Source organism: Leptodactylus fuscus, chromosome 5, assembly GCF_031893055.1.
Source record: "Leptodactylus fuscus isolate aLepFus1 chromosome 5, aLepFus1.hap2, whole genome shotgun sequence".
NCBI classification, from domain to species: Eukaryota; Metazoa; Chordata; class Amphibia; order Anura; family Leptodactylidae; genus Leptodactylus; species Leptodactylus fuscus.
Window position 1 is genome coordinate 92827131 of NC_134269.1, and position 250885 is coordinate 93078015.

Genomic DNA, 250885 nt, shown 5'->3' on the forward strand with positions numbered 1-250885 from the left:
GGATGCATCTGGTACTTCCGCTTTGACGGCGGCCGGCCGCTTAAGCCCCTGCGTGCTACGTCCATTCATTTCTATGCGAGCGTGCTGATCCGATCGGCTGATCGGATCGCTCATCTCTAATTATGACTTACCAAAATACCTAATTGAGTAATAGGAGAGCCCCAGAGAATCCCTTTAATTTACAATGATCTTAGGGTTTCATATCTTACCTTCTCTTTTAAATAAAGATAAAAACATTGTTCGTGATAGGAAAGCAGTTTATTAAAAACATCTTATAAAATAATAGCAAATCCCCCCCAAACTTTGTTCTCAGGCAGATTAATGTATCAAACTTTACTGCCATAGAAATGTGCAATATATTAGGCACTGTATTACTTCTGCTTCAAAAGCCTCTAAGGGGCTAACCATGGTAAGCTTCTGTGTGATTTATTACACTCCTTTGTTGATTTCTGGACCAGCAGAACTAGGGAGATGTAACTCTAATACAGAATGAACATCAATTACAGTTCCTGGTCATTTACAATTTATAATCTTCCATGATCACAGTAATCTATGAAATGATAAAGCTATTGGGAAAAGATAAGGGGACTTACAAATGTGCAGTCTTGCATTGTACATAACTAAAAACATCATAAATAACTTTATTGCCCAAAGTAATGACCATATTGAGCCAGTGTTTGCTGCAGATAAGCGCAGCAATAGACATGAACAGCATTATCCTATGGCCTTCCATCAGTACTACTAATATAGAATGCTTTTACACAATGGACCAAATAAAATTCAGCACAGTTAGGCAAACCCAGTAATGCTGATAACTTCACGAAAGGTCCCTTGATCCTTCCAGCGTAGAATGCAGTTTATTTTTCCCAGTGCTCACTGCATGAATGATCTCACTCTAAAGTTGAATTGTCATCACCTGAAAGGAAATTAATGAGATCAGAAAGTTGAGGTCAATAGCTGAAAAGTAAATTTTCAAGAATGTCCACTACTGCGCCGTCCATTATAGATTTCCATTGCTTATCTCTAAATATTGTCTCTTCTACTCAGACATGCCTTAGGACCAAATTCACATGGTTGTATACAAGCCAGTAAACATGATCTCTGTGATATCTATTTCTAAAGCATTACAGATGTAACTATGATGCCATGAGCTAATCCAAAACAACTAAGGGCGAGTTCACAAATCATTTGGGTCAGTTTATATCACACAATTCTTAGGGTAAGTTCACATGGAATTTGCTGCTAATTGGGGGGTAGATTTCTCCCTCGAATCTGGGGCAGATTCTGCTTGGAATCCGCAGCAAGATGTGGGAAAAAAAGAAATGTCCTGCTTGCTCTTGACACGAATTCAGCAGCTGATTCAGCCATGGAGTCCACAGCTCGAGACTCCCAGCTGATTAGTCCCATTCATCTGGGCCTAATCAGCAAGGCTACTTTATCTATAAAACCATAACAACGCATTTCAGGTACATGAATCCCCTTTTTCAAATGTATAAGTGGTATTTGAAAAAGGGGGGATTCATGTACCCCAAAACGTGTTATGTTCTGGTTTTAGAAATAAAACAGCCTTGAAGACGTCCTTGGTGAGCCCGGATTCCTTTCTTCTGGTCCTCCTGGAATTCATGTGGTCTTCACCTGGTGTGATGCTGATCCAGCTGCTGCTCTAGGAGGACAATTGTTTCTGTTCTGCAATAGAGGGGTGTTGTGACCATTCACAACCCCCTCAGGTGAGCGTACATCTTTTTATTCACCTATTTACCTTTTGGTACCAACATACTACACCAGATTTGCACGATGTTGTTTTTGTATGTTTTTTGTTAAGCTGCATCAACATCTCGTCACAGTTAGACAGAGAGCAAAAATGGACAGTTTCTGTCCTTCACAGGTAGATGTTGAGGTCACAACTGCCAAATTCAATATCGAAAACATAGTTAAAACAGGATTACTAGACATACCTGAAGAGGAATAAAGAATATAAATTGAACTGGAATAATAAACATATTGATGTACCTCATGGTTTAGATGTAGACAGAGAGAATGAGAAGTAAGACAAAACAAGTAGTAAACAAGTACCGTATTTTACGGACTATAAGGCGCACTGGACTATAAGGCGCATTGCCCATGAGCGCCTTATAGTCTGTCTCGGTTCATATATAAGGTGCACCGGACTATAAGGCGCAGTCCGGTGCGCATTATATGTTATTGAAAGCGGCGGCACGCAGACTTTGCCAGCGGCCACTTAACCCCCCGCGTGCCAGCCGCTTCTATTGGAAGCGCTCGGCAGGCGAGGAGTTTAAGGGGCTCTATCAGCAAAATCATGCTGATAGAGCCCAACCGTAAAAGTTACATTAAACTACCCCCCCCCCCCCCCCCCCCCCCCGTTTTAAAATAAAACCCTGAAACAGAATGTGAAACTTACCGAGCGGTGCAGGGTGGGCGGGCATTCAGGCCTCCTCTTCCTCCGATGTTCCGTCCTCCTCCTCCGGCGCTCGCGAACTGATAATGGCCTGGGCGCATGCGCAGTAGCCGTAGTAGAAGCATTATGATATTGCGCATGCGCCCAGGCCATTATCAGTTCGCGAGTGCCAGAGGAAGTGGTCAGGACATCGGAGGAAGAGGAGGCCTGAATGCCCGCCCTGCACCGCTCGGTAAGTTTCACATTCTGTTTCAGGGTTTTGCAGGGCTGCCGGACACTTCCCATTCATTTCTATGGGAGCCGGCATGCGAGCGCTCCCCATAGAAATGAATGGACTGCTTTTTTCCATTCATTTCTATGGGGAGCGCTCGCATGCCGGCTCCCATAGAAATGAATGGGAAGTGTCCGGCAGCCCTGCTGTAACGCCGGCGTGTACGGCTGTGATACACGCTGGCGTTCCGTAGTGTGAATGCACCCTTACGGTGCCTTTTATGTATGTATGGAAGCGGCACGCAGACTTTGCCGCCGCTTCCATCCATATATAAGGCGCACCGGACTATAAGGCGCACTTACGATTTCTGAGGAAATCGTAGGTTTTTATGTGCGCCTTATAGACCGGAAAATACGGTAGTAAAGACAAACAACAAAAGATCTTCCACTGTTGCTTGATGGAGGACATTTACTATTAGCTTGCTCTTCTTTCCTACTACAACATTACATATTTGACCACTTTGCTGCAGAAAGTCACTAGTTTATCAAAAAACTGTCTTACCATCTGCTGAACTGATCTTTAGAGGCTGCATTGCTGTAAAACAAAGATGTGTGTTTTTCAGTTTTGCTAAAATTTAAAATAATAATGAAATAAATATACCGTATATACTAGAGTATAAGCCACGTTAATAATAAAAAATTAATGTATAGAATCTCCCATAAAATAGTGAAAAGAAAAAAAAAAAAAAAGCTTTAAAAAAAATTATATATATATATATATATATATATATATATATATATATATATAAAAAATATAGTAAATAAAAGTTCTAAATCACTCTTTTCCCTAGAATACATATAAAAGTAGAAAATGACTGTGAAACACACACATTAGGTATCCCTGTGTCTTAAAGTGCTCAGTCTGCTGAATATAGGGTATCTGTAGTGCTCCTGTTCTGTCGGGAAGGGGTTAATAGGAGCACTGCAGATACCCTATATACAGCCAGGCTGAATTCCAAGTGGGGGAAAAAAAACTCAGTCCTCAAGCTCAGGGAAGGAGCAGACAGACAACCAAAACACCCCCTCCCCTTCCCCAGCATCTACTGCACCCTAAAACTCTGACCATTTTAATTTTTGAAATTTTCCAGTAGCTGCTGCATTCCCCCCCCATGGCTTATACTCGAGTCAATAAGTTTTCCCAGTTTTTTGTGGTAAAATTAGGGGCCTCGGCTTATATTCGGGTTGGCTTATACTCGAGTATATACGGTATTTATTACTACAATTAATAAAAATAAAAAAAATCAATCAATCTATGGGACTGATTGAGTGATTGATCTGTTCACCATCATCTGCGTAGCCATACCTGTTTTCATCTCTCCATTTTCCTCACATGCTTCATTGCCTGCTTTAAAAGGGGGGAAAAAAAAGAAAGTTTAAAATTGATGGGCATGAGTCTGACAAACTGATGTACTTTATGTTAATTGACAAATGGTTTGGGCATAAAGTATAAAGTGATTATATCATACAACAAACACAGAGCACCCATTAAATGCCCATAGCAAAGTGCTACAGTGGTACTGTACACACATAGGGTTTGTTCACACAGTGGAAAAGAATGAGGAATTTAAAGATGACCTTTCACCTCCTCCATGAAATCAAGTTCTTAGCATCTGTTAATAGTTGTAGCTCCACCGATTCTAGCACAGTTGGAATTTTCTCACTAGCCCCCACCTTTCCAGAGCAACAAGCGCAGTTAGATTTGGCGCTACTTAAACTCTGTAATGTTAGCAGGGTAGTGTCGGGCAGAAAGTTAAATTCAGAGGCAGGTTTCTGGACTTTCTGCATTCATTATTCCTATAGGGAAATTACCAGAATTTCTGTAGGTGTAGCTTAAGTGCTGCGATTTCCATAACTGCAGTGGTTTTGGAAGTCGCAGTTTCAGTTGTGCGTATTTTTCTGCAATGTGTGGATGGGATTTGCAACGTAGGCTGGTCTTACACAACCGTAGTTTAAGACCGCAAATAGTCCGCAATCGCGGATTTTAAATTGCGGACCATTTGCAGACTCACTGTTTTCTATGCGGCCTCTTACACCACCGTAGATTTTGTCCGTGGTGTGGCGTGCCATAACTGTGGTCCAGACAGTATACTGCATGTCCGTAATGGCCGTGTTTTTACAGCACGGACTGTCCCATACAAGTCTATGGGTGTGTGCAGTTATGCGGATATACACTGAACATACATCAGTGTATATCCGCAATTGCGGATGTCAACATGTGTGTTTTGTTTTTCTGCGGATACGCATAACACTGATACACACGGTAAGACTAGCCTTAGGCTCATATGACTGGGGATAGTTAGAGGAGTGGCTCTGGCCAGATCAAATGCAGAATCCACCTCAAAATCAGCACCAAATTCTGCCGTGAGAACATAACTTTTGACTGTGCAGAAGTAGTGTTGTTGCCAGGATTGTGGCTCAATAGCCAGTTTTAGGTGGCGTTAAGAGTTATCAACTTCAACTCTGGCTTTAAAATAAAGAGATTAATCATATTATATAGTAATCAGTAGTATATCATTAATTAGAAGTATAGTTCGTTGCACATTTACTTCCATAGGAATTCATTCGCTAGCTATTTTTCTTGAATTAGAGCGCTTTTCTGCTTTTGTCTGATAATTGCTGTCAGCCATTTATATAAGAGTCAAAGCAGGAGTTGGACTGTGGAACCAGATATGTGGCCTACCGACTCCACAGCCTTGATTGTGGCCATAGCACTTGTGTGCTGAAAGGAGTCACAGCTGTAATCACGTGGTTCCTTGTAGCCAGGATTGGCTTTGGACCAAGCTGAGGGCACCAATCAGCAGCTTTAACAGTGCACCTTTCTAGGATTTTTTTAAAAATTATTTTTGCTTTTTATTAAAGTGCTTGAATTGTGAAAAATTCCTTTCAACACCTTCTCACTTTGCACCGTACTATTGTGCGTATAGTTAACGCTCAGTGCTGTAACAGTACAGCACTATAATGCTGCAGCACAGGAGCTGTGCCTGTGGTATAATTTCTGGGACTAGCCACTGGAGTCAGAAAACCCTCCAACTTGAGCAGCTTAACCCCTCATATTGCTGCAATCAATAGCGAACATGGCATCCAGGTGGTCCCGTGGCAAGATCATCTTTGGGCAGAGCCGACTGCACATGCTCTGTCGACCATTTTGTGATGGTTTGTTACACAATTTCAATCACATACAGTGCAGTGCAGCGTTGGATGCCTACGCAAGGCTGAAAATGAGGTGAAACAAAAACCAAAGAGGGATAATCCAAACCCACCATCTACAAGGTATAGATTAAAAGAATAAACTTTATTATTATTCAGTTTAAAATAATACAAAAAATCATGCCCCTCTTAAAAAGTGTGCACAGTGAGCTCACTGCTAATGAATTTAGGCGCGACCTGCTTACCATCTATCAGTAAGCTGTAGCGTTTTTTTTAGGTGTGAACAGTGCCTTAAATCACCTCTGCACACTTTTTAAGAGAGGCAAGATTTTTTGCAGAGCCCTGGAGGTGCCAGTAAACTGAAATTCCCCAAGAAGTGACCCCATATAGTAGGGGCAATTTTAGTGTCTCTGCAAATGTGACATGGTTTCCAAAAACCAACTATCTAAATATGCACTCCAAAAGCACATATCGCTCCTTCACATCAGCACCCTACTGTGTATCCAAACTGCAGTTTATGCCCACACGTATGACACTGGTGTACCCCAGATAATGTACTTAATGCCATATGTGGGTATAAACTAGGCACAGCCGGGCACAAAAGGGAAGGAGAACTATTTCGGTTTTTGGAGCACAGTTTGGTTTTAGGACATCATGCCACTTTTGCAAAACAACTGAATTGCCAATAAAGTGGAATCTTTCTTCCCTTCTGTGCCCTAATATCTGTTTATACCCACTATGACAGTATCCAGCTGATGGTGAAGAGTGAATATTTAAGCTGTGCAGAGTACATTGGGAACACAAAATTTCCTACTATATTCCCAGTAGTTTCTATGATTGGGGGAGTCACTCTGGGGTCACTTTGGAGGTCACTTCTGGTCTCTTTTTCCTCATAAGCTATAAACCTGGTTTGTCCCCTGATATCCGCTCGCACAACTTATAAATTCCCTTCCCGCTGCAGCCAGTTGTGTTCTATTGATTTGGTGATTTGGGGGTTTTTTGTCTTCACATTGTACAAGCTATACTTTCTTCATTTTTCTGGTGATGTGGCCATATAAGGGTTTGTTTGTGGGATGAGATGCATTTTGTAATGACACCATTTTTGGGTGCCTACATCTTATTGAAAACATTTTATTAACTCTTTCTTGCTGGATTTAAACAAAAAAAACAATTCTGGCATTGCATTTTTCCTTTTAAAATTTTTGCCATACAGCATAAGTAAAATGTTACCTTTATTCTGAATGTCAGTACGATTACGGCGATACCTCATTTATATTATTTTTTATGCGATACTAATTCTGCAGAACAAAAAAACATTTGGGGACATAAATGCTTTTTATTGGTACTGTTCTGGGGTACATATGACTTTTTGATCACTTTTTATAGCATATTTTGTAAGGTGACATTGCGAAAAATCATTATTTCCAGTGGGTTTTTTTTTGTTTTTCTTTTCCGACAATAACCGTGTACATTAGAGGGCTTTATCATTGGGAAGTGTCATTTTTAACTAAGCAAATACTTGCATAGCCTTTAGAAAGGCTATTCCAGACAGTCTACTATTCACTATGTGTGTGAGAGAAGAGAGACGAGTCATCATCAACAGCTGCCTCCCTGCTCTGACACACACAGAGAATAGCAAAGGGGCACATAGACACTTCCGGAGTGCATGGAGAAGGGTAATTAGCATATGAATAAAAATCGACTTATTCAAAAACTACTGAGGCAATTTACATACAAAGGTAGGCGTGAAATATGACAATACTAGATATGGATTGTTTTTTTTATTAATTTTTAGGTTTTTTTATGCAATTCATTTTCTATAGAAATAAGGGAATTTGGGGGGCTTAAACTTGATTAATTTTTTTCAAACACTCCCCCCCCCCTTTTTTTTTTATTTTATTTACTTTTTCACATGTCCCTATAGGACACATCAATCAGTGATTTCCCCACTCGTTCTGTATTATACACTGCAAGACACAGCATGCTTGAGTCTTGCAGTGTATACAGGAAATCAGCCTATGCAGACACATAGGCTGACTTCCCAAAGGTCCTGGCATGATCACCAGGTAACGGGGGGCTCAGGGCAACCTGAGGTCACTGGCTAGACCCCAGGCTGCATACTACAGGTACCGGCACACCCCGATCTCGCCACGGGTGGGGAGGGGGATTGGGTTTGCCGGGAGAAGGGAGAAAAATCACGGAACCCCTTGGATCCCATCGAAGCTCAGATAGTGAGCAGGCGGCTGACCTCGGAAGTAATATTACGTCCGGGTGCGCAAAGTACCAGGCGACCAGGACGTAATAGTACGACCAAGGTCGTTAAGGGGTTAAATGAAAGATGCAAACGTTTTCTTTACTTCCAATAGGTTCTATATATTAAAAACACAAATATTTTCAATCCCAGCAGAAGTGTACTGTGACCCACTCTAGAACTTCTTATACAGTTACCTGCTTCTTCTTGTTCCTCCTCACAGCTCTGTTTAAGGTGTTTTCTGCACACACATGCCAAAGCAACTAGAAGACCAAGGAGGCAAGTACACAACCCGATCGTCACCCACACAGCCACCATAGGGAAGGAGAGGTGTTGACCTTTCCAAGAGAAGAGGATATAAGTTAAAGAATGCAAACAATTCAGTGAATGAAATAAATAGTTACCAGGGAATGTCAAACATCTGACAGAAGATTAATATATCAGATTGTGGCCAGTTGAATATTACAACAGATTTTAATGCCAGAATGGATTGTCTAAGTGAAACAAAATGTGTATATAATGTCAGAATTGAAATTAATTCAGATCCTATTGTTTATTTGGACGGTAATGAAGCCACTGATCAGTATTCACTAATTCGGTGACATTTGTGTTAATACAGCAACAAAGTGGGAAAGGAACTCACAGACTATTCATGTCTCCCATTGCCTCAGGGTGTACACTCATGTAGCATACAGTACAGCAGCGTAGGGTAGGTAGTGCACAGTATAATTTTGTAATCATTGCAGGCATAGGCGGGCAGGGTTTTGGCTGCATGCAGCTGCTGCTATGAGGGAATGCACCCCAAGGCTGAGGCCCCACGTTGTGGAAATGTAGCTTATTTTGTTGCAGATTTTGTTTCGGGTTTTTTTGAGCCAAAGCCAAGGAGGTCTACAAAAGGAATGGGTAAAACAGGGGTCTCAAACTCAATTTACCCCGGGGCCGCTGGAAGTAGAGTCTGGGTGAGGCTGGGCTGCATCAAGTTTTCCCAATTTGTTTTTCTAAGTCGGCGAATTCTGACAGCCGTAACTTTTTTTATACGTCCATGTACGGGGATGCATAGGGCGTCTTTTTTTGCGGGGCCGGGTGTATTTTTTAGTTCTACCATTTTTGGGAAATGCTATTGCTTTGATCACTTTTTATTTATTTATTTAGCATTTATTAGACCCCCTAGGGGTATTGAACCCCAGGGGGTCTGATCACTAATGCAATGCATTACAATGTTAATGCATTGCAAAAAATCATCATTTCTTTTGCAGGCTGCATAGAGCAGCCTGCAAAAGAAAGAGATTGCAGACAAGCCTGCCAGCCTTGTAAAGGCTCCCGGCTGTCATGGCAACGTGACGTCAGCCCTGGAGCTTGCTCCAGGCGCCAGCGATCACCGGCAAAATGGCGGCGCCCAGGCGCCGCTGGGAAAATGACGCCTCCGGCGCCTGTGACCGTGGCGTCGGAGGGGTTAATGCCTCCGATGGGTCCCGGGACCGATCGGAGACATTAGAGCCGGTTGCCTACTGCTTAAAGAAGTAGACACTTGGCGGCTATGGCGGCCGCCCGGCTCCCGGGCGGTCGCCATAGTTACACACCCGACATGCGCAGTACTATTACGGCGGATGTCGGGATGTCTGCCGGGGGCTGCAAACTATTGTTCCGAGGGCTGCAGTTGGCCCGCAAGTTTGAGACCCCTGGGGTAAAATATAGGCAGTTCTCATACTTCTACCTTCTGTTCAATCCACTCCTGGCTTTGGCTCAAGCAGAAGAAAAAAAAAAAAAACACAGGAAAAAAACAAACAAAAAAAACACACAACAAGATCTGCAACAAAAAAGCTGTATTTCCTCAATGTGGGGCTTTAGCCTAAAGAATGACATACACAACAGACTTTTGTCTAGTTATAGCGCATCCTGGAGCACGGCCCTGTTTATCATAGGAAATATATGCCGGTTCCTGCTGGTGTAAATTTCCATTATGGCACACTCCTCAAAGATTTCCATTCTGGTTCAAACACCACCAAAAAACTGGCACACGTGTACTAGACAATTTTCATATTATCTTGAAAAGGGTGCTTGGCCATAAGGAGTCATAAAATGCACCAAATTTATTAGTGGTATGTTGGCTTTTGTTTACTGCAAACTAAGAAATGGCACATCTGCTGTTCTGATGAACAATAGATGACCTATGACAAAACAAAGTATTTCTTACACTGACCTGTGACGCTGAGAGACGCATGGGTCACGATCTGTAGTACAGGATTATACACTAGGCAAGTATAAGTGTCATTTGTCTCTAGGGTTACACGGATAGAGCTCTGTACATGGAACAAGCCTTCTTCATTGGCCATTACTGACGTTGTCATATTTTCTGTAAGATTTTTCCCACTTCCATCTTGCCACAGTATTTCAGCCTGAGGGTATCCACGATATGTATGGCAGTTTACAGTTACCTGGTCACCTGGTTTAAGGCCTTCGCTAGGTTCCAGGTGCAAAGTAGGTTTGGTGTAGAAGGCTGTAGTGAAGAAAAATACATGGGTTTATTTCACACCACCAGACCCTCACCAGTGAGTGTCACTAAGAAGACTTTCGATCACACGTAGCGCGTGGTTACCTGCCACCTGAAGACTTACAACAGCTGAACTGGAGTTCCCAACATTAACAAAGCAGGAGTAAGTGCCCTCATCAGACAAACTAACTTTGTGCAGCAAAAGAGATACGTTGCCCTGCAGTAGTTGTCCAATAAAGAGCTGTGTCCGGTTAATGAATTTTGGGTCTTGTTTCTCTAGTTGTTCCTGTCCTTGGGTGAAGCCATGAATCTGCTGGAGTTTTGTGATCTCCCAAAACACACTAAGGTCCTGCAAGGAAAATCCAACAGGAGGAGAAAAGCTGCATGGAAGTACGACATCTTCATCTAGGATCCCAGTGATGGGTACGTCAGGAACAATTACTTCAATTGATCCTTGAAAACAAAACACAAAAAGCATAGTATAGAAGAGGGACATACTGTGAATTGGGATGGTTTTAGAAGCTCTGATATGATCTGCAGTCTCTTATTTTTCTAGTCTAGCAATAATGATGTTGTGTAAATGACCTGCAGCTCATACAGTACTTAATTGGCCAGATTTACTAATTCAGTCTAATATTTAGACATAGGCAAGATTGCAGTCTTAAAATATGCCACATTTATGACAGTGAATAATGCTGAATGAGAAATCTGGTGCAGCTTTAGGCCAGTTGTAGACGACTGTGCTGCAACCAGCCTGCCGTGATTTAGAAGTACGGGCAGTACGCAGGGATGTCTCCGTGTGCTGCCCGGGCTGTGCTTCCACGGTTCCTTTCATTAAATGAATAGGAGCCACGGATGCAAGGGCCGTAAAATAGGACACAGTCGTGTGTATGGACCCATAGAAAAGAATGGGTCAGTGCGCTCTCTTTGAAATACATGGAGAGCACACTGACCCACAGCATGGTCGTCTGCAACCAGCCTTATAGTCAGTCTAGTCTCACCCATACCACCTATTAACTGGCTTACTTTGCAACAGAATTTTGGTGCAATTCAATCATTCTTTCTACTAAGACCCTCACCCTTAAAAACTGGCTAAAAGACATAAAACATAGTGTGCACAGCATAAAATTAAGTTTTTGACACAAATTAAGCCATACTTCATATCCTCAGGATAGACTCCAAAAAGACTACTAAGTGCCCCATAACACTGCCTAAATATTAATGCAGTGAAGGACATCAATAACAGACACACGTGGGATTTATTCTTTCATATATCAGTCCCATTGTTCTATTTTCAATTAGCTGATTTGGGATGTAAACCTGAACATAGATGTGAATGGGCCCCAAGTGTGTGGGAATTTTTTTTTTTTTTACATAATCCAATAATTGGCAAAGTGACAGGCTTCAGGCACACGACTGTGTGTATTGTGAGTGTGCTATCCCATGTTTTTCATGGGTAGCACACTAACATCATATTCTATGGCCTCATGCACACAATGATTTATTATTATAAACCCAGGGCAAAACATGACAGGTCCTATTCCTGCCCATTTTGTGGCCACCTGGGCTCACTGAAGTAAATTAATAGGTCTATGGAGGCAACACCCTGATATTATCTGTTCCGTCGGTGCCATTCAACCATGGACCTAGGACATGCACACAGTCATATTCATATAGCTTTAGCCACAGATGCCTTATGTACAATGTATAGTGACTAGCGTAGCTGCAAAGGATTTCTGACTGAAGAACTGCAACCAATAACTTCTGCCTTTATAGAAGATTCATGGCTTGGGACAGTAGAACAGCACTAAGGGTGAATTCACACTGAGTAAACGCTAGCTTATTCTGAACGTAAAACACGTTCAGAATAAGCGGCGTCTAAAGCAGCTCCATTCATTTCTATGGGAGCGGGGATACGAGCGCTCCCCATAGAAATGAATGGGCTGCTTCTTTCACTCCGTGCAGTCTCATTGAAGTGAATGGGGAGTGCCGGCGTATACGGCAAGCTCTGCTCATGCCGGAGCGTACACGCCGGCACTCCCCATTCACTTCAATGGGACTGCACGGAGTGAAAGAAGCAGCCCATTCATTTCTATGGGGAACGCTCGTATCCCCGCTCCCATAGAAATGAATGGAGCTGCTTTAGACGCCGCTTATTCTGAACGTGTTTTACGTTCAGAATAAGCTAGCGTTTACTCAGTGTGAATGCACCCTAAGTCTGATACTCATCACCCTCACTAAGGGGTGAACTAAATTATATGTTCTTGTTTTATATACATTAGAATATCAGCAAACTTACTGCATAAGGGAAGGAAAAGAAGAAGGCAAAGGACTTCCATGTCTTAGGGTCACGAGGAACTAGAAAGAAAGAATGGAAATTAGTGACATTTTAAGTGGTGACAAATCAGGAAGTTTCAGACATAAAACGCGTAGGATGTAGCATCCTGACTGACAATCCTAGACTTACATGCTAACGTAAAACAACCATGTGACTGTACAGGTCACATTTAACCACTTCAGTACCGGGCCAATTTATGGTCCAGGACCAGACACATTTTCGGGGTTTTTTTTGTATTGGCGGTTTTGAGGGCTGTAACATTTTTCCCGTATGTCTCAGTCAACTAATTTTTTTCGAGAAACATAGGGATTTATTTTTATGTTGTTTTTATTTTCGAATATGTTTTAATTTTTTTTATATCCGGGAAAATATAAACATAATAGGAGGAAACTTGTGTCTGGTTTTCAATTTATTATTTTTCTTTATTTAAGAACACAAAGTGTCACTGAAAAACTTTATAAAATAGTTTTTCCTCTCCGTTACGGTAATTTTTATTTTGTATGGTGTCGTCGGGGGTGGGGCTATAACCTTTAATAACGGTGTTTTATTAGCGTATTATTATTTTTTTTTTATTATGATTATTTTATTTACATTTTTTTTACTTTTTTATTATATTTTTATTTTTTTTCAGATTGTGTCCCCATAAGGTCATAAGAGACATTTGGGGACATCTGATCACTTTTTTTTGTTACAGAGGCTGATTTCCCCTGCAACTGAGGCTGGTACATTTAGCCTCAGTTGCAGGAGGAATACAACCTCCTGCAGGCTGTATACGCAGTATACAGAGCTGATCTGGGTCCTGTAGGACCCAGCAGCTCTTGCAAGACGCTGCTCCCGGCAGATCACGTGACCGCCGGGTCAGAGGGCGGCCGCATCATGGTGGCGCCCATAGCCGGGTATACAGCGCTCATTAAACCTTCCCTGCCATCTCTCTGGGAGCTCTGGCTGAAGTTACAACCAGCTCCCAGCTTCAGCAACTGCATGATCTCCGTGCACGATCTCCGTGCAGCTGCTGTGTTCTGATTGGATGTACCGGTACGTCCTGTCAGAACTGGGCAACCACTTCCCGGATGTATAAAGTCTAAGAGCAGTCCGGAAGTGGTTAATGGGATTCTATCTTTAGAATCACTTTTTCAGGTAATATCACGTCAAAATAACCTTAAGAAAGGCTATTCATCCTCTACCTTTATATTTCTGCTCCGCGCCGCCGTTCCATTGATATATCGGATTTTCACAGTATGCAAAAAGTCTCCAGACAGCTGCCTGAAGACACTACAGCGACCCCTCCATGTTCTACAGCCACGCTTCTCCGCCGTGTCCTTCGTGCAGTATTCTTTTGGCGAGTCTGCTTTTGGAATTTAAATTCAGTGCATGCGCAGTTAGTTCTGCCATCAGGCTTCAGGCAGAGCCGAATGCACATGTCTGTTCAGCCATTTTACTGTGGTCACTTACAGGATGCTGCATAGAGGCGCAGCTGTAGAAGATGGAGGCGTCGCAGGAGAGTCTTCAGGCAGCACAGTGACCCCTCCTGAGCTGTTTGAGCACAGGGGGAACGCCTCCTGTGCTGTCTAGATACTCATTTGCATACCGGGAAAAAACAGTATATCAACTTAACGACAGCGCGGAGCAGGAATATAAAGGTAGGGGACGAGTAGACTTTCTTAAGGATATTCTGATGTGATATTACCTGCAATGAAAAAGAAACTGGGGCCACACGGTGACTCAGTGGTTAGCACTGCAGCCTTGCAGCGCTGGAGTCCTGGTGTTCAAATCCCGCCAAGGGCAAAAAACCATCTGCAAGGAGTTTGTATGTTCTCCCCGTGTTTGCATGTATTTCCATCCCATATTCCAAAAGCATACTGATAGGGGGGAAAAAAATTTACATTGTGAGCTCTATGTGGGGCTCGCAATCTACATAAAAAAGAAAAAAAAAGAAACTGCAATGGAGACTACAGCCATCTTACTGATAAGAAGGAGGTGGTTGGCGTTGTGACTCTCCCAAGAATAAAGTTGGCCATACACATTAGGTACAAATCAGACAATCTGTCAGTTATCATCTGTGTTGAGCACTAATGCTTGGTTCACACATCAGTATGCCATCGGTCCGTTTGAATTCAGTTTGAGACTTTAAAACAGACTGATGCACATAGTGATTGTATACTGACATCTTTTTATGCTGATAGTAAATGCTGAAAATTGTAAACAGAGTAGAGATAGGGACATTTATTATATGTTCTTATCTCTACTCTGTTTACAATTGCTACGTTTAATCCCCTTATCTGTCCTCTAGGGGACAATGTTTGCTATCAGCATAAAAAGGTGTCAGTATACAATCAGTATGTGTATCAGGGCTTGTTCACATATGCGCCGCTTCTCCATTCTGCAGGTTTCCGTTTTCTGTAGAAAACAGAGGCAGGAGACAGAAACCTGCAGGACTCTTTCATACCCATTCATTTGAATGGGTTTGAAAGATGTCCAGCCGTGAGCGTTTTATGCTCTCTGCCGCGAAACCATTTTTTTTTTAAACCAGACACAGAGTCGGACATGCAGTACTCTGTGTCTGATTTTAAAAAACTGTTTCGCGGCGAAGAGCATAAAACGCTCACCGCCACTCGCGGCCGGACCCCATCTGACAGGAAACCACAGAACGGAGACCGAACGCTAGTGTGAACCTAGCGTAGTCCGATTTTAGTCTCAAACGGACGGATGGCATACTGATGTGTGAACCAAGCATTAGGCTGAGGCCCATGTTGTGGAAATGCAGCTTCAGAGTCCATTCAGAAAGCATCATTTGAATGCAGGTTTGTAGACCCATAGTACATCAGAAACTCACAGCCTCATAAAACACTATAAGGCTCCATGCACACATTCCGGTATGTTATCCGAGGGAGGAGACTGATGGTCCGTTCCGATGAAAATAGTGCAGGTCCTATCCTGCTCAGGGTCATTGGAACAGTACAGATGAAAAGCTCCCATACAGGTAAGTGCATCACACCATGCCCATCACATGGACTTTGTTTCAATGCATAAACCTGGCCATTTGAATGAGTTTTTAGCCAAAGCAGAACTATTTATCCTCCGACTTATATGGAATGGGGGGGAAATTGACAATTTTGTAACAGCTATCTGATGGGGTTAAAATACAACAAATAATGAAAACACAAAGGGGAATTCTAGATTGCCCCAAGACCTGTTCACATCGCGCTTGATCAATACATCTGACTTCAAATTACTATGCACAACTGTAATTGTGATGTTACATTTTGGCATATAGATATTTCAGTGCTTCTGGGGAAGAATATAGGGTAATATATCGCTTACGGTAGGTTCACGCTAGTTTGGCGTTTCCGCTCTTCAGATCCACTTGTGGACTGGAAAAACGGAAAACCGAATCTGCAAACCCATTTGCAGGACTTTTCTCTCGGCATTTTTCAAGCAGAATGGGGGACGGAATCCCCAAATAGTCACACAGTCCTGATGTGACCCTAGCCTTACGCTACATTCCATCTACACTAGTTAGCTAGCGGTTTACACAGACCACCATTATGGGGGGGCGGATTATGACGAGGATTCCGCGCCAAAATCTGCTCCCTCTTGCCCTGTGTGGATGAGGCCAAAGCCTTGCCATAGGAAATACAGTGCAGAGTCCTAGTGAAAACCAGGGGCTGCAGAATGCCAGCAATAGTTACACTGAAAATCAGCTGTGTGAACATGTCCTGGTTGTCCCTATTTTTGGGACTACACTATGGGCAGGGGGGAGAGAGAGAACTTATAACAGTAACTATAGCAGTGAGTGCCACACCTAGGGAACCCGGCGTGTCCTCAAACAGCCTCACAATACACAATGCAAAGTGTGAACATGAACTGGCCTCAGCTGCCATAAATCCTTCCCACACAGTGCGCTACCGCACCCCTCTAGAGTATAACAGCCGCGCTCCCAGGCAGATTAGCCATGACAGGCGCCCACACACCCAGCAGGAGACAAGGCACGTACCTGGCACACTCCTTGTTATGGGACACTGAGGACACCCCTCACACTGCCGGCACTGGCCACAGGAATACTTGCTTCAGTGTCTCCCGGTTTGCGGCTCCATGCTTAGTCTACTTCCCCTTCCCATTCCGTGATGAGATCATGCAGAGTGTGGCGGGAGGATGGGAGAGAGATAAGCGAAATCATTGGCTGTGGCTCCCTGACAAAGACCTCTTGCTAGAGGTGGCTGCATGGAGGGCTGCTGGAGGGACGCAGGTTTCCTGTCACTCCTATCCGCCCTCCTCTTAGAGGACTGGAGGGGGCGTCTGTCCATATCCGAGTGCAATGTCTGCCCGCTAACCTCATGAACCCGGGAGCAGTGGAGCAGAGCAGGCGCTTCATGTTATTAGACGCCCGCCCGGAGACATTACGCCAATACAGTTACGGTGTAGGAATATGGTCATACAGTGTTTCTGCATGCCGTTCTCTCTGCTCTGTGATGGCAGGGGGAGGATATGGGCTAAGGCTGGCAGTCATGTGCCAGTACTGTGCCCAGAGGAGAATGCCTCTTGTCACTCTGCCCGCTCGTCTGTAAATGTTTGACGCAGAATATGACGCACACTGCAACACTCATAGCGGCAGCCTGGCTACATTTGTAAAGAATAGAGTATTGCTCTTCTAAATATGTCCCTGTGACATCAAATTCTTGTCTCCATATGGTGTTCATTACACCAGCCAAGTTCCCCTCCTGGATACACCATGTTATTGCTGTTACCACAGACATATATGGGACTCTTTAATTTTGTAATTCTTATTCTTCTCACTTCCTGTCACCCCTTCTCCGCACATTAATTACAAGGTTAATTCTCTCCTTTCTGAAAGAGAAGGCCTGTATATTATATATTGTGTTCATGCGTCTCATCAGGGCTCGTTCACATCTGCGCCCGGGAGTCTGTTTTGCAGGTTTCCGTTTCCTGCACAAAACAGAGCAGGAGACGGAAAGCTGCAGGACTCTTTCCTACCCATTCATTAGAATGGGTTTGAAAGATGTCCGGCTGTGAGTGGTGGTGAGCATTTTATGCTCTCCGCGGCTAAATCGTTGTTTTTTTAAACGGACACAGAGTCGGACATGCAGGCAGAAGACGGAAACCTGAGAACGGACTGCTGAACGCTGGTGTGAACCTAGCTTCACTCCAGTGAGGGGAGATAAAAAATAAAACAAATTCCTGACATCTGCCATCTTATTACGGTGCTGCCAGGAAGGACTACCTACAAAGGCCATCTCTACCCACCGCCGGAGAGGATCTCAACCCAATCAGTGATCACTGCGTCAGTTGCAGCATATGTACATCACCCAGTGATGGAGAGCGTACGGTGGCGGCTGAGGGTGAGTCTGGGGAGGGTCTGCTAAAGGTAACTGCCGTTGCCTAACAACTAGTCAAAGGTCGGGGGGGGGGCGGAAGGTTCAGCTACAGGTGTAAATAACTGTTCAGCATCTGTGCTCAATTTTTGGTTTCATAGTATCTTTTTTCTTAGTGGTTAACAGTCAGTGGCATAGCTAGCGGGGAAGCAGAGGGGGTGGCTGTGGCTCTGTGGGGCTCACTCCTGGCCTGCCATTAATACTTGTTTTACTTTTAACTAGATCTGTGTCTGTAGGCAACAATTTAGTTAAAATGCATCCTGCAAATAACTGTCTTCTAAACCACAAGTCACTTCGGGTCTGTGGTTTACAAGACACTGAGACCACAGATAGCAGATGTTTGCATCTCAGTACAGGCAGGCATGATGATGTCATAGCATTGCGCCTCCTGCACCAAGAGGCAGAAGTCCCATGCGTTGACCAGATCGCAGGTTAGGTGGGTATAACTTTTTTTTTTATCACTTGTGATACAAAATAATGCAAGGGGGGGGGGGGGTAATAATGCAAGGGGCTTGTTAGAAGGGGGAATTATACCTGCAATGGTGGACTCATTAGGTTGAAAGTAGGATAATGTGGGGGTCATTTCTATGAGAGGTCATTAGGGGTGCAGTATTTATGTCAGGGAGAATTAGGGGCATAATATAAGGGGGCAATTAATTTAATTAAGGTGGCACTAGGGCTATATTAAAGGGGTTGTCCCATCACAAGGATCCTATCTATACTGCTTGTTAATGTGAGTGTAAGACTTTTCCTAAATACATTGCTTCAGCAAAACTGCTTTGTTTGTCCATTATCTTACTTTATTCAATTCATTGTTGACACAGCCCTTGACTTATCTGGCAAAAGTCAAGTGATGTATCTGCTGCTCTCAGGGGGGAGGAAGGAGGGGCTAAGTGCACGGGAGCGAGCCTGGAGGGGGGGGGTAGTTTACACTTTGGGGGGAGGGGGCCGCCAATACAGACCCGGCATTCGCTGTAATAGAGAGGCGGATGCCGGGGAGGGTTAGACGCCAGCACAGGTGCCGGGGCCTGCGACATCGCTACGCTCCTGCCCTGCATGAAGCCAGCAGCGGCAGGCGCGATTCTGCCATTCTGGAGGAGCGGAATAGCAGCATCGCTCCTGGCGCTGCTGGCTTCATGCAGGGCAGGAGTGTAGCATTGTCGCAGGCACCTGTGCTGGCGTCTAACCCTCCCCGGCATCCGCCTCTCTATTTCAGCAAATTCCGGGTCTGTATTGGCGGCCCCTTCCCCCCAAAGTGTAAACTACCCCCCCCTCCAGGCTCGCTCCCGTGCACCTAGCCCCTCCTCCCTCCCCCTGAGAGTAGGCAGATACATCACTTGACTTTTGGCCAGATAAGTCAAGGGCTGTGTCTGTATTGGCATTGTGAAGGCTGGGGAACTGACTGGTCTCACTATTCGCTGTACGTCCGATGCCTAGCTGCATCGGGAGCGCGCACGCAGGGCCAGCGGCATAGAAGCGACGTCATCTCGCAGCTGGCTTTGCATATGTAACTCCGCCCACCAATGACGCAACAAAGCAGGAAGAAAGAAAATTTTACAGCAGCGAAGACTGGTGAGTATGTGACGTGGGAATACCCCTTTAAGGCTAAGGCCCCATGTAGCGTCCCGCAGAAAACTGCTGCAGTAATACATTGTGTTTTTGCAGTGCTTTTCACAGGAGATCTGCAGAGGTTTCCTCTGTGGACTTTCTGTTTTCATTATACCTATAGGGAACTGCCAGCGTTTCCATAGGTATAATTGACATGCTGCGACTTCCAAAACTGCAATGCAATGTAAACGCAATGTATAGATGGGGTTTGCAAGAATTCCATCTACTTTGCAGGAATTGTAGAACACAGTGTTTTATTCCACATTTCTAGCACGTGAAGCCTTCAGGAATTTCCCACCTTATTATATCCTCAGAATAGACCATCAATAAGAGATTAGTGAATCCCCACTCATCAGATTTATGAAGGGGCTATGGTGCCTGTGTATATCAGATGCTATCTGTTTATAGTGACCGTATGGTGTAATTCCAGTCTTGTCACATAGACGTGTATAGGACGAGGTTGTACTTACATTACATGGCCGCTATGAAATGAATTACACTATGTAAACAGAGAAGCACTCATGGTGTTTACACAAGTACCACGGTTCATTCAAACAGCTGATCCTGGGGTCCCGGGTATTGGAACCCCAATAATTTTGTTTTACTTTTTAATTAGGAAACACTTGGGGCATTATTAATAAGAGGCACTATTTACAGGGGCTACACAGGGAAGTTATTAATTTAAAGATGCACTTGGTGGTATTATTCATTATGGGGGGTTATATTATATATTTTATAATTTGGAGTAGCAGCAGGATGGGGGCTTTGTGTAGGTGAGGACAATGTAGGTTAGGTGCCTGGAAAAGTGAGGAGCCAAAGATGTCTGTGCTACAAACTTTACAGAAAATGGAAGAAGTGGTCATGGAAAGAGATGAGGAATGTGAAGGATTAGTCAGAGATGTCATCTGTAAGTCACTAAATGTTACTTCACTGTATACTACCTAAATGGTCTGCAGAGCCCTGTGTACAGGCCTTATCTACCACTATACAGTCAACGTATAATGATGATATTGCTATATCTAAGTTGGGGGCCCACTTGTACATGTTCACATTCTCCCCTTTGCTGGACCTCTAGCTAACATATATATATATATATATATATATATATATATATATAAGCCCAATTTTTCAGCACAGTTTTTGTGCTGAAAAAGCCCCTCCTCGGCTTATACTCGAGTCAAGCAAAAAAAAAAAAAAAAGCTTTAAAGAATATAAAAAAAATAAAGTAAATAAAAGTTCTAAATCATTCCTTTCCCTAGAATACATATAAAAGTGGAAAATGATTGTGAAACACAAACACATTAGGTATCCCTGTGTCTGGAAGTGCCCGGTCTACTGAATATAGGGTATGTACAGTGCTGCTGTTCCGTCGGGAAGAGGTTCATTGGAGCACTGCAGATACCCTGTATTCAGCCAGGCTGAATTCCAAGTGGGGGAAAAAAAAAACAGTCCTCAAGCTCAAGGGGCAGACAGACAACCAAAACACCCCCTCCCCTTCCCCAGCATCTACTGTACCCAAAAACTCCGACCATTTTAATTTTTGAAATTTTCCAATAGCTGCTGCATTTCCCCTCCTCAGCTTATACTCGAGTCAATAAGTTGTCCCAGTTTTTTGTGGTAAAATTAGGGGCCTCGGCTTATATTCTGGTCAGTTTATACTCGAGTATATATGGTAAGTATATATATACTGTATTCTATATACATAATAGTCTCTATTTTTCTACAAATAAATTACAGGGTTTTTTTTAGTTTTTTTGGGGAACACAAGACATGGGCTATGTGCGCTTTGAATTTTCATTCCTTTGTCATTTTTTTTATTTTCTTTCCTTTTTTGTACTGTAATTATTAGAACCCCGGGGGATGATCACTAATGCAAAAAAGACAACATTTCTGTTACAGGCTGCATAAAGCAGGCTGTAAGAGAAATAAATAGGAGACAAGCCCGGATGCCTTCAATAGGCTCCTGGCTGTCATAGTAATGGATCACCAGTTCCAATCTTACTCCCAGGGCTGGTGATCCAGGGGAAAATGGTGGTGATAGAAGGATTAACGTCTGCGATCAGTCGACTGCCATATTTAATCGTCTAACAGCCACTGTACTATAATGGCAGATATCAGGAATGTATTAATCAGTAGGGATTTCTGAAGCTGGACGCCCAGTCTTAATAAAGTATATGAGGGGCCACACGGCTCAGTGGTTAGCACTGCAGCCTTGCAGCGCTGGAGTCCTGTTGTTCAAATCCCACCAAGGGAAAAAAAATATTGGCAAGGAGTTTGTATGTTCTCCCTGTATTTGCATGGATTTCCATCCCATATTCCAAAGACATGTTAATAGGGGGAAAAAATGTACATTGTGAGCTCTATGTGGGGATCACAATCTACATTTAAAAATAAATAAAGTATATGGACAGACATAACTTGAAGCAATACCTTCTTTAAACCCTTCCGGCTCTGCACCATATAGTTAATGCTTACCACTATAATAGTATGGCACAAATCTGTAAAATTCAGCAATGTAGCTTCCAAGTTCCAGCTGAATTATACAGCCACGAGCCGCTACTAGTTGCAGGACTAAGAAAATGCAGTGATTGACAGATTAACACCTTAGAAGGGGTCCATTTGTTCATTTTCATGGACATTAAGGCTGAGTACACACAGGGATTTTTGGTCCGGAAACTGAGGAGGAGGCCGCCTTAAGTTCCGGGCCAAAATACGGGTAGCCGCGACTGGATGCCGGTGCAGTGCACCAGCATCCAGTCACACACTCTGCTCCGGATTAGGCACAATGAATGGGCCTATTCGGAAGGAGGGAATGTCTTCAGGCGGATTCGCGAGGTGAATCGGCCTAAAGAATTAGCATGACGAAAATGCATTGTGGTTGTTTCTGCATTGCTTTTAACAAAAAGTCAGTGGAGTATTCCTCTGTGGACTTTCTGTTCCTATTATACCTGTACGGAAATCACCAGTGTTTCCGCAGGTGTAATTGACATGCTGCGATTTACAAAAACATGAACGTTTTTGAAATTTCAGCATTTCCACTGCAGATTTTTGTCTGCAGTGTTTGGATGAGATTAGCCAGAATCCCATCCACTTTGCAGGTACTGTAAAACCCAGCGTTTTTTGCCATAGAGTTTTTACCGCGACCAAATAGTAGCATTAAATGGTTTGTCCAGGAAAAAAAGTAATTCCTACACTAATCTAAACACCCTCCCCCTGCCTACTTTATAAATTATATCATTTATCAAAAATGTATATTTACCCATATCCCTGTGGTGGTCATTTTCTGGTTATCTGTTGAAGTAGTGTTTGAAGTAGTGTTTCCCCGCTTCCTGAACATCACTAATTCGCCCCCCTCCCTCCACCGTATCACATTTATAGCAATAGCTAAGACAACTGGAAGCTACACAATGTAAACAAATGCAGAAGATGCCAGGAGCTCCCAGAAATCACTGAAAACACTGCTAACATAACAGATCTTTTATTTATTTATTTATTTATTTTAAACAAAAACATTTTTTGCCTGGAATAACCACTTAACTCTTAAGCCTTACAGGCTTTTAATCGGTTGACAACTGCCAGCTGTAAAATTACAACCTATGGTCGTGGTCTCTGAAGACTGGCCAATAGTAAAACTATGGCCATGGCCTGTCTTCAGAGACTCCAATGGAATCAGGAGCGGGTGCTAGCTGTTAGTAACAGCCTCCACAATGTCCGGTAAGAGCTCGGACTGGATGTTTTTTTTTATTTATTTTTTTTTTTATGTAGATTGTGAGCCCAACATAGAGCTCACAATGTACATTTTTCCCTATCAGTATGTCTTTTTTGGAATATGGGATGGAAATCCATGCAAACACGGGGAGAACATACAAACTCCTTGCAGATGGTTTTTTGTCCTTGGCGGGATTTGAACACCAGGACTCCAGCGCTACAAGGCTGCAGTGCTAACCACTGAGCCACCATGTGGCCCCATCGGACTGGATGTTTTAACCCAAGGGCTTCCGCTAAGTTTTCGCGCACACCTACACCATCCCCCTCCCCCCAGCATGGAGAGATCGGGGGATGCCAGTATGTATAATATGCAGCCCAGGTTTGGCCAGTGACCCGAGGCTGCCTAAAGCCCCCATTACCTGGTTGATCCTGCCAGGTAATGAGGAAGTCAGCCTATGTGTTTTCATAGGCTGACTTTCTGTATAGACTGCAAGACACAGCAGTCTGTGTCTTGCAGCCTATGATGCTATATCAGCAATCAAAGTATTGCTGAATCAAGTGTCCTAAAAGGACACATGAAAAAGTAAAAAAAAAAGTGAAATAAAGAGTTTAAAAAAAAATTATTAAAGTTATAAAGTCCCAAAAATTCATTTTTTTGGTATCATCGCGTCCGTAAAAACCTGTACAATAAAGCTGAAACAATATTTAATGTACACAGTGAACTTTGAAAGAAATGGAAAAAAGCAGCCGTAAGTAATGATTTTTCGCCTTCTCACCTTATTAAGTATGCTATAAAAAGTGATCAAAAAGTCTAATGTACTACAAAATCGTACTAATAAAAAATCCCGCAAAAAATAAGCCTTCAACCAACTCTTTCAACCGAAAAATAAAAATCTTATTTTCCCAAATGGATTTTTCCTCTTTAGAATTATTAACGCATAAAAAATAATATAAATGTGGTATCACTGTAATTGCACCGACCGTCAGAATAAAGGTAACATGTTACTTATGCTGTACGCTGTATGGCAAACTGCAAAAAATCAGCCCTCATATTGCCACATCACTAGAAAAATAAAGAACATATAACTTGCACAATCGCCAAATCATTAGAACTAGAGATGTGCGAATAGTATTCGATCGAATACCTCGCTCCCATAGGAATGCGTGTAAGCGGCCAAACACCAAGGGGTTAAGCGCAACAAATTTTCACTGCGCTTAACCCTTTGATGTTCGGCCGCTTACACGCATTCCTATGGGAGCGAGGTATTCGATTGAATACCATTCGCTCATTTCTAATTAGAACACAACTGGCTGTGGCAAAAAGGGGAAGTTTAAGCTGTGCGAGCATATATATGAGGACACCCCAGATTTAGAGCTTACGAGGGAAAATAAATTAAAAGTGACCTCCAGAGTGATCCTCCCCAGTCATAGGAGCTATTGGGGCCATAGTAGGGAATTTGTGTACCCAATGTACTCCGCACAGTTTATATATTCACTCTTCACCATCCGCTGTGCATTCCTGCTTGGGATATTACTGCTTACTGCTCCGATGACTCTGCTATAGTAGGCCTTATCACTGATGGCGACGATAGGGAATACAGAGACTTAAACTGGGACTTTGTTGAATGGTGCCAGCAGAATCATCTCAGGATTAATGCTGGGAAGACCAAGGAGATGGTGGTGGACTTTAGGAAACGGAGGAGTGCTCCGACCCCGGTGGAGATCCAAGGAACATGTATTGAGATAGTCAGGACCTATAAGTATCTGGGTGTGCTCCTCAATAATAAACTAGACTGGGCTGAACACCTGGAGGCGCTGCACAGAAAGGGCCACAGCAGACTCTACCTGCTCAGGAGGCTGAGGGCCTTCGGAGTCCAGGGGACACTTCTTAGGGCCTTCTTCAACTCTGTGGTTGCCTCAGCCATCTTTTTTGGTGTGGCCTGCTGGGGGAGCAGTATATCAACCAGGGACAGAAATAGCCTTGACAGGCTGATCAGGAGGGCCAGCTCTGTCCTGGGGAGCCCCTTGGACCCAGTACAGGTGGTGGGTGACAGAAGGATACTGTCCGTGGTGACCTCCATGCGGGAGAACAAATCCCACCCCATGTATGGGACCCTGATGGGACTTGGCAGCACTGTAAGTGACCGTCTGCTTCACCCCAATCTTCGCACTGTAATGAGTGTATTTATAGTCCAGGTCCCCGCTCAGTGTTTGTTTTTCCACAGATTGAATACATGTGAAGTAGAGATGAGCGAATAGTATTTTATCGAATACTACTATTCGATTGAATAGTAGGGCTGATGGCTCGAGATCCCTTAAAGGGGTTGTCCCATCACAAGGATCCTATCTATACTGCTGGTTAATGTGGATGTAAGACTTTTCCTACATACATTGCTTCAGCAAAACTGCTTTGTTTGTCCACTATCTTACTTTATTCAATTCTTTGTGGCCACAGCCCTGACTTAGCTGCTCATGAGTCAAGTGATGTATCTGCTGCTCTCAGGGGGGAGGGAGGAGGGGCTAAGTGCAGGGAGCCAGCCTGTGTTTCTAGCTATTCCTGTGTCTACACCACCTGACCTAGGTCCTGCTATCAGATAGGGGAGAGGAGCTGCTTTCATTTCTTCTGTTCTCCCAGTTATCAGGCTAGCTAATTCAGTTGTGTTCATTATGGCAGAGACAGCCAGTCTCTGTATGTAACACAGAATGGAGTTGCTGCTGCCTGTACTTCATAGTCCAATATGGGTGGGCGGAGCTACACACGAATTTGGGGGTGGGGCTAAACGGCAGGTTGCATGTGAAACCCCGCCCACCAAATGATGCAAGAAACCAGGAAGAAAGAAGATTTTACAGCAGTAAAGACTGATGAGTATGTGAGGTGGGAATACCCCTTTAAGATATGCTAGATCTAAGGAGATTTGAGTTACATGAGGTTCACACCTGCATCTGGGTTTCCATTGGGAATGGAAAACATCCACTTAAAAAGACTATAATGGTGTCTGCTGGGTTTCCGCCTGAAACATGCAGACAGAAAAATCCTGCATTCGGGACTTTTCTCTCCACATTTTTTAAGCAGATTGACACAGGTGTGAACCTAACCTTACAAGACAGACACATTTGATAGTGTGTGTACACTTTTCCTGACCTGCAAAAGATGCATGTATACCAGGGGTGCTCACACTTTTTCAGTGTATAAGCTACTTTTTAGCTGACCAAGGCAAAAGATCTACTAGGGCGGGGCCGGCCTGTGGGCGGAGCTGGGGTGGACCTATGGGCGGGACCGGGCAGGCTTGTGGGCGGGGTGGGCGTGTCTGGACACTGGCAGGCTGGGGCTGCGGCAGCCCCGCCTGCCAGTGTCCGGAGATGATTCTCAGCCTGCACTGTGAACAAGCAGACACCGGGGATCCGCAGCGCCGCACCTCCCATGAGGCGACCTGAAGCGGCATTTTTGGTTACCTACAAGATGTCCTGGACTGGCTTAGCACCGAGCGGTGGTTTGGGGAGGCCACTGGAGCAGCGCTGCTCCAGCAGCCTCCTCTCACGCTCAGGCAGAGAGCAGGTCGTCTCCGTGCCTGCTCTCTGCCGGCGAACGGCGCTAAGCCCCACCCCCTGTACTTCGCCACGCCCCTCCGCTCTGCCCCCTCCTCCTGGCGGGGGGGGCGGCTTTCTGTAGTTCGCCTCGGGCGGCGAAAGGGGCAGGTTCGCCCCTGGATCCCTGCATCCCGCGATTGACCCATACGTCCTTTGCGATCTACCAGTAGATCGCAATCGACGTATTGGGCACCCCTGATGTATACTATGTGCAGTTGTATAAGGCCAGCTTCACACTAGAGATGAGCGAGTATATTCGATCGAATACCTCCCCTCTATAGACATTGATGTTAAAAAAAAAAAAAAAAAGGCACCAGGAGAGGTTGGAGGGGAAACAAATATTTCCCGTGTTTCCACGTGGTATTCGCCCGAGTACACCAATAACTATGCAAATGGAGGTATTCAGTCGGATACTACTGCTACCTCTTGTGTCACCCCCTCTACCTCATAGATTGTAAGCTCTTGCGAGCAGGGCCCTCAGTCCCATTGTGTGAAATGACTTTCTTTGTAATGTATCTTTCTGTCTGTATTTGAACCCTACAAATTGTACAGCGCTGTGGAATATGTTGGCACTATATAAATAAAAAATGTTATTATTATTATTATTATTATTACTACTATTCAATCGAATAGTAGTATTCGATAAAATACTATTCGCTCATCTCTACTTCACATGTATTCAATCTGTGGAAAAACAAACACTGAGCGGGGACCTGGACTATAAATACACTCATTACAGTGCGAAGATAGGAGTCTCTGCCTCCATGATTATAGTATGAAACAGGGAAGGCAGGGTTTCCTGGCATCATACATGACTATAACACTTCGAGTCCAGGTCCCCCTAAGTGATTGGTCGGAGAAATATGGCAAACATATGGTCCACATTTTAGTGACCAGACACGCATCAGAACTAGAGCAGTTTGGGATGAGGGTAAGTATCAGTGAGAGTAAGTATTGTTTTGTAATGCTAGGACCCCTCATTTAGCTATTTTTTTTGTTTTCTAACAACTGTAGAGATAATTGTTATATTGAGATGACTGTATAGTAAGCTACTGTATTTTCTATTCATCCGTTAGCTTCATGTAAGTTCATTTAATGGGTGCAGTTGTGCCCTTTAGTTAGGGCATTAATAATATGTAAGATTCTTTAAGCAGTTACAGGTTCCCTTTAGCTACACTCAAACAATGGGAGAATGAAGGCTATTTGGACAAGTTTTCCTTGGACTAAAAATACTGTAGCTAGTCTCACCACTGACGGCACTATTTCCTGACGGTGGTTTTAGCTCAAAGACACCAGCCTCCAGCCTCTGGAACATAAGTATTAACTGACTTGCATAAGAGGGAAACAAATTACTGTTCTCGGGAGAAAGGCACCTAGCAATAGCTGATGTGTACAGAGGACCAGGGCCAGCTTTAGCCAAAATGGGGCCCTGGGCAAAATTAAAAGTGGGGCTCCAAATGCTGAGATATTGTACTTACTACACAGTCATATTCTGTTAGTTTGATGTGCTGCAGTGCCTATCTCTGGTACTTGCAGGGGTGTTCCTTATGTCTTTTACGTGGTTGTTTGTAAATTTGTAAAAAAATTTTGCCTAGTGAAACTAGTTTCTTGTTAGCATTATCTTTAAAGATCAGGTGTACAAGCAACAAGGCCTTTGCCCTTCCCTACATAGAAAGGCTAAGAAAGGCTATTCTTCTCCTACCTTTAGATGTCTTCCTCGCCCTGCCATTCGGTTAAAAATCCGTTTTTCATCAGTATGCAAATTAGTTCTCTCGCAGTACTGGGGGCAGGCCCGAGCACTCAAACAGCACAGGGGGCGTCTCCAATGCTGCGAGAGAACTCTCTCCAGCGACGCCTCCATCTTCTTCATCAACCGCCTCTTCACTCGTCTTCTTCCGGCTGGGGTCAGACTTGTGCGCCTGCGCAGTCGACTCTGCCAGCAAGCCGCAGGCAGAGCCGAGTGCACAATGCCGGCGGCCATTTTTTTGAGCATGCGTAGTACGCTCCTACATGCTCAGTGTTGGAGAGAGTTCTCTCGCAACACTGGGGATGCCCCCAGTGCTGTTTGAGCGCTGGGGCCTGCCTCCAGTACTGCAAGAGAACTAATTTGCATCCCGATGACAAACGGATTTTTAACCGAACGGTGGGGCGAGGAAGACATCTAAAGGTAGGAAAAGAATAACCTTTCTTAAGGCTATTCTGACGTGTTAGTTAGAAAAAAAAAAGTTTAAATGATAGAATCCATTTAACCACTTCCGGACCGCCCATAAACTATATACGTCCGGGAAGTGGTTGCCTAGTTCTGACAGGACGTACCTGTACGTCCAGTCAGAACACAGCAGCTGCACGGAGATCGTGCAGCTGATTTCAATGGGAGTTGAAATTCCGAACACGATTCTGAACACGATCTTTTCCGGCGGGATCGAGGCCAATCATTGTGGGAACAGCTAACATGATATATAGTGAAGAAAAGATACGTCTCCACAGCCCGGCTTCTTAAAATTTAACTTTTAATCCACAAAATTTAAAATTATAAAGTGAAAAGAAGTAGAAAAAACATACAAAGTGAAAAATAGAGAAAGCTGATAAAAAATACGCAACTAAATACGCAGCTAACATGATGCCTGAAACTCAGTAATCTCAATGGTTGTCAACAGCATCATCACACCCCTTTATATAACGGCGGTGATGATGCTGATGCCACCATTTTGCTGCACATACTAGCTAGGGAGCTCAGTTGTAGCTAGGGTCAGTGTAGGTGTCTAGCTGTGCTAGTGAGGGTGTTATAGTGCTCAGACTGTATATACCTTTCACAAAAAGGCATCTGTTCATTTCTGACAACTAGTGGCTGTCTATGGTCTATAATCTGATTTCTCTGCATTTAATGTTGCTGTTGTAGGCCTCAACAAAGACAACCAAGTATTAGCCATTAAGCCCACATTTCCCTTGCAACAGGCTGTGCTTCTGTCTCTGGGAGCCTCACAGCGTTGTGAAAGGTGTGCAGGAGTTGGAGATGATCTTGACTCACTGCTTTCTGTAGGAAATGTGTCCATTAAGTCGTCCAACAGTGTTTGATGGTACATATTGTTATCCCTATAAGCCTGTGGTGTGATGGAAATGAAGCCCGGAATTTTTCCCTGAAGTGAGGATCAAGTAGGGTTGCCACCCAGTATTCAGGATCTGCAAGCATGTTTTTGATACGTTTATCTTCCAGAACACAATTTAGCATGAAATGACACGTGTGCCAATGTACCTGGTGGCGATTCATGACTCCTGCTGTGAATAAGTACCCACAGAGGCTATTCGAGTCTGTGACCCAGTCTCCAACCATTGCCTGATCCGTTCAGCCCTGGAGTCATTGTGGCCATGGTGGTCTTCCAAGTCCTTGCTGCCTTCAAAGTAAATCTCCTCTTCCTCCTCTGTTGCACACGCCTGAGCCCTCAAAGTTATGAGGCCGTCCTTCAATGTGCACAAAAGTGGCATAGTCATGCTGACGCTGGTGTTGTTTTCGCTCACCACTTTTGTGCAGTATTCCAGACACTGAAGAACCAAACAGACGTCATGCAGCTGTGCCCACTCCACAGCCATAAGATGGAGGGTCACTGGGGCAACATTTGCACGTCGGGCTCCTCTCGTCATCAAAAGATCGATTATTGCTGGAAGACCAACAAAATTTAAAAGAACAGTTAGAAAAGAAATGTAGCTGCAGCTAGTTTACTTTCGATTTATTTACCTTTGTGTGTTTTTCATATCTTTGTTTGAAATTTGGAAAAAAAATGGTTTTTAATGTTTTCTACAAAAAAATTATAATTAAAATGTTGTACATTATTCATATTTTATTTTGCAATTTTGAAATAAACTTGTAAAAGTTATTTATGAGAGTTTCTCCATATGATTTGCTTCGTTACGTAAAGGTGTATATTTCTGACATCACGCATTCTAGGGTTAATGTTTTCTGCAGTTTGACTCAGTTCCCCTAAACTAATTAATTTGCTGCTTGCTGCCTTGGCCCACACATACAATTGAGGTGCATTTCCAGCCCCATGATTTGGTGAATGTTCTGGTGTGGAACTCATTCCGTCTCCGGAACTCTCAGGAAATGAAGTTTTCCGAATATGTTGAAGGGGAAGTTGGAACCCCCAATGACTTCTGCACGACCCTCCTTGGTTTTGGAAGAACAGACTACAAACTGCTGTCCACATCCTGACAAGGGTCAAAAATGTTGACCCAATGTGCGGTCAGAGATAGGTAATGGCCCTGCCCATGCTGGCTAGTCCACGTGTCCGTTGTCAAATGCACACATCCACTAATAGATTGCTTTAGGGCACCACGCTTGATCTGTTGCTTGACATGCTCCTGCAAGTCAGGGACCGCCTTTCGTGAAAAGTAATGGCGGCTGGATACAACATATTGGGGCACAGCATGGGCCATCAGGAAGCGAAAAGCCTTTGATTCCACAAAGAGGAAAGGGACCATTTCCAAGGCCAGTAGTTTTGAAATGCTGGGGGTAAGCAGCTTAGCACGCTCATGTGTGGCTGGATAGGTTTTTTTTTAAATCCTTTTCATTACTTGCTGGAGGGTGGGCTGAATACTAAAGCCAGAAACAGTGGAACGTGTTGGAGCAATTGGCATGTGAAATTTTGACGTGGCTCTTTGGCCAGTGGTTCCTGTAATTCTTTTATGCCTTGACTGCTGTCCAGCACTGCTGCCTGTCACACGTGAAGTTGGTGTGTACGTGGTACTGGCATTGGAAAAGTAGGTAGAAGAACTAGCCAAAGCTCGTGGTGGATCAATGTTCACAGGCACATCCCTGTCTTTACTTTCTTGTTCATTAAATATTTTAAAAACTGCTGGGTGTACAGATTTCAAATGCCTAGGCATAGCATTTGTATTGAGGTGCCTAGTGTCCTTTCCTCGGCTAAGTGACTGCTTGCAAGTCTTGCATATCACCCTCGTTGGGTCATTTTCATCTTTGATGAAATATAACCATAGTTTGTTTGGAGCCTTTCTTTTTTGTATTAGCACTTTTAGGTGCTTTGGGTTGCACAATGCTGGCGGGAGTAGTGTTTATTGGTCTGTGTGTTATAACTGGGATTTGTGCATTAATTGGATGACGTTTTGGTGGCACTGGTAAACAAACATGAACCTGATCATCAGAAGTAGTTCCCTGATCCTCTTCACGTGGAGACCAAGTTTTGTCAACATAATCATCATCCACTGGCTCTTCTGAACAATGAATAATGCAGCAGATCCCTCAGCTGCTTCCAAATTTGTGTGACAGTTTAATTTAGAAGGGGGTGAACTGGATCCCCATTGAACATTTTGCACAGTAAATGACCCAAAGCTTCGTTCAGTGGAATATGAGAAGGTGCTTCTAAATATGAAGTAATAATGACTGTGTCAGGACCTGACTTTGTAAAATTGTTGTGTGTTTGCTGGTGGTGTATGTCTGGGGATTTGAGCTGGTGTCCTGTGGCTCTCTGGTCGTTCTCTTTGCCATTGGGCTGTGGAGTCAGGGATTGAGTATCTGCCTTAGTATATACTTCAGCTGGCTGGGTGTCTCAGTAGCTGTGAGCTTCAGGTGTTTGACATTGTCATCAACCAATCAAGTAGTTCCGGGGTCTATAAAAGACTCACGGCTGGCTTCAGTCTTAGCTGGTTTTTGTTGCTACCAACCAGGATTCTGGTCCCAGTTTAGGAGGAGACTTTTGTGGCAGTTGCATGGTCTCGGGAGCTGATTTGAAAGTGGTGTGAGTGTTGCCTTGTGTGAGAGTCTGTTTAACCCTCAACATTTCTACTCAATCATTGTCCTGCGTTTCTGGTTGCCTGACACTGTCTTGGTATTAGTGAGATTTTTGAGATGTTTAGGGCTTCAGGTTTATTTTGCCCCTGTCCTGTGATACCCTTTCTTCACTACTCCACTGTTCCTCTCCTCAAACTCCTGTTGTGTGTTTATGGTTGTGCTGCGTCTGTTTGTTTTCCAGAACATCCCATCCTGCTTGTTTCTGTTTGTAGTCGCACCTATTCTTTCATTAGGGTTGGCCGCCTTTAGCATTCCATTCCCTAACCTCTTTCAGCTCTCTCCCCACCTGTCTCTTAGGTCTTCGCGTTTAGAGAGTCAGAAGTTGTCGGGGCCAAGCTTAGCTTGGGTATAGCTGACCAACACCCTAAGGCAGGGCTTAGTCGGCCGTCGTAGCGCCAGAGAGTTTTCCTACACCGTTGGCAAAAAGAGCATTATAAAGAAAACGATGATGTTGTTACAAAATGTCTCAGCGATTTTTCTGTAGCTCCTCCTGCACATAACATTTTTTTTGTATAGGTTAAAATTTTTCTGAGGCTCATATGCTTCAATTTTTGGACTCCACACTACTGAAAAAAATTATTTTAAGGCCTATGCTTCCTTGGGGAGAGGTTACTCATATGACTGAGGCTCATGTGCTTCAATTTTTGTACTCCACGCTGTGTAGTGATTAAAAAACAATGTTTTTTGGATATGTAAGTGTTCCCTTGCTCTTTCTATGCATTCTAAGAATGTGTATGTGTTTTTGGGTAACTTGTTTTAGCTTTTAAAAAACGATCTTAGAAAAAAAAAATCCCATAGACTTGCATTAGGATCGGAATTGGGATCGAGATCGGGTTCAAATGGAAAATGATTGGAAATCGGATTTCAAAATCGATCCTGAAAAGTCAAGATTGGCTCAACCCTACTGGCGACGTTTCATACAGCTTTATTTATGTGTAATTAAAGAAACTTCTACCACAAAAACGGGTTCTCCACTGTATAAGCAATGCTACCTTCTATGCCGCCCCTGCTACCTCTTGTGTCAACCCTCTACCTCATAGGTTGTAAGCTCTTGTGAGCAGGACCCTCAGTCCCACTGTGTGAATTGACTATCACTCTGATAAGTATCTTTTTACTATACTTGAACCCTACAAATTGTAAAGTGCTGCAGAATATGTTGGCGCTATATAAATAAAATGTAGTATAATTATTACATTACGCAGGGAAAGAAATATACTAATGAGAGAGAAAAGTGAAAGAGGTAAAAGAAAAAAGTCTCCCATTGAAGTCAATAGAGCTTGTGGCTCAGTAAGATGACAGCTTAGGATGCTTTATATATATATATCATGTCTTCAGAGAAATAATTGAAACAAAGATTTTAATAGATGAAGGGATCTGTTTGCTCTATCTATCTATCTATCTATCTATCTATCTACAGTAAATTCCAATAAACTCATTTTAGTAATATACTTTATTAAATGGCTTTCACAAAATATGTATAAGTAGCATAGACATATTTTATAGCACTGTAACTGTTACGAATCACTCAATAAACTTAATACAATATTTAAGATATTGATTACTAAAAGACAAATAAAAATGGCGGAACTGTTTATTTTAATTGGGATCTATTATTATTTGGATTTACTTTTATAAAGACCACACCCTTTTACTTTACTCTTACCACTCCTACTTTAGCCATGATCTGCCGTGCACAAATCCCACTAAGAAGGGCTGTCCCAGGTTGATGTCTCTGGAAATGTAGTTCTCTCTAGTGGAGCAGTCATATGACCATTGTAGGATGAAAATATAACAGAGCTATTGGGGTTCTGACATTAGACAGCAGATGGGAAGTGGATGAAGTCAAGGTAAAGATGGTTTTACCACAGTTTTTCAAATTCTTAGGGGTAAGGATTAATTTTCCCAATTTTACAAACCAAAATCTTGCCAACTATGACTAATAGACCAATTATGTGGACTGGAGTTTATGAGCGCTCATACGTATAATGGTAGTGTGCTGCTCAGCTTGTACAGGTGAATTACATGGTTTCCACAAGCTTCACCTGTATACATTACATATCCAAAATCTGCACCACAAGTTGTATGCAATTTTTTTCATGTGGTCCTTACCTGAATAGAATACTAACTCTACATTTACAGTCACTCCATGAATTTTCCTTTGGGACCCTGCAGTTTTAGACTTTTAAAATCCATGTCCCATTGGCTGAATCTTATCAGTCAGTATCCATGTACCCCATACAGAAGATGGGTCATGAATTGAAGATCCACCATACCTCCCAACTGTCCAGGATTCAGCAGGATAATTCTGGATCTGCATCCAGAGTCCGCTCCCTATTTTACCACTGTACCCCTATGTGCTTCGGGCCCTGGGAGCTGTAGGTGTCGGCGGCCCCCTGCAGCCTTCAGAAGCAGATATTTCTACAGAGCAGCAGGAGGCCGAGGAGAGGTGAGTATCCATGTTTTTTATGTAAATCTTTAAACTTGGGGGAAGATGAAGAAGGACATTAAACTGGGGGGGGGGGGGGTTTAGATTGAGAGGGATATTAACGGAGGAAAAATAGAGTGGGACATTAAACTCGGGGGTCGCTGGATGAGACATTGAATTGGAGGCAACTGAAAGCGGACATTAAACTGAGGGCAAACAGAGGAAGACATTAAACTACCCTCCAGCTGTCCCATAGTTTAATGTTCCTCTTTAGTTGCCCCCAGTTTAAACTGGGTCACCAGGACAGGATACTGTGGGGCAATTGGAGGGGAACATTATAATGTGGGGGCATTTAATGTTAAGGTGACTGTGGAAGCAGTATATCATGTGGCGGCACAAAGAGAAATGGATGGGAATGGGCAGTCAATGTAGAAGTTGGTGGAGCTAAATCTCCTGTGACGCACATAGTGTTGCACTTTCTGTTCCCTTATCTGTCCTTTGAACATTGGTTGCTATGGATTCACGGACACCCCCACAGATCAGCTGTTTGAAGTGGCAGCGGAGCCCCGAGTGCCTCTTCAAAGGCCATGTTACATCATGTGGCCTGATCACAGGTTTTACCATACCTGCCAGCTTTTCTATGAAGCAAAGATTGAGAATTATGGCACATTTTAAGCACGCTGCTGTGAAGTTTTGCAATCTAGCCATGCTATTTCTTACCTAGACTTCCTCTTTCAAACATAAGTTTTTCCAACCAGTATATATAGTAGAGTGGTAAGAAGTAATCTAAGCAAGGGTGACCGCGCTTCTCCAAGGTTTTGTTTGGCGTTTGAAAAATCAGTAAGTGACACAGGTGTATATATTTGCACCGGAATATGCTGAGTATAGATGGCAGCGTTGACCAATGACGACTCCAAATCGACTAGTTAGACAGGTAAGTATTGGGGAATCCCAGTAAGGCTGGTCAGACAGCGCGCTCACTCAGGTTAGGCAACAATAGTCAGTACTTCTCAATTCAAGGATTTTGATTATTTTATTAGAAATATATGATGTGTTTCGGGGTATAGAGTCACACTAGAAACTCTACCCCTTCATCAGATCTTTGTAATTGTCGCTGCCATTCATATTTTTCACCTCCACTGGCCTATTTAAAAGGTAACATTGATGCCCAAAGAACTCCATTTATCCCATATGTAAACAATAAAATAGCACTCAAATGTAGACATATACTTTAAATAATATTTTCTGTATTCAGTTAAACTTAATTAGGATTCCCTTTTATCATGTTCTTAGATAGGTGTGAAAACTTTGTTGACGTCATCTTTTTTGGCTAGCTGTTCAGCAAATATTCCATTGCAATCTGCTGTGTCGTGGAGCTCACATTTCAAGAGAAAGTCCATATATCCTGCATGCTGACCAGAACATGTCATGTGAAGTGCTGCAAGGGCAAAAAAAAAAAGGTTATTTCTTCTCAGCATATGCCTGATTTCTCAGTGAGACTAGCTTCACACCAGAGCTTGAAGTCCGTTCGGGGATTCCGTTCCCCTCTCCGCTTGAAAAATGCAGAGAGAAAAGCGAACAGAAACCTGAACTTAGGTGTGGACCTAGCCTCAGAAGCATCTACAAAAACAAGTGTAATAACTAAATTGAATTACCTATAGGTAACATCAAAGTGTGTGGTCCAAATGTCGGCTCAATACTTACTGATCCATCTTTATTATGACACAGTTTGAGAAACTGCTTATTAGACAATTACTATTAGGGTATGTTTTTACATTATGACTGCCACAACAGAACACTATAGAGCAGGGTCAGCAATCTGCTGTTGTGAAACTATAACTCCCCGCATGCCTAGTCAGCCATAGCATGGCAAGATTTGCTGAAAATTGTGGTTTCACAACAGCATGCCTAGAAGTTTGAAGCCGACGCAGGGAGAGGCATTCCAGATGAAGATAGAGGCGATGCTGGAGATTTCTCTCGCAGCCTTGGGGATGCCCCAGTGCTCAAACAGCACCCCCAGTGCTGCCAGAGAACTCATTTGAATACAGAAGAAAACTGGGATTTCTACCAAACAACGACACGAAGAAGGCATCTAAAGGTAGGAGAAGAATAGCCTTTCTTAAGGCTATTTCTACGTGTTAAGAAGAAAAAAATTGCATTTTAATGATAGAATCCCTTTAATGAAAAAACAAAAATAATAAATACTGTATATCATGACGTGCAACACACCTTCTATTAAGGACAGGTATCCTTAGGATAGGGCAGCAGCTTCGTTCATACAGAGATTTTTGTCTGGAATTTGGTTAGGAAACTGACTCAAATTCCTCTCCTAAAAAACGCCTCACCATAGGACTGTATGGTGAGACATTTTTTGGAGGAGGAATTTGTGTCAGTTTCCTGACCAAATTCCTGACCAAAAAAGTCTGTGTGAACGCAGCCTAAGGGTAAGTTCACACGGTGATTTTTGGTCCGAAACGGTTCTGATCTTAAAAACCCTGTGTGAACTTACCCGTAGGGAGCCTTCACACGGAGTTACAGTGCGCTCATTCTGATCGTAAAAACACGTTCCGAATGAGCGCATAAAAAGCAGCTCCTATTGACTTGAATGGGAGTCGGCATACGTGCGCTCCCCATTGAAATCAATGGGAGGCTTTTTTCCCTATTGCTTTCAATGTATTACGCGCGTGTCACATTGAAAGCAATAGGGAAAAAAGCCTCCCATTGATTACAATGGGGAGCGCACGTATGCCGGCTTCCATTCAAGTCAATGAGAGCTGCTTTTTACGCGCTCATTCTGAACGTGTTTTTACGATCAGAATGAGCGCACTGTAACAACGTGTGAAGGCTCCCTTAGATTGCTGGGGGCAGAGCTCTCAACAACCCACTGATTAGCTAATTGAACAGGACACAACAGCAACACCCTGTCCATGATGCAATGGCCAGGACTGGTGCTGCAGCTCCTACCCTTTCATAATAATGGGAGAGTGGACTGAATGCTGTGATTTCGCCTAAGCCTATTCAATCACCTGATTGGTAGTGGGCTGGGAGTCCAAAGGACACATCATCAATATAAACGTCTTGGAAAAATCCTTCCTCTGTGTACACCATGCTAGCTCAGGACAGAAGAAAGTTAGTATCTTACCTGATCTTCCTTTTGAATCTTGGCAATTTAAATTGGCTCTATATAACAGAGTTGATAAAGAGTTAATACGTCCTTTCCTTCCTGTGTTAACATAAGACAAACAGAAGCAAAAACAGTTTATGACAGTCAGTCAATTTAGTGTAGTATATAGACGATGCTGTGAGGGAGGGCATCCCTGACTGACTGTCAGAAACACCCTTCTGACAGTGAAGAGCTACAGTACTGGCACTGACAGCTCTTCACTGGGGGCATAGAACGGGAAAGCCTGAATTCAGCGCACTGTCGGCTTTCTAGCGATATATTAAACCACATGTGCCCCAGGAGGTGAAAGGTCCTCTGTAATGTAGACAAATGTAAGATTATGCAATTTGGTCAAAAAAATAAAATGTATGATTATGTACTTAATAATAAATTACTGGATAAGACTGACAATGAAGACTTGGGGATTTTGGTGGTCAGTAAGTTTATCTTTAGTGGCTAGCGCCAGGCAGCTACCACCAAGGCAAATAAAATTATGGAATGCGTCAAAAGAGGCATAGATTCTCATAACTAGAACATGGTATGGTGTGGTATGGCCGCACCTACAGTAGACTAGTGTATGTAATTTTGTGCTCCACAACAGATTAATAAATTTGAGGTTATTCTCTTTAGAAAAAAGTTGTCTATGGAGAGACCTAATAACAATGTACAAGTACATGAAGGGACAATACAAAGAACTTTCTGAGGATCTTTTTACTCCTAGACCAGTGACAGTGAGAAGGGGACATCCTCTATGTCTGAAGGAGAGAAAGATTCACCAGCAACACACAAGGGGATTCTTTACTGTAAGGCTCCGTTCCCATGGAGTAATGCACCGCTCATTCGGACATGTAAACACGTGTCAGAGTGAAAACAGTAAAACAGAATCCAAATGACTTCAATGGGTTCGGTCTTACGTGCATATCACATTGAAAGCAATAGGTAAAAAAGCCTCCCATTGAGTTCAATGGGTAGTGCGTGTAAGCCAGCACCCATTGAAGTCAATGGGATCTGTTTTGAAGCGCCTCACTCTGACATGTATTTACGTGTCAGAATGAGCGGCGCGTTACTCCGTGGGAACGTAGCCTCACTTCCTCATGAAGTGGTGATGGCAAATTTACTGTGTAAGTTCAAAGAGAGCCTAGATGCCTTTCTCAAACAGAAAAATATAAAGGGTTACGGATTTTAGATTTTGGTAAGGACAAGTTGATCCAAGGTTTTATACTGATTGCTAGATTGGAGTTGGACATAAGCCACGTGTGGAGTTTTGCCTTCCTCTGGATCAACATTGTACAGTTATAGGTTGGACTTGTGTCTTCATCCAACCACATCTACTATGTAACTATAGGTAACTAGCTCATTCACTTCTACGAGTCTGATGGAGATAGCTGAGAGGAGTTCTTTGTCAGTCTCATAGAAGTGAATGCTGCAGTAGTTATGGCATATGTACTACCACTCCATTCACACTGGAACACCCTTTCCTGCTATTCTAGAGGCCTAATGGCAGACCTCAGTGACCCGACACATATCATCTACCTTGTGTTAGTGGGAAAACTCCATTAGAACTTTTGCTTGTATGAACTGGTTGTTACCCTATGGATAACCAGTCTTACAAAACCGACACACTTTGGCATTGAGCAAAAAACTGTTACATATGTTCACATATTTTTCCTCTAGCATAGTGTCCATTCATTTGAATGGATAACCAAGTGATTCATCACAACTATGCAAAAAAGTCACTCCAGCGGCTCTCCACTGACTAATACAAAGTCCAGTCACATTAATGTGACCACCTGTCAAAATCCAGAATAACCACCTTTCGTAGAGCGGACCGCTGCAAGACCTGCAGGAAGAGAGGGGGTGTTGTGATGATGTTCACTGGGATATTGAGCCATGCCAACTCCAGTACCATGGCCAGCTGCGCTAGGTTACGCGGTTAAGCAACCATAGCGTGAACAACCCGATCAAGGTGGTACCACAGATTCTCAATTGGGTTCAAGTCCGGGAAATTTGCTGGCCAAGGGAAAACAGTAAACTCATTCTGGTGCTCCTTGAACCATGCACATACACTGTGAGCTTTATAACACGTCACATTGTCCTGCTGGTAGATGCCATCATCCTGAGGAAAAACAATTTGCATGTAGGGGTGAACATGGTCCGCAAGGATAGATGCATAGTTGTGTTGATCCATTGTGCCTTCCATAATGATGAGTGCACCCAGATGGCTGATGACATGTGCATTCTGCCATAAGTTATTTAATGTTGACGTCAAAAGTAGGCAGTGGTCACATTAATATGACTGGACTGTGTAGAAGAGCCACCCAAGTAGAGAAAATACCCATTTATGAAGGTAGCTGACTAGATGGAACAAACCCTTTAGATGTTACATATTGTAAATCAGTATGGACACCTGACCTTGGCAGCACAATGTAGCGGGCTCAACTGCATAGAAGTTGCTGTATCATTTACATTAACACCAAGATGAGGCACCAGGTAATGAAGTTACTTGTCTTGTCCTGTAACTGCGGCTGGATGCACTGCCTGGGCTCCAATTTTATCCACTCCTATATAGCAGACCTAGTGGTAAGAAAATGTGAACACAGGTAGTATACATGCATATCTGATATCATGATGTATTAATTTATTAAGAAAAAGGTAGCATATGCTTTTCCATTATAACATAATCACAGCAATCTCATTAGGTGTTGGACAATGTAAATCTGAACAACTCTGTAAGCCCCGCATGCAAACCTCCAATTGTAAGGCCGGGTTCAAACGGGGTTATTTAGCCAGGATTTTGAGGCCGTATCCGCCTCAAAATGCTGACCAAAAAGACAGCTCCCATTTATTTCAATGGGAGCCGTTTCTTCCGGCTCCCAGTAAAAAGAACAGATATGCTCATTTTTTAGTTCTTCAGTTTTTTTCATTCGTCTCGCGAGCTGTGACTATACTATACAAAGAGGTGAGAGGGGGCAAGCCAAAGCAAATTTATGTATTACAAGCCATGCTTCCACACTTGCATATGTCCACTTTCACCTTCTCACTCCGGCAACCTCTTGTGTTTCTACAGCCCCAGAACTATTTCATTCACTCCATTTGCCAATCTCCCTCAATGAATTCACCCATCTCACTCATCCAGCCGCCTCATTTCTTTTCTGCAGCCCTACTCTGACCTTCTCAATCACCCTATTCGACAATCTCACTTACTGCATTCGCTCATCTCACTCACTCCGGCTGCCTCGTTTTTGCGGCCCCACTCTGACCTTCTCAATCACTCTATTTGCCAATCTCACTTACTGTATTCACTCATCACACTCACTCCGGCTGCCTCATTTTTGCGGTCCCACTCTGACCTTCTCAATTACTCTATTCGCGAATCTCACTTACTGCATTCGCTCATCTCACTCACTCCGGCTGCCTCATTTTTGCGGCCCCACTCTGACCTTCTCAATCACTCTATTTGCCAATCTCACTTTCTGCATTCGCTCATCTCACTCACTCCGGCCGTCTCTTGTCTTTTCTGCAGCCCCACTCTGACCTTCTCAATCACTCTATTCGCGAATCTCACTTACTGCATTCGCTCATCTCACTCACTCCGGCCGTCTCTTGTCTTTTCTGCAGCCCCACTCTGAACTTTTCAATTACTCTATTTGACAATCTCACTTACTGCATTCGCTCATCTCACTCACTCCGGCCGTCTCTTGTCTTTTCTGCAGCCCCACTCTGAACTTTTCAATTACTCTATTTGACAATCTCACTTACTGCATTCGCTCATCACACTCACTCCGGCCGTCTCTTGTCTTTTCTGCAGCCCCACTCTGAACTTTTCAATTACTCTATTTGACAATCTCACTTACTGCATTCGCTCATCTCACTCACTCCGGCCGTCTCTTGTCTTTTCTGCAGCCCCACTCTGACCTTCTCAATCACTCTATTTGCCAATCTCACTTTCTACATTCGCTCATCACACTCACTCCGGCCGTCTCTTGTCTCTTCTGCAGCCCCACTCTGACCTTCTCAATCACTCTATTCGCCAATATCACTTACTGCATTCGCTCTTCTCACTCACTCCGGCCGTCTCTTGTCTCTTCTGCGGCCCCACTCTGACCTTCTCAATCACTCTATTCGCCGAGTTGTGGAGCCACAAGGCGGGGGGGGGGGGGGGCGGTTGTGCGTGGGGTGCCGGCCGGGGGGTGGGTGGGGTGGCTGTGGATGCCACGGGAGGGGGTGGGGGCTGTGGGTGCCATGGGAGGGGGAAAGGAAAGGAGGGGGTGTTGGGGAAGGGAGCCCCCTGGAGGGGGCCCCAGGTGGAAGGGGGTGCGGGAGAGGAGGGGCCGTGGGATGGGGGAGTGGGGGCGCCAGGGGAAACATGGCGCAGGGGAGGAAGGGGCCAGGTGCGTAGGGGGGTGCCTGGGAGGAAGGGGGCGCGGGATGAGGGGGCGGGGGCACCAGGGGGAGCAGGGGCATTGGCGTGGTGGAGGAAGGGGACAGGTGTGTGGGTGAGAGGGTGAAAGCCAGGAGCAGGCGGTAGGTAGCGAGGCCGCACGGCCAGGCGAGAAGCAAGGGAGGCAAGGACGCACAAGGGAGTCTGTGAGGCCACACGCCGGATCCTAACCAACACGACTTGGCTAAATAAAAACAGCTCACGCCAACCCTCAGATGAAGTCGCAGCCAGATGCTAGTGTATGATAAAGCAATGTAGCTAAAATTGTGTCTGTTTCACTTGTCAATACAGAACAAATGATGCAATTCCCTTTAAATCATACACCAATCTCAGATGGTGAGAGGGGCGATGAGAATCAGGGGATACATCATTAATTCTCCAAAATGAAAACGTCTGATGTGGGAGTAATCCTCACAAGCTTTTTCACCCCTCCCTGCCTATTTCAGCTGAGATTGTGTCTATAAAGACATCTCTTCTCTTTTGATGTACTCAGCTGACGGGTATAACTCTCAGAATGCAGCGATTAAGGGGTATCTTTAAGGGGTGTCTTTAAGGAATAGAGATTTTTGCCCATATAGGACTAATCATTTAGCAGAGTAAAGACTCCTGGTGCAAGGAGGCAGCATAGATGAAAGTAATCCATAGATTTGGGATGCTGTTTGTAACTTTTTATCTATGACTTACTTTGGTCTATAACGTTTTTTATGCCCCTATACAGTAAAATGCTTCCCATACAGGACAGTAACTCCCCTTATAGCACAATATAATGCCTCAAACAGTATAGTGTCCCCACATATAATGGTCCCTTATGATCGCATGTAGTACAATTCACCCTTATGCCGAAATGTAATTGCCCCTTATACCCCCATATATTGCACCCATACAGTACAATGCCACATTTAATCAACAACTATACAAATTTCACATTGAAGTACTGTAAAACTATCACTAGCACCCATTAAAAGTAATAATGCACTAGGAACAGCCCAATGAGATCCCTCTTCTCCTACCAGTGTTTGAGCAGTGTTATTACTGGATATGTTCTGTAGTCCAACTTCATTCAGGAAGCACGCTCAGTTTCTCTATTTTCTTTCCTGTAGCTGTTTTACTAGATCAGGGATACATAGCCATGAGGCTAGGACTACATGCTGAGATTGTAGTGCATTCGTCTATGGTGTTAGATGTGACATGCTACAACTGTGAAGCAACAGTCACACAAAACCCAACCTTGCTTGAGTTAATGTTGCATGTCCCAGTCTCCTGCGTCATCGCTACCCCAGACATTATTTGTGGTGCACATAACAGACTCTTGCGCGATTACTATTGATTTCTTTATCATTTTTGCTTTCATTTTGCTTACTGTCCATATTATTGCCTGCATTTTTTATTCATGTATATTTGTGCAATTGTTCTATCTATAAGCATCTAATAACATATCAGGATCCATGCTCCTCACCCACTATGCCATGTGCACTACCTAAACCCACTGCTACACCCTGTATGACAAGTCAACAGCGTGGCTCCTAGAAATGTTACCATTACCTGTAGCCGCACTATCCTAGAAACTGATCTGCAGAGGTCCTGGTTGTTGAATCACTGCAAATGTTATATTGATGGCCTATCCTAAGGACAGGCCATCAGTATTAGAAAGATGGATAAATCCTTTAACTTGGTTGTCCAGGAAATGGAACAACCCATGTGCTGGGAGGGAGATGTAAAATAAAAAAAAATAATTAAATAAAAAAAGCACATTTACCTGTCCTCGGCACTCCGTTGTCCGTCACCAGTGTTCATTTAGGCTCGTACCGGCGCCTCCTTGCTGGCAGTCCTGCACCTCATGTGACTGCTAAGACCAATTAGGTACAGGATTTCCAGAAATGAGGCGCCGTCATGAGACCGAACAGACACAGATGGGGAACAACAAGGTGCTGGGGACAGGTAAGTATGCTTTAAAAAAAAAAAGATTTTTACACCTCCCTAGCAGCTCCATGCCTAGTCTCCATGTGGACTCTCCCCGGATGGAATACAAAAGCAGATGTGAACGAACCCTTACTGATTATATATGTATATGCTATTTACTAATTATTAGGTTCATTTTCTAATGTAACATTATGCTAGTAAAGGAAATTTAATTTGCAATACATTACAACAGTGCTATGGACTGAGCATCATTAACTAATATGTACATATGTATTTATACAGTAGACACACATACACATGCACGGATGGTTTAGTCATCTCTTTCCACTGCCTGCAAAGTGACTCATACCTGAAAGACTGTGAAACTCCGGATACACTGACTAAATGAAATAATGTGAACGTACTGTATTTTGAAAAGAACAATGGAAATTCAGACATGTTTATACACTTTCTAAAATAGAGGATAATTGCAATCAGCTACACCATTGTATATATAGAGCGCCTGAAGTATAAGGGCAGTGTCGCATAGCCTTATTGGACCATTTTTATTTACAGTTCATGAATCTAAGTGTATCTGATATTTTCATGGTGCTGTGAGTCACAGAACGGATTTGCTGTGATCTCAGCAACAGGCAGAAACATGTCCACGCCCTGATTAACCTCAGATGCATATTCTATGTGTACTTTTTATAATGCCAAAATACGGTTAGTGCATCATTAACAAGACCCATTAAAGGATAGGATAGGGGGTATGTGTCAGATTGATGGCAATTCGACCACTGGAAGCCCCAGTCGTCAAGAGAAAAAGTTTCCAAAAGTCCCCCTCTGCACGAACAGAAATCCCTTCACTTGTACTGCTAGGATCTCTGGTATCTCCCCAGAAGTGAACAGAACACACAGAACCAGTGGCGTAACTAGGAATAGCGGGGCCCCGTAGTGAACCTTTGACATCGCCCCCCCCCCCCAAAGACCCCAACCGACTGACCGCCCCCTTTTCCCCCGCATGCACTATTATGCCCGATAGTGGCCCCTGTACACAGTATTATACTCTATAGTGGCCCCTGCACACAGTATTATGCCCTATAGTGGCCCCTGCACACTGTATTATGCCTTATAGTGTCCCCTGTACACTGTATTATGCCCTATAGTGGCCCCTGCACACTGTATTATACACAGCCTTTTTAAAGACTATTCAGGCATATGTGGGGTTCATACAACATAATTTTGCTGATAGAGCCCCTGAAGAAGATGTAGGTGTCGCTGGAGAGTTCTCTCGCAGCATTGGGGACGTCCTCAGTGCTGTTTGAGCGCTGGGGGATCACCCCCAGTGCCGCAAGTGAACTCATTTGCATACCGAGGAAAACCAGGATTTATACCGAACGGCGGTGCGGAGAAGACATCTAAAGGTAGGATAAGAATAGCCTTTCTTAAGGCTAGTCCGACGTGTTAGTGAGAAAAAATTAAGTTTTAATGATAGGATCCCTTTAAAGAGAAGCGTTCATGTCCTCAGGCACATGCGGTTTTATATACTGCTAGAAAGTCGGCATTGCACTGAATTCTGTGAAGGTCTACAACAGTCACGGTTACATAGAAGCCCGACAACCGTGATACTGAATGCTGCTTGCACTACTAGGGAAACAGGGTAGGAGAGCTGTCCCTAACACTACGATGGCTAACTAGGCCCTGCCTGAGGATGTTGGTCAGCTGTTCCCGAGGTAAGCTCGGCACTGACAACTACTGGCTCTCTAAACGCGAAGGCCTAAAAAACTGGGGACTGGGAAACTAAAGGAGGTCTCCCCTAGCACAAGGATTAGTGCAGCTGCAAACAGTACAAGCTAGGATGGGATGTACTGGGGAACTAACAGGCGCAGCACGACCACTAAGTAAACAACAAGAACTGAGAAGAGAAGGAGTGGAATAGTGAGGAAAGGTATAACAGGACAGGGGCAAAACAAGCCTGGAACCTAAAACAGAAACTCACTAATACCAAACAGTGACAGGCAGCCAGCAATGCAGGACAGGGGTTGAGTAGGATGGAAAACAGACTCACACAGAACACAACTCACACCACTTCCAATTCAGCTCCAGAAGCCGTACTACGCTAACAAAACTCTCCTTCTAGATTGGGCCAAGAATCCTAGCTGGTAACCATGAAAACCAGCGAAGACTGAAGCCAGCAGTCAGCCTAATACAGACCCCGGAAAGACCTGATAGGTTGATGACAATTACACACACGTGAGCTCGCATCCACCGAGACACAAAGCAAGCTCAAGTAGACTCTGTGGCAAATACCCAACCATTATCCCAAGAGAATCGACCAAAGAACCACAGGACACCAGCTCAAATCCCCAGACGAACACCACCAAAAAACACAACCATTTTATAAATAACTCAGATCCTGAGAACAACAGAATATGGGACAATTATAAATCTAGTGTTACAAGGCCTGTTTACAGCTGTCTACTATAAACCCGCCTTTAGCAGTAGGGCCAGAGACTCCACAGCGCTGTGTGGAGGTTGCTGGCCCTCTCCTCTCTGTGCTCCTGATTCCCCTGCTCATGGTTCTCAGGAGGCAGGCCACAAACTCCACAGCAATGTGCAGGGGTTGCCGGTCTCCCCGAGCCGGACAGGGAACTTGCGTTTTTTTCAGGCCTAGCGACGGGCTGGAGCCTATTTAAGGATGGGCTTTTGCTCCAGACCACCACTGTCTCCTATTGTCTGTTGCCTCGTTTTCTGGCCCCTGCTTTGACCTCTGATTCTGCCTTTGCCTCCTGATTTGTGTACTGTGCCTGCTCCTGTTTATAACCCTGGCTTGCCTTTAGATCTCTCCTTCCTGTGCTGCTCTGCCTCTCCTGTTACTGACCCGGCCTGCCTGATCTTCCCTCTAGATTACCCTCTGTACTGTGCTGCCCTCTCATGGACAATTCAGACTGAACGACTACATTTTGGCTCTCTGCTGCCACCTGCTGACCACTGCCTGCTGCTGCCTTCAGGACCTGCACCGCTACCCTGAGGATCTGCTGGTAAGGGTTCCCAGTTTCTAGATCTGCTGTGATTTGTGGTGTGCTGTGTGTCTGGCGTTTTCTGATCTGTACCCCTGTGCCTGGCAGTGCTGCCAAGTCCATCCCCACCATCTGAGGCTCTTGTGAACACCACTGTGGGGTTGGAGTTGGTGCGGCCTGGGGCGTGCTGGACACTCAGCGCAGTATTTACCATTTTGATCAGTGTATCTAGTACTGGTTCTCACATTGGCCTGAAACTGCATCTGCTATCCTAACACTCGCTGCTTCAGTTTTTCCAAGAAGGGTTTAACAAAGAACTAAAGCTTAATACTCTCAAGGTACAATTTAGTGCAATAAATGCTCAATTGCAAGATTGATTTTCTGGTGACCACCTCATAAGAACCTTTTTCAAAGTATTGAAAAATCTAAGTCCTTTGTTACAATAGCCAGCTCCTTTATGGGACCTGGCAGTGGTTATTAACGAACTGATGGAATGTCCTTTTGAGCCTCTTCAAGAAGCTTCAATCAAATTGTTAACCTTCAAAGTTTTTTTCTTGGCTGCCATAACATCTGCCAGGCGCATAAGTGAACTGCAGGCTCTCTCGCAGAGCCCTATCTGAGGTTTCTCAAAGATTGTCTTCTCTTGAGAATCATGCCAAGGTTCCTTTCCAAGGTACCCTCTGTTAGAAATATCAGCCAAGAAATTGCCTTGCCAATGCTTATCCCTCAGCCTCAGTGAGAGGAGCAACTAAAGTGACACTCTTTAGATATTAACCCCTTCCCAGTAGTGACATTTTTTGATTTTGCAAACCTCATACCTTTTCTATTTTTCCATTCTCAGAGCCGTATGAAGGCTTAATGTTTGTGGGACATGAATTGTTCTTCAAGATGGTACAATTTATTATCCTGTACAATGTACTGGGAAGGTGGAAAAAATTCTGAATTGGGTGGAATTGGAGAAAAAGTGCAATTGTGTGACTTTCTTACGGGCTTTGCTTTCATGGAGTTCATTGTGCAGTGAAAATGATATGTCACCTGTGTTCTATGGATTTATATGATTTCTCGGGATACCAAATGTATAGAGTTTTCTTTATGGTTTAGCACTTTTAAAACAAATACAAATAAATAAATTCTTACGACGATTTGGCTGTTTGGATTTTTTTCTCCACTACAGCATTTGTCATATGGTAAAATATTTTTATATTTTATGACCAGGCATTTTATAAAGTGGAAATGTATAATATGTTTATTTCTGTTTAACTTTATTTTACATCCAGGGAAAGGGGGGTGATTTGAACTTTTAGTTATATATATATATATATATATATATATATATATATATATTTTTTTTTACTATTTCATTAAGGAACTAGACCCCACAATTGTATGACTGCAGGTAGCATAATGCAACTGTATAAGTGGAGCCCAAGGGGAGATGGCTAAATATAACCGTGTTACTCACCTCCCCTGGGCTCCATCATAGGTCTCTGTCTTCTTTTGGCCTCTTCTGGTCTCTTCCAGTGTGATTAGAATTCAGTGGTTATGAAAGTCATGCTGGCGTCATAATGCATAAATTCAAGCCTTAGACATGTTCTGTCTGAAGGAAACAGCCAAGAAAACCTTGCAAATATTCACAAGATGAATCTTTCAAGGTTCACCTAACAAATATTCATCTCCAGTAGACTCCTGAGCCTCACAACATGGATGATGATACAGTTGATTATGAGGTTGGATTACAATGGGTGCAAATGGGCAATTACTTGCTATTGGACCCCCTTGCAGCCTCGGGCCCCGGGCTACAACACATTTCACCCTTACTATAATCCGCCCTGTGTGTCCATGAGGAGTAGCACTTTTTCTGGTCATTCTATGGCTTATATTTTGTATTATTTATCAGTTTCTTCCTCTGTATGATATATTTGTAGCTTTTATTCTTCTTCAAACTGGTGATTGGAGACTAGCTGTCATACACTGCACACGGTGGGTAAAGGATTAAAGGGATTCTATCATTAGAATCCCTTTTAAAACAAAGTACATGTCGGAATAGCCTTAAAGAGGACCTTTCATGTCCTCAGACACCTGTGGTTTTATATACCACTAGAAAGCTGACAGTGCTGAATTCAGCGCAATATTGGCTTTCCCATTATGTGCCCCGGTTGAAGAACTATGGGTGCATTTACCGATAGCTCTCCACTGTCAGAAGGGAATTCCTGACAGTCTAGCTGGGAGCACTCCTCCTCACAGTCTGTCCATATCACTATACTCTGAGGGGGCGATCCTTACCGCACAGTTATGATGTTGAGCGGTGAGGAACGCCCCTTCCCCCACCCGTCAGTACTTGTCCATAGTCTAAAATTGGGGATCGTTCCTCAGCATCATCACTGGAGTTGAGTAACTACCGGCTGACCTAGAGGATTGAAGAAGAAATGATCTTGAGGCATTGTCTTAAACTCTTTAGTATATCCTCTTTTTATTGTTGCCCAGTTATCAGATGAGGTCTTGTACCTCTGTGAAAAAAAACTTTGTATTCTCCCGCCTACCTTCACCAATTGGCTTTAGGCGTCAGAAGTTGCTGGATTTCTGATTAGGAATTCTCTTCTGGAAGGAATCAGTTTTCTTTCTAGAGTCTAGGATTACGTTTGCCTTTCATAGAAGTGGTGGTTGTTCCGTCTAAATCTGGGTGATCTACAAAAATCTCTTTTCTTAGTTTCCATAAATTTATTGTTTTTGACCTCGTTTAGGGACTCTAAAATATTTGATTGCTGTGACCTAAAGAGAGAATTTGCTTGAAACTGCAGACTATAGAAATTGTTTTTGGAAGGTGCACCTCCAGTCCAGAGCTTACACCAGGGCGCCCTTTTTGATGCATTCAATAATGTTAGGCTTCTGGATGCATATTTTATTGTATCCAAATGGGCATCGCAGAGAGATTCTGAAGCATCCTTCATCTTAGTCAGTGAATTAAGCATTTCTGACCTAGAGACTCCTTTCTCTGCATCTCTGGTGAGATGACTGAGCCATATTCGTAGTCACCTGGATACTGAATTAGCTGACATCGGATCTTTTTAACTACTCCTAGAGTTAGTAACCTGGTGGTCCTCTGCAGTGAAGGACAGATCCCGGTATGTTAAAGGGTGACCAGAGCATCACTTAGCCCAAAGTCAAACCAGTTTAGGGATACAGTGGTTCCACAACCACTCCATTGCTATGGTAAAAAAAAAAAAAAAAAGCAAGACTAAGGCTAAGTTTCTATCTATGATGGAGTCTGTGACTCCACTGCAGAAACTGCCAAAAATGGCTGGAGAGAAAATTCCCCCATTCCAGTTTGGAAGCGCCGATGTCTTATGGCCCATAGAATAGCAGTAACGGCATTTTGGCTGCACAGTGAAAAACAAAACCCATAAGAAAACTGCGCCAATGCAGCTTTATTCTAATTGCACCCCATTTTGATTTTAGTTGTACCGCTTCCCAGTACATTGTACGGTATATTATATGGCACCACTATGAAGAGCTATTTGTCCCAAGCCTCTGGGCAGTAAGGGGTTACAACACTTTCCAGTTATCAGGCATTATGATGAAGCAAGAAGAAACGCCCTGTGTGAGGAGCATATTCACACACATCACCTAAATACGAGTGATAAGCCGCCTCTCCACTCGGGCTAGCTGTCATGTCGGGATTACTGCCGCCTCCTCACTGGCAGCTTGCCTCTATGTGCCCTGCTCCTGACAGCCAACACCAGGGAGGAGAGCAGGGCAAACACATGACACCACAGGCTCCCATTACCAGCGCCTGACTGCAGGCAGCGGGGCGGTATCGGGCGGTTCTCTTCCGGCGGCCGCCTGACGCATCGGGCTCCTCCTTTGGCTGCCCACACACGACCGGCGGCTCTCGCGAGAGTCAGGTGCTCGCTGCGGGAAGAGACCGAGGGGGAGCTGCGGATACCGGACCTCAGGCCCGAGAGACTGGACACCGAGCCCATCGGCTGTGTCTCCCTCTCTGTGCGCACATGGACCGCTGCGACCTTCGCCCTCTGCCTGCAGCCCTCCTCTTAGGGCTGATGCTAGTTACCTGCGGCCTTCTCCCGGGACTGGCCGACGGCGCTCAGAACGGTAAGACGAGAATGCAGCGCTGATGGAGAAGGTCGAGGCTGACAAACAGGGGGAGCGGAGGGCAGGACAGGCGGGCGGGGAGGCTCCTAGGAGACGTAGCTTACTAATGCCCCGAGCATCTCAGCACATAGGCTATGCTAGACGATGAGAGCCGTGGTCGGGGCTGCTGCTGCTGTGTATTAATAGCACGGTGTGTGTCGTTTGCAGTGTGTCTCCGAGCAGTCTCTGCAGTCAGTCAGTCAGTCAGCTGTCATGTGTAGTGCTGCGGCTGCTGCAGCAGTCTATCTGTATTCCTTCTCCAGCAGATGACATGCTGCATGTATGATGTCACTGTGGCTTTCCTGTGCCTGCTCTGTCTATCTCTGCATACCGGCCAATCTGTATCATGTCTTCATTGTAACCTGTTTCATGTAATGCCCAAGTGTAAGAGCTATTTACTATTATTCTCTGCCAAAATCGCCTGGAAGCAAGGGTGTGTTATTACACGACAGTACATCTGTAGAGGCTTTCTGCCACAGGGTGTGTATCTATTGATTTCTATAGGTGCTCCATAGCCTGGAGCTGCTGCTGCTGCTATAGACTTTCCATATAGTAGCCCGATATGTCTTATGGTCTCGGTAATGCTAATCCATAGGAAGGAGTGATTGACTGGATTCCGGTGTACCCCCCTCCCCGCCTGAAATGAAGCGGTGCTTTCTGGCAATTCCAGGCTCTCTGTCCATGTGCATTTAGCAGTTCTTAGTAAAGTGATCTCTCCGCTGTAGCTTTCAGGGTGTTGTGAAGCTCACAAGAAGAAATAAAGATCAAATATTAATGTATTTACAAACCTGATGCTAGGCATGAATGATTTATTACACTTACCTCCATAGGGAAACAGGTCACTGGGTTTTTTCCATCATGTGTCTTACAGAGGCTATTTGTAGCCTTACAAGAAATAATACAATGATCCATCCACTTTTTTCCAGCAATGAATCTACATAGATCACCTTTATAGGTGCAGACTGGCCTGTTTCTGGGCAAATAGTAAAATATCTGTGCTGAGTGATTCCTGCAATTTACTCTAAAACCATAGTGAAAAGATATCTAGACACCATGGTTGGGGATAAAATACTCAAATAGTATGGAAACTAATCACATCTAAAGTCACCCATATCCTCTTCATGTATAGCAAACCATAGCGACTGATCTGAGAAAGCTTCACATTCCTAAATGCCTTCACTTTTCATTCATGTGTATTGAAATATCCGATCATTAATAATGGATGGTTAGTGCTGACAACCGATCACAAGAATTATTGCTAGATTTTACTGGTTTCAAATAAATTCTTAAGTATCTTACTATACATTACTCGGTTCAGCCATCCCCTTCACATGTTGCTGCAATGATACGGCTCCTGCTGACATTTTCTCTGCGGTGTTGCTCCTGTCTAGGAGTTGCAGTTCTCCGCACAACATCTGGACAGGAGCGTGTTACATAAATAGGGCCTTTTAATGTGAGGAGTAAGAATCTCTACATTGAGACCCTTAGGTTAGCAATTAATGCACATCACTTCCTAATGGTCTGTTCACACATTCAGGATTTGAGGAGGATTTTGATGCAGCACAACTGCAGCATATATCCGACTATCAACCTCATAGTTCTATTACAGATCCTCTTGTGACTGGTAAAACTGAAATGTGGAACATACCCTTGCATAGGAAAACCCCTGCTCTTGGGATCATCCAAATCTGAGTCTGACTGGTTGAAGATTCACAGGGAGACTGTTAATAAATAAAACCTTTCCCCATACTTTTCACAGCAGAAATGTCACCACCTTGTAAGTGAGTCTGTCAGCAGTAAATTGGTTATAAACCAAACATAGTACCTTGCAAAGGTGATACTACAGTTTTCCAAATTATACCCCTGTAAAGCTCATAAACACAGGGAATTGTCTGTGTGCAGGCTGTATTTACTGTGAGCCTGGGGCAAAAATCAGGACAGATCCCATATCTGTCTATTTTGTGAAGAACGTGAATGGGTCGATGTAAGGTCATGCAACACACAGACATGTTTCATGTGCTGTCTGACCACAGACTCTGAACTTGCCCATGGTTGTATGCATCAGTTTATTTATTTTTAAATTTAGATTGTGAGCTCACAATGTACATTTTTCCCTAACAATATGTGTTTGGAGTATGGGAGGAAATCCACACAAACATGGGGAGAACATACAAACTCCTTGTGGATGTTGTACCTGGTGGGATTTGAACCCAGGACTCCAGCATTACAAGGCTGCAGTGCTTACCACTGAGCCACCATGTTGCTCCGACTCATGAACTTTATTCAGCTTATAGAGCCCCATTTTCATAGAAATTACAATTTTATTCATATGGAAATATAGGGAAAATGCTTTGGAGGTGTGCCTTGGTCTCGGCGTTAGATTTCCAAGCAGAGTGTTTTCCCTCATCTGCATTTCAGTAAATTGGTGATCTAGATGATAATGGAGCTGCAAAGCGGAATAACAGAGGCATACTTGGAAACTGTAGAATCACTTCTACAAGTTAGGGCTCGTTCACATCTGCGCCCGATCTCCGTTCTGCAGGTTTCCGTTTCCTGCACAAAACAGAGCAGGAGACGGAAAGAAGCAAGACTCTTTCATACCCATTCATTTGCGTTTTATGCTCTCCACCGTGAAACCATTTTTTTAAAAATCAGACACAGTCGGACATGCAGTACTCTGCGTCTGACTTTAAAAAAAACGGTTTAGCAGCGGAGAGCATAAAGCGCTCACGGCCGGACCCGGTCTGACAGCTTTCCGTCTTCTGCATGCAGAAGACGGAAAGCTGAGAACAGACTCCGGGCGCTAGTGTGAACCTAGTGTTACTAGGATTTTCTTTATAACCAATTTACTGCTGACTGACTCCCTTTAATATTCAGCACAAAGAAGTTGCTGGGAGGTGAAATGTGAACATGTGATAGACTCCTGCCTCAGTACAAATGGTACATTCAAGGTTGATGCTTGTGAGAGGGAGTCTCAATTAATGAAGACAGGCTATAAATAGCAGCATAATTAATCTTTCCCTCTGCTATCTGTATGTCTTGGTGAATTTTCAGATTAGAATCATTAACTGCATCAAGAGTATTGAAATACACTGTAGATTTTTCTTTTCTTTTTAATTTAGGTCACAGTATGGTTCGCAGCTAAAATAGCAGCATAAGCTGACGCTAGTGCTCTTCATATGAAATCTAGTGCTACTTTGGTAATAAAGTTCTTGGTCTAGATGAAGCTCCTACTGATCTCCGCGGTACTGTCTCTGGGATGTGACACTTACAGCTCCAGAGGTGTTATACAGGGTTTTTGCTAATCTAATTCGTACAGTGCTTGGAGCAATATTTCAGCTTTTACTTAATAAGGGCTGGACAAAAAGTAGAAGCTGGTAGTTCTGGTTTCCATCTCGACATTTATTACTATACCGCACCCAGTATGCGTTGGGCCTGTTGTTACAGATATTTAAGTTGCCCAGTCCATAACTCGGCACCCATGAAATCATATCACTTCGTCTGTGTTGCCTTTTTTTAAAAAAAATATATATATATTTTTTTATTTATTTTTTTTAATTTCATAGAGTTTATAGCATGTTTTAATAGAATTTTATCACTTGCCATATTATATTGGTATTTTCCCTAAAGGCATTGCTCTCAAGCATTTTTGCCAAATTGTTCATGCTTGATAGCGGTTTTATTTATTTTTTGAGCAATGGGTTATGTAGTCTGCTACATTCTATTATACTAACTATATGGAATTGCCGTGCTCAAGATTTCACATTTTTGCATTAAAGTAGTTGTTCACTTTATATTTTTATTTATTTTGAGAATAGGAAGTCATGCAATTTACTAATATACATGCATTTACAATTCTGCTAACATACCTTTGTTATACATATGCTATTTGCAAAAAAAAAAAAATGTACAGATTACAGAATAGTACATGGTGATGCATTATATGGAATGGACTAAATATGGTATCAGTCATGTGACCCCTGCTATTCAGTTACCACTGTCCAAGTATCTGTCAGGTGAATGACTGAGGTGCAAATCTATTTACTACAGCATCTCATCATGTCTGTCAGTGTATATACCGTATTACTACAGCATCTCCTGTCTCTGGAGGAGCAGATCCCTTGTTTTACTCCCTGTCTACATTCTATGTGCTTTATTAAAGGGGTTGATCCAGTGATCTGAGAGCAGATCCCCCACAAATCTGGTATAATTTACCTGCAGGAAGCTGTGCCTCTTACTTGCTATACAATTTGTAGCAGTTTGGACAAAAGCCTAGTTCTTGGAGCGTTATAACGGCGAATCTATGAGGGTTTCGACTGTCGGACCTATATAAGGATAAGCTATCAATATTAGAAATGGGATAACCCCTTTAGCACAATGACTGTATCGCCTAGACACGGGCAGTAATGTTAAAATATGCATGTAAATTCAGTCAACAATTGATGGATATCAGATAACTACTTCTTACTGAATGTCAAGAGTTGCATTAGGAGTCTGTGTGTTGAGTCACATGGACTATACCATTCTAATAATATAGAGACAGGAGTTATCAGATGGTATAACTTATGTGAACAGAATATTATAATATTATAATAATACACTTATATTAGTAAAATGCATGATTTCCTGTTATATAGCTAAAAGAGATTATAGAGCGGACAAGCCCTTTAAGACCCATTTTGCATTCCAATATTTATAACAGTACCGTGCTATCCGTTTTATCCGGCACACTTAATACTTCATCACTGATGCTTCTGTTCCAAGGTCTTTCCTCCCAAGGTCACAGCGGTTGCAGTGATTTAAGATCCTAGACCTAGGAGGGATGTCCCTGTGTGCAGATGTAAAATGTATTCCATCATTCTGCAGCAATGATGTGGTTAATCATCCGCTGCTATAGCATCTATCAGAGATCAAATGACTTTATTCTAAGTCGTTCACATTTGACAAAGCAAGAAAAGACCAACAGTGCAAAATAAATTGACAATAAATATTAGTCCTTACATAAGTATAGTGCATACTAACCATAGGATAGGTCATAAGTATATGATCTTTGGGGTTGGATGCCTGGACCCCACACACATCCACATTTTTGTCAGCATCTGGATGTATGGAATGCAGAAACGGCTCTGCCTGTACTCAAGTGATGAATATAGCTGCAGTTCTCCAACCCCATCACTATGGAGTGGTTGGGGCTACAGTGCCACATCTATTGCTTGAATAAAGGCAGAGGTATTTGAACTCCCTGTCTGCAGCAGTACCTTCTGGTGCCTGAACACTGCTGGAACAGCTGATCGGTGCGGGATCCAGGTGTTGGGCCCCACAAATCTGATACCAATGACCTATCTTTATGGGTAAGTCATTACTATTAAACCTGTATTAGGAGCCAGAAAACTCCTTTAATACAGGGGAGTGTTTAGAATACTTAAAGGGATCTTATAATTCAGATCGAATTTTTTGTCCCTAACATGTAGGAATAGCCTTAAGAAAGGCTATTCGTCTCCTACCTTTAGATGTTTTCTCCGCGCCGCTGTTCCGTAGAAATCCCGTTTTTCACCAGTATGCAAATGAGTTCTCTCGCACCACTGGGGGCGTCCCCAATGCTGCAAGAAAACTCTCCAGCGCCGCCTCCTTCTTCTTCAGGAACGTCCTCTTCACACCTCTTCTTCTGATGCATGCGGTGAAACTTGTAGGTCTCAGGCAGAGCCGACTGCACATGTCCATGGCCACAAGAAAAATGGCCGCTTACACAGTAAGGGTGCATTCACACTGAGTAAACGCTAGCTTATTCTGAACGTAAAACACGTTCAGAATAAGTGGCGTCTAAAGCAGCTCCATTCATTTCTATGGGAGCGGGGATACAAGCGCTCCCCATAGAAATGAATGGGCTGCTTCTTTCACTCCGTGCAGTCCCATTGAAGTGAATGGGGAGTGCCGGCGTATACGGCAAGCTCTGCTCATGCTGAGCCGTACACGCCGGCACTCCCCATTCACTTCAATGGGACTGCACGGAGTGAAAGAAGCAGCCCATTCATTTCTATGGGGAGCGCTCGTATCCCCGCTCCCATAGAAATGAATGGAGCTGCTTTAGACGCCGCTTATTCTGAACGTGTTTTACGTTCAGAATAAGCTAGCGTTTACTCAGTGTGAATTCACCCTAAGTAAGCGACCATTTACTTGTGGCCTGTGTGCATGCGCAGTCTGCTTTGCCCGAGGCCTCAAACACTTGGACGTGGATCACCTGGTCTGAGTCGCCAGTTCCCTCAGGTGACCTCATAACCGTTGTCTGAAATATACAATTATTGTACTTACAGAGCAGCGATGGGGAGGGTGGGACCTTCTTTCACACTGCCTGTGCGCATCTTCTGTTTTCTTCCCAGGAGCACCATAGAACAGGGGGTGAAGGTTCTAGGAGGAAAGTAAATGTACACAAGTTGTGTGCAAATGAAGATCCCGCCCAGTACCTTGACCCCTATTCTGTATTTCTAATGGGAAGAAAATAGAAGATGCGCACAGGCTGTGTGTAAGAGGAGGCCCCGCCCACCCCACCACTACTCTGTAAGTAGAATATATCTATACAGAGGAACAGAATAGTATGTGGGGAGCAGGACTATCTCCTATTGGGGTGCTGTTGGCTCACTATTACAGTAAAAGTGCTCCCCCAGATAACGGCATTACTTATATGGGAGCCAATTACCTGTGAGGGGCACTATTACAGTAATAGTAACACAGTAGAGGCTATTTTTTTTTTGTTAGGCTGTGTTTCCATGATTCCCCCCCCCCATATTACTAGTTATCTTCACACGATCCAAGTAACAGACTCCAGCTTATAACATGAAGTTCCTTCGTCAGAGTTCCCGCAGCAGCTGATCACCATGTTTTCCTGTGGTAAATTAAGAACCTTCACCCTTCATGGTATTCAGAGTAATTTGTATGCTGCTATTTATTTGGAATTGCTTGTGCACTTGCCTCTCTTCAGTTTGTGCAACCAACTTACTTATTGCTCCAAAGCATATAAAATAATAAGACAACTCTGCAAATTTAATAATTTTCCACCATTTTGTTTTCTTCTCCTATTCGGTCATGTCCTACTTCTTTCTATTTGCCTATTATTTTTTTTATATGCAAATAGCTTTGTTACGCATGAGCAAAAAAAAAACCTTAGTTGCGGGGGCAACTAACTAACGTGGCTCGCTCATAGATCAAATACCCCGACTATCAGTCAATCTTCCCTGCTAAGTGAGTAAGGTTTTATTTTGTATGAAGTATATTTGCTGTAAAACAAAAAAGAATTGTACAGAATACTATTGCAAAATGTGTGTGTGTATGTGTATATATATATATACATATATACAGATATTTATTTATTTTTTCCCAAGAGAAAAAAAAAAAACTAGAGATGGCAGCATAAGCTGATGCTAATGAAACCAATCATGGCTGAAAGAACATCTGCTGCTTCTTATAAGTGAAGAATTACAGCAAGGATGAGTCCATTGCTGAAGCTATGTTAGAGAGATGCCTCAGCTTTGACAAAGAGATTACAGCCTATTACATGGAAGTGAGGGGGCTTGGAGACCAGACAGTAGCGGCAAAGCTCCTCTAATTTAGGAAAAAAAAGCCAGTGATTGGGATAATGCAGGGGAAGAACAGACTGCAAGAAGCAGTATCAGAAGCCTTGAGATAGAAGAGTCGAAATAACCCTCAGACAACGCCAAACAACATGAGAGCTGTGCAGGAAGAAATAGCTTCTTATGAGAACCTTCAAGAACTGGCCAAGAAAAGTCAAAGTTTTGCAAGAATTGGTCTATATCAATTTCAAATATGGGCTTTAGGTTGATAGAAGATAACATATACTTACATAGTTACTATCATATGAAAGTTTAGAAAATGTAAATGTGCAACTTACAGAATATTTGATATTTTATACTTAATTATTCTAAAGGGGTTTTACAGATCCAGACAAACATTGAGACCTGGTTCACATCTGCGTTCGGTATTCCGTTCAGGAAATCCGCTTGGGACCCCCCCAAACAGAATACCGAACGCATTAAAAATGTAGTGAGCAATGAAACTACATGGACCCCATAGACTATAATGGGGCTCTGTGTCAGAACAAATCATGCGGAGAGGAAAGTACTTCATGAACTACTTTTCTCTCTGCATGACTTGTGTGGAAAACACACGGGCCCCATTATAGTCTATGGGGTCCATGTACTTTCATTGCTCACCGCTTTTTAATGCACTTGGTATTCCATTCTGGGGGGTCCCCAAGCGGACCCAAATGGAATAGCGAACCCAGATGTGAACCGGGCCTTAGATAAATGTTGTTTGTGTACTGAAAAGCTGTACAATTTTACGATATACTTTATCAATTCCTCACAGTTTTCTAGATCTCTTCCACTGATGACAATTTCATTCTGCTTACCCCCGGTAGATGAAATTCACTCCAAGGTCATGTGATGTACACAGGGGTGCGCAGCTCGTTACCAGGCAGATACCTGATTATTGTGCTGTGACTATAAAGAACCATACACCTGTTTGTATATCACATAACCATGATTTGTATCCTGTGGAAGTAAACATAATGAATGACAGCAAGCAGAGATCTAGAAAACCGTTGATACAAAATGGAAGGTTGTATAACTTTTCACTACATAAATGATAACTCTTGTCTCTCGTTTTTTGTCTAAAATTGGGCATCCCCTTTAATTCATATTATTTTGAAGCATCAGTCACTAGTTTTTTTACTTGTGCAAATCAAAAATTAACTTGTAACTTCATGGTCCTTCTAGTAAGTACATTATGAGTAGATTCAACATTGGAGGACTGATCAGGATCTTATACTATACGGAATGTCACACTATAATCCAGGGTTACCATGGGGCAGGTTTGCTATCGTAAATGCGCTAGAATTGTGGTTCAACTTGTAACCAAGGAAGCAAACATGCTACAACACATTTATTAACTAACTGTTTTAGGTACTTTTTGACATTTTCTGTGCCTTGCTCAATAAAGGACTTGGTTTATTGGACAAGCGTCATGGTTTGTCAGAAGGGTGGGGCTTATGATGCAAAACAGTGCAGCAAAATTGTTGTAGATTTGATAAATTTGGTGCAGTTTTAGTCTTAAGCTTTTACTGGCTTACTTATATGCTTCTTTTATAGTGAAGGATTGCACATGTGATCATTATGTGGGTTCCCATTCAGTATTTAAGTGCCAAGGTTAGCATTGGATCCTGTAGTCATGTACTCGCTAGTGGCCGACTAACTGTGAGTATATAGTGTGTCTCCAGCCGAATATACAATACAAGAACTGTTTCTAGAACATTTCAACTATGAGGTCACCTTTTAGAATTTGCTTGCTCTATCATTGGGAAAAGTCATTTTTAGCTAAGCACATAATTGCATAGCCTTTAGAAAGGCTATTCCACACATACTTTTTGAATGTAAATTGCCCAAGTAGTTTTTGAATAAGTCCGTTTTTATCCATATGCTAATTAGCCTTCTCTGTGCACCGGTAGGGGGCATTCATGCAGAGTAACGTAGCTCTGATTGTGGCATGATAATTCTCATAAGAATCAACGCTGCAAAACAAAATCCCATTGAGTTCAATGGGTTCCGATTAACACATTAAAAGCAATGGGTTAAAAAGCCTCCCATTGATTTCAATGTGTTACGCGCATTAAACGGAACCCATTGAACTCAATGGGATTCTGTTTTGCAGCGCTGATTCTTACGTGAGTTTTCGTGGCAGAATCAGCGCCGCGTTACTCCGTGTGAATGCACCTGATGAGTCTCTGCACCCTCTATTCTTTGTGTGTATGAGAGCAGAGAGGCTGCTGTGCTGATGACTCATCTCTCTGCTCTCACACACATAGAGAATAGCAGACGGTGGAGACAGACACTTCTGGAGTGCACGGAGAAGGCTAATTAGCATATGCGTAAAAACAGACTTATTCAAACACTACTACTGAGGCAATTTACATACAAAAGGTAGGTGTGAATATATAGCCTTTCTAAAGGCTATGCAAGTATGTGCTTACCTATAAATGACTTTTGCCAATGATGGAGCCCCTTTTAGCCGAAATCTTTGATAAAGGTTTCATATTTTTAGAAAATTCCAGCAATGGACACCTGTGTTTGTACACAGGACAAAAAAAGACAAGTTGTCAAGGTCACCAGTATACGTATATATAATTTTTGTTTCTTTTCAAGATGTCCACTTGCATCTTCAGCTTCAGTGGCTGAGCCATTTGATCTTTTGGGCAATGTTCTTCATTGTGATGCACATTAACATTGTAATATAATATGATCAATTGTTATTTTAAAACTGTATGAAGACAATTGATGATCTAAAGACATTTTTATGGGGTAACATAGTAGCCCAGTGAAGTCTTCCCCAGAGTTTGCCCCATGTTTGCGTGTGTTCCCTCTGGGTACTCTGGTTTCCTTCCACACTGCATAGACGTACTGGTAGGCAAAAAAAAAAAAAAACCAGTAAAAATTCAAATCACCCCTTTTCCCTAGAATACTGTGAAACACAGACATTGGGTATCCATGTTTCTAAAAAAAACAAAAAAAAAAAACCCCGAAAAACGCTTGGTCTTCAAACTTATAAAAATATTGTGGGAAAGAAAAAAAAAAAGTCAAAATTGTCGAACCACTGTTTTTCTGCGGTTTTGCCTCTAAAAATTTTATAAAAGTGATCAAGGCAATAAACATTCCCCGGCATGGTATAACTAAAAAGTACTCTTGGCACTGCAAAAAAGACTCCTATTGCATCCTCATACTCAAAATATATTTGATACTCTGGGAGGGTTTTGTATCATGGAAAAAAAACTTTACTGGATGAACCATCCAACTAATGGAGGCTGCACTTCAATGTTTTCAGTGCAAGCTAATAAAACTGGGGAGAAGAAATTCTATCTGAATATTGTATTGGCAATTCTGTGTTAGCAAGGACTCCAGAATAGGAGGATCTAGAGGTCCTGATACGAGGCAGCCTCATGATGAGCCAACAATGATCCCATTGTATAGAGCACTAGTAAGACCACATCTGGCATACTCTGTCCAGGTTTGGAGATCTTGCCTACAAAAATATAAAGAGGTAATAGAATATGTACAACAAAAATGGTGGTGAGGTCTGAAAAAGAATTATATATCTATCTCAGAGTTTAGAAAATTTAATCTGTATTGCCTTGAGGAAAGAAGGGAAATAACTGAAACCTGAATAAGGATAAAGTTAGGGTAAGTTCACACAGTTTTTTGAAATCAATGGGAGCTGCTCCCAGAAAAGAAGAAGCGAGATGCTCATTCTTCAGGCTGAGTCGCCCCAGGTGGTTGTCAGAAGGGTAGAGATCTGGAAACTAATGTATTGTAAGGGTGCATTCACACTACTGATACGCTGCCTGATTCTGAACGTTAAAACACGTTCAGAATCGGCGCGTATAAAGCAGTTCCCATTCATTTCAATGGGGAGCCGGCATAGGAGCGCTCCCCATTGAAATGAATGGGATTAGAGATGAGCGAGTACTGTTCGGATCAGCCGATCCGAACAGCACTCACGCATTGAAATGAATGGAAGCACCTGGTACTTCCGTTTTGACGCCGGCCGCTTACCCCCCCCCCCCCCCCCCCAGTCCGAACAGTACTCGCTCATCTCTAAATGGGATGCTTTTTTTCACTACGAGCGCTCCCAGTGAAGTGAATGGGAAGTGCTTGCGTGTACGGCTAGCTCTGCTCATTCCGAGCCGTACACGCGAGCACTTCCCATTCACTTCAATGGGAGCGCTCGTAGTGAAAATAGCAGCCCATTCATTTCTATGGGGAGCGCTCGTATGCCGGCTCCCATTGAAATGAATGGGAACTGCTTTATACGCGCTGATTCTGAACGTGTTTTAACGTTCAGAATCAGGCAGCGTATCAGTAGTGTGAACTTACCCTAAGAAGGGTTGTCGGTAGCCGTACATGTGTGGATTTTGGCCATGACAGCATGTTTTGTTTTGGCAACAGCATAGTTTGTGGCCCTGAAAATCGTTCAGTTTTTTTTTCATATTCTATGCAACAATTTAAAATGGTGGTGTAAAAATGTTTTACTCACACTGTCTTATTATGTAGGTTGTATAGGTTTGGTTAGGTTTGCCTTTGATTTCATACAAGGTTTCTGGGCATTGTATGGCTCATTTCCATTCAGTTTTGTGATTCATGTGATAGTGGAGCTTATAGTACATGTACAGTACATGTCGCGCATTGAAGGCCCACTGTACTATTTATAGAGAGAAGGTGAAAATTTAACAAATGTTGTGTTGGATTTTCAGATTAAACTTGGTAAGCACATATTATAAAAACACCTCCCAACCCCCTTCACTTCTCAAGGGCAGGCAAGGTGCCTGCTTTACTGTTTAGCTGGCCCTGATTCAAGGGCTGGAAAGTGAAACGCAGGGTATTATCCATAGTCCAGCTGGCTGCCAGAAATCCGCAATCTTTTATTAACTTTTTGTGCGCTTAGAAAGCGCACAGCTTTGACTCTGAGCCTTCATAATGAGAATCAAGTCATTTAAGCCATCTGACCTGGGCTTATATTTAGCTGTGTAGCATACAATGGATTGCTTTTCTTTTAGGTTTGGGATTGATGACCATTTACTATGTATAGGTTTGTAGAGATGTTTAGTTACATCGGTCTTATTTTATGTAAAATCACAGTAAGTGGTATGGAACTAATTTCTATAATATTGCATACACATTTTGTCAATCAATACTGTTAGAATGGTCATAAAAGCAAAAGAACATATTTAATGTATGTAATCTTACTCTTCTTTCATAATGTGAATATTAACCAATAGAAACAGATTACTGAAAATGAGTTATCAGTAACTATTAAGATCTTGCAACATTTCTTAATTAAACGCATTGCTGTTTGCAACATGTCTGATTTAGATTTATGCAAGGCCAGACATGGGCAGTTATACTGAACATGCTGCTGAGCTTCCTATTTATATCTAAGTCAGTATAAACCCCATTGGCAATCTGTGCACAAACGGGAATATTTTATTAGTATGCTTACCATATATGATCATGGTGGATATGCAAAGGTTGTGTTTTCATCATTTGGGTTGGGTGCAGTCTCCTTAGAATACCTACAATAGACTCCTTTAAAAAAAAATACTTCAGTAGGTAGGTGGTGTAAAAATACAGAATCGTCACTACACATTTTTTTTTTTCTTTCCCGAAAGGTTATTTATGAATCATTCCCATGGGTGAGATGCAGTACCATATGATGTGCTATATCCTAGATGCTATGCTTCTAGGAATAATGCATCTTTTTATCCCTCCCTATCAGTATGTCTTTGGAGTGTGGGAGGAAAGCCATGCAAACACAGGGAGAACATACAAACTCCTTGCAGATGTTGTCCTTGGCAGGATTCGAACCCAAGACTCCAGCGCTGCAAAGTTGCAGTGCTCACCACTGAGCCACCGTGCTGCCAAATAATATGTGTTTAATATGCATGGAGCATTCCAGTGTCCCATCCCCCCCCCCTTCACAAAATCCACACGCAGGGACATTACAGTGTTGTATTATAGAACTATATGACTTGGTGTAAGGAGGAAAATGCTAGCTGTATGCACAACATCTCAATAGCTCATCTTTAATAGTTCGACAAGTAGTCTGAAAATGTTCCACATTTATCACAATAGCCGGTAGATGATAAAACTGGTGGAGACTATATAAGCCTTCAGTTTTCCGCAAGGTGGTTGGGAAAGGTGAGAGAGAAAAAAAAAAAAAAGACCTTCACCAGCCTCCTTGCGGAAAACTGTATATCCTGGACAACCCCTTTAGGGTCCATTCACACGGAGGAATTTGGCGCAGATTTGCGTCAGAATCCACGCGCAAAAATAAGCCTCCCATTGACTTCAGTGGGTTCCGTTTTTCGCATGGACTCTTTGAACTCAATGGGAAAAAAGCCTCCCATTGATTTCAATGGGTTCAGCGCGGAAAAAGGAACCCATTGAAGTCAATGGGAGGCTTATTTTTGTGCTCGGATTCTGACACGAGTTTTGCATTAGAATCCACGCCAAATTCGTCCGTGTGAATGGACCCTTAAGCTTATACTACTTATTAGTTTTCTTATTTTGTTGCATTCAGCCACGCCCCTTTTCTGTGATGGCACATCCACACTTTATATACCAAAATGCTCAACTTTTTGGAACATTTTGTGCAAGGGTCTAGTAACCAAATCTGCCCCATTGGGTATCATCATACATAATGTGCATATCGTGCTGTATTAATAAAGTATATTAAAAATTAGGCCACCTTAAGCAATACTAAAATCAGTTACTATGGCAACTGGTGTTTTTTTTTTTTTTTTTTGACAAGCTAATCATCTTTACAGCAGCCCACTGAAATACTCTAAAAATATCATTTGACATAAAGTAAACAGATACTGTGTGCGTTGGAGGGGCAGGTCATTAATATGGATGGTTGGCGACTGCTGTTGTACACGAGAAGCTTGGTTTAAAGTTGCGTTTTTCTCGGTTTGGCCCTTTATTCATAAAATAAACAACAAAATATATATAAACCTGAATCTTGAAGGGTTTTTTCTTTCGAGGAGCATGTGTCTAGCTGCAGATCTGGATTTGTATTGGCAGTGTAAGAAATGGCACACCCACTTCTCAATTTACATTCTCATAATTGCACTTGGCACATTAATCTGTGAAATATTTCTTGTGTGTCTCAGTGTTGTGCAGTTTTAATGTAATTGTTGTTTGTGTGTGTGTCAGGGTTGGTCCTTGCTAAATAAGTGTTGTGCGTGATCATGCTCACAGTGCCAGCCCTTCATTACCAGATTACAGCTCAGCAATCAAAGCATCAGTAAGGTTGTGTGTGAATGCGCAGCTAATCTAAGGAAGCTGGTAGGCAGCTGCAGAGGATGCTGCAATGCAGGGCAGGGTGGAGGATCAGGAATGGGAAAGCTCATGGAAGGAGGAGGGGGAGGCTAGAGCCCAGGTAACTGTACCAGGGAGCGTCTGCTGTATATTAGATGTCATTAAGGGTTTCCTTTATGATTTTACAGTGTAGCGGAATAGGAGAGCCTTCTAGACGGCATGATGGGTGTATGTGCTGTTGGTGCAAGTGTCTCACCATGTATGATGACTGATGTCAGCATTTACATAAATGATTCTAGATTGAGGTATTCTTTAGTTATATAAGCGGTAAGGTTTCCTTGCCATTTCTTTAATTCATGGTGTAGTGTACTTTATTTTAATGTTTAGCGCAGTATTTTGCTTGACCTTGGCATGTAAGCAATTTTTTTTTTCCTTTCTGGCCACAATTTTTGTATACATGTCTTTTTAACATGTATATATGACCTAGTTTTTCCTGAACATTGAACTTCTGAATAAGATGATGTATTCGATAAGTGCTTATAAAACAAACAAACAAAAAAAAACCACCTCATTATGTGAAATGCTGAATACAAGTTACATCTAGGAGACTGGGTATTTTTAAGGTGTTGATCATGGAGCGTAGAATGTAAAAACCTGGTACACTTATGAAGTCTTTGTTCTGACATATGACTTTTTATTTCTTTTTTTTTTTTTTTTACCTTTTTTTCCCCCCTCTTAATCTGCCAGTCATGCTAAAAGCAATTCTATATAATCTTTTGTTTATCTGCATTCTTATTTGCTTTTTTTTATCTTTTCTTTCTTTTTCTTTCTACGCCTTTTCCTATTCTTTCCACTGGCCTATTGCTGCTCTCTTCTAAACCCCTCTAACCATAGCTGGGTTTGTCAAGTCGCCAATGTCAGAAACTAAACTAACAGGGGATGCCTTTGAACTATACTGTGATGTGGCTGGGATCCCTACACCAGAGATCCAATGGTGGTATGCTGAAGTCAACCGGGTTGAGTCTTTCAAACAGCTGTGGGATGGTGCAAGGAAGCGCCGGGTCACCATTAACACAGCCACAGGCACAAATTGTGTGAGTGTGCTGAGAATAACTCGTCTGACACTGGAAGATTCTGGCACCTATGAGTGCCGGGCAAGCAACGACCCCAGAAGAAATGACCTGAGACAAAACCCGGCCATAACATGGATTCGAGCCCAGGCCACCGTAAGCGTCCTACAGAGTGAGTCCACCCTCCTCCCGTATCGTAGTGGATTTGTAGTAGCTAGATGAGCTCTAGTGAAACTGTGTGTGCCCCACCTTCCTCAAACCCACCACCTGAGATCCTTGATAAACCATCTTGTTGTCTCGTCTTTTTGACCCTTCGATTCTTCCACCATGCCTAGTTTTTAGAAGCTTCTTTCAACTGCTGCTTTTCTTATCCTAGGAATCACAGAAGAGGGGACTCTTGATGCAGTAACATAATGCTCCTATTTGTCTTTCTTCTCGGTTCCATTCTTGCTACTTTCTTCTGTGCTGTCTTTACTTCTGTGTGTAATGACTTTTACTTTAAATCTAACTTACTATTTTCTTTTACCCTGCGTTACAGCTCTTCAGATTATCCAGTAAAAGAGTATATCATTTTTCTTGTTTCATGTTTGTTTTTTTTCTCTTTTGAGTGAACAGTCTGTATAGTGTTTAGGCTGCTTTGTCCTATCGTCATTTTTACTATTGCTGTGGCCCGTTTGTATTTTGGTCTTACTATGGTGGCATTGTCTCTCTGTAGCTTTCTAAATTTAGGTATTGGAGTTTTTAGTTTGTTATCTTGTAATTTCTGTAATCCCATTTACTGACATATTTTCTCTGCATTATGGTTTTATTAGTTTCATATTTTCATAGACAAAATGTTACGTAAGGTAATTTCAACAACCGTTATTGGCAGTTGTATGAAGTATTGATTAATTTTAATATTGATTAAAAGAAGTGTTCTGCCCTTCTGAACAGTTACTTTTCATTTTGGATTTGCAACTGATTTCTCATAGTACTGTATTTTTTTACCTCTTGTTTCTACAGGCCAATTCTTCCTGCCTGTACATTGATTGAAGGCCATCCAAAATCCCTTCCCCCTTTGCTATGTTGTAATGCGACAGATTGTGTTCTCATCTCAAGCTTTGCAGAAAGGTGAAAGCTAACTCTGAATGGAGTACGCTGCAGGAACAAGTGGCCAGAATATTAAGCAGCTTGTTTTATGTTTTGGCAGCTTGTTCTGCTTTTGGATCCTGCAGCAACATATACCAGACCTAAACCTCACACCTTGCATGGTTAAAGCAGAGATTTGGTATTGTGCTTGCAACTGAACATAAATATAGTTTCCCTGTGTACACATACCAAGAGATCCTCTCATTTCCTTGTAAGGCAGCTCTTCTGTCCTGCCATTGATCCACTTTTGGATAAGCACCAAATTATACATACATAAGCCAACACAATAGCTATTTTGAAATCAGATTTCCTTTCAGTTTGATAATAGGTTGTCAGTGGTTAAGTATTATAGATTATAGAAGTGAATTTACAAATCGTGATACAGTCTCTAAGTTAAAGGCTTAAAGAGGACCTTTCATGGTTTGGGACACATGTGGTGTTATATACCACTGGAAAGCCGACAGTGTGCTGAATTCAGTGCACTGTCGGCTTTCCTGATCTGTACCCCGGGTGAAGAGCTATTTGTACTGGTACCGTAGCTCTTCACAGTCAGAAAGACTGTCAAAAACGCCCATCAGGAACGTCATTCTTCACAGCAGCGGCTATTGCGCTGTACTGTGTGAGTGGGGAGGAACGCCCCCTCCCTCTGCTCACAGTATGTGTCCATAGCCGAATATTATCAGGAAGGGAAGGGGGGCGTTCCTCCCCGCTCACACAGTACAGCGCAATAGGCGCTGCTGTGAAGAATAACGTTCCTGATAGACTGTCAAAAACGGCCTTCTGACTGTGAAGAGCTACGCTACCAATAGCTCTTCACCCGGGGCACAGATTGGGAAAGCCGACAGTGCGCTGAATTCAGCGCACTGTCAGCTTTCCAGTGGTATATAACACCGCATGTGCCCCAGACCATGAAAGGTCCTCTTTAAAAACCTGGTTATGAAGTCGTGTTAATAACCATATAGTGTACTAGTTTCACCAGGCAAACTGCCCTATAACAACTCCTAAGACTTAGATGAGACTATAAAACTAGTAAATTGATTTAATATTTATTGCTTTGAAGAGTATATATATATATATATATATATATATATATATATATATATATATACACTAATCCTATATTTTATGCGCTTAGGCTGGGTTCACACTAGCGTCGGTGTCCGACAGCTAGTGTCCATAGCTAATGTCCGCAGAAGATTTTAGCATCGGACACTAGCTGTGTCCATTTACAATTTCCATTATTTTAAATGGGATATTATGTTGTGTGCGTTTACAAAGATGTCCGATTTATCAAGCGGACAGCAAAATCCTACATAATATCCCATTTAAAATAATGGAAATTGTAAACGGACACAGCTAGTGTCCGATGCTAAAATCTTGCGCTGACATTAGCTACGGACACTAGCTGTTGGACACCGACGCTAGTGTGAACCCAGCATTATTATAAACTTTTACATTTCATGTTTATGTCTAGTTCACATCTTTCAATATCTGATATTCGGGATTCTTAAATGGACTCTAAAATGTAATTAAACTCTCCAACAACTTTTCATTTTTTGACAGCATACGTTTCAGTAGTAATATTTTAATGTAGGTTATTAACAAATTTCGGTTACTTTCTATTTCATCATATAATGGAATACACTTTTTCCACAGTTTTTTCTTTTGTTGCCAGCCAAAATCTGTACAATGCTTTTCACCAGAGCACAGATGGATGAGCTCTTATATAATGCCTGGGTCTGGGGGCATTTCAAACTGTTATATCTTAGAGGCATTTTTCAGTGTATATCATTATGTGATTCTGGTGTCTTATGAAAGATAAGATTCTCGGCTGTCATATGACACAAGATCACAGTTCTACCTGTGTTATTTCCCGGAATATCACCAGTTCCTAACACAGTTGGTCGGCTGCAGCTATGCGAATTACATCTGTTCTATGCTATAAAGTACCCGAGATATATCAGTTTGATGTGATTTCATTCCCCCAGTCTCAGCTTTCCTGGTGTTCTACAGGATATAAGCCCATCCTCCTGTACTTTAGTTGGAAGCAGTGTATAGATTTCTCAAGAGCCAAAATTTGCTTATAAAGTATATTACAACATTTGTCAAAAAATGCTGTCATAAAATCAAAGGTTGTGGTAGCTATGGATTAGGTTTTACTTATATGCCTAATAAATGCTGACAATATTATGTAGCTACTTCCCGATATTGGAAACTTCTAGTAATGTGTTATATTTGTCCTTTGCTACCTGAAAACTTTCTTCTTGATCTGACTGAACTACCTTAACAAAAAGGGCAAGTAAAGGCTGTTATGTAGCCCCATTCCCCTCATCTCATGTGGGATCTGTAGTCAAGAATTGTTGAATACAGCAGAACCTAATTCCACTTCCAACTGGCAGGTCAGATCTTTAGTGGTGTTGTCCTGATATTATATAATGTAGCGCTAAGTGGGTTTTTTGCTTATAAATAAAGCTGTTCAGTAAGTAGTGATGTAGTAATATGTAACTTATTTATTGTGTGAGCAAACTCTTTAATCAATATGGTTATATTTACACTACTGTTATTAATATCCATTTCTGGGCTAACATCAGCAGATGTTAACTGTAGCAGAGTAACGGACACAGACAGAACCCCCTCCTTCCTTCCATCCTCACTGACTATAATGTAAACCACATGATGGACACCTACTTCGTGTTTACTTTTCTTTTTACTTTTGTAACAGAACAAATAAGTCCTTTTTTTTTCTTTCTGTTCACTTTCTTCTGTTCTATCAGAAACCCCCCTAACGTTAAGGTAATATTCCAGTAATAGCATGTTATCCCCTATCCACTGCATAGGAGATAATTGTAAGATTGGTCATCAAGCATGCAGACTGCAGATCCGTTCAAAGTCTATGTGTGGGGGCGGGGAAAGGGTGTGGTGGCCTCTTAATAAATCGGGTGATCTGCAGTTCTCCAATATGAACTGGCATATATTTTCTATTAACTCACCAGTTTTTTGGTGTGAGCTATAATAAATTTGTCAGGTCGAGGCATCCCAGTCTGTCCCACTCTTCATGCAGCGCTTCCCACTGTCTACTAAGAAGTGTTTCCCTAAAATCTAAACTGGTCTAAAAAGAAGAAGAAATATGTTTTGGGGCTCAAGGCAGGGCACCATGGAGACTGTAAGGAGACCTTATGTATGATCCTTTGGGATTCTGTTCACAACAGTCATTGGTGTTAGTTTAGTCAAGTTTCCAGTTCTGGTTGGGACTAAGAGATTGACTGCAGCAACTTTGTCACTACTTGCCAAGCACAGTTCAATGCGTTGTGTAGTGGCTATGCTTGCTTGGTATTATAGCCCAGTCCTATTGATTTAAATGGGGCTGAGCTGCTTTATGGCCATGCAACCAATTGTCTTGCCAAATATAATAGTCCTGGAAAACTCCTTTATCTATTCTTTCTGGTAAAATAACATATAGATATATGTATATTCCAAGCAGCAGTTACTATATGGTTTAAAAGTATTTTATAAAAGCTAGCATTGTATGCAGTTACAAATGAAAAAAGGGAGGCTTGGTAGCAGACAGAAGTACTGTGCTTAACAGAAACTCCAGATTTCATCTCTGTAATACGTTTTTAAGATAGTCACATGACTTTGCTACATCCGTGTTATATAGACCATATTCACGCACGAATCTCATTTCTGCTATGGGTCTGAAGCTCTGGACTGCTAGTTTGGGCCATTAAACTCATGGTTAGGATGGGATTTGTAGCTTTACTAACCATGTTAACCTAAAGCCATGTTATAATCTGGTGAACCTGGCTTTAGGGTTAATAATAATAAATTATATAGCGCCAACATATTCCGCAGCGTTGTACAATTTGGTCCATTAAAGGTTTCCTGATGCAGTATTGAAGCCACAACCAGGTGTGTATCATAAAGGCTGAGGCTAGGTTCACATCTGCGCACGGGTTATCTGTCAGAAAGACAGACTGCTAAAACAGAAGTTACCCGCAGACACCTGCACACCCCATAGACTATAATACAGTCCACCAGGTGTCTGCCATTGTTATACTGAAACTGGAAAAGCACGCTGTGCAAGACACTTGTCTCTGACTATTCTGGGTGGTTTCTGCAACTCCGGTGCAGATGTGAAAGAAAGCAATGAAATAACTCCTCTATTATTGTAAAGCTTTCTCATAGGAGTCTTTGGACTGACCTAGTGTTGCTTATAGTCCATTAGTTCTTGTGGGTTTTGTAAACCATATCTCTAAATAGAATTAAAGGGGTCTTTCCGCAAAATCAACTTGGTATAGGGCTGGATTTGTGGAAATCCCAGTGGTCGGACCATATCTGATCTGCAACTTACCTCTTTAAAGGGAATCTATCATTAAAAAACTAATTTTAAACTAAAACCATGTAGGAATAGTCTTTATAAGGGCTATTCATCTCTAACATTTATCTTACACCGCCGTTTTTGAATTTTGTCTTTTCTTCTTTATGCTAATTGTGCTCAGAAAGCTCATTGCCGACTTTCTTCTACTCCGTCCATCCTTTTCTTACAGGAGACCACCACAAAATGGCCGACGGAACAGCTGACTGCATATGTTCCGTCGACCATTATGTGTTGGACTCGTGTAGAAGACCACCGCTAAATGGTGACAGAATATGCGCAGTTGGCTGTTCCATCGGCCATTTTGTGGTGGTCTCCTGTAAGAAGAGGTCGGACGGAGTAGAAGAAAGGCGGCGCTGAGTGAATGAGAAGACTCTGCTCAGAGCACAGAGGGAACGCCCTTTGTGCTTTCTGAGCACAATTGGTATAAAGAAGACAAAATTCAAAAACGACGCCTCGAACTTTCAAGATATAGGTAAGAGATGAATAGCTTCTATAAAGGCTATACCTGCGTGCTTTTAATTTAAAACAAGTTTCTTAATGATAGAATCCCTTTAACAGAAACTCAGTTCAGATGACACCCACCATAATTATGTAGGGAAAATACAATAAAAATATCTACATTCACAAATTTAAAAAAAATGAAATTTTGCCTAATGTGCAATAGTATAATCTACTATAAACAAAATTTGGTGCACCCTCTGCCTGTCAGGTCTATTTTTGAGTTGTCTGCATACAAGTAGTAAGTCTGTCTACTTATTCAGCAATTTTTATAATGACCTGCAGATATTATATATAATCTTTCCATTAGCTTACATAATTTTTTTTACCAAAGGATACAACCAAATGTTCTTCTTTCCATGTGAGTCATGGAAATGGCCAAGAACATTTTGCTTTGCTCTAATGCCCATAGAAGTTGATGAAAAGAGCCCTATCCGATTAGTCTCCAGACTTGGCAGTCCGAGGCAGCCTCACCAGGCAAGACTGGGTATGAGGGATCCCTGTTCCAGGGATTGGAACCGCATGTATTTGTCATTTATGATGTACCCACAGGTAGACCATAAATATCTAAGGTGAGAATATCTTTAATGTCACAGGAGATAACATGACTAATTTGCCAAAACTGCTTTGTCAGTTGAAGCTTTGCCTAAGAGACACCCTGTTCTGTTGGCCTCCTGCATGCATTATTGATATATTGTAATACTGAGCTCTCTCTACTTCAGTGTAGCAGCTCCCTCTTGCATTTGGACCAGAAAGCAATTGCCTGAAAGGAAAGCAGGGAAACAGTTTTGTCAGCCTCGTTATTAGCCCAGTAATAGCAGCCATTTTGATAAATTAGATTAAACCCAGTAAATTACAGCAACAGATCTGCATGTCCATTAGACCAAGTGGCCCAAAAAATATACCTATTTGTAGTGCTATTTGGTTTCCCATGTATACATCCTCTGCGTACGTGAGACAAGGACTCCACTAATTTATCATAGTTGCTGATGATGATATGTTGGGCTTCAGTCACACAGTCACTATTATGATGACTATGCTGCCCTCCTGAGTGTATACTTGTGGAGCACACAGGAAAGTAAAGCTGGTGGAATCTAAAATGTGATCAGGAATGTGAACTGCAGGGATGCAAGTACAAGAAAGAGGTCCACAGTGTGATAGACTATCAGGAGGGGTACGTAGATGAAAAGTTGTGTTTCTGTTAAATGTCTTCCTCATAGAACCATAGTTTACAGACCACCTAGATAACTCACAATTGGCAGACCAGAATTTAAATAATAGTACTGTTACATTACATGACCCCGTTTGCTACATTTGCTAATGAAAGACTTTTCCAGAGTTTCACGTTAAGCATGAAAATCTTTTGTCCATTGCCTGCTGTTGTGTATTGGTAGTATAAATGATTGTAGCCAATATGGACTAAAATGTTCGTTGCTCTATATTAGAAAGTAATCATTCACTCTTAGTCTAATTCTCTCTGTGTATTGCTACCTTTTGGGATGAATTTACACATGACAGATTTCTTGCAAAAATTTCTACAACTTTTCAGCCTTTCTCATCTGAATAGTGCTTGGAGAAACCATTTAGATGAGTATAGCTGTTTTTTAGTTGTAGAAATCTGTTAAATATTCAGGAGTTATTATTATTAATAATAACACTAAATAAATTTTATCTATACAGCACCAACATATTTCGCAACATTGTACAAGGGGTTAAAGTACAGACAAAAAAATACACTACAAAGAAATAGTCCCTTCACACAAAGGGACTGAGGGCCCTGCTCACAAGAGCTTACAATCTATGAAGGAGTTGCTTATTGACAGCAGAGAAAAATACATAAGGTTCAGTGAACCACTTCTTTATTTATTTAGCACTGTGGCCTCTTCATTCTTGGCATGAGTAGTGTCCCAACAGCCAAACTCCTTTGGCCCAAAACTATAAAGCCATGGCACACTATAGGGATACAGATGTATGAATATAATCAAAGTATTATCCATTTTTTCTTTGTGTTTTATTTTATTTTTTTTTCTGTTTAAGAGTTCTGGGCAGCCATTTTGCTAAATTCAGTTTATTTTTCTACAGTGGAAGGATATAGCATCATTATTTTAATACGGTCTGCCTCTGTACATGGGTGCTAAATTATTTGACTCTGCTTCTGGTCGCCCCCTTCTGCCTTCTATACTTTACCAGGAGTAAAAACTGTAATTTTACATAGCAAAACCTTGTGATGAAACCATGACAATGAAGGTGACTTTTGATATGTCAGTTGATGCCATCGCTTGCTTGATGAATGCTCAGGTAAGCCTATATACACTCTCCCAGTGCCTGTGTGTATAGGTGTTATCTGTAGGCCGGTTAGGTGTTAAATGTAAAGTTGCATTATTTTTTTCTTACTGCTTTTAGTTTACTTAAATTTTATACGTATACATTATTGATGCATATTTATTGAGGTAGGTAATGCCCCACCTGCTGCTCGGATAAAGACTCTTGCTTGTTTCATATTGTAGTTTGTGTTTCATCATTTGTCTCAGTGTCTTCAACTTTTGTGACATTCCCCTCTCCCAGTAACTGAAAATTGTAGTCATATTATTGTTTTGTTTTTGCTGTAGTAAATCTGTGTGCTATTTTATTATAATGCTTGTTGCAGGGGCTATTGGAAATGAGGGTGTTTTTAATTAAAAACAAACAAAAAAAAACTTTGATACTTTTTCTTTCAGAGCCAAAAATCAATGCCAGCGAGGAAGTAACTTTAAAGAAAGACATTGGCCCCCTTTTGTTGCAGTGCAACCTTACCCAGAATGGCCTAGGCACAGTTCAAAGCACCTACTGGACCAAGAATGGTGTGGAGATCGCTGACACCCTGACGGAGTCTCCAGTCAGCACAAACATGGAGCACAAGTAAGCCACAAATAGCCAAATATATGTTTTAATGGACTTCAAATCCACTACAGTGACAGACTATATCCGCAATGTAAACCGGTACAGTATTTGCTTGGGTAGATTTCAGTTATATATTCTGAAGGCTTTCTGCAGTGGAGAACTTCCAGCATATACATCCTGTCAAGATGTCCATTTTACATCAAATACGACAGCGATAGTGGCTACTGTGATATTATGTTTCAGGAACACACAAGCACTGCAAAATTTCAGTCATATATTAGATGTAAGTATCCTGACTGATTATTTTCCCCACCCCTGAATACTACTATCACTACCGCACTACGCTATATTTCCTACATTTCCGCTTAGAGTAGACCCCACGTAGTTCGAATTAAAGATTATCATCAGGGGTTTGATGTAGAGATACTACATAACTACAATAGTGTGTCCGCAGTTGATATCAGCGGCACAACAACTAAACAAAGAGCAACCCTTTTTTCTTCTCTCTTCCTTGGCTGTGTCATTCCAGTCGGCGAATCCAGAACGCCTCTAGTGACATCATCAATGACGTTGGCACCCTTTGTGCCACTTAGAAATGGCCAATAACCAATTTAGAGAAGGGCTTGTTGACATCAGATGTACTATGTGCATCTGGTCTGATCCTTTACAGTACCACAGATTATAGTCTCTGCAGTTGATAAGCAAAAACGGCATGTCTTTCTGGAAAGTTGAAACGTGACTATGTAAAAATAGGGGAATATTAATTATTTTGTCCAGCCTTTGTATATGTCAGTGTGTACTGCAGTATCTGCAAAATATCACCTATATCTGTAATGAACTATGTGGATTGTTTGGCAGTCCTGGAAAATGGGGCAAATTTACTAAACTGTGAGCTCAAATTTTGGCCATGTTTGCACCAAAAAAAAAAAGACATTTATATACCTTGCGCCAGATATATTCTGCATTTAAACTTCTTTTGCACCTTGTTTGACAAGCGGGGTGGCTTCATGGCAGATGGACATGACTTTGCAGAAACAGGCATATGTACATTATGATGAAAAATTGCCAAAAGATGGCATACTATTGTAGAAAAGTTTTCAAAGATGTACCAGATTTATTGTACAAAACAAGTCGATGTGCTAAATCTGTAGGTTGACAATAGAAAAAGCCCACGTTATCTACCTAGTCTGCCCTATCATAGGATAGAGATCTTTATTATCCCTGCCTTGTTTATATTAATTTGTTGTAGATTTTCCAAGCACATTTCCTGGAAGTTTGTCCTAAGCCTCAACTACTTTTTCAGTAAAATCACATCTGACTATGCTTCTTATCTTTCCTCAGCAAATTTCATAATAATGATAATTTTTAACAGTAGCAGCTTGCTGTAATAATTCCACATACTTGTTGCGCAAAAAATGTTCCTAAAGAATCTTCTTTTTTAAAACTTAGTGACTGCTATGCCATGGACTACTCATTTACAAAAAATAAAAAAATTAAAATACAAATTGAATTCAAAGTTATTTAGTCTTTCACTTCTCTTCTCCTTTTGTTGATGCTAAGATGAGAAATTAGGAAAATGTACTTCATTGTTTCCTTTTGATACCACACTGCTTAGAGCATTTTCCTGATCCCTGGATGTAACTAGTACTCCTGTTCCAATTATAGGATCCCAAAACCAAAAGCTGACGATTCTGGAGAATATCAGTGTGTATTTACCTTCACTAGTTCTCCACCTGTCAATGCCACTATTGAAGTGAAAGGTTAGTATCAATTTAAACCAAGTTTCAACCTGATGTCTTTGGACGTAGGAATTTATATATGTTTATTCGTAACATAAGAAATGGTATCTTAACAGTTTCCGTTACTTAGTTTTCTTAAAGGGGTTATCTGATTTCTGGTATTGATGGCCTACCCTTTCAACAATGTTTACATACCGCAAACCATGCTGCTCGCTCGCCATACAAACAGTAAAGTAGAGCAGTGTGGCTTGCAATATGTAAATATTACAGAGAGCCACAATGTCTTGGTACATGTGATCTGTGCGGTTCCTGAGTGTCGGACTCCACAGATTTAATATTGCTGGCCCATCCTAAGGACAGTTAACTATGGATAATCTCTTTGAAGAGTGCCACTAAGTACCCTATGTTGTCCTATGTGATTGGCAACATAGAATAGAGGGGTTCCTCTGAGCGGTTAAAAAAAAATTAACAGGTTTTAATATGAAAATATGATACAAGCCTTATAAATGCTTGAGATATATACTTATTGATAGCCTGTAAGTCTGGTTTTTCATGCCAGCACATACTAGTTGATTATTATTCCCTGTCTATGGACTCATAGGAATAGCCTTCAATCTGATTGTTTTTGTAAAAGAAGCAAATGTCAGTCTATACATAACTGACGCGTTCTATTGTCAAAAACTGTTCCATGATCATTCATCTGCCTGGATGTGAATTACTTATTATCTATTTCATGTTATTCTTCAGCTACTCCAGAAATCACTGGACACAAAAAGAGTGAAAACAAGAATGAGGGACAGGAGGCTATTCTGTATTGTAAATGTGTGGGATATCCTCACCCTGACTGGACCTGGTACAAAATGATGGTTGATGGTTCGCTAAATGTAAGTACATGCTAGTATTATGATATTGCTTTGTTTTTGTGTAATATGAGTGGTATTCCATGTGGTTTCATTGCTCACCGATTTTTATTGAGTTCGATATTCCATTTGGGGGGGGGGGGGTCCCCAAGCAGGCTCCCCGAACAGAATACTGAACACAGATGTGAACCGGGCCTTATGCAGGTTTGAACCTGTGCAAGTTTCAACCTTTCTTAGTTCTACATGGTACCTGATTTCTTTAATGTCAGTTGAGGTTGAGTGTTCATTGAGTGCAGATGATTTGTGTTATCTAGTTATACGTACCGGTCATTTTAACTCAAAGGAGGCTCATTTTAATGAAAGTTTATTGAATGCTTTTAATAATAAGAAGGAAAATGGTGGGATGACGAGTAAAGAAGGCTACTATAACTTAATTGAGAAAGTGCGAGTGTCAAAATCTAAAACCAGTGGGAAAAACACCTGAGGAACATTGTCTTTTTATTTCACAAGCACTGATGAAAATTCTATACTTCCTAAATATTGTAATTTATCACTTCTGCCGAGAGGGTTTGGGTTGTATGTAAAATAACCAGTTAAAATGATAAATTGAATATATATTATCACATTAACCACCTTTATTGGTTATTATGCATACTAACATAATTATCAAAGTAACAGTAACATATATATATATAATATATATATATATATATATATATACATATACACACACACACACACACACACATTTGTCCTTGCAGGGTTAAGTGTGGGCAACTCAAACTTGTTCAGGAGTAGGGGTTTTAGCTTAAAAAATGCTAAAACCCCTAGTTCCAGCATCAGGGAATCTGTTCCATTCCATGTCAACATTGATATGTTGGGTACCAGTGATGTGTTAGCAGTGCTGCCACCAGTGTCAACATGTGACTGCTGTGCCAGTATGGAATGGAACTGGGAAGCTACATACTATACATTATAACTCACACATTTAAAAAGATAGGTTATGCACCTGGGTGAGAGGCACATACCTGATCATATTAAGCTAACTGCAAAGAAATAGAAACTAGTGCATATGAAGTCATAATATAAAGAATTATTAAGTGTGCTGAATACAAAAATAGTGCATAATATGGTATAGGATCAAGAACAAAAATAAAAGCTAACAAAAAAAGGCTGGGTTCACATCTACGGCAGAGACTTTGTTGCAGTAACTATTGAAAATCACTGGTCAGCTGACTTTTTCATCCAGTGGTTTCATATTTAAAAAAAAAAAAAAAAAAAAAAAGACAACCAATGGATCCTATTATAGTCTGTTATTTTGGTCTGTCAGGGGATTAGATGGTGAAAATAACGTACCACGTACTCAAAAATGTAAATGCGTGGTAAACACTACCAGCCTGGATAATGTGTCTTGAGTGTTTGGTAGAGAGATTGCCATGCATCTACCTTTATGGGTGTATGTTAGCTTGTGTCTTCTGAATTATCCTGTGCCTTATACAGATACATTATAAAATTCAATCCTGTATACAATTATGATTTCATGTGTATTAGTTTTGAACTTTGGCCTCATGATCGTAACTAGAGCACAAAAGGGAATGTTGAAGCTTCCCTAGTTGCTCTTCATATTCCTTTGACCTGTTTTATAGCTGATACATTGTAATGACATTGGAAAAGAAACAGAGGCTAAAGAACACTTTTTCTCGGGGTTCAAAAGCAAATCCTGCATCAGAGTTGCTGTCTTATAGAATGGCAACGTTCTCTCTTATTCACCAAAGTAGCACCAAATATATTGTGCCATTTGGCTGGTTCACTAACACCACTGGGAGAGCGGAGGCAATAGGAGCTAGGAAGCGGCCACTCCAGGAGCCTGTCAGATTCTGGATCACTCACACAGGAGCAGCCACAACTTACAGCCAAGGAAAGTGGAGGCATCAGTAACACCTCTTCAGGCATCCTACAATCTGCCGCCTTAGGCTAGATACTCATCTCGCCTCATGACAGATGTGGTCCTGCCACTGCTCTACTCATAGTGATTGGTGGCCTGAATGTGTATGCAGATTAAAGGGTTGTCCAACTCCTTTTTATTAATGGCCTATCCTCCAAGATAGGTCTTCAATAAAAGATCAGTGGCGTTCCTTTATATGGGAAACCTTCTGATCAGTTATTCAAAAGGGCTGAGTGCCGTGACTACTTCAGTGTTTGCATTGTACACCAACTGTTTCATGGTGGCTGTATGATGTAATTACATCCTCATCCTCTTCACTTCCATGGGGCCTAAGTATGCAGGGCTATGGAGTCAGTAGGCTAAACCATTATCGCTAGGTTCACACTAGCGTTCAGCTCTCCTTTGTTCTGGTCTGAATGGGAACCCGAAAGATAGCGAGCCTGTCCACTTAAAAGGCGGTTACGCGAGCACACCTTTGGACCACATAGACTGTAATGTGGTCTGTTGGGTGTCTACCAGTTTTATACTGAAACCGGAGGAGAGAAAAGTCCACTTTCGAGTACTTTAGTACAGTCATGGCCAAAAGTTTTGAGAATGAAACAAATATTATATTTTCACATGATCTGCTGCCCTCTGGTTTTTATGTGTGTTTGTCAGATGTTTTTATCACATACAGAAATATAATTGCAATCATATTATGAGTAACAAAAGCTTATATTGACAGAATGAGTTAATGCAGCAAGTCAATATTTGCAGTGTTGACCCTTCTTCTTCAGGACCTCTGCAATTCTCCCTGGCATGCTCTCAATCAACTTCTGGACCAAATCCTGACTGATAGCAGTCCATTCTTGCACAATCAATGCTTGCATTTTGTCAGAATTTGTAGGTTTTTGTTTGTCCACCCGTCTCTTGATGATTGACCACAAGTTCTCAATGGGATTAAGATCTGGGGAGTTTCCAGGCCATGGACCCAAAATCTCTATGTTTTGTTCCCTGAGCCATTTAGTTATCACCTTTGCTTTATGACAAGGTGCTCCATCATGCTGGAAAAGGCATTGTTGATTGCCAAACTGCTCTTGGACGGTTGGGAGAAGTTGATCTTGGAGGACATTCTGGTACCATTCTTTATTCATGGCTGTGTTTTTAGGCAAGACTGTGAGAGAGCCGATTCCCTTGGCTGAGAAGCAACCCCACACATGAATGGTTTGAGGATGCTTTAGTTGGCATGAGACAAGACTGGTGGTAGCGTTCACCTCGTCTTCTCCGAATAAGCTGTTTTCCAGATGTCCCAAACAATCGAAAAGGGGATTCATCAGAGAAAATGACTTTACCCCAGTCCTCAGCAGTCCACTCCCTGTACCTTTTGCAGAATATCAGTCTGTCCCTGATGTTTTTTCTGGAGAGAAGTGGCTTCTTTGCTGCCCTCCTTGAGACCAGGCCTTGCTCCAAGAGTCTCCACCTCACAGTGTGGGCAGATGCACTCACACCTGCCTGCTGCCATTCCTGAGCAAGCTCTGCACTGCTGGTAGCCCGATTCCGCAGCTGAAACACTTTTAAGAGGCGGTCCTGGCGCTTGCTGGTCTTTCTTGGGCGCCCTGGAGCCTTTTTGCCAACAATGGAACCTCTCTCCTTGAAGTTCTTGATGATGCGATAGATTGTTGACTGAGGTGCAATCTTTCTAGCTGCGATACTCTTCCCTGTTAGGCCATTTTTGTGCAGTGCAATCATGACTGCACATGTTTCTTTAGAGATAACTATGGTTAACAGAAGAGAAACAATGATGCCAAGAACCAGCTTCCTTTTAAAGTGTCCAGTGGTGTCATTCTTACTTAATCATGAAAGATTGATCTCCAGCCCTGTCCTCATCAACACCCACACCTGTGTTAATGGAGCAATCACTGAAACGATGTTAGCTGGTCCTTTTAAGGCAGGGCTGCAATGATGTTGAAATGTGTTTTGGGGGATAAAGTTCATTTTCTAGGCAAATATTGACTTTGCAAGTAATTGCTGTTAAGCTGATCACTCTTTATAACATTCTGGAGTATATGCAAATTGCCATTAGAAAAACTGAAGCAGTAGACTTTGTAAAAATTAATATTTGTATTATTCTCAAAACTTTTGGCCATGACTGTATGCCGATTTTAGGCGTAGCTTGGAGACTCACAATGCAGATGTCTGACTCCTACTGCATAAAGCTCTTCTAATTAACAAAAATAGTGATTGAATTCCTATGAAAGTAAATATATATGCAATTATACAAGTAATTGCGTAATCATTTTATGTGGAAGCCAAAGTTAGTAACTTTTTCCAATTTTGACTCCACCCAAAAATGACCCTGACTTAGACGCAATAGCCTGAGCATAAAATATAAAAAAATTTCTGAAAAGATTAAAAGGAGTTATTTTTTCTTTCCACCAATCCATGATGATCTTGTCCTTCATGTTACGGAAATTTAAAATATGGGTTCTTTAGTGCTTGTTTATCTCAGCATGGTCTCCCTCACCGATTGCTAAGAAGCAGACTCATCTCTTTGGTCATTGCACAGTGTTTCATTGGGGAATACTGCACGGGTGATATGTTTTTGTTGAAGTGTCTAAATACTGTTCTTTTAACCTTTCAGGAGCTAACTACTGACGATGATCGAATGTTTATCACAAACAAAGATAACTACACAGAATTAAAAATCATTAACCTGGATATCGCCAAAGACCCTGCAGTTTACCAATGTAATGCTACCAACACTGTTGGCTCTGTAAGCAGTACCATCATCTTACGTGTGCGCAGTCACTTGGCTCCAGTGTGGCCCTTCCTTGGAATTGTGGCAGAGATAGTCATCTTAGCAGTCATTATTGTGGTGTATGAAAAGCGCAAAAGACCAGATGAAGTGCCAGACGGTAAGAACAGGATGAGGGACATACATGCAATATTTTCTTAACACCTAATTTCACTCCAGTAGCCAATTTACTTATGCCAGATATTGTTGCTCATAGCCAGCATAGATTTAATGTTCCTATGTAAGGACAGCCAAATATGAGTCCAACAAGCTTAAGACTGTAATATGAAACGCCAGTCTTAAAGGGAGTCTTCCAGCAAAATAATCCCTATCAGAAAGCCAAGGTTCGTAAGAATAAAATGCTTTTTCCTGATTTGTGGCTCTGTTGCATAGATTTTGGCCTTTTTTTCCTGATATATTACTTGGTCACAGCGTCTGCAGAGCATAAAGTTCTGTGCAGAGGACTTTTTCCTCCATCACTTTCCCTTTAAAAAGCCTGACTCCATGTAACTGTAGTTTTAGCAGTCTGCATCTCCATTGTTCGGGTCTCCCTACTGAACCAACACTACTAAGAACCAGCAGGAATGTGAACCTAGCGTTATTGGAGTTTTTGTATCTCCTGCTTCTATTTGCTGCAAGCACAGCAGAAGTCTGCTCTAGTGTACAGGGCAATGCAAGTGAATGAGTTTTATGCTAGTTGCATTCTGCAGAGAAAAAAAAAAGTAGTCCGTACTATGTAGGCATGTATAATTTTGTAATGCAAAGGATAAAATGCAGGCAAGTCAACAGCTATAACACATGGTGCTTACCATTGGTTTTCCTTTTCTTTTCATAGCTCATGTAATAGCTGCTTTATTGTTATATTGTAATTATTTGCTAGTTCGTTGTGTGTTAACTCCTTAAATTCCTTTTTAATTCAGGTTTCCTTAGTAGAACACATTGGAGTTTTTTATGTGTAAGAAAGATGAATGCAAATGTGGTTATTTGGTGCAATTGCCTTTTCTACTGCATGAAAATTTGGGGAGAAAGATCATATTGTAAGACCAATAAAATGGCTACATTTGTGTAAAGTACAAATAATAAAATATCTACATAATTGGACTGCCTAGTGCTCGGATAGGCTCCGTTTAGATGAAAGGAATTGGTTATGATTTGCCCCATGGTATTCTAGTATGATATTCAGAGTAGGCTTAATCACTCTGTGCTCACCGAAGACTCTGTCTTCTTTTGCCGATGCCTCTCCGCCATGTCATCAGCCGGCAAGTCTGTGTTTGGGATCCAAATCTGCCATGGCAGAGCTGACTGAGCATGCACGGGATTTGGGTACCAAACGCAGACTCGCCGGCTGATAACGCGGCTGACAGGCGTTGACAGAAGAACAGAGGCTTCACTGGAGAAATTCAGAATTTCACACAAAGGAGCCAACATTTGTTAATACAGACTTACAAAATTTAGAAATAACAAAAATACTGTCAGAAAGACAAAAGTTGTTTGAAAGTTTAGTAATGCTTTAACGTGATCTCCACTACCCCAGCTTACCTGAATTACATAAATTCAAATGAAGAAACACTTTAAAGCCGTTGTCCAGGCTGAATTAATATTTTTTTAATTAGGCCATGGGAGGTGACAAAAAAACCTCACCTGTCCCTGGTACTTCAATCTCCTCCCAGTACAGTCCGGTCTTGCTACTCATGTGTTGTATTTTACGGAAGTCTTTGCCAGCTGTGATGTCCTGGGTCCCTTTTGCTGAGGCTGCTGATTGACCTTAATAGTCATGTGCAATGGGAACTTTAGCCAGAAGAAAACAATAGAGCTGCAGGACTGAACCATCAGGAATTTTACCTCCCACAGCCTGATTTAAAAAAAAAAAAAAGTAAAATTTTCACCTGGATAACTCCTTTAAAGGGGTTGGCCACTTTCAGACCAATATTGACAAACAAATGTACAATAAAAAGAAATACAATTTTCCAATATACTTTCTGTATCAATTCCTCACGGTTTTCTAGATTTAAGCTTGCTGTCATTCATTCTGTTACTTCTAGAGGATACAACTCTGACCATGGTCATGTGATTTATGGTCCATGGTCATGTGATGAGCACACAGGTGCCGCTCGTTACAGTCACAGCACAATATTCAGATAGCTGCCTGGTAATCAGCTGTGCACCTGTGTGCTCATCACATGACCATGGACCGTAAATCACATGACCATGGTCATAGTTTTATCCTCTAGAAGTAACAGAATGAATGACAGCAAGCCGAAATCTAGAAAACCGTGAGGAATTGATACAGAAAGTATATTGGAAAATTGTATATCTTTTTATTGTACATTTGATTGTCAATATTGGTCTGAAAGTGGCCAACCCCTTTAAGTCCCCCTTTCCCCCTACCCTTATCACCATCTGAAATTTTCAGTCACTCTCAGTTCACTAAGTCTATCTCAAGATGACTTTTCAGCTTTGCTGAGTGATTAGGTTCTTTGCTGCTACTATTATAGCAGGAGCATGAGGCTAGCTGTTCTTCTTTATGTGTACTGTGTATGGGAGACCTCAGAAGTGATACTGTCCTCCCTGACACTGTCACAAATCCATGGAAGCAGCAGCTGGGAGGACACTATACTGCAGTACCAAATTGTGCAGCTGTCAATCCAGCCCAGGGGCGAAAGAAAACACTACAAGCTGCAGCAGCATGTGTGTCTTTCTGCTTCTCTTACTCCACCTATCTCTACAGACTTCTTTGAGAAACTGTAGCCTGATCTCTCTGTGAAGCTGAGAAACTCTCCCCTAGGGGAGAAATAATTTTGAATAGTGGATCTGTTGGTTTAAGCGCTAGAAATAATCAGATGTACAGATTTTTATTTTTTCCATTGATATGGTTTATCTAAAAAACTTATTTTTTTAATAACAATGTCACTCACCAATTTTTTCCCCTCACCTGGTATATCTGGTAAGTGTGAGTTGTATATGCATTTAAGTAGCAAGTTTCTACAGGGATAACACAAGTGTCGTGTTGTCTAAGGTTTGTATAAATTATTTCTGAGCCATGGTGCCATCTTGCTGTGGGCATGAAACGCACTGCTGATGGCCAAATGCTAAAGTCTTGTAGGTAAAGAAATGGGCATTTCTGCAGTTTATACTAAACTCTAAAGGTGTGTACACATTTGTTAAATGGTATAACGCTGTCTTTGCTGCTTGACGGTTCAGTGCAGTGTCTCTTATGAGACAGTAATTCAGCAGTGCATTTCATATACTCCAGTATGACCTAAAAGTTATTTCCTGGCTCAGCCTTGCTTTGCTTTCTAAGGTTATGCATCTTGTATAGATTATACTAGTTTAAGCCCAGTAAGTTGGATGCAGTGAGCTATGCTGCTCAAATATGCCTGTTAAGTCCAAGAGCAAACTAGGCCACTGCAAGATATAGAAGTGTTCAAGGCCAGAAAAATCGGTGTCTTTTAAATACATAAATCTTAAGTTAGAATGCAGCATTTTAGGTATTAAAAAAAAAAAAACGTACGTGATGACATATTTTCAAATTGACTTGTTGTACATTTCTGTACAGACTTCTTGCTATGGGGCATGTTACAGTAATGTTCTAGATTTTAAAGGGTTTATCCAGCTTTTAAAATTTAGTATGGGCCATCAATTTTAGATTGGCAGGGATAAGACTGTCAGGACCCCTTGTCCCCCATCCCACATCAGCAGTTTCCAGGACCTTTCAGCTGCCTGCATTCTTTACATGAAGTAAGAAACTCACTCCCTGTAATTTTAGTAGTTGAATCTATAGGTGTTGGGGGGTCACAATTGGACCCCCACAAATTGGAATCGGCCATCAATTTTTAAAAGCTGGATAACCTAATGAATTCTTCTTGAGTCAGCGTTATTATTTACATATTTAACAAAACTGTTGAATGTGACGGTAAATACAGGGCTTTTTGATTCTTCATATGATATACTTTTGCTTTTTTCCCACCCCTTTTGTGCAGCTAGTTCCACATTAAACAAGAGTGATCTTTTATAGAGTCATAATTTTGTTGACGTTAACCAGAGGCCTGAACTCTTCAGCTTTAATATCTATATACAGATAATGTGTGTGCATGAGTGTGAGTGTGTTGGGGATTTTCCTTACAATGGACGTTTCCATCATGATGCACTGCAGTCCTTGCTGTCTTTATAAGGGATTCCTTTCTAGTGGGAATTCAGTGCATCCTGCTGGTCAGAGTGAGCACTGCCTGTATATAAACCTGCCCTTCCTTTCACCATTTGCTTCTATCCACTTCACATTTTGCTTGCCTCTTTTCTCAGCAGCACAGATTGAATCGGCCACTTTGTCTGTCTTTTTATTTTCCAATGACGGTTTTTTTTTTCTATTTGATTTATTTTCTTTACTTTGTTGGTTGGGAGGGGGATATCCAGGGAGGTAGCTTTTCTAATTATACTTGTCGGTTACTGTGACTTTTTTTTTTCCCCCTTCAATTGCATCAAACCTTAAATATTATGGTGGTAAGTGCGAGTTCTGCATGCTTTTCCAGTTTGTCTAATCTCGCTTCCGTTGTTGGGATTGCTCAAGCCCATGATGTTAACACTTGGAGTTTTCCCTCATCCACTCTCACAACTAATTTTCAGTTTGTTTTGGTTTCTTGTTTGTTGTTTTCCCCTTGCTTTAGTTTGAAGAACAATACATTTTTTTTTAAATATTATATCCGGCTCCTTTCTAACACTTAAATTAATGCAGGATAAACTATAACATAGCCTGTTCTGCTCTTGGCATGGGTTTGGGTCTAGAACTCAATACCATAGTTGCACACAGGGAAATCTTGCTTGACCCACCTTGGCATGTCAAATCAAAAGGATTTCTTAACTATGGTCCTCGAATGTCAATTCACTATTTAAAGGTTCTCCTTTTGTTGCTGATTTAAGGTACATCTATATAGGGTCAGAGTTGTGTTTTTTCTTTTTTAAATTACCTGATTTTTCTGAACCCATTCACTTGCTCCTTAGAAACTAACAGATGGGTGACAGATGAATGGGGGTGGGTTTGGCTGCTATGTAACATGAAGATCTATAGGTTGCTTACAGATGTAGTAGTCTTAACTTGCATCTGATAACTTGCTACAGAGGTGATATCACAAAAACCATTGTAAAAGTAATGCGAAAAGGGTTGTTTTTTTTTAACTGTTTAACTCCTTAGGTGTTAAGTTAAAGTTCACTACATATGTGACAAATTCTAGGATTCTTCTCATCAAGGCTATATGCTAAGTTGCCCTATCAATTTTTAGTCTCTTCTGTCAGGAAAACAAGCTCTGACTCTTGTAAAGATGTATTATGATGCCAATCAGCATGAAATTTTCGGCCTACTTAGGCTGATGGGTAGCGATGAACTTCATAAATCTGTCATCAGATGCATTTCCATAGGAGTGTTAAAGGTTTACCAACCTTAATTGTTGTTTACTAAGTTTTCACTTGAAATACCTTGGAGGAAGACTTCTTTAGGATTATTTTATACTTTCATACCCTGCATTATGTGGCTCTTTCTAGCACATATAAAGTAGATCGACCATTGGACATGCCTCCCCTCCTTATTTTAGTTTCCTTCCCTACCAATCAAAGTGGAGCACATTACACAAAAATCATTGTTATATGTGTAAAGTTCTCATTTGCTCCTAATGAAGCTTAATAATAATATATTTTTTATTATATATTTTTTTAAAAAAATTTATAAATCCGAATTACTTGAAAAAAGAATTCGTATGCAAAAGTGTCCACACAAGATATGTCTAGTTGAAAGTCCTTCTAGTTTATAATAATAATAATTTCACAATAAATTCTCAATGCATAGTTAAAATAACTTGTTTCTTCCTTTTTCCAAATCCTAGTTTCCTCTTCATTATAAAATGACTCCTGGCTTCTCATACTACTTTGCTCTACACTTGTACTCTATCTCAGCTGATCCATCCAAAAGCAGGGGAAAAGTGGCTCGTGACAAAGTACCGTAGGCATTTTACAGAAATCAAGGGGGAATCTGAGGAACTGCACTAGAAAGATTCAAAAGCAGGGCACCCTATATTTTAACTATGCATTTATTGTCACTTTAAATTCCCAAATTCTTGTCAAGCTACCAAACAATGCTCATGCTTCCTTTAGGGTGCATTCACATGGAGGATTTTGGCGCGGATGTGGGGAAAAAAAAGCCTCCTGTTGATTTCATTTGGTTCTGTTTTCCGCGCAGAAAAAAACACCTCCTATTGATTTCAATGGGTTCTGCATGGGAAACGGAACCCATAGAAGTCAATGGGGAGGTTTTATTTCTGCGCAGATGCTGATGCGAATTCCGCGCCAGATTCAGCACACAGAAACTCCGTGTGAATGCCCCCTTATTCCTCAAGTCTTTTGGCCCCTTGTCTAGACAGCAGTGGTCAGTGATTACAAGCAAAATACAAAGTGCTTCATAGTACAGAAACTCTAATATATATAAAAAAGAAATAATAAAACGCGTGTATTTTTGCTTAGAAAAAAAAGATGTGCCTTAGGGGGTGTTTACAGTAGTGTCGGTGTCCGACACCTAGTGTCCGATGCTAATGCCCGCACAAAATCTTGCACGGACATTAGTATCGGACACTAGCTGTGTCCGTTACATTTTGCATTGATTTAATGGAACATCATGTGCGTTCTTTTACAGTCAGTGTCTGTCCTTAAAGGGATTCTACCATTAAAACTTTTTTTTTTGTGTGTGGATAAGACGTCGGAATAGCCTTTAGAAAGGCTATTCGTCTCTTACCTTTAGACATGGTCTCCGCCGTGCCGTTCCTAAGAAATACTAGTTTTTACCTGTATGCAAATGAGTTCTCTGGCAGCAATGGTGGCGGGCCCCAGCGCTCAAACAGCGATGAGGGTGTCCACACCGCTGCCAGAGAAGTGTCTCCAAGCGCCGCCTTCGACCGCCGCGTCATGTTCAAAGTCTTCTTCCAGCGCAGGCTCGTAACTTCTAGCAGAGCAGACTGCACAGGCGCACAGGTCACGGGAAAATGGCCGCTTGCACAGTATTAGCGGGAGAACTCATTTGCATACCGGTAAAAAAAACGGTATTTCTAAGGAACGGCGCGACGGAGATCATGTCTAAAGGTAAGAGACAAATAGCCTTTTTAAAGGCTATTCCGACATCTTATCCACAATTTTTTTTTTTTTTAATGGTAGAATCCCTTTAAGTGTCTGTTCACAAAGATGTCCAATTTTTCAAGCGGACAGCAAAAACCTACATGTAACTATATGGGCGGTGTTGTTGCTGTTACTCCGCCCAGGTGATACGTGACTGGCTGTAAGTTTCGCGCATGCACCTTTGGTACAAGCCGACGTAGGTAGTAGGCTCGTATAGGGTCTTAGGGTGTGTAAAGGATCCGGCTCTCTGATTGGTGAATGTGAGGAGGGAGGCAGGGTTACTCGCCCTGTTAAAAGATCGTTTGCTGGCGCGCTCACTCGCAGCCGAACATTAGTGCCGGAGGAGAGCGGGGCAAAAATGGGCTCTGCTATTCTATAAATTTAAAACACCTCTGATGAATAGTTAGTGTTAATTCTACTAGGAAACGCGTTGGGTGTCCTTAGCTACTCTCCCAGTGTACAAAAGGTCTCAAGTCTGTGAGTGACTCTGCAATTCTCAACACTGGGGTTTAGTTTCTTTCTATGAAGTGGGTCAGGATTTAAACTATTCATAATCCAGACCATTTCAGGTATCTTCTGGCTAAGTGCTCCAGTCTGCAAGTGGTCTCTCTCTTGCTCAGGAGTGACTACAGTAGCTATTCACTGGAACTTAGCCATACTTACCTAGTGCTAGGATTCAGGCTATTAGGAGTCTAGGCAGAATATACCCTATAACCGAGGGGATTATCTAGATCATTAGGGAGTACTGGGTTAGGTATATTATGCCTAGATGACTTGGGAGATTCCCTCTAGCTATTAACCCTCTGTTGTCCAGGCTTGATACAGTTTGGACACTTTATATTTATGTCATTGAAGCTTTGCAGCTTTATTACACTCATGAGGGAATTGTGTTTTTTGTCCCTGGTTAAGTGGATAAGTGGTTAAGCCGGTGTTGCCAATTTAAGCAACATTTTTGGTATTGAACCAGCAATACCGAGCAGTTGCCACACAGATACTTACTTCTGGTACTTTATACCCTGTTTTGGTTTCAGTATATGTAGCGCGTCAAAAAAAAAAAAAAAAAAAGTTTGGCTAGATTTTTATTTTTTTTAATCTCTACAGCTTTCACTGTATAGGACAAATTATTGATTTAGGCATTGTCAGATGTTTGGATGGCTAATGTATTTAATTCTATATGTATTCTAGTAAAAGGGGAATTTTTTTTTTAACTTGTAAGGCATGTGATGATTAGACAAAAATACAGCGGTTTTGAAGTTCATGTCAAAATTGATATATTGCTATTGACACTTGCTGCAGCCAGATGTTGGTATCTATATTCCTATAGCAGGCCTAATAGCCTTCAGAAGGCTCCAGGCTGCCATAGTAACCTGATGGCTGTCATGATCTTGATAGGTGGGAGCCATACTGGCAAAGAACACTGAGAGGAGTGGGGGAAATGGTGCAGAGTGGGCAAAGCCATTGACTTAAATAGTTGACATTTGATCATGAGTATTACCGCCAGATTTCCACGGCAGGGGTCTGCTTTGTGGTTGAGCAGGTACCATATTTCAATAGCTAACATCCGTCGTACTATTATGGCAGATGTTTACAACAGGTTATCAAGTACATTGGAAATTTTAAGCAAAGTTGTGACTTGTTTCTGTAGGAACTTGCTCCATTTTTCCTTTGCATTGTTTATTAATGTCAGTGTTGATTTTTTTTTTTTAATGTACATATTACAAGGATAAGAGTGAAGTGCAACTTGGAAATGTTCAATATTTAGAGTGAAACCTCTTCAGAAGATCATGTTTTTTTAGAGACCACCTCTTAATCAAGCTTCCTATTCACTATATATTATGCGCCCCGGCCATCATCTTTGAGAAGACCACCCTTTAGAGGACCACTTTTTAATGCAGTTTCAGGTGTCTGTGTATAAAAATTAAATCTACAAATATGAGCGAGAGCTAGAACATTCTTAGGAAAACTGCTAGCCTAGAAGCACTAGATGTCGCTAGAGAACGCTTTCAAGCAGTAAAACTTGTGGAAGTGATGCAAAATACAGTTTAAACCTTTGCTGGTGGGTGACAGTACATATCATTTATAAACTACAGTATCATGGTATATAGTTTGTTGTCTCTAACCCTCTACAGTCTCTTTAACATTACTAGAAGAAATATTTATTTGCTAGTGAATGGACTGTTACATTTGTTACGTGTGTATGCGCGTGTGTGTGTGTGTGTGCGTTTTTGTTTAGGGAATTGGTTGCTGTGTCTCAGGCCCTCTGTGTAAATGTAGCTCTCTTGTGCGTTAATACAGCACGCTGTATTCCTACCCAGTCTGACTTTTCTGTCCCATTTCAAAATGCATTTTGCCAGTTTACCAGATGTTTGTGGACAAAGGCTTGTTGACTGTTTGTGCACAATTTTTTGTTATTTTGCTTTGAATTCCCTCCTCCCCTCCCCAAAAATTATTTTTGGCTACCTGTTGACTTTGTTCATGTGTTGGCAGCAGGTAGAAAGGAAGTAATATAGGTCATATGATCATATTACTCCCAGTTTGTGCTCATGCAGGTACCAACAATTGTTTCAGATTGTACCTTCTCTCCATCTTTTTGCTTCATGTGCACTAGTCTCCTTGTGGAATCCTGCTGTTATTTTTTCTTAAAGACTTCAGTGAAAATTACCTTGCTTGTTAACATTTCAGATACCTGCTGTTTCTAGATAATCACTTGAAATCAATTGTTTAGATATTGTAAAATGATTTATGATCATTCTGAGTAACATACTAATAATTTGGCAATTGCAGAAACAAACGTATATGATGTGGGTCAAAGGGCCTAAAAAAAGTAGCTGAAGTCTGAGGGGGAAGATAATTTTCTAATTATCATAGTTTTAGGAAGAAAGCAGTTTGGTATCATAAAAGGGAAGATCTAGGGAGGACATGATCTGATCATAGAGACACCCATAACGCGACAGTAAGAAAACCACCAGCAGGATTTTACAACTGAAATGTTGGGTTTGTCTTCTCATTAAATTTACTCAGTGAACCACTGGAACTAGGGGACAAGATGTTTTCAATACATCACAACAATCTGTCCACTACAGTTGCAGTCCTTCATGGCCTATCAGACTTAAGCTTCATTGTAAAGAACATACCCAGTCATTTACAATAATAAGATGCCTCGATATGCTAGTGACTGAAGTGTCCACAGAGTGAACACCAGTCGCTCCACTAACAAATGTATAGATATATTGCTTGTTACTGATCTAATTGTCTCTCTTTGATTTTCTTTCCTTCTTACAATGTCTTGGATGTTTTGTGCAGATGATGAACCAGCTGGACCCATGTAAGTAAACAATCTGCCTACAAAAAACAAACCTTGCTTTTCTCTACATTGTAAGTTTACCTTGTTCCTCATCTCCTCCTCACACTCACTCCACTTTTATATAATGTAGTACAGGGTGTCCCACTCGGGAGTACAACTTTAAAACTGTGAATTACTCTGCAAGGCGTGCATGTATTATCATGCAACAAGGTTCAAAATATTCCTTATTTAATGAAGAATTGATTCTGTGTCATAAAGAGGCGGGCACTATAGCTGGCGCCGCAACATCGGGCCAGAGTGGCAAAAGCAAGCATGCAGTATACCATACCACAAAGAGTGTTCATTGTGAATACCTACTGGGTCACCGGGTCAGTTAAACAGTATTAGAGGGAATATTTGAAGAAATTTGGAGGGAGAAACCCACCTACCTTCAAAACCATCACAAAATTGGCCAAAAAGGTGGAGGCGACTGGAAGCTTGGTTGATCAGAATTCTTGAGGACGACCTTGGATGCTGGATACAAAACACCTGAAGAAAGAAGTATCTGCCACTGACCACTCCTGAGTTTTTTTTTACACTTTACTCACTTCTGTGGTACTATAGAAATGAATAGCATGATCTTACATGCACAACTTCTTGTGATCAGTGGGTGTCTTAGAAATTTGACACTCAGTGATCATACATTTATAACATTTATATCTTATTTCATTAAATTTATAATATGTCTGTATGACCGAAAAACAATGCTTGACCATTGTACAATGCACCTTTATTTTTCAGTATGTTTTAAATGCCTCATGCTTACATTTCTTTATTCTTTCAGGAAGAGTAATTCCACAAACAACCACAAAGATAAGAACTTGAGGCAAAGAAACACAAGCTAAATAACTCTAGTAAGTGAAGTAAGACTTTATGGTAAAAACAATATATAAATCATGATTAGTAACCAGTGCTAGTTATCAATTCATCAGTTCATCATACACATAACAAAGAGGTACATTTATTATCTCCCTATGCCAGTTTATTAGCGTAACAAAAAAACCCAAAAAACTCTGCAAATTGGGGGTTTGTAACTTTTTAAATGTCATTAGTGAGAAAAATTGTCACACCTGGCATTTTTACATCACCCTCACCATTTTCTGAAAAGGGGACAGGGTGGAGCCCCATAAGATTTCTATCAAGTACATCAGTTTTTTTGGTGTAAGTGATGACTACAACGAGCTGGCATAGGTTTCAGACTAGGTGCATGGGATATTCTAAAGAAAAAAAACCTAGAAGACTAACTGGAGGAAAAGACCATATGGTCAGTCTAGTCTGCGCTTATATTGTTACCATTATTACCACAAAGGTTTATCTCAGGTGTGTACTTAAATTCACTTACTGTAGGTTTCCCAACCACATCCACAAGTTTGTTCCAAGCCTCAACTACTCTTGTGAAGAAATATTTCCTGACATTGTTTCTTCTCTTACCACCCACTAATTTCAGATTGTGCCCCCTTGTTATGTTTAGTTTTTTTCATTAAAAACATTTTCCTCCTGAACCTTATTGATATCTTTTAATATATTATTTCAAGGTTTCAGTCTTGTTTCCATTCTTTCCTCAAGGCTATACAGATTAAAGGGGTTGCCCCCTTTCAGACTAATATTGAGAGATAAAAATTGTTTTGTATAATGAAAGGTTGTACAGTTTTCCAATATTGTTTCTGTATCATCTCCTCTTGGTTTTCTAGATCTCTACATTGATGCTTACTGCAAGAGGTCCATTGTCATGTAATGGACACCCAGGGTCACCAGGTTGATGTCTGATTACTGTACTCTGACTATAACAAGCTGTGCACCTGAGTGTTCATCACATGACCATGGTCTGTATCCACTTGGGAGTAAGCAGAATGAATCACAACAAGTAGAGATCTAGAAAACTGAGGGATGGATATAAAAAGTGTATTGGAAAATTGTAAAACTTATTACCCCAGCAGATCACTCTTAAAATGGGTGCTACGGAAACTTACCAGGTGCCAGGCGATTCCCTTATAAAACGCAGCATTGGAGCATCAGCTGACAGCCTCAGAACTGTGCAGTACAAAAATCTCTTTAATTCATTTGTATATCTGTTTATATTTTTAAATGCAGGCAGTATATGTGCTCAGAACATTTTGTACCCCCTCTCCCCCGCCACACACACACACACACACACACACACACACCTACCTACCTCTTTCCAGTGATCCGCTCCTGTGTAAACAGTATAATGCAACCTGTCTCCCTCCACTTGTTCCCAGATTGTTGCAGCAGGACTGCACAGAGTTTCAGACTTCACTAGTAGTATTCTAAATGTTTGAGCAGAAAGTTGAAGGCTTCACCATTGTATTCAACCGAAGGTGCAGAATTGACATTGACACATGTGGCCATCATCTTCATGCAGTTGGGTGGTATGGCTATTTTCAAATAGCGTCAAAACTATTAAGTCTTAGCACTCTTTGCAAAGTCTTATTTCCATTGATGACCATTTTGGGTGCCATCTGAAGAACTCATACAGCTGGCAATGCTTTTAAACACACCCTAAGTATTTCTCTTCTTTTTGAAAATATATTGGCAGTGAACACATGGCTTTCATCTTTCATGCACTATCATATTTGGCATAGATAGGTAGTCCAAAGTCTGGTAATTGTGTATTCTTCTACCTAACCTGATGCTATGTAATTCAAATTCAAGGTTTCACTTTGTTTTTTTTATAACTTTTTTTATTTTCTTTTTAGAGCTTTGTGGATTTGACCAGGCAACAAATTATCCTTCTAAAGAGCTGACATTATGAAGTCGATCTTCAGGCGATCTTTAGATGATCTTCAGACTTCTTCAATATTCCTTTTTTTGTGTGTTAATTTTTTTTTTTTCATGTGACTGAGGGTACAAAACTATTTTTTTAAAGCATGCCTTATATAGCCTCCATGGAGACTAAAAACTGATTGGGTATTAAGGAGCTTCGAAAATAGAGTGCATATGCAGCTTTGTGTGCTGTGGCTTTTTTTTTTTTTTTTTTTAATTATGTTGTTAAATATATATATACATATATAAATATAGAAAATGTAAGCCTTCCAAAGGGATAGTAAAGGTCTGGAAAGCAGGTTTATTTTATTTTTTTGTTCTTTCCCTTTTTTGTATATTTGGCATGTATTTTAAATCTGTTTATTGAGCAGGGCACATCCCTAGTAACAAAATTATCATATTTTTTTTTTATAGCTGAGTATTGGACAGCTGTAAATGTCACATAGCTGCCATGCGACAGACAGTCAAATGAAGTGTCATTTTTGTGACCCTAAATATAATATATACTCCTATAGGAACAAGAAATAACACATGTTGCTTAAAGTGCTCATCATTTTGTAAGATACAAGGTTGTGTCCTGGGACCTAATGCTTGCTAATTTTTTTATACATAATATAAACTTTCTTCACTGTGTTTTGTACTGGATCGTCATGCTTTTCTTCATGTCCAGTACTTTCTACTGAGGAAGGCTCAAAAGCAAAATTCTCAAAAGGCATGTTTTGCTGTGTAGTTACCAAGTATCAATATTGATTTTTCTCCAGGAAGTGAAGTATCTAATGTAAATGTAATAAGCAACCATTCAAAAAAGTCCTTTAGGTTTAGAGTAACATGGGGACAAATTGTCTGATTTTGTTACTGCAAATAGTTAAAAAGCCCAGCTACAAGAGATAATATTATAATTGGATATATATACATATATTATATATCTGTAATAGATGGGATGCTTTATAAGTGAATGAACACTGGTTTAATCATGTATATTGTTAACGCCTTTTGCACTGTTACGTCAAAATGTAAATTCATGCAGGCAAACTTTTTATAAGTTATATACATTTTTTTTCTTTGAAAGTTTGTTTTAATTTTGGTTCTTTTAACAGATTTTACATTTTGTTCTTTAAAGCATGGTTCTATTCTATGCAACTAGATGTAAATGTGTCAGTATATCAAAACTGTAATATCTTTTACTGGGCGGAGGGCTGGGGGATGTTCTAGTTGCATGAGCCCATGGATTGTGCAAATGAAGTGTAATAATGTGTGTGGCATATACACTTGTTGATAAAATATAAACAAACTAAAACAGGAATGTATTCTGGTGCAAAGCATTTTTTTAAGGACTTTTTGTAAGTGCGTATAACTCTTTTTCCACTGCTTGAACAAACCCTGGAAAGTTCTGGTCCAAGAGACATAATTTAAGAAAAGTACGAAGCTCCTCCTTTAAGGGAGGGAATGGACTGCTTGTGTCAACAGCATTTACTTGCTTTCTTATCACCATGCCCTGTAAATTTAAAAACCAAAAAAAAGTTAATTACTTTTGCACAGTGATTATATGTAAAGCATTTTCCCATCCTTAGAATGAAGAATAATAACTGTTTGTCAGTATGCAGCCACATTGAAGTAAGGCTTTTTTCACATCTGTGTCAACAGTCTCAGTCGCTGATTTCACTGAAAATGGGCAAAGAGAAAAGTCCTGCACAAAGGACTTTTCTCTCTGCCTGTTTCAGTATAAAAACGGCAGAACCTTTACAAACATCAGGCGGATCTGCGGGTGTTTGCGGGTAACTGCTGTTTTTGTGGACGGACTGTCGGGTTACCTAGCGCATCTGAACCACTGAAAGCACATCCATTTACTTTGCTTTATTTACTTATTTTCCCTACCCCACTCATTCACAGTAGATCAGTCATCCACCAACATTACATGTAACTTTACACTTTATATTCTGACTGGCTATCTTACCACTGAATATTGTCACTAAGGGGGCATTCACACGGAGTAACGCCGGGCGTGTATCACAGCCGTACACGCCGGCGTTACGGCAGACTGCCGAACACTTCCCATTCAATTCAATGGGAGCGCTCGTAACAGCGGCGTTTACGAGCACTCTCATTGAAGTGAATGGGAAGTGTTCGGCAGTCTGCCGTAACGCCGGCGTGTACGGCTGTGATACACGCCCGGCGTTACTCCGTGTGAATGCTCCCTAATACTGTTTTGTGTGTGTGTTATATTGCTTTAGGAGAACTGCTGCAAAAATAATGCTGGATTGTACTGTATTATATCTAAATCACGACTATTTGTATTTCTGCTAGAATTTCTGCTACTCCCCAATGTATCTTACAGTTTTCTGTATATATAATGTTCCGCAGTCCTCCCCACACAGTATAATGCTCCATAGTGGCCACACACCTTATAAAATTCTCCTCATTCCCTCCAGTGTATAATGCTCCACAGTAAAAGCTTTATTAGTAGAGATGGGCAAAGCCCTAAGAGACATTTTGATGTGAGGTTTGCCCTTCCCAGGTTAATTTCAGTGAAATATTGTGCTCTGGGGTCTCTTCAGGTTCCAGAGTATAATAAGTGGAGGCCTAGGGGAGGTGAGTAAAAATAACAAACATATATACTCACCTTGCTCCACCTCTCCTGGGCATCTTCGCTGAGTCCAACAGCATCCTCTTCAGGCCTCTTGCTGACATTGCAAATTCACTGCTGAGGCCCTGTTGGCCTGTAAATGGGCTTCACTGGTTACATTGAAACTATGACTTACTCACTCAAAGCTATGCTGGGTTGGGGGGATATCGTCACTCCATAGGGAGAGACCACCATTAAGTGTGTGGAGTCTTAAGCCATGAGCGCTCCACTGTGCAAAGGAACATGGGAAGAATATGCAAATCTGACTTCCATGATGTAATTAGGAAGTCAGTGCCTCAGTCATTCACACCAATAGAGGGAGCTCACTGAGAATGTGCAAGTCTATCTTCTATGATGTAATTAGTAGAGATGAGCGAGTACTGTTCAGATCAGCCAATCCGAACAGCACGCAGGCATTGAAATGAATGGAAGCACCTGGTACTTCCGCTTTGACGCCAGCCGGCCACTTAACCCCCCGCGTGCCGGCTACGTCCATTCATTTCAATGCGTGCGTGCTGTTTGGATCGGCTGATCCGAACAGTACTCGCTCATCTCTAGTAATTAGGAAGACAGAGCCTCAGTCAAGCAAACCAATAGAGGGCCCTCCTATTAACATCATGCCGACCTTCTCAGAGGCCTTTGTTTGCAATGATGTTGGGATTATACCAGGTAGTTCCTCAGCCAAGGATAGTGGTTTCGATGTTCTTGCATCTTGTCAGCTTGGCACAGAGAGGACTGACCTGGCAGAGGTGAGAGGCTTCTAGACAGGGTTAGGGGGGATATCATCACTCCACATCACAAAATAGGTGAGTTGCACGGTAACACAAAACACAGTACTGTATTATAATTACAGTATTCCTGGTTACAGCTCCACATGCTATGTAACTCAGTTTTCTCAGAACCCTGAAAGGCAAATCATATGGAACAAGGAGGGAAACTTATTTAAAGGGAGTCTCTTATTGGCTCTAGTGATTTTTAACTAGGCATATATTTGCATAGCCTTTAGAAAGGCTATTCCAGACATACCTTTTATTCAGTAATCCTCCCAGCAGGGAAGGCTGATTATGATGATAACTCTTCAGCCTTCCCTGTTCTCACCTTCCCCTGTTAACACACATCACACAATGCACAGAGAGCATCACAGACACTTCCAGGTGCACTGTGGAGGCTAATTGGCATATCAGTAAAAGTGAGCCAATTCAAAAACGGCTGAGATGATTACTGAATAAAAGGTATGTCAGGAATAGCCTTTCTAAAGACTATGCAAATACATGCTTAGTTAAAAATCACTAGAGCCAATGAGATACTCCCTTTTAAATATAGTATTTTACAGTCCTGCATACAGATTCTATCTCCTGTTTAAATCCATAACAGACCAAGATGAAAGAAGACTTCTGTCTTGCTTATTGAAATTAATGGATGACTGATGCAAGCAATATCATCCCACCCAGAAAACTGACAGATATTGTTGAATCTGCGCAATTGTCTTGGATTAAAGCCAAACCAGAACAAAACCCCTTAAAAGGGGTTGTCTGGAATACATTGATCTTTTTAAGCTATATACCCAACTACTACTGTTCCCTGTCCCCACCTACCCCAGGGACATTTTTTTCCAGTGATTTTAAGTTTCGGAACATCACCTATATTAACCCACCACGTCATACTTGCCTGTCTACCGGTCCGATCCTTTGGGCACAGAATGTCACTTCGTCTGGGCTTCACCTCCTCTTCTTGAAATCTGCCAACACCTGTGCATAGAGTGCCAGCATGCACAGTAGTGGGCAGGCTAACTAGTCAAATAGATAGGGGGAGGGAATGAGAGAAGGAATTGGTGTGAGTGAAGCCCAAGGCATCATGGTAGGTTTAAGAAAATGGAACAGGAAGATGCCCATGTAAACAAATGCAGAAAATGACAGGAGTTTACAGAGATACGCAGAAATCACTCAAAACACTGCTAAAGGTATTTGGGTGCACTTATTAACCTATTAATAGCACTTACAGACCTTTTTGGAAAAAAAAATTTGCCCAGAAAACCCCTTTAAGGTTGAGGCCTCACTTTGCTGAAACACAAAAAAATGAAGGTGACATTTTTCACACCTCTCAAGAACTTTATCTATGGGTATTGGGAACATTTTGATGCCACAGGTGTGTCACTGAATTTATTTAAATAGGGCTTCGAAAAAAAAAATATTTTTTTCCCCCCATAACAACATGTTGTGATAGGTAAAATATTTTCATTTTCACAAGGAATAACCATGGAAATAAGGGGGCGTTCACACTACTGTCAGTGTCCGCTGCTAATGTCCGTTCAAAATCTTGCACGGACATTGGACCGGATTTTGAACCAGAATTTGCCTCAGAATGACTTCAATGGGAGCCGTTCACTTCCTTTTTCCTGTGAGCGGTTTCTTCCCGCTTCCAAAAAATAGAAGCAAGCTGCCCTTTCTTGCCGTGGATTCTGGCGTGACACTTCCTTACGACTAGGCTCATTCATTTGGGCCTAATCTGGAGCAGAATGCCACGACAATCGTGGCTAGCCGCAGGAGACGTTTTTTGGACTGGATTCTGAGGCGGATTCCTGCGCCAAATCTGGTCTAAAAAACCCTGTGTGAACTTACCCTGTTTAACACCTTCACTCATTCTCACGTGCATATAATAGAGACAGTTAAGAAAGACCTTTCACCACCTCCAAGTCCAGCTGTTTACATCAATTAATAGCTACTGATCCACTGATTGTAGCACAGTTGGAGATTTCTCTTTAGCCCCCACCATTCCTGAGCAATCACTGCAGTTAATTTTGGTGCTTCATATGCTATTTAGACTCTGTACTGTCCTGCGGGTGGTGTGATTATGAGCTCTGACATTGGCTGCCTCTGAATGGAGCTCTGAGTCATGTACTTGTGACATAACAGAGTCTAAATGGCACATCAAGCACCAAAGCTAACTGCATCTGCTGCTTGGGAACAGTGAAAACTCCATCTGTTCTGGAATCGGTAGAACGGCAACTATTAAAACATGCTAAGAACTTGAATTGATGGAGGTGGTAAAAGGTCCTCTTTTAGGCTGAGATCCCACATTGCACAAAAGCAGCTTTTTTGTTGCAGATTTTGCTGTGATTTTTTGAGCCAAAGCTAGAAGTGGAAAGTAATCGTTGGTTATGTATGATAACCTGTTTCCCTTAGTCCAAACAGCAGCACAACAGATAGGGTATTCCTTCCCCTGTGTGCGGTTTAGGACAGGTAGAATTTTAATAAAATTAATGCAGCAAATTAACCCCCCCCTATAAGAAGGTAAGAGGAACCTCCTCCCTTTGTGTTAGTTATAAAGTAAAATAATAATACCGTATATACTCGAGTATAAGCCGACCCGAATATAAACCAAGGGCCCTAATTTTACCACAAAAAACTGGGAAAACTTATTGACTCGAGTATAAGCCTAGGGGGGAAATGCAGCAGCTACTGGAAAATTTCAAAAATTAAAATGGTCAGTTTTTGGGTGCAGTAGTTGCTGGGTGCGGGGAATGGGGAGGGGGTGTTTTGGTTGTCTGCCTGCCCCTTCCCTGAGCTTGAGGACTGTTTTTTTTTTTCCCCCACTTGGAACTCAGCCTTGCTGAATATAGGGTATCTACAGTGCTCCTATTAACCCCTTCCGACGGAACAGGAGCACTGCAGATACCCTATATTAAGTAGACCGGGCACTGTCAGACACAGGGATAGCTAATGTGTATGTGTTTCACAGTCATTTTCAACTTTTGTATGTATGCTAGGGAAAGGAATGATTTAGAACTTCTATTTAATTTTTTTTTTTTAATTTTTTTTTTTTTTTTGCACTATTTTATGGGAGATTCTATACATTGATATTGTGGCTGGTCATAGACACCCCCCCCCCCCCCTCCAAAATAATTTTTTTTTATTTATTTTTTTCTGACTCGAGTATAAGCCGAGGGGGGCTTTTTCAGCCCAAAAACTGGGCTGAAAAATTCGGCTTATACTCGAGTATATACGGTAATAGGGAGGGAGTCATGTGCTGCTTTTTGGACTAAAGGAGACTGTTTATCATACATAACCAACGATTCCCCCACGTCCAAACCACAGAACAACAGATGGGGATGTAGCAAGATAACCCCTAGGGAGGACCCCCTCGGCATACAGATAAGACAGCTTGGCCGAAGGCAGTAGCCTCTGACCCTTGAAGGTCTAAATGATAATGCTTAATAGGGATGAGCGAACACTACGGAAGCTTTTAACGGGAGCTTTCAGTTGAGAGAGTTATGCCATGATGAAGGATCTAATCCGAAACGCGTAGGCTTTTTTTCATCTACGATACGCCAAGTCTCCTGGTGCGGTCACTTCATGCATAATGACTGAAGTTTTTTAAGAATGATACAATAAAGTTGGAAGTTTTTTATACTATATCCGGAGATTGCTGGAGTTTTCTTCATATTTTGGTTCGAGTTGCCGAGTGGAGTCCATCGGTATCCATGCATTCCGGACTATGAAATTCAAATGACAAGTGGGTGAGCCGGCTATCTGTATATTTTATTTATGAGCGAACAGCACGCTCACAGCACGCTCCCATAGAAATGAATGGAAGCAGCTGGCACACGGGGGGGGGGGGGGGGGTTAAGCGACCGGCCGCCGGCAAAGCGTACGTGCCAGGTGCTTCCATTCATTTCTATGGGAGAGTGTTCGCTCATCTCTAATGCTTAATAAAAGTGGATTGAGACTGCCAGGTAGCAGCAGAACAGATATGTTCTAAGGAGACTGAATGCTTTTCCGCCCAGGAGGTAGACATTGCTCTAGTAGAGTGTGCTTTAACAAAATCCGGGGGAGTAAGCCCCTGATAGACTAAAGAGAGCCTTATCGCCTCCTTAATCCACCTGGCTAATGGGGTTTTTGAAACTTTAAACCCCTTGGATCGCCCTACAAAGGAAACTAACAAGTTTTCCTCCTTCCTAAAATCCCTAGTACGCTGTAGGTAAATACGTAGAATCTTACTATATCCAGGGAGAGCCTCCAATATATCCCCCTCTTTGGCCAAAACGGTATGTTTGCTATTACTGACGCCTGCTCCTGTCTGACTTTCATCAATACCCTGAGTATCATGCAAAGTGGAGGGAAGATGTATGCCAGCCTGAACCTCCATGGAATCGACAGGGCGTCTACTGCTAAGGGCTCGTCCTCCAGATAGAGGGAACAAAATTTCTCCACCTTGGCGGTGTACTTGGTGGCCATCAGATCCACCTCTGGAACTCCCCACATCTCGTTAATTTTATGAAAAATCGCTTTGTTCAGAGACCACTCGCCTGACACAGTCAGACCCCGACTTAACTGGTCTGCCAGCACATTCATGGACCCTTTGATGTGAGCCGCCATGAGATGTGTGCGATTCTTTTCTGCCCAGGAGAAAATGAGATCTGTTTCCCTCAGAAGAGCAGGGGAACGGGTACCTCCCTTCTTGTTCAGGTAGAAGACTGCAGTTAGGTTGTCCAAGCGTACTTTCACTGCCATGCCCCAAAGTAAGGGGGCAAAATGTAGAAGCGCCAGATAGATGGCTCTAATCTTGCACCAATTGGATGATTTGGTTTTCTCCAACCAATTTCATGTCCGTCTTGCGTTCATCTCGTCTAGATGGACTCCCTAACTGATAAGAAATGTATCCGTAGTCAACAGGGTCCAGACTGGCTGGACCATGGACCTTCCGTCTTTTAGATGGAACCACCACCTGAGTGACAGATGGGCATTGAGGGATAGGTGGATCAGTGAATCCAGACCCAGAGGGCTGCGGTTACACAACTTGAGAACCTCGCTCTGGAGAGGACGTTTGTGCCAAAGTGCCTAAGGGACTGCATCCGCAGACACTGACATGAGACCAAGGACTTTCATGGTCGTTCGGATTGATACCCGGCGCATCTGATAGAGATAGTTGACAGCCTACCTGATCTTCTCCTTCCTCTGAGGAGGAAGAGACACTGTCATCTGGATGGAGTCTAGAATGCACCCTAGGAAGGACTTCCTTGTGGAGGGTACAACGTCTGACTTGTCCCAGTTGATTATCCACCCAAGGCTCTGGAGGAAGGAGGTGGTCACTTGAAGTTGATTTCTTAGCAGCTCCTTTGAGTGAGCTTTCAACAGCCAATCTTCCAGATATGGAACTATAAATAACCCCTGGAGCCTGAGACAAGCAGCAATGGGTGCTATGACTTTTGTGAAGACATAAGGTGCTGACGTGATGCCGAATGGCAGGGCCGCAAACTGAAGATGACGTAATTGGCCGTCTAATAGCACGGCTATTCTCAGATTTTTCCTGTGGGGAGGAAAAATAGGGATATGGAGATGGGCATCTTTGAGATCCAAAGTGGCGAGAATGTCGCCAGGTTGCAGAAAGGCGACTACTGATTTTAAAGTTTCCATGCGGAAATGCAGCTTGCGGATGAAATGGTTCAGGTACCTGAGGTCGATTATCATCCTCCAGCCCCCTGATGCTTTTGGCACCAGGAAGACTGAAGAATACACGCCTGCGCCTCTCTCGTCCAGAGGTACTGGTTCCAGAGCCACTTCGTCCAGATATTCTTGGATCATACCTTCCAGGCATGCTTGTTTTTGATTAGAGAAAGAACGGGTTACGATATATCTGGCGCAAGGAGGAGACACGAAATCTTTGCGGTATCCGTGTTGAATTAGTTGGAAGACCCAAGGGTCATGGATGTTTTGGCGCCAGGCTGGAAAGAATTTTTTTAGGCGACCTCCAACACGTGGAGAGCTCTCCATGGGAGGGGTACAATAATTGTCAAAAAAAAGACTTTTTTGGTTCCTCCTTGGAGAAACGATGGTCAGATCCTCTGGACTGGAACCCAGACCTTCTAGTATACTGTGGCCTGGCTGAAGACTGGCGCTGGGAACCTTTGCCACGAGATGATGTTCCAGGTCTGCCTCTGTAGGACTGAGGAAGGGGCTTCCCTTTACTATCTGCGAGTCCTTCCATGATTTCATCCAACTGTTTGCCAAACAGTCTGCCAGGTTCGAATGGAAGACCACAGATATTGTACTTGGAGGCGTTGTCTGCCTTCCATAGTTTGAGCCAAAGAGGCCTTCTGGCGGCAGCTGATAAGGCCATACTCTTGGCGACCGCTTTCACCTGGTATTTGGAAGCTTCAGACAAAAAAATTGGTAGCCAAAAACAGGGATGAGAAGGATGCCAGCAGATCATCACGAGGGACTCCATCATCAATGTCCCGCTGTAATCTTGCCAGGTCTGACCGTAGTTTGTTAGAGACTTCAGAGCAGGCTACACCAATGGAGGCCTGAGAGGCAGCTGCAGAGTTAATAAGTCTTAAGACACATTCTGCATGTCTATCCATGGTTTCTTGAAAATTAGACCTATCTTCAGATGGAACAACAGTACGCCTGGAAAGTTTGTTCACTTTCCTCTAAGGGAAACATTAATTAAAAATTTTTAGATTGAAAAAAACGCCTTGTTCGGACGCTTCTATTCGACTTCCATGGCTTTGGCCAGGGCTGGATCCACTTGGAAGGCCCTAGGCCTTCTATAGGTGGAATCTGAGGCTTCCCCATTGTCAACATCACACCCGCCTGGACTTCAGTAATTTCAAAATTTTTTCCACAGGAAATACTGTTTTAGGAGTAACAGAATCTTCATCAGAAGAAATTTCCACGGTGTTGGAACCTTCCTCAGAAGGATAGGCTAATAGCCGGTGACTCCCTACGGGGTCTTTTAGTGGAGTGGGAAAGGGAGTCCTTCATTTCACGCATGGAGTCTGTCACAAACAGTTTAACCCATGCGACCATATCACGAAAGGCGGGTTCCTCAGGAGGAGGGGACCGACACTGACGGCATCTGTTGAATTCGTAAACGTCAGAAAGCAGAATGTTGCAATCCCTGCAGGTGAGGTACCTGCGTTTGGATGACCCTTTCCATCTTGAAGCTTCGTCCCCTTTGGGAGAAAAGGAAGACATCTGCAAAAAAATAAAATACTAAGTATTTAAAGAAACAGACACCATAGCCTAGCTAGGGTTAAAACAGTATTGTGGTGAATCACAATGCAGCTTTTAGCAGATAAGGGAACACACAAAGTGCTGCAGAGCTTGGTCCTAACAACAGAACAAACACCAGATCTGACAAGGTTTATATAGGACCAAAATGGGAAGGGGAGGGACTACTGTCTCCTCCCCAAGAAGAAAATATGTTATTGTCCTGGATCAAAACCAGGAAAAAACTTTTTTTTTTTCTTTTCTCCCCTCTATCCTCTCCCAGCAGGGAGACCGGAGGGTAAGCGGCCAGGCAAAGACACTCCGCGGAAGACAGGGGAGGGTGCCACCAAGCAGCAATCATAGCTGTGTATACAGCCGGCACTCCAGCTACAGAGTCTATGCGCATGCGCAGAGAGAGGCGCCGGCACAAGAAGAAGCCACACAGCTGGAACGCCGGAAGCTTGCAGACTGGACACAGCGGCAACAGGAGCAGGGAACAGGTAGGACTGCTCCCCACAACATACACAGACAAGGAAAAAGAGGATAAGGAGGTAAGAGAAATCTCCTTCCACCTGTCCTGCACACAGGACAGAAAAAAACACAAGGGGAGGAGGTTCCTCTTACCTTCTTATGGGGATGGGGTTAATTTGCTACATTAATTTAATTAAAATTCCACCTGTCCTAAACCGCACACAGGGGCAGGAATACCCCATCTGTTGTGCTGCGGTTTGAACGTGGGGGGGAAATGCTTCCTGAATGTTTCCCATTCATATTGTAGCCACTCTTGGCTTTAGCTAAAAAAAAAAAAAAAATGCTTTTCCACAAAATGGGGCCTTAGCCTAAATATTTCTTTCCTGAAAAATTCCTAGTAGCATATGCATGGCCTGTTAAGAATGTAGACACTGTAAGGTGGCTGCAAAGGCTGTTTCTGATCTACAACAGTTACAGCATAAGTACTACTAGTTGCTTGTGGAGATTCCTTCCAAAAAATGGTTACATGTACTGTATAGACTAAAAACATGCAATCTGACTAAGCCCTCTTCTGCTACACTTCCTGGCTCGCATGCATTATCATTAAAGAGGGAGACAGAAAAAAATTGTCCAATTCACTAGAGAATAGAGATGAGCGAACACTGTTCGGATCAGCCGATCCGAACAGCACGCTCCCACAGAAATGAATGGAAGCACCTGGCACGTACGCTTTGCCGGCGGCTGGTCGCTTAACCCCCCGCGTGCCGGCCACTTCCATTCATTTCTATGGGAGCGTGCTGTGAGCGTGCTGTTCGGAACGGCTGTTCCGAACAGTGTTCGCTCATCTCTACTAAAGAACAATACACTGCATTTTTGGAAATCGCAGCATGTCAATTATACCTTTAGAAACGTTGGCAGTTTCCCTATAGGTATAATGGAAACAGAAAGTCCACAGAAGAAACCTCTGCAGACTTTCTATGAAAAGTGCTGCAGGAAAAATCATGATGCGTTGCTGCGGTTCCTCTACAGCGCTTTGTTGCTGCAACTCACTACTTGGGACCTTAACCTTAAAGCTAGACAGTCCTAAACTGCACCAGGTTTATGAGCGTGTCTAATAGAAATGAGCGAACAGTGAAATGTTCGAAGTTCGATTCGAGTAGCCGCTCAATACTCGACTGTTTGATCGAACCCCATTATAGTCTATGGGGAAAAATACTCGTTTAGGGGGAAACTAATGTTCGACTCAGGAAGGTCACCAAGTCCACTATGACACCTCAGCAAATGATGCCAACACCTCTGGAATACAACTGGGACAGCAGGGGAAGCATGCCTAGGGGCATCTAATAAGCTCAAGTCACAGTTTTACCCCACCCTCACAGCCTATCAACTACACACTTTCCACACTCTTTCCACTGTGAAAGTGGGAAAATACCTGGAAACCTTTTTTCCTCCCCAATTGGATGGACAGAAACCCAAATTTTACTCTAATGAAACATTACCAAGCACCCCTTTAAATCACATTGCCCAGAACAACCACAGATGGAATAGGCAATGGGAAATCCAACAGTACCCACCCTTAACTGTCATTGTGGATGTGTCTGTGGTGATGTGGTAAGACCTTCCAAAATTCACTTTCCTGGCCCTTAACGTGAGCCCTTCCAAATTAAGTTAGAGGCCCACAAGCTGAGTTACCAGCAGAGATTGAGGCCCTTTAGGTGACTTCAGCCTCTTACCAGCAGAGATTGAGGCCCTTTACGTGACTTCAGCCTCTTACCAGCAGAGATTGAGGCCCTTTACGTGACTTCAGTCTCTTACCAGCAGAGGTTGAGGCCCTTTCACTTAGTTGAGCCTTGCACCAGCAGTGTTTTTGGCCATTGGGGTTAGTTGAGCCTTGCACCAGCAGTGTTTTTGGCCCTTGGAGTGAGTTGAGCATCTAACCAGCAGAGTTTGGTGAAATCAGGGTGGATTCAGCCTCTAACCAGCAGAGTTTGGGGAAATCAAGTTGGATTCAGCCTCTAATCAGCAGAGTTAGGTGAAATCAGGGTGGTTTCAAACTCTAACCAGCAGAGTTTGGGGAAATCAGGGTGGATTCAGCCTCTAACCAGCAGAGTTTGGGGAAATCAGGGTGGATTCAGCCTCTAACCAGCAGAGTTTAGGGAAATCAGGGTGGATTCAGCGTCCAAACAGCAGAGTTTGGGGAAATCAGGGTGGATTCAGCCTAGAAGGATCAGAATTGTGCAACGCAGATGGTGGAGGAATATGAGGAGGAATTGTAGAGGTTGAGCGCAGACATAACAATTCATGTTGGGGTGCTTGACCCTGGTGGGCATGAAAATGATGGGTCTATCCACTGGCTGTTCATTTTGATGAAAGTCAGCCGGTCGGCACTCTCAGCTGACAGCCGGCTGCGCTTATCCGTGATGATACCACCGGCTGCGCTGAAAACCCTTTCAGATAGCACGCTGGCGGCAGGACAGGACAGCACCTCCAAGGTGTGTAGGGCAAGTTCAAGCCACAAGTCCAACTTCGACAACCAATACGTGTAGGGCGCAGAGGGATCGGAGAGGACAGGTCTGTGGCCGGACAGGTATTCCTGCAACATGCGCCTATACTTTTCCCGCCTGGTGACACTAGATCCCTCAGTGGCGGGAGTTTGCCGAGGGGGTGCCATTAACGTGTCCCAGAGCTTAGACGGTGTACTCCTTGTGGGAGTGGACTGGACGGCACTTGTTCGCCTCATGGAGGAACTGTCCTCTCTGCCGCCAACGACACTTGATGGAAACATCTCCATCATGTTCTACCAGAATAAAAGACGAGATGTTATTTTTATATTGGGGGTCAAGGATTGCAAATATCCAGTATTGGTTGCTCTCCATTATTTTGACTACGCGCTTGTCAATTGAAAAGCACCCCACATGAAGTTAGCCATGTGTGCCAGAGTGTTACTTGGCATGACTTCGCTGCCCCCACCGGAAAGGTCACTCTCCATTTCCTCCTCTTCCTCCTCCTCCTCCTCCCTTTTGCCCCATCCGCGCTGCAAGAATGGGACGCATTGAACTTCCCTGGTAGCCTCCTGTGTCACAATCATATCATCTGCCACATCTTCATCCTCCTCCTCCTCCATCATTAAACGCTGTGACGGTTCTGCTGCTATCCCTGACTCCTCAGTGTGATCTGCGTTATCCCTGATGGCAATGAGGGATTCTCGCATCACACACAAGAACGGGATTGTTACACTCACTAGTGCGTCGTCACAGCTGACCCTTTTGGTGGACTCCTCAAACACCCGTAGAATTTCACATAGGTCTCCCATCCATGGCCACTCATGGTTGAGAAACTGAGGGAGCTGACTTTGTGGCACCCTAGGGTTTTGGAGATGGTACTCCATCAAAGGTCTCAGCTGCTCAACCACTATGCTCAACACATGTTAAGTTGAGTTCCAGCGTGTGAGGACGTCACACAACAGCCGGTGTTCGGGCAGATGTAGGTGTTGCTGGAGTTTTTTGAGGCTAGTAGCGGCTACTGTAGACTTGCGAAAGTGGGCGCACAATCGCCGCACTTTCACCAGTAGCTTGTGCACATTTGGGTATGATTTTAAAAAACGTTGCACCACTAGGTTAAAGATGTGGGCCAGGCATGGAACATGTTGGAGGCTGGCAAGCTCCAGAGCTGCTACCAGCCATTATCAGACACGACCATGCCTGGGCCCAGGTGCAGCGGCTCAAACCATATTGCTGTCTCATCGAGGAGGGCATCCCTCACCTCAGAGGCAGTGTGCTGTCTGTCCCCGAAGCTGATGAGCTTCAGCACAGCCTGCTGACGTCTACCCACGCCAGTGCTGCAACGTTATATATCCCACTGATTTTTTGTGGGTACACACCGTGACAACCTGGATGAAGCGTATATAGCCTGAGAATTAGAATGTATATCCCACTGATTTTTTGTGGGTACACACTATGACAACCTGGATGAAGCGTATATATCCTGAGAATTAGAATGTATATCCCACTGATTTTTTGTGGGTACACACCGTGACAACCTGGATGAAGCGTCTATAGCCTGATAATTAGAATGTATATCCCACTGATTTTTTGTGGGTACACACCGTGACAACCTGGATGAAGCGTCTATAGCCTGAGAATTAGAATGTATATCCCACTGATTTTTTTGTGGGTACACACCGTGACAACCTGGATGAAGTGTCTATAGCCTGAGAATTAGAATGTATATCCCACTGATTTTTTGTGGGATATTTTCTGTGACAACCTGGATGAAGCGTACATAGCCTGAGAATTAGAATGTATATCCCACTGATTTTTTGTGGATACACACCGTGACAACCTGGATGAATCGTATATAGCCTGAGAATTAGAATGAATATCCCACTGCTTTTTAGGGGGTACACACCGTGACAACCTGGATGAAGCGTATATAGTGTATATGGGCTGAGAATTTCAGTGTATACCCCTTAGTTTCAGGGGGGGGGGGGACACACTGTTGAACCCTGGATAAAGCGTATATAGGGTATATGATATAAAAAACAAAAAAAACTTTGCAAGTCTTCAGTAGGTGATACCTTTTTTAATGGCTAACTCATAATGATGACAGAATATGACGTTTCGAAGCTTTCCTCTGAGCTTCTTCTTCAGATATAACTAAAAGACACTTTCTAGAGGCTGCATATTTATGTACAACAGGACACAGGGCTAGAATTACAGGAGGGAGGGGGGAAGAGGCTTATTACTATATACTTATAACAACAAACAATCAATTGCCAGATCCCTCAGTTCTTATCTTAATGGCTGTCTTAATGATGTGTATAAAAAGACATAAACCCACGTGAGATGTTCATCCCATTGTCCAACGTCTGGAATAGGGTCATGGCCTTGTACTCATAAATCAGTCGCTGTTTCCTTGATTTAAAGTTCCCTTTTAAGATCAAGATTTTCATGTCATTGGTGATATTATGATCTTCCTGGCAAAAATGGCTTGGCACGGGAAGATCAGTTCTCTGTTGTTTGATTGTATGGCGATGTGAATTAATTCTCATTCGGAGTTTCTGACCAGTCTCTCCAACATACAGATTTTCAGTGGAACATTTGGTGCAAATGATCAAATACACCACATTAGGTGTGTTACAGGTGAACGTACCTGGGATTTGATATTCCCTGTTAGAGTTTGGTATCTCTATCTTGTCAGTGGTCAGTATGTGCGGGCAGGTTTTGCACCTCTTCTGTCCACATGGAAATGTTCCTTTGTTAGTTGGAGGTGACAGTGAGCTGCTAATAATCATATTCCTGAGGTTTGGTGGCTGTCTGTAGCATAGGAGAGGGGGGTCAGAAAATATGGATTTTAGACGATTGTCTTTTTGCAGTAGTGGATGTAATTTGCGTGTGATTCCTCTCAGCGTCTCCAGGTGGGGGTTGTATGTGACAACCAGGGGTACCCGAGTGTTCTCCTGTTTGGTATTGTATTTTAATAACTCCGATCTTGGTATCCTGGTGGCTCTGGTGATTTGGTTATCAACTGTTCTTGGATGGTAACCCTGCCTCAAGAATGTGTTTTTGAGGCCCCCAAGGTGTTCGTCCCTATCTGCAGGGTTTGAACATATGCGATGGTATCTGATGGCCTGGCTGTATACAATGGAGTTCTTTATGTGTTTAGGATGAAAACTATCCCATCTTAGGTACGTAGGGCGGTCAATTGGTTTCCGATACAGTGATGTCTCAATTTTGTTGTCCTGTATCTTGATGACTGCATCCAGGAAGTTTATTTCGGAGAAGGAGTGATTGAGCGTCAGGTTGATGGTGGGATGGAACTGGTTGAACTGTTCATGGAAGGTTTTCAGCTGTTCCTCAGACCCGGTCCAAATGATTAGGATATCATCAATGAAGCGATAGTAGGCCCGAGGCCTAATGGTGCAGGTGGATAGGAAGTCACTCTCAAGCTTGGCCATGAAGAGATTAGCGTACTGTGGCGCCATTTTGCTCCCCATTGCGGTGCCGGTCCGTTGTAAATAGATGCAGTCACCAAAGGAGAAGTAATTGTGAGTGAGGATGAATTTTGTCAGTTTCACCACCGATTCAGCGTTCATACCTCGCTTTTCCATGAAAAACTGGCAGGCATTTATACCGTCCTGGTGTGGGATGTTGGAGTACAGGGATTCTACATCCATGGTGGCTAGGATGGTTCCATCTGGAAGGGGACCTATAGTGGGGACCTATAGTGACTATAGGTCCCCTTCCAGATGGAACCATCCTAGCCACCATGGATGTAGAATCCCTGTACTCCAACATCCCACACCAGGACGGTATAAATGCCTGCCAGTTTTTCATGGAAAAGCGAGGTATGAACGCTGAATCGGTGGTAAAACTGACAAAATTCATCCTCACTCACAATTACTTCTCCTTTGGTGACTGCATCTATTTACAACGGACCGGCACCGCAATGGGGAGCAAAATGGCGCCACAGTACGCTAATCTCTTCATGGCCAAGCTTGAGAGTGACTTCCTATCCACCTGCACCATTAGGCCTCGGGCCTACTATCGCTTCATTGATGATATCCTAATCATTTGGACCGGGTCTGAGGAACAGCTGAAAACCTTCCATGAACAGTTCAACCAGTTCCATCCCACCATCAACCTGACGCTCAATCACTCCTTCTCCGAAATAAACTTCCTGGATGCAGTCATCAAGATACAGGACAACAAAATTGAGACATCACTGTATCGGAAACCAATTGACCGCCCTACGTACCTAAGATGGGATAGTTTTCATCCTAAACACATAAAGAACTCCATTGTATACAGCCAGGCCATCAGATACCATTGCATATGTTCAAACCCTGCAGATAGGGACGAACACCTTGGGGGCCTCAAAAACACATTCTTGAGGCAGGGTTACCATCCAAGAACAGTTGATAACCAAATCACCAGAGCCACCAGGATACCAAGATCGGAGTTATTAAAATACAATACCAAACAGGAGAACACTCGGGTACCCCTGGTTGTCACATACAACCCCCACCTGGAGACGCTGAGAGGAATCACACGCAAATTACATCCACTACTGCAAAAAGACAATCGTCTAAAATCCATATTTTCTGACCCCCCTCTCCTATGCTACAGACAGCCACCAAACCTCAGGAATATGATTATTAGCAGCTCACTGTCACCTCCAACTAACAAAGGAACATTTCCATGTGGACAGAAGAGGTGCAAAACCTGCCCGCACATACTGACCACTGACAAGATAGAGATACCAAACTCTAACAGGGAATATCAAATCCCAGGTACGTTCACCTGTAACACACCTAATGTGGTGTATTTGATCATTTGCACCAAATGTTCCACTGAAAATCTGTATGTTGGAGAGAAGGGTCAGAAACTCCGAATGAGAATTAATTCACATCGCCATACAATCAAACAACAGAGAACTGATCTTCCCGTGCCAAGTCATTTTTGCCAGGAAGATCATAATATCACCAATGACATGAAAATCTTGATCTTAAAAGGGAACTTTAAATCAAGGAAACAGCGACTGATTTATGAGTACAAGGCCATGACCCTATTCCAGACGTTGGACAATGGGATGAACATCTCACGTGGGTTTATGTCTTTTTATGCACATCATTAAGACAGCCATTAAGATAAGAACTGAGGGATCTGGCAATTGATTGTTTGTTGTTATAAGTATATAGTAATAAGCCTCTTCCCCCCTCCCTCCTGTAATTCTAGCCCTGTGTCCTGTTGTACATAAATATGCAGCCTCTAGAAAGTGTCTTTTAGTTATATCTGAAGAAGAAGCTCAGAGGAAAGCTTCGAAACGTCATATTCTGTCATCATTATGAGTTAGCCATTAAAAAAGGTATCACCTACTGAAGACTTGCAAAGTTTTTTTTGTTTTTTATATTTTATAACCACTGGCTAACACGGTACCAAAACAAACATTTTCCTTTTACTATAGGGTATATGGGCATACAATTTCAGTGTATCCCACTTAGCTTAATCCCCACCGCGGAAAGATGGGTTGCGCAGATACAGCCTGGCTTAATTGCTGTGAATCCCACTTTAGCGTTTGTGGGTAGACACTGTGCCAAGCTTGTTTCAGCTTCTCTTAGTGTAGCTCTTAAACGAGCTGTTGTGGTTCTTCTTCTTTGATATTCCTGCCTAGCAGAATCTAAAACCTAACTAGCCCTCAGCAGATGTTTGTCTCTAACTAAGTGCAAGCACAGAATGAATCGGAGATGATGCCGCCTGTTCGTTTGAATCTGAGGTCACATGTCCTCGGCAGCCAATGGCTTTTTCCTAGTTTTTTCAATGCCTCCGTTGTCATAGTCCCTGTCCCACCTCCCCTGCACTGTGATTGGTGCAGAAAAAGCACCAGGGAAGGTGGGAGGGGAATCGAACTGTAAGTGCATTTTCAATGCGGTGTTCGTATGGAATCAAACAGCGTGATGTCCGATCAAACATGTACTTGATCGAGCGCTGTTCGCTCATCTCTAGTGTCTAATGCTGATGTATTTTTACAATGTCTAGTATGAGTTTATGCCTCCTATAAATTAGCTTAAAAGTTTTTGATGCACAGAGGTACATATAAGGTTAAGGTATATCTGTGGACCTGAATGATGGAGCGCTCAACCAACAAAACAGCAGTTACACACAGACTCTGGTAGATCTCATAGACTAAAATGGTGTCTGCCGTTCCATACAGGATTTTTCTCTCCATGAATTTCTGGCAATTTCTGAGGCCCCAAATGTGACCCTGTTTTAGAAACTACACTTCTCATAGAACATATCAAGGGGTATAGTGAGCATTTTGACCCTACAGCTGTTTCACAGATTTTATTAACATTGAGACATGAAAATGAAAAATTACTTTTTTTCCCAATAATCCGTCAGTTTAGCCCCAAATTTTGCATATTAACAATATGAGAAAAAGCTCCATAAAGTTTGTTACACAATTTCTCCTGAATATGGGAATACCCTCCCATATGGTTGCAAACTTCTGTATGGGTACATGGCAGGGCTCAGAATGGAAAAAGGGCTATTTAGTTATTGGAGGGCATATTTGCCTGGAATAGTTTTCAGGTGCCATGTCACATTTGCAGAGCCCCTAAAGTACCAATACAATGTAAACTCCACAAATAGTGACCCCATTTTAGAAACTACACCCATCACAGAACATATCAAGGGGTATAGTGAGCATTTTCACTCTGCAGTTGTTTCACAGATTCTATTAGCATTGGGAAGTATAAATTACTTTTTTTCCAATAAACCGTCCATTTAGGACCATATTTTTAATTTTTACAAAGGGTTAAGGAATAAAGAACACCCCACCATTTATTACACAATTTCTTCTGAACACAGAAATGCCCCAAATGTGGTCATAAACTGCTTTATGGGTACATGGTGTGGCTCAGAATGGAAAGAGCTGGAAATTTTGCTGGAATAGTTTTCAAGGTGTCATGCCGCATTTGCAGAGCCCTAATGTACCAGTACAATGGAAACACCCCAAACGTGACCCTATTTTAGAAACTACACCCCTGGTGAAATTTCTCAACAGGCATTATCACTGTGAGCCTAAGGGTGAATTCACACTGAGTAAACGCTAGCTTATTCTGAACGTAAAACACGTTCAGAATAAGCGGCGTTTAAAGCAGCTCCATTCATCTCTATGGGAGCCGGCATACGAGCGCTCCCCATAGAAATGAATGGGCTGCTTCTTTCACTCCGAGCAGTCCCATTGAAGTGAATGGGGAGTGCCGGCGTGTACGCTCCGGCATGAGCAGAGCTTGCCGTACATGCGAGCACATCCCATTCACTTCAATGGGACTGCTCGGAGTGAAAGAAGCAGCCCATTCATTTCTATGGGGAGCGCTCGTATGCCGGCTCCCATAGAGATGAATGGAGCTGCTTTAGACGCCGCTTATTCTGAACGTGTTTTACGTTCAGAATAAGCTGCCGTAAACGTAGTGTGAATGTACCCTAAGGGTGCATTCACACTGAGTAAACGCTAGCTTATTCTGAACGTAAAACACGTTCAGAATAAGCGGCGTCTAAAGCAGCTCCATTCATTTCTATGGGAGCGGGGATACGAGCGCTCCCCATAGAAATGAATGGGCTGCTTCTTTCACTCCGTGCAGTCCCATTGAAGTGAATGGGGAGTGCCGGCGTATATGGCTAGCTCTGCTCATGCCGGAGCGTACACGCCGGCACTCCCCATTCACTTCAATGGGACTGCACGGAGTGAAAGAAGCAGCCCATTCATTTCTATGGGGAGCGCTCGTATCCCCGCTCCCATAGAAATGAATGGAGCTGCTTTAGACGCCGCTTATTCTGAACGTGTTTTACGTTCAGAATAAGCTAGCGTTTACTCAGTGTGAATGCACCCTAAGAGTGTAAACCTCTGCAAGTTCAATGCACATGAGGTGTGTCAGCTGTGGTTTGTAGTGGGCTATCCAAGTTATTTATCACTATTATGACTATAGGTAAGTTGTTCTTTGCAGTTGTTTATGGCCAGTTGCTTCTTACATATTTTATGCAGCTTTGATCATTTATTTGGGTATTTCCAAAGGGATAAAGTTGTTGGTTTATTTGGGTTCTATGATAGTCATTGACACTATCATATCATGATAGAACTTTATATACATGCTAGCCCCTGCCCGCAACTTCGTCTGCATGTTGTTGGCATCGATGATCCACCTTTATTCAGCAAATTGCTGTCATCGATGGTTCGCCTGCTCCAGCGTTTTGGCAGCTCTCAAGCTGTCCTGCTGCTGAACTCTTTCCTTGCACTGTGCCAATGATTGTTCCGGCATCTCAGCAGCTCGCTGGGACGCCATATAATGAGCATGTTAGGTTTTTTTTTTTTAGGTATTTTTTGTATTCTTTATTGATTTAAGAAGATTGAGCAGGACCCTTTTTTTCAGCATCATGGAAAAAAAAAATATCCTACAACTTCCTCCCACTGAAGACAATAGGAGATAGATTCCAGATAGGGAATTTGTCTCAAAATCAGATGCAACCTCTTCCATGTGAGGTAGAGGTGTAACGAGAAGAAAGACTTACTTCTTACTTTACAATGTAGTGTAGTCTCAGCCTCACTGCAAAGCTGATTATAATGTTAAATTCCATTCTCCATGAAACTAGAAAATAAACCCTGATAAGCAGCTCCTCCTTCCAGACTTCTGCCCATTCATCAATTAACTTCATGCCAGAAGCATAAAGTCAAATGTGTATATGAATCTATTGAGGTTGGGTACCACTAAAATAATTCCAACTCAAAGCGTGCTTGTATTTATGTCCAATATCAATGGTACAGCAAAAAAAAAAAAAAAAGTGATATGACAGAAAACACATCCTCTATAGGTATAAGAATTATGAAATATGAAGTCAGGTTATCACAACAGTACACTGATCCATCATTCCTGACACTGTTGATTCTGAAGAGCAGAATCTGTGAGCAACTGATACACAGCAAATGGATTCCTGTTGTAGATTATGATAAACTGGTCACATTCCTTCCTGCCAGAACTGGACACTTTTGTTGACACTTTTAGAAGTGTTAAAAGGCACTACTGGGTGTAGGGAGATTCCACATTGGATGTGGACACTGCAGAAGAAGAGGAGACTTCTTGGGCTAGGGAGACAATTTTGTGAGTACTAGGGATGGGGGACTGGGACTAGGCCCTATTCCGAGGTAAATACACTAATTTGAGAAGATTGCTTTTATTACAAGAAGACCTCTTTGCATATACTATTTAGGCTAATATGTGGCCTCAGATTCATAAGTCCAGCATTCCTTCTTCTACCAATTCTACAATTCTCTGCCTCTTAATAATCTGTTCCCTGTCGTCCATACCAGCGGCACAATGTGGGGTATTTCTGCCCCTGTGTGCTGGTAGGACAGGCGGATATTTAATTAGCCAATCAAATGCGTGGCAGGCCCTATAAGAGGGCACAAGAACCTCCCCTCTGCGTGTTTTTTTCTGTCCTGTGTGGACAGAGGACAGGTGGGAGGACTTGTGTCCTCTTAGAGAAGCTCAGCAGGATCACTCACCTCCTGAGCGGTTGTTTTTTTCTTGTCACCTTCTGTGCCCTGTGGGGAGAAGGTGCTTGTTAGCCATGTGTGGCTACCCCCCTCTATCCCCCCCTCCCCCCCTCTCCTCCGCTTCCCCCACTCCTTGTGACTTACCTGACATTTTGGTGAGAGTCCGGGGACTCCGCATGCCGCCTCTGGTGGCCGCACGGACTGCCGGCGGGTGGAACCACACTGTTGTGTATCCTGTTCCCCGCCGGCCGCTGTAAGCGCGCACTTCCGGTTTCGCTGGAAGTATCATGGCGCCATGGCGACGGCCTGGCGCTGGCGGCCGCTCACTCAGGGGAGATTCAGGCCTTATTAAAGGCCGGAAAAGACGGGGAGATGTGGGGGTAAGTGCCCGGGTTAAGGGCCTCTTGGTGGGGGGGAATGTATATCTTTGCAGACCCCTGATTACAGGAGTAGTTGTCTGGGCAGGTTGCCTCACCTGCTTTGATTGTGGCTCCGCCCACTTCCAGCCGGCCAGAATTAAGAGGCTGGCTGGCCTGGTGTCAGAGACCTTCCTGCAGTATCTGCTGAAGGCGTGCGATTGTGGTGTTCATTGATCTTGAACTCTTTGCCAGAGAGAGACGAATCTCATATTTGCCTGGGCGGAGAAGAATCTGGTCCAGTTATCCGCTGTTCACATAAAGGGCTCCCTGAACATAGTAGCGGATCAGCTGAGTCGGGGTATTACCGTATCAGGAGAATGGTCTCTCAATCCAGACGTATTTCAACAGATCGTCCAGAGATGGGGTCTCCCGGAGGTCGATCTTATGGCTACCCGACTCAACGCCAAGGTGGGGACCTTCTACTCTCTGTACCAGGAAGACAATCCCTTGGCGGTGGATGCCCTGTCCATCCCATGGAGGTTCAGGCTGTTTTACATATTCCCTCCAATTCCAATCATACCGAAGGTATTGATAAAAATAAGACAGGACCAAGCCTCGGGAATAGCCATAATCCTGTCCTGGCCAAAAAGGGCTTGGTTTGCTCAGCTCATACAAATGAGTCAGGGCATATATTGGAGGCTTCCCCCACTCCCAGACAGCGCCGCACCTCCCATAAGGCGACCTGAAGCGACCGCTTCAGGCGGAAATATGTCAGGGCCCCAGGGAGGGCGGCATTTTTGATGACCTAAGCCAGTCCAGGACAAGCTGTCCTGGACTGACTTAGGGTCACTGTCACTGAGCGGTGGATTGGGGAGGCCGCTGGAGCAGCGCTGCTCCAGCGGCCGCCCCTCATGCTCAGGCAGAGAGCAGGTCCTCTCCCTGCCTGCTCTCTGCCTGCTAAAGACGCTCGCAACGCTCGGTCCCGCCCCTCCGCTAGGCCCACCCCCTCCGCTCGGCCCCGCCCCCTTCTCCAGGGGAGAGGGCGGCTTTCTGATGTCTGCCTCAGGCGGCAGAAACCAATGGTTCACCCCTGCTCCCAGACCTGGTAACCCAAGGAGAGCTGAGATGCCAGGATCTGAGGAGACTCAACCTGACAGCCTGGAGGTTGACCAGTCTCTATTGAGAAATAGAGGACTGTCACAAGCCGTCTTGAAGACCCTATCCAGCGCCAGAGCAGATTCGACTAACAGGAACTGCCGTCGAATAGGTAACATCTTTAAAGGGGTATTCCCACCTCACATACTCAGCAGTCTTCACTCTTGTAAAATCTTCTTTCTTCCTGGTTTCTTGCATCATTTAGTGGGCGGGATTTCACATGCAACCTGCCGTTTAGCTCCGCCCCCAAATTCACGTGTAGCTCCGCCCACCCACATTGGACTATGAAGTACAGGCGGCAGCAACTCCATTCTGTGTTACATACAGAGACTGCCTGTCTCTGCCATAATGAACACAATTGGATTAGCTAGCCTGATAACTGGGAGAACAGAAGAAATGAAAGCAGCTCCTCTATCTGAGTGCAGGACCTAGGTCACATGGTGTAGACACAGGATTAGCTAGATACACAGGCTCGCTCCCTGCACTTAGCCCCTCCTCCCTCCCCCCTCAGAGCAGCAGATACATCATTTGACTCAGGAGCAGCTAGGTCAGGGCTGTAGCCACAAAAAATTGAATAAAGTAATATAGTGGACAAACAAAGCAGTTTTGCTGAAGCAATGTATTTAGGAAAAGTCTTACATCCACATTAACAAGCAGTATAGATAGGATCCTTGTGATGGGACAACCCCTTTAATGCCTGGTGTCTGCAGCATCAAGTGGACTCCACCGATCCCCCGACTGAGGTGATCCTGGACTTCCTTCAAGACGGACTAGACAGAGGTCTTGCTGCGGCCACACTCAAGGTACACGTAGCGGCCCTGTCCGCCTATCTGGGGAGGCGTTTGTCTCAGGATTCCTTAGTGAGCACCTTTATTAAAGGGGCAACTAGGCTGAGACCGGTGGTAAACACCCCTGTCCACCAATGGGACCTTATTCCGGTCCTGAACGCCCTATGTGGCCAGCCATTTGAACCTCTGGAAGAGGTCTCCCTCAAATCGCTAACCGGCAAAATGGCGCTGCTATTGGCAGTCACAACTGCCAAACGCGTTAGTGAACTACAAGCTTTGTCCGCTGAGGAGCCATATACCACCTTTTTCTCTGACCATGTACAGCTTAGGTTCCTCCCTGGGTTTCGTCCCAAGGTGCCATCTGCTGTAAACAGGAACCAACTGATTTCCCTTCCAGTATTTTTTCCTTTCCCTTCTTCTGCTGAAGAAAAAAGATGGCACAAGCTGGATGTGGTTAGATGCCTGCAGATCTACTTGCAGCGCACTCACCCCTTTAGGTGGACTGAAAACCTGTTGGTCAGCTACACGGGGAAAAACAAGGGCGCCAAAGCCGCCAAAGCTACAATATCCCAGTGGGTTACCGAGACTTAGAGTCGCCTATACCGCCCAAGGGCTGTCGGCTCCATCTTTCCTTCATGCCCATTCAACCAGGGCAGTGTCCACTTCACGGGCAGAAAGAAGTGCTTTGTCTGTGGACCAAATATGCGCAGCTGCCTCTTGGGCATCTGAATCCACCTTCATTCGGCATTACCGCCTAAAGGACCAAGTGGTAGATTCCACTGCCTTTGCCCAGACCGTTTTAAGTTCGGTCATGGGTTTGTCCCACCCATCTTGGGGACCTGCTTGCTATATCCCCACATTGTGCCGCTGGTACGGACGACAGGGAACAAGTGACCTATCAATGTGACCTTGCAGCTGTTCCAAAACTACAACTCCCATACATTAAATATTTTACCATTTTTTGCCTGAAAATTTTTTTTTCCCTATTTTTCTCCTCTAAAACCTGGGTGCGTCTTATAGTCCGAAAAATACGGTATATAGTCTTTAAAAAATGAAATATAAATGGAGTGTCTCTTTAATGGGAATGTATCTTTGCTGACTTCTATGGCCAATCACAATTTTAGTCCAGGCTTGGGTTGAATATTAAAAATTAAAATAAAAAAATATACCTGTGCCACCTGGGTCACAGTAATCCTTTGCCCTGGAAAGCTTAGAGATGACTCTTTAGCTGATTCATTCTGGAAAAAAATGCAGAAGACAGGAAAAGTGCTAACCTCCACCATTTACAGTAGAAACGTTTGATCATATGAATATATTTTACAGCAGCAGACCTGGTCACACAAGAAATGTTGAAGTCTTTGAAAGCAACTATCACAGTTTTCTTGGGCTTTATCCTTGGAGTTTCCATCAAACTGAATTCTAAAAATACGGAACTCATCCTATGTGAAAATCACAAAATTGAAAAGAAAATATAATTTATTTCAGCTCTTAATGTACATATAATATAGTGCAATTATCAAGTTAAACTCACATAACATAGCAGGAATAACTAGTATGAACTAAAGAGCAACTGTCATGCAGGTTATACTTTCAAATTATAACCCTGTTTTTGTACCTTTTTTTGTCTCCCCATATGCAGAGCAACAGCTTTAGGCCAGGGACCCACGTTGCAAATATACCTTTAGACCTAGCCAGTAGAGATGAGCGAGTACTATTCCCGTTTCGAATAGCACGCATCCATAGGAATGAATGGACGCAGCTGGCACGCAGGGGTTTAAGCGGCTGGCCGCCGGCAAAGTCAGCATGCCGGCCGCTTCAATTCATTCCTATGGGTGCGTGCTATTCGAAACGGCCGTTTCAAATAGTACTCGCTCATCTCTACTAGCCAGAAGGTCAAAGTGGCCTAGTCAAAGGCTATGATTCAATCTCACAATTCCCATGGGATCCCATGTGGCATATACGCCATTGTTTGGCTGCAACGGAAAAACATGCAGCGTTTTACAGTCCCTGAAAAGTGGATGGGATTCTGGCTTATCTCATCCACACATTGCAGAAAAATATCCAAAAAATGTTATGTTTTCGTAAATCGCAGCATGTCAATTATACCTACAGAAATGCTAGCATTTCCCATATAGGTATAATAGGGATAGAAAGACAGCAGAAGAAAACTCTGTGGACTTTCTGAGAAAAGCGCTGCGAAAAACCCACAATGAGTTTTTGGCACAGTCTTTCCCTCTGTGCTTTTTGGCTGAGGCTCACTATCTGGGGCCTTATCCTTAAAGGGGTTTTCTAACCCCAATTAAATTTTTCATACTGATGACCTATCCAAAACACATTGAGCACAACTCCTCAGTATCATCATCAGTATGAAAAACTTATTTGGGGCTCAATAATCCCTTTAAAAGGAAAGTAAAATTAATAAAAGATTCATTTAGCATATACAATACAGTACATTTTTTGTTAAAGATTTTTTTCTCCATCGTTATACAATTTCATATACTTTAGCAAAATACTTAAAAAAAAAACAAAAAAACATTTAAACGCTGTTTGCTTCGCTCTATAAATGGCTGGATCAGAAAGTCATCTCATGGTTGGTTCAAATACTGTTTTTTAGAAAGTTCTCTTTAGAAGCATCGTTCTCAATCCAAGCATTTTTTTTTTCAATCTGTTCAGTGTCAGAGCCACTTCAATTTATCAAGCAGAACTACTATTAAAATGATAAAGGCTTTTAAGTAATGATAAAGACTGTAGCTTATGATACTATAATGCATCCAAAAGACAAACCTGCTCCCAAGCTAGATAAGCTATATCTGTTCCTGTGTTGTATCCAGGGAATGGTAAAAGCCAGTTATCAAGGGATTGTTCTAGATTGTTAAATGACATCCACACTTAAATAGATAACATAAAAACACACTGCCCATTTCACAACAAGGTGAAATGAAACAAACACAGGTAGTACGAAAACATTCTTATAAGTACTGGAAAACTGTTGGTGTAAAACATTCTACTACTAAATAGATGCCAATGTTTTTCTGAGGTTTTCCTGGTATAACAAAAATAACTAACAAAATACTGAGCTAAATTCACCTTTGCGCTCTAGTCTCTGTTGGAGACTCTGCCACAGAAACCGCCAGAAATCCTGCATGGAGGACTTTTCTCTACACCAATTTTAATATAATATTATAGTATATGGGGTCTGCCGATATCCACTGTTTTAGCCAGGCATGGATATGAACCTAGCCTAAGAGTTTTAACAGGAGAGTACTGAACATATAAGGCATAATCCTAATCTATGTAAAGCAACAGTATGCACTTCTGCTATTAAAGACTATTCTCAAGAGCAACAGAGTCATTCCCTCTGGCAAACTACATATGTGCAAGAGCAGTTTAGGACATTAAAAATGACCATGTGATGGTTATGTTTCTTTTGTTTTCTTTACTGTAATTTTTATTAACACTTTTTCAAGACAAAATCCACGTACTCACAGGAACAAGGATGGCTTTCTGGTAAACACTGCCCATAGTTACATTCTATAACTAAGGGCAGTGTTTGTGTGAAATGTGTCAGCGTTCCTCTGTGTATGTGGTATTAACTGCAGCAAATTATCACGGTGCTTTTATTTGATTGAAGGCTTCCCAAACATTGCACTTCATATTCCTTAGGAATGTGCAGTGATCAAGGAGCCTGAACTGCAGTGCTCTTGACGATGGTCGTAGATATTACCACAGGGAATTCCCTGTTTGATATCTCTTGACTGATGGTGGTTGGGGTGGGTGCCCTTGTTGGTCTAGCGCAAGAGGGACATTCCATAAAATTCATGGTTCTTTCCAGTAAAGTGCAAAAGTCTTCAGTGGAGGCACTTTTCACTTGAAGCCACCTGGACTTTTGTAGTGCATCAAAGATGTTCCTCTTCAAGACTAGAACTTTTAGCCTGTACTTTCAATTTCTTTTCTGCTTGGTAAAAAATGCTTTTGCTTAAAATCCACCTACAACACCCTAGCTTTGGGGTGTAATTCTGACAAATCAAGCTCTAAACCTGACCAGAAGCTCAGGGTCCTTAAAGTTGACGTCGTTCTTCCTGCTGCTAAGATTACAAGGAGTACTTGGCTGGCCTTGAAACCTCCCGTGGAGAATAACATACCTTCCCTGTGGAAGATGACAGGAGGTACCCATCAGAGAATTACAGTCCATGGATTCTGAAAAGGACAAACTAAAGTCCCCTCTGATAAAAGTTATGATCTGCAGTCACTTAATAACTTTCCTTTAATTGAATAAGGGATTAAGGGCCTTCAGGCTTCTTTCCCAAGTGGCAGGCCTCCTACTTGAAGTATTTGGGCATTCACTTGACTGGACCATATTCCCAACTATACCTACTAACCAAGCAAATTTGCTCCCACTCTTTAGATACATACGAGCCCTCCTTACCAAGCTCTCCCTCTGTTTCTCTTTGGCTGGATAGCTGCAGTAAAGATGACTATCTTGCCTAAACTAATATATTTGAGACCCTCCCCAATACCAGTTCCCCTTCAGGACCTTTGTGCTTCACATGACTCATTTCTACACTTTGACTGGCCTGGAGGAAGACACAGGCTTTTTAGGCAACTCATGATGGCCCCTAGGGTGAGAAGAGGCCTCTCACTTCCTAATCTAGTTTTTCATTACAGGACGACCCAGTTGCCCTGGATACTGGCTTGTTTCACCCTTCAGGCTTACTCCAACTGGATGGATATAGAGAAGTTGTAGCTTGCCCCACATCATTCTAATTACTTGCTCTGGTTCGATCCTTACTCTCCCCAGGGATTAACTTGCTTATTCCTATGGCACTGACGATGGAAGTTTGATGCAGTTTCCTCTGTCCTTTGCATACTCAAACTGCACATTTTATGACCGCTTTCCTCCTCTATCCTAACTACCCTCCAAAACTCACTATGCCGGCAGACCCTTGGCTACAGGATGGACTGTTCAGGCCCGCCAATGTTATAAATTATAGGACACGATCCCTCCTTCCATTTGCTAATCTTCAATCCAAATTTGATCTGCCCCAGTCTAGTGAGGTCTCATACATTCAAACTTAGTAGAACACAGAGGAGAGACACCGAGCACTCTAAGTGTAGTATATACGTAATACTTTTTAGAAAGTTAATGACAATAGATAGATGGACCAGTTGGCCTCTCACCTGGAAGGGTTGTGAGATGTCACATCCCCTATGTTTGCTTTTTAGTTGGAAATCCAGGTGGAAGTGGCAGCAGACCCAACAAAACACTGGGTACCCAGAGGAGGGATATGTAAAAACTAAGAACCAAAGGTTCGTGTTGGAACCGAAGTCTGTGCTCACTGGTGGATCTTAATAACAATGTGAAGACCGGAAGTTCTGATACAAAGCAGGTTTATTGTGAAACAGTAAAACAGCACAACGCGTTTCAAGCCACTACGGGTCCTTTCTCAAGTGAAAGAAATGCTAAAAAAAAATACATATATAAATAAAAATTAATATAAATATATCCTCTGAAAAAGGGATGCAGCAAGCCAAAATATCTTATTAAAAAACTTATATAATGAAATCCGAACAGGTATGATTACCATATGAAACATATTCTCCATAATGGTGGAAATAATGAAATAATGAAAGCCATTTTAGTGAACTCCAAATAGATCATAAAAATTATATCATATCATAAAATAAATATTATATCATATCATAAAATGGTTAAAATTCAAGTATTAATAAGATGTTTATCCTGATAGGAATCAGAAGATATAGTCTGATCATCATATATAGCTAATATAAACAGCATTAAAAATTTGTAAAAAGTAGCAAGAGCTAAAAAATTATTGATAGATTTCATCCTCTTATAATAATATATATAAAAGTTAAGTTTAGTAATAACCATAGGTTAAACATAAGTAAATAATTTAGGTTCATCAAAAAGCCTGTGGTTTCTCCCATATCCTACTAATCCTACTAATATTATAATTGGATGTTTGTTCCACTATCACAGCCAAACACCTGAATGGATTTGGCTCAGATTTGGCATATACCTAGATATTTAGCTGGAAGGAAACATAGGCTACTTCTCGAGATGCGCACTCCCTCGACATTCCGGTCCACAACCGGCGAAACGATACTCCGGCTCCGCTGCAGGATCTGAGATGACGTCATCTCAGCTCTTTCAGCGCCGCTCCCATTGGTGCACAACAGGCTTTGGGCGGGCTGGTGGAGAAGCGGCGCGGCCCTGTATGTCCTAGCCAGTCTGTGGGCGGGCCGGTCTCTGCTGGCTGATCCGGCATCATGGCGGCTACTCGCCATTATTAAATGCGTCTTATAGTCCAGTGCGTCTTATAGTCCGAAAAATACGGTATATATGTTTTTTTTTTTAGCATTTCTTGCACTTGAAAAAGGACCCGTAGTGGCCCGAAATGCGTCGCGCTATTTTACTGTTTCACAATAAACCTGCTTTGTATCGGAACTTCTGGTCTTCACATCGTTATTAAGATCCACCAGTGAGCACAGACTTCGGTTACAACACGAATCTTTGGTTCTTAGTTTCTACATGCATTCAAATTTCACATTTAGTCTTCACTATCTTTCACGAACCTAAGGGCCCTATATTTACTTTTTTTGAAAAGCTCTGTAAATCCAATGTTACTACTGCTTTCATTTCAGATATCCATCAGCTCCTCTCAGACCCCACTATGGATATCTTGCCTACACATGTTCGGATGTCTTGCTACATGTTCAAGTGGGAAAGCTATTTGGGTAAGTCTATTTCAGGTGCTACCTGGTCAATTATTTGGGCAAGGGTGGCCAAGACCTCTGAGTGTATCACACACAAACAGAACTTCTAAAAGATGTTGATACACTGGTATCACTCTCCTCCACTCTATTGATCTGAATGTGCTGGATACTTGTTGTATTTGTTGTTCCTGTTCAGCTAACAATTTTCACCTCTTTTGGTCTTGCCCCCTTATCCTTCAGACCTAGATAGAGTGGGTGCTGGGTGTGTGCCTTCTTTTGTTACCCAAACATTTCCTACCGAAGTTACCTGCAGACAGAATGCATAAGCACTCTCTCTGATTACTAATCCTCTTCCTCACCTTCGCAAGATGTCAGACAGACAAACATTGGAGGCAACCTGCCCCTCCTTTCTTTGAGCTATACATCAGGATTTGTGCTACCCGGTCACTGAAGTAATTTACTGCTCTAATGAATCATGAAGAAGAGTAATTCCAAACTGTGACATCAAACATGTGATGAGTTTTGGGCTACCCAAGACCTGTGATGGGAAGCAACTTCCTCTCCTCTTTATTGAAAAGTGCCCCCCCCTCCACTTGTCCTGTCTTGTCTTCCTTTATTGATTTATTTTGTCTAACATAGGCCCGGTTCAGGCTCTCTTTTCTGTATTGTCATGATCACTGGTTTTCTCTTTCTGCATTAAGATGTTCTTTGAACCTTAATTGTTTTTGCCATGAGTCTTGGATTTTGGTTGATCTTTGTTTGTATATTTACTTGAAAACCTTTAATAAAAACACAGTTATACAAAAAAATAATAATAATACTGTTACATAACCATCAATAAAGTCACAGACTTTTTAGATATCAAATGCAATGCAGCAACCACTGTAATTCAGGCTTCCTGGCTACAATATTAAGTGCAATTCCAAACTAATAAAGACTTTGAGCAACTTTTCCTATCAGTAGTATCTTAGTAGAACAATGTAAAATCTACTGCAGCTTTGGTGTAGATTTGACTTTCTGCAACAAGGAAGGCCCGACATGCACTTACTTAACTTTTTAGGAAACATGTGCATCTCACTCCATCAGACATTCGTTGATTATGATGTTAATCTGTTTTCCCTTACTCCTAACAGCAGCACAATATGGGGTATTAGTGTATTCTGGTAGGACAGGAGGAATTTTTGATTAGCATAATTAATTGCAGGACAACACCCCTATGAGAGGGCAAAAGAGACCCCTTCCCTTTGTGTCAATTATAAAGAAAACAATAGTACCTGAGGGGGAGAAGCTTGTTTTGCTTTTAGAACTAAAGGAAAACTGATTTGGGGAAGTAGCAAGTAGATCCCCTAGGGAGGGTTCTCTCGGACTACAGTGCTTAAGACAGTATGAATGTCCAAAGGCAGTAGCCTCTGAACTACGGACATCTAACCAATAGTATTTAACAAAAGTTAGTTAGGATGACCAAAAAGCAGCTGCTCAAAAGACAAGACGGACTTTCAGCTCAGATGGCCAACTCAGCCCTCGTTGAATGTACTCTGATGAACTCGGGTGGTGTTAACTCAAGCAAAAAAGAAGTTTTAATTGCTTTCTTATTCTATCTTGATAAAGAGAGTTTGGAAGTCTTGAGACTTTTTGTCTGTACCATATATATTAAGAGGTTCTCTGATCTTCTGAGGGGCCATGTATGCAGAAGCTAAATTTGGAGACACCTTACTACATCCAGTGTATGGAGCTTTCCCTTCTCCTTGGAAGATGGAACTGGGAAAGAAAAATTGGTAAGGAGACCACTTGGCTGATATTAGCCTGAGAGGGGGCACCTTAGGGTTAAACCTACAATATATGGCTCTTCAGAAAAGCCTGCTACTCTTATACTCTTTTTACTGAGGTGATAGCTAGCATAAAGGAGGTTTTGAAAGCCAAAAACTTATGATCCACCTCCTACAATGGTTCAAATGGCAGGCTGCAGGGGCCAGAAAGAACTGTGGATAGATCCCAGTGTAGAACGGAAGCTGCTACACTGGCCTAAGTCTCATAGAACCCTTATGAAATCTGGGAATGAAGAGGTTCTGAGAAAATCATCTGCTTAAGCAGGGGATAGGGTTGAAACATGTACTTTAATTATGGCAGAGGAAGAGCCCTTATCCAAGCATCCAAGCCATCCTGAAGAAAATTTAGATGACTCCTGCAAACGGATTCAAACTATTCTCATGGTACCCTTAACAAATCTGGATATTAAGGGGGTCTGAGACAATCATCTGCTTGAGCAGGAGGCTAGGGCTAAAACCTTTACCTTAATTGAGGCAGGGGAAATGCCCTTCTCCAAGCCGTCCTGAAGAAAATTTAGAATCACTCTTGTAGAAGGATTCAAACTATTTACTTTCTGTCTGGAACACCACTCCTTGAAGACATTACCTATCCTTAGGTAGCTTTCAATGGTGGATTCTACTCTTGTGCAGGATGATGTCTGACAGTCCTCTAGATTTCCATAGGAACTGACCAACCTTCAGGTTGTCAGGTTGAATCTCCTCAGATCCTGGCACTTCTGAGTTCCTTGGAAAACTAGGTTCTGGGTTGGGAGAAGCCTCCAATAGATCCCTCGACTCATGTACCTGAGCTGGGAAAACCAAGCCTTTTTGGCTAGAATGGTAGAATGGCTATCACAGAGGCTTGGTCTTGTCTGACTTTCATCAATACCCTTGGTATCTTGGAAAGCGGAGGGAAGATGTACGCCAGCCTAAACTTCCAAGGGATGCACAGGGCATTCACTGCCAAGGGATAGTCCTCCTGATACAGTGAGCAGAACATCTTTAACTTGGCATTGAGTCTGGTCATCTTAAGGTCAACTCAACTGATCCGCAACTATGTTTAAGAAGCCCTTGATGTGAATTGCGGAGAGATGGAACAGAATTATCCCTGGCCAAGTAAAAAATCAGACCTGTCTCCCTGAGGAGGGATAAAGATTTGGTGACTCCCTGTTTATTACGGTCACCATGTCGTCGGACTGGATCCGATGAGAAGAGGAGAGGAATGGAGGAGTGCCTGGTAAACTGCTCTGAGTTCCCTCCAGATGGATGATGTCATCCTTTCTAGCCTGCTCCAGACTCTTTGCACAGTCTTCTCGTAGAGATGGGCTCGTCATCCTAAAAAGGATGCATCGGTCAGCAGGATTCAACGAGGTTGGACCGTAGACATCCGACTTTCAGGTGTATCCACCAGTTGAGAAAAAGACGGGTTCTGGGAGAAAGTCTGATCCTCTTGTCAAAGACTCAGATAGCCATGATTTCATACCCCTAGTACTTCTGACTGGAGGGAATGCATATGCCATAAAGTCCAAGGGATTGCATTGGCTGAGGCTGACATAAGGTCTAGGACTCTCATAGTTGTTCTGATGAACACCTGAAGAGGAGAAAATTACTAAAAAGTAGTTAACCCTCAAAATCCTTTTAGGAAAAAATTGGAGGACAAAAGAGCCTCCTTCCACACAGGACAGAAAAAAAAATAAGGGGAGTAGGTCTCTTTTGTCCTCTTAAAGGGGTTTTCTCCTGCAATTAATTATGCTAATTACTAGAGATGAGCGAACACTAAAATGTTCGAGGTTCGAAATTCGATTCGAACAGCCGCTCAATGTTCGTGTGTTCGAACGGGTTTCGAACCCCATTATAGTCTATGGGGAACAGATACTCGTTAAGGGGGAAACCCAAATCCGTGTCTGGAGGGTCACCAAGTCCACTATGACACCCCAGGAAATGATGCCAACACCTCTGGAATGACACTGGGACAGCAGGGGAAGCATGTCTGGGGGCATCTAACACACCAAAGACCCTCTATTACCCCAACATCACAGCCTAACAACTACACACTTTACACACTCAATACCACCTCTCTGACAGTAGGAAAACACCTTGAAACATGTGTATTTGGCACTTGCAGTGAGGAGAGCTTGTCACCAGCAGTGAATTTGGCCCTTGTAGTAAGTTGAGGTTGGCACCAACATTTGTTTTGAAAATCAGGGTGGATTGAGCCTCTAACCAGCAGAGTTTGGGCAAATTCATGGTGGAGGGAGCCTCTAAACACCCCAGTTTGGGCAAATTCATGGTGGAGGGAGCCTCTAAAAACCCCAGTTTGGACCAATTCATGGTGGAGGGAGCCTCTAACCAGCCCAGTTTGGGCAAATTCATGGTGGAGGGAGCCTCTAAAAAACCCAGTTTGGACCAATTCATGGTGGAGGGAGCCTCTAACCAGCCCAGTTTGGGCAAATTCATGGTGGAGGGAGCCTCTAACCAGCCCAGTTTGGACCAATTAATGGTGGAGGGAGCCTCTAACCAGCCCAGTTTGGACCAATTAATGGTGGAGGGAGCCTCTAACCAGCCCAGTTTGAACCAATTCATGGTGGAGGGAGCCTCTAAACAGCCCAGTTTGGGCAAATTCATGGTGGAGGGAGCCTCTAAAAAACCCAGTTTGGACCAATTCATGGTGGAGGGAGCCTCTAACCAGCCCAGTTTGGACCAATTAATGGTGGAGGGAGCCTCTAACCAGCCCAGTTTGGACCAATTCATGGTGGAGGGAGCCTCTAAACAGCCAAGTTTTGGGAAATTCATGGTGGAGGGAGCCTCTAACCAGCCCAGTTTGGACCAATTCATGGTGGAGGGAGCCTCTAAACAGCCAAGTTTTGGGAAATTCATGGTGGAGGGAGCCTCTAACCAGCCCAGTTTGGACCAATTCATGGTGGAGGGAGCCTCTAAAAAACCCAGTTTGGACCAATTCATGGTGGAGGGAGCCTCTAAACAGCCCAGTTTGGGCAAATTCATGGTGGAGGGAGCCTCTAACCAGCCCAGTTTGGACCAATTAATGGTGGAGGGAGCCTCTAAACAGCCCAGTTTGGGCAAATTCATGGTGGAGGGAGCCTCTAACCAGCCCAGTTTGGACCAATTCATGGTGGAGGGAGCCTCTAACCAGCCCAGTTTGGGCAAATTCATGGTGGAGGGAGCCTCTAAAAAACCCAGTTTGGACCAATTCATGGTGGAGGGAGCCTCTAACCAGCCCAGTTTGGGCAAATTCATGGTGGAGGGAGCCTCTAACCAGCCCAGTTTGGACCAATTAATGGTGGAGGGAGCCTCTAACCAGCCCAGTTTGGACCAATTCATGGTGGAGGGAGCCTCTAACCAGCCCAGTTTGGACCAATTAATGGTGGAGGGAGCCTCTAAACAGCCAAGTTTTGGGAAATTCATGGTGGAGGGAGCCTCTAACCAGCCCAGTTTGGACCAATTCATGGTGGAGGGAGCCTCTAAACAGCCCAGTTTGGGCAAATTCATGGTGGAGGGAGCCTCTAAAAAACCCAGTTTGGACCAATTCATGGTGGAGGGAGCCTCTAATTAGCCCAGTTTGGACCAATTAATTGTGGAGGGAGCCTCTAACCAGCCCAGTTTGGACCAATTAATGGTGGAGGGAGCCTCTAAACAGCCCAGTTTGGGCAAATTCATGGTGGAGGGAGCCTCTAACCAGCCCAGTTTGGACCAATTAATGGTGGAGGGAGCCTCTAACCAGCCCAGTTTGGACCAATTAATGGTGGAGGGAGCCTCTAACCACCCCAGTTTGGACCAATTCATGGTGGAGGGAGCCTCTAACCAGCCCAGTTTGGACCAATTCATGGTGGAGGGAGCCTCTAAAAAACCCAGTTTGGACCAATTCATGGTGGAGGGAGCCTCTAAACAGCCCAGTTTGGGCAAATTCATGGTGGAGGGAGCCTCTAAAAAACCCAGTTTGGACCAATTAATGGTGGAGGGAGCCTCTAATTAGCCCAGTTTGGACCAATTAATTGTGGAGGGAGCCTCTAACCAGCCCAGTTTGGACCAATTAATGGTGGAGGGAGCCTCTAAACAGCCCAGTTTGGGCAAATTCATGGTGGAGGGAGCCTCTAACCAGCCCAGTTTGGACCAATTAATGGTGGAGGGAGCCTCTAACCAGCCCAGTTTGGACCAATTAATGGTGGAGGGAGCCTCTAACCACCCCAGTTTGGACCAATTCATGGTGGAGGGAGCCTCTAACCAGCCCAGTTTGGACCAATTCATGGTGGAGGGAGCCTCTAAAAAACCCAGTTTGGACCAATTCATGGTGGAGGGAGCCTCTAAACAGCCCAGTTTGGGCAAATTCATGGTGGAGGGAGCCTCTAAAAAACCCAGTTTGGACCAATTAATGGTGGAGGGAGCCTCTAACCAGCCCAGTTTGGACCAATTAATGGTGGAGGGAGCCTCTAACCACCCCAGTTTGGACCAATTCATGGTGGAGGGAGCCTCTAAACAGCCAAGTTTGGACCAATTCATGGTGGAGGGAGCCTCTAAAAACCCCAGTTTGGACCAATTCATGGTGGAGGGAGCCTCTAACCAGCCCAGTTTGGACCAATTAATGGTGGAGGGAGCCTCTAAACAGCCAAGTTTTGGGAAATTCATGGTGGAGGGAGCCTCTAACCAGCCCAGTTTGGACCAATTCATGGTGGAGGGAGCCTCTAAACAGCCCAGTTTGGGCAAATTCATGGTGGAGGGAGCCTCTAAAAAACCCAGTTTGGACCAATTCATGGTGGAGGGAGCCTCTAATTAGCCCAGTTTGGACCAATTAATTGTGGAGGGAGCCTCTAACCAGCCCAGTTTGGACCAATTAATGGTGGAGAGAGCCTCTAAACAGCCCAGTTTGGGCAAATTCATGGTGGAGGGAGCCTCTAACCAGCCCAGTTTGGACCAATTAATGGTGGAGGGAGCCTCTAACCAGCCCAGTTTGGACCAATTAATGGTGGAGGGAGCCTCTAACCAGCCCAGTTTGGACCAATTCATGGTGGAGGGAGCCTCTAACCAGCCCAGTTTGGACCAATTCATGGTGGAGGGAGCCTCTAAACAGCCCAGTTTGGGCAAATTCATGGTGGAGGGAGCCTCTAACCAGCCCAGTTTGGACCAATTAATGGTGGAGGGAGCCTCTAACCAGCCCAGTTTGGACCAATTAATGGTGGAGGGAGCCTCTAACCACCCCAGTTTGGACCAATTCATGGTGGAGGGAGCCTCTAACCAGCCCAGTTTGGACCAATTCATGGTGGAGGGAGCCTCTAAAAAACCCAGTTTGGACCAATTCATGGTGGAGGGAGCCTCTAAACAGCCCAGTTTGGGCAAATTCATGGTGGAGGGAGCCTCTAAAAAACCCAGTTTGGACCAATTAATGGTGGAGGGAGCCTCTAATTAGCCCAGTTTGGACCAATTAATTGTGGAGGGAGCCTCTAACCAGCCCAGTTTGGACCAATTAATGGTGGAGGGAGCCTCTAAACAGCCCAGTTTGGGCAAATTCATGGTGGAGGGAGCCTCTAACCAGCCCAGTTTGGACCAATTAATGGTGGAGGGAGCCTCTAACCAGCCCAGTTTGGACCAATTAATGGTGGAGGGAGCCTCTAACCACCCCAGTTTGGACCAATTCATGGTGGAGGGAGCCTCTAACCAGCCCAGTTTGGACCAATTCATGGTGGAGGGAGCCTCTAAAAAACCCAGTTTGGACCAATTCATGGTGGAGGGAGCCTCTAAACAGCCCAGTTTGGGCAAATTCATGGTGGAGGGAGCCTCTAAAAAACCCAGTTTGGACCAATTAATGGTGGAGGGAGCCTCTAACCAGCCCAGTTTGGACCAATTAATGGTGGAGGGAGCCTCTAACCACCCCAGTTTGGACCAATTCATGGTGGAGGGAGCCTCTAAACAGCCAAGTTTGGACCAATTCATGGTGGAGGGAGCCTCTAAAAACCCCAGTTTGGACCAATTCATGGTGGAGGGAGCCTCTAACCAGCCCAGTTTGGACCAATTAATGGTGGAGGGAGCCTCTAAACAGCCAAGTTTTGGGAAATTCATGGTGGAGGGAGCCTCTAACCAGCCCAGTTTGGACCAATTCATGGTGGAGGGAGCCTCTAAACAGCCCAGTTTGGGCAAATTCATGGTGGAGGGAGCCTCTAAAAAACCCAGTTTGGACCAATTCATGGTGGAGGGAGCCTCTAATTAGCCCAGTTTGGACCAATTAATTGTGGAGGGAGCCTCTAACCAGCCCAGTTTGGACCAATTAATGGTGGAGGGAGCCTCTAAACAGCCCAGTTTGGGCAAATTCATGGTGGAGGGAGCCTCTAACCAGCCCAGTTTGGACCAATTAATGGTGGAGGGAGCCTCTAACCAGCCCAGTTTGGACCAATTAATGGTGGAGGGAGCCTCTAACCACCCCAGTTTGGACCAATTCATGGTGGAGGGAGCCTCTAACCAGCCCAGTTTGGACCAATTCATGGTGGAGGGAGCCTCTAACCAGCCCAGTTTGGACCAATTAATGGTGGAGGGAGCCTCTAACCACCCCAGTTTGGACCAATTCATGGTGGAGGGAGCCTCTAAAAAACCCAGTTTGGACCAATTCATGGTGGAGGGAGCCTCTAAACAGCCCAGTTTGGGCAAATTCATGGTGGAGGGAGCCTCTAAACAGCCCAGTTTGGGCAAATTCATGGTGGAGGGAGCCTCTAACCAGCCCAGTTTGGACCAATTAATGGTGGAGGGAGCCTCTAACCAGCCCAGTTTGGACCAATTCATGGTGGAGGGAGCCTCTAAACAGCCCAGTTTGGGCAAATTCATGGTGGAAGGAGCCTCTAACCAGCAGAGTTGTGGGAAAGCAGGGTGGAGGGAGCCTCTAACCAGCAGAGTTGGTGGAAATCAGGGTGGAGGGAGCCTCTAACCAGCAGAGTTGGGGGAAATCATGTTGGAGGGAGCCTAGTATTAGCAGAATTGTGCAACGCTTATGGTGGATGAGTATGAGGATGCGGAGGAATTGGAGAGGTTGAGTACAGACATGGAGTTTCATGTTGGGGTGCTTTACACAGGTGGGCACAAAAATGAAGGCTCTATCCAGTGGTGGTTCATTTTTATCAAAGTGAGCCGGTCGGCACTCTCAGCTGACAGACGGGTGCGCTTGTCAGTGATGATGCCACCGGCTGCACTGAACACCCTCTCAGATAGGACGCTGGCGGCAGGACAGGACAGCACCTCCAAGGCATATAGGGCAAGTTCAAGCCACAGGTCCAACTTCGACACCCAATACGTGTAGGGCGCAGAGGGGTCGGAGAGGACAGGGCTGTGGTCGGAAAGGTATTCCCGCAACATGCGCCTATACTTCTCACGCCTGGTGACACTAGGACCCTCCGTGGCGGCACTTTGGCGAGGGGGTGCCATCAAGGTGTCCCAGACCTTAGACAGTGTGCCCCTCGTTTGTGTGGACCGGTGAGAACTTGGTTGCCTACTGGAGGAACTGCCCTCCCTGCCGCCACTGTCACATGCTGGAAACATCTCCATCATATTCTGCACCAATTGCCTGTGGCAAGCATTGATGCGATTGGCCCTCCCCTCTACCGGAATAAAAGACGAGATGTTGTTTTTATACCGGGGGTCAAGGATAGCAAAGATCCAGTACTGGTTGTCCTCCATGATTTTGACAATACGCTTGTCGGTTGTAAAGCACCCCAACATGAACTCAGCCATGTCTGCCACAGTGTTAGTTGGCATGACTCCTCTGGCCCCACCGGAAAGTTCAATCTCCATTTCCTCCTCATCCTCCATGTCTACCCATCCGCGCTGCAACAATGGGACGATTCGAAGTTGCCCGGAAGCCTCCTGTATCACCATCACATCATCGGACAACTCTTCTTCCTCCTCCTCCTCCTCCTCCTCCTCCTCCATTAAACGCAGTGAAGCGGACAGATGTGTGGACCTACTCTCCAGCTGTGACGGATCGGATGCTATCCCTAACTCCTCTGTGTGATCTGAGTTATCCCTGATGTCAATCAGGGATTCTCTCAGAACACACAAGAGCGGGATTGTAAGGCTCACCATCGCATCCTCAGAGCTCACCCTCCTTGTGGACTCCTCAAAGACCCGTAGGATGTCACAAAGGTCTCTCATCCATGGCCACTCATGGATGTGAAACTGAGGCAGCTGACTTTGTGGCACCCTAGGGTTTTGTAGCTGGTATTCCATCAAAGGTCTCTGCTGCTCAACCACTCTATTCAACATCTGAAACGTTGAGTTCCAGCGTGTGGGGACGTCGCACAAAAGCCGGTGTTGTGGCACATGCAGGCGTTGCTGGAGAGATTTTAAGCTAGCAGCGGCTACTGTCGACTTGCGAAAGTGGGCGCACATGCGCCGCACTTTCACCAGTAGCTCTGGAACATTGGGGTAGCTCTTTAGGAAACGTTGCACCACTAGGTTGAAGACGTGGGCCAGGCATGGAACATGTTGGAGTCCGGCAAGCTCCAGAGCTGCTACCAGGTTCCGGCCGTTATCACAAACGACCATGCCTGGGCCCAGGTGCAGCGGCTCAAACCATATTGCCGTCTCATCGAGGAGGGCATCCCTCACCTCGGAGGCAGTGTGCTGTCTGTCCCCCAAGCTGATCAGCTTCAGCACAGCCTGCTGACGTCTACCAACGCCAGTGCTGCAACGTTTCCAACTCGTAGCTGGGGTCAATCTAACAGCGGAGGAGGAGGCGGTGGCGGAGGAGGAGGCGGAGGAGGAGGCGGTAGAGGAGGAGGAGGAGGGGGGTGTTCTTCTCGTGTCCCTGCCAGGAATGTTAGGCGGGGAGACGAGGTACACCGGGCCAGTTTGGGAAGCAGTCCCAGCCTCAACTACATTTACCCAGTGTGCCGTCAGTGAAATGTAGCGTCCCTGTCCGCATGCACTTGTCCACGCGTCGGTGGTCAAGTGGACCTTTGTGCAAAGCGCGGAACTAAGGGCCCGCCTGATGTTGAGTGACACGTGCTGGTGCAAGGCGGGGACGGCACACCGGGAGAAGTAGTGACGGCTAGGGACGGCATAGCGAGGTGCCGCAGTTGCCATCAGGTCCAGGAAGGCGGGAGTTTCAACAAGCCGGAACGCCAACATCTCCTGGGCCAGCAGTTTAGCGATGTTGGCGTTCAAGGCTTGCGCGTGTGGGTGGTTAGCAGTGTATTTCTGCCGCCGCTCCAATGTCTGAGAGATGGTGGGTTGTTGTAAAGAAACGCCTGATGGTGCCTTTGATGGTGCAGGAGAAGGAGATAAGACAGGACCAGGGGAGGATGAGGTAGAAGTCAACAAAGTGGCGGAGGCAGATGAAGTGGTGTCCTGGCTCGTCCTCTGGAGTGCATCGCCAGCACAGTCAGCAGTGGCAGTGGCAGAGGCAGAGGCAGAGGCAGTGGCAGTGGCGTGAACGGCAGGCGGCCTTTGTCCTGCCGTTGCTGCCTGCCACTGATTCCAGTGCTTGGATTCCAAATGACGGCGCATTGAAGTGGTGGACAGGTTGCTCTTCTCAGAGCCCCTAATCAATTTCGAGAGGCAAATTGTGCAGACAACACTATATCTGTCCTCGGCGCATTCCTTGAAAAAACTCCACACCTTCGAGAAACGTGCCCTCGAGGTGGGAGTTTTTCGGGGCTGGGTACGAACTGGAACATCTTGGGAGATTCCGGGTGTGGCCTGGCTTCGCCTAAGCTGCTGACCTCTGCCTCTGCCTCTAGCTACCCTTTTTGGTGCTGCACCTGCCTCAACATCCACACTACTTTCCCCGCTTGACATCCCCCCTGTCCAGGTCGGGTCAGTGTCCTCATCATCCACCACTTCCTCTTCCAACTCCTGTCTCATCTCCTCCTCCCGCACAATGCGCCAGTCAACTGGATGCCCTGACGGCAACTGCGTCACATCATCGTCGATGAGGGTGGGTTGCTGGTCATCCACCACCAAATCGAACGGAGATGGAGGAGACTCTAGTGTTTGAGCATCTGGACACAGATGCTCCTCTGTTAGGTTCGTGGAATCGTGACGTGGAGAGGCAGGTTGAGGGACAATGAAAGGAGCGGAGAACAGCTCTGGGGAGCAGGGACAGTTTGGGTTATTGTTCTGTAAAGCTTCGGAATTTTGGGAGGAAGGAAGACAAGACTGTTGGGTAATAGGAGGAGAGGAGGCAGAGTCTGACTGGCTGCTGGACAATGTGCTGTAAGCGTTCTCTGACAGCCATTGCAAGACCTGTTCCTGGTTCTCGGGCCTACTAAGGTTTGTACCCTGCAGTTTAGTTAATGTGGCAAGCAACCCTGGCACTGTGGAGTGGCGCAATGCTTGCTGCCCCACAGGAGTAGGCACGGGACGCCCTGTGGCTTCACTGCTACCTTGCTCCCCAGAACCATTCCCCCGACCTCGCCCACGGCCTCGTCCACGTCCCTTTCCGGGAGCCTTGCGCATTTTGAATTCCTAGTTAGAAATTGGCACTGTATACCAGTAGTAAAAATTGTGGGTGCACGTAACCCCAATATATTCTTTGAATTCCCAGTCAGACACTGGCACTATATGGCAGTAGCAAGAAATGAGGGTATTTGTATTCCCAATATACTCTTTGAATTCCCAGTCAGACAATGGCACTGTATACCAGTAGTAAAAATTGTGGGTGCACGTAACCCCAATATATTCTTTGAATTACCAGTCAGAAACTGGCACTATATGGCAGTAGCAAGAAATGAGGGTATTTATAACCCCAATATATTCTTTGAATTCCCAGTCAGACAATGGCACTGTATACCAGTAGTAAAAATTGTGGGTGCACGTAACCCCAATATATTCTTTGAATTACCAGTCAGAAACTGGCACTATATGGCAGTAGCAAGAAATGAGGGTATTTGTATTCCCAATATACTCTTTGAATTCCCAGTCAGACAATGGCACTGTATACCAGTAGTAAAAATTGTGGGTGCACGTAACCCCAATATATTCTTTGAATTACCAGTCAGAAACTGGCACTATATGGCAGTAGCAAGAAATGAGGGTATTTATAACCCCAATATATTCTTTGAATTCCCAGTCAGACAATGGCACTGTATACCAGTAGTAAAAATTGTGGGTGCACGTAACCCCAATATATTCTTTGAATTCCCAGTCAGAAACTGGCACTATATGGCAGTAGCAAGAAATGAGGGTATTTGTATTCCCAATATACTCTTTGAATTCCCAGTCAGACAATGGCACTGTATACCAGTAGTAAAAATTGTGGGTGCACGTAACCCCAATATATTCTTTGAATTACCAGTCAGAAACTGGCACTATATGGCAGTAGCAAGAAATGAGGGTATTTATAACCCCAATATATTCTTTGAATTCCCAGTCAGACAATGGCACTGTATACCAGTAGTAAAAATTGTGGGTGCACGTAACCCCAATATATTCTTTGAATTCCCAGTCAGACACTGGCACTATATGGCAGTAGCAAGAAATGAGGGTATTTGTATTCCCAATATACTCTTTGAATTCCCAGTCAGACAATGGCACTGTATACCAGTAGTAAAAATTGTGGGTGCACGTAACCCCAATATATTCTTTGAATTACCAGTCAGAAACTGGCACTATATGGCAGTAGCAAGAAATGAGGGTATTTATAACCCCAATATATTCTTTGAATTCCCAGTCAGACAATGGCACTGTATACCAGTAGTAAAAATTGTGGGTGCACGTAACCCCAATATATTCTTTGAATTACCAGTCAGAAACTGGCACTATATGGCAGTAGCAAGAAATGAGGGTATTTGTATTCCCAATATACTCTTTGAATTCCCAGTCAGACAATGGCACTGTATACCAGTAGTAAAAATTGTGGGTGCACGTAACCCCAATATATTCTTTGAATTACCAGTCAGAAACTGGCACTATATGGCAGTAGCAAGAAATGAGGGTATTTATAACCCCAATATATTCTTTGAATTCCCAGTCAGACAATGGCACTGTATACCAGTAGTAAAAATTGTGGGTGCACGTAACCCCAATATATTCTTTGAATTCCCAGTCAGAAACTGGCACTATATGGCAGTAGCAAGAAATGAGGGTATTTGTATTCCCAATATACTCTTTGAATTCCCAGTCAGACAATGGCACTGTATACCAGTAGTAAAAATTGTGGGTGCACGTAACCCCAATATATTCTTTGAATTACCAGTCAGAAACTGGCACTATATGGCAGTAGCAAGAAATGAGGGTATTTATAACCCCAATATATTCTTTGAATTCCCAGTCAGACAATGGCACTGTATACCAGTAGTAAAAATTGTGGGTGCACGTAACCCCAATATATTCTTTGAATTCCCAGTCAGAAACTGGCACTATATGGCAGTAGCAAGAAATGAGGGTATTTGTATTCCCAATATATTCTTTGAATTCCCAGTCAGACAATGGCACTGTATACCAGTAGTAAAAATTGTGGGTGCACGTAACCCCAATATATTCTTTGAATTACCAGTCAGAAACTGGCACTATATGGCAGTAGCAAGAAATGAGGGTATTTATAACCCCAATATATTCTTTGAATTCCCAGTCAGACAATGGCACTGTATACCAGTAGTAAAAATTGTGGGTGCACGTAACCCCAATATATTCTTTGAATTCCCAGTCAGACACTGGCACTATATGGCAGTAGCAAGAAATGAGGGTATTTGTATTCCCAATATACTCTTTGAATTCCCAGTCAGACAATGGCACTGTATACCAGTAGTAAAAATTGTGGGTGCACGTAACCCCAATATATTCTTTGAATTACCAGTCAGAAACTGGCACTATATGGCAGTAGCAAGAAATGAGGGTATTTATAACCCCAATATATTCTTTGAATTCCCAGTCAGACAATGGCACTGTATACCAGTAGTAAAAATTGTGGGTGCACGTAACCCCAATATATTCTTTGAATTACCAGTCAGAAACTGGCACTATATGGCAGTAGCAAGAAATGAGGGTATTTGTATTCCCAATATACTCTTTGAATTCCCAGTCAGACAATGGCACTGTATACCAGTAGTAAAAATTGTGGGTGCACGTAACCCCAATATATTCTTTGAATTACCAGTCAGAAACTGGCACTATATGGCAGTAGCAAGAAATGAGGGTATTTATAACCCCAATATATTCTTTGAATTCCCAGTCAGACAATGGCACTGTATACCAGTAGTAAAAATTGTGGGTGCACGTAACCCCAATATATTCTTTGAATTCCCAGTCAGAAACTGGCACTATATGGCAGTAGCAAGAAATGAGGGTATTTGTATTCCCAATATACTCTTTGAATTCCCAGTCAGACAATGGCACTGTATACCAGTAGTAAAAATTGTGGGTGCACGTAACCCCAATATATTCTTTGAATTACCAGTCAGAAACTGGCACTATATGGCAGTAGCAAGAAATGAGGGTATTTATAACCCCAATATATTCTTTGAATTCCCAGTCAGACAATGGCACTGTATACCAGTAGTAAAAATTGTGGGTGCACGTAACCCCAATATATTCTTTGAATTCCCAGTCAGACACTGGCACTATATGGCAGTAGCAAGAAATGAGGGTATTTGTATTCCCAATATACTCTTTGAATTCCCAGTCAGACAATGGCACTGTATACCAGTAGTAAAAATTGTGGGTGCACGTAACCCCAATATATTCTTTGAATTACCAGTCAGAAACTGGCACTATATGGCAGTAGCAAGAAATGAGGGTATTTATAACCCCAATATATTCTTTGAATTCCCAGTCAGACAATGGCACTGTATACCAGTAGTAAAAATTGTGGGTGCACGTAACCCCAATATATTCTTTGAATTACCAGTCAGAAACTGGCACTATATGGCAGTAGCAAGAAATGAGGGTATTTGTATTCCCAATATACTCTTTGAATTCCCAGTCAGACAATGGCACTGTATACCAGTAGTAAAAATTGTGGGTGCACGTAACCCCAATATATTCTTTGAATTACCAGTCAGAAACTGGCACTATATGGCAGTAGCAAGAAATGAGGGTATTTATAACCCCAATATATTCTTTGAATTCCCAGTCAGACAATGGCACTGTATACCAGTAGTAAAAATTGTGGGTGCACGTAACCCCAATATATTCTTTGAATTCCCAGTCAGAAACTGGCACTATATGGCAGTAGCAAGAAATGAGGGTATTTGTATTCCCAATATACTCTTTGAATTCCCAGTCAGACAATGGCACTGTATACCAGTAGTAAAAATTGTGGGTGCACGTAACCCCAATATATTCTTTGAATTACCAGTCAGAAACTGGCACTATATGGCAGTAGCAAGAAATGAGGGTATTTATAACCCCAATATATTCTTTGAATTCCCAGTCAGACAATGGCACTGTATACCAGTAGTAAAAATTGTGGGTGCACGTAACCCCAATATATTCTTTGAATTCCCAGTCAGAAACTGGCACTATATGGCAGTAGCAAGAAATGAGGGTATTTGTATTCCCAATATATTCTTTGAATTCCCAGTCAGACAATGGCACTGTATACCAGTAGTAAAAATTGTGGGTGCACGTAACCCCAATATATTCTTTGAATTACCAGTCAGAAACTGGCACTATATGGCAGTAGCAAGAAATGAGGGTATTTATAACCCCAATATATTCTTTGAATTCCCAGTCAGACAATGGCACTGTATACCAGTAGTAAAAATTGTGGGTGCACGTAACCCCAATATATTCTTTGAATTCCCAGTCAGAAACTGGCACTATATGGCAGTAGCAAGAAATGAGGGTATTTGTATTCCCAATATACTCTTTGAATTCCCAGTCAGACAATGGCACTGTATACCAGTAGTAAAAATTGTGGGTGCACGTAACCCCAATATATTCTTTGAATTACCAGTCAGAAACTGGCACTATATGGCAGTAGCAAGAAATGAGGGTATTTGTATTCCCAATATATTCTTTGAATTCCCAGTCAGACAATGGCACTGTATACCAGTAGTAAAAATTGTGGGTGTATATAGCCCCAATTCTATTGCTAGGGGACTTGCAGGGTATTTCTGGGGTGAAGGTGGGGGGGCACACCGTTGGAACGGGTATCGGGGTATATATCGGGTATACGGGAATACACTGACAGTGTATTCCATTCAGGATCCTGGGAAAGCTGGGTTGCGGCGATTGAGCCCGTCAGTGCCACGTTACACTGACAAGCTTCTCCCTGGAATTTAGCTCTTACAAGAGCTGTTGGTTGTCTTCTCCTTCCTATCCTAGCCTGTCCCTGCCTACCCAGAATCTAAGCCCTAGCTAGCTGGACGGAAACCTCCGTCCTCGGTGAATTGCAAGCTCAGAATGACGCGAAGCTGGGCGGCGCTGTTCTTTTAAATTAGAGGTCACATGTTTTCGGCAGCCAATGGGTTTTGCCTACTTTTTTCAACGTCACCGGTGTCGTAGTTCCTGTCCCACCTACCCTGCGCTGTTATTGGAGCAAAAAAGGCGCCAGGGAAGGTGGGAGGGGAATCGAGTAATGGCGCACTTTACCACGCGGTGTTCGATTCGATTCGAACATGCCGAACAGCCTAATATCCGATCGAACATGAGTTCGATAGAACACTGTTCGCTCATCTCTACTAATTACAAATTGCACCTGTCCTACCAGAACACAGGGGCAGAAATACCCCATATTATGCTGCTGTAGGACGTAAGGAAATAGCTTAACACTGGTGTATAAAACACCATTTTTGATAAATTGCCACCAATTATCATCTCCTTTAGAATTTAAAAAATATATAAGATATATCAGAAATGGTAGGATAATAAAAAGAAAGACACTGTAACAATTGGGGTAATTTAACATCAATGGTAGTGGTTTTCCTGGATTCAACAGATGTGTTCGTGGCACTGCCAAATAAACAGCAGGTCTGGTCATACAATCCAAAATAAGTGGCTTTATTCCGCTTATAACAGAACAAAAAAAAAACCAAACAAACAGCCTAGCCCCCATACAGGGCAATACCTCACTCCTTGAACACTGACTTATCTACTGAGGGCAAGATACTTCTCTGAGGCTTCTTGTTAGCAGTCTAGCTCACACTGAGCTTAAGCAAGTCCCATTTGGTTTTTAGTATTCTTGGGGCAGACCTCCTGTCTGTCTCCAACTGGTCCACAGTCCACCTGCCCCTGCAGGTCACTAACAGCACTCTCCTTCTGTGTGCACTCCCTCTGGTTTTGAGCACCTTTCTCTCGTATGGGTGTGGCCAGAGTCCCTTTTAACCCTGTTTTGGGTCACTCTACAGTGCCCTCTAGGTTCACACCCTTACAACACATATACACTAACTTGTTAGCAGATCAAAATAGTCAGTGTCCATCAACAAATCTCTCATGATTATAGCTGGTCAACTGTGAATACAGAATGTATACATGTCAGGAGCAGGTACCAGACCCTCGGCAGCACTGTGTAGAGGCTGTTGATCCTCTCCTTCCTGCGTTCCCAAGTCCCCAGCTTCTGGGTCTTGGGAGGCAGGCTAGAACCGCTGCAGTGTTGTGTGGGGTTTGTCAGTCTCCTCCTGAGCCGGATGGGGGACTTCTCGTTTTCAGGCTTGCGGCGGGCCGGGGCCTATTTAAGGAGGGCTCTAGCTCCAGACCGCTGCTTGCTATTCAGTTGAACTTTATTGTACTGGTAGTAAGCGTTCTCTTGCCTGTGCTCTGACCTTCTTGTGTTGACCTCTGACCCTGCCTTTTGGCTCCTGATTTTTGTACTGTGCCTGCTACTGTCTATGATGCCAGGTTGCCTTTAGACCTCTGCTTCCTGAATACCGATTTTGTACGGCTCCACTGCTCCTATTACAGACTTGGACTGCCCGACGTTTCCTTTGGATTTTCCACTGTACTGCGTTGCCCTTTTTGACGACCCGGACTGTATGACTATGCTTTGAGTCTCTTCTGTCGCCTGTTGACCACCCTCCACAGCCTTCTGGATCCTTGCACCTGCACTGCTACCCAAAACATCTGCTGGTAAGAGTTCTCAGTGTCTGGTTCACTGTGATTTGTGGTGCGTTGTTTGTTTGGCGTTTCCCGACCTGTACTGCTCTGCCCAGCAGTGAAGCCAAGTCCACCCCCACCAACTGAGGCTTTGTTGAACACCATTGTAGGGTTGGAGTTGGTGCGGCCCCAGGGGTGTTGGACACACAGCGCCGTATTAACCATTTTGATCAGTGTATCTAGTACTGGTTCTCACTTTGGCTCAGAACTGCATCTGTTATCCTAACAATACTTTGCATACATCCAGCAGAGTATTTGATCAGGGATCCTTTTGCAGCTTTTTTAAATTGTTAAAAGCTTAGACTCTGACTCTTGTTTTACATGACCATGACTGTAAATGTCTTCCCTAAAGAAACAGTTTTCTCTTAGTTAGATATCAGATACGGCCTTCATCGGTAAGAACTGAGAACAAAAAAACATAGGTGCCCCTGAAGGATTTATGCTATGGCTGGTGAACATGTTTGATGTACTACCCTGAAGAATCCATTCCAGTATTCAAAATAACAAAATAAATGTATGCCCTAATCTCCAGCAAAGTACCGTATTTTCCGGACTATAAGGCGCACATAAAAACCTACGATTTCCTTAGAAATCGTAAGTGCGGCTTATAGTCCGGTGCGGCTTATATATGGATGGTCTGCGTGCCGCTTCCATACATACATAAAAGGCACCGTAAGGGTGCATTCACACTACAGAACGCCGGCGTGTATCACAGCCGTACACGCCGGCGTTACAGCAGGGCTGCCGGACACTTCCTATTCATTTCTATGGGAGCCGACATGCAAGCGCTCCCCATAGAAATGAATGGACAGACACTTCCCATTCATTTCTATGGGAGCCGGCATGCGAGCGCTCCCCATAGAAATGAATGGAAAAAAGCAGTCCATTCATTTCTATGGGGAGCGCTCGCATGCCGGCTCCCATAGAAATGAATGGGAAGTGTCCGGCAGCCCTGCTGTAGCGCCGGCGTGTACGGCTGTGATACACGCCGGCGTTCTGTAGCGCCGGCCTGAAACAGAACGTGAAACTTACCCAGCGGTGCAGGGCGGGCGGGCATTCAGGCCTCCTCTTCCTCCGATGTTCCGTCCTTCTCCTCCGGCACTCGCTGATAATGGCCGGGGCGCATGCGCAATATCATAATGCTTCTACTACGGCTACGCATGCGCCCAGGCCATTATCAGTTAGCGAGCGGCGGAGGAGGAGGACGGAACATCGGAGGAAGAGGAGGCCTGAATGCCCGCCCACGCTGCACCGCTCGGTAAGTTTCACATTCTGTTTCAGGCTTTTATTTTAAAACGGGGGGGGGGGGGGGGGAGGTTTAATCTAACTTTTACGTTTGGGCTCTATCAGCATGATTTTGCTGATAGAGCCCCTCCTCGCCTGCCAAGCGCTTCCAATAGAAGCGGCTGGCACGCGGGGGGTTAAGCGGCCGCTGGCAAAGTCTGCCTGCCGGTGCTTTCAATAACATATAATGCGCACCGGACTGCGGCTTATAGTCCGGTGCGCCTTATATATGAACCGAGACGGACTATAAGGCGCTCATGGGCAATGCGGCTTATAGTCCAGTGCGCCTTATAGTCCATAAAATACGGTATATGTATTTTTCTATTTGTTCTGTTTCAATGAAAAATCTATCATATTCCTGGTCCCCAGGGGAAAAAAAAGAAAGAATTTAGCTATAATTATATTGTAATGTAATTTAACACTGCAGCTAAGGAATATGAAAATATGTATATGAATTGTTGTATGCTAGACAGTTGTTAGGATTTTCCAGTGAGCAAATGGTTACAAGGCCTGATTTAACACTATCTTCACATCTGCATTACTTTTGATCAGTGCATAAACTACTTTTAGGGCAATCACCTGCATTATAAATCTTTTAGGACACAGATATGAAATAAGAGAACCCATCCACATTTCCATTTTCTGCCTAGCTGGAATCCACTGCAATTCTTTGAAGAACGAAACAGTCATTCAAAATCAGCTGGAATTGTTCGATAATGAGAGATGTTATGTGTGAATGGTACATCCTAGGCATAAAGTCTTGCCTGCACAGAGCATGAGCATGTATTTTCTCCCCTATTTATTTATTTTTTAATTCATAAGTGACTGAGTAATGCTTCTTATTTACCCTTCACTGATAGCTTCAAATATCAAAAGGAAATTGCACGTTGTGGTATAAGAATATTTCGGCCAAACACACATTTAATTTTCTGTTTTAACCCCTTCCCGCTGACGGCATATTTCGATTTTCGTTTTTTGACTCCCCTCCTTCTAAACCCCATAATTTTTTTATTTCTCCGCTCCCAGAGCCATATGAGGTCTTAATCTTTGCGGGACAAATTGTTCTTCATGATATCACCATTAATTATTCTGTATAATGTACTAGGAAGTTGGGAAAAAATTCAGAATGGGGTGGATTTGAAGAAAAAATGCATTTCTGCAACTTTCTTACGGGCTTTGGTTTTACGGCGTTCACTGTGCAGCCAAAATGACATGTCATCTGTATTCTATGTTTCGGTACGATTTATATGGTTTTATTTACATTTTAACCCCTTAAAAAAAATCCAAAACTATGTTAAAAATATTTTTTCTAAAAGTCGCCACATTTTGACACCAAAAATAGGAAAAACCACTCCACCTAGTAATAATGAAAGGTTGCACGGACACTTACTCCAGACTGCAGTGGAGTCACTAAGGTGCAACAATGTGAAAAATGTATCCAGTAAACCAAAAATTTAAATATAACTTTTACTTCATTTATAAAAAATAAAAAGACACTCTTAAATTGTGCGTCCAGGATACAAGAGCATAGTCCAAAGCTTACGCATTTCGGAACTCCTTTTGCTGTCCCTTACTCATACTCATATTTTGACACCCATAACTTTTTTATAAATCTTTTTTGTGGGGCCGGGTGTACTCTTCAGTTCTACCATTTTGGGGAATGGCTTTTGCTTTGATTAAGATAAGATAATCCTTTAATAGTCCCACAGTGGGGAAATTTCAGCATGTTACAGCAGCATAGTAATACAGATACAGGATAATACACAGTAATATATTAAAGATGTAGACACACATATGTTGAGAAGAGAAGATGTACTAGGAGTCCATAGCAGCTAAGGAACAGAAGAAGAAAGAAAGAAGGAAGACGTCATAATCATTAGTTTTCTGTGCGGAGTGATCTTCGCTTGGTCCGATGTAGATTATACAGCCTGGTCGCGGTTGGAAGGAAATACTTGCGATAGCACTCCTTCTCACACTTGGGGTGAAGCAGACGGTCACTTACAGTGCTGCTAAGTGCCATCAAAGTCTCATACATAGGGTGGGATTTGTTCTCCCGCATGGAGGTCACCACGGACAGTATCCTTCTGTCACCCACCACCTGTACTGGGTCCAAGGGGCTCCCCAGGACAGAGCTGGCCCTCCTAATCAGCCTGTCAAGTCTATTTCTGTCCCTGCTTGATATACTGCTCCCCCAGCAGGCCACACCAAAAAAAGATGGCTGAAGCAACCACGAAGTTGAAAAAGGCCCTAAGAAGTGGCTCCTGGACTCCGAAGGCCCTCAGCCTCCTGAGCAGGTATAGTCTGCTGTGGCCTTTTCTGTGCAGCGCCTCCAGGTGGTCAGCCCAGTCTAGTTTATTATTGAGGAGCACACCCAGATACTTATAGGTCCTGACTATCTCAATGCATGTCCCTTGGATCTCCACCGGGGGTCGGTGCACTTCTCTGTTTACTAAACGGCGGTTTGGCACTTTTGACTCTTTTTCCTGCTACTGCGTTTACCCTACAGTCAGTCAGAGACGTCCTTCTTCACAGCACAGCCAATCGCGCTGTGCTGTGAGAGCCGGGAGGAACTCCCCCCTCCCTCCCTGATAATGCTCGTCTATGGACGAGTACTGCGAGCAGATGGAGGGGGCGTTCCTCCCGGCTCTCACAGCACAGCGCGATTGGCTGTGCTGTGAAGAAGGACGTCTCTGACTGAGTGTCAGAAACGCCCTTCTGACCATAGAAGAGCTACAGTACCGGGACCGTAAGCTCTTCACACTGGGCCCACATCGGGAAAGCCGATAGTGTGCTGAACTCAGCGCACTGTCAGCTTTCCGCCAGTATATAGAACTGCCTGTGGGCAAAATGGTGAAAGGTCCTCTTTAAGCTGATTTAAAGCAGCAACAAACACCTCTATAATGGGAGGATGAAATGTGGACTTCCTAGGTCCTCCTCAATGCTGCTGCTGCTGCTGACTCCTTCACAGGCCCTCCAGCTTTACTTCGAAGGAGCAGGTGCAGCGCACTTCTATGAAGGTGAGTCCAAGATGGTACTGGACTCCCCTCGCACTTTGACTCCCTGCTCTCCACTGACCTCCACACCCAGAGACTTCTCAGTTTCCAGAGCCTGCCATACTTCTCTCTCCGGGGCTTGGAGTGTTTGTTTCCTCTATCGCAGAGTCTCCCCTCCTCCCTGCACAGAGCCCAGAAACATGGCTCCATCGCCAGTATCAGGGGCAGCCTTGGAGTCTGATTGGCTGTCCCCACCTCCTTCCTGGGCTGCTCCACCTCCCTCCTCAGCTGCGCCAGGGCCTTCTGACTCGGACATGTCTCAGCAACTGCCCCTGAACACTGAAGCATCACGATTCGTGACTAAGTTAAATTTATACTCATGATTAGACCCTTTTTCCACTGTGGTGGGAAGCCCTGAAGTGGGTGCTTTGAGTTGTGTGAAAAAAGAAAGGTCAGCCTGTATTGTTGCTTGACTGGCAATAATCTACTCTTTGAATGTGGCTAACAAGCAAACCCTGGACTGCGTGACTTATACTGAGCATCTCAACGCGTGGGAGGAACTCCGTACATATTTTGATGAAATTTACGTCCACTCCAGGGTTAAAACCCATAAGCATTACTACAAATTTGCTGACAAATGTGGTGCAACATATCAGAAATGGAGGTTATGTAGTGTACAAATGATTAATTCCACTCAGTATTTCCATATACAACTTGTGTAATTAGAAACGTTAATTATAAAACATACAGTTTTAGGTAAAAGAGCTAATTAAATTGGTTACCTTTATTTCTGAACCAAAGAGCAGCCAATCCAACTTCTTGCCAATCTTCAACCATGACTTTGCAGAGATTAGAGAGAAGCCTTCCTGGCATCACATAAAATTAAATATTAGAGTTTTAAAATAACAAATTATATACTTCAAAATCTAGAAGAGTATGTATTTCAATATCCAGAGGGAAACAAAATAGCAAAAATAAAAAAATGCTATAAGCAAGCTATATAAGGTACTATGTTAATTCTGCTAATAATGGTGAAGTTATAAACCCACTCAGAGGTTTCTTGGGATAATTTTATACAATATCCCAATACCTGTTTATTTCTGAAAGTAGACAACTATCATAGTATTTTTGTTTGTTGCTAGAAGTATGTCCCATGTAGAATATCAGATATACAACACCTCTAAAAATAGATGTTTAACCACTTTGTGATATCTACTGTACATTTAAATATTGTGTCCACTTAGTAGCTGTGTATTTGCCATAAGGGAAAGATCACTGCTTTTTATGCAGCACAGATCCATAGGAAGAGGCAGATTTACAACCATGGTTACAACTAATCATTGATGTAAATGTGGCATGTCTTCATGCAATATCGTGCATCGAGTTTGGGCTGAAATTTTTAAATTTAATAGATGTGGGTGTGGATTCTCAGAAAAGGTGGGTGCAAAACTGCAGCATATTGTATAAAGAAACTTCCAATGGTGTATAAAAAATCAAAAAAATGTAAGTTTTTATAAGATATAAAAGTACAAAGTATAAATGAATGCCTTTCCTTAGATCACATAAAATTAACAAAAAATAATTATAACTGTATATAATTATATAACTTTGGTGTATAGACCCACAGAGTATAGGCAACATGTCATCTTCACCAAATAGTAAACACAGTAAAAAAAAAGCCATGGGAAGTAAAATTTCAAGTCAACACCTTTCACCAATTTTCCTTCCCAATTTTACAAGTAAAAAAAAATAATTTAAAACTAATTACCGTATATACTCAAGTATAAGCCGACCCGAATATAAGCCGAGACCCCTAATTTTACCACAAAAAAACTGGGAAAACTTATTGACTCGAGTATAAGCCTAGGGGGGGAAATCCACTATTGCAGATAAAAAGTCTGGTCATGTGCACTGCAGCTCAGTAACTCCATGGGGATCATAGTAATAGCAGTTAACCCCATCATGTCCCTCACATTAATCCCCTGTGTGCCTCACATAAGAGTTACTGATATGTGGGACATATGGAGGTAATAATTAGGTATCTTCATAATTAAGGTCCTTCATTAGTACCCTCATGTGTCTCTGTAGTAACCCTTATATGGGGCACACAGGGGTTAATATGAGGGACATGATGGGGTTAACTGTTATTAATGTGAGACACATGGAGTTACTGAAGCTAAATTAATAACCCCAAATGCCTGACATTAATAGGCAGAGTAACTAAAGGAAGGTGCCTGTGTGTGTCACTTTACTGTAGCTTCCTCTCCTCCATACAACAGACATCTTCCATAAGACACAATGAATCCTGGCCACTCATCTGCAGGGTAGATGCTAAATCCTAGTGAGCTAAAGGACCTCTGATGACGTCATGACCATGTGATCTGACTCTGCTGTGGGCGGAGCTGCTAGGATTTAGACTCAACCTTATCTGCAGATGTGACATACCAGTGGCTACAGGACCTTTGATGACATCAAAGTCACATGACCTCATGACAAGCCAATCACAGAACAGTAGCACTAAAGGACCTTCCCCTTCTAGGTCCTTCCAGTTTTCTGTGCTCCGTGGACCCTGACTCATGTATAAGTCGAGGAGAGCTTTTTATGCATGAAAAATGTGCTGAAAAAGTCGGCTTATACTCGAGTATATACGGTAGGTATTGCTGCATCTAACCATGCAGATGATTAAATGAATTACACTATTAAAATATTTATGTTGTATGGTGAAGACGGATATAGCAAAATAAAAATGTGAAAAAAAAAAATATCACCATTTCATCACCACTTCACCTGTTCTACATTCCTCAAAATGAGATTAATAAAACTGACAACTTACCACCTGCAGAAAGTATCTATTACAACTACACAAAAAAAGTCACAGTTGCCAGAATATGATCAATATTCAATTCAGGCACTTAATAACATAGCTTTAGGTGAATAATTTATTCTTACACTTCAGTGTTATGTAATCGTATATCAAACAAATGCAATACAATGAAATGTTGATAACGTTTTTGGTCCACAAAGGACCTTCATCAAACAGGATTGCCAAGGAATTTAGGAGAAGAAGCTGGAGCTAGATGAAGAAAATGTGCAGGTATACCACTATGGGATGTGTTGGCTCTTCCTATAGCAGTATACTCGTACATTTTCTTCATCTATGCCATATAATATATTGACCACCAACCCCTTGCACACTCCACTGCATCACCAGTGGATCACACCTGAAGAAATTCTTTATCCTGAACGAAATGTTGCACACTATTTTGTTTTGATTCTACCATACTTTCTGTCATAATATCTTATATGGCGTTGTGATGTATAAAACCAGCTCCTTGATTGAAAAAACAGAAAATAAATGTTCAATATTTTTCTAAAGAACCTAGTGGTGTGTGCAGTGATTCTTAGAAGCTGTAGATTGGGTTGGAGTATCCCCAGCAGGTAGCGGCCTATTGATCAACCTCCCGGACCTGTTCACTGCGAGTGAGGGCAGGGTCTGAGCGCTCCTCTCTGGCGTCCTGTGATCCGCTGCTCCTTTACACAGCTCCAGTGCCAGCCAGCATCGGGCCAGCAGTCAGCATGTCTGAACTGCGATGCTGTCCCGATAACGGAAAAGTACCAAAAACAGTAAAAAAAAAAATAAATGCCCGTGCTGCCGCCCCCCTCCGGTCCGCTGCCCGAGGCGGGCCCCTCACCTCGCCTCATTAGAGGTGCGGCGCTGGTTGCAATCATCTGTATGGGTACATGAAGGAGCCTCTGAATGGAAAAACTGATATTTGGTTTTTGGAAGGTAGATTTTGCTGGAAAGGTTTTCAGATGTCATTTCTCATTTACAAAGCCCCTGAGATAATAGAGTGGAAAACCCAAAAAAGTGACAATTCCCCTAAAAGTGACCACTTTTTCTAAACTATTCCCTGTGAGAAGGTGACAGGCAGAGTGCTGGAGTCCCGCTATATCTCCCCCAGGTTTTTAACTTATATGTGGTCCAGTGCAGGTCTTGAGTAGGCCCCAGGTGTGGGTCCTTGGGTCATTACTGGCCCAGAAAAGACTGCAGAGCCTGCACTCCTCTCCTGTAACCCTTAGGGCCCATGCACACGGAGTTAACACGAGCGCATTTTAGCATAATACACGTGTATAGAATACACGTGTAAAAATAACACTCCCATTGACTTCGATGAAATTTTTTACATGTAAAAAATTTCATTGAAGTCAATGGGAGTGTTATTTTTACACGTGTATTCTATACACGTGTATTATGCTAATATGCGCTCGCGTTAACTCCACGTGCACGGGCCCCCAGTCCAGTGAGATAAAGTTGAGCTTGTTTTGTTCATGTGGCTGCTAGCAAGCCACATGTATAGTTAGGTTTACATTACTGTTTAATTAGTCACTCAGACGAGCAAGATGTTATTTTGTTTTTGCCTGAAGTCTGTATTTTTTTTTTTGCTCATTTTGTGCCTGAAGTCAAGGTGTATTTATTTTCCTGTTTTTATTTCTAAATAAACCAGTTTTCTGCATATTGTGTGTCCCTGTCTTTGACTGTTTGGGTCCGTACCACTGCTTCTAGTGAGCTACCTTCCCCACAACCCTCAAGGAATTTATGAAAGGATATAGTGTTGCATTGAATTAGTTTCCAGAAAGAATTTCCATCTATTGTTCAAAAGTGAATATTAGAATTTTTCTGTGTCTAATAGGTTGCATTGCAAGCAGTGCTTTTCTCCCTGCATTTTTTTTGGGGAAAACTCGGGCAGAAACCCAGCGGAGCCCATTATAGTCTATGGGGTTCACGGGTTTCCGCTGGTAACCACTTTTTAAGTGGATTGGATTTACGTTTTTCAGGTCCCCAAGTAGACATGAAGAATGGAAACCTAAACACACTCTGTACACTGAACGCGATTGTGTGAAGGAGGCCTTAGCCACTACCAAAAAATTTTTGCAACACATGTCACATCTTAAGTTCTGCACAGTTTCCCAAAAAGCCACATCTTTTTTTGGATAAGCCTCCATTCTTTTCAAAGTACAGGACATTTCTAAAACAAATAAAAACAGTTAAAAATGTGATGTAAACCATGTATGTATACATATCCACCGTTGGCATTTGTCAGTCTTTTTGAGGTCTATAAATGTTGTACAATATATGATTTATACTAACCACTGTATGGTCAATCAGGAAGAGTGGCTTATAATGAATAAACACTAGTGGAATAACAACATACAATACTTAGGTGTTTTCATATTTTTTTCCCCCCACTAATTGTAAGTGCAGGTGGTAAAAGTCTATAATGAGGTGCAGATGATACACACAAGGCACAGCATGTGAGATAGAATTCTTTGGCATGTGACAGAATGTATCCTACTGCATGATTATGGTAGTGACGTACTGCTATTCTGCTAGAGGTGTTGATATATTACAGATTTCCCCACTGCCATTACATCAAGTGATTAAAAGGCATATCATTCTGAAAGTAGTCTTGTCCATGCTTGTCTTTTTGTCTTAATTTGGTAGCTGTGAATACCATTGGGAATGGAAGTGTCATGTTTCAGAGAGAACTGACAGGGTAACCATCCTCAGTTTTAGAGTGCTTATTAACACATCTACAAAGACAAAACTTCGCGTTTTTATTAACTGTAACCAGACATGTATGGTCAAATGTTGGAGTCCTATTAAACATGTCTTTTTCTTTAGTTTAGACTAAACATTACTCTTTATAGTGTAATAATCATTTCTTAGTTTAACATCTTTTATAACAAAATCAAATAAACAGTATGTGCCAAATGCTCTGCTTCCAGGCTGTAAGAAAATGTATACCCAGCAGTACACAGTATATGCACAATCTATAGTCTTCCCACTCTTTCCTGGCTGTCAGCTGAAGGTGTATGGTATCCAGTAAATGGTCATTTCTGAAGAAATTAATGTATCATCATTACATGACAAAAGTAAAATTTTTGCCAACTGTCCCCAATTTGGTGACAGAATTCCATGTTCTATGTTCCATCAACCAACTGACTTGTAAGAGTATGTTCACATCTGCGATCAGTGAGTGCTTGTAGAATCCGTTCCACATTCTACTTTAAATTTGCGTAAAGGACTTTTCTCTCCGCATTTTTCAGGCGGAAATCTAGAGGAATCCTGACAGACTCCATTGTAGTCTATCGGGATGGAAAAGCCAAATGTAGGTGTGAACCTAGGGTAACTCAGATATGGTATGAGGCATGAACATGACTGTAGAGTACTACAGATCTAGAAAATGTCTCTTTTCAAGAGTCAATAAACCAGAATGCAGCACCACATTCAAATAATTCTCTCATAACAGTCCCACTTAATATCTGCTCAAAAGTATTTCTGGAAAGAATGAGAAGACAGTACAAATACAATAGATGTTAGCAAAGACAGTTACTGATCACAGGAGGAACAGATCAAAACAAACTATATCACTAGTTAGGGAGCCTTCACACGGAGTTTACGCTCACTCGTTCTGAACGTAAAACTCGTTCTGAGTGAGCGGCATAAAAAACAGATCCCATTGACTTCAATGGGTGCCGGCATATGCGCGCTACCCATTGAAATCAATAGGGGGCTTTTTTTTTAACTATTGCTTTCAATGTGATACGCGGGTATGTCGGCACCCATTCAAGTCAATGGGATCTGTTTTTTACGCTGCTCGCTCAGCGAGTGTAAACTCCGTGTGAAGTCTCCCTTAGACTGCGATTACACAACGTTTTTTTGCTGAAGAACTGCATGTGGTTTCTAACTGCTATAGCACATGTTACTATACACTTCACATGTATGATAGCAACCAGTAAAATATAGATTTTCAGTTTAATGGTCACTAGCACACTCGTGAAATGCATAATAACGTGCTAGACATTACTGAAATTAAAAACCACATGCAGTTCTTCAGCACAAAAGCACCATGTGATCTCAGCCTTAGCAAGAATGACTAGTTTTAATATGTGGCAGTGGTGTGGTCACCATGTAGATCCAACCGCAGGCAAGAACATAACTGTAATAGAGATCTAAAATGTGCCAGGGGCCTTATCATATTGTGGACGTGACCTGATCTATAAAAATGACTTAGGTTCTGTTATTATTGTATCAATTCAAGCTAGATTCTATTACTATATACATGGAGTAAGCTTTGTTCTGTTACTATATGTATGTATGTATGTATGTATCTCTCTCTCTCTCTCTATATATATATATAAATGAGTTTTTGTCCATCCTCTATGCGCGACCAAACGACTGGCCCGATCTTCACCAAATTTGGCACACAGATACATCAGGTGTCTGGGAAGGTTTTAGACTTGGCCTCAACTCTCTCAAGTGTACCATTCCTGAAATACAGTATTCCCAAAACAATGACCTGCATTATTCAATACAAACCTGCAAGTCTTTAATTTATATTCCAACTGCCATACACACAGTTACATGTCCCTTATCAGCCAATAGAAGCTCGCAGGCGCTTAGTCTCCACATACACACAGCTGTGCTCCAGGTTTCCATAACAACCATGCCATTTTTATACACTATACCAATGGCAGAGCAGTGTATGATGTGTGTATATGTAGAGATGTAGCAGGACTGTGTGTGTAATGATGTAGCAAAGCAGGATATGAATGTAGAGATGTAGCAGAGCTATATGTGATGTGTGTGTATCTAGACATGTAACAGAGCTGATGATGTAGAAATGTAGCAGAGCTGTGTGTGCTGTGTGTATGTAGAGATGTAGCAGAGCTGTGTGTGCTGTATGTATGTAGAGATGTAGCAAAGCTGTGTGTGCTGTGTGTATGTAGGGTTGTAGCAGACCTATGTATGTAGAGATGTAACAGAGCTGTGTATGTAGAGATGTAGAAGAGCTTTGTGTGCAGTGTCCTTTATTGCACTGGCAATCTCTCTCCATTGGTTTTCAGGATACATCAGAATATGTCGCTCATATTGCTTAGGTTTCCATAACAATCCCAACATTTTTCTTCACTGCTGTAAGTCAGCTTTAAAGGGGCAGGGTGCTGTGGATGACACTGTTACACAAGGTCACATACACACAGCTTTACTCCAGGTAACAACTGATCGCAGGTTTTTCCTATGATATCCATACTGAGATACACATGTTTATGGACCAATGGAAATTTGCAGGTTTTTCAGTCTTCACATACACACAGCTTTACACCAGGTTTCCATAGCAACCAACATATTTGTATGAGGTCACCAAACAAACAAAAAACGAAATATACCCATGCGAAGCCGGGTCCTTCTACTAGTGTATTTATATAACAGGCTCAGTTCTTTTGTTGTATCTATGCACTAAGCTTGTTTCTGTTAATGTATCTATATAGGGGGCTTTAGTCTGTAGAATGAAAATTTGCTGGGCTCACAGCACTTTTTAAAAGGCCTTTACTCAGTGATAGGCTAGGTTAACATCTGGCTCCCTGACATTCGGGTCAGTGTTTTTAGAAATTTTAGTTAGCTGTTTCTATGGTATACTGAAGTACAGTTGTAAGCATTGAAGAAGTTTTTAAAGTTTTAATGCCAACATAAAACAACCACTGGTCAATATTAAGTGCTGCACTACATGCTTGTCTACCATGCCTAGGATGGATGCCAGTGCATGGTCACAAAGCACGTACATCAGTATTGATAGAGACTCACCACTCCACTCCCAACTTTCACTCTGCTTCTAGTGCCGAGTGCTGAGATCACAGAAGGCCCTTAAGGCATGGATGTGAGTGGAGTGATAAATGGAGATCAACACTCGCTCACAGGGCACCTGTTACTGCAAAGAGTATCGCCATTATTACTGATGGAAGTACACAATGCGGATGGACATTAAATTATAGCTGCAGATAGAGCCCCCACCGTCGTCATGAGTCTGTTCATATCCAACCCAATGTAATATATATATATATATATATATATATATATATATATATATATATATATATATATATATGGGACATTGACTTTCATTATATTTGTTTGCTATTGAATCGGAAAAAATAATCCTGAATGCAAGACCTATTCTTCTTCTATTCTGCTCTCAACCAGAGATGGATCAGGGCAACAGACATTAAAGTGGTTTTCCCATCCCAAGGATCCCATCTATACTGGTAGCTTATGTAAATTTTTATGTAAATATTGCTTTAGAAAAACTGCTTTGTTTGCCTGGTATGTGAATTTATTCCTCCCATTATTTATACTTCGTTGCTATAACCACGGACCTGGGAGATAGGACAAGTGACATCACTTACTCGGTGCCAGCATGGCAATCGTTCAGCTAATTGCACTTCGGTTGATAAAGCCAAGTCTCTTATCTCTATAAGTAAACACACAGATAACACGGAGTCCTTAGGTACAAGAATCTGCAGATTATCCGGCCTGCAGAAGTGTTGTGTGTCCCGTTCAGCAGGAGGGAGGGGGAGGGAGAGAAATACAGGAAGTGAGAAGCAGACACTGCAAGCAGACTGCTGAAACACTGAAATGGGATAACCCCTTTAAGTAAAGGTAGTGTGGACCTACCCTAAAATATCTAAAAACACTGAAGCAGCAAGCTTTCAAAAACCAGGATTTGTGTCAGTCATAGGTCTTGTGGAGTCCACGCCACAGCTGATCAGAGCACCTACACAATATCAGGTAGATGGTTTTACTTATAGTTAGAGTATATACAAAAAAATAATTAAATACAACACATAAAGCGATAGAGTTACTATTTCACATGCATGTACAAAATGGACCTTATGTATCAAAGCTCTCTATAGCAAACAAGGACAAGTTTTCATTTTTTTTCACTTTGCAAATGACTTGTGGACTGGAACTGCGTGCTCTATGCAACAAGAAGACCCAAGAGTGGTGTGCCTTAACAACAATCCATATGCCTTATTAGGGCTAAAAGAGTCTTCTCTTCCTCTGGAGGACAAAGCACATTCTTACAAAATATGGAAACCAATTACTTTCAACTCATACCATGTAAAACGAAAACTCTGCAAAAATGTTGCTTTATCGTAGGGGTCCTATACAATGCATTGTCAGGGAACTTGTGACACAAGTATTGTCCAAACCAGAAAACTCTTTTAACTGGCACAGTTTTGATACATAAGCTAAAAGCACATATTATTCAGAACAAAAGGAACAATACTAACGGACGCAAAAAATATCATTCCTTTATAAGATGGCTTCAATACTGGTTATATAATATTACAAACCTTGTAATGCAGAGCTTTTTGGCAATTGTTTAGCAGGGTAAATTACTGTACATTATATTAGGAGTAAAATATTGGTATGCAGAGAGATTGTTTTGCCTACATAATTTAGAGATAAATAAATATATTCATTTCTATTATGAGACTGGGACCAAAGAAATGGTGAAAAGTAAAAATGTCATTTTAATAACAATACAAACCCCTCTAACAGAGCAGAACATAACTCTCCTGCCATCTGCCTTGATATAAATGCTGGTCACGTAAACCTTTATTTCTAAAGCAACATTGCCATGGCAAAGCTTGATCTTTTACAACTAGGGGGAGACAAAGGAGCTGCCTGCTGCTAGTTTTTTTATCTTCCTCTGCGAACAAAAATCAGTAGAATGCATCTTTACGGTTACATGGCATAGTTTGTTGAATAAGTGTGCAGGCAGCATGGGGTAGTGAATAACATGGGTTCCTGCCTGAGAAGGTTACTGTAGCAACCATGTGACTAGTAACTATTATTGCTATAAATAGAAAGTATGTGATTTGGTCAATAGTTACACCTAAATATCTCTATACAAATGTAAACTAACTTTGAAATGCTTTATATAAGAAAATCATATATATAGCATAGACAGACTTTTAGTTTCAACAAATCTGTCACATGGTTGCTACAGTAACTAAAGGGACTCCAGAGCCCAACATATTAACCGAGCCCCACAGATGGATAGCTTAGGGTCACCTGAACTAAACAGTGTTCTCCTCTTGCAAATTGATATCTCTATTATTGAGATATCGTTATTTTTGGCAATATGCAAATAAGCTCTTTGGAGAAAATAGGACATTAGTACTTACCTCTAAGGCTGGGTTCACATCTGTGTTCGGTATTCCATTTGGTTTTCCATAATTTGCTTTAGGACCCCCGAATTGAATACCGAACGCATTAAAAAGTGGTTAACTAAGAAACCACACGGACCCTATAGACTATAATGGGGTCCATGTGATTTCCGCATGGTGTCCGCATGAATTATGCGGAGAGAAAAATACTTCTTGCCGCAATTTTCTCTCCGTATGATTTGTGCGGACACCACGCAGAAAACACACAGGCACCATTATAGTCTATGGGGTCCATGTGGTTTCTTTGCTTACTGCTTTTTAATGCATTCGGTATTCCGTTCAGGAGGACTGAAGCAGACTCCCCGAACTGAATACTAAACACAGATGTGAACCAGGCTTTAGGACCAACAGCAATAAGTAAAACAGCAAAATCTTGGTAACAATGGAACCGATTCAGACAGAGAAAACAGTGTCTGCATTAGGTGATTCTAACATATCTATTTGTGGGGCTGGGTTGATCTGCTGGGTTCTCGTGACAGACTTTCTTTAGCCTCTTCCCGCCGGAGACATTTTTTGGTTTTGGATTTTTACTCCCTGCTTTCCAATAGCCTTAGCTTAAATTATTTTTCCCTTCACAGAGCTGTATGAGGGCTTACATTTTGCGGATCAAAATGTACTTTGTAACGATACCATTTAATATATCCCTACTGGGAAGCTGTAAGAAAATTCTGAATACTATGGAATTTGAGATAAACTGCATTTGCAACCCTTTCTAATTAGAGTTGCCACAATCATGCGGACGTGATTCATGCAGGCAGTGCGCAGCAAGCACACGGACCCCATTATAGTCTATGGGGTCTGTGTGCTTTTATAGCACAGCGCTTGTATTCTGTTTGGGGGTTCTCCATGCGGACTGTCTCCAGATGGAATACAAATGCAGATGTGAATGAATGAATCTTTCCTTCCTCAATTGCAGGCACTGTGGAGTAAAAGCACACGGACCCCATGGACTATAATGGGGTCTGTGTGCTTGCCGCCAGATCTCCGCACAGAACATGCGGACAGGAAAGTTGTTCACAATCTACTTTCCTGTCCTGTCCGCATGATTCGTGCACGTAGCGCGCAGCAAGCATACGGACCCCATTATAGTCTATGGGGTCCATATGCTTTCAAATGCATTTGGTATTCTGTTCAGGGGGTCCTCATGCGGACTCCCTGAACGGATTACCAAATGCAGATGTGAACAAAGGGTAACTTACTGCTTTGGCGCAGCATTCTGCAGTCTTCAGCACTTCAATCTTCATGTGGCGTTGCAATACTCGTATCTATGCATCACGACACCACATGCCACTGAGGCCCAGGCTCAGTGATTTTTGATGTTAGCCAGAAGCATCAAAGACAGTAGGGAGTCATACCAAGAGGTAAGTAACACTGTTTTTTAAGTTTCCTCACCTACCCTGGCCTTCTGCTTATTGTACTGTAGGTCTAAAGAGACCCAACAGTATTATAATAGCAGTTTCAGTTTGACCTCTGGAGTCTAAAGAGATCCCACAGTATAGTAATAGCAGTTTTGCTTTGGCTGTGTTTGTTCCAAATGAAACCACGCAAGATGCATCGGGAATATCGGGAGGTTCATCTAACACATAATCACACTATAAAAGGGTGTGGCTTAAAAAGGACATGGTCTAAATAATCACCATTAATTATAATCGTGGTAAAATGCCTGATTAATCATGATTTCATGTCCCACTTTCATTTCTCAGATGGGAATTGCCCCGTCTCCATTTCCCTGAGGTGACAGAGAAACAAAGCTGTTCTATGACATTTCTGTAAGTCATATAAAGGTAAACAGGAGTTAAGGAAACAGTGTGGCAAAGTGAGCTGGAAACACCATACCTTGTCATCCTACAATGTTTCCCTAATTAATACTTAAATCTATGGGAGCAGGCAAGGGGTGTGAGGCCCCTGACTGGAGCTCTCAGTCACACCCCCTTACCTGCTCACTGCTCACATCACAGTTCAGAGCCTAAATAGCACATCAGACACCAAAACTAACTGCACTTGTTGCTTGGGAATGGTGTAGGCTAGAGAGAAAATTCTGACTAAGCTGGGATCTGTGGAGCAGAGCCTATTTACAAATGCTAAGAAGTTGAATTGATGGAGGTGCTGAAAGGTCCTGTTTAAGACAAATATGCTTAAAATACATGCCTCATACCTTAATGAACCTATTAACTAAAAATGTTTGACCCAATTAAGTACTAGTAATTGGTACACTGAGAAATACAGCTACTGTGCTGTTCAAAAACTGAAATCTTTTTTTAGCTACAACACAAATATCTCTTTGAATTATCAGAGAATCTCACATTATGCTGAGAGAATGTAAAAGAGTCAGAGATGTGCCCCATGTGATCTGGTATGTGCAGATTGAATACATAAGCAGAGTATTCCCAAGGTGTCTTATCCGGTAATAGAAACAGACTCAGAGGTCAAACTGCATCACTCAAGAAACAGGCAGCCATATTCTCATCCGCTGCATAAATAAACGGCTGCTAAAAGATGGAAACAAGGAATCAATTAAAACACAGCAGTGAAAATATGGAAGGATTATAAAATACTATTAGAATATGTTGTAATATAATTTAGTGCTCTAGTCATTGGCTCCTACACTGAAAAACATAGGAGCCAAAACAAATTTTTAATTCCTCGAAGCACCTAATGCTCCCTATTGCCCCTTGCACACAATATAATGTTTTCCCTAGTTGTCCATCCCAGTATACATAATTCCCTGGATGGAGCCATCCACACGTATAGCTAGGAATTTTCCTGTGTAGTTAGCCGCTCAGCCGAGCAAGGCGTTTGTCTTGCATGCAGGGTTCTTCTGTCCGCTTGAGAAGTCGGACATCTTCTCTTGCGGACAGGAAAGGACGGGCACGGAGTGCAAAAGAACGCACCCGATGCCCATTCAAGTGAATGACAGGTGTCACGGACACATCTAGTGTCCGCTCCTAGTGTCCGTGACAGATTTTGAGCGGACACTAGGAGCGGACACTACATGTCGGACACCGACGGTAGTGTGAACGCTCCCTTATCGTTTTGCCTGAAGTTAAAGGGGCTCTATCACTAGGAAAAGTCATTTTTAACTAATCACATCCTTGCATAGCCTTTAGAAAGGCTATTCCACACCTACCTTTAGTATGTAAATTGCCTCAGTGGTTTCTGAATAAGTCTGTTTTTATTCATATGCTAATTAGTCTGGTGCATGATACATCGTGCACTCCTCTCCCTGTTTCCTATGCACAGGCTGCTGCTGCTGCTGCTGATGATGATGACTCAGCTTCCTGTTTGCTTCACACACATAGGAGATAATAGAAGAGAGGAAGCTGCTGGGAACTTCCTGTGCTGGCTGGAAGCTCATTAGCATATGAATAAAAACGGACTTATTCAGAAACCACTGAGGCAATCTACATACTATAGGTAAGTGTGAGGTAACATTTCTAAAGGCTATGCAAGAATGTGACTAGTTAAAAACGCTCTCCCCTTTGATTCTCCACCTCCTATATAATGATCTCCCCTGTAATCCTCCCATGATATCTATAATTCTCTTCCCAGTGCCCCCCAAAGTATATATAATACTCTCTCCAGTGCCCACAAACTATATATATATATATATATATATATATATATATATATATATATATATATATTGCTCTAACCAGATGTCTCCAGTATATATAAGGCTCTCTTCAGTGCCCCACAGTTTAACATTTCCCCTTGACACCCACACTAAGTCTAATGCTCTCCCCAGTTCTCACCACAATATACTGTATAGCACGCCCCCGTTACAGTATATATACTGCTCTCCCCAGTTCCCTCTTTTATAATATATAATGCCCTCTTCAGCGGCCACCCAGTGTCACCCTTTCGATGTTAAATCATATGGCAGTACTACTCGTGACTGACAGCTATCGCTATATGTCATACAGAGTAGGATTGCCTACTTGAATCTTTAGAATAGAATAAGCAGATATAATTGAGTAAATTACAATAACTTTGGCGTTACTACAATTTGTGGCACAATCATGTATTGTATGTATGAAGTCCCGGGACGTGAAAATCAGGAAACCAAGGTGAGTTGAGGTTTCGCCGTGGAGAGCATAAAACGCTCTCGGGCCCTCATGGCCAGACTCGGCATGACAGGTTTCCGTCTTCTGCATGCAGAAGACGGAAACCTGATAACGGATTCCCAGCGTGTGAATCCAGCGTTAGCCATAAAACCACATACATGGCCCTAAAGGCGCATAGCATAGCATATCGATGTTGCAGGCACCTGTGCCGGTGTCTAACCCTCCCCGGCATCCGCCTCTCTATTACAGCGGATGCCGGGTCTGTATTCACATTGTGAAGGCTAGACTGGTCTCACCATCTATGAGCGTGCACGCAGGGCCAGCGGCATCTCACCGCTGGCTTTGCATATGTAACCCCGCTCACCAATGACGCAACGCAGCAGGAAGACAGAAGATTTTACAGCAACGAAGACTGGTGAGTATGTGAATATGGAATGAAAATAATACATGTTTTTTTAAATTTTAAAGTGTGACATGCAAAAGTCTTCAGCCCCCGTATATCAATACTTTGTAGATCCACTTTTGCTGAAATTACAGCTGCAAATCTTTTGTGGTATGTCTCTACCAGCTTTGTGCAAATTTTGAAATTGCAAAATAGCTCAAACTCAGCCAAATTGGATGGAGAGAGTGAGTGAACAGCAATTTCCACGTCTTGCCACAGATGCTCAATGGGATTTAGGTCTATGTTTTAGCTCAGGGGTAGGGAACGTACGGCTCTCCAGCTGTTGCAAAACTACAACTCCCAGCATGCATACTTGCTCTGCTGTTCTTGGAACTCCTATGGAAGTGAATGGAGCATGCTGGGAGTTGTAGTTTCACAGCACCTGGAGAGCCGAAGGTTCCCTACCCCTGCTTTAGCTCATTGTGTCACGATATGAGTGGATACGCAGGAGGCCAGTGGTCCGGTTTCAATCCTTTATTGCAAATCTGACACAGGATAGACAAGCAGACAGTAAGGGCCAGCTGAGAGCGGGAAGGCGGTGCGTAACCAGGCAGAGGTCAAATGGATGTCAGGGCGGATAGAGTCTGTCGGTGGACGGGAATCCCGGAGAGTGGACCAGGTGGACGAATAGGCACCGGAGTCTTCAGCGACAGCAGGCGCAGACCTTTCGCACTTCCGTGCGGGCAGCGGAGTCGCCAGGTGCAGCAGCTAAGCCGAAGAATGAGTAGTCAGGTGACTGAGTCATGGAGCCCAGCAGGGGTAGAGCAGCAAGTAGAGATGATCTTGAGGAGGACTGCAAGACCCAGCAGGATTGGGGAACCAGCGGGATAAAGCCAGCTCCAGGAGCTTGAGGTCAGTCAGAGGGAACTCCAACAGAATACACAAGCAATGTGCAGAAGATACCACGCCCCTTAAAAGGCATGTGACCAGAGGCATGTGACCAGGGGTCCAGCCCAGCTGCAGGAAACAGGAAACTTAGTTCAACGAAGCCCTTCCCACCATCTTGCTTCAGGGCACCTGATTCCAGTACACAAGGCAGAATCCTAACAGTACTCCTACCCTAAGGACGGCCTCTGGACGGCCCAGGACCTGGCTTCCTAGGGTACCTCTGATGGAACTGAGCAATCAGACGAGGGGCGTTGATGTTGGCTGGTGGCTCCCAGGAGTTGTCTTCAGACGGGTATCCTTGCCACTTGATCAAATACTGCAGCCTGTTTCGAAATATTCTGGAATCCACGATCTTCTCTACCAGAAAGTGCTCCTGGCCCTCCACTTCGACCGGACCCGGTGGAGCAGGTATACGTCCAGGAAAAGGATTCGGAACTACGGTCTTCAGTAAGGAAACGTGGAATACCGGATGAATCTTCATGGTCTTCGGTAGCCGTAATCGACAAGCCGCCGCACCCACTAGAGCCACGACCCTGTAGGGACCCATGAATTTTTGAGCCAACTTCCTCGATGGGACTTTGAGTTTTAAGTTCTTGGTGGAAAGCTAAACCGCATCGCCCACCTTGAACGTCGGGGCCGATCGCCGGTGTCGATCTGCTGCTCTCTTGTAATGTTCCTGGGCTGCAAACAGTGTTTGTTTCAGGACCTCCAGCTCCTGCTGCAATGTAGCCACCCTCTCCGAAACAGCGGGAACCGGACCATCCACAGTCAGTCTCGGCACGACCTTTGGATGATATCCCAAGTTCGCATAAAATGGCGACATCTTCGTGGAAGAACTCTGTGTATTGTTATAACAGAACTCTGCTAAAAGTAGTAGCTGGACCCAGTCATCTTGCAGCTGTGAAATATAACAACGTAAGTACTGCTCCAACGTCTGGTTCGTCCGTTCTGTCTGTCCGTTGGTCTGCGGGTAGAAGGCAGAAGATAGTTGTACCTGAATTCCAAGAGCTGCACAGAAACCCGCCAGAACCTTGCGGTGAACTGGACCCCCCGATCAGAAATTATGTCGTCCGGGACTCCATGCAGGCGAAACACGTTTTCTACAACTAAATCCGCTGTCTCTTTGGCTGATGGTAGCGCTGTGCAAGGAATGAAATGTGCCGCCTTCGTCAGACGGTCCACCACCACGAGGATCGTGTTCCTCCCCTTGGAAACTGGAAGCTCCACAATGAAGTCCATAGATATAGACCCCCAAGGACGTGAAGGGACCGGCAGGGGTTGTAGAAGGCCCGTAGGTGCGGATCGTGGCACCTTGTTCCTGGCACACACTTCACAGGATTGGACATACTTCTTAACGTCCCCTAGGAGTTCCGGCCACCAGAAGAATCGCCCGACCAGCTCTTGCGTCTTCTGAGTTCCCGTATGCCCGGCCAACCTGGAATCATGAAGAAATTTCAAGACCTTCAAGCGTGCCCCTTCTGGAACATACAGGCGCTGCCCCACCATCCATACGTGGTTCTTGAACCTTAATGACACGTCCGTAGATGGCTGAGCAAGGAAGGGGTCCGTCTCTTATGCCTCCTTAATGTTGTTCAACAGGTCCCGATCTTGCAACACCGCCACGAAATTAGAATCTGGAACAATCGTCCTCGTAGGGACCTCTGCTGTGGCTCCCTCTGCAAACATACGGGACAAGGCATCCACCTTCCCGTTCCGCGAGCCTGGCCTGTAAGAAATCAAGAAATTAAAACGAGTCAAAAATAAGCTCCACCGCGCCTGCCGGGGAGACAAACACCTGGCGGACCGCACAAATTCTAAATTCCGGTGGTCTGTTAACACAATAATCTGCTGAGAGGTCCCTTGCAGAAGGTGCCTCCACTCCTTAAAGGCCGAAATGATAGCTAACAGTTCTTTATTCCCGACATCATAATTCTGTTCCGCCGCAGAAAGTTGCCGGGAGTAGAAAGCACAGGGATGCAACAACTCCTTCTCCCCGACCCTCTGGGACAGTATGGCTCCGACAGCTGAATCGGAGGCATCCACCTCGACTATGAAAGGGCGAGCCGGGTCAGGGTGTACCAATACTGGTGCCGATGTGAACTTGTCCTTAAGTCTGTCAAAGGCCTCCTGGGCTTGTGGAGTCCAGCTAAAAGATGCTGCTCTTCTTGTCAGTTTAGTGATAGGGGCCACAATTTCCGAAAAGTTCTTAATAAAGTGTCTATAGAAATTGGCAAAGCCAATGAACCGCTGAATCTCCTTGATGGATTTGGGAACCGGCCAGTTGAGCACAGCTTGGACCTTGCTATCGTCCATGCTAATACCTTGAGGTGAAAGGATATAGCCCAGGAATTGAACTTTAGTCGTGTGGAAGTCACATTTCTCCAATTTAATATACAACTTGTTCTCCCGGAGGCGCCTCAAGATCGTCTTGACATGCTCCTGATGATCGGCAATGGAATCAGAAAAAATCAGGATATCGTCCAGGTAGATGATGACGAAACGGTCCAGTAAGTCTCGAAAAATGTCATTGGCCAAATGCTGAAATGTGGCCGGCGCGTTACATAGTCCGAATGGCATTACTAAATACTCAAAGTGCCCATAGCGGGAGCGAAATGCGGTCTTCCATTCATCCCCCGGTCGGATGCGTAGCAAATTGTAAGCCCCCCGGAGATCTAGTTTGGTAAAGATCTTGGCATGGCGGACCCTCTCTAGAAGTTCGGGAATCAGGGGTAACGGATATCGGTTACGTACCGTCACCTTATTAAGGTCTCTGTAATCAATGCACGGTCTTAAGGACCCGTCCTTCTTCTTGACAAAAATATCGGGGCCCCAGCCGGGGACGAGGAAGGACGGATGAATCCCTTGCCCAAATTCTCCTCGATGTACACTTTCAAGGCCTCTAATTCCGGCCCCGCAAGCGGGTAAATATGTCCAAATGGAATAGCCGCTCCAGGTAGCAATTCAATGGGGCAGTCATACGGCCGATGTGGAGGCAGAGAGTCTGCCCTGGTCTTATCACAGACATCTGCGAAGTCCGCATACTCCGGGGGGAGAACACCAGCAGTATTTAACTCGGCAGCCGGTACCTCAGTAGCTGCTGCATTCACTAGGGGCAGCGTTGGAAAGGTCACCTGCCCTGTTCCCCAGTTAATTGAGGGATTATGTGCCTGAAGCCAGGGGAGCCCAAAAATGATGGGGAAGTGAGGAGATGTAATCAACATGAAGGACAGCGTCTCCTTATGTTCCGGTGGGATGTAGATCTGTAAAGGTTCTGTTTCTAGATCCACTGGACCCGAAGCTAGGGGGGAACCATCTACCGTCTCCATTAATACAGGAGCCTGTCTTTTCTTGATCCCGATCTTATTCTGAGCGGCAAATGTGGAGTCCATGAAATTTCCACTGGCCCCGGAATCAATCATGGCCGATGTCTCCAACCAGTCAGATCCCTTCTTAATATGGACAGACACAAGGCAATGCGTTCTCTTGTTCCCGAGCCGAGGAGGAGGCAGCATAGAGGAAACAGTCTGAATAATTGCGTTTAATGGTAGATTCTGATCTGAACTGACAGACTCCTCATCTGATAACTCGTGATCAGCTACCGCGGCTACCATCTTAGGAGGTCGTATGGGACAGTTCAATAACATGTGACTGGGATCACCGCAGTACAGACAAAGTTTCTCCCGCAGCCGGTGCTCTCGGCGGTCATTCCTCTCGCGATGCTGCAAGGAGTCGACCATCATGGGTTCGGCCTCCGGCCGCTGGGAAGGCTTGCTTGTAACCTCCCTTGGGAAACCCCATGAGGATGGGTCACTGCTGCGATTTAGAGCCTTCCATCTCTCCAGCCGGCGCTCCGACATCCGGGCGTCAATCCGGACACAATGATTAATGAAGTCATCCAAAGTGTCGGGAGCCTCGGCCCGGGCCAGTTCATCTTTCATAGCTCCTGATAAGCCCTTACGGAACAACGGAAGTTGGGCATTGGCGTCCCACGTGGTATCCACCGCCCATCTCCGGAACTCCATGACATAATCGATAACTGGACGTCTACCCTGTTTGAGCGCCAATAAGGTGGTTTCTGCCGTAGCCCTCCGGTGGGGGTCATCAAACATCTGTGTCATGGCGGCTACAAACTCATCAAAGTTGTTGAGTCGATCGTCGTTTGTCTCAATAAGGGGGTTAGCCCAAGCGATGGCCTTGTGGGTTAGTAACATTATTATGCACAGCACCTTAGAGCGATCTGTGGGAAATTGTGCTTCATGAGTGCCAAAATATAAATGGCATTGATTGATGAAGCCCCTGAACTTGTCCCGGTCGCCGCTAAAGCAAAACGGGGGCAACTTAGGCGAAATTGGTGCTGGAGGCGTAGTGGGGCCACTGGAAATGTGATGTTCCAACGTCTGAGTACGAGCGCTTAAGTCCTGTAAAGCAGTTCCAATCTGCTGCGCATTTTGGTTGACCTGTACCTCCAGGAGAGCCAGGCGCTTCTTGATGTCCTGGACCTCCGTAGCCAGCGTCTGCGTGAGACTGTTCACCTGTTTCAGGCGAGCGTCTAAGGACTGAAGTGTGACGACCTCCATGATGGCTTGTGTATCCTGTCACGATATGAGTGGATACGCAGGAGGCCAGTGGTCCGGTTTCAATCCTTTATTGCAAATCTGACACAGGATAGACAAGCAGACAGTAAGGGCCAGCTGAGAGCGGGAAGGCGGTGCGTAACCAGGCAGAGGTCAAATGGATGTCAGGGCGGATAGAGTCTGTCGGTGGACGGGAATCCCGGAGAGCGGACCAGGTGGACGAATAGGCACCGGAGTCTTCAGCGACAGCAGGCGCAGACCTTTCGCACTTCCGTGCGGGCAGCGGAGTCGCCAGGTGCAGCAGCTAAGCCAAAGAATGAGTAGTCAGGTGACTGAGTCAGGGAGCCCAGCAGGGGTAGAGCAGCAAGTAGAGATGATCTTGAGGAGGACTGCAAGACCCAGCAGGATTGGGGAACCAGCGGGATAAAGCCAGCTCCAGGAGCTTGAGGTCAGTCAGAGGGAACTCCAACAGAATACACAAGCAATGTGCAGAAGATACCACGCCCCTTAAAAGGCATGTGACCAGAGGCATGTGACCAGGGGTCCAGCCCAGCTGCAGGAAACAGGAAACTTAGTTCAACGAAGCCCTTCCCACCATCTTGCTTCAGGGCACCTGATTCCAGTACACAAGGCAGAATCCTAACACATTGTCTTGATGGAAGGCGAATCTCCTTCCCAGTCTCAAGTCTTTTGCAGCCTCCAACAGGTTTTCTTCCAGGATTAACCTGTATTTAATTCCATGAATCTTCCGCTCAACTGTTACCACAATTAACTGTTTCACAGTGGGGATGGTGTGTTTATGGGGGTGAACAGTGTTACTTTTCTGCCACAAATTGCGCTTTGCATTTAGGCCAGACAGATTCTCCTACCTTAGCTGCGCTTTTCTGCAGCTCATCCAGAGTGACCTCATCCTTCCTCGATCTGTCAGTTCAGGTGGACAGCCATGTCTTGGAAGGTTTGCAGCTGTAGAATAGTTTTTTCATTTTTGGATGATGGATTGAACAGTGCTCCTTCGGATGTTCAAAGCTTGGGATATGTTTTTATAACCTAATCCTGCTTTAAACTTCTCCAGAACTTTATATCTGAGCTTTCTGGTGAGTTTCTTGGTCTTCATGATGCTGTTTGTTCACTAGTGTTCTCTAACAAACCACTGAGGCCTTCTCAGAGCAGGAATATTTATACTGAGACTGAAATACACACAGCTGGACTCTTTTAACTAATTAAGTGACTTCTGAAGGCAAGTGATTGCCCTGGATTTTATTTAGCGGTATCAGAATTTAAGAGGCTGAATATTTTTACACATCACACTTTTCAGATTTATATTTGATTAAAATTTTGAAAATGTATCATTTTCATTTCACTTCACAATTATCTGCTACTTTGTGGTAGTTTGTGGTTGTAAGGTGACAAAATGTGAAAAATTCAAGGGGTATGAATACTTTAGCAAACCACTGCATCTCAATAAATTAGCATATCATCAAAAAGTTACGTTTTTTTCCCACAGCACTTTCACAGAAAGTCCACAATTTTCCTCTGCCGACTTTCTGCTTCAATTATACCTATAGGGAAACTGCTGTTGTTTCTGTAGGTATAATTGACATGCTGCAATTTTCAAAACCGCAACAGTTTTGGAAAACCCAGTATATCTGCTGCACGTATTTTCCTATAAAGGTGTGGATAGCATTCGCTCAAGTGAATGGGTCTGAGCTGCAATACCAAGCATAGCCCCTACCCAATGTACGGTACTGTTCTTGGTTTTTACACTGTGGTCTCTTCAAACAACTCATCTGTTGGGGTCCGAGGTTTTGAACAACTGCCAATCTGATATGAACTTTCCTAAGGAAGTGGATCTGCTAACATCTCAGGGCCAGATAACCCAAGGCTCCTTCAGAGGCACTGTGTAGTCCATGCTTCAACAGGCAAAATGCCATACTTTGACTTGTTGAAGATTGGGACTGCTTTGAGGGTTTAATTTTCCACACAAGGCTTGGCCTCCAACGCTCATTGCCATTTGGTTCACCTATAGTTCTAATATAGTAGACCTTAAAGGGGTTGCCTAGAGGGATAAATGATTGAGGAAAGAATAAGTAAAAATTAAAAATAAATAAACAAGCATTACGCACCTCATTGATTCCCTATTCCCTGCTATTTCAACACTTCCCATACTGTCGCCAGTGAGTGGTCATTTCCTGAATGTTAAGAGGGACCAGGAATTAGAGAATGACATCAAAGGAGTGGGACTGATGATATAAGTAATGTTTGTTTTATTTTATTTAGCCCATCCTTCCTCATGTTATATTGTCTTTAGGCCCTGAAAGTGAATAGTTACTGGACTGTTACTAGTTGTACATGGTATTTTTTACATGTATCAACTTTTTTATTGCTATTCTAACTTATCCTGCATTATATGAGTTCCTATATTATGTGAGAATAAAAATGAGAAGTTATAGAAAAATATTCCTTTTTTATAACACTAAGGCATGTCAACATTAATCTGCTTTTTTTCTAAGCAGATGGTCTGTTGCACAACTAAAGCATTTTCAAATGGAGTCTGTAATGTGATTTTTTTTTTAATACTGAACCCATTTTAAAGTCCATCTCCAAACCAGAAAATAAGGCTTAAATCTCCAAATGCACTGCCATTAATTCATAGAAAGGAATTAAAATGAGGGACATAATGGGATACAAGTGTCCCAGATAAAACTGTACCACAGCGCATTCTAGAACTGTATCTTCTCATCCTTATACACCAATCTAGTGGTTTTCCTGGGAGTAAGATATTGCAGATTAAAAAAGGGAGGGGTGTAATGAAAAGACAGTAGTAGTAATACATTGCAAACCACCACCTATGACAGCACATAGTTACATATTAAAAAAAATAGCATAAAAGTTATGTTTTTTTACAAAATTAGGAATCTAAAGAAACTCTTGCACATTTTAATTAAATAATGTACTGTAAACCAGAGGACCCAAACAACAGGCAGTGGCCGGTACCGGGACATGGATCACCTGGTACTGGGCCACAGGTTCCAATAAGCGACCGTCTCCTGTGCTGTGAAATGAACAATTATTGTACTTACAGAGCAGTGATGGGGTGGGTGGCATAATTAAAGTCTTGTGCTCCCCGATGCAGTAGTTTGTGAATTGTTGATAGTGATGGTTATGGGTGGTAAGGAGTTTAATCAACCTTAGTGTGGTTATCTGAATACTGATGCCAGTGCTCATGGGCCTCTTAGGGCTCCTGGGCCCTGATACAGCTGTACCCTCTGCACCCCTCAAGTTACACCCCTGGGTGGGCATTATCTCCTCTTGCACATAGCCTGTGCACATCTTCTATTTTCTTCCCAATGGTACCATAGAATAGAGGGTTAAGGTTTGAGGAAGAAAGTAGAAGATACGCACAGGCTGTGTGCAAGAGGAGGTCCCGCACGGAACCTTAACACCTATTCTATGTTTCCAGTGGTAAGAAAATAGAAGGTGCGCACAAGCTGTGTGCAAGAGGAGGCCCCGCTCACTCCATCACTGCTCTGTAAGTACAATATAGCTATACAGAGCAACAGAATATTGAATGGTATGTGGGGAGGGAGACTATTACCTATGGGGGGTGTTATCAGCTCACTACTACAGTAATAGTTCCCCCCACAGGTAACAATATTACTTATGTGGGGAACACTATTAGGCCACGATTATTGTAATAGCTTCCCCCACAGATAATAGCATTACATATGTGTGGAAGGGAACTATTGCCTGTGTGTTTGTGTGGGGAAGGGGGGTGCTATTAGTGCACTATTACAGTAACAGTGGCCCAAATAAGTAATAGCATTACTTATGTGGGGGAGGGAACCATTACCTGTGTGGGGTGCTATTAGGGCACTATTACAGTAATAGTGGTCCTACACAAGTAATAGCAGTACTTATGCGAGGAGGCTAGTACTCATGGAGGGGGACAAGATTACAAGTGCCGTGGCCCTGCAACCCAAATCCCACCATAACCCCACCCCCTTGCCAGGCAACAGTAAGGCTAAAGACCCACGTTGCGGAAACGCAGCTTTTTTGTTGCAGATTTTGTTGCATTTTTTCGAGCCAAATCCAGAAGTCGTTTGAGCAGAAGGGAGAAGTATAAGTACTTTTTATATATCTTGCATTCCTCTCATAGCCATTCTTGGCTTTGGCTCAAAAAAACGCAACAAAATCTGCAACCAAAAAAGCTGCATTTTCGCAACATGGGGCCTCAACCTAAAACGGTCTTCACTGAAACAGTTCCTTGGGGCAAAAAAAGTTGGGGGCTGCTGCTGTAAATAACTGTCCATTATGTTACAAGTACATATTGTTGATTGTTCCCAGCTGTTATATTGAATCTTTAATGACAATGAAAGTTTGTTTTGTTGCTGGTTTTTTACTATCCACTGACTGCCATAAGCACCTGAACATACCTTTTTCCCCTCTTTTTCTTGTTTTTGTTAATGTTCAAAAAATTTTCAATAAAAATTACAGTTAAAAAAAAGAAAAGGCAAATTTGAAGACCGTCTTAAGAGAAAAAACTGTTTTTGTCTCTTAAGCTGGGTTCACACTAGCGTCGGTGTCCGACAGCTAGTGTCCGATGCTAATGTCCGCGAAAATTTTTTGCATCAGACACTGTCCGTGGGTGTCCTTAAGTGTCCGTTTACAAAGATCTCCAATTTTTCAAGTGGGCAGCTAAATCCTACATGTAACAGACACAGCTAGTGTCCGATGCTAAAATCTTGCGCGGACATTAGCATTGGACACTAGCAGTCGGACACCAACACAAGTGTGAACGCCCCCTTAACAGATCTGATACAGGCCTAAATGTCTCCATGGTAACAGACAACTAACAAATCTTGTGTATTCCGATCCTGCAGCTGCTGCCCCACACCAATGTGCATAGTGCAAACTCCTTGATTTTATTTATGAATTATACTTTTACATTGCTGAACCTCTTCTACAATAGAAGTAATGATGATATATTTTTCATCATGGGTCATTCAAGCGTAACATTTTTTTTTACATTTCTTTCATTTTTGTAATATTGGGGGAAATGTTTTTTGTTTTTTTTTAAAGTTGAATAAATTTGTCTGGTTTTCATATTTTTCCAGTTTTTTTTTTTAATTTAATAGCACAAAGTAATAAACTGTCCCTGCCCTCTCTTTTTGGAGCCTGGCTGTCACTGACCACTTTCTGACGGCTTCTGGTTCTGCCTGATCTTGTGCAGCTGCTAGCTCTAAGAACATACAGTTACATCCTTGCAAAGATAAACAGCCACCATCAGATGTATATTCTCAACAGCAGTTAAACATGCGACTTACTAGTGTTTATGAAAACCTATATCATAAACCAACTGAAAATGTCACACCTAGAGTGTGCTACATTTGTAGAAAAAAAACAAGTACTCAAAAACTCACAAATTAAAATCCTGTATAAATGACTTTTAAATAGTTCACTACAGACCTTAAAGAGGATCTTTCTCCACCTATTCAAGTGTTTGTGCTGTTAATAGGCACCTCTCCAATGATTACAGCACAGTTGGATTTTTTTCTCTAGCCCTCACCAATTCCGAGTAAGTAGAGCAGTTAGTTTTGATGCCTGATGTGCTTTTCAAGCAGAAGGGTGGTGTCAATCGGGGAAGGGGGGGATTCAAAGCTCAGAGGCAGCCAGTGTCAGAGCTCAGAATCACACCCCTTTTCTGCCCCCTGCACCCCTTGTTTGATACCACCCTCCTGATAGTACAGATCCTAGATAGCATGTCAAACACCAAAAGTAACAACAGTGATTGTTCAGGTATGGTGGAACCTAGAGAAAAAGCTTCAACTGTGCCAGAATCAGTGGAGCCTATAAGATTATGTAAAGAGCTGGACTTGCTGACAGTGGTGAAACATTCTCCTTAAAGGGGCTCTATCATTAGATTTTTGGATTTTGAGATAAAGATATGCCTGAATAGCCTTTAAAAACGAAAGGCTATTCAAGTGCTGCTAATCGTTTTTAAAAAGACCCTCCCCCCCCATTTTTGTTAATTACCGTTGAAATAGATATGCAAATCAGTCCCTCTGTGCACGGTGGGCGTTCCGTGCACCCTCCAGCGTCATACCTTAAGGACGCCCATCACTCTTGCTTGTGCTGCAAAACTCCTCCTTCTTATTCACTGCCTCCAACGTCTGTCTTCCCGGCTGTTTGTATTGAAATATGCATACGCAGTACACTCGCAATGTTGTCTAAAGGAAAATTGCACTGGAGATTTCAATACAAACCGCCGGGCCACAGCCGCAGCAATGTCATCACCGTCCTGCAAGATGGGGTCTTGTGCATGCATGACAGAACAGCAGACATTTAACGCAGTCTGGACTTACACCAATCTGCTCCTTGGAGTGCAATCTATCTGCTGGGATGTCAGCTGTGCCTTCCGCATGGGCGCAGAACAGACCAAAATATTATGGTCTGCGCTACTGAGTTCCCCTGAGAACTACTCGAGCATACTGCGCATGTGCAGTCTGCTCGCAATGTTATCTAAAGGAAAATGGCGCTGGAACATGCACAGTAGCGCTCCGGAGGGAGCGCTACTGCGCATGCGTGAGATTTCAATGCAAGCCGCCGGGAAGACAAACGAAGATGGAAGCGGTGAATAAGGAGGAGGAGGAGTTTTGCAGCACAAGCAAGAGTGGTGGGCGTCCATAAGGTATGACACTGGGGGGGTGCATGGAACACCCACCGTGCACAGAGGGACTGATTTGCATATCTATTTCAACAGTAATTAACAAAACCGGGGGGGGGGGGGGTCTTTTTAAAAACTATTAGCAGCATCTGAATAGCCTTTTTAAGGGCTATTTAGGCATATCCTTATCTTAACACCCAAAAATATAATGATAGAGCCCCTTTAAAGGGATTCTATTATTAGAATACCATTTTAAGCTAAACCCACGTCGGAATAGCTTTAAAAAAAGTGCTTTTAAGCGCTGAGGACTGCCCCCAGTGCTGTGAGAAAACTAATTAGCATATGGACAAAAAACAGGATATCTAAGGAATGGTGGCGCAGAGAAGACATCTAAAGGTAGAGGAAGAATAGCCTTTCTTAAAGCTATTCCGATGTGGGTTTAGTTTTAAATGGGATTCTGATGATAGAATCTCTTTAAAGTTATATTTGTCAGCATGGCTTTTTCCATGAAAAAATGGCAAAAACTACTGTAAAAAAAGCCTCATATTCAAACAGCATAATGTGCGTGATCCAATCCATTTCTCTGTGCTTCTAACACATTTGTGTAATTTTCATTAAAAAATGTGTATAATGATACTACAAAACATAGTAAAAAGGAAATAGCCATGGTCTCATCAGCAGAAAATTCACCAAGCAATTTAAAAACAGTAGTAACATTACCTGCTGCAGCAATAAGATCATGGAGAAAAAAAACAGCAAGGCATCAAAATATGGAAAACATCTTGAAACAGTGAATAGAAGGAGCACTAAACTTTACTATGGTTATACTACATGGTAACTAAGTGCTAATTACAGTACAATATATGTATGTAACTATGGCGCATGCTGATTTACTACGTTATAATTGATAAAGAGATTGGACATCAAGTAGCTTAATAAACTCTTTAGTAGATGAAATGTACAGGCAGTACAATTGCAATCAGAGCCTCCATCTCAGATGAAGAGAGGATTTGAAGGCAAAATGAATTTTTAAGCTTCTTTTATTACAATGTGTGCATCCTAATCTTCCAGTATATCTGAAGGTTTCCTAATTCATATGTCTACACTGTTCTGTATCACACTGATGTCCACTTCTTAAAAATGTGTAAAGTGAGCATTAGTTAGAATAATGTACCCATCTGTTACATAATCATTCCCTAAAGATGGCCATAAATATTAGATAAATATCAGCTGAACCAACCAATTTAATTGGGAACAACCAACTATGTAATATTGTGTTCTGACATGCCTCCCAACGGCAGATGTCAAGGAAAAGAAGGATCAAGCATGTTGAAACTTAACATGCCCAACCTTTTGTTTCCTTGGCTTCCTTTAGTCTTGCTATTGAAGGCACATACCAAGTGTTCATGCATGTTAGGAGGTCAGAAGGAAAATCTATTGGCCAACAGCTAATGTGACAGCAATTGCTGCAACAATTTTGACTTGTATAACAGAGCTATCAAATTGGGCATGATGCACTTAAAATAGCTTTATAATACATTTATCTATCAAAGTGATTCTGAGTTTGTTTTTGTGGTACCAGCCTCAATAGCTATATTCCTATCACAGGCCTGTCATGGGAAAAGGATGGCTGGCAGGAGCAGTCCTTCACCGATAAAAAGTACAGGGTCAGTGGGGACTCGTGATCTGAATTCTGATTATGGGCATTAGCTCCAGGTTCTTGCTGTACAGTGAAGACCTGGTGGCTATTGTGGCTGCTTCAACTTCAACGACCAAGCATCCGCTATACTATTACAGTGGATGTAGGGAAAGGGTTAAGAATGCAGATTTTGACAGAATGTTTTTCTTTTTTTTAGTTCAACTGCAATGGGAATGGTTATTGAGTTCAAGTGATACTGTAGTCCTCCTCTCTATGAACTAATTAAGATAGCTAGAAATAAATAAATGGAAGAATGGAAGTGGACTGTTGAAGTACGAGTAGTCTGATTTATAAAAACCGGTAAGTCACACTTACTCTGGAACTGCAAATGTGGATAATTTAATGGGAGGTGGTGATCTCTCTATCAAAGTTACCGAGTCGGTGGCTAAACCACTCGTCTATTTATCCCCAGACTGATTCTGACCCCTTCATATTTGGCTGGCAGCCATGATCAAACAGACAAAATAAAGCTCCTCTAATTCATAAAAAATGCTAGTGACTGAATTCCTGTGACAGTAAATATGCAACAAAACTATGCAGCTAATTAAACATAGAATATTGGTAATTGTATAAAATAATTTAAAAGGCCATCTAATAAGCGATATGACACCATGAGCACTTTGGTTACTGTTTATCCAAATCTGCTCAGCCTTTCTAAAGAGATAAGCAATTGTAATGTTGATGAAAATTATAGTATACTAGCCAAAAGGGTGATAATACTGCTTGATACTTGGCACACAGAGACCCTGCCCCCAGGGGAACCACAGGTTTACTGCTCACTTTGCTAGTATATGCTAATTTACCTCAACACTAAAAGGCCCATGCTCATGGTGACACTATTTATCAGATGAAGTATGTCATTGGGCTTCTCAGATGTGATGACAGTTCATCTGAAAATATTTAATCATTTTATTCTGAAACTAGAGTTGGTAACATTTCTTTAACACCATCTCCAGCTTTATGAGCTAGGTGAAGAGACTGAAGTTATACTGTGATTTAGAGAACTGCTGAGCCATCTACTTCTTTCAGGCTGCCAAAGTCAGCACCCTGGGAGGTGTTGTCATGCATTGCCTTGTACATCGGTGAAATCATGTGAGCGTAAACCCATGATGCAACACAGAGGTGCATACAGTCATTGAATGGCTGAGCCTCAGGTGGGAGATTGGGTGATTGAGCAAGAGGTAAGAGATTTGGTCAAGTGTAGGGCAAAAAGAGGAATTGGGTATACATCTGGACAATATATGAGACCAATGCTTTTGAGCAGAGTTGAGGAAGAAGCTGAGGGTCCTGGAATGTATTTGCCCTATGGTAGAACATACAGTTGTAATGTACAAACCCTTTTGTCTTTCTGCTTAGACAGTGTTGCTCTACAAAAACTTAAATAAACTTTTTGTATGTTCTGCCAAGTAGAGAGAGGAGGTTTTTTTTGTTTTTTTTTATAAGACTAGCTTGTGGGTATTAAAGAAGGCAGAAAAGGATCATCTACAATATTGATATGACAAATTATGCAAATATAGAACAATCTCACTCCTCTAAATCTTTTACCAAGGAAAGGAGAAAGAGGAAATGCTTAGAAACAATGATTGGTCATGGGATAGCCATACCCCTAGAAACTTGGTAGAAACAAAAAGACGTTAAGGGGAAAGATACCATACACCCACATAACCGCTGAAGTCAATGACTGGCCTTAGAGGTCTTGTACCATAATAGCCAGCATCATTGCTATGGTCAGTAGTTGGTTACATGACATGTCACCAATGCAGGATAAATTAACAAAGACATTGGGTGATCATGGGAGTCCTGAGGAATTTATCACATGAGTAATCGTCCATCTTTAATTTTATTTTTGAAAATATAATTTCTGTTGCTTCTGGAAAACCCACTTATGACTACGGATCCATGTTGTGAAGGCACAGCATTTTATTTTTTGCAGATAATGCTGCAGATTTTTTAGCTAAAGTCAGGAGTGAATTAAACAAAAGAGAAACATCGAAGACATTCCTTTATATTTTCCAAGCTACTCCTGACTTTGGCTTAAAAGGGTGCATGCACACTACGTAACGCCGGGCGTGTATGAGAGCCGTACACGCCGGCATTACAGCAGGGCTGCCGAACACTTCCCATTCACTTCAATGGGAGCGCTCGTAAACGCCGCTGTTACGAGCGCTCCCATTGAAGTGAATGGGAAGTGTTCAGCAGTCTGCCGTAATGCCGGCGTGTACGGCTCTCATACACGCCCGGCGTTACGTAGTGTGCATGCACCCAAAAACTGCAGCAAACGTTAGGCCTTAAGCCCCTTTTTTCCTGGATAGCACACTGACCCATTCATTTCTGTGGGTGGGCTGACAGTCTGGGCCACAAAATATGGAACAGGTCATCTTCCTGTCCGATTTTGTGTCCATGATTCTGCGGCTCCTAATCCTTGATTAAATCTGTATGTCGCCCATGTGCTGTCCATGGCGTTCATTCATGGCCAGTGGTTAGCACACCATGTGCAACCTGGCTTGGTCTGAAACTGCTGCAGTCTGAAAGGGGAGAATTATTTGACAGTATTTGGCAACTTTTGTTACATTTATATACCTTCCAAATATGCAATATTATATTATGCAGGAATACTGATTCTGCTTGTTGTATTGTATATGTGTTATACTTGCTTTTTACTGTAAGATTTTTACTTTTTCTCTGAATATACCATTTTTCCCCCTAGTTTCTATACCCCTACATAGAGAACCATTATAGTGCAAGTACCAATGCTTTTATATTACAACCCTCTGACTACCTTTGTTACTAAAATGCTAGCACTAACTGACATGCATACAAAAATATACCTTAAACTTAATGGGAATATTTAACCAGTGTTTTGACAGAGAAATCATCATGTTGTGACATGAATTCTGAATTTACTATGTTACGCTATGTGGAATGTTACATGATCCAAAATTTCCTTTTTTTTGAACTAATCATTCCTATTCAACCTACAATGCTTATCTGTCATAACAATATACTGTCCCCGATAAGAGTAGCATATTATAATCATAGGAAAGCACTTTTTTCCCTCCAACCTGTCAATAACAGGCAACCATATGAAGACAGATACATATTAGGCACTAATCATTGTTGACGGAGTGGCAGCATGAAATGGAGAAAATTTTCGGAAGCCCACCAAATAAATACAAGATATTCTTAACCATATGTCAGCTATATTTTATCTTAGTAGCTATTAACTGAAAAATCACAATACTGTGTATGTACTGATTAGTATAAAAACCTTTATACAGGCCTTTATACTGTCTTTATACAGGGCAGCATACTGTGATGAAAGACCTTCCCTCAATACATACTTATCAGTGACAGAATTGTGATAATAAATGCAAAAATGACTGAATTTAAGATAACTGGGCTACTTCATAACAATTTCTATTGTGCTTCATAAGCTGCTTAACAATAAATATTTTATTATGTTATGCATATTTAGCTTATACTGATAGTTACCGGTAATGTCATTTTTTAGGCAGTATAAAAAAAATGAGGCAGGAAGAGGAGAAGACGTGCTACCTTACCAGTAGTGTATATCCTTGGTAGATGAGAAAATGACCTGTACTTAATATTGTCAGGGTAATAATACCAGATTCTTTATTTGATTCATAAATCTAAGAAGATAAGATAAAGATTAAGATCTTTTGTACATGTCAAAATTGAAGATGTGATCATTAACAAGCATGATACATTTGATATTAAAGGGCATCATGGGAGCAACTGAAATTTTATACTCACTGTAAAGTCCCTCTTTCATTGGATTCACATAGACACACAAGGGGAATAGGAAACTGACCCCAATGAGTATACATACAAAGGTTGGCTCCTATGAAACCTATACTCCTCCCACAGGCACCAGACTAAACAGGTATGTACAAAAGATGTGGAGCAAGAGAATCACATATAAAAGGAAAAAAAAAAAACAGTAGCCACAATGACTGGGATCAGGCAGAAAAGATACAGGTTCTGTGTCCCTCAATAAATCTAACCAAAAAAGGATTTTATTTTGAGTATACAAGGATCAAAATTTCTCATTAGAATCAGTGCGAAACTCAGCATCATGGACTGTCCTAAAGCAGTTTGGGTTAAATCTCATGAGTTATAATATTCATGTGAATGGGACATGTAAAGTTAGCTATATACAATTGTTGACATTCACTTCTATGTTGGTTCACATGGGTTTGTCATTAGTATGGGACATAGACAAAACTGGGCAGAATTAGAGAGTGTCTAAAAATATGTAAATACTGGACACGCTCATCTTGGACCTTCACCTGATGACCAATTCAGGTGAGTGGACCTTTACTAAAAGTAGTACCCTTGTTCTAAAGCATTAAGCAGTGGTCAGGGAGATACACATGACTTTCACCACATCAAATATGTGAAGCATATGAATGAGTATGAGAGAGCAGGAAAGGAATGGAGAACAATGCCCTCATGCATGTGAAAGGTGGAAACGTCCTTCAGGAAAAAAAATTCAAAATAGATGAAGAGAAGAGAGATTTTTATGAGTGGGTTGCTTTGTAAAGACGTAATGACTGGCAATGGCAGGTTACAGGGACTGGTTTTCTCCACAGCATATTCCAATGAACAAACAGATGTAGAAGAATATTCTTGATCACAGTAGCAGAGGGATTTTCCAAATGTGATAGTATCACTTACTGAAGAGAGGATGTGTGACATGACGTTTGATTAACATCTGAACTCGGGTTTACATTCTTTGGGTCTGCTTGGGGACCTGAAAAACGGAAACCCAATCCACTTAAAAAGCAGTTACCCACGGAAACCCGCGGTCCCTATAAACTATAATGGGGTCTCTCTGGTTTATGGAATGGGGAACAGAATCCCTAAACAGTGAACAAGCACAAATCTGAAACCAGGCTTAGGCATAAGCAAAGGTCTTACATTTTTTTCTCATAGACCTCAGCCAAAAGTGTATGGGGACAGGAACATGGAGATAAAACTCCTGATTGGACTGATTTAATATTTTCTTTACAGATATGGATCCTGGTTCTACTGTTGTTGCAAATTTATTTCAGGAATTTCATATGCTGAGATGGAGAAAGAATAAAGATTGTTTGCTAACAATCCAACTAAAGCACTGCAAGGTATCCAGGGTAATTCTTAAGCGGAGTTCAGATGGGGTTTTTTGATCAGGATTTTGACGCGGAATCCGCAACAAAATCCTGACCAAAAAAAGTCTCCCATTGAAATCAATGGCGCTGGTCATTTCTTTTTTCCGCAAGCGGCTTGTTCCCGCTCACAGAAAAAATAAGCGACCTGCCCTTTCTTCAGGCGGATTCCACTGTCTTCACCTGAAGACACTCCCTCCCGACTAGGCTCATTCATTTGGGCCTAATCCAGAGCAGAGTGCCGCGACTAGATGCCAGTGCACTGCATTGGCATCCAGCCACGGCTACCGTTTTTTTGGTCCAGAATCTGAGGTGGCTTCCGCGTCAAATTCCGGATAAAAAAAAAAAAACGTCTGCCCTCAGCCTTAGGCTTGGGAGGTTGTCCTGCCTGGAGGCAGTGTTCATCAAAAGGTTTCCCAAGTCAGAGATTATTTTTATTTGAATGCCACCATGACCTTGGTGAAAATTCTGGTGCAATGGCAAACCGAGGGGAATAGCAAAAAACTCAAAATAAACAGACATAATAAACAGACAAAGGAATTGTTGGTGGGATCTGGAAATAGGATTGTAGAGGTAGCCTTTGTTCATGTTAATAGATGAGAGGAATTGGCTTTGTTTCATCATCATTATGGCCGCCACCTGCTAGAATTACATTCAGAACCTGTAAGTGCCCAAGAGTATAGCTTCTTTATATCCAGGGTACTGTTACACAATGCCTAGAACTATCAATGCTATTTCAGAGGAGTAAACAGATCACTACTGGTAACTAGACTCTAGAGAGAGAAGAATCTTCCAAGTGACATAAGAAGTGTTTTCTCAAGGGCCATTAGGACTAGGAATAGGGAACATGTGCAAGTACAATTAGCAACAGTCCCAAGTATTAACTGGCTAATAGCTATAAATAAAAGGCTGTTTTGGAACAGTAGCAGGGCTAAGAAGTAAGGAGCTCTGCATTTTTGGAGTGTTTTTGGATGCCATGTTGCTTTGGCTGAACCCAGGAGGCAGCAGAAAAATGGAATTCCGCAAGAAGTGACTTCATTTGTAAGCTACAACCCTCAAGGAACTTCTTAATGGGTGTAGCAAGAGTGAAAATTGCAATTTGTCCAGAGACATGTCATTTCAGTGCACAATATGTTGTGCCCAGCTTGTGTTAGCAGAGACAAACAATTCAAAAACTGTTAAAGTGGGTTATTCTGGGAACAACCAATTTTGTTAATCTCTGACACAAGATGGGAACTGAAATTGCGATTTTCACTTTTCACCCACCATCATTTCAGGACAATAAATTAATGCAAGGATGGGGTGGGGGGCGATGCTCACTACAGCTCTGGATAACTTTCTTGAGGTGTGCAGTTTACAAAATGGGGGTGTCATGTTTGAAGAGCTCCTAATGTGATCATAAAGTGAAATCTCCCAGAAAGTAACCCTACTTTGAAAACTGAACCTCTCAAAAAAATGTATCAAAGGGTGTAGTGAGCATTACTTTTGAAAATCGTCATGCACAGGAGATGGTAAAAAGTGAACAACATGCTGTAAAATGGGTAGAACAAATTCCCCACTATTTTTGCACTATTTCCTATGATTGGGAGGTGATGTAGACATACGAAGGCTTGGTTATGGAAGGATTACATGCATTTTGTACACGGGATAATGATAATGTACTTAATGTCATATGTGGTTATAAACTGCTGTTTGGACACACAGTCAGGCACAGAATGGAAGGAGTGCTAGTGGGTTTGTAGAGCACAGATTTAGACAACTTGCTGAAAATGGAAATTCTTCCAGAAATGTGCCATATTTGAGCCAAAGCCAAGAATGGCTACAAGAGGAATGGGGGATATACAGTCCCATGAAAAAGTTTTTCATAGGACTATATATATATATATATATATATATATATATATATATATATATATATATACTACTTATACTTCTCCATTTTGCTCAATCCACGCTTGGCTTTGGCTCAAAAAACCGAACAGAATCTGCAACAAAAAAAAGCTGTGTTTCCACAATGTGGGGCCTTAGCCTAACAGTATTTAGAATGTGTGAAACAAGCTGGGTGCAAATTATTGGACATTGAAATGGCGTATATATGGAAAAATTGCAAGTTTTACTTTTCAAAATTAGGTGCGCATTAATTTCTGGAATATAAATTACATTTGTAGTGACCCTTAAATTGCCCCCACAAAATAGGGTGACTTTTTGGGTAATTCTAGTTTACTGGCACCTACAGGGCTCTGCAAAAACAATTTGGCAATCCAGAACCCAGTTCCTCTAAATCTCCACTCCAAAAGCCAAAAAGTGCAGTCACTCTTCCCTTCTGAGCTATACTGTGAACCCAAACAGCAGTTTATGCCAACTTTTTTGTACCCAGGATAACCCACTTCAAAGATTTAGAACTGCCTGGTGACACAAAGTGGGCATAATATATTAGGCATTGAAATGACATATTTCTTTAAAAATTTAAATTTTCACTTTGCACATTAAGGCTGAGGCTCCACGTTGCAGAAACGCAGCTTTTTTGTTGCAGATTTTGCTGCATTTTTTTGAGCCAAAGCCAAGAATGGCTACAAATGGAATGGGAAATATATAGTAAGCTCTTATACTTCTCCCTTCTGCTCAATCCACTCCTGGCTTTGGCTCAACAAACAGCACCAAAATCTGCAACAACAAAAAGCCACGTTTCTGCAACGTGGGGCTTCAGCCTAAGAATAAGGCCCCATGTTACGGAAACGCAGCTTTTTTTTGCTGCGTTTTTTTGAGCCAAAGGCAAAGAATGGCTGCAAAAGGAATGGGAAATATATAGGGAGTTCTTTGAACTTCTACCTCTGCTTAAGCTGCTCCTGGCGTTGGCCTAATAAACCGCAACAACATCTGCAACAAAAAAAGCTGTGTTTCCGCCATGTGGGGCCCCAGCAGAAAAAAACGCATTTTATAGTACCAGCATACTGAATGCAATTTTGTCTAATCCTAGCCCCACACTGCGGAAACATAACACTGCGGAAAAGCTGCGTTTTTCAAAAACACAAACGTTTTTGAAAAACGCAGCATGTCAATTATGGTTGTGGAAACGCTGAGTTTTTCTCTCCATAGTCACTGTTAGTATTATATCTACCTGTATATTTTAAGTATTGTATGTAAAATGTAAAGCAACATGGAATTAATGGTGCTATATAAATAAACAATAATAATAACAATTATTATTATTAGTTGCTAAATGTGGAAGCCACAGTGACCCACCTTGAGACCTGAGCTCTTTACCTTTAGCCTCTGCTGACAGCTATCCCTCTATTTCTAGCATACACTCCTTTCTTTATCTCTCCTTTCCTTATCTGGAAATCGCAGCATGTCAATTATATCTACGGAAACGCTGGCGGCTTCCACGTAGATATAATGGTAACAAAAAGTCAGCGGAGGAAAATTCTGTGAACTTTCTGTTCAAAGTACTGCGGGAAGAACTGCAATGCGTTCACGCCGCGGTTGCTCCCGCAGCGCTTTAGCACAGTGTTTCCAGCCCATGGGGCCTTAGCCTAAGGTAAGAAAATCAACCATGATTTACTTATTGTGGCTAGGATGTCTTCTCATATATGTAGTGTTCCTGCCTTATAACACAGCTACAATAAGAAAATCATGGCTGGGTTCCTGGCAATTCCCAGACCATACAAAGTTTCTGCATTTGTGGTTGTATCCATTGGCAACCGATTGGGACAACAGACTATCACCACTAAGATAGATGGAGAAAATCTTTAAAACTCTGCAAAATTTTTAATTACTCATATTGCAAAAATGCTTAACTTTTAATTATCTACAAATATAGATATGATTATATTCATGGGAATACCCCTTTAAGGTTATTCCAACGTGAAATTAACTGAAAAAGGGACTCTAATGATAGAATGCCTTTATCTGCATTTCTCATATAAATAGCACATTTAGGGTTTTGATTTTACAGTAAAGCGTTTTTGTAAAAATGATGTGCTCCTTAGAGGTCCTAGTTTTGTTATACTAACAAAATTAAAATGAATTTTAGTCACCATATTTTAACACTGTCAGGCTCCATTCACACGGAGAAAACACGCGCTCGTTTTGACAAAATACATGTGTAAAGAATACAATCATGGCCAAAAGTTTTGAGAATGACACAAATCTTATATTTTCACATGATCTGCTGCCCTCTGGTTTTTATGTGTGTTTGTCAGATGTTTTTATCACATACAGAAATATAATTGCAATCATATTATGAGTAACCAAAGCTTATACTGACAGTTAGAATGATTTAATGCAGCAAGTCAATATTTGCAGTGTTGACCCTTCTTCTTCAGAACCTCTGCAATTCTCCCTGGCATGCTCTCAATCAACTTCTGGACCAAATCCTGACTGATAGCAGTCCATTCTTGCACAATCAATGCTTGCATTTTGTCAGAAATGTAGGTTTTTGTTTGTCCACCCGTCTCTTGATGATTGACCACAAGTTCTCAATGGGATTAAGATCTGGGGAGTTTCCAGGCCATGGACCCAAAATCTCTGTTTTGTTCCCTGAGCCATTTAGGTATCACCTTTGCTTTGTGGCAAGGTGCTCCATCATGCTGGAAAAGGCATTGTTGATCACCAAACTGCTCTTGCACGGTTGGGAGAAGTTGATCTTGGAGGACATTCTGGTACCATTCTTTATTCATGGCTGTGTTTTTAGGCAAGACTGTGAGAGAGCCGATTCCCTTGGCTGAGAAGCAACCCCACACATGAATGGTTTCAGGATGCTTTACAGTTGGCATGCAACAAGACTGGTGGTAGCGCTCACCTCGTCTTCTCCAGATGTCCCAAACAATCAAAAAGGGGATTCCTCAGAGAAAATGACTTTACCCCAGTCCTCAGCAGTCCACTCCCTGTACCTTTTGCAGAATATCCGTCTGTCCCTGATGTTTTTTCTGGAGAGAAGTGGCTTCTCTGCTGCCCTCCTTGAGACCAGGCCTTGCTCCAAGAGTCTCCACCTCACGGTGCGTGCAGATGCACTCACACCTGCCTGCTGCCATTCCTGAGCAAGCTCTGCACTGCTGGTAGCCCGATCCCGCAGCTGAAACACTTTTAAAAGACGGTCCTGGTGCTTGCTGGTCTTTCTTGGGCACCCTGGAGAGTTTTTGCCAACAATGGAACCTCTCTCCTTGAAGATCTTGATGATGCGATAGATTGTTGACTGAGGTGCAATCTTTCTAGCTGCGATACTCTTCCCTGTTAGGCCATTTTTGTGCAGTGCAATGATGACTGCACATGTTTCTTTAGAGATAACCATGGTTAACAGAAGAGAAACAATGATGCCAAGCACCAGCCTCCTTTTAAAGTGTCCAGTGGTGTCATTCTTACTTAATCATGACAGATTGATCTCCAGCCCTGTCCTCATCAACACCCACACCTGTGTTAATGGAGCAATCACTGAAACAATGTTAGCTTGTCCTTTTAAGGCAGGGCTGCAATGATGTTGAAATGTGTTTTGGGGGATAAAGTTCATTTTCTAGGCAAATATTGACTTTGCAAGCAATTGCTGTTAAGCTGATCACTCTTTATAACATTCTGGAGTATATGAAAATTGCCATTAGAAAAACTGAAGCAGTAGACTTTGTAAAAATTAATATTTGTATCATTCTCAAAACTTTTGGCCATGACTGTACAAGTGTAAAAATAAGACTCCCATTGACTTCAATGACATTTTACACGTGTATTTTGATGTGTATTTTGATGTGTTCTTTTACACGTGTAAAAAAATGTCATTGGAGTCAATGGGAGTCTTATTTTTACACGTGTATTCTTTACACGTGTATTTTGCCAAAATGAACGCGCGTTTACTCTGCGTGAATGGACCCTAAGTCTGGGTTCACACCAGCGTTTGAACTCTGTTCGGGTTTCTGTCCCCAAACCCCGCTTAAAAAAAGCACTGGTTTTCTCTCTGCATTTTTCTCCATTTTTGGGCGGAAATGGTTCGGCCTCCATTATAGTCTATGGGATCCATGGGTTTCTGTGGGTAACCACTTTTTTTTAAGTGGATTAAGTTTCTGTTCGGGTGGTCCCCAAATGGAAAGCCAAACGCAGGTGTGAACCTATTGTAACTTTTTATGTTTCCATGTACGAAGGTATGTAAGGCATCTTCTTTTGGGGCACAAGATGTAGTTTTTATTTTGCAGACTGTCTGAAGTTTTTGATTACTTTTGATCTTTTTACCACTATGATGTTCACTGTATGGGATACATATTTTTTATATTTTGTCCATTTTTGGACTTAGGAATGCCTAATTTGCTTATTTTCATTAATCAAGAGTGATTTGAATTTGTGATTTTAACAATTTTTTTCACTACCCCATTTGACAGGCCTGGGAGCCTCCATAAGGCTCCCAACTGTCATACACACCAGACTCATCTGACAATCATGTCACGCAGGAGTTTTATCAGAAAATAAGTGAGGAGGCATCTGGCAACCTATTCTTTTCTCCAGGATGCACGTTGTAGCTTAAAGGGGTTGTCCACTTTCAGACCAATATTAAGAGACCAATGTTATTGTTTGTATAATAAAAAGTTGTACAATTTTCCAATATACTTTTCTGTATCAATTTCTCATGGTTTTCTAGATCTTGGCTTGCTTTCTCATTCACTCTGGTTACTCCCAATGGATAAAAATGAGTCCATGGTCATGTGATGAATGCCCTGGTGCACACCAGGCAGATGTCCAATTACTGTGCTGAGACTGTAATGAGCTGTGCACCTGTGCGTATATCACATGACATTGGACTGATATTTATCCACTGGCAGTAAGCAGAATGAATGAAAGCAAGCAGATATAGAAACTATCCTGGAAACCTGCACAGCTTTATTCAAATGCCGGGAAAAGGCTGATGTGACTTCTGTTTGTAGCCATCATATAGCATGACTATGAGGGAATTCCAGCTCCTCCGTGTCCTACATTCAGCTAGCATTTATTAGCATTTCATTATCTCAGTTTACAGAACAGCTTTTGGAAGGGGACACAGATCAAAATATAACAATATTTTGGTCTATTCATTTACATAAATATTTTAGAAGTTACATTTACACATATTACACTAGATTCATACTAGCTGGAGGACAAGAACAACAGATAGGCAGACCACTACAATAGCGGTCACATACAGTAACTATAATGGGGTCAATCAAGTGTTTGTTCTTTTAAACTGAAACCACTGTGTTTTCATCCATCGATTTTCAGATGTGAACATAACCGAACTGAATTGTCTGACATAAGTTTTAATAATGGGATGCTATTAGTATTTTATTCTGTAGAATTCTTATACTGATATAACAGTATAACCTAATTTAGGCTAAGGTCCCAGGTAGCAGGCCACAGCAAAAAAGCAGTGCAGGAAAAACTGCAGTAGCAACACACTGCGGTTTTTCCCATAGAGCTGTTCACAGAAAGTCTGCAGAGGTTTCCCCTGCGGACATTTCTGCTTCAATTGTACCTGTAGGGAAACTGCTGGCATTTCCATAGGTATAAATGACTTGCTACGATTTCCAAAACCACACATTTTCCTGCATTGTGTGGATGGGATTAGGTTTTTTATTTTTTTTGGTTCTGCTTTGTATGCACAGAAAAATACAGACAGAATTAACTGACATCCATCCGTTACCATCCGTCATACGAATATTAGCCATAGCTATTAATATCAGATAAATAATGAACAGTTCACATCCATCATAACAATTTCTGACAGATGCTAACAGGCACAAACAATGGTAGTGTGAATACCCTAAGAACAGGTGGAAACCTGCATTGTTGCACAAAAAGAAGGAGGGTTGTCCTCTGAAATGTCCATGTGGGATGTTGGCTTCTCCCAGTCAGGATCACCTCATTATCATTTTTTGTCAAAATCACGAGGAACACCGGATTATTGGTATTTATAATCACTCCATTTTCAAAGCTGCTCCATTCAAATAATTCAAAACAGTATTTGGAACTTTGTTAACCCTTTAAGCATTTCATAGGAATCAAAACAATATAGAGGTGACAGTTAGGTGAAATTAGAGGTATTTTATTTTTTTCAATAATGTATTTCTTTAACCCCCTCATGAATGTGTTCATTTTAGGGCTAAAGGAAAAAATGCTTCTCACAGTTTCTCCTGAGCATGGAAATACCCCACATGTGGATGTAAACTGATGCTTGGGCACAAAGTAGCACATGTAAGTGAATTAAGATTTGAAAAACAAATTTTGCTGGAATATCTTTTGAGTGCCATGTCACATTTGCAGAGCCACAAGAACCAGTACAATTTTTTAAAAAATGACCCCATTTTAAAAACTACACCCCTCATGGAATTTCTCAAGGGGTATTACCTTTTGAGCCCAATAGTGCTTCCCAAAAATTAATGTACAAAATTGACATTTATAAAGGCATATGCAGTTTCAGTGCCCAATAAGTTGTATCCACTTTGTTTCAACAGAGACACACACTTCTAAAACTTTTATGTGGGTTATCCAGGTGTAAACATTGCAGAAGAAAAACACAGCGTTTTACAGTCGCTGTGTAGTGGGATTGGATTATCGTGAATCCCACCCCCGCAGTGTGGTAAAATACACACAGCAGACATACTGTGATTTCCAAAACCGTTGTGGTTTTGTAATTCACAGAAGGTCAATTACACCTACAGAAACCCTGGCAGTTTCCCTATAAGTATAATTGAAGCCAAAAGTGCACAGAGATAACATCTGTGAACTTCCTGTGAAAAGCACTGTAGGAAAAACCAAGATGCACTGGCGCCACGATTTTTCCCATAGTATTTTTTTTGCTGCAGCCCACTATGTGGGCTTTTAGCCTATATCTGTTCTCCAAAAACCAAATACCACTTTTTACCTTCTGTGCCCACCTGTGTGTTCAAACAGCAATAAATATCCTCATATGCCATTAAGTACATTATCCTGGGTACACCAGTGTTATACATGTGGGTATAAACTGCAGTTTGGGCACACAGTGGGATGCAGATGTGAAGAAGCACTATGTAGCTTTTGAACTGCAGATTTAGATGTTTGGCATCTGGACACCATGTCTAAGCCTCTAAGGTACCAGTAAAGTGGAATCCCCTAGGGAGTGACCCCATTTTGAAAACTGCACCCCTCAAAGAATGAAGGGTTGTAGTGAACCATAGTTTCCCAGAACTAATGTGAAAAGTAAATATGTAAGCTTTAAAGAGTACATTGGGAAAACCAAATTCCCTGTTATTTTCCCATTACCTCCTATGATTTGGGGGTCACTTCTGATGTCTTTCCTAATTTAGCTCTAAACTTGAGGTGTAGTCTGACATATGCTAGCACACCTTATACATTTCTCTTCTTGCCACAGCCCGCTTGTTTTAATGATTTGCAAATTTGGGGGGGGGGGGGGGGGGGGTTGTCTTCAAATTGTGCAAGCTATTTTTTTTTCTACAGATGTAGCCATATGGGGTGCCTTTAACTTATTGACTAAATTTTATTAACTCTTTCTTGGTGGATTAAAAAAAACACATCACTTTTGGCATTGCTTTCTGCCTTTTAAATGTTTTGCCATGCAGCATACAACATATAAAACGCTACCTTTATTCTATGGGTTGGTATGATTACAGCGATAACTAATTTGCACTATTTTTATTTTGTTGCAGAACATAAAAACATTTGGTAGACAGAGTTGAGGGCTTATTTTTTGAGGGTCAAGCTGTGCCTTTTATTGGTTCTGTTTTCAGGTACATATGACATTTAGATAACTTTTACAACAGTTTTATTTACAACGTTCACCATGTAGGTTAAATAATGTGTCAGTTTTATTTTACTGGTTGTTATTTTTTTTTAATACAATTCATTTTATACAGGAAAGGGGCTTTATTCAATTATTATTTTTTCTTTTTTTGATGTCCCTATTTTTTGATGTCCTGAACTAGCGATGTTCTGATCACTGGAGTAATATACACTGAAATACATGTGTATTGCAGTGGATACAGGAATTCTGCCTAAACAGACCATAGGCTGACTACTTTTCAATTTGACATTATTAAACTAGGTATGTGGGCTCCTGGCAGCCTGGGGTCACTGGTCAAACCCTGAGCTACCAAAAATACATAACAGCACTGCCCAAATTCATGGTGGGAGCTCAGCTCCAATATTAAAGGGCTTGTCCCATCTCAAGGATCCTATCTATACTGGTAGCTTATGTAAACTGAAGACTTTTCCTAAATATATTGCTTTAGAAATTCTGCTTTGTTTTCCTGCTATATGACCTTAGGACTAGTTCACACGGGGACATGGACGCTGATTTTGACAGCGGATTTCGCGGCCAAATCAGCGTCCATACAATGTATCCCTATGTGAACTGCTCGCTTTTTTTTTTCTGCTAGCTCGCTAGCAGAAAAAGAAGCGACATGACCTATCTTTCGGGCGGAAGCCGCTCGCGATGAGCCGCGGCTTCCGCCCAGCCGCAGCGCCCTCCATGTCGGCTCATTCATTTGAGCCGACAGCGGAGGTGAAAGCCGCGACCACGATGGTCGCGGCGGGAGCAGTTCACATAGTGTGGACATTGTATGGACGCTGATTTGGCCGCAAAATCTGCTGTCAAAATCAGCGTCCATGTCCCCGTGTGAACTAGCCCTTATTCCTCCCATTGTTTACACAGCAATGCTATAACTACGGACCTGGGAGATAGGACAAGTGACGTCACTTAGGGCTTGTTCACATCTGCGCTCAGGGTCTCCGTTAAGTAGGTTTCCTTTTCCTGCACGAAACTGGGCAGGGGACGGAAACTTACAAGTATTTTTCAAACACATTCATTTGAATGGGTTTGAAAAGTGTCCGGCCGTGAGCACCGGTGAGCGTTTTGTGCTCTCCGCAGCTAAACCGTTTTTTTTTTTTAACTGGACACAAAGTCGGACATGCAGGACTTTGTGTCTGGTTAAAAAAAAAAATAAATAACGGTTTCACCGCAGAGAGCACAAAACACTCACCGGTGTTCACGGCCGAACACGGTCTGACAGGTTTCCATCTTCTGCCGGCAGGAGACGGAAACCTGAGAACGGAGACCGAGGCGCAGGTGTGAACCCAGCGTCACTCAGTGCCAACAGGACCATTCAGCTAATTGCACTTTACAGAGATAACAGACTTGGCTTTATCAGCAAATGCATAGATAACACTGAAACCATTCTGTACAGTAGAAGCTTGTACATATTATCTGATCTGCAGAAGTGTTGTGTGTCCTATTTAGCAGGGGGAAAGAGGGAGGAGAAATACAGGAAGTGTGAAGCAGATACTGCAGGCAGCCTGGCTGATACACTGAGTTGGGAGAACCTCTGTAAGTAAGGGTAGTGTGGACCTACCCTAAAATATCTAAAAACACTGAAGCAGCAAGCTTTCAAAAAAACCAGGATTTGTGTCAGTCATAGGGTCAGTTCACACGTGAAAACCGCCTAGCTTATTTGTGCGAGGTAAAAAACCTCGAGGAGTTTTTTTGACGCTGTTTTTTGCATTCCACGCGGTTTTTGACGAGGTTTTTGACGCGGTTTTCGCTAGCGGTTTTCGCTAGGGTTTTTTTTTCCTATATGTGCTATAGAAACTGCAGGCGAAAACCGCGCGGTTTTTTGCAAAAAAACGCGCGGTTTTTTACCGCGCGGTTTTCGCCTCCCATTCACTTCTATGCAATTCTTCAGGCGTTTTCCGCCTGAAGAAAGGTCATGTTGCTTCTTCAGGTGGAAAACGCTAGGAGGAAAAAAAAAGCTAGTGGTCTACATAGACCACCATGTTAAAGGAGAGGTTTTTGAAGCGAATTCCGCTGTCAAAAACCTCCCCTTTGCCCACGTGTGAACTAGCCCATAGGTCTTGTGGAGTCCATGCCACAGCTGATCAGATCTCTTTTGGCTCACAAAAGAGACACCTACACAGTATCAGGTAGATGGTTTTAATTATGAGTATATACAAATAATAATTAAATACAGCACATCAAGCAATAGAGTTACTATTTCACATGCATGTATAAAATGGACCTTATGTATCAAAGCTCTCTATGGCAAACAAGGACGAGTTTTCAATTTTTTTCACTTTGCAAATGCCTTGTGGACTGGAACTGCGTGCTCTATGCAACAAGAAGACCCAATAGTGGTAAGTAAGTAAGAAGCCATTTTCTTGTGGCCTGTGACCTGCTCAAGGCCCGAGGCCTAAAAGTTTGACCCCCTGCGCCGGAAGAAGACACGTGAAAAGGTAATTTCTGAAAAAGATGGAGGTGGCGCTTCTGAGTTCTCTCGCAGCATTGGGGATTCCCCCAGTGCTATTTGAGCGCCGGGTCCCGCCCCCAGTGCTGTGAGAGAACTCATTTGCATACTGAGGAAAACCGGGATTTCTACCGAACGGCGGCGCGAAAAAGACATCTAAAGGTAGGAGAAGAATAGTCTTTCTTAAGGCTATTCCTAAGTGTGATTGACAAAATTTGATTTTAATGGTAGAATCCCTTTATCAATTTGCTATGCAAGTGCTTTTGGAGGCCAGATTTTGCTGTAATCAGTTTCAGGCGCCATGTTGCATTTGGAGAGTCCCTGAGGTGCCAACACAGTGGAAACCCCCAGAAAGTGACCCCATTTTAGAAACCAGATCCCTCAAGGAATTTATCGTGGGTTATAGTGAGGTTTTTTTTTTATCTTACAGGTCTTATACAGAATTGGGCCTTGAAAATGTTAAATTATATTCTTATCTATAAAATGTTTCTTTAACCCAAAAAGTTTCAAGGAGTTACAAGGGGTTAAGGGAGTAAATCCACCCCATAATGTGTTAAGAAATTTCATGCATCTATAAAAATGTCCACATGTGGATATAAATTTCTGTGTTGGCAAACAACAGGGAAAGGCATACCGTAGAGCTTTTCAGAGGGCAGGTTTTGCTAGAATTGGTTTGAGGTGACACGTCACATTTGCAGAGCCCAGAGCCAACAGTGGAAAGCCCCAGCAAATGACCTCATTTTGGAAACTCCACCCCTCCTGAACTCGGCAATACCCCATATGTGGTCATAAACTGATGTATGGGCATGTGGCGATGCTTGGAACATAAAGTGCTCTATTTGGCTTTTGGAGAGCAAATTTTTTTTGGAATAGTTTTTGGATGCCATATCTCAATTTCATTCCCCTAAATTACCAGTACAACAGAAAACCCCAAAACATAACCATTTTGGAAACTTCACCCCTCAAAAAGTTTATGAAGGGCTACACTGAACAATTTGATTTTGCAGCGAAAAGATTATATTTTTTGCAATGCCACACATTTCCATACTTTCCAGGAAGAAATATGCAGCAAATGTGCAAAACAAAAACTGACATTTTCCCAGATATGCCATTTCAGTGCCCAATATGTCTTGCCTAGCTCATGGCACTATGAAAAGTCAGCACTCTAGTTGTTATTCTCTATTTCCTGATTTTGGATCTACATACAGACCTATTTTTTTTGCCTAGAAATATGGCAGGGCAGGGCTCATAAATGAAGAAACACCATATGCACTTGAGGCCTAATTTGGTTATTTACACTGAATTGGCTAGCAATTGCAGGCAAAATAAAAACAACTCCCTGTTCTAGAAACTAGTTCCCTCAAGGAGCATAGTGATCATTTTTACCTTACAGTATTTCATTAATTTAATTTTCAAGAAATAAATGTGCAGTGAAAAGTTTAAAACTAAGGGCCGTTCACACTACCGTTGGTGTTCAACAGCAGTGTCCGTAGCTATTGTCAGTTCAAGATTTTAGCAACGGACACTGATTGTGTTCATTACAATTTCTCTCCATTTGAAAAAACAGACAGCAAGTGTCAGTTTTTTTTTTTTTTTTATAACATTGAGGTCTATGGGCAATGGACAGTAACTGATAGCCATCAGTTACTGTCAGCTTGTGTCCATTATGATAGGTGTTTTTTTTTTTAAACAGACACCTTCTGTGCGGACACTAACGGTAGTATGAACTCTGTCTTACAATTTTTTCAGAAATACACCATTTCAGGGCCTGATATGATGCACCCAGCTTGTGTCAGTAGAAAAACTGTAGCTGAAATGCAAAAAGCGCTGCCGGAAAAACTGTGTCAGAAATGCATCATGGTTTTTCCCTCAGTACTTTTCACAGAAAGTTTCTTTCTGCTTCAATTATACCTATATGGAAAATGCCAGTGTTTCCATAGGAAGAATATGCAAATCTATCTTCCATGATGTAATTAGGAAGTCAGCTGCTGTTGCCTCAGTGTTGCAAACCAATAGAGGGCGCTCACTGGAATGTGCAAGTGTTTCCATAGGTATAATTGGCATTTTTCTGCATTGTGTGGATGGGATTCGATAGAATCCCTTCCATTTTGCAGGTACTGTAAAACGCTGCACATTTCCACTGTTGTAAAATCACTGAATTTCCACTATGTGGCGCCCCACCAGCCTTAGGGTTCATTCACACAGAGGAAAATGACGCTGAATTTAGTGTGGAATCTGTGTCAGATTCAGCACTGAAAAAAAGCCTCCCGTTGACTTCAATGGGTTCCTTTTTCTGCTAGCAATATTCCCCAGCAGATTTGACTCTTAGGGACTTAGCCTAAGACGTGTTCCCTTCTTAAGCATCTACAAAATATGGTATAGATTTAGTTAAAAATAATTTAGTAAAAAGCTTTTTCTTTATGAATAAGAGGGCTAAAGAAATATTCAGTGACCATATGTGTCTTATAAAAGTTATTATTACCTCAGGCTATATGCCAATGTTGGCTGGTACCATGCACATACACAATGGTGCACATTTATCAGTTCTCCTGGACATTTTGTTTATTGTCTCTTTCAGCCATCTTGAAGACCACAGCATTTAATGCGTCAGAATACACAAGGACATACCGCAAAGTGTAATAGTATATAATAGGAGTAATACGCTAGAAATATTAACTCTGTCTCTTACCCGTTTTTGTGTTTGGTCTTTAATCTTAGGCCTTCCGACTCTACTATACTTTTTGATCACCCAGCGCTCTCCTTGCTCTACAACACTGAGGTTGAAGGGTGACCCGTCCATAATCTGTGACCTGCTGGCTTGTGATGCCTCAGCCATGTCACTGCAAAGGCAGCAAGTGCATTGTGAGGGTTGTGAGGAAGCAGAACAGTGTACATGCATAGGAGAGCATATGAAAGAGCTCCCCCTGCTGGTAAATATGTTCCACAGAGTTACACTCAATCTCAGCAACATAGCTGAAGTGAAGTAAGATGTACAGAAATAAACCTGGTGTCACGGCCCACTACATAATTTTAATTTTTAATTAAAAATTTTGAGGTACTTTGTGTGTTTTTTGGCCATTTTTCTTTGCCTTTTCTCCCCCTTTTTCTCCTCAGGTTTGTATTGGTACTTACCAATGAATTCCCCCTGTGGACCTGGTTGCCATTGGTTTCATCCAGGTTTCCAGCAGCTTCTATCACCAGGCAGATTTAAAATGGGTTTAAAATGGAATATATTAGTACCAGAATTGTACAAGGTCTCTTCTATCTGGCCTGAGCCGGATTTGTTTATAATTCACGCAGGAGGTAAGATTAAGATTAGGTAAGATTAAGACTTTACAATTACCTTGGGTACTGAGAAGAGACATGTCATTGATTAAATGTATGCTTCCTGACTGTACCATTGCCATTTCTGAAGTTGTTCCATGGTTGATTTGGTTTTCGAAGACAACAGATACATGGAACAGGTCAATAAAAGAGTTAATAAAAACATGGAGAAGTTTCTGCCAGTTCTGGGTGGCCTGAGATACAGGCACACAGATCTGGAAGGATTTTGTAATGGATTAGATAGATATGACATGGTATACATGAGTCCCCCTTTGACAACAATAACAAAGGATTAAGTCCCGCCCTTCCTATTTCCGGTCGAAGATCTCTTTCCGGTTTTGAGAGTTTGCCATGTCTAGCAGGGGTATAGGCATACTGTTTCGTGGTTACGACGAGCCTGCTGCAGAACCTCATTTGCTAAATGCTATACAGTATATATATTCATTTGCCGAATGCTATATATATGTATAGCATTCGGCAAATGAACACTGATTCTGCAGCAGGCACGTCCTTGCTACAGGCAGGCAAGAGTTTTTCTCATTGGAATGAATAGTCCAACGTTAGACTCCGCCTCCTCAGACGAGCCTCTGGCAGAACCAGCGTTGATTGGCCAAATCACTGGCAACTGGCCAATCAACGCTGGTCTATTCATTTCAATGAGAAAAAGTCAACTGGTAACAGCATACTTACCTGCTTGTAGCAAGGACGAGCCTGCTACACAATCAGCCTTCATTTGCCGAATGCTATACACTGTATAGCATTCAGAAAATGAGGTTCTGCAGCAGGCTCGTCGTAACCCGAGGACCATACCCTGAAGTACATACCCAGCCCTCGTTAATTCACTAAGGAACAGGAAGTCTTCTTGCCGCCCTTCCATTGCGCATGTGCCAACCGGAAGTTCGCAGGGGGACTCATGTATACTTATCAGATATTGCTCTGGATATTTTCAATGCAGGTTTAGAAAATTTAATTGAGAGATGGCTGCTGTGTTTTTGTGGTGGTGCCATGTCTCTTTAGACATGGCGTGTGCAGTCTGTTCTCTTGATTGTAGTCAATGGAGATTGAACTTCTTTTTGGCTGCGTTCACACAGAGTAACGCGCCGCTCATTCTGACACGTAAACACGTGTAAGGGTGAGCGCAGTAAAACAGAATCCCATTGACTTCAATGGGGTTTTTACCTATTGCTTTCAATGTGATACGCGCGTAACTCTGTGTGACAGCTCCCTTAGAGGGCAGCACTGTCATCCCCTCTACTTTACCTTCATGCCTCTGCTTAATTTGCATCAGTGCTAGAAGCAGACTTCTAAGGTAAGGGGGGTGTCTGGCCGCACAGCTGAGGAACTTCATAGCTGATCTGAGGACCCCTCAACTGTAATGGAGGAACATTTCTCCTTTTCTCAGCAGCAGGTGAGTACACTTTGGGCCCCATTGTTCATAATGAGGTACATAAGTACCTAACATTTATTCGCTCTACTGTAAGGCTGAGTTCACACAGAGTTTTTTTTGGCCAGGAATTTAGTCAGGAATCTGCCTCAAAATCCTGACCAAAAAACGCCTCACCACACAGTCCTATGTAATCTTTTTTTTTTTTGTCTGCTAGCAGAAAAAAAAAGCGACATGTCCATTCTTCAGGCGGATTCCGCCTCGAGAAATCAATACAAGTCAATGGGAGGCGGAAAAACCACTAGCGGTTTTTTGCCGCGTTTTTGGCAAAAAAACACTAGGCGGATTTTCCACCTCCCATTGACTTGCATTGATTTTTTTCAGGTGGAAACGCCTGAAAAATGCTTCAAAAAATGCCTCAAAAAACGCCTCATGAATTTTCCTGAAGTGGATTTTTCCTGGCCAAATTCCTGACCAAAAAACTAATTGTGAACTCAGCCTGAGGGCCCATTCACACAGAGTAAACACATGTGTATTTTGGCAAAATACACGTGTAAAAATAAGACTCCCATTGACTTCAATGACATTTTACACGTGTATTTTGACGTGTTTTTTTACACGTGTAAAAAAATGTAATTGAAGTCAATGGGAGTCTTATTTTTACACGTGTATCATATCAAAATACACACACGTTTACTCCTTGTGAACAGGCCCTAAATGTTAGGTACATGGGTAATTAATTTAGTAACTAAAGGCACCACATTTTAAATCTGTGTGCCTAATTTTAACACCATGTGAGATTTTTAGATTGCCCACCTTTAGCTGAACATTGCCTGCTTCCTAATTGCTCCACTCAGCAAAGGTTTAGAAGGCATATTATCAGTAGTCATCACACTAGGAGTCTATTGAAGTGTCCCAGGCTTGTCATTATATAATCGTTGGTTATGTAGATAACCTGTTTTCCCTTAGTCCAAACAGCAGCACAACGGATGGGATATTCCTGCCCCTGTGTGCGGTTCAGGACAGGTGGAACTTTTAATAACTTAATTGACATGCTGACCCTCCTATAAGAGGTAAGAGGAACCTCTCACCCCCCGTGTTAATTATAAAGTGCAATATACAATAGGGAGAGAAGTCTTGTGCTGCTGTTTGGACTAGGCCAGGCTGCTTTCCCCTCCTATAAAGTCAATGAGCTGAAAAAGAATGCGTCGCATTTTTTTTCTGCGCGTTTTTTTGCAAAAAAAAAAGCGTTGCTTATTTTTACAAAAAAACTTGCGGAAAAAAACGCGTGGTTTTCGCCTCCCATTCACTTCTATTGCTTTCTTCAGGTGGAAAACGCCTGAAGAAAGGTCATGTCTAGCAGTCTACATAGACTAACATTACAAAAAAAGAATGGATGACTGTTTTCTTACCGCATATGAAGAAACAATTTGGAGGTGCCAAACCTAGCCTCCGGGCTAGTAGAGGACAAGCCAGCAATGGTGTGAAAAGGAATAGGTTGGTTTGCGACACTCCTTCAGTAAAAAATTTTTCTTTTATTTAATCCATTAAAAAGAGACACACATAACAAAAAAAAAGAGGAAGTGCAAAAAACACACAAGAGGGGTGCGTTTAAAAGAAACCGCTTACGCGTTTCGGGGACATCGCTGCCCCTTAGTCATAGCCTGTCAGGCTATGACTAAGGGGCAGCGATGTCCCCAAAAGGAAAGTCCTATTGCTTCTTTGATCCATCTAGCCAAGGTGGACTTGAAAGCTGTCAAGCCCCTAGATTTACCTAGAAATGAGATTAATACAGTTTCCTCCCTCCTGAACTCTCTAGTGCAGTCAAGGTACACATGCAAAAATCTCACCACATCTAGAGAATGCCACTTCTCCTCCTCAGGAAAGGAGGGAGAAGGGGGAAAAAAACGGCAAAGAAATAACCTGATTGATGTTTGCATAGGAGGGAACTTTAGGTAAAAAAAAAGCCGGCAAAAATCTTAATTGGACTCGATCCAGAAAAAACTGTACATAGGGCTCCGCAGAGGAGAGGACTGAAGTTCTCCCACACGTTTGGCAGATGTTATGGCCAATAAAAAGGCTATCTTGAAAGATAAATATTTCAGACCCACATGTTCCAGTGGTTCACAGGGGGGACCGCAAAGGCCCGCTAGAACTGTGGAAAGGTCCCACTGTGGAACTGGAGAGCATATGGTTGGTCTCAACCTTGTAGCTCCTTTAAGAAACTGGGCTATGAGTACATCCTGGAATAGGCGCCTGTGTAAGCGGGAGGATAGGGCAACCACTTGTACTTTAAGGGTGGCGGGTGTAAGCCCCTTGTCCAGCCCATCCTGCAAAAACTCCAGTATTAGAGAAATAGGCGGATCTTTAAAGGACTTCTGTTTGTCCGTACACCAGCCCTTGAAAACGTTGAAAATCCGGTCATAGGCTCTGGTCGTAGAAGGAGCCCTGGAACTGGCTATGGTATTTTGGACGGCCACGGACAGATTTTCTAGTCCAGATACGGGCCAGTCAACTTCCAGGCTGTCAAGTTGAACCTGTTTAGATCTTGGCAGAGACTGGTACCTTGAGTAACCAGGTTGTGCACTGGGGGAAGCCTCCAATAGATCCCTCGACTCATTTGAATGAGTTGGGTAAACCAAGCCCTCTTTGGCTAAAAGGGGATGATTGCTATCACAGATGCTTAATCCTGTCTTACTTTCATCAATACCCTTGGTATCATGGAAAGCGGAGGGAAGATGTAAACCAGCCTGAACCTCCATGGGATCAACAGGGCATCTATCGACAAAGGATCGTCCTCCTGGTAGAAGGAACAAAATTTCTCTACTTTGGCGTTGTATTTCGTGGCCATCAGGTCCACTTCTGGTAGTCCCCACATCTCTGTGATTTGATGGAATATGTCCCTGTTGAGAAACCATTCCCCTGAGACCGGACGGCCTCGACTCAGTTGGTCCGCCAATACATTCAGGGACCCTTTAATATGCACCACCATGAGGTGTGTTAGATTCTCCTCTGCCCAGGTGATGATTAGACCTGCTTCCTGGAGGAGGGCAGATGACCGGGTGCCTCCCTGCTTGCTCAGGTAGAGGACTGCGGTTACATTGTCCAAGTGGATCTTTACTGCCTTGCCCCGGAGCAGAGGGGCAAAATGTAGGAGTGCCATATAAATGGCCCTGAGTTTGCGCCAATTGGATGATCTGGTCTTCTCCAACCAGCTCCATGTCCCTCTCGCATGCATCTCGCCTAGATGGGTTCCCCAACCGGTAAGAGATGCGTCTGTAGTCAACAGGGTCCAGACCGGCTGGACCGCGGACTTCCCGTACTTGAGATGGAACCACCACTTAAGTGACAGACGAGTATTGAGAGATAGTTGGATTGGCATGTTCAGACCCAGAGGGTTGCGGTCCCAAGCGCTGAGAACCTCGCTCTGGAGAGGGCGCATATGCCATAGAACCCAAGGGACTGCAGACGCTGACATAAGGCCGAGGACTTTCATGGCTGTCCAAATTGAGACTTGCCTGGTAAGGTTGAGGTGCCTGGTTGCCGTCCTGATTTTCTCCTTTCTTCCGGGAGGAAGAGAAATTGTCATCTGGACGGAGTCCAATACGTGACCTAGGAACGCCTTCCTTGTGGAGGGAACAATATCTGATTTGTCCCAGTTGATCATCCATCCGAGATATTGGAGGAAAGAGATGGTCATGTGAAGGTGACAACACAGGAGCTCTTCTGAGTGAGCCTTCAGCAACCAGTCGTCCAGGTATGGGACTATAAATAGTCCCTGAAGTCTAAGGACCGCAGCTACTGGAGCGTCAACTTTTGTGAAGATGAAAGGAGCTGAAGAAATCCCGAACAGGAGGGCTGTAAACTGGAGGTGGCGCACATGACTGTGCAACAGAACCGCTATTCTGAGGTATCTTCTGTGAGAGGGTGCAATCGGCACATGAAGATAGGCATCTTTCAAGTCTAGAGTGGTGAGGACATCGCCGGGTTGAAGGAAAGCGACCACAGACTTTATCATCTCCATCCGAAAATGTACCTTGCGGTAATTATACTATTAGTAATAAATACTAATACTATATGGGTTCTGCAAATGAGACAGAGCTCTGAAAACTATTCCAGCAAAATCTGCTTTTCAAATACCCAGTGTTGCCCCTTCCCTCCAGTGCCCAAACATCAGCGTTTACTCACGTGGGATATTTATGCACAAGGGTGAAATTGTGTAACAAACTGAGATCTTCTCCTTTATAGCTCCTTGTAAAAATGTAAATTTTAAGAATAAATTAATATATTATTGAAATTAAATGTCTAAATTTCACCTCCATATTGCTTTAATTATTGTGAAATGCTTAAAGGGTTAACAAACTTCCCACATGCTGAATTATTTGAGAGGTGCAGTTTTGTAAATAGGGTGATTTTTGGAGGGTTTCTTATATTAAGACCTTTATAATTCCCTTCAGAACTGAAATGGTCCTTAAAAAGGCAAAAAAAATGGTAAAATATTTAATATATGGGAGCTGTAGTTTTGCAACAGCTTCAAGGCCACATTGACAGGTGACCCTAGGGGTCTAATGAATGCAAAAAATAATAATAATAATAATAATAAGTATAACAAAAATTAAAAATTCAAATCACCCCGCTTTCCCTAGAACACATATAAAAGTAGTTAACTACTGTGAAACACATATATGTTAGGTATCCTTGTGTCTGTAAACGCCCGCTCTACAAATCTATAAAAATATTTTTCCTGTATGGTAAACGCCGTAGCGGGAAAAAAAAGTCAAAAGTGCCAAACCGCCATTTTTTCACTGTTTTGCCTCTGATAAAAAATCTGAATAAAAATTTTTCAAAGCAATACCAATTCTCCAGAATGGTATAACTAAAAAGTACACCCGGCCCCGCAAAAAAAAGACGCCCTATACATCCCTGTACATGGAAGTATAAAAAAAATTACAGGTGTCAGAATATGCCGACTTTTAGAAAAAAAATTGGATTTTTTTTAAGGGGTTAAAATGTAAATAAACCCTTATAAATTTGGTATGCCCAGAATCGTAGCGAAACATAGAATACAGGTGATATGTCATTTTGGCTGCACAGTCAACGCCGTAAAAACGAAGCCCATAAGAAAATCTCACAAATGCACTTTTTCTTCAAATCCCCCCCCCCCCATTCTGAATTTTTCCCCAGCTTCCCAGTATATTGTACAGAATAAATAATGGTAGCATCATGAAGAAAAATTTGCCCCGCAAACATTAAGACCTCATATGGCTCTGGGAGTGGAGAAATAAAAAAGTATATGGTTTGGAAGGGGGGGGGGAGTCAAAAACGAAAATCAAAAAATGCCATCGGCGGGAAGGGGTTAAGGTACATTCAGGCAGTGTCCCCAAGAGGTTAAAGAAGCCATAACACAGTCACTAATGTCAAGGTACTTGGATGAGAGGATGGATTACTGCACAGAAAGGAACTCACTCCATCAGCAATCATACATGATTTCGGCACTCATCATAGTATAATTGTATAAACATCAGAGTACCTTCATTGTGAGTTCAGGGAAAATCTGACAATTTATATCAACAATGAATTTGTTTTTGTCCATAGTTCCGATCTTTTTCCCATCAGTCAAAAAAAAAAGTAAGGTTTTCTTTGGTGTTTCCTAGCAACCATTAGTGAAAAACGGACTGAACACTGATGGCTCTTATATACTGTCATTTGTTTTTTTCACTGATCCATTGACTTCAATAGGCAGTGTTTCACACATGACTTGGAAAAAAAGTAGAGCATGTTGTGATTTTATCGGGACAGACCTAGAGACATGGAAAAGTCTGGCATGTGAATGTGTGTCAGTGTTAAATGTGCATCTTGTCCATTATAAACTCATGCAGAGCTCATGCATTAAAAGCTCTTGTGCAAAGGGCCCTTAGAAAAGGTGTACCCCAGTTCTCTTGAGTAAATTGCCCCGAAATTCTGGTGCATTTTCATTAGTTTATCTACCCAACTATGTATAACAGGTTTATAATGTATTATATCTTCTGTATCATCATGTTGAACATGTGACTGTTTCATCAGCTTTATTTATATTTCCCTAGGCAACCCAAGAGGCAAGTCCCCTGGACAAAATTAACACAATGGGAGGTATTCGGACATCAAGATTTGCATATTGTACGCCAAACTTGACACAGGGTGCACACCTTATCATGAATTAGGTACATTCTCTGGGAGTTGGATGCCTTGGGTACAACCTACGCCAGCAATATGCTTAACTATTTCTTGGAAATGTCAAATGTGATATAACACAAGGAGTACAAAGCCTAGCCTTGATCATTTTTCTAAACACTTTATAAAGCTATCAAGTTAAATGTAAAATATCTAAAATACACAGTAAATTTATCACGTCAAGTACTCTTTTTTTTTTTTTTGTACCTTGTGGCAAAAATCAAATGCATTTTCCTTAGTAAATATCATTCAAGACCACAGCCTGTCCATTAACCCCTTAGAGACACAGCCCAAAAGTGACTTAAGGACCAGGCCTCTTTTTTCAAATCTGACATGTGTCACTTTAAATGGCGATAACTTTGAGACGCTTTAACTTACACAAGTGATTCTGAGATTGTTTTTTCGTAACACATTGTACTTCATGTCAGTAGTAAATTTTCGTTGATATGTTTTGTCTTTAATTATGAAAAAATAGGAAATTTGGTGAAAATTTTGAAAAAAATGCAGTTTTCAAACTTTGAAATTGCAAGCCTTTCAAATAGAAAGTCATACTACCCGAATTTTTTCATAAATATAATTAACCATGTCTCTGATTTATGTAGCAATCAAATTTTAAGCACCCTTTCATTTTTTTCAGATATTATAAGGCTTACAAGTCAAGCAGTAATTTTCCAAATTTTCAAGAAAATTTCCAAAACACATTTTTCAAGGGACCAGTTCAGTTCTGAAGGGAACTTGAAAGGCCTCTCTAATAAAACCCCCCAAAAGTCACCCCATTCTAAAAACTGCACTCCTGAAAGAATCTAAAACAGCAGTTAGAAAGTTTCTTAACCCTTTCAGCATTTCACAACAATTAAAACAAAATGGAGGTCAAATTTACATTTTTCAATTTCTGTCACTAATATATTCATTTAGCCCTAGAATTTACACATTTACTAAGGTTTAAAGGAGAAACTGCACCCCACATTTTGTTACACAATTTCTCCCGAACACGACAATACCCCATATGTGCTGGTACCCTAATGTACGGGCACACGGTCGCTCTCAGAGCGGATGGAGCACTAATTGGATTTTGTAGGCCAGATTTTGCTAGAATATTTTTCAGGCGCCATGCCCCGATTGCAAAGCCCCCAAGGTGCCAAAACAGTGGAAAACCCCAAAATGTCACCCCATTTTGGAAACTAGACCCCTCAAGGAATTTATCAAGGGGTATAGTGAGCACTTGGACCCTACAGGTGTTTCACAGATTTTTTTACCATTGAGATGTGAAAATGAAAAATTACTTTTTTTATAATAAAATGTCACTGTAGCCCCAAATTTTTCATCTTCACAAAGGGTTAAAGGAGAAACTGCACCCCACATTTTGTTACACAATTTCTCCTGAACACGACAATACCCCGTATGTGCTGGTACCCTAATGTACGGGCACACGGTCGCTCTCAGAACGGATGGAGCGCTAATTGGATTTTGTAGGCCAGATTTTACTAGAATACTTTTCAGGCACCATGTCCCTTTTGCAGAGCCCCCAATGTGCCAAAACAGTGGAAACCCCCAAAATGTCACCCCATTTTGGAAACTATACCCCTCAAGGAATTTACCAAGGGGTTTAGTGAGCCCTTTGACCCTACAGGAGTGTAACAGAATTGGCCCAACAAAAGGAAAAGTGACATTTTTTGCTATAAAATGTAGCTTTAACCCCAAATTATGCATTTCCACAAGGGGTTAAAAAAGAAAATGCACCCCACAAATTGTCAAGCACTTTGCTCCAACTACAGAAATGCCCCACATGTGGATGTAAAGTGATGTATGGGCACACTGTAAAGTCCAGAGCTGAAGGATCGCTATTAGGATTTTGGAGGGCAAATTTAGCTGAAATCTGTTTCAGGCACCATGTTGCATTTGGAGAGCCCCTGAAGTGCTAGAACAGTGGAACCCCCCCCCCCCAAAAAAAAACGACCCCATTTTGAAAACTAGACCCCTCAAGGAATTTATCAAGGGGTTTAGTGAGCACTTGGACCCTACAGGTGTTTCACAGATTTTTTTACCATTGAGATGTGAAAATGAAAAATTACTTTTTTCCCAATAAATCGTCCATTTAGCGCCATATTTTTAATTTTTGCAAGTAGTTAGAGAATTAAGAGCCCCCCACAGTTTGTTACACAATTTCCCCTGAACACGGCAATACCCCATATGGGATCATAATCTGCTGTATGGGTACATGTTGGGGCTCAGAATGGAAAGAGCGCTATTTGGATTTTGGAGGGCATATATTGCTGGAATAGTTTTGAGGTGCCATGTCGCATTTGCTGAGCCCCTAAAGTATCAATACAATAGAAACCCCTCAAAAGTGACCCCATTTTAGAAACTACACCCGTCAAGGAATGTATCAAGTGGTATTATGATTTTGAGACTAAAAATGCTTCCCAAAAATTGAAATTTTTAAAGAAATATGCCATTTTGGTATCCAATGCATTGCACCCACTTTGTGTTGTCAGAGACCTGCACTCCTAAAACTATTAAGTGGGCCTTCCCGAGGGGCAAAAAAATTATATATGTGGGTATAAACTGCTGCTTGGGCGCACAGCAGGGCTCAGAAGGGAAGGAGCACTGCGCTTTTTAGCTTTTGGGGTACAGATTTAGAGGGACTTCCTGGGCGCCATGTTGTTTTTGCAGAGCCCTGGAGGTGCCAGTAAACTGGAATTCCCCAAGAAGTGACCCCATTTTGTAGGGGAAATTTTAGAGTCTCTGCAAAAGTGCCATGGCATCCAAAAACCAAACCGTCTAAGTCTGTGCTCCAAAAACCAAATAACCTTCTTCCCTTCTGTGTCTGGCTGGGCCCTAATATCAGTTTATACCCACATATGACATTACGTACGTTATCCGGGGTACACCAGTGTCTTATATGTGCCCTAATATCAGTTTATACTCACATATGACATTACCCCGGTTACACCAGTGTCATACATGTGGCATAAACTGCAGTTTGGGCACACAGCAGGGGGCAGAAGGGAAGGAGCGCGATGCGGCTTTTGGAGTACAGATTCAGATGTTTGGTATCTAGACGCCATGTCATGTTTGTAGAGCCTGTACGGTACCAGAAAAGTGGATTCCCCAAAGGAGTGACCGCAGTTTGAAAACTGCACCCCTAAAAGAATTTATCAGGGGGTGTAGTGTAGTATTAGTATCCCGGACGTGACTGCACAGCGGATGGCGAAGAGGGAATATATAAGCGGTGCGGAGGACATTGCAGACACTAAATTCCCTACTGTACCCCCAGTAGCTCCTATGATTGGGGGAGTCACACTGGGGTCACTTTGGGGGTCACTTCTGGTATATTTTCCCTCATAAGCTGTAAATATAGGGTGTCCCCTGATATTCGCTTGCACAGCTTATACATTCCCTGCCTGCCGCACCCAGTTGTGTTCTAATGATTTGGCGATTTTGCGTGATTTTGTCTTCACATTGGTAGAGGCTATATTTTCTTTATTTTTCTGCTGACGTGGCCATATAAGGGCTTGTTGTTTGCGGGATGCGATGTATTTTGTAATGACACCATCTTGGGGTGCCTAAAACTTACTGATTACATTTTATTAACTCTTTTTTTGCTGGATTTAAAAGAGAAAAAATCAATTCTGGTATTGAGTTTTACCTTTTACATTTTTCGCCATGCAGCGTACAGTATAAGTAACATGTGACCTTTATTCTGCGGGTTGGTACGGTTACGGCGATACCTCATTTATGTTATTTTTTTATGCGATACTAAGTCTGCAGAACAAAAACACATTTGGGGACATAAATCAGTGATTTTTGCATCGCCATCTTCTGAGAGGCGTAACATTTTTATTTTTCGCTTGACAGTGTTGGTTGAGGGCTTATTTTTTGCGGGACAACCTGTGCATTTTATTGGTACTATTTTGGGGTGCATATGACTTTTTGATCACTTTTTATAGCACATTTTGTAAGGTGAGATGGCGAAAAATCACTACTTCCGGCGGGTTTTTTCCGTTATTTTTTCCCGCCGTTCACTGTGTACATTAAATATTGTTTCAGTTTTGTTGTACAGGTTGTTACGGACGCGACAATACCAAATATGTATTGTTTTTATTAATTTTTTGTGTTTTTTTTACATAATTCATTTTTTATAGAAAAAAGGGATTTTTGGGACTTTATAACTTTATTGTTTTCAAATACTTTTTTTTTTTTTTTACACTTTTTTTTTTACTTGTTCTTGTGTCCCTATGGGACACATGGATCAGTGAAGATTGCATCACTGATTCTCTACTCTAGACTGAGACACAGGCTGCAGTGACAGCCTGCACGTGTCTCACTCTAGACACAGGAAGTGAGCTGTGCGGACGGGACAGCTCACTTCCAGAAGACGCCGGGAGCATCACCAGGTAAGTGAGTGCTCAGGGCTGTCTGGGGTCACTAACCAGACCCCAGACTACGTATTACAGATACCGGCACCCCCCGATCTCGGTCCGGGGGGTGCCGGCGGAGGGGGGAGAGATCGCGGCACCCTTTGTTTGCGGTGGTCATGTTTGACCATCGCAATCAAAGGGTTAAAACCTCCGATCGGTAAAAGTACCGACCGGAGGTTATGGAAAAGGGTGATAGCTGTCAGTAACAGCTATCACTCAGTTCCGATTCCGCCCGCTCAGCTAGTGAGCGGGCGGAATCACCATGACGTAATATTACTTCATGGTGCGCGAAGTACCTCGCGTCCATGACGTAATAGTACGTCAAAGGTCGCTAAGGGGTTAATAGTCAAACTATTTACCCACAGTGCAATTTGAGACAGCAACAATTTAGAAAACTGTTTGGAAAGGTGTTTTATTTGTGCATTTTGAAACACTGCGGCTGTACAAGTATATTAAGATTTTGCATGGATGTTGGCTCTCATCTATCATATTGGACTGGAACCTACACGCTTGTTACTTCTGTAATTATTCCACAAACATCCATACAGAAGGCCGTCAGAGAGAAATATGCCAACAAAACAGTACCTTACACCACCTGATATCCTAAACAATCTGGAAATAATCAAATTCATTATGATTACAAATAAATTATTAATTTATAATCAATTTCCTGATAACTGTTACTAACAGAGGAGCTGTTTGTTACAAAGAATATATGGTCTGTCTGCTATTCTACTATATAAAAACAATGAGTACCGCAACTTGTCCAGACAGTTGGTATAGTGCACAGATTAGATCCTCTTTACTATCAACCAAATGCAATATAGAACAAACAGTTAGTCCCGGGCAACCAGACTCCCCAGCACACTGATGTAAAACATCTCTGGGTAATCAACGCCCTCCAAATCGGAGCAGAACCAGGCCGCAGAGGTCTTTGCAAGAGCTCCTGATAGTGGAGATGTACTGGGTAAATTCTGGGACCCAGAACCGCAGCCGTCCAGAGGGCATCACATGCAGAGCGCACCACAAGTCACAGCAGAACCCAGAAACCTGAAAACCACTTACCTCAGCGGGTGTAGAAGCAGATGAAACTGGTCAGCAAAGATGAGTGCAGTATCAGGAGTTTACCAGAAGATGGTGGAAGCACCGCACAGTAGTCATACTAGCCAGGTCAGCACCAGGAGGTCACACAGATTCCAGGGATGAGACAAGACGTAGTCAGGCAATCTGGGTCATACAAGGGAGGTCACGCAGAATCCACAGCAAGATAGGGTAGCTCACTTCTTTTTTCCACCACACCCATCTCCTGCACCTTGTTTGCCTTTGTTCATGAAATGGTTAATTCTAGTCTTGCCATGTGACTGACAGCCTGTCTTCCACATTTGTAAGCCTTCTAACATCCAAAATAAATTATAGGATGATTAAAAGATGATGCCAATATAAAGCAGAGATAAGGTAGATAATATTTATTAATGTATTCGGGTGCTATGACTTTCTGAAAAGCTTTTCACATTTTGAAAATTACAGTTTTACAAAAATATTAATCAATGTTTAACACTAAGATGAAGTACAATGTGTCACGAAAAAATAATCTGAAAATCATTTGTGTAAGTTATAGCATCTCAAAATGATTACCATATAAAGAGACACATGTTAGTTTTGAAAAATGAGGTAATGAGTAGAGATGAGCGAACAGTGTTCTATCGAACTCATGTTCGATCGGATATTAGGCTGTTCGGCATGTTCGAATCGAATCGAACACCGCGTGGTAAAGTGCGCCATTACTCGATTCTCCTCCCACCTTCCCTGGCGCCTTTTTTTCTCCAATAACAGCGCAGGGTAGGTGGGACAGGAATTACGACACCGGTGACGTTGAAAAAAGTAGGAAAAACCCATTGGCTGCCGAAAACATGTGACCTCTAATTTAAAAGAACAGCGCCGCCCAGGTTCGCGTCATTCTGAGCTTGCAATTCACCGGGGACGGAGGTTTCCATCCAGTTAGCTAGGGCTTAGATTCTGGGTAGGCAGGGACAGGCTAGGATAGGAAGGAGAAGACAACCAACAGCTCTTGTAAGAGCTAAATTCCAGGGAGAAGCTTGTCAGTGTAACGTGGCACTGACGGGCTCAATCGCCGCAACCCAGCTTTCCCAGGATCCTGAATGGAATACACTGACAGTGTATTCCCGTATACCCTATATATACACCCCAAATCCCCGTTCCAACGGTGTGCCCCCCCACCTTCACCCCAGAAATACCCTGCAAGTCCCCTAGCAATAGAATTGGGGCTATATACACCCACTATTTTTGCTACTGCCATATAGTACCATTGTCTGACTGGGAATTCAAAGAATATATTGGGGTTACATATAACTTCAATTCCAGGGAGAAGCTTGTCAGTGTAACGTGGCACTGACGGGCTCAATCGCCGCAACCCAGCTTTCCCAGGATCCTGAATGGAATACACTGACAGTGTATTCCCATATACCCTATATATACACCCCAAATCCCCGTTCCAACGGTGTGCCCCCCCACCTTCACCCCAGAAATACCCTGCAAGTCCCCTAGCAATAGAATTGGGGCTATATACACCCACTATTTTTGCTACTGCCATATAGTGCCATTGTCTGACTGGGAATGCAAAGAATATATTGGGGTTACAAATACCTTCAAGTCCTGCCACTGCCATATAGTGCCATTGTCTGACTGGGAATTCAAAGAATATATTGGGGTTACAAATACCTTCAAGTCCTGCCACTGCCATATAGTGCCATTGTCTGACTGGGAATTCAAAGAATATATTGGGGTTACAAATACCTTCAAGTCCTGCCACTGCCATATAGTGCCAGTTTCTCACTGGGAATTCAAAGAATATATTGGGGTTACAAATACCTTCAAGTCCTGCCACTGCCATATAGTGCCATTGTCTGACTGGGAATTCAAAGAATATATTGGGGTTACAAATACCTTCAAGTCCTGCCACTGCCATATAGTGCCAGTTTCTCACTGGGAATTCAAAGAATATATTGGGGTTACAAATACCTTCAAGTCCTGCCACTGCCATATAGTGCCATTGTCTGACTGGGAATTCAAAGAATATATTGGGGTTACAAATGCCTTCAAGTCCTGCCACTGCCATATAGTGCCAGTTTCTCACTGGGAATTCAAAGAATATATTGGGGTTACAAATACCTTCAAGTCCTGCCACTGCCATATAGTGCCAGTTTCTCACTGGGAATTCAAAGAATATATTGGGGTTACAAATACCTTCAAGTCCTGCCACTGCCATATAGTGCCAGTTTCTCACTGGGAATTCAAAGAATATATTGGGGTTACAAATACCTTCAAGTCCTGCCACTGCCATATAGTGCCAGTTTCTCACTGGGAATTCAAAGAATATATTGGGGTTGTAAATACCTTCAAGTCCTGCCACTGCCATATAGTGCCATTGTCTGACTGGGAATTCAAAGAATATATTGGGGTTACAAATACCTTCAAGTCCTGCCACTGCCATATAGTGCCAGTTTCTCACTGGGAATTCAAAGAATATATTGGGGTTACAAATACCTTCAAGTCCTGCCACTGCCATATAGTGCCAGTTTCTCACTGGGAATTCAAAGAATATATTGGGGTTGTAAATACCTTCAAGTCCTGCCACTGCCATATAGTGCCATTGTCTGACTGGGAATTCAAAGAATATATTGGGGTTACAAATACCTTCAAGTCCTGCCACTGCCATATAGTGCCATTGTCTGACTGGGAATGCAAAGAATATATTGGGGTTACAAATACCTTCAAGTCCTGCCACTGCCATATAGTGCCATTGTCTGACTGGGAATTCAAAGATAAATTTGGGGTTACAAATACCTTCAAGTCCTGCCACTGCCATATAGTGCCATTGTCTGACTGGGAATTCAAAGAATATATTGGGGTTACGTGCACCCACAATTTTTGCTACTGGTATATAGTGCCAGTTTCTGAGTGGAAATTCCCCAAATAATTTGGGGATTCATTCACCCTACATCTCAGTCTCTTGCCATATTCACCCAGGTTGTCAGTGCTGCACCAGCTCATTCCCAGACAGCTCGGCCCAAAAAACACATTACCTATATAGAGGATTTGGACAATGAAGACAACATGTTCTAAATCTAATGTCTGCACCTTCTCCAGAATTAAAATAAAGGCAGCGTTTAACTTTCAAATAGCACTGCACAAAGGAAGATCTTATCAGCTTGTCTCATGACATGCTACTAAAAAGTGTCATTTGTGTATCTTAATGTAAATATAGTTGTATAAGCTTTTTGGGTTTTAGGCACTGCCAAGTTATTTATTACCACCCGCTCCCTTATAATGATGATGACGCCAAAGTCACTGTGGGTGTTCAGAGCTCACAGCTTTGGTTGACATTTGTCTTGCTCTCTGTCGGTACCAGCTGTCTTTTTGGATACCGTAAAGTTATGTTGACTTTATTAACAGCTATAGAAGCTTTAGCCAGGTTGTGACGGTGTGTAACCCTAACAACACTAAGTGGGATACACATTAATAGTCAGTCTATGTATGCTAAACGTATCACTGAAGTATTTTTTTTTCCCTCTCCCCTAATATAAGAAAGGAACAGACATTAGACCTAGACCGGGGTTCGAGGCTTGTAAAAATCCAGTATTATTTGTTCTTCATGATGTGAAATATGTGTTGAAAAGCAACCCAAGATGAAGTCAGCCATGTGTGCCAGTGTGTTACTTGGCATGCCCTTGCTGGCCCCAACTGTAAGGGTCACTCTCCATTTTCCACTCCCCTTCACACCATTTGTGGTGAAGCAATGGGATGCACTGAAGTGCACCCTCTAGCCTCGTGTGGGACAGGGACACCAGATGCCACTCCAACCCCCTCGTCTTCCTCCGCCAGCCAACGGTGCGAAAATGAGAGGAGTGTGCTCTGAATGTTTTCTGCCTAGCAGAGGCTAGTTCTCACTTACGAAAATGGCCCCACTTTGACCTGTATATCAGGCACAATGGTGTAGGTTTCAAAGAAACATGGCACCAACAAGTTGAAAAACGTGGGCCATGCGTGGACCGTGTTTGAGTCTGGCAAGCTCCAGATCTGCTACCAGGTTCCAGCCATTATCACAGGTGCAAAAATGCCAGGCCCCAGGTGTAGCAGGGAAAAAAAAATGCCATCTCAGCCAGGATGGCATCCCTGACCTCGGAGGCACTGTGCTGTCTGTCTCCCAAGCTGATCAGTTTCAGCACGGCCTGCTGACATCTCCCCACGCCAGTGTTACAGCGTTTGCCGCTAGTAGCTGGGGTGGAGGTTGCAGCATCGTAGGGTTTCAGTCTACTCCTGCCATGAATTTTGGCCTGGGAGAGGAGATAGGCCACCCCAGTTTGCACCCGGGGACCAGACTCCACCACATTCACCCTGCCTGTCATTAAAGATAAGCACTGTAGCATCCCTGACCACAGGCGCTTGTCCATGTGTCGGTGGTCAAGTGGACCTTGCAGCAAAGCACAGAGCTCTGGGCCCGACTGATGTTATGGGACACATGCAGGCGCAAGGCAGGGACAGCACACCAAGAGAAGTAGTAACGGCTAGGCCCAGCATAGGGAGGTGCCCCAGCTGCCATCTGCTGATGGAAGGCCTGGGTATCCAGAAGCATAAACAAACACCAACATCTCCAGGGCCAGCAGTTTATCGATGAGGCTGTTAAAGGCTTGGGCATGGGGGTGGGTTGTGTTGTACTTCTGCCTGCAATGAAAAGCTTGGGAGATGTGGAGTGGCTGGGAAGAGGCGCATGATGGTGCAGGCCAAAAGGGCGCATGAGGGTGAACTCCCCAATGTGTCAGAGATAGGTGTGTAGGTGTCCTTGCATCATATACTTGCACCATACTTGGCTTTGGAAGTTAATTTTGTGCCAAAAAGTGGTTAAGACAGCAATACCTCAGCTACTCCCGTTACACTGTCTATTGACAACTCCAGCCCTGAAATTACCACCTTTGGAAGTGGACCACCACTTCTAAGATCCCAAAGGAAGTAGGCAAGAGATGTGCAGTGCAGAAAAAAAGATGAAAAAATAAGTGTAGGCAGTAGAGCACAGAGGGATCGGAGAGGACAGAGCTGGTGTCGGCCAGGTATTCCCACAACATGCGCCTATACTTGTCCCTCCTGGTGACACTAGGCCCCTGAGTGGCAGTAATTTGTCCAGGGGGGGCCATTAACGTGTTCCAGACCTAGGAATAAGTCTTCCAACAGGGTAGAGTTTTGCATGCCTTTGCTTCTACCCACTGTTTTTGCTGCTTAGCTTCCCTCCACATCTACACTGCTTTAGCCCCTAAACATTACCCCAGTTTATGCCTTTGCTTCTACCCTGTTTTTTTGTTGAATTAGCTTCCCTCCACATCCACACTGCTTTTTCCCCTACACATTACCCCTATCCATGCCTGTGCCTCTAGCCATAACTCTGCCACCCATGGAAACTCATGGTGCAGAAAGTGAGGGAGCTGACTCTGAGGAACCCTTGGGTTTTGTAGCTGGTACTCCATCAAAGGTCTCTGCTGCTCACACACCCTGCTCAACATACGGTATCTAGGGTTTGAGCGTGTGGTGACCTCGCACAACAGTAGGTGCTTCAGGCAGATGTAGGCCTTGCTGGAGTGTATTGCGGCTAGCTCCAGGTACTGTAGACTTGGGAAAGTGGGTGTCCAAGTGCCCCACTTTCACCCTTATCTCTGCTAATTTGGGGTATGTTTTTAAAAATTGTTGCACCACTAGATTGAACACGTGGGCCAGGCATGGAATTTGTTGGAGGCTGGCAAGCTCCAGAGCCCTCCAACAAGACAAAAAAGCCTGGCCCCAGGGGCAGCGGGGATAAACAAATTGCCATCTCATCCAGGATGGCATCCCTGACCTCAGAGGCAGTGTGCTGTCCGTCCCCCAAGCTGATGAGCTTCAGCCCGGCCTGCTGACGTCTCCCCACACCAGTGTTGCAGCGTTTCCAGCTCGTAGCTGGGGTCAATCTAACAGCGGAGGAGGAGGGTGGTGTTTCAGCCCTCCTCCCAGGAATGTTGTGTGGGGAGACAAGTCAGTCTACCACATTTTGCGACCCGGTCCATGCCTCAAGTACATTCAACCACTGTGCCAAGATTAAAAGTTAGCGTCCCTGTCCGCATGCACTTGTCCATTTATAGCTGGTCACGTGGAACTTTTGGGCAAAGCGCTGAACTTAGGGACCGCCTCATGTTTGGGGAAAAGTGCTGGTGTGGACGGCACAGTGAGGTGGGCAGTAGCCAGCAGGCCCAAAAAGGGCAGAGTGTCCACAAGCCGGGACCCCAACATCTCGTGGGCCAGAATTTTTGAGATGAGGCCGTTGAAGCCTTGGGCATGTGGGTGGGTTGTGCTGTACTTTAGCCTGGAATGAAAGGCCTGGGAGATGGGGAGTCGCATTGCAAAGTGTGTAAACCACACTCAGTTTGTCTTCGACCTATACATTTAGAAATTATCTCTAATTTTTCTAAGGAAGCTAGAAAAGAGGGCATCTTGGGCCTTGCTGGCTCAGGTCTAGCTTCTGTCATGCAGCTGTCTTCTGCCTCTGGACATCCCTTTGCCTCTAGCCACCTTTTTCCCTGCTTAGCTTGCCTCCACATCCACACTGCTTTTGCCCCTAGACATCACCCCAGTCCATGCCTTAGCTTGTACCCCCAGTTTTTGCTGCTTAGCTTGCCTCCACATCCACACTGCTTTTGCCCCTAGACATCACCCCAGTCCATGCCTTAGCTTGTACCCCCAGTTTTTGCTGCTTAGCTTGCCTCCACATCCACACTGCTTTTGCCCCTAGACATCATCCCTATCCATGCCTCTTCCCCTAGCCATAACTCTGCCACCCCTGGAAACTCATGGTGCAGAAACTTTGGGAGCTGACTTTGAGGAACCCTTGGGTTTTGTAGATGGAACTCCATCAAAGGTCTGTGCAGCTCACACACTCTGCTCAAGATATGGTATTGTAGGGTTTCAGCGTGTGTGAATGACGGACAACAGCCTGTGTTTGGACAGATGTAGGCCTTGCTAGAGTGTTTTTAGGCTAGCAGCGACTCCTGTACACTTCCAAAAGTGGGCGCACAAGCGCCGCATTTTCAACAGTAGCTTCGGTACATTTGGGTATGTTTTCAAAAAACGTTGCACCACTAGGTTAGACGTGGGCCAAACATGGAACGTGTTGGAGGCTGGCAAGCTCCAGAGCCGCTACCAGGTTCCAGCCATTATCACAGGCGTAAAAATGCCAGGCCCCAGGTGTAGCAGGGGAAAAAAATGCCATCTCAGCCAGGATGGCATCCCTGACCTCGGAGGCACTGTGCTGTCTGTCCCCCAAGCTGATGAGCTTCAGCACTGCCTGCTGACGTCTCCCCACACCAGTGTTTTAGCGTTTGCCGCTAGAGCTGGGGTGGAGGTTGCAGCGTCGTAGGGTTTCAGTCTACTCCTGCCATGAATTTTGGCCTGGGAGAGGAGATAGGGTACCTCAGTTTGCACCCCGGGACCAGACTCCACCACATTCACCCTGTCTGTCCTTAAAGATAAGCAGCATCCCTGACCACAGGCGCTTGTCCAAGTGTCGGTTGTCAAGTGGACCTTGCAGCAAAGCGCGGAACTAAGGGCCCACCTGATGTTGAGTGACACGTGCTGGTGCAAGGCGGGGACGCCACACCGGGAGAAGTTGTGACGGCTAGGGACGGCATAGTGAGGTGCCTCAGTTGCCATCAGGTCCGGGAAGGCGGGAGTTTCAACAAGCTGGAACGCCAACATCTCCTGGGCCAGCAGTTTAGCGATGTTGGCGTTCTAGGCTTGCGTGGGTGGGTGGTTAGCGGTGTATTTCTGCCGGCGCTCCAATGTCTGAGAGATGGTGGGTTGTTGTAAAGAAGCGCCTGATGGTGCCTTTGATGGTGCAGGAGAAGGAGATAAGACAGAAACAGGGGAGGATGAGGGAGAAGTCAACAAAGTGGCGGAGGCAGATGAAGTGATGTCCTGGCTCGTCCTCTGGAGTGCATCACCAGCACTGTGAGCAGAGGCAGTGGCATGAACGGCGGGCGACGTTTGTCCTGCCGTTGCTGCCTGCCACTGATTCCAGTGCTTGGATTCCAAATGACGGTGCATTGAAGTGGTGGACAGGTTGCTCTTCTCAGGGCCCCTACTCGATTTCGAGAGGCAAATTGTGTAGACGACACTATATCTGTCCTCGGCGCATTCCTTGAAAAAACTCTACACCTTCGAGAAACGTGCCCTCGATGGGGGAGTGGTTGCTGGTCATCCGCCACCAAATCGACCGGAGATGGAGGAGACTCTAGTGTTTGAGCATCTGGACACAGATACTCGTCTGTTAGGTCCGTGGAATCGCGAAATGGAGGGGCAGGTTGCGGTACAGTCAAAGGAAGGGAGAACAGCTCTGGGAAGCAGGGACAGTTGGGGTTATTGTTCTGGGAAGATTGGGAATTTTGGGTGGAAGGAGGACAAGACTGTTGGGTAAGAGGACGTAGAGGCTGACTGGCTGGTGGACAATGTGCTTTAAGCGTTATCCGACAGCCATTGCAAGACCTGTTCCTGGTTCTCGGGCCTACTAAGGTTTGTACCATTCAGCCTAGTTAATGTGGAACTTTTGTGCAAAGCGCAGAACTTAGGGCCCGCCTGATGTTAAGGGACACACGCTGGTACAAGGCTCAACTCACCCTAAGTGCCAAAAACACTGCTGGTGCAAGGCTCTACTCATGCCAAGGGCCTCAATCTCTGCTGGTAGCTCAGCTTAAGGTCCAGTAACTTTGTTTGGAAGGGCTCATGTTAAGGGCTAGAAAAGTGAATTTTGGAAGGTCATCACACACACACACACACACACTCAAAATGACAGTTAAGGGTGAGGGCTTTTGGATTTCCCATTGTCTATTCCATCCCTGGTTGTCATGGGGAACGTGATTTAAAGGGGTGGTTGTTACTGTTTGTTGAGCTTAAATTGGGGTTTGTGTCCATCCATTTGGGCAGTAAAGAAGGTTTCCAGGTATTTTCCCACTTTGATAGAGGTTTTTTTGAATGTGTAAAGTGTGTAGTTGTTAGGCTGTGATGTTGGGGTAATAGAGGGTCTTTGGTGTGTTAGATGCCCCCAGACATGCTTCCCCTGCTGTCCCAGTGTCATTCCAGAGGTGTTGGCATCATTTCCTGGGGTGTCATAGTGGACTTGGTGACCCTCCAGACACGGATTTGGGTTTCCCCCTTAACGAGTATATGTTCCCCATAGACTATAATGGGGTTCGAAACCCGTTCGAACACACGAACAGTGAGCGGCTGTTCGAATCAAATTTCGAACCTCGAACATTTTAGTGTTCGCTCATCTCTAGTAATGAGCCCTATTTGCTTACCAATCCTTGCTCCTGTTTACAGCCTCCTCCACTTCCCCTTTCTGCTCTCCAGGCATAAAAATTACCATAATGAAAAACTATTTCTATACGATAGGAAAAACTATTTAGAAAAGTTTTGTAGTAGCATTTCGTATTTAGTATCATTTAGTCGCATTTAGTAGCACTTCCTCTTTTGTTTATATTTTCCCAGATATAAATTTTTTTAAAAAAAACATGCAAAAATAAAAACAACATAAAAATACACATACAAAAATCGCAAAAAATGTGTCTGGTCCTGAACCAGAAATTGCCCCAGTACTGAAGTGGTTAAGGTTGTCACAGCCTAAAAGTACCTTAAGGACCAGGCAGACTTGGACCCCCCAACACAACATAGCCCCCATTTCCAGATGGTATAATGACCCATTTACACAAATTATCATGTCCCAAAGTGGCCTCCAGACAGTTGCCATAGAGGCCCATGCACAAGATATAATGTCACATAGTAGCCCCTGTACACAGTATAATGTCCCATAGCGGCCACTCCACATAGAATAATGTCCCATATTGCAGTGATTTTCAACCAGTGTGCCGCGGCACACTAGTGTGCCGCGACACATGGTCGGGTGTGCCGCGGGGAAAGTTCCCCAATTACACTTACCTTTCTCCTCGTTCCCTTCATTCTTCTCGCCGCTCTCTCTCTCTCTCTCTCTCTCTGTAGTCTGGCTACGTCATCACATCGCGTCTCTAACTGTTAGCAAGACCGCGGAGAGAGAGAGACCAGCGAGGGAACGAGGAGAAAGGTAAGTGTAATGTCTACACTGTCTGCACAGATGGAGGGGACATGAATCTGGGGACAGACATGGAGAGGACATGAATCTGGGGACAGACATGGAGAGGACATGAATCTGGGGACAGACATGGAGAGGACATGAATCTGGGGGCAGAGATGGAGGGGACATGAATCTGGGGACAGACATGGAGAGGACATGAATCTGGGGACAGACATGGAGAGGACATGAATCTGGGGCAGACATGGAGAGGACATGATTCTGGGGACAGACATGAATCTGGGAGCAGAGATGGAGATGACATGAATCTGGGGACAGAGATGGAGGGGACATGAATCTGGGGGCAGACATGGAGAGGACATGAATCTGGGGACAGACATGGAGAGGACATGAATCTGGGGGCAGAGATGGAGGGGACATGAATCTGGGGGCAGAGATGGAGGGGACATGAATCTGGGGGCAGACATGGAGAGGACATGATTCTGGGGACAGACATGGAGAGGACATGAATCTGGGGGCAGAGATGGAGGGGACATGAATTTGGGGGCAGAGATGGAGGGGACATGAATCTTGGGGCAGAGATGGAGGGGACATGAATCTGGGGACAGAGATGGAGGGGACATGAATCTGGGGACAGAGATGGAGGGGACATGAATCTGGGGGCAGACATGGAGAGGACATGAATCTGGGGACAGATAATGAATGATAATGAAATTTTGTGTACATCGAAACAGGCCCAGGTTTCACACTGAGTGAGTATAAATACATTTAGAATCTATATTATTAACTATATGTATAATATGTACTGTTTTAGTGTCATTTTGTGCCATTTTGGTCGGTGGTGTGCCCCGGGATTTTTTAAGTGTAAAAAGTGTGCCGCGGCTCAAAAAAGGTTGAAAATCACTGCCATATTGGACCCTTAACATAGCATAATGTCCCATAGCAGCTCCTCCACACAGTATAATATCCAATAGTGGCCCCTTCACACAGTATAATGTCCCATAGCAGCCCTCCACATAGAATAATGACGCCCCTACACAGAGTATAATGTCGCATTCCTTGTCGCATAACCCTCAAGGAATTTCTCAAGAAAATTATTTTGAGCCAAAGAGTGCTTCCAAAAAATTAATGTACAAAATGAAAATTTAAGTTTAAACACACTCCTAAAACTATTAAGTGGGTTATCTTGGGTACCAAAAACTTGTGCTATTGTATTTTTGGAGCACAGTTTGCAGTTTGGATGTCATACCACTTTTGCAGAGCCCCTTGAAATGCCAGTAAAGAGGAATCCGCTGGTTTGGTGGAGACATTCAGACAGGTTCAGGATTGTCAATGACTTCCTGTCCTCTGTGACACCTACCTCAGATCTTAAGGACTATTAGTGTGAGTTCATACAGGGTTTTTTGGTCCGGAAACTGAGGCAGAGGTCGCCTCAGGTTCCAGACCAAAAACCGGCTAGCCGCGACTGAAAGCCAGTGCACTACACTGGCATCAAGTCGCGCATTCTGCTCCAGATTAGGCCCATGGAGGGAGTGTCTTCAGGCTGAATCGCGAGGCGACTCTGCCTGAAGAATGAGCATCTTGCTTCTTTTTTCCGGGAGCTGGAAGAAACAGAGCCCAGAAAAAAAGACCTGAGCAGCTTCCATTGATTTGAATGGGAGCCGTCTTTTTGGTCAGGATTTTGAGGCGGGTACGGCCTCAAAATCCTGACCAAAAATCTCCGTCTGAACTTACCCTTAAAGTCTTTAATTTTTTGAGATCACTCTTCCCACTCAACTCTGAGATTGCCAACACTAATTTCGAGAGATTGTGTTTTTATAAAGCAGCCGATAAAAGTTCTCTCTCTTTTATATGCCACAACCCGGTGGAGGAGACTGGAGGATGGGAGTAGTAGTGGTTCTGGCTGTGCCACCTGCAAGGCCGAGCACACTTCTCATACACCTCAATCCGACTCCATGGCCAGGCACAGTCGAAGGGAGTCCTGCAGCACTACTGGATGGTGGTGGTAGTAGTAGTATTTCCCCCGGGGCACTTCTAGTTTGGAGAGGGGACCTCTCTAGAGATGAGCGAACAGCGTTTGATCGAATTGATATTCGATCGAATATCAGGCCATTCGAGGTGTTCGATTCCAATCGAACACCATGTGGCAAACTCACTAAAAATTTGATTCCCCTCCCATCTTCCCTGGCGCGTTTTTTGCACCAATAACAGCGCACGGGAGGTGAGACAGGAAATACGGCAATGTAGGCAGTGAAAAAAAATTGGAAAAAGGAATTGGCGGCCTGAAACAGATAACCTTCAATTCAGACGAATGGTGGATTTACCATTCGACTAATTTGGGACTGTGAACTATATGAATGTGAGACAAGGACAGATCTACAGGCAGGGTTAGCTAGGGATAACCTTTATTTAGGGGGGAATGTCACTCACCTAGCTCTTTGGGGCTCTATCTTGTCGGGATCCCTGTCAGCTTGCGATATGCGTGAGTTGACTTTTTCCCATAGGAATGCATTGGCCAGCGTTCATTGGCTGAATGCCCGTACACTGGCCATTCAACGCTGGTCTACGCATTTCTATAGTGAGATATAGCAGAGCCCATGCAGTTAGCTCGGCTACTCCAGACACCGGAGATGAAAGAGCTCTGCACTACACCCAACCATCCCTCCAGAGTGGGGTACATGCTGTGTAGTAAATAGGATAGTCGTTACAATCCCAGCTCTGCTTAATCAACAAACAGTAGTGTCCGATACTACAAACTCAGCTCGGGTATACCGATAAACTGAGCGTGTAGTGTCCGATACTACAAACAGCTCGGCTATACCGATAAACTGAGCGTGTAGTGTCCGATACTAAAAACTCAGCTCGGCTATACTGATAAACTGAGCGTGTATTGTCCGATACTAAAAACTCAGCTCGGCTATACCGATAAACTGAGCGTGTAGTGTCCGATGTAGGTGAGCTGAGTGTGTAGGAGATGTAGATGTAGGAGAGCTGGCAGATATTCAGCAGACTAACACACTGAGCTCTGCTAACATTGGCCAGCTCTGCTACATCTCTGGTGTAGTAGCTCTGCACTACACCCAACCAACCCTCCATCTATTCCTCCTGTCACACACATCTCGTGTGTAGCAGAGCTCAGCGCAAACTCAGCTCTGCTACATCTCTACATCAGAGTGTAGAGATGTAGCAGAGATGAGTGTGTGCTGAGCTATGTTACACCAGAGATGTGTGTGACAGGAGGAATAGCCAAGCTGAGCGCACGGCTGGCTCTGCTTCATTTCGCCATAGGTATGCATTGACCAGCGTTGATTGGCCAGTCTTACAGCATTCGGCCAATCAACGCTGGTTCTGCTGGAGTCTAAAATCGAACCAGAATGGAAACTGCTGTGGACGGCTCTTAGACTCCGCCTCCTAAGGCAGAACCAGCGTTGATTGGCCGAATGTTGTAGACTGGCCAATCAACGCTGATCAATGCATTCCTATGGGAAAAAGTCAGCTCCGGCATATCGCAAGCTGACAGGGGATTGTGACATAATAAAGGTACTTGATGCCCCCAGACATGCTTCCCCTGCTGTCCCAGTTGCTTTCCAGGGTGTTGGCATCATTTCCTGGGGTGTCTTAGTGGACTTGGTGACCCTCCTGAGTCGAATGGTAGGATCCCCTGTAGCGAAGCATTTTCTCCCATAGCCTATAATGGGGTTCAATATTCATTCGAATAGTCGAATATTGAGATGCTATTCGTAACGAATATCAAATCTTGAACATTTTACTGTTCGCTCATCTCTAGACCTCTCCTCTCTGAGCGAGTGTGGTGGTGTTCAGAAGGGCCCTGATGGTAATGCAAGCACGACTCCGAAGTCCAAGTTGCAGTGAACACCAAATAACAGTTTATTAACTGGAACAATCGGTAAAACCTGCAGCTTGCAGATGGGGGTAGAAGATGCAGTTCAATCCCTCTTCCTTGATCATAGGAGGCTGCACAGGGATGTTATAGGCTCTATAATTTTAGTTCTCCACTCCTCCTCCTCTTGTGCCACTCCCAGTGGAAGATGATAGAGGTTGTAGCAGGGCAAGGAGACCTGACAGGGATCTAGTTACCTGGAGACCAGGTAAGTGGAAGAAAGGGCAGGGAAGAGGAGGGGAGGAGATAGGTCAAAGATTCTGCAAGGTTCAGTAGGCGTCCCATGAAGCCCAAATTGCATCAAAGGCCACCAATGTATTATTGAGGCTTGCCGTCAGGTATGCTAAATTATGGATGTTTTTGACTCAAGCTATAAGGTTGGGAGTGGAAGGGGGAATAACTGAGTTCCAGTGCAACACTATGAGGGCTTTAGCTTCTGTGCAGAGATATAGGAAAAGTTTAGATGTTTTCTTCCCCATCTGTCTCGGTGGGAGATTCAGTAGATAGGTGAAGGGTCCAGCGGTACTGGGAGTTTAAAGAAGACATCAATAGCCTTAAATGGGTTGTCCCATCTCAAGGATCCTATCTATACTGGTAGCTTATGTAAATTGAAGACTTTTCCTAAATATATTGCTTTAGAAATACTGCTTTGTTTGCCTGCCAGGATGATAGTACTCGCTAAAAAGTATGACAATTGTGGAACGTCTTTTAATATTCATCTACTTTTCAGACCTCGTTTTATACTGCCTCTGCCGGAGCCCCTTCTCTGCCTCTGTGACCTTGTCCTTTTATCTGTCTTTTATGCTCGATATTACAGTTCTACTGTTTTATTATGAATGTTACTTATGCTCTAAGTGTTGCCATACTGGGACCCTTATTCCAAGCAATTATATTTTACTCTGAAATGCTGTGTTTAGATAAAACATATTTTGAAAATGAGCCAAGGACAAGGAGATGTGTCCACTGTATGAGTTTGCAATACAATGGTCAGTTTGATTGACAGGTCTCTCCTATATGCAAATAAAGATCTGTCAATCTAGCCCAAGAAGGAAGAAAGAAACCGCACAGTGGACCCATCTCACCAGTTCCATACTCACCTCTCCATCTCCTGCTCAGTTTTAAACTATTATTTCTTTGAATGGAAGTTGGTTATCAGAGTACAACATACCTCTCTGCAATGAGGGTCTCTCTCGAAATTTCATTATCCTGTCAGAAAGCAATGACTGGTTCCTTTTAAGCCAAACAAATATTCACATTGTAAAATAATACAGAAAAGCATAGTAGCACTCAGAGCTAACATCATTAAATTATTAAATGCCACTGACACATTTACACTCACAATAAACATGATACACTACAACAATTTTAATATTTTAACAGGATCAATTGTGAAGACAGGTTTTTGTTTTATTTTGTGTTTTAAATATGGGCATCTATTACTTGCTCTAATAGATGGGACAAGATACTGTAGGTACATCTGAGCACGCTAAGCAGCCCAAACTACTGTAGAAACCAGTGGAGATCAGAACTGAACATGATGTAGGTGGCAGAGCCATCCCAAAGAAAACCTTACTACTGTATTCAACCAGGTTTTCATCAAGTGGCCAAGTTTGCCCTACAGAATGGGTTTTTACTGTAATAATGGCATGTCATAGAGATGAGCGAGTACTATAGCACGCACCCATAGGAATGAATGGAAGCAGCCGGCATGCAGACTTTGCCGGTGGCCGGCCACTTAACCTCCTGCGTGTCGGCCATTTCCATTCATTCCTATGGGTGCGTGCTATTCGAAACGGCCGTTTCGAATAGTACTCGCTCATCTCTACATATCACAAATCCACAGCACAATGCATGGCTAAATCCACATATAATACATAAGGGTTGTATTACAGGTTTATAGCAAAATCCCTGACATTTTATTTTTCTGCTTCATTTGAAGTCATTCCTTGGGTGAGCACAGTCCTGTTGTAAGGGAATATAGCTTTTTTAAGTGTTTATTTTTGCTTTTTACAATAAAAAATGATAATGAAAACTACTGTCACACAATGCCACCATCAGAAACACAGCAAAGTACAGATTAATCCCAAAGAGTACTAGGCACAGAACAATAGCCAAATAGTCAACCTCACAGGGAATTTAAGAAGATACTCAAACGATGAATTATTATTTCTTTTTAAAGCACCATTATTTCCTTGGTGCTTTACATTTCAGGGGGTTACATACAATACACAACACAAGTGCAATACTAACAGTGATGGACTGGTACAGTGGGATAGAGGGACCTGCCTGCAAAGGCTTACAATCTATTAGGGAAATGGGATAAGACAATAGGTGAGAGTAGAGGCTGTTCAGATGTTGGTGTGGTGGCAACATTGCTATTGGAAGTTGTAGGCCTTCCTAAAGAAGTGCATCTTCAAGGTCTTCTTAAAGTTTGTACTTGTGGGGAACAGTCTTATACAGTCCTATGAAAAAGTTTGGGCACCCCTATTAATCTTAATCATTTTTAGTTCTAAATATTTTGGTGTTTGCAGCAGCCATTTCAGTTTGATATATCTAATAACTGATGGACACACTAATATTTCAGGATTGAAATGAGGTTTATTGTACTAACAGAAAATGCGCAATATGCATTAAACCAAAATTTGACCGGTGCAAAAGTATGGGCACCCTTATCATTTTATTGATTTGAATACTCCTAACTACTTTTTACTGACTTACTGAAGCACCAAATTGTTTTTGTAACCTCACTGAGCTTTGAACTTCATAGCCAGATCTATCCAATCATGAGAAAAGGTATTTAAGGTGGCCAATTGCAAGTTGTTCTCCTATTTGAATCTCCTCTGAAGAGTGGCATCATGGGCTACTTAAAACAACTCTCAAATGATCTGAAAACAAAGATTGTTCAACATAGTTGTTCAGGGGAAGGATACAAAAAGTTGTCTCAGAGATTTAACCTGTCAGTTTCCACTGTGAGGAACATAGTAAGGAAATGGAAGACCACAGGGACAGTTCTTGTTAAGCCCAGAAGTGGCAGGCCAAGAAAAATATCAGAAAGGCAGAGAAGGAGAATGGTGAGAACAGTGAAGGACAATCCACAGACCACCTCCAAAGAGCTGCAGCATCATCTTGCTGCAGATGGTGTCACTGTGCATCGGTCAACAATACGGCGCACTTTGCACAAGGAGAAGCTGTATGGGAGAGTGATGAGAAAGAAGCCGTTTCTGCAAGCATGCCACAAACAGAGTCGCCTGAGGTAAGCAAAAGCACATTTGGATAAGCCAGCTTCATTTTGGAAGAAGGTCCTGTGGACTGATGAAAGATTGAGTTGTTTGGTCATACAAAAAGGCGTTATGCATGGAGTCCAAAAAAACCAGCATTCCAAGAAAAACACTTGCTACCCCCTGTAATATTTGGTGGAGGTTCCATCATGCTTTGGGGCTGTGTGGCCAATGCCGGCACCGGGAATCTTGTTAAAGTTGAGGGTCACATGGATTCCACTCAGTATCAGCAGATTCTTGAGAATAATGTTCAAGAATCAGTGACGAAGTTGAAGTTACGCCGGAGATGGATATGTCAGCAAGACAATAATCCAAAACAACGCTCCAAATCGACTCAGGCATTCATGCAGAGGAACAATTACAATGTTCTGGAATGGCCATCCCAGTCCCCAGACCTGAATATCATTGAACATCTGTGGGATGATTTGAAGCGGGCTGTCCATGCTCGGCCACCATCAAACTTAACTGAACTTGAATTGTTTTGTAAAGAGGAATGGTCCAAAATACCTTCATCCAGGATCCAGGAACTGATTAAAAGTTACAGGAAGCGAGTAGAGGCTGTTATCTTTGCAAAAGGAAGATCTACTAAATATTAATGTCACTTTTCTGTTGAGGTGCCCATACTTTTGCACTGGTCAAATTTTGGTTTATTGCATATTGCACATTTTCTGTTAGTACAATAAACCTCATTTCAATCCTGAAATATTACTGTGTCCATCAGTTATTAGATATATCAAACTGAAATGGCTGCTGCAAACACCAAAATATTTAGACCTAAAAATGATTAAGATTAATAGGGGTGCCCAAACTTTTTCATAGGACTGTATGTCGTGGTGGCAAGTTCCAAAGTATGGGGGAATGCACAGAAGTCTTGGAGGTGGTTGTGTGAAGAGCAGATAAGAGTAGAGAGAAGTAGAAGGTCTTAAGATCATAGGAGGTTACATGTGGCTAGTGGCAAGTGACTTTCATTCACACACACACACACACACACACCACACTTATCAGCACTGCAAGGCTTACGCTAGAGATCCAGGAGTAGTCATTTGTGGATTTATCCAAGGGTCTCATGTCTCAATAATTCTATCAGTGCTACCTCAGGCAAAGTAAGTCAGTTAGAGATAGATCCATGTTAAACCAGCCAGCCACCAAGGGAGACCTTGGCAGCTTTGAGTTCTGAAGAACTGTCTTTCTTGCATAAAGCATCAGTAAACTATATACCGTATTTTTCGGACTATAAGACGCACTGGACTATAAGATGCACCTAGGTTTTAGAGGAGGAAAATAGGGAAAAAAAAAAATTAATATATGGGAGTTGTAGTTTTGCAACAGCTGCAAGGCCACATTGACAGGTGACCCTGCAGCTGTACGGGGACGCATAGAGTGTTGTTTTTTTTTTTGCGGGGCCAGATGTACTTTTTAGTTTACCATTTTGGGGAATATCTATTGCTTTGATCACCTTGTATTGAAAAAAACCCGGCGGTTTATGATATATGATTTTCTACTGTTATATATATTCTAGGGAAAGGAGGTGATTTAGAACTTTTATTTCATATTTTTGTTATATATTTTTAAAGCTTTTTTTTTTTTTTTTTTACTATTTTATTCCCCCCGGGGGCTTGAACCTGCGGTCACTTGATTGCAAGTCCCATAGACGGCAATACAACTGTATTGCCATCTATGGGACATTCTGTATATTAGTATTACGGCTGGTCATAGACCCAGCCGCAATACAAATATAGCAGTGACAGGCCTGGGAGCCTCATTAGGCTCCCGGCTGTCACCCGAACAGGTCGGCTCTTGCGATATCGCCGCGCAGGAGCCGGCCTGCAACTTCACAGGTACGGGGCCGGTGGGGACCGGCCCCGGGGGAGAAGGGGCCACCGATACTGACCCGAGGGATAGACGCCATCACAGGTGCCGGGGCCTGAGACATCGCTGCGCTCCTCTGCCCTGCATGAAGCCAGCGGCGGGGGGACGGAGGAGCGGAATAGCATCGCCCCTGCAGCTCCTGGCTTCATGCAGGGCAGAGGAGCGCAGCGATGTCTCAGGCCCCGGCACCTGCATCTATCCCTTGCCGGCATCCGTCTCTCTAGTACAGCGGATGCCAGGCGCCACATTCGGACTATAAGACGCACCCTTCTTTTCCCCCCAAATTTTGGGGAAAAAAAGTGCGTCTTATAGTCCGAAAAATACGGTAACCGTCTGTCATGCTTATAGAGGTCTATAAACAGCCACTAGAACAAGTAGACTCATCCTGGTAAGCACCAGGATGTCCACAATAGAGGAATGGACACTGGAACACTATGTTTGTAGGACAGAGCACTCCCAAACCATGGAAGAAGGAACCTACTGCTCTATTACATCTAGTGCAGGTATCTATAGCACTTATAGCAATGAAGTTTGCCAGGAGGAGAATTCCTTCATATTGTAGTCTCTAATGTCAAAATATCTGTCTTCCATTTAGAAAATGGGTTTGAAAACTGACTGCCGGGTTTCTGTCCCCTGTCCAGTTTCTCGGGGCAGAAGACGGAAATCCACCGGATTAGCTACAGCGGAGACCAGGCGCAGGTGTGAACCCGCTCTTAGATGTATTTTATTGAGATTTTACATGATAGACCAACACAAAGTAGCATATATTTGTGAAGTGAAATGAAAATGATACATGGTTTTCAACATTTTAATCAAATAAAAATCTGAGAAGTGTGACATGAAGAAGAATTCAGCTCCTGTATTTCAATACCCCTAAATAAAATCCAGGGCAATCACTTGCCGTCAGTAGTCGCTTAATTAGTTAATAGAGTCCAGCTGTGTGTAATTCAATCTCAGTATTAATACACTTGCTCTGTGAAGGCCTCAGTGGTTAGAGAACACTAGTGAACAAACAGCATCATGAAGACCAAGGAACTCACCAGACAGTTCAGAGATAAAGTTGTGGAGAAGTTTAAAGCAGGGTTAGGTTATAAAAAAACATATCCTAAAAATGGAAAAAAGTATACTACAACTGCAAACCTACCAAGACATGGCTATCCACCCAAACTGACATATTGAGCAAGGAGAGCACTTATCAGAGATGCAGCCAAGAGGCCCATGGTCACTCTGGAGCACACGCTCACTCGTATCGCCACTCCAGCTGTTAAAATACACAGTCAACCACTTCAAAGTTACTAGCAGCATTCAGTAGCCTCAAACTGTCAACAGAGGTCCTGCATACAGTTTAAAGACATATATACAACTTTGTCAGTGATTATAAATATATATAATATATGGTACAATGTGGTTAATTGAAAACAAAATATTATAGATGTGTCTTAGATGAATCCATAGTAAGAAAACCCCATACAAAGAAGCAGTTAAAACTATAAATGAGGATTTTCAAGACTCCAGTTTTTAAAAATAGCCAATAATTAACTCTAAGCACAAAATTCCTCATAATATACAGACCTAATTAGAATACACTATTTACATATCCACCCCTCCTAAGTACAATCCCATGTCCTCACATCAATCAAGTTTTTAAATTTAAATCCCAAATATCAAAGCAACCTCAATATGTAATTCCATCCCTCTATCATTATACTTAACTTGAAAAAGTATTAATCTGAATTAGGCTATAAAAAGTCATACATAGATGTTGCTCAGGGCTAAAAACCCTCTACAAATAAACACCCAAAGAAGAGTTGCTCATTTAGGCCACCAGAGTTTACTGTTTGCAGTTTGAAAATTCACCTCGTCTCTTTTTGTAAGTGGCATTTGTTCCAGTCTTCCTCCCCTTGGATTGGGAAAGACTCTGTCAATACCCATAAATTGAATACAATTGGTATCACCCAAATGGGAATCATTAATATGGTGAGCTATAGGTGTATCTCACTTATGTCTGATATCCCTGACATGATTGCCCACTCTCCTTCTGAATTCCCTACAATCTTCCCTATGTATTCTTTGACACATCTACAGACTGCTCTGTTGAGAACACTTGGGGTTTTACATTTGATATAGTGCTTTAGATGATAAATCTTATTTGTCACATTAGAGGTAAAAGTCCGCATGTCTGTAAAACCCACCACTGGTTTGTTAAAGGGGTATTCCCATGTACATAGTTATTTTTAAATTTGTAAATAATTAAAAGTTAAACATTTTTGCAAATATAAGTAATTAAACATTTTGCAGAGTTTTAAAGATTTTCTCTAAATATCTTGTGCTCACAGTCTGGTATCTTGATCGGTGGCCGGGATATCTTCTCATACATGTATTGTCCCTCTCTGATAACCTAGCTATAATAAGAAAATCATTGCTGGGTTCCTGACAAGTCCCTGACCATAGAACATTTATGCATTAGTGGTCGTAACCATTGGCAACCGATCAAGACAACAGACTGTCACTACTAAGATGGTTAGAGGAAATCTTTAAAACTTTGCGAAATTTTTAATTACTTATATTTGCAAAAATGTTTAACTTTTAATTATCTACAACTATAGATATGATTATGTACATAGGAATACCCCTTTAAGTCACCTATTCAATGTTGGTTTCCCATAATGACTATGGACCAATCTATCTTTCAATGACCTTCATGGTCTAAACAACAAGTGGACTTGGACCCACAAGCTTTTTTGTTTCCAGATCCAACATTAGTATCCCCTAGTAATTTGGCAAAAATTTTGCAGATCATGCCCACTCCATTATTAAAGGGAGTTATTAGTTTGGCCAAGTCTGCATTATTCATTTCTCTGCCTTGGGTATTAAGGAAGTCCTCTTTCTCTTTCCCTAGCGCACATCTGTAGGCATTCCTCAGCTCGTAGTCAGGGTAGCCACGTTCCAAGAACCTCTGCCTCAGATCTTTTTCCTGTTTTCTGAAATCATCCATTGTTGAACAGTTGCATCTAATTCTGAGATACTGGCCCTTCAGTATTCCTTCTTAAGTGGGGGTGGAGGACTACTCTCTCATCTCAAGAGGGAATTGGTGGCTGTGGGTTTCCTATAGATGGGCATTAACAGATTCTTGCTCTCAGGACTTTTCATGATCTTTACACCTAGGAATGGTAATGCATCACTATTGTGTTCAGAAGTGAGCGTCAAGCCTATTGGATTCCTATTCAACTGCCCAAACATACAGAAGGTCTTGAAAATCCCCATTAATAGTTCTTTTTTAAATCAAATCCTTATGTAACGTATAATTGGCAAGTACATAAACAAAAAGAAAAAGCTTATAAGAAAAAGCCTAGAAATGACACACTGCCGAGCTAACCACGGTGGCGCCAAAACAGAAAGAACATATACATAATTTTCAACACATTTTATAAAATAGAGAAATTGATGTATAGGAGTACAAAGTAATAGGAGAACAAGGTAATAACATCACAGAGTAGCAGCAGTGCCATCAGGCATTTAAACTATGGCAGCCAAAGAGGTGCAAGTAGTTAGGTAAGGAGATAAAACATTGGGTCAACAAAAGTAAACATAGCGTAGAATTAACATAGGATCAACAGGAATATCTGCAACAATATTGTCTGCTACACAAGTACCTGAAACAGGAGCTCACGGGCGTCTAGAGCAGCGGGTGTGAGGGAGAGCCTAGAAACGACCCGTAAATCTAAGCCAGGGAGTCTAAACACTACTGCAATGCATTACAATGCTAATGCATTGCAAATTACTGGCACTTTTATAACGCGTCATAGAGCAGCAGGTAATAAAAGGGTAATGCCAGAAAAGCCTGGGAGCCTTCAATAGGTTCCCAGCTGTCATAGCTACTGATCAGCGACCCTGGATCTCATTCCAGAGACCCGCTACCTTCCACTTGTACCACTGGGAAAATGGTTCCTCGGTCACCATAGCCATTGGCAACGGGAGTCTTAATACCTGCAATCAGAGCCCACACTAATAATAAAGCAGAGACCTGGCAGCTACAGTCCCTGAGAAGCCGCCATACTTTGATACCCGCCATCCGCTGTAGTATAATGGCGGATGTTGGGAATGGGTTAAAAAGGAAAAAGCAACTATGGTCCCCAAATTGAGTGCAGTTATATCTGTGTTCGGTACATAGCATGTCACACCCGCTAAGAGTCAGGGGACAGCCTGCCATATTACACTGCCAGTGCTTGCTAATAAATACTGTGAACATTTATTGTTTACTGCTTGCTATTTGTTACCAGCCGCATTGGTTTGTGCAAGCAATAAACAATAAATGTTTATATGTGTTTAGTAGAGATGAGCGAACAGTGTTCTATCGAACACATGTTCGATCGGATATCAGGGTGTTCGCCATGTTCGAATCGAATCGAACACCACGTGGTAAAGTGCGCCAAAATTCGATTCCCCTCCCACCTTCCCTGGCGCCTTTTTTGCACCAATAACAGCGCAGGGGAGGTGGGACAGGAACTACGACACTGGGGGCATTGAAAAAAATTGGAAAAAGTCATTGGCTGCCGAAATCAGGTGACCTCCATTTTAGACGAATAGTGGATTTCAAATCCGGGTCATATGAGAATGTGAACTTTGTGACTATGAGACAGGGATAGCTGTACAGGCAGGGATAGCTAGGGATAACCTTTATTTAGGGGGGAATGTTATTAAAAATAACTTTTTGGGGCTCTATCGGGTGTGTAATTGTGATTTTTGTGAGATAAACTTTTTCCCATAGGGATGCATTGGCCAGCGCTGATTGGCCGAATTCCGTACTCTGGCCAATCAGTGCTGGCCAATGCATTCTATTAGCTTGATGAAGCAGAGTGTGCACAAGGGTTCAAGCGCACCCTCGGCTCTGATGTAGCAGAGCCGAGGCTGCACAAGGGTTCAAGCGCACCCTCGGCTCTGATGTAGGAGAGCCGAGGGTGCACTTGAACCCTTGTGCACCCTCAGCTCTGCTACATCAGAGCCGAGGGTGCGCTTGAACCCTTGTGCACACTCTGCTTCATCAAGCTAATAGAATGCATTGGCCAGCGCTGATTGGCCAATGTATTCTATTAGCCTGATGAAGTAGAGCTGAATGTGTGTGCTAAGCACACACATTCAGCTCTACTTCATCGGGCTAATAGAATGCATTGGCCAGCGCTGATTGGCCAGAGTACGGAACTCGACCAATCAGCGCTGGCTCTGCTGGAGGAGGCGGAGTCTAAGATCGCTCCACACCAGTCTCCATTCAGGTCCGACCTTAGACTCCGCCTCCTCCGGCAGAGCCAGCGCTGATTGGCCGAAGGCTGGCCAATGCATTCCTATGCGAATGCAGAGACTTAGCAGTGCTGAGTCAGTTTTGCTCAACTACACATCTGATGCACACTCGGCACTGCTACATCAGATGTAGCAATCTGATGTAGCAGAGCCGAGGGTGCACTAGAACCCCTGTGCAAACTCAGTTCACGCTAATAGAATGCATTGGCCAGCGCTGATTGGCCAATGCATTCTATTAGCCCGATGAAGTAGAGCTGAATGTGTGTGCTAAGCACACACATTCAGCACTGCTTCATCAAGCCAATACAATGCATTAGCCAGTGCTGATTGGCCAGAGTACGGAATTCGGCCAATCAGCGCTGGCTCTGCTGGAGGAGGCGGAGTCTAAGGTCGCTCCACACCAGTCTCCATTCAGGTCCGACCTTAGACTCCGCCTCCTCCGGCAGAGCCAGCGCTGATTGGCCGAAGGCTGGCCAATGCATTCCTATGCGAATGCATACTTAGCAGTGCTGAGTCAGTTTTGCTCAACTACACATCTGATGCACACTCGGCACTGCTACATCAGATGTAGCAATCTGATGTAGCAGAGCCGAGGGTGCACTAGAACCCCTGTGCAAACTCAGTTCACGCTAATAGAATGCATTGGCCAGCGCTGATTGGCCAATGCATTCTATTAGCCCGATGAAGTAGAGCTGAATGTGTGTGCTAAGCACACACATTCAGCACTGCTTCATCAAGCCAATACAATGCATTAGCCAGTGCTGATTGGCCAGAGTACGGAATTCGGCCAATCAGCGCTGGCTCTGCTGGAGGAGGCGGAGTCTAAGGTCGGACCTGAATGGAGACTGGTGTGGAGCGATCTTAGACTCCGCCTCCTCCAGCAGAGCCAGCGCTGATTGGTCGAGTTCCGTACTCTGGCCAATCAGCGCTGGCCAATGCATTCTATTAGCCCGATGAAGTAGAGCTGAATGTGTGTGCTTAGCACACACATTCAGCTCTACTTCATCAGGCTAATAGAATACATTGGCCAATCAGCGCTGGCCAATGCATTCTATTAGCTTGATGAAGCAGAGTGTGCACAAGGGTTCAAGCGCACCCTCGGCTCTGATGTAGCAGAGCTGAGGGTGCACAAGGGTTCAAGTGCACCCTCGGCTCTCCTACATCAGAGCCGAGGGTGCGCTTGAACCCTTGTGCACACTCTGCTTCATCAAGCTAATAGAATGCATTGGCCAGCACTGATTGGCCAGAGTACGGAATTCGGCCAATCAGCGCTGGCCAATGCATTCTATTAGCCCGATGAAGTAGAGCTGAATGTGTGTGCTAAGCACACACATTCAGCACTGCTTCATCACGCCAATACAATGCATTAGCCAGTGCTGATTGGCCAGAGTACGGAATTCGGCCAATCAGCGCTGGCTCTGCTGGAGGAGGCGGAGTCTAAGATCGCTCCACACCAGTCTCCATTCAGGTCCGACCTTAGACTCCGCCTCCTCCAGCAGAGCCAGCGCTGATTGGTCGAGTTCCGTACTCTGGCCAATCAGCGCTGGCCAATGCATTCTATTAGCCCGATGAAGTAGAGCTGAATGTGTGTGCTTAGCACACACATTCAGCTCTACTTCATCGGGCTAATAGAATGCATTGGCCAGCGCTGATTGGCCGAATTCCGTACTCTGGCCAATCAGCACTGGCTAATGCATTGTATTGGCTTGATGAAGCAGTGCTGAATGTGTGTGCTTAGCACACACATTCAGCTCTACTTCATCGGGCTAATAGAATGCATTGGCCAATCAGCGCTGGCCAATGCATTCTATTAGCGTGAACTGAGTTTGCACAGGGGTTCTAGTGCACCCTCGGCTCTGCTACATCAGATTGCTACATCTGATGTAGCAGTGCCGAGTGTGCATCAGATGTGTAGTTGAGCAAAACTGACTCAGCACTGCTAAGTCTGCATTCGCATAGGAATGCATTGGCCAGCCTTCGGCCAATCAGCGCTGGCTCTGCCGGAGGAGGCGGAGTCTAAGGTCGGACCTGAATGGAGACTGGTGTGGAGCTATCTTAGACTCCGCCTCCTCCAGCAGAGCCAGCGCTGATTGGTCGAGTTCCGTACTCTGGCCAATCAGCACTGGCCAATGCATTTCTATGGGGAAAAGTTAGCTTGCGAAAATCGCAAACTGACAGGGATTTCCATGAAATAAAGTGACTTTTATGCCCCCAGACATGCTTCCCCTGCTGTCCCAGTGTCATTCCAGGGTGTTGGTATCATTTCCTGGGGTGTCATAGTGGACTTGGTGACCCTCCAGACACGAATTTGGGTTTCCCCCTTAACGAGTTTATGTTCCCCATAGACTATAATGGGGTTCGAAACCCATTCGAACACTCGAACAGTGAGCGGCTGTTCGAATCGAATTTCGAACCTCGAACATTTTAGTGTTCGCTCATCTCTAGTGTTTAGTAATGATCACTGGCATGCTGTCAGTATCACATGGCAGGTGACACTATTTGTGTCTTAATCCTTACATTAGACAATTATCGGAAGCACATGCTACCAATAATTGGCTCAATAATCTTACAGTATAAGAAATCTTTTAAAAGGGAAATAATAATTTGTTTATATTCCCGTTATATAAGAATTGCAAAAATTATTTGTTGAATTTTTAGGAAGTTATATGCACATTTGGAAACAGTGTCACTTTTTTTTTCCAATCACTATCTTTGATCCCTTTGGAATCATTTTAATTAGAGATGGCACACTGAAACTTGACAAGGAAGAAGTGTAATTAGAAACTTGGCTGGGAAATGGGAGCTGTTTGGGTGCGGGGGAAGTACTGCTGATAAATATGCATGCTGCTGTCATAGCCTGCAAATTGAAAGCTCCCTAAAATAGTGTCTGTCTGATAATAATCAGCAGCTTTCTTATTGGAATGTGTAGATTTATGGGTGCCTATTACAACTGTAGTATGGGATAGATAGATAGATAGATAGATAGATAGATAGATAGATAGATAGATAGATAGATAGATAGATAGATAGACAAATAGAATAGATTTTTTTTTTTCTTATTTATATGCTACATGCTTCATATTCTATTCTATTTATTCCACAGATATTTCCCTTGTCTTTCTTATGTTCCTTATAAAGCTTTTGATATATTTTTGTTTTGTTTTTTTTACATGGTTAGTTCACATTTAATAGAGAAGAGTCTCCCATTTAGGGCCTTCTCTACTAGCCAGAGAGGAGATCAGTTTGGAAGGACATTTGATCCAGCACCTACTGCTTATGCAGAGCGGCAATTGACTGCTTGCTTCCTAACATTGGTACACCCTTAGATCAGTTTATTGTCAAAGCATCTAACAAAAAGAGATTATCCAAAGCAGACATCCCCCTATACTATACAAGGCTTTATTTACAAAAATGTTGAGGAGGTCTGTCCATATTTCCATTTTTTTTGTCAGTCTAAAACAGGAATAAATGGGTATATAGCTCTGGTTCTGCACCCTCAGTGGTGGGGGTGGTGCTTGTGAAAGGGTTCTCCAACCCACTATGCACAGGATAAATGTCACAGCACACATTTCAAATGCTGCATCAAATGAGATTTTTTATTTGTGTTTTGTTTTCCAAGATATACAAACGTATGAAATCTTCAAATCACCACATCACAATGCCATGAAATGAAGTGTAGTTTGATGCAAACTCAAACGCAGATTAAAATATAGTACAACATTTGGATCTACTCATGACCTTCTGGCCTGATCTCTACCTGGTAGTCAAAGGGCATGGGAGGCATTCATGGGGGCAGATCAAGCCAGTAGCAGGAGGAGGATCTCCTGATCCGTCACTAGAGACTTCATTGAACTAGGGGATGTTTCAGTGCCTGAACAAGGTGAAATGCTGCTACCCTCTACAACATGGGATATGGTCTAGGTTTTCTGCCACCCAGACTAGATTTACTGGACTGTATAAACAATGTGTCCACTGGAGTGCCAGCCATTGTCTATCACCTTCTGGCATGACAAAAATGGAAGTAAAGGTAGCTTGTATGCTTCATAATAGTGAGATCACAGACATCCATGCAGGCACCGTGCCACGGATGTTATACAAGTCTGCATTGGTGGCCCGAAAAAAAGATAAAGAATACAGATGAGCGAGTAGTATTCGATCGAGTAGGTATTCGATCGAATACTATGGTATTCAAAATACTCGTACTCGATCGAGTACCACTCGCTATTCGAATGAAAAAGTTCGATGCAGAACCAGCATTGATTGGCCGAATGCTATACAGTCGGCCAATCAACGCTGGTTCTTCTCCTACCTTTAGAAGTCTTTTCCGAGCAGCTTCCCCGCTGCGTTTTTTGGCTCTGAATTCACTCTGCCAGGCATTGGGCCTGGGCAGAGCCGACTGCGCATGCCCGCTTGTAGTGCGGACATGCGCAGTCGGCTCTGCCCAGGCCCGATGCCTGGCAGAGTGAATTCAGAGCCGGAAGATGCCGCGGGGACGCTGCACAGAGAAGACTTCTCGGAGGATCCAGCCTGACCCTCACTTGTGGACTTGGTAAGTATAATTTGATCGAATGTTGCCTACCCCTGAAACGAGCATTTTCCACCCATAGACTATAATAGGGTTCGATATTCGATTCGAGTAGTCGAATATTGAGGGGCTACTCAAAACGAATATCGAATCTTGAACATTTTACTGTTCGCTCATCTCTAATAAAGAAGCTTCACCCTCAATATCATCATAAGAAGAATTCGCTCAAGTTTGCAAAAAAATTACGAAAAGTGGACAGTAGAGGAATGTAAACGAGTAATTTGGAGTGTCAATAGATAAGCCTTTGATGGGTGCAAATGGGTCTGGAAAAAAAAAAAACAAGAGAGAAGGGGGCTAACACATTGAGAAATTTAAGGAACTGTCAATTTTGGTGGAGGAAGCCTGATGATATGGGGTTGTTTCACAGCCAAAGGCATTGGATATTTGACCAGAATCATTGGTGGTCTCAATGCTGAGCTATATGTGAGTATCCTAAAAGACAAGTTACTTCTTATATTCGAGTATTATAGGTATGAAAAGGACAACATAGTGTACAAGCAGGACAACAACCAGAAGCATAAGTAGAGGTGGTTCAATGACAATGAAGTAGAGGTGTTGGATTGGCCCCCACAATCTCCAGACCTCGACCCAAGTTGAAGAAAAAGTTGTATTCATACCCAAGTGAGTCGACCAGTATGCATCAACATTGAAAACGTATAGAAGAAACCTGGGATTAGATGTCGGCCAAGACATTCTTGAATCTGGTTGAACAAAAGAAAAAAGTTTGGGGATTTGTGTACACTTAAAATATAACTTAAGTTATATTTTAAGTGTACACAAATCCCCAAACTTTTCTCTTTTGTCCAAATTTTTGGTACACACTTCAAATTATCGTATTGGAGTGTTTTTGAATCTGGTTGAAGGTGGATTTACAAAATCCAAAATAATAAAAATAGAATGTAGATTTTTAGACCTAAACAGTAATAATGCAGTAATATGACAAGAATCTGTATAACAATTCATATGCTAAATAGTTGCAAGTCAAATTTATGTATGAGATAGCCTATAAAATTATGGTAGTCTACAAGCTGTAGTGGATGGTGAGATATGGAGCCTGAAAGTCAAAACTTCAAAACATTGTTACCCTTTAGCCATTAGTATGTATAATGTGGGCCACAGGAGAGGAAATTGTAAGATACATTGGGGGGCCAACAAATTTTGCCAGTATTGGGGACCAAAATTCCTGATGGCAGAGTAGAATGAAAGGCAAAAGAAGAAGATTACAGTAGAATAAGTGGCAAGTACATTAGCGGGGGTACCCAGCAAAATTCTCATCCACTCCGCTTTCTCTTCTCACCCCACTTTCAGAAAGTTTGGGTGCAGCGCAGGAGGCATGCCCGGCTATGATTTTATGCTTTTAGGTTTCTTGTTGTACTCTGTCTGAACACAGCTCTATCCTATCTCTTCCACTGTTTGCTTCCCTCTGCTCCTCAGTTAACCTCAATTTGCTTATGGGATTGACATCCTTCCTTTCCAATCAAGACTGGGGCGGATTCATGACATCCTATATATAGTTTTCTAAACCACACCTGAGTGCTTGCTATTAGTCTCTCTGGAGCATGCTAGTGGTTTCTCCTATATTTCGAATCATGCTTTTCCTGACCTCTGCTTTTTGTAGACCTGTCTGTACTTCTTTGTTTGTCTTGTCTGCGTTTGCGTTTTCATTTATGTCATAGGAAGGGGCCGTCTCCAAGTTGTCCTCTACCACTTAGGGTAGCTTAGGCAAGCAGATAGGGACTTCTGGGTGGGTGTAGTAGTAGGGCTCATACTCCTTGTCTTCCTTTCTTTTTGTTCTGGGAATCTTGCAGTGGCCATAAACCACAGGATTCATAACAGCCCCACAGCAAAATTCAGAAAGGGTCCGATCTAAATGGCATATTTTTCAATGTTTTTATGCCAGGAAACTGTCATAAATATACTGGGAAACAACCTGCCGTGAGAAATTCACTGCTTCGATGAGAAAGCTTTGTCTACTTGTAGTCACCAGTAGGGGGAGCTCGATAGAATATAGGAATTCATACAGCTACAGTCAATAGGTGTTGTAAGAATCGCTATGTAGTGAGCTCCCTGTTGTGGCAGCTTCCTGAAAACTCTTCATTTTTCTGGGAAGAGAATGTTTGGTTGTTTCAATACAGGCACCATGGCAGCTGTGTGGTCTGCCGATATAGAAGCAGGCCATGCTTTGCCTTTGAATCAATTTTGTTATGTATGGACTACATGTCCTTTTGGTTGTACCCTGAAGCAATGATCCTCCTATGTGTTCTTGCATAGATATGTCCTTCTGTCTTTATGTCTAAACAATGTTCAAGTTTGTGTGTATTTCTGTATGACATGAATTCATGTTTGTACTGATGTCCTTCAGGTTGTTTGGTCGGAGCTAAATTGTTCTGTTGTATATATGTCCAAGCTATTCTGTAGTCTCTGACTGCCAGGTTTGGACAGATATGTCTTTCTGTTACGTATGATTGAGCTTTGAGCTTTTGCTATGCACACTTCTCTGTTTCCATTGGAATGCACATGTCCATCTGCTATAAATTCCTATGTGAACACATATGTCTTTCTGCCATGTATAATGGACTCAAGTCCTTCTGCTATATATAATGGCATTTGGACTTCTGCCATGTATGCATCTTCATTATCTGTATTGACCTTCAGGCTTCTGCCATGAGCGCGTCTCCATTATCTGTCTTGGCCTTCGAGTATCTGTTATTCTTATATGACTGAGCATTGCATATAAGTGAGTACTCTTGATGCTTGACTTGGACCTGTATCCTATCTCTTGAATTTAAGCTATGTATTTTGTAGAAATATAAATCATGTATCTGATTTAGATGCCTGGAGTTAGACTTATTTGATATTCTGGAGTCTGTGTCTATGTCCTTGGTACCACTGTTCCTATAGTCTTGGCTCACTAGTTTCTTTTATGTACTCTTGAATTTAGTTCATATCTCTGCTACCTGTTCTGTTGTTCTACCTTGGATTTCTGTCCTATGCTCAGCCTGTTATCTGGATGTGCTGGCCCATTTCTGATTCTTTATCTTTGTTACCAGTCCTGAAAAACCTATTGTTTGCTTTTACTCTGTCCATGTATTATGCCTTTGCCTGATTCTGTAGTGCACTATACCATAGTCCATGACCTACCTGGTCATCTGTCACCTACTTTAGGAACACTTTAAGAGGTAGATACCTGGCAGACTCCCCTTTTAAATGGGTGAAATCCAGGGAGTCTCACTTATGGAGTCTAGTACTGCCTGCACCTTACAGAGGTGACTTTTCCAGTCTGGACTATGAATGACCACATCGTCCAGGTAAGCCACTGCGTAGTCACAATGTGGCCCCAAGATCTGGTCCATCAACCTCTGAAAGGTAGCAGGAGCTCCATGCAAACCAAATGGCATAACCCTGTACTGAACAGACCTTCTGGAACAACAAAGGCAGTTTTCTCTTTGGCTTCCTTAGACAAAGATATTTGCCAGTAACCCTTTGTAAGGGCCAGTGTGGTTATGTACCTGGCATTACCCAACTTCTCAATCAGTTCATCAAGCCTGGGCATGGGATAAGCGTCATATTTTGAAATTTCATTCAATTTTCTAAAATCATTGCAAAACCTTTAAGTACCATTGGGCTTTGGTATCAAAACAATTAGGTTAGACCACTCACTTTTGGATTCCTCAATCACTCCCAACTCAAGCATGTGTTTAACCTCAGCTGACACTACCTCCCTACGTGCCTCCAGTATTCTGTAGGGTTTGAGGTTTACTTTCCTCCCAGGTTCCGTCTCTACATGGTGCTCTATTAGGTGTGTATGCCCTGGCAGGCCAGAGAACTTGTGTCTATTTTTCTGCAGAACTCTTTTGCCTCCTGTTGTTGGGGAACTGAGAGGGTCTGATTCACACGGACTGTAGGGATTGGTGGCAACGAATCACCCACTTCTGTATTTGAGGCCACCAAGGATTCCCTCTGGTTCCAGGGATTAATCAAATTCACATGGTAGATTTGAAAAGGCTGCCAACCTACCTGCCATTCCTAAAACTCCAGCCCAGTAACCGGAACTTTGAAATGACCCTCAGCAGACAGAATTATCTGCTGAGAACCTTTCTTTCTGGAGTTTTCTCATCTCACCGACCTTAGTAGTCTGGGTGAGATGTACATTACCTGACCAGCCATCGGCTTACAATATATATATATATAATAGACAGCACCAGTGAATGAAAAGGCTTGATTTTTGATTGCATATAGATACAGATATATAAATAGAGATATGAATGGATGGATAGTTAGATAGATAGAGAGAGAGAGAGAGAGAGATAGCCTGTACAATCAGTAACTGGAGGTGGGGTGTAATCTAAGCTTGGTGAATTCAGCAGATGCTACCTAGTAGACACACACAGGGTAAGCCATAAATGTTCCATAGATGATGGTCTCTGGGACTCACATTACAGTGTTGGCCAAAAGTATTGGCAACTCTGCAATTCTGTCAGATAATACTCATTTTCTTCCAGAAAATGATTGCAATCACAAACTCTTTGGTATTAATATCTTCATTTATTTTGCTTGCAATGAAAAAACACAAAAGAGAATGAAAAAAGTCAAATCATTGATCATTTTACACAAAACTCCAAAAATGGGCCGGACAAAAGTATTGGCACCCTCAGCCTAATACTTGGTAGCACAACCTTTAGACAAAATAACTGTGAACAACCGCTTCCGGTAACCATCAATGAGTTTCTTACAAGGCTCTGCTGGAATTTTAGACCGTTCTTCTTTGGCAAACTGCTCCAGGTCCCTGAGATGTGAAGGGGGCCTTCTCCAAACTGCCATCAATAGATCTCTCCACAGGAGTTCTATGGGATTCAGGTCTGGACTCATCGCTGGCCACTTTAGAAGTCTCCAGTGCTTTCTCTCAAACCATTTTCTAGTGCTTTTTGAAGTGTGTTTTGGGTCATTGTCCTGCTGGAAGACCCATGACCTCTGAGGGAGACCCAGCTTTCTCACACTGGGCCCTACATTATGCTGCAAAATTTGTTGGTAGTCTTCAGACTTAATAATGCCATGCACACGGTCAAGCAGTCCAGTGCCAGAGGCAGCAAAGCAACCCCAAAACATCAGGGAATCTCCGCCATGTTTGACTGTAGGGACCGTGTTCTTTTCTTTGAAGGCCTCTTTTTTTTTTTCCTGTAAACTCTATGTTGATGCTTTTTCCCAAATAGCTCTACTTTTGTCTCATCTGACCAGAGAACATTCTTCCAAAACGTTTTTGGCTTTCTCAGGTAAGTTTTGTCAAACTCCAGCCTGGCTTTTTTATGTCTCTGGCTAAGAAGTGGGGTCTTCCCGGGTATCCTACCATACAGTCCCTTTTCATTCAGACGCCGACGGATAGTACGGGTTGACACGGTTGTACCCTCAGACTGCAGGGCAGCTTGAACTTGTTTGGATGTTAGTCGAGGTTCTTTATCCACCATCCGCACAATCTTGCGTTGAAATCTCTTCTCAATTTTTCTTTTCCGTCCACATCTAGGGAGGTTAGCCACAGTGCCATGGGCTTTAAACTTCTTGATGACACTGCGCACGGTAGACACAGGAACATTCAGGTCTTTGGAGATGGCCTTGTAGCCTTGAGATTGGTCATACTTTCTCACAATTTTGCTTCTCAAGTCCTGAGACAGTTCTTTGGTCTTCTTTCTTTTCTCCATGCTCATCACATGATTTTTCAAACAGTGCCAATACTTTTGTCCACCCCCTTTTTTATGTTTGGTGTGGAATTATATCCAATTTGGCTTTTTGACAATTCTTTTTGTGGTTTTCCATTGAAGACAAATTAAATGAA

General features: G+C 42.9%; 3 protein-coding genes across 4 annotated transcripts; 1 reads left to right on the forward strand and 2 right to left on the reverse strand.

Annotated features, from left to right (window-relative positions):
* Positions 1–252: 252 nt before the first annotated feature.
* On the reverse strand, positions 253–17140 carry CD276 (CD276 molecule). The gene is made up of 8 exons (XM_075273734.1): positions 16908–17140; positions 12875–12933; positions 10681–11028; positions 10285–10581; positions 8282–8422; positions 3990–4031; positions 3189–3221; positions 253–916 (listed from the first exon to the last, which is right to left on the reverse strand). The coding sequence occupies exons 2-8, from the start codon at positions 12912–12914 to the stop codon at positions 891–893; spliced, it is 927 nt and encodes a 308-aa protein (XP_075129835.1). The 5' UTR covers positions 12915–12933; positions 16908–17140; the 3' UTR covers positions 253–890.
* Positions 17141–51758: 34618 nt separating this feature from the next.
* On the forward strand, positions 51759–98843 carry NPTN (neuroplastin). Of its 2 annotated transcripts, none has more exons than XM_075273715.1 (9): positions 51759–52071; positions 67884–68231; positions 76781–76961; positions 78609–78703; positions 79430–79566; positions 84111–84381; positions 94713–94734; positions 95537–95606; positions 97470–98843. In XM_075273715.1, the coding sequence occupies exons 1-8, from the start codon at positions 51969–51971 to the stop codon at positions 95595–95597; spliced, it is 1218 nt and encodes a 405-aa protein (XP_075129816.1). In that variant the 5' UTR covers positions 51759–51968; the 3' UTR covers positions 95598–95606; positions 97470–98843. The 2 variants fall into 2 exon arrangements, with proteins under 2 accessions (XP_075129816.1, XP_075129815.1); XM_075273714.1 differs by having other exon boundaries at positions 51760–52071; positions 84108–84381.
* REC114 (REC114 meiotic recombination protein) lies at positions 98803–203060 on the reverse strand. The gene is made up of 7 exons (XM_075275849.1): positions 203035–203060; positions 202326–202476; positions 185787–185876; positions 153605–153688; positions 124306–124413; positions 124144–124212; positions 98803–99031 (listed from the first exon to the last, which is right to left on the reverse strand). The coding sequence occupies exons 1-7, from the start codon at positions 203058–203060 to the stop codon at positions 98864–98866; spliced, it is 696 nt and encodes a 231-aa protein (XP_075131950.1). The 3' UTR covers positions 98803–98863.
* Positions 203061–250885: the final 47825 nt, after the last annotated feature.

Bases quoted from the DNA above. Each gene is read 5' to 3' on its own strand.
- CD276 (XM_075273734.1), bottom strand. From the start codon at position 12,914: ATGGAAGTCCTTTGCCTTCTTCTTTTCCTTCCCTTATGCA. The intron at 11,029-12,874 runs GTAAGTTTGCTG...TTTGTTTTCAAG, and splicing joins TCTTTTCCTTCCCTTATGCA to GATCAATTGAAGTAATTGTT. The intron at 917-3,188 runs GTAAGACAGTTT...ATTTCCTTTCAG, and splicing joins AAAGATCAGTTCAGCAGATG to GTGATGACAATTCAACTTTA.
- REC114 (XM_075275849.1), bottom strand. From the start codon at position 203,060: ATGGAACAACTTCAGAAATGGCAATG. The intron at 185,877-202,325 runs GTAAGAGACAGA...TTATCTTCTTAG, and splicing joins AAGACCAAACACAAAAACGG to ATTTATGAATCAAATAAAGA. The intron at 99,032-124,143 runs GTATATTTTTTT...TTAAATTTACAG, and splicing joins CTGTGACCCAGGTGGCACAG to GGCATGGTGATAAGAAAGCA.
- NPTN (XM_075273714.1), top strand. From the start codon at position 51,969: ATGGACCGCTGCGACCTTCGCCCTCTGCCTGCAGCCCTCCTCTTAGGG. The intron at 52,072-67,883 runs GTAAGACGAGAA...CTCTAACCATAG, and splicing joins GGCCGACGGCGCTCAGAACG to CTGGGTTTGTCAAGTCGCCA. The intron at 79,567-84,107 runs GTAAGTACATGC...TTAACCTTTCAG, and splicing joins TGGTTGATGGTTCGCTAAAT to GAGCTAACTACTGACGATGA.